This window comes from Sarcophilus harrisii, chromosome 2 (assembly GCF_902635505.1).
Source record: "Sarcophilus harrisii chromosome 2, mSarHar1.11, whole genome shotgun sequence".
Lineage (NCBI taxonomy): Eukaryota > Metazoa > Chordata > Mammalia > Dasyuromorphia > Dasyuridae > Sarcophilus > Sarcophilus harrisii.
In genome coordinates, this window is record NC_045427.1 from 586,756,875 (window position 1) to 587,045,232 (window position 288,358).

At 34.6% G+C, this 288,358-nt stretch overlaps 3 protein-coding genes across 12 annotated transcripts; all 3 read left to right on the forward strand.

Moving 5' to 3' along the window:
• The first annotated feature begins 10,082 nt into the window (after positions 1-10,082).
• EXOC6 (exocyst complex component 6) lies at positions 10,083-212,163 on the forward strand. 10 transcript variants are annotated; one of them, XM_031956071.1, is made up of 24 exons: positions 10,083-10,331; positions 71,499-71,670; positions 72,949-72,996; positions 73,086-73,176; positions 76,216-76,261; positions 82,768-82,972; positions 92,757-92,912; positions 96,508-96,576; positions 102,057-102,140; positions 102,247-102,293; positions 102,415-102,535; positions 104,138-104,209; positions 105,327-105,424; positions 107,975-108,080; positions 112,295-112,404; positions 127,527-127,638; positions 128,181-128,315; positions 134,006-134,116; positions 148,413-148,442; positions 156,869-157,010; positions 164,505-164,578; positions 209,682-209,794; positions 210,628-210,639; positions 210,930-212,163. In XM_031956071.1, exons 1-24 carry the CDS (start codon positions 10,210-10,212, stop codon positions 211,060-211,062), a joined length of 2,409 nt encoding a protein of 802 aa, XP_031811931.1. In that variant the 5' UTR covers positions 10,083-10,209; the 3' UTR covers positions 211,063-212,163. The 10 variants fall into 10 exon arrangements, with proteins under 10 accessions (XP_031811931.1, XP_031811924.1, XP_031811925.1 ...); XM_031956064.1 differs by having other exon boundaries at positions 10,084-10,331; positions 133,937-134,116; XM_031956067.1 differs by lacking the exon at positions 10,083-10,331 and adding an exon at positions 24,848-25,565 and having other exon boundaries at positions 133,937-134,116.
• A 1,869-nt stretch (positions 212,164-214,032) lies between these two features.
• Positions 214,033-226,493, forward strand: LOC100918833 (cytochrome P450 26C1). The gene is made up of 6 exons (XM_031956076.1): positions 214,033-214,356; positions 214,683-214,907; positions 215,246-215,521; positions 217,504-217,659; positions 224,529-225,062; positions 226,023-226,493. Exons 1-6 carry the CDS (start codon positions 214,153-214,155, stop codon positions 226,395-226,397), a joined length of 1,770 nt encoding a protein of 589 aa, XP_031811936.1. The 5' UTR covers positions 214,033-214,152; the 3' UTR covers positions 226,398-226,493.
• A 6,549-nt stretch (positions 226,494-233,042) lies between these two features.
• LOC100934553 (cytochrome P450 26A1) lies at positions 233,043-237,703 on the forward strand. The gene is made up of 7 exons (XM_003755245.3): positions 233,043-233,482; positions 233,731-233,955; positions 234,121-234,411; positions 234,522-234,683; positions 235,387-235,521; positions 236,216-236,368; positions 236,625-237,703. Exons 1-7 carry the CDS (start codon positions 233,294-233,296, stop codon positions 236,964-236,966), a joined length of 1,497 nt encoding a protein of 498 aa, XP_003755293.1. The 5' UTR covers positions 233,043-233,293; the 3' UTR covers positions 236,967-237,703.
• Positions 237,704-288,358: the final 50,655 nt, after the last annotated feature.

Genomic DNA, 288,358 nt, shown 5'->3' on the forward strand with positions numbered 1-288,358 from the left:
TCTCTTTGATAATTTCCTGGAAAATAGTGTCCAGGCTCTTTTTTTTCATCATATTTTTCAGGGAGTCCAATAATTCTCAGATTATCTCTTCTAGATCTCTTTTCCAGGTCTGTTGTTTTCCCAAAAAGGTTTTTGACATTTTTTTTCCATTGTTTCATTTTTTTGTTGTCATTACATTCAGGTCTCAATGTTGTCTCAGCAGGTAATGGTGTTGCTCTAATATGGAATCATGTAAGAAAGACATGCTTAAAATATGTCTCTAATATAACATTTATAAAAGTAAGAGACATTCCCTGATTGAGAAATGGTCAAAGGATATAAATAGGCAACTTTTAGAAGAAGAATGCCTATAGTCATATGAAAAGATTACTCTAAATAAAATTAATTAGAAAAAAGCAAATTAAATAACTCTTGAGATGCCATTTTACACCTATTAGAAATGGCAAATGCTGAAGGGGATGAGGAAAAAATAGGTACATTAATGAATTTCTAGTAGGGTAGTGAACAGGTCAACTGTTCTAGTGAGCAATTTGGAACTATTCTCAAAGGGCTGTAAAACTGAGCATACCCTTCGACCCAGCAATACCACTAATGTTTGTATTCTAGAGATTAAAGAAAAAAGAAAAGGACCTATATATACAAAATATTTATTTAGTGGTGGCAAAGAATTGGAAATAGAGGAGATGCTCATCAATTGGGGGATAGCTGAACAAGCCATGATCTATGATTGTGATGAAACACTATTGTGGCATAAGAAATGGTGAGCAGGATGGTTTCAGGAAAAAAACAACAACATTGCAAAGACCTATTTGAACTAAAGCAAAGTGAACTAAGAACCACCAGGAGATCAGTGTGCATTAAAACAGCAATGTTATAATGATCAACTATGAAAGATTTTCCCACTCTGATCAATACAATGATCCAAGACAATTCTGGAGTACTCATGATTTAAAAAATGCTATCCACTTCCAGAGAGAGAACTGATAAACTGAGTGCAAATTGAAAAATATTTTTCTTGCTTTTTTCTTGATTTTTTTGGAAAATATAGCTAATATGGAAATATGTTTTGCATAATTTCAGATATACAATTTATGTGATATTGGTTTGTCTTCTCAGTGGGTGGGGGATGGGTATAACTAAACATTTGTAATTCAAAATTTTTAAAGAATACTTAAATAATAAATTGAAATGCTTAAAAAAACAGAATGCATATATTTGTTTATCTCATGATACCTAGCAACAGGTCAATATGTCACTATATATTATAATGTTCTGTGCATGCGTCTTCTTTTTCTCAATGGATTGTAAGACTCAAGAGAGGAGACTATGGCCAGCATTATATCTCCCTACAATAAATTGATCTTGTTCAATAAACACTTGCTGACTGATTGAATTCTTTTGTGATATGTTCAGGTCTTTATTAATTTGTTTTGTTAGGCTGGGTTTTTTCCCATAATGAGTTTCATCAAGTTGAATATGGTTGTATTTTTGTTCAAAACACTTAATAGACATGATTACTGTAGGAACAAAATCCATGCATCAGAATAGTAATGTATCTCACTTGTAGGAGATTGTTAAGGGAATTGTTCTTTGGAAAAGTAGGTAGTATAACAATGAACTAGATGACCTTTGAAGGGATAGCGTAGCTTCTTGTCACCGTGCATGTAGCATGGTGAGTACAAAAAATTATTCATCTAACAATAACAAAAGTCTTGTCAGGGACAAAACATAGTGTGGATGCTGGGGTGGAAGAGCTGGAAAGAGAGGGGAGCAATAGCTGAAACTAGCTGGACTATTTTGTTTGTGAGGAGTCCTTGGTAAAAATGATTATAAGAGGTTTTTTCTCCTCTTCCTCACTCAAGTTTCCAATGTGACTGTGATGCTCCAGTTCTCTTACAAAGAAACAATTCCTGGCACAGCTAGGCTCAGTGGAGAGAGCATCAGCTTGAAGTCAGGAGGACCTGAGTTCAAATGTGATCTCAGACACTTAACACTTCCTAGCTGTGTGACCTTGGGCAAGTCACTTAACCCCAACTGCCTCAAAAAAACCCAAAGCAACAAAAAGAAACTATTCCTGCCAGAAATGGAGGCATTAATATTTTTGTCTAGTTGCTAAGTAATTAACTTTTTTTTTTTCCTGTTCCTTAGCCTTCTGTGTCAGGTTTTCCCATGTGAGGAACAGAGATAAAAAAATAGAAGAAGTGATCCAGTGACACTGCTTCCAGATGCTAACCTTTGTAAAAGACCTGTTTGTGAGTGAAGCTTCCTGTGTTCCCTATCACTGACTACAGATATAGGAGGAGTAGATGGCAAGTGGACTCCCAGTCACCAGGTCCTACAGGCATGGGACTTAGTAGATTTGAGATATGGTCAGTGAGAGTACTTGTAGCTTCATTTAATTCTTTGGCATTATCTCACATACAATTTGCCCTTTTTTCATGCTAATATATGTTTTTATTCTGGATCGATTGAGAAGTTTCAATGTGACTGTGTGCACTATGGCTGGCTGGAACCAGATGATTATATGCTAAGCGCCATGAAACACAAAGTAGCAAACAAAAAGAATGGCATTAGGGGGCTCTGGGTGCTGCTGAGCAATGCTCCTTAAACACTCCATCAGTAATCCTATTGTGCAGGATTACATGATAGAAAAGCAAAATGCTCTAGAGGAGGATCAAGTACTGGTCTTGGAGTCAGGAAGATCTGGAGCAGATCCTTTTAGCTGAATGACTCTAGCAAGTCACAATTTTTCTGAATCTTAGTTTCCCCATCTATAACATAAAGATAATTACAATGTTTCCCTAACAGGATTGCTGTGAAGATCAGATGAACTAACGTATGGTGGCAGGTAGAGGGTAAAAAGGATAGACTGCTGGACTTAGAGTTGAGAAGACCTTTAACTCAGTTCAAATCTATCTTTCACACATCCATTAGCTCCATCACCCTGAACAAGTCACTAAACTTCCATCTGCCTCAGTTTATTCATCTGTAAAATGAGAATAGGAGTAATATTTACTTCTTGGGGTCATTGTGAGAATAAAAGGAGATAATATTTGCAAAGTGCTTTGTAAACCCTAAAGCACTATCTAAATTATTATCTATAAAAACATAAATGATTAAAATTCCTTAGGTAAAATATTTTGAAAACGGAATCACTATATAAATGTGAACTATTTTTATGATTTTATGTAACAAGTCAAATTTATTATAAACTTTATTCGAATTTGGGAATCACCAACAAATGTAACATTTTAATGTAAACAGAAAAAAAAGAATTATAAAGAAAACTATAAGCGTGTGTTAATGTTTTTTAAAAGTATATATTAAATAACATCGGAGTAACAAAATTGCCCTCTTTTTCCTTTCCCTATTTATTCTTTTCTTTCCTTTTGTAGTTTAAATATTTTATTAATGTTTTCTTTCTTTCCATTTTGTCTTCCTTTTCCTTCTTTCTTTCCTTTTGTTTCTTTTTTAAAAATCTCTGTTATTACCCATCAACTGACTCATATAGAAATCTTCTTTTGTAAGAAATAAATATATCAAACAAAATAAATAAACATGGTGGTCATGTTTGAAAAATGTCCATATTGTTCTGCATCTATAGTTCATCACCTTCCTATCAAGAGGACAAAGGTGTTTTTCTGTATTTGTCTGACTCTCATTAAGATCCATTCTGTGTATGTAATGTGTATGTACATATCTCTATGTGCATATATACAGATACATACTCTATATTTGCATCTCATATTGCACTTTAATGTTTTATTTACTTTTAAAATATCATAACATTAGCATTTAATAGAGATTTATTGAAATGAGACAGGTTTCATCAATTTTAAAATTCTATTTTATAAGCATTTAGGATATTGTTTCTTGTCATTATGATTCTCTATTCTCTCTCAATTATGGTCTATTGATTTGTCAATTTTGTAGAAAGTGATGGTTATTTATCTGATATCTTTTGGGACAAAATGTTATACTCATCCATCTCATTCAAACTGAACTGGTTTCCTACAGGAAATAGAAATTTTGGGAAATCTTGGATCAAAGGAAAAATACTGATCTGGTAGATGGAAGTAAGAGGCTATTGAAAACCTCCTGAATTGTTCAGAACAATTCAAAAAGAGGTATATTAAGCCAAGAGAGATGATTCTCTTGACAGTAGTTAGAAGAATGGAAAGGAAAAGAGAGAGGGATAAAAGAGATAAGATAAATGAGGACAGATCTATTGTGAGACTGAACTGTATGTAGACAGGATAGTGGAAGTAAAATGAAGATATACCTATTTTTATAATAATTATATTAATAATTTCTGATGCCTGAATAATCCTCCTATTGTACCACTAGTAATTATTATTCCTATACTCAAAAATCTTCAGGGACATTATTATTGCCTGTCTAATAAGAAGCAATCTTTTTTATCCTGGCATTCAAAGTCAGGGTCTGTAATTTATAACTTGTGTGACTCTGGGTGAAGTCTTATTTTTTCTCTGGGTCTGTTTACACATATGTAAAAATAAAGTGATTAAACTAGACAATCTCTAAGTTTCTCCCAGTTATAAATTTATAGTCCTATGATTCTATAATTCCTCTCCACAAGTTGTTCTCACCTTGTCCCTTATATCTGGAATAGATTTGCCCCAACTCCATCTATTGAAGTACTTTCCTTTCTCCATAGGTTCCATTTCCTCCTTACTGTGCTAGCTGGGAGTCAGAGAAACCTGGCTTCAAGTCCTATCTCTGATACTAGTTGTATGACAATGAATTTGCCATTTTCTTATCTGTAAATGAGAAGAAGGTTGCCTATGAGATACTGTAAGGCTATCATGAGATTAAGGTTGGAAAATGTATGTAAAATGCTATCCAGAGTTTAAAACACAATGTAAATGTCAATTATTTATTATTATTATTTTGTTGTTCAGTAATTTTAGTCATGTCTGACTCTTTGTGATTCTATTTAGGGTTTTCTTGGCAAAGATCCTGGAATGGTTTGCCATTTCTTTCTCCAGCTCATTTTATAGATAAGGAAATTGAAGGAAACTGGGTAAAGTGACTTGCTCAGGATCTCACAGCTAGTAAGTGTCTGAAATCAGATTTGAACTCAAGAAGATGAATCCTTTTGACTTCAGGTCTGACACTCTATCCACTATACCATCTAACTGCCCATTAGTGTTATAAATATTATTTAAAAATCCTCTGAGAGTACTATCATATTTTTCATAACATTTTGCCTGAACCTCTCTTTTGAATTTATCACAATCTCTCTTCAACATTGTCTTTGATGTGCACATCTTATTCCCCCTTACTAGATTGCAAGTCTTTGGAGAGTTATGTCTCCTGTTTTGTATTTATTCCTAGTAGAAATAAATATATATGTGTATATGTAAACCTACTAAGAATAAATATGCATGCACATATTTATACACATATCAACACATATGCATGTATGTATACATATATATATATATATATAATACACGTAGGTTTGTATAAAATATACAAATCTACTAGAAATATAATATATTTATATATAAAATATATACACACATAATTACATTAATATAATACATATACATAATATATAATATTATAAAATTGCATATTATCATATATATCTTGCCAGCAATAAAAGAGTTTTCCCTGTGGTTATCACAGAACAATCTATTTCTCTCTTCTTTATAGAGATGGACAATGAAGACAGCCTTGAACATCCTTAATCTCCTCTTGCCACATAATCTAGAAAATTTTTGCCTGCTTTTGAAGAAGCACTGGATCTCCATCCTTGTAAATTTCAATTGGAATAGAATTAACACCAGGTGTTTTGCCAGATGAGAGGAGTCTAATGGCACCCAAAACTTCTTCAGTTGGATATTTGGCTAGAAAAGGATTGATTTCAACCCAAGGTATAAGGCTTAATTGGTTTCATCATTGGTTGAGGATAGTTAAGCTTAAGAACACAATAGAAATTATCTATTTCTGTACAGAAATATACATATCATATCATTATATATCATTAATCATTGTAGCTCCCTCAGCTTTGAGTAGCTGAGATGCATCATAGATTTTTGACTTACAGTCTTCAGGGTATCAAAAAAGTACTTTGGATTGTTATTGTCAGTGTAAAACTGAATCTCATCTTTCTTCTTACTGATGGTGTCTCTTTAAGCTTTGCTTTCACTTTGCTTTTGGAGATGGAGGAACTACCCTGCTGGTAAAACCTGTGGAATTCCTGTTTTTTGTTTAACAGCTTCTGAATTTTCCCATCATTTTCATAATGTTTGTGAGTGTTCTGGACCAGATGAGTAAATGCAGTATTATATGCCAAATCGCTGAAAACTGCCCACTCCTTTTCTGTTCCTCTGTCGACAACTGTGTGTTGGCTCAGTTTTCCCTCCAAGTTAGCAAAGAACTGTTCATGTTTGGAGAAATGCTGTCATCTGTTGACATTAAGAATTCTGATAGTTGTCCTTCCTTGGAGCTGCAGCTTTTATTGAACGTGAATTTTTAGCTTAGAGAGGATAAATGTATAATCAATCTAGCATTCTGTGCCACATATCATCTTTGCCAGTCTCACACTTTATATCTTCTCTTTACAATAATATAGTCTGTTAAAAGCCAGTATTTGCTTCAAATATGCATGCATGAAGTTTTATCTTTATGTAAATGAAGACAATTTTGGTGATGAGAAGGTCATGAGATATACAAGTCTTCAGTAGTAAGTGACTGTTACTGTTTTTGACTCCATTCTTCCCAAGGACTCACTGTCATGTCTGAAAGTTTGTGTCTACTCTTGCATTAAAGGCACTCAGAATTACAAGTTTGTCCTCTTACAGCACATTGATGAGGGTATCCTAGTCTTTATACATTTTTTTTTAATTTCATCATGGTTCATCATGATGGGAGTATACACACTGATGATAGTGACATGGTACTTTTCTGTGAGCGGCAATCACATTGTCATGAACCTATTGTTTATTATTTTGGAGGGTCATGCAAGTTTATTGACTAGATTAGTTTTTATTACAAAACCTACACCACCTTCATGGCACTCTCCATTATTACAGCCACTTCAGAAAACTGTATCTCCAATTTCAGTAAGCTGACCTTCATTTGACAGCCTTCTTTCACTTAGGGTTAGTATTTGGACGTGATACTTGCTGAGTTCTCTCTCAAGAAGATCTGTCTGTTTACTGGATTTTGCATTGTCCACAAATTGCACACATTCCATGTACAAATGATGAGTAGGATCAATTTTTGCAAAAGTTTTCACAGAATTTTTTGCATGTTTCAACTACAGGTAAGATCCCTGCCTGCTTTAGTAAGCAGTTGAGAGATTAGATGAAGCAGACAATTTTTAGGGCATATCCCCAACTCACTGATGGGTTAGAGACCCCTTGGTTAAGTTTAACCTTCTTTAGCTTGATTGCCAAGATGGTTTACCATGGTGTGGCAGTCTCACATGCTATAGCTTCTTGGAGCCAAGGGTGAGAATTGAATGATACATGGACACCAAAGGTGCAAAGCAGTCCTCATGCCAGAAGCTCCAGTCTTTCCTAAACACGCCTAGATCCTGGTAAGGAAGCACTAATGGAATGAGTGATCTTATGCCTGCCCTTCTTGGATGCCAGTACACTGTGCTGGAGCAATGATCCTTGCAGGAAAGTGGTCATGATAGTTAAGGGTGTTTATAAGGCGCAATGTCTCTTGTATCTGGGGTCATAATGACATTTTGATCTGACAGCATCATTTCAAAGCAGTGTATAGTAATTTCATGCCATTAGATTTAGCAGGAGCTATGTATTCAATAGAAATATTCACTCTCAGTGCCAAGTACCATTCAGATGAGTAGTAGAGGCACAGCCAGGGTTTCTTGACTTGGCTCACTGTTCTTTCCATTCTTCATGTCATTAATCATATTTGATCTTTACAGTATCCTTCCTTTAAAAAAATTGTTTTGCTTGTGTTTTGAACTTAAACTCCAAAAAGGACGAATATTTCTATATATATAGCAGAACACAAAAACAGGAAAAAACTGAATTTCTATTTCATATCACTTGCTTTAAAAAAATTATGCAGTTCCACAAATTACTTTCAAAACCATTATTTCAACTGTACTTCCTTTTTTTTTTTTTAAACCAATATCATGTGTACTGATCTTATCATCCTCATTAGATTGAAAAGGTAAAAAAATTTGTCCAGGGTTGTATAGCTTAAAGTGGGTAAGTCAGAATGACTTCAAGTCCATTTTTTTTTTTCCTGTTAGGCTGAGAACCTTTGGTATATGTAACTTATACTTTCTTCCCCCTTTGTCCAGACCTTGTCAGTATCTTATTCTCCTATTTGTTCTGGCTTTTCATGTCCTCACACTCTCTCTACCCTATCTCTCTCAAAACCTTTAAAAATATAATTAATTTGATTGTACCAGTGCAAACACTGGTAAAGCTTACTTCTTATTTCTCCCAGGAATATTTTCATTCTAATAGGGGATAAAGTCTTCTTTTGATGTCTCATTTAAAAACATACATTTTTATGGGTATCTTTTGTTTTCATATCACTTCTGTTTCCCAATGTACTCCTTTCTTCTCCCCTTCCAGAAAACTAGCTGTTATAATAAAAAAGAAAAAAGAACAAAAAAAAATTTCAGCAAAACTATCTAATACAATTGATCAAAAAAATCTGAGATTATATGTGATACTCTTTGCCCATAGCCCCCACCTTGGCAAAAAAGTAGAATAGGTGCTTTTTTATATCTCTTCTTCTTGGCTAGCCTTGATTATTACAATTTTATAACATTTGGTTTTGATTATCTTATTGTTGCTCTTCCCTTGACATGGTTGTAGTTAACTGTGTATATTGTTTACCTGGCTCTGAGAACTTCCCTTTGCACTTCTGATGCTTTATTGTGATGTGGAGGTGGGCTTGGCTTCTCCAATGGGATGCTAGTGTAGCAGGATGGACTACAGGTTGTTGTCATCCAACTCAGCCTAATCTTAGAACTGTTCATCACTAGACATTTGTTCACCAGGTAGTAACTCTTTTTGGACATATCCCTCATGAAAAGATTTACTAAGGGAAAGGAAGGGAAGGGAATAAGCATTTGTGTATTGCTTACTCTATGACAGGCACTGTGCTAACAACTTTATAAATCATCTCATTTGAAATCACAAGAAGTTATGATTTCATCTGTGGAAAGAGTATCTACATCCATGAATTCATAGACATTTTGAAAAACTGAAATAAAGCCTTAAAGTAATTAATCTACAATTATGCTATTTTAGTCATTAGTAAACAGGATGGGTGGATATATTTTGGGAGCAGAATCACCTTCCCAGTATTTCTAAAATCATGCCATGTATGCAACTATTTACATCTGTTTATATCTTCAGAGGCAATAAAGTGTAATGGTTTTGTGTTTCAAGATCTGGCCCTCTAACTAACTTTAGTAGCCATACAATTTTGGGCAAATCCATTAACCTTTATAAGACTCAACTTTTCCCCATTTGCAAAGTGGGGATAATAATGCTTCCATTATCTAGTCCAATTCAGCAGCAATTTATTGACTACTGTGCAAAATTATGTATTGTGAATACAAATATGAAATGTGTTTGAGAGGATCAAACAAGCTATGAAACACACACACACATATAATATAAAATATAAATGTAAGCTTTTATCATTATTTTCCTACTTCCATGATCAGCTTTGGACTTGCTCTCAGGATAAGTGGACTACTACATAACTACTTAAGAGTACAGTTTTGATTATTTCATCTGAATCCAATTAGGCAGTTACAATATATTTATTCAATAAATGAATTAATGTTTATCATGATGCCATATGCAAACGCATGTCCATCACATTGTCAGCTTTTGGTCAAGTTTAATACTCTAATGATGGTGATAACTCCTATCAAAGTTGTTATGATGTTTGAAAAAAGTACACTTTCCCCTTGAAAATACATAATTAAATGTAACAGACTTGAGGAAGGAACTTAGTGAACTATGTCAAGGTTAATAATAAGTAAAATGTTATAAGGAGAGACAGGACAGCAACAGCTGTGAAACAGTCTTAGAAGCAAAGTCCTTGGTGGACATAAAGTCGGGTTCTGCTTGGGTTTTGCTGCTGCCACATTCTTACTGACCACAGGATCTCTCTAATAGCTACAACTATAATATAAGTCTTTGGTCAAGCTTTGAATGTGCAGATTTGATGCCTGAAGCTGGAAAATCAGATATGTATGGGGTACCTTTAGAAGACGACAAAGATCTACTATATGAAAATGCTGTTATTGAGATTGAATCATTTGAGTTGCCTATTGAAGCTACTTTAAGGTAAGTATCATCCATATTCCATCATTTTCTCTGGAGAGTTTATAAAAGTCTTTCTGTTTCAATACTTTTCACTATATCAAGATAAAATATGTTAGAAAAACAGGTAGTTCTATGCCTATCCTCGAACTTTTATTTTGGGAAAGAAATTTCACCTTTGCATGTTGGTTACAGACAACTAACATTCTATTCTTTTAAGATAAGTATTTTTGTTTTCTGATTTGATCCTACCAAGCTAACTTGCCAAAAAAACTTGTAAATTTCAGATTTCGTGTTTTTTTTAATAAAATTTAATGAAAGACATCTCTTTTACTAAAGTGCAATAGAAAATCTTTCATAGTGAAGAAATATTTTTTCCATGTAAACAGGCACAAAACAGAAAGCTTATTTTCATTGTCAGTGATAACTTGTTTCTATGTTTAGATATATATTTTTGATACCACACAAGAGGTTTAAAAATAACTGTACTCATAATGTAGGTGTCAATTTGCATCAATTCAAGGATCAGACTGAGTATAAAGTGTAAGAGAAGAAGCTCTGAAAATGCCATTCTATTTATCTATTTGAAACTTGTCACTGTAATTACCAGATAGAAAGTGCACAGGATTTTAACAGTTTCCCAAAATACCAGATTCCCCTTCTTAAAACTAAGACAAAAGTATGTTTTCTAACATCTTTTTCCCATGCCTTCTAAGGAAGGTACCACTATCTATGTTTTAACCTCAATGGAGCTATAATCTTACATAGTGAAAAGGTTGTAAAATCGTAGAACCAGAGAACATGAGGATCATTTAATTCAGTGGGACCTTAACGTGTGTGTGTGTGTGTGTGTGTGTGTGTTGGACTTCCTCTGGCAGTGTGGTGAAGCCCTTAGATATTTCAGAATAATGTTTTTAAATGCACAAAATAAACCTCATAGGATTTCAAAGGAAAATAAAGTTTAGTGAAAAAAGGAAACTAGAGGTTAGAGAAAATTTAAAAAATATTTTTCCATCTGAGTTTACTCGGATCCTTTGGTGAGGGGGCATATCTATGCACCTTAGGTTAAGAAATCCTGGTCTAATCCAGCCTTTGAATTTTAAAGAGAAGGAAATTCAGGCCCAATGTGGAAAAGCTATTACTAAATTTAATTTAATAAAACAAAGCACCAAGTGTTTATTAATAAGGCATTATACTAGGTTCTGGGGAATACAAAGATAAAAGAAAGGAGCTGCTATTCTATTGCTAGTGGAATATAAACCATACAAATTATTAAGTATATACAAAATAATTTGAAGAGAAAAAATATGGTAGTGACTTGTGAAATTAGGAAAAGCTTCATTAAACTTAATTTTAACTCTCTCATTGGTAGTATTTGGTATCCTATATACTCTTTCTTTTTATTTCTTTTCCTTTTTTTGGGCCATCACCACTAGTGCCCCCCTTTTTTGCTTTATTGCTTTGAGTACTTGAGTCCCTTTCTTAACTAATGAATTTGTAAATGAGTTAAAGTAATTACAAATGATACTTGTAAGAATAAGATTTTCCTGTGTAGAAACATTAAAACCTTTTGGAATTTGGGCATTTGCTTGGCAAAAGAGAAAAGAAAAAAAAATCTATTTGGTAACTAGGAGTTGGCTGAGTTTTTGTCCTTATTATCTCTATTCTTACCATTACCTGACTTCTTACCCTGTTTCCTGTCTAATTTCACAACATGGGCTAACCTTTACAGATCCCTTCTTTCCTCAGAAGTATGCCTCCCCAGCCAGCTTCACATTATCTTTGAGTTAGACTTCCCAGACTGGCTCCTGTATTTTCTTAGCCCTTAGTTTTCAGGAGAAACTGCCTCGTTCTAATCTGGCCATTACATATATAGAGGCTGCATGTTATAGGAGAAAGAATTTTAACGAAAAGACCCGAGTCTTGCTACCAAAAGTCACCTGTCTTGGAACAATTTTACTTTTCTGGCTTCTAGTTTGTTGATCTACAAAATAAAATTGTTGACCTAGACCAGAAGTTCTTAACCCTTTTTGTGTGATGAACACCTTTGGCAGGCTAATGAAGCCTATGGACTTCTTCTCAGAAGAATTTTTTTAAACAATTAAAGGAAATGCTAACTCTCAGAGAGGAGTGAAAATAAAAATGTAATTTTCCCCCATCCAAGTTCATAGATCCTTTGAAACCTATCCGTACATCCTTTATGGGTCCACCGACTCTAGGTTAAGACCTCTGGCCAAGAAGATGATGTCTATGGTGCCCACTAGCTCTCAAACCATAAAATTTCACCAAAATAAAAGTAAAATTTACTTCAGACAGCTTCAGCATGACAGTTATGCCTTGCCCACAATCCCTCACCAAACTTCCTGGGTGTTTGAAGGCGCTTTCTTCCATCCGGCTATAATAATACCACCTTTATTTTCCTGATGGTCTGGATTTCTCATCCTTATAGTCACTTCTGGATCAGAGAACTGAGATAGAACTTTGCTTTTAGTTCATATTTAAAAGACACAAATATCATCTGGAAATGAAGAAGAGGCTCAGAATCTTCTCTAGTTTATGCAGCTTAGCTTATCAGATGAGCTAATTGTCCCCTTGGGAGGCTGACACATACTTTGTGGTCCTGAAGAGATGATAGGGGTAAAAAGACTGGCCAATAAAGTATATGTATATCTTTCAGGAAAGTGGGATGATAGACTGGGGGCGAGAGGGGGCTTGGGACAGAGGAGGACTGTGGGGTCAGGGAGCCATCAGGGCTCGAGGAAGAGCCAGGGCAGAATAGGGCATGAGGTAGCCAGGTGTGCAGCCGATAGGACTAATCAGAACACTGAAAGGGGTGAAGCTTGTCCTATACCCACTTCCATGGAATGGTAGAATGGAACATGGTAAGTTAACACCTCTTTCCGCCCTTAGTCCCTAAATATTGCTTAACTATAATACTTCTAAGGGAGGAGGCAGGGGTGAAAGAGCAATAACAATGGCTGCAAGTGTTCAAAGCTTTGAAGTCAGATTCTACAAGGGTTGTTGGATGGTGTAAGAACAAATTCTTCTTTTCTTAAAGTGCCAAGGATCTCACTGCTTGCAGAGGGTTTCACTCTAGAGCAATATTTCTTCATCTCTGTGGGGCCCAGCAACCCTGAAATAGTAGGATGACTCTGCAGTGAGCCTTAGGGGAGGCCCTGGAGATTGCAGAGACTAATGCCTATGCTTGTCTCCTTTGCTTCTCAGTGTTGCCCTGGCTCCATCTTACCCACACTTGGTCCTACCCTACACTGTTGCTGACCTCCAGTTAGCTTCTTGAGGGCAGGTCCCTGCTGTATTATATACATATACAAACATACATATATATTATACACACACACACACACACACACACACACACACTATAACTTTCCATGAGAGGGATCATGTACTATGCAATGAGTAGAGTTAGTTTTGGAACCAGAAGACATAGATTAAGATAGCATCTCTCATGCATATTGGCTATGTCACTCTCAGTGTCCTTGTCAATATTCTAAGCTTATAAGCTAGAGAAAAGGTGTCAGCCTGCATTAGTAGAAGATATTTCCTATAATAATGAAACCACAAGGGTCTAATTTCCATTGGGCATTGTACATGGCAGGCTACTAACAAGTGTATTGGGTGTTAAGTTAAAGGTTAAGGCTAAGTATTGTGCAGACCATACTGAGAAGCATTTCTGGGTTGGAAGTAAAGAAGTCAAATGTCACATACATAGATTGAAGTTCATAGGATCATAGCATTAGACCTGGAAGAGACCTTAGAAGCTATAAAGCCCAGTCTCCTCATTTGCAGATGAAGAAACTAAGGCTCAGAGAAGTTAGGTGACCGACTGGCCCACAATTCCAAACTTGGGATTTGATCCAAGTCTTTCTGACTCCAAGTCCAGTACATTATTACTCCTAACCACCTGAACTATAGAAACAAATAATTTCAGATAAAGTCTACAGAAACGTGAAGATAAAGGAAAATGAATAAAAGAGATGAATTCAAATGAGTCTCTGTAAAAGGCATCAGAAAAACAGGAAGGAAAACTCAAGTATCCGTGATCTTGTAGCAGAAGTAATGTTTCGCATTGTCTTCTGGTAACTGAATTTTATTACATTTGTACTCTTTGGCCTTCCCCCAAGTACTGACCCTGAAGCTCCAGCACTCCATCAGCAAACAGGATATTCTCTCTCTTTAGCTTTTGTGTCATCAGCAATGATAATAATGTGCCTTTGGGAACAAATGGACACTATGGAAAACAAATCCTCCATAGACAAAACTCCAGCGCAGGAAGTCCTGACTGAACTTATATGAAACTGGAACAAATCAGCTAATATTTTGGCTCACTTTAGTTTCTTCAAAAGTACAATACATCCCCTTGGCTAAATTTTATTGCCATTCTTCCTTTTTGTTCTTTTCTATGTGGAATAATAAAAAAATTGTAATTCAAGAAACACTTTAATTAAACAGGGATAAACTTTTGTTGTTGCTTTTCAATTTTATTTCATGTCTGATTCTTCTTGACCTAATTTAAAATTTTTTTGGGAAAGACATTGGAGAGGTATGTCATTTTCCTCTCCAGCTCATTTTACAGAGGAGGAAATAGAGGCAAACAGAATTAAGTGACTTGCCCAGGGTCACTTAGCAAGTAAGTGTCTGAGGCTGAATTTAAACTCAGGTTCCTGATTCCAAAATTGGTGCTCTACCTACTTGTCTACCTGGTTGCCCCAGGGATACATAAGTGGTGTCAAATCAAATAGAAATAGATCCCTGATGGTGGCATATGGATTTAGAAAATCATCCTTTAACTGTTTAGAGGGGAAAGTGGATGTCTCTTGAAATTATTTTACTAAAAAAATATTTCGTTGAGCTAGGAAAAACAATAACAAAATTCATTTGGAAGAACAAAAGCTCAGAAATGCCAAAGGAATTAATTTTTTAAAATGTAAAGGAAAAAAGTTTAGCAGTTTCATATCTTAAACTGTATTATAAGTTGGTGATTGTCAAAACTATCTGGTACTGGCTAAGAAATAGAAAGGTGGATCAGTGGAATACTATATAGAATGCACAGTTGTGTTTGACAAATGTAAAGAGTTAAGCTTGCCAAAAAAAGAATTTACTATTTGGTAAAAGTTGTTTGGAAAACTGGAAAGCAGTCTGGCAAAAATTGGGTATAGACCAATATCTTACCAAGATAAGGTCAAAACAGATACATGAGCTAGATATAAAAAAATTATAATAAATTAAAAGAACATGGAATATATTATTTATTAGTATTATGAATAGGAAAAGAATTTGTAAATAAATGAGAGCATTGTAAGATGTAAAATGGATAATTCTTATTACATCAAATACAAATAAAATCAATATAGCTAAGACTAGAAGTAAAGCAGACAATTGGAAAATTTTTTTTACAGATAAAGGCCTCAGATATCAAATATGTAGAGAACTTTGTCATATTTATAAGACTATGAGTCATTCTTCTATTGTTAAATGATCAAAAGATAAGAACAGGCAGTTTTTGGAAGAAGAAACCAAAACTATAGATAGTCATACAAAAAAATGCTCTAAATCATTATTGATTTAAATCTTAAACCAATTCTGAGATGTCATCTCACACCTATCTTATTGGCTAAAGTGATAGAAGGGGGAGGGATAAATGTTAGAGAGGATGTGGGAAAAATGTGACACTAATACACTGCAGGTGGAATTGTGAATTGATTTTTTTTAAATAGCCTTTTATTTACAGGATATATACATGGGTAACTTTACAGCATTAACAATTGCCAAACCTCTTGTTCCAATTTTTCACCTCTTACCCCCCCCCCCCGCTAGATGGCAGGATGACCAGTAGATGTTCAATATATTAAAATATAACTTAGATACACAATAAGTATACATGACCAAACCGTTATTTTGCTGTACAAAAAGAATCAGACTCTGAAATATTGTACAATTAGCTTGTGAAGGAAATCAAAAATGCAGGTGTGCATAAATATAGGGATCGGGAATTCAATGTAATGGTTTTTAGTCATCTCCCAGAGTTCTTTTTCTGGGTATAGCTAGTTCAGTTCATTACTGCTCCATTAGAAATGATTTGGTTGATCTCGTTGCTGAGGATGGCCTGATCCATCAGAACTGGTCATCATATAGTATTGTTGTTGAAGTATATAATGATCTCCTGGTCCTGCTCATTTCACTCAGCATCAGTTCGTGTAAGTCTCGCCAGGCCTTTCTGAAATCATCCTGTTGGTCATTTCTTTTTTTTTTTTTTTATTTAATAGCCTTTTATTTACAGGATATATACATGGGTAACTTTACAGCATTAACAATTGCCAAACCTCTTGTTCCAATTTTTCACCTCTTACCCCCCCCCCCCGCTAGATGGCAGGATGACCAGTAGATGTTCAATATATTAAAATATAACTTAGATACACAATAAGTATACATGACCAAACCGTTATTTTGCTGTACAAAAAGAATCAGACTCTGAAATATTGTACAATTAGCTTGTGAAGGAAATCAAAAATGCAGGTGTGCATAAATATAGGGATCGGGAATTCAATGTAATGGTTTTTAGTCATCTCCCAGAGTTCTTTTTCTGGGTATAGCTAGTTCAGTTCATTACTGCTCCATTAGAAATGATTTGGTTGATCTCGTTGCTGAGGATGGCCTGATCCATCAGAACTGGTCATCATCTAGTATTGTTGTTGAAGTATATAATGATCTCCTGGTCCTGCTCATTTCACTCAGCATCAGTTCGTGTAAGTCTCGCCAGGCCTTTCTGAAATCATCCTGTTGGTCATTTCTTACAGAACAGTAATATTCCATAATATTCATATACCACAATTTATTCAGCCATTCTCCAACTGATGGACATCCATTCAGTTTCCAGTTTTTAGCCACTACAAAAAGGGCTGCCACAAACATTCGTGCACATACAGGTCCCTTTCCCTTCTTTATAATCTCTTTGGGATATAATCCTAGTAGTAACACTGCTGGATCAAAGGGTATGCACAGTTTGATAACTTTTTGAGCATAGTTCCAAACCACTCTCCAAAATGGTTGGATTCGTTCACAACTCCACCAACAATGCATGTGAATTGATTTTGAAGACAAATCTGGAATTATGCCCAAAGAATTAGGCAAATGGGCATACTCTTTAATCCATAACTCTTTAACTTTAATAATATACCAATATTGAGTCTATTTCTCAAGGTGATTAGGGAAAAAGGGAAAGAGCCTAAATTCTAAAATATTTTTAGCTGCTTTCCTTGTGGAAATTAAGGGGATGCGCATCAATTGGGAAATGATTAAATAATTGTGATATAGGATTTCTAGTTGTGTAAGCCTGGGTAAATCACTAAACCTCTGCCTCGGTTTCCCCATATATTAAATGGGAATTTCCTCCTGAAGGGATAAGATATATAAAGAGCTTTGCAAATTTTCATGCCGTGTAAATGAATTTAGAGAGAATAATAGTAATATTTGTATAGTATTTTTATTCCTATTATTCTCTCTAAACTCAACCCTCTCATTCTACAGATGAGGAAAATGTAACCCAGAGAGGTTCCATAATTTGTCCAAGATCATACAAGTTGAAATAAACAAGATTCGAACTCAAATCTTCTGACTAAATTCATCCCTTTCTCCTTACCATTCTTTTAAAAAAGATGTCACGTTTGTGAAGGACCCTTCCCAATGTTGTGCCCCCTCTCCCCCTTTGTAGAACTATTGAGTGCAGTGTGCGGCGCGGGGGTGCTCGCAGACTACAAACCCCGGCAGGTCCTTCTAAGTTGCTCAGGCTTTTTTGTTTTTGCTTTTTTGCTTTATTTTTTTATTTTATTTTATTTTATTTATTTATTTTTTAATTCTCCCTACTCTACTTGTCTTTGGCTTGATGATCAGCAGCGGCCATAAAGCTGCAACGCGTGGCGGGTCCCCTCTTTCTCTGGTGGTGTTTGATGTTCTCTGCCTAAGGAAAACATTCTGTCTCTAACTCCGTACTGCCTGAACTGTTTCTATAGAAACAAATTGCTTCCAGTAGAGTTTAGGGGCAGAAGCGGAGGGGCCAGGACAAAAGCCCAGGGGTCACTTGACTTGGTCACTGGATGCGGAAGGTGTTGTCTCATTAGCGTTGAGCTCCTAGAAGAAGGACATCAGTTTCAAGACTTCGCTAATCTCTATGTCCTACCGGGGCTTGGTGGCCCTTGAACTTTGTGTTAGTGGAGTGGCAATCAGTGATTTATCTCACAGAATAATCTGAGAACTCTCCTTTCCTTGAGACTAGGTAACAGGAGAATATGTTGATCAGGATAACAGAATTTCCAAAGATTGCATGTTTTGAGCTATAATCTCACATTCCTTGTACTGGACTCTGGCCTGGATAATCAGTCACATGGTTGATTGCTTGAAGGAGAGGAAATGGAGAAACCTGTGACATTTCAAGGAAGGATCTGGTGAAGATCCTTATAAGGAAAGTCCTATAATATAAAAAGAAAGCATCAATAAAACTTAGAAGAGAAATTAAAAAACAGAATTCACTGAGTCCCAGGACTCATATTAGAGAATGGAAGAATAGTAGCAGTAGTGGGAAGGAGGTGTGGAAAATAGTTTCTGAATTGATAGTCTTTTTTCTTCCTCCTCTAAACCTCTGTAAGACAGTTTGTATTCCTTTTTAATTCAATTTAATTTAACAAATATTTATTAAGTACCTAGTATAGTATAGATAAAGCATTGGGAATAAAAAGGACAAAACCAAATGATACCGTTTCAAGTAGCTTATATTTTATTAAGGGGACATAATAAATACAATTCTTAAAGAACCTGTGATCTCACTGATGGAGGCATTCCTTCCTAAGGCAAAGATCATAACCCATCCATACCTTCTCTGGCTGTGAATTCCTTGTCTCTGGCCTTCTTTAAATCTTTTGGAAAGGATTTAAGACTCAATAAACTGAGTTCTTGCTTCTACCTTTCCAAAATTTTCCAGCATTGACTAATGCCATCCATAATACCTTTGTCAATTTCTCTGCGTTTTTCTTTTAGATACCTTGAAAAGTGATCAAATCATGTAACTCCCAGGTGTATCTGCTCTGACCCACTTTGCCTGGTTTGTTTTCACTTTCTTAAGTTGTATTTCTACTTCCTCCTATTTATCTCTGTTAAGTTCTTTTACACACGTACAAACTCAACACAGATAAATAAATATAGAGTAATTTGGGGAGGGTGTGAGCACAAGGAGATCAAGAACGGCTTCATAGAGGAAGTGACATCTAAGCTGCATGTTCTAAGAAAATGAGGATTCTGAGAGGAAGGATATTTCAAGCAATGCTTTTGCAATGCATGGAGTGGGTAGGTGGAATGTTGATTATGGGGTACAACTGTAGACCAGTTAGACTAGAATGTAAAGTGCAGGAAGGGAGTAAGGCAAATTAAAACTAGAGAGATAAATTAAAGGCAGGTTGTATTTAGGCTTTAAAAGCTAAGCTGAGGAGTTTGACTTTTCTTGTATAAACAAAAGGAAGCCACTAAAGATTGCCTTTTTTTTTTTTTTTTTTTTTTTAAAGCAGAATAAAGACACTGTCAGACATGCACCTAAGAAAAAGTATTTTGGCAACTGTGGGTGAATGATGATTGGAGAGGGGAGAGACCAAAAGCAGTGAGATTAATAAAAAACCACGCTAGTCCGGAAGAGAAGTAATGAAGGCTTGAATTGTAGTTTTGGTTTTAAAACTAAATAGGACCTCAGAAATCATCTTGTCTAATTCTTTCATTTTATTACTTAATAAACTAGTATTTCATTTTTATTACTATTTAATGATATATTTTTAGTTATTCTCTAATTGATAGATTGTTTCTAATTCTTAATTACATAAGTATACATTTAAATACATTAAGCATCTATGAATATTTTTGCATAGAATCTTCCTTTTTTCCTTTCTACATTATCTTCAGAATAAAATCTTAGCAATAGAATCAATGAATAAAAGGATTGAATCAAATTTATCTTTTATTGTTACATTCTTCTCTAAAAATTATATACCAATCTATAGTCCTTCCTATAAATTAATGTAATCTAGCCGGATTGTCATCACCTTCACTTCTGGACACAACTCATTGTCTGTGTGTTATGTTTAGTTGAAACATACACATATGTACACTTGTGGATTAACTCAGTGGGCTGCCTTTCCAACTGTATGTTGTAACCCTGCCCCCATTTTGCTTTTCTATATGTGATTGGTTAAGTGCATTTCTTTCAAATAACTACTATTTTCACTGAGAAAGCTTTGTACTTTTATCAGGGTTAAGGTAATAATAATAAACAATTATTTGAAGAAACTTGTGTTAAAAGTACTTTTTGTGGTCTTATCCTTTATTTTGTAAACTTTTCTTTAAGATATGATGAAAATAGATTCAAAGTATTTTAAAATTTAAAATTTTAAATAGTATTTAAAAAAACCTTAAGCATGGATTTATTCTGTATGCATATGATCATATGGCCAGTCTTTCTGACTTCATCCTCTTTCATGTCATGGTCTCTTCATTGCATTGTATCAATCAGGTATCATTGTTGTAGTTCATCAGTATCCTTGTTAATGAAAATGAGTCACTATAAAAATGTCAGCAGATTATTTTAGACCTACTTCTTATTTTTCTAGTTTCATCTACAAATATTCTTGGTGAGATCTCTTCTGAATGATTGGAAAAAATTTATTAAGTGCTGTACTATGTGCTTGGCACGAGTGATATATCCTGGGGATATAAATACAAGTAAGAAAGATAATCTCTTCCTTTAAAGAATTTAAACTCTAATGGATGAAGATGACAAAGGGGAATTATAAACAAAGGCTAGGGGAGGGCTGGGAGTATGTGTGCAACAGTAGGGTTTAAAAATAGCAGAGAAATGGCTTGGAAACCTGTTATAGCCAAAATCAAGTGAAAGTTCAGTTATAGGAGCCCAAGCTAGTCCAGGTTCTGGTGGAACAATGATCAGGAGAATGGCCAGAGTATGGAATGTGCTGGAAATGGACAAATATAGGATCAGAGAACACATTTTAACAACACCTTCTTGAGTGACTATCCTGAGAAATATTCTATATCATGTTTGCATCCATCATCCATCTCTTCTTTCTCTTTGGCAACAGAGACTGTTGTTACAAGATTCTTAACAGCATGGAATCACCAAAACATTTATTTTTGAGAAAAAGGGTCTTTTTTCTTAGAAGAACAATTTGGGATTATTAAAAGTTTTTTATGGAAAAAAGTCAATGAAATATTTTAAAAAGAAGATGCTGTAAAAAATTTTGCTTGATCTAAGTGGTTGAAGATGGGGAGGGAAGTTGTTGAATACCATGGATATATAGGCATGGAAAGGGAAATGTCAAATGGAGGGAGGGCACACAGATAATTAAGACTAAAGAAATAGGCAATTAAGCAACTATAACTTGAGATAGGTGTGTTGGAGAGAGAATTCATAGGAACAGTTTAATGTCAAAACAAGATAAACAAAACTGACCGCATGTGCAAAGAGCAGATTTTAAAGAGGAAGAGGTTTAAAAAAATCAATAGAAAACAAATTTTGATGATTTATAAGACTGGAAACCATTTCCCAGTAGAAAAGTGATCAAAGAATATGAACAATTCTCAAAGGCTGTTTCAGACTCTTAGTGATCACATTAAAGATTGTTTCAAATAACAAATAATAAAAGAGTTGCAAATTATAATTATTAATGAGATTTTATCTCATATTTGGCAAAGATGAAAAAAATGGAAATAGTCTATGTTAGAGTTGCTACAAGAAGACAGGGATGCTAATGCACTGATGGTAGAATTGTGAATTGGTTCAACCATTCTCACTAAAATACTCTCAGTCTTTTGAGCTAGAGATCCCACTTTTAAAAAAAATAAGGAAGGGAAGAAGAGGAAAGGGAGAAGGGAACAAGCCTACTATATGTTAGGCATGATGTTAAGTGCTTTTTACAAATATTAGGCCAAATGTACACCCAAGGAAGTTATAGATAGAACGAAAAGCATCATATCTAACAAAATCTTTTTTAGCAATATTTTGGGGGGTAAACATAAAGAACTAGAAAGTGTTCATTGCTTGAGGAATACCTGAACAAATTGTGGTCTTTGAATGCAATGGAATATTACTATGCTGTAAAAATGATTTATATGAATAATTAAGAGAAGTTTGGGAAAATTTATGGGAATCATTGCAAAATGAAGTATGCTGAATGAGGAAAACAATATATATGACTGCAACAATGCAAATGGGAAAAAAATAAAAAGAAAGTGGGCAATATATAATTATGATGACCAAATATGGCCATGGAGAAGAGGTAAAAAGCATTTCTCTCCTTTTCATTGAAGAGATGGAAGGGTACGAACAAGAAAAGTTATATTTACTGATAGGTCATTGTTTTGCTTTTTTTTTTTTTTTTTTTTTTTTTTAAATCTTTGTTACCTGAGAAAGCTCACAGGTATATTTGGAAACAGGTATGTTATAAAACCAAAAAGCACTAACAAAACTTTAAAGGGAAATTTAAAGTACACATAATTCCCAGATGCAATCCAGTCCAATTAGTTCCTCCAATTCAATTCTAGAATGTTCAAATAATATACTAATGCACTAACTCTATGTATTAGCTATCCAATTACATCTCTAAACTCATTTTCCTGAAAAACTTATTACTTCCTACAGGATAAAATCCAAAACTACTGTCTGGTTGTTTAAGGTATTCCAGAATTAGGCACTAATTTACATTTTAAAAACCCTCTACATTGTCTCTGCTCTAGCCAGATTGGTCTATTGAGGTTTTCTTAAGTAACTTTGTACTGACTATTTCTGAGCTAATCTCTTCCTCTGTACTCCTATTATTTCTCCTTGATGCCTTTTCTTCATCCAGTTTCTGTTTCTTCTGTTAAGCCTTTCTTTACTGCTCTACCCACCAACCCCTCCCTGTCTTTGAAGTCTTACAGCTTTTATTTTCTATAATAACTATTTGGTATTTATTATAGGCTGCATAGTCACAGCATTTCTATTACTATCCTGAAGTTAATCTTCAATTGTTATTTAAGAATATCGATTATGACCAAGTGGAGAAGTATACAGGACTTGGAATCAGAAAACCATCCTCATTGGCGACAAAGGCTGCAACCTTCCCCAATTACAGATACCACTGAAGGCTTTGATCTAGGTCAAAGAGTTGCAGATTATAATAATTAATGAGATTTTGCTGAGGTCTTGCATTTTTGTATAGGCAGAGGGAGTTCTCATAAGGAAGATTTATCCCTTTCTTGGCTTCGAGGCCAGGAGCCCTGTTTTATTTACCTAAGATCACACAGAGATAGGAGGCACCTTGGAGTTACCCAGTTAAGTTATTCTCATTATTTCTGAAGGGCGGTTGGTTTGTTCATGGCACAACCTTCTTTGCAGTGGAGAAATGGGACTTGGCTATGAGCAGTTTCCCTTCAACAAAAGCAGTCTTTTTTTTTTTTTTTTTTTTTTTGGTTCCTCTCTTTGCAAATTCAAGATATCTATAGTAAAGAAACATTCAAAATTTTGTGGCACATCTAGGGATGGCACAATAGTTTCCTGTGGCATTTCCTTTGAGAACCACTGGTTTAGCCAATCCCCTCAATTTTTCATTTTTAATTTTTTTTAAGTATTGACTAATTTTTACATGTATTTCCAGTGCTTTGGAACTAAGGTTACATTTGTCTTTATATCACCTCCATTCCCAAATATAGTTCTCTCTCCTTAACGTGGAGAAACATACCTTGTAACAGGGAATGAAAAAAGAAAAAGAGTTCATCAAAACTGGAAACAACTGACCCTCACTGTATGTGCAAAGTTCCGCCTCCATAGTGCTTCACTTCTGGAAAGTACATTTTCTCATGTATTATTTGGCACCAAATTTAGTCATTGTAAAACCCACCTAAAAAAAATTCCTTCTATTGGTATTGCTGTAGTCATCCAACACGGTTTTCCTGATTCTGCTTACTTCACTTGTATCAGTTCATATAAATTCCATGCTTCTATTCTTCTTGATAGTTTCTTACAATGCATTCCATCATCTCTCTTCTGTTTGTCTCTGTCCCTGTTTCTCTCTGTTTATTTAACTATTTTCCTACTGGCGGGCACCTACTTTGGTTCTAATTCTTTGCTACCACAAAAATGCTGATATAATAAAGTACTATCTATGCATATAAATATATATGAGAGATAAGGCATATATATATATATATATATATATATATATATATAGCATATTTGATGTAAATCTTTTTGTCATTGACATCCTTGGAATATAGGCTTAGCAGTAGGATATCTGGTAAGGGATATGGACATTTTAATTATTTTCTCTGCTTGTATTCCAAATTACTTTCCAAAACAGTGGGATCAATTCACAATTTCAGGACCCCCGTCCACAGTCCCCTTTGCTGCCTTTGTCAATGAAATTTCAGAATGGGCTTGATTTGCATTTTTCTTATTAATTGTCGTTTGAAACCTTCTTTCCTATCATAACATCTTGATTTTTCAGATGAGGAATCCGAAGCCCAATTCAAACCAAGTCAAATCAACCAAGTGTTTAATCCAGCGCTTACTCCAGCAGGTGCAAGCAGTGCACACGTGGACGCCTAAGAGTTTTGGAGATGGATTGGGTTAAAAACAGCGCCTGCCCTCGAGGAGTTTACATTCTAATTCACGGCGGAGAGCTTGGATGGAGATCACAGAGTTAGCCTACAGGGAACCAAAGCACCGCCGGTGTGGGTAGTGGCAAGTGCCAATTGTGATTGGAAACCCTTGGACTCTTTACCGAAAATTGTTCTAAACCGGGGTCCGTCATGAGGAGCACATTGTAGTCACCTGGGTGACTCCCTCTACCTCACAGAGGCCTAAACGGCCGCCACCTGAGCCCCTCGCCCGCCGGCCCAGCCCGTACTTCGGCTACGTAGGACGGCCCGGAGGGGCGATGTGGGAGGGGACGTGGGGGGGTTCAGGAGCCCGGGGCTCGCGCTCCTCCGGCCCCTGGCGCCGCTCCCCTGAGCTTCCCCCCTCCGCCCCCGCCCCGGCCCCGCCCGCTCCCGAGCTCGCGGCTCTCCGGCTCTCGCGCCGCCGCGGCTGTTAGCTCTGCCTCACTCCAAGATGGCGGAGGGCGGTGAGGGCCTGGCGGCCGTCCCCGAACACGAGCGGATCCTGCAGGAGATCGAGAGCACCGACACCGCCTGCGTGGGGCCCACCCTTCGGTAAATCCGCGCGGCTTCCCGGTCTTCTCTGCTCTCCAAGGGCCCCGGACCCGGCTTGGCGGCCCCTGGCTCGCCCAGGTCCCCGCCGCCGCTGAGGGAAGCCGGCCCTGACAGGTGACGCAGGGACTGGCCGCCGGAGCCGCGGGGCTCCGTGGGCGGACCGCTGGCCGCACCTGCCCGGTCGGCCGGCCGCCGGCTGGAGCCCGAGCTGTCACCGGACTCCCGGGGAGGAGGGGCCGGCGGCTCGGTGGCTTTGACATTTGGGCCTCGCCCCTTCCCCCTCCCTCCCCTTGCCGGCTCCGGCGAGGAGAGGTCGCGGCCGGGGGCCGAGGGGGCGGTCTGGCCGCGGTGCCTGCGGGAGACGGACCCCTGCCGGGGGCGCTCCAGGTGGGAGAGCTGTGCTCGCTCTTCGGGCAGGACCGAGGTGCCGGCTTGCGGCCGGACCGCTGACGTTCCTCAGCTGTGTGGTCGGAGCCGATGCAGATTGTGGATCGGGAGGGGAGAGCGGCGGTATAGACTGTATCCGCATATAGTGCATGCACAGAACCGGACGTCATTGGTGGGCCACTGAATCGGAATTTTAATTTGATTTAAAATAAAAGCGGCATTATCTTTTCCAAAAATCCACCAGTTTTTGTAAAAGCCACCAATACTTCATTTGTTTTATTGAATTTTTTTTTTGATCACCTTTATTTCCGGTTATACTAAATCTTTCCTCTACCCAGCTTGACATCTATTGTTATAAAGATTAAAAAGGGGGAGGGGGAAGCAATCTAACGAAATTAACCAACATATCTACTATATCTGGCATCACATGCAATTTTCTGCATCCATAGGGACTGTCTTTTCTGTTCACCTGTCACTTTCTGTCACTTAACAGAACTTAACTTTGCACACTTGTAGCACTTCATTAATGCTTCATTCCATTAATTCTCTTCACTATCAAGAAAAAGAGTGAGGAAGTGATATTTTCTCAACTCTTTTCTAGGGCCAAGTTTGATTGCTATCGCCACACTGCCTTCAGTTCCCCATTTTTTGTTATTTGTATTTACATTATTGTCAGATTTTTTTTTTTTTTTTACTGATTCTACTTACTTTACTCAACAACATCTATTCATGAAAATCTTCTTTTGCTTCTCAGAATCCTCATTCTCTATTTAAAAAAAAATATATATATACATTAAGATATCATAATTGTTCATCATAGGAATCTATTTAACTTTTTGTTCTGTTACAAATATTTTGTTTCACATGAAACTTTTCTTTCTGTCTTTGACTTTTTTCCAGGATATATGCCTGGTAATAGGATCTTTAGGTCAAATGATATTTGGATGGCTTGGGAGCAAAAAGTCAGAAAGTAGATGAATCAATCATGATGCTAAGAGAAATTTGAGGAAAGGACTTGAACTAAGGTAGAAGCCATATGAAAGGAAAAAAATGGAATGTTAAGAGATGTTAGGAAGTTAGAATAATAACAGTTGGTAACAGATTAGATGTGAATGGTTAGAAAAAGGAAGAATCAAGGGTGAGTCCAAGTTTGCAAACCTGAGTGATTCTAATTATTGTGTGTCATCATTATAACTGGGGAAATCTGGAGAAGAGATGGATTTGGGAAGAAGCAAAAAGGTCTTTCCGTTTTAGGATGCCTATGAGGCATCCTGGTATAGATATCCAGGAGGCATTTGGCAGTATTAGATTGCAGGAGAGAAGTTAGGGCAGGATCGTTCATCATTTATTCACCAACTTTTTATTTTCCTCTCAACCCTCTTCTCCAATACATAAACATATAGGCACAGCTACATACAATCTGTACATCCCTCACTCTAGTCACTGTTTATAGACTGTCAACATTTTTTATTGCAACTATGTCCTCCCTTTTCTTCTGTGTTTGATTTATGTTAAAAGTTACTCTTTGTTAGTGTCTCATGTTCATTGCTAGTTAACCTTAAAGCATCCTCATTAGTTCTAGAATAGTGGTTCTTTGGGACTTTGTTCATTTCTTATACTATTATTCTTTTCTCTAAATTACTCTCATCTTTTCTAATCTTTTTCTAACTAATTTCTTAGTTATTCTATAACTACCTGTTGCTTTTAGAACTTTGTGTTATCACATGGAGTCAATTAAGTATGAATTGGTGTGTTCTCAAGAGATTTTTAGAAATGGGTGGTATTTTGACTAACTGGAATACTTATTGAGAAGTTCTTATATAATAAGAACTTGAAGGCAAATTAGAGAGGTAAGAAAAGAGTGGAAAATAAAGTGGTCAGTTTGTGAGCATCAAGGCCTAGTATTAGAAGGGCTTTTGCTGGAGTTTGGATTTCTAGGCAGGACTAGAAAGTAAGTCATGGGGAAATGGATGACTAAAGGGCCTTTTTAAACAATGAACTAAAAGCAGGGAACACATTCAATTTTTTTTTTTTTTTTTTTTTTTTTTTTTTTTGTCTTCTCATCTGGTTTCTTTCTGCCTGAATCTTTTTGTATGAAGAATTGTGGGCTTCACATAGAGTGTTTCTTTGGATAGATTGACTGTACAAAATGCTTACTCTCAGCATTGTCAGCAGGCAAAATATTTTTGTTTTGAGTTCTCTTGAGAGCATTTGGAGTGTTTCATGGCAAGCCTAAATTTTTCTGGACCTGAAATGAATTCCCTTCTTTCTGATCCTTAACTAGAAAGTTGCCTATGAAGAATTGTCTTTTCTGGCAGACAACCCTTTTTTAAAATCATACCCTTCCTCTTTTATATTCAACTTCTCTGTCTCTTTGCTGACTTTGGCTAGGTCTTTTCTTATTCTCAAAAATCCTTCATTAATCCTAGCATTCCTGCTTCTCTCCCCTTTCCAGATAAACTGTTTGAAAAATCCATCTATACTTGGTGTCCCTATTATACACTTCTTACTTACTTGTAAACCTTCTGCAGCCTGGCTATCACTTAACTGAAGTGGTTCTTTTTAAAGTTTTTAAACTTTTTAAAGTTACTAATTAACTTTTAAAAAATAAATTATCTTTATTTTCAGTTTGAAATTCTCTTCTCTCCAATCCTTTCCTACCTATTGAGAAAGTAAGCAGAATGATATCCATTATATATTTATTATATAAAATCATATAAAATATTTCCATATTAACCATGTTCCAAAAAACCTCAAGAAAAATATTATATAAAGTCATATAAAATGTTTTCATTATATAAAGTCATATAAAATGTTTCCATATTGACCATGTTAAAAAAAAAAAACCCAAAGAAAAATAAAGAAAAGGAAAAATATATGCTTCAATCTGTACTCTGATTCCATAACTTCTTTATCTGGAAGTAGATAGCATTTCTATTATATCATGAGTTCTTTAGAATCATGGTAGATCATTGCATTGATCAGAGTTAGTCTTGCACAGATGCTTATCATCAGTAGTGTTCTTTTAGTTCTGCTCACTTTGCATCAATTCATGTTGTCTTTCCAGGCTTTTATTTTTTATTTTTATTTTTTTTCTGAGGCAATTGGAGTTAATTGCCCAAGGTCACACAGCTAGAATGTGTTAAGTGTCTGAGGCCAGATTTGAACTCAGGTTTTCCTGACTTCAGGACTGGTGTGCAGGCTTTTTATGAGACCATCCTTTTTATCATTTCTTTTAAAAATTTTTTATTATTTTCCCCCAAATTACTTGTTTAAACAATTTTTAAAAATTGAGTTCCAGATTCTCTCCCTTTCTCTGTTTCATCCTCATTGAGAAGGTAACCAATTTGAGATAAATTATACATGTGCAGTAATGCAAAACATATTTCCATATTAGCCATGCTACAAAAGGAAACAGAAAAAAAAAACCCAAGAAAAATAAAGAAAAAAGTATGATTTGATTTACATTTAGATTCCATCAGTTATTTCTCTGGACCTGGATAGAATTTTTCATCATATGTTTTTTGCAATTGTCTTGGATCTAATGATTGCTAAGAAGAGCAAACTTATTTGCATTTGATCATTGTACAGTATGACGGTTACTATGTACAATGTTCTCTTGGTTCTACTAATTTCACTTTGCTTTAGTTCATGTAAATCTTTCCAGATTTTTCTGAAAGTATTCTACTCCTCATTTCTTATATTACAATACTATTCCTTTACAATCATTTGTCACAACTTGTTCAGACATTCCTCAATTGATGGGTATCCCCTCAATTTCCAATTCTTTGTTATCATAAAAAGAACTGCTATAAATATTTTTGTATATGTAGGTTGCTTTCCTTTTTTTTTTTTTCCCCTTTCTTTGGGATACTAAACTAATAGTGGTGTTGCTGGGTCAAAGGATATATATGCATAGTGTTAGAAACCTTTTGACATAATTTCATGTTTCTTTCCAGAATGGTTGAGAGTTCACAACTCCACTGATAATTCATTGGTGTCTCAATTTTTCTTTACCCCCTCCAACTTTTGTCATTTTTCTTCTTTGTCATATTGGCCAGTCTGATAGGTATGGGGTGACACTTCAGAGATAGTTTAGTTCAGAGATAGTTTAGTTCATTTCTCTAATCAATAGTGATTTAGAACATTTTTTTTTTTTTTGGCATGATTATAGATAGTTTTAATTTCTTCTTTTGAAAGCTGCCTGTTATATCCAAACTTTGATTACTTATCAACTGAGGAATAGTTCTTATTTTTATAAATTTAATTCATTCTCTACATATTTGAGAAATGAGGCCTTTGCCAGAGAAACTTGCTATAATTATTTTTCACACAGTTAAGGCAACTGTATATTTCTTTTTTCCCATTTGTCCCACTTTCTCATTTTTCATCCTGTCCCTTCTCAAAAGTGTTTTGCTTCTTACTACCACCTTCTCCAACTCTTCTCCTCCTTTATCAACTCTTCTCTACTCTTTCTCTTATTTCTTTCCTCTACTATTTTGCTCTAGGGTAAGACACAATCACATAGCTAGTAAGTGCCATGAGGTAAGATTTGAATTGAGAAAGATGAATCTTTTTTACTCCAGGTCCAGTATTCTATCCAGTTTGCCACCTAGTGGCCCTTATAATTCTTTGTCACTGTGAGTAGAGCTTTTTTTTTTTTTTTTTTCTTTAATCATCTTGAGGTATAGACCTAGAAGTGGTATTGCTGGGTATGCACTGTTTTGTAGCTCTTTGGGCCTAGTTGTAAATTATTCTCCAGAATGGTTGGACTATTCATAGGTCCACCAACTGTACATCAAGTTACCTGTTTTCCCACAACCTCCCGCGCGCCCCCCCCCCCCCCCCCCCCCCCCCCCCCCCCCCCAGCCAATATGATATGAGGTGTGGTACTGTGTCTTAGAGTTGTTTTAATTTGCAATTCTCTAGTCAATAATGATTTAGAGCATTTTTTTCATATGACTATAGATAGTTTTGATTACTTTGATTGAAAACTATCTGATTATACCTGAGCATTTATCAGTTGTGAATAATTATCTCTTTATTGCCAAGTTTTTCTTTATTGCCTTTCCTCATTCTTTATTCTTGTTAAGTTAAGACTTTTGAGATTGTTGACCATTTTCTCCTCCTTGGGTTTTCTTGTCAACGTTCTCTTATTTCTCCTCTTAACCTGTTTAATTACTCCTTGGCTTCCTGGGTTGCATCTTCATTTATGTCACACTTAATAACTTGCAAATGTTTCCCAAAACTTGTCCTAGGCCTCATTTTGTTTTATACTGCTTAACTTGGTAACTCATTGCTTTCCCTGGGTCAAGTTTTCAACTCTATGTGAATATGTGATATATCCAGTCCTAGTCTCTCTTGAGTTTCGTTCCTGTATCATGAACTTCCTACTGAAAATTTTGAGCTGGATGTCATCTAAGCATCTCAAACTCAGTATGTACAAAACAGAACTCAATCTTTACTGTCAAACTCACCTTCTGTCAAGGGTACCATCATCCTCTCATTCATATGACATGTTTAGTCACTTATCTGTAGTCAGTCCCTTTCTTTCCATTCATATACCCACCATCACTTCTTAGACCTTCTATTGTAGTAGCCTTCCAATTGGACTTCCTGCCTCTAGTGTCACTTTAATCTATCCTATCAAAGTTGTTTTCCTAAAGCATAGATATACTCAGTAAATTTTAGGGGCTGCTTGTTACCTCTACAAATGTACAAACAAATGTAAATTCCTATTTTAGCTTTTGAAACTTTTTACAACTTGAACCCTCCGCCCTACTTTCCAGTCTTCTTATGTTATTCTCCATAGAGTTTGTGGGCTAGCCATACTGGTCTACTTGGTGTTCCTTGTAAATGACACTTTAAATCTCAGCTTTTGCAGAGACTATCCTTCATGCCTAGAGTATTTTCCTTTTTCCCTTTTAGAATCACTGACTTTCTTCAATACTTTAAGTGCCACCTTATGTAAGGGGCCTCATTTCCCCAGTTTGCTGGTGCCTTGCCTTCTGAGGTTACCTTATATCTACTGCAGACATAAACCTATGTATACATACATTGGCTCACTGGTTAGAAGGTAAACTCTTTGAGGGTAGGGACTTGTTTTTGTCTTTCCTTCGTACCCCCAAGGACTTAGCACATTACCTCATACTTAATATAGTATATGCTTTATATATATAAAGGCATATTGATTGATTGGAAATGTCCTGTTTTCATATTTTCTCTGGGGTCAAAGATTTTCTAGGAATAGGTCTGGGGATTTGGCAGAAGGGGTATCTCTGGAAAGGGCCTAGACCAACACTATTCTAATTTAAAAGGAAAGGATTTGGGTGGAATCAGATTAATATAGGAAGTTCAGATTCTACTAGTATTTGGGTCATTGCATTCACAGTGCTGAATGTTGCATCCATTGAATGGGCAGGAAGGCCAGACACCATCAGCTCTTGATTATTCAGGGTTGTGAATTTCCTGTATACCTTGTTAATTGTTTCCTGGCACATTGGGTTGGGGCTATGGCCATGTTTTCATGTTAAGAGCCTGTTTCAACATATTTTATTTTTGAAAATAAATGAAGACATCTATTTTTCTTTTCTTTTTTTTATTTATGAACTTGATAAACATAAACAGACACAAATCTTTCCATATACAAAAGAGAGAAAAAGATTATATATGAAACCCTATCACTTTTTAAAAAATGATATATTAAATTTAAAGTGACAGTTCCAAAACACACGCACACTTTCTTTCTCTCTCTCTCTCTCTCTCTCTCTCTCTCTCTCTCTCTCTCTCTCTCTCTCTCCATTTTAAATCATTTCTTTGGTGCTCTTTCTTTTGAAAGAGCTATCTGGTATGGCTACACTTTATGGTTTGGCATCTCTTTATTTTAGCATAGGGTTAAGACTTTTAGAGTTTTCCTTTTCAATATTGTGATCATTGTATAAGTTATTTTACTGCTTCTACTGCTTCACTATCAGTTCATATGAGTCTTCTCAAAATTCTTGAAATCCATCCTTGTGTTATTTTTTTTATCATATGGTAATATTTCATTAACATTCATATATTGTAATTTGTTCAGCTATCACCCAGTTGATGTAGGACCTACTTTGTTGCTGGTTCTTTGCTATAGCAAAGAAAGTTTTTTTCCCCTAAATTTAACTTCCCTTTTCTTTGATCTCAGTGGTATGTGTGACTAATAGCATAAAACTTCTACTACTCACAATTTAATGATTTTTTTTTGAGTAGTGTCTAAAATTCCTTTTCAGAGTACTTGGGTCAGCTCATAACTCCCCTCAAAAAGTATTAAGAGGCCTGAGTCCCAAAATTGTTATTTTCCTTTTTTTTCATCTTTGCCAATTTAATGGGTGTGAAATAGAACTTTTGAGTTAATTTAATTTTTTCATATTGTTGATACTCTTATCTGCATTTATTCTTTGGAGTTTGCTTGTTCATATCCTTTGACCATTCATCTCTTGGTGAATGACTCTTGTTCTTGTATATGGCTATCAATTAGCTGTATATCTTAGATATCATATCCATATTAGGTAAATATATTGCAAAGGTTTTCTCTAATTTATGTTTCTTTCTTATTTTTAACTATATTGATTTTGTTTGTTCAAGAATTTCCCAATTTTTTTCAGTTAAGATTTTCCATTTTATTTCCTGTTATTTTCTCTATCCCTTTTTTGGTCTATTATTCTTTTTCTCTCTATATATATATATTTGTGAAAAACATCTCTTTCCTGACTCCTCTAATTTGTTTGGAATATGAACTTTTATATTTAGTTCAAGTATTCATTTGGAGCTTATTGTACCATTGGTATGAGATATTGATATAAGTCTACTTTCTGCCTACCTTAAACCTACTTTTTACTGAGAGTGCTATTTTATTTTCTCACTAGTTTTTGTCAAATAGTCCTTCCCTAATGATTTCTTGATTTTGTTGAAAATGGATGAACATGCTACCACATTCATTGCTTCTTTTCCCCAGGGTTTAAAACTTTTAAACTTGCATGTTAAAAAATTGTACATTCTAGTAACTAAACTTATTTGGCCTTTTGTATGCCACCAGGAATCAGACTAAAGTCCCTACAATTCAGCCTTCTGATATTGAAAGTGAAGTGCAGTTATTTAAATTTAATCCAATCTCTCTGCATTATACAAATCACATAACTAAAAGAAGGCAATGCTTGTGGCTTGTGGAATATAGAGTGCATTTCATCAGGGCAGACTTCCTTATGGTTCACCTGTTTACTTTTGTTCATTTGCTTTTTTTTGAAGGAAGTGGGTTTTTATCTTGTGTTTCTGTCTTTTTCACATTTGACTTATCGAATTTCTGAATCTGTCATACCTGATTCGTGAGACTTTTTTTGCACTTTAAGCAACTATGGGCAGAGTGCACTATCAATAAGTGAAGGATCTGAGATAGTGCCGAACTATTCTTCATTTGCTTCTTTGTATTATGTATGTAATCTTCTTTTTTGAATTTCTATAACAAGTTTTAACCCTTAAGGGGTGAATTTGTTGTTCTCATTTTCATATGATAATAACTTTTTATCTTTCAAAATACTTGAAAATTTTTTTGTGGCAACCCTTTTTATAGTTGTAAGAAACTGGAAACTGAGTAGATGCCCCTCAATTAGAGAATGATTGAACAAGTTATGGTATATGAATGTTGTGGAATATTATTATTCTATAAGAAACCATCAGTAGGATGATTTCAGAGATGCCTGGAGAGACTTACATGAACTGATGCTGAGTGAAATGAGCAGAACTAGGAGATTATTCTATGATATTATACGGCAACAGCAAGATTATATGATGATCAATTCTGATGGATATGGCTCTCATAAACAATGAGGTGATTTTAGACCAGTTCCAATGGTCTTGTGATGAAGAAAGCCATCTGTACCCAGAAAGATGACAGTGGGAACTGAATGTGGACCACAGCATAGTATTTTCACTTTTAGTTGTTGTTTGCTTGCATTTTGTTTTCTTTCTCATTTTCCTTTTTGATCTGATTTTTCTTGTGCAGCATGATAATTGTGGAAATATGTATCGAAGAATTGCACATGTTTATATATATTAGATTACTTGCCATCTAGGGGAGGGGGTGGGGAGAAAGGAGGGAAATAATTTGAAACACAAGATTTTGCAAGGGTGAATGTTGAAAATTATTCATGCATATGATTTGAAAAAAAAAGTTTAAAAAAATACTTGCAAAGATTGTTTTCAACATTTACCCTTGAAAAGCCTTGTGTTCCAAATTTTTTTCCTTCTCTCTTCCTCTTCCACCTCTCTACCTCCCTCCCCTAGACAGCAAACAATCCAATTTAAGTTAAAAATGTGCATGAATTTATTATTCTCTATTCAAATTGATACCTTTATTAATGATTCTGAATAACTCAGGTATTATTACTGTGCTTTTAAAGAGCATTTCCCATTGAGTTGTTTTATTTATTTTTCTAGAAAAGCATGATTGTTATCTCAGTATTTTCTTTAACAGCAAAAGTATAATTATTTTAGCATAATGCGTCCCCATGCTTTTTTGAATTTTTGATTATTTAAATTATTGTTTTCTTTTTCACTGGGAAGTCTTATTGAAGGATTTTCTGTACTATTGAAAATCAGCAACTTTTCTGCATATTATAGTTACAGAATTGGGTCAGTCAGCACCAAGAGGTCACAGACAGTATGTATCAGAAGTGAGACTCGAACCCATCTTCTTCATTTTGAGGCTAACTATATATCTATTATGTCATGTTGCTTTTCATATTTTAGTTATAAATAAAAAAATCAAATTAAATATAATATTTTATCCAGAAATGCAGGAGAAATTATAAATTTTAGGTTGTACAGGTAACCATTAGTCTCTGTGTTCCTCTTTATATGGTAACAAAAACAAACTGCCTTGAATTTTCATTTCATCAGTGATTTTTTAATTAGTAGTAAAGAAAAAAAAAGATTTATTTCTGTATGTTCAGAAAAATTTACTTTATTCACTAAATGAGTTTAATTAAGCACCTATTGGCCCACTATCGTGCTGAGTTCTGGGGATACAAAGACAAATAATACCTATTCTGATGGAGTTTACTTTCTGTTAGGATGCACAACATGTATACATATAAGAAGAACCAAGTAATTGGCAGGATGAAGGGTGACAACTGCTAACTGTAAAGGCCTCTTGTGTAGAGGACATGGTATTTAAGCTGAACTTTATAAAAAGCCAGAGATTCTAATAGATGTGCGTAAGGAGGGAGGAGGGTATTCCAGATATTCTGTGCAAAAGTTTAGAGATATGAGATAAAATATTGTGTATAGAAAACACTAAGCATGCCAGTTTGTCTGGGGGATAATCTAGAAAGGTGGACTGGAATCAAATTGCGAAGGGCTTTAAATACTATATGTCTTCATATTTAATTCCATAGGCAGTGAGAATCAACTGCAGCTTCTTGAGCCACTAAGTGACATAATTAAATGTGTGCTTTGGGAATATTGCTGGAAAAACTGTATAGATTGGAAAGCTAACATTAAGTATTTAATATGTACCAGGTACTCTAATAAGCATCAAGGATCCAAAGAAAAGCAAAACATTCCCTGCCTTTGAGGAACTCTTTGTCTAGTAGGAGAGACAACATGCATATAAAAATATGTGTGTGAAGGTGAAATTTTAATTATTTTAATTGAGACTTGAAGGAAGCCAGGAGACAGATGAAAAGGATGACATATCCAGGTATGAAGGCTAGCTAGTGAAAGAGATAAGAGTGAAGAAATGATATTTTTGTATGAGGACTTGCATGTCTTTTCCAGTCCTCTCTATTCTCACAATTATTTTTCTGTCTAGATGTAGTCTACTTGCCAGTGAATACAATAAGAATAAATACAGAAAGGAGATTAAAGGCCAACAAGGGATCCCTTAAATTCAGAATTAGACCAACCATGGAGTGTTCGATAGATCCACAATTGCTTTCTATATAATTTTTAAGTTTTGTTTTCTTGTTTTTTCCCCTCTCAATCACTTATTGATTAGAGACATGCAAATTAAAACAGTTCTGAAGAATTACTTCACACCTATTAGAATGGCTTAATATGATGACAAAAAAAAAAAATAACAAATGTTTGGAGCCAGTATGGGAAAAATGGGACACTGGTGCTTGTTGTCCAGTTGTGACTGATCCAACATTCTAGAGAGAAAATTGGAACAAAATCCAAGGGGCTATAAAAGTGTGTATACCCTTTGGTCTAGTAATAACACTTATAGATCTATATCCCAAAGTCAAAAGGAGTCCAAAAAAGGACCTATTTGTACAAAAATATTTATGGCAGCTCTTTTTGTAGTGACTAAGAATTGGAAATTGTGGTGCTGCCCACCAATTGGGAAATTATGAGCAAGCTGTGGTATATGTTAGTAACAGAATATTATTCTGCTGTGAGAAATGACAAGCAGGATGATTTCAGAAAAAAAAAAACTTGAAAAGACACGAACTGATGCAAAGTGAAGTGAGCAGAACTAGAATGTTGTACACAGTAACAACAGTATTGTGCGATAAAGAAATTGTGAATGACTTAACTTTCCTAAGAAATTCCAAGACAATCACGAAGGACTCTTGATGAAGCATGCTTTCTGCCTCCAGAGAAAGAACTGATATTCTCGATACAGACTAAAGCATGCTATTTTTTTCCTTTCTTCCTCTTTCCTTCCCTCCTTTTCTCTCTCTCTCTTTCTCCCCCTTTCTTCCCCTCCCCCTCTTCTAAGGTTCTAAGGTTCAATAGATCTTGACAATTTTTTTATGATGTTTGAAATAAAGTTTTTTTTTTTTTGCTTCCCCCTTTCCCCCTGGTTTTCAGGAGGTGCAGTGTGATTCTTTTCTTTTTAGTTTACTTTCTTTTTGTTACATTTAAGTTCCAAGCTATTTCTTTCCCTCCCTCCTTCCCTCCCTTCCCCCTTTCACTCTCTTCCTTCTGATGAGGTTTAGATTTGGGGTATCCAAATGAAATTAGGGTTTCTGGTGGTCAGGGAGTTAAATAAGGTTTAGTGATGGTGCAAGGGTAGGGAGTTTTTGGGAACTTCCTTCTAGCAGTGCAAGATCCTCTGTAAAGGAATTTACAGACCCGAAAACCTAGATTGATAAAAGAGGTTTATTATGGGGATAAGGAAGTAAGGTTAAAGTCTGGTTAAGGAAATAGGTGAGGATAAAGTGAAGAGGGCACTGGAAAAGTGGACAGAAGCTCCTTGGGGTGCATAGGGCTGGCATGTTTGGAACCTCTGCAAAGAGAGTTTTAATTTGGCTCTTGTAATAGTGGGCTTTGGCTACAAGCTGAAGGGGGTTCGTGGTTAGAGTCTCAGGTTGGCTCCTGTATGGGTTTCAGCTAGAGCTAGAATTTGAATTGAATTCATTGGGTTTCAGGACTGAGCCAACCCCACCCAGATAACAAAGATGAAACTATTTGTGCTTGGGGTGCAGTCCCCTCACTGAGGCAGAGTTGAAGGAAATTTTCTCTTTTAAGGATTTTCAGAGTTTTGGAGTTCCCTCTTCATTGCCCCCTCAAGCAGTCAGAACTTAAATTCATTTAAAGGAAAAAGTCTTAGGGCAGTGTCCCTTATTGAGGCAGAGTTGAAGGAGATTTTCTCCTTCAAGGATTTTCAGAGTTCTGAGGTCCCCTCTTCACTTCCTCCCTCTTTTCTTCCCTCCCTCCCTCTCTTCCTATCTCTTTCCCATCCTCCCTTCCTCTCTCCCTCCCTCTTTTCGATCCTCCCTTCCTCTCTCCCTCCCTCTTTCTGATCCTCCTCCCTTCCTTCTTCCCTCCCTCCCTCTCTTCCTTCCTGCTTTCCTTCCTCCCTCCTTCCTTCCTTTCCTTTCTTCCTCCTTTCCTTCCACCCTCCCTTCCTTCTTTCACTCTTTCCCTTCCTCCCTCTCTCCTTTCCTCCTCTCTCCCTCTCTTCCTCCCTCTTTCCTATCTTCCCTTTCTCCCCCTCTTTCTCTCTCTTTTCCCCCCTTTCTTCTTTCCCTCCTTCCTTCTCTCCCTCTTTCTTTCCTTCCTCCCTGTCTCCCTCCTTCCCTCCCTTCCTCCATTCCTTCCTTCCTTCTCTCTGATAAGGAAATGTTTTGCTTGCTTGTATGTATATAACCTGTATTGAATTGCTTACTGTCTCAGGGAAGGGAGAAGAGGAGAACAGAGAAAGTGGATGAATTTGGAACTCAAAACTTTAAAAAACCCAAATGTTAAAAAAATTATTTTAACACGCAATTGGAAAAAATATGCAATTTTTTGTTTTTTTACTCTGATCTTTAAACACCAAAAAAAGAGAACATTTCCATTTATAAAACAAAACAAAAAACTTTGTATATGAAATTCTCTTTCATATTTCTGACTTTTAAAAAAGAACAAAATAAATTTCATACTTTAATTATAAAACTTCTGCTTCTCTTTGTTTCCTTCTGTTCTCTTCTCTGTATTTAAAGACAATATTTTAATAGTTTTCCTTTTTCTATGCTTCCTTTTCTTTTCCCTTCCTCTCCAATAGTCTTTCTACTTTGTTCAATAGTTCTTATAGATCTTGACAGTTTTCTTTTGTGATGTCTGAAATGTAGTTTTTTGGTTAACTTTTTCATGGTTTTTAGGAAGTGCAATGTGATTCTTTTTTAAAAAAATTTACTGTATTTTTGTTACATTTGAGTAGCAAGCTGTTTCCCTCTCTCCTTCCCAACCTTGTATTAGATAAGGTCACCATTTGATACACACAAACACATGCATACACATATACCCATAACAAAACAATACGATACATAGTTTCAGATAGCAGTTCTTTCTCTAGAGTTGGATAGCATTTTCCTTTGTAGTTCTTTTGTAACTGATTTGAATATTCATATAATAAGAGAATATCTTAGAAATTACATTTACTCTGTGTATAATATTGCTGTTACTATGTACAATATTGTCTTGGTTCTACTCAGTTTTATTCATTTTATTCTTCCATATTTCATGCATGTCTTTCAATGTTTTCCTAAAACCAACCTACTTATCATTTCTGATATCATAGTAGCATTCCATCACAATCATATACCATAACATGATCACATTGGAAAACAGATTTAATGGTGATATGGCTGGGTCAAAGTGTATACATAGTTTTATAACTCTTTTGGTATAATTCCACATTGCTCTCCAAAATAGTTCGATTAATTCACAGTGTCACAATAATGTGTCAATGTCCCAATTTTTCTATATCCATTGTTTGTCATTTTTCTCCTGTCATTTTCCAATCAGATAGGTGTGAGATGGTATCTCAAAATTGTTTTTTATTTTCATATTTCTAATCAATGATGATTTAGAGCGTTTTTTACATTTTTAAAAAATATATTTGATTTCTTCCATAGAAAACAGCCTATTCATACATATCCATTGACCCATTATCAATTGGGAATGACTGATTTTCTTATAAATTTGACAAAGTTCTCTGTATATTTGAAATGTGAAGCCTTCATCAGAGAAATTGTCTATAAACATTTTCCCACTTTTCCTTATAATCTTGGCTACATTGATTTTATTCACACAAATCCTTTTTAATGTAATATAATCAGTTATGACATATTATATTTTTTAGTGCTATCTCTTATTCATAAATTCTTCTTTTATCCACAAGCCTGTTAGGTAACATGTCTCATGCTCTTCTAGTTTTTGTATAACATATCTCTGCCATCTGTCCATTTTGAACTGTATCTTAGTAAATTATATAAGATAATTGGTCTATACTCAGTTTCTGCCAGATTACATTCCATTTTCCCAACAATTTTTACCAAATAATGTATTTTTATCCTCAAAGCTTGTCTTTATTTTTGCCAAATATAAGGTTACTATTAATTTATTACTGTTTATCATATGTCTATTTTTTTCCGCTGGTTCACCTTTCTATTTCTTAGCCAGTAGTAGATAACTTTATTAATTATTGTCTTTTGTTTTAAGATCTGGTACTAATAAACTTTCTTTTACTTTTTTCCCCATTAACTGAAGATGTTTTTAACAGCAGTAGCAAAAAGCCCTTAAAAATCCCTTACATTACCCTATAATCCATATGAACTTTGTTGTTATTTTTTTTTCTAGGTCATTAAAATAGTTTTTTGGGAGTCTAATTGGTATAGCGCTAAATAAATAGATTAGTTTAGGTAATATTGTCATCTTTATTATATTTGCTTGCCCTATCCAAGAGCATTTAATATTTTTCCAATTGGTTAGATCAGACTTAATTTGTGTGAAAAGTGGTCTTTAATTTTGCTCATAAAGTTTCTGATTTTCCCTTGGCAGATAGATTCCTAAATATTTTATATTATCAGTAGGATTACCCTATAATCCAATAAAGGTATACTATATATTTTCCTCCTTTCATTGTCAAATTCCTAGAAAAAGCTACTGATACTTGTTATCTCTACTTTTTCTTCTTTTCAGCATTTGTTATCTGGTTTCTACACCCAGATATCTGAAACTAATATACTAAAGTTTTCCTAATTTATAATAATGTCCTTTTCTCAATATACTCTTCTCCATTACCTGGCACCTTCCCACCTTTCCAATTTTTTTACAACTTACTCTTCTTCACACATTTGTCTATTCTATGACACAGGAGTCTTTGCTAATCCTTGCACAAGATGATATCTCCTGATTCTATCCTTTTTCACTGATATTCTCTGTGGGGCTGGAATTATCTCCTTTTTCCTATCTCCTGGCTTTCTTCAAATCTCAATTAAAATTCTGCCTTCTTCTAGGAGCTCTTCCATGCTTCCTATGATGCTAGTCCCTTTCCTCTGAGATTGACTTCAATTTATCCTGTATACACATCTTCTTTGTATATAGTTGTTTATCGTCTCTTCTGTGAGGACAACACCAATTTTACGTTTTATGTTCCCAATGGAATATAAAAGCACAGTGTATATGAAGTGCTTAATAAATACTGATAAATTTGCTTTTCTGACAACAATTTTCTCCTCCCTACATATTCCCTTCTAAGTACCTTAGAAAAAATTTAAATGGATTGCCTAAGGATAAACATCTAATGAGTGGATGAGGTCACATTTGAACTTGGGTCGTCTTGAGTTCTAAGTCTAGAATCCTAACAACTCACTAAGCTACATTCCAGGTCAAAATAACTTCAATCTTTCCCTCCCAGACTGTGGATTATTTTGACTATCTGTTGGAGAAAGTGACTTAATCATATTTAGGTTCATTAGAAATTTACCTTACCTTATCTTAACTGGATTCTTTACTGTTGCTTGGCAATTCTTTTGCTCTTTCCTGCCTGACTTTAAAAAGATAAAATTTTATTCACATAATTTGTTTTCGTGTCTCTTGCATTAGTTCATTTTTTCCTCCATTGCCTTTCTATTATAATAACAAAAATTATTTAAAAGAAGAAGAGGGAAAAAAAAATCAGCAAAACCAATTTAACATGTTGAAAAAAACCCTTCTGATTAACATACAGTGTTCCTTATCCTTGGGTCTCCATTTGTGTAAAAGAGTAGAGAGAGTTGTCATCTTTCCATTGGGAACTTAACTTTTATAATTTCATAAACTCGGTTTTTATTATTTATTGTGATTGATCTTTCCATTTACATTGTTGTAGCTAATTGTATTTTATTTTCCTGGCTTTACTTCATTTTGCATCAATTCAATGAGTCTTTTCATGCTTCTCTGTATTACTTATGTTCATTATTTCTTGCAGCACTGTATTATTCACTTGTCACAATTAGTGGGCATCTACTTTGTTTCTGTTTCTTTGTTACCATAAAAAGTACTTGGTATGAATATTTTGGTACATTAGAATCTTTCCTTTCACCAGTGATTTTCTTGGCAGGGAATATGCATAGCATGTGGAGTTTGTGAATCAGTGTTGACATTTTAGCTACTTTCTATGTACAATTCCAAATTATAGCAAAGAATGGTTGTGTTAATTCATAGCTTCTCCAACATTAAAAAGGAGCTTCTTTTCATATAGGCCTTCTAACATTGATTAACTTGTCTTTTGTCATTTTTGCCAGTTTTCTGTTATGAAGTAAAACCTCAGGGTTATTTTGATGGATATATTAGTGATTTGGAGCATTTTTTCATATAGTTTTTGAATAATTTTCAGTTCTTTTGAGAATTATTTGTTTCTATTTTTCAACTACTTCTATATTAGCACAGAATGTATTTGGCTTTAAATATTTCTGTGAATTTTCTATATATTTTGTATTCAACACTGTTTTACATAGATTTTTGATTTATCTATTTTTATCAGTTGAATGCTTTCCTTATGCTAAATGCAATATTTTTGTTTGAGTGTAAACTTTTTAATTTGACATAATTAAAATTATCTGATTTGTCTTTTTCTCTCTATCCCTTGTTTGCTTAAGAATTCATCCTTCACCCTTAAGTATAAAAAGGTTGATGGTCTAAAAAGGTACTCCTATTCCTGTGGCTTTTAGACTCTAGGTAATGGGCTATCTTCACTAGAGTCTAAGCAGAGATGGTAGTAGAGATGATGGATGAAATGATATTGATTTGACTCTGTCTCTCAGGATATTTGGCTGCTTCACAGATTTGTCATCTGTTGCATACATTTACTTGTATGTGCTTTGTTGCTTATTATTGATATTTTGATATTGGTAAGTGAAATTGAGGATTAAAAAGGGTAAAAGAAAAAACATAAAAGAGTATAAAATTAAGTTTTAAAAGGTCAAGAAAAAAGGAGATGAGAATAGTGACAAAATGAGAAGACAAGAAAATATGAATGATATGTGTTTTGCTGAAAGATAGAATAAACAGTGTAGTATGGGTATTTCTCTACCCTAATGGGCTGGGGCGGGGGAGGGGGGGGAGGAGAGCTTTGTAAACCTTATAGCCATATAGAAATGTGAATTTTTATTATTGAGTTGGGGAGTCAAATCAGTGAGAGTAGTGAAGTGGTTGGGGAATGGAGAAAGAAACTAGGTTACTAGTAGAAATGTATCTAGGATATAGTATATAGCTAATGGGCTTTGATTGCTTGTTCCATTTATATACATACATATCTGGATGCATAGTGACATGGAAAGTAAATTTTTCTTTTCCTCATTTTTTTCCAGTTGATAGAAAGATTCTATTGTTGCCCCACTAAGTTTACTTCCAGATATAGCTTAGTCAATGGAGGAAGTTTCCGTTCCAGATAATTGTCCTACTTGCTGAATCTTATCCCTTGTGGAACTGAGTTTCTCAACTTGTTCTTCAGAGCTTCACAGGCACTTTCATTGGACCTCTGGTCCTCTCACTTTTATAATCTCAGAGGATGATAACATAATCCATTTAATTTCTTCCTATTCCTTTATTTAAGAACAGGGGAGAATAAACACAGCAGAGAAAGAGGCAAAAACAGGGATATATGGTGATATAATCAAGGCTTTTCCCACCTAGAAGCTAATGGCAAAGCTTATATTTTCACATTTGAATGCAGCAAAGAAACAGAGATGCTTTGACCATTTTGTGATATAGTATTCAATTGAAACAACTCAGTCCTGACTTTTAAAAACAAGTTATTGATAATAAAAAGTGGGTAATAAATGTATAGTAGAACTGATATTGATATAAATTAATTGCTGTAATAATAAAACCAAAAGAGCCTAAAATGTGCCTTAGCAAACATTTGACTTAAACTCATTTAAGGAGGAAAGCAGATTAGATTGCCATTCTGGAAATTGCAAAGCTCTTTTAATGACACCATTTTGTTTTTATTATTTCTCCTGAGATCCTAGAGATTTTATTTCTTCAAGTGAATTTAATTGTTCTTTTAGAGCTAGAGCTTTATAACTAATAATTCTTTGGTAGTTTGTATAGGACAAAATCTGTAAGTTAATCTAGATAGTGTTGTTTTATTTATAGCCCAAAATTAAGCAATGAATATTGTTCCAATTAATTTAATCCAAGTCAGAGAAGAATGGACTTTTGGTTCTTCTGTTCTTTTGGACACTGTTTTCCTATTAAAGGAATTCAATTTAGCTTTGTGGTTGTATTATTATTTTGTTGTCTCATATTAATCCTGTAGTCCTTTGAAATCTCTAGAGTCTTTTTTTTTTTCTTTCAATTTTTCTATTACCTATCCATTCTGCACCCACACACTGGATATTCAATGTTAACAATGAAAACGTTAACTGCTATAGCAAACTGGAAAAGGATATTTAAAAATTTGTTGTGTATATTCATAACTTACGGTGGAATACAATTTCCAGTTCCTAGACCTATATTACTATTATTTATATTATTATTATTAAATTATATTAATAATATAAATAAAAGATATAAATATAAAACATTTTTATATTTAGCTCTTTTAAATCTATATTAAAATCAAGTCAACATAAAACTTATTTTTTGGTTGGCAGGCAGAGGTAGAATTAACCTCTGGTAAAGTTATTTTTCTGTGATATTGCAAAAATTTATAAGAAAGTAACATTCATCTACACTCATTAGTCCACTTATGGCATTTTAAAATTTCTAGACTAAAATTAATTTTAGCATTTTAAATTATATATTTATATAGAAATCAATTAGATCACAGTGACTAGAGCTCTGGACCTAGATTCAAGAGAGAACTTTAGTTCAAATCCTGCCTCATACTCTTAGTAGTTATATGACTCATAACCTCTTTCTGCCTCAGTTTCCACATATAAACTGAGTATAATTATAGAACTTAGTTCCCAGGGTTCATATAAGGTTCAAAAGAGATTATATTTGTAATGTGCTTTGCAAACTTTAAAGTGCTATATAAATCTTAGCAATTATTGCTAATAATGACTGTAGGGAATCATTTCAAAATGCTTTAGTTTAGGCTTTTCCATTTATTATTTTGTGTTTTGCCAAGTAATGTAAAAGTCAACAGGAAGAGAAATCTTGGTTAGGAGTGTAAAAACAGGAAAGAGGAAGTCTATTGCAAATCTGTGTTAACTGATTATCAATTCAAGTTTTACAAAAGAGGATGTCCATTAATGACCATCAGTGTGCTACACTGCTTATCCAAAGAGAACAATGACCATGTTAGTGGCAGTACTACAGAATATTGACCCTAGTTATAGGAAGTAATGTTAACTAACAAACTGGACGAGGCTCTTTCCTACTCATAGAAACAGGATGCTATTAGTGAGAACAATTCACAGAAATTGCACATACAGGAAAACAAGGCAAGTAAAATATAACATCAGAACTACAATAAAAATTGTCCTGCAACTTAACCTTTGCTTGATCTGAGTTCTTTGATGGACTATATGTCCTTTTAAATAATACATTCACCTATAAGGAGTTTTTATTAAGGTAATGCTTTGTGATAATTTAGTAATTTAAAAATACATGTATTGGAATGTGTTCAATTGAATTACAGGAAACACCTGGATGTTATTTTATAAGGCATTTTAATTGTATGCAGCAAACTACATGAAATGCTCCATGGGAAAATATACGGAAAGTTGAATATTATATAAACAAAAAATTTCTTTGAATATTTTGGGACAAAAGAAATTGAATTCTATGACTACAGATTGTTTTTCTGCTACTTGTGAAAACTGTGTTATGTTGAAGCTAGCTTTAAGATGCTCAGTAGCTCTTAAAATAATTTAGCAGCATTTAAAATATTGGACACCTGTTTTAGCACCCCATCCCCACTTTAAAATAGGGTAGCATAAATGCATCAAAAAATAAACATAATGAAGAAGTAGTATAGTGGAGTGAATAGAGTGTTTGATCTGATTTGGGAGAACTTTGGAACAGATCCCACCTTTGACATTCATTAGCTGTGTAGACCATGGACACATCTCTTAATCTTTCTGAGCCTCAGCTTCCCTACATATTATAAAATGCCTGAAGTGTCTCTCTCATAGATTCGTTGTGAGATTTAAATGAAATAATTTAAAGGCTTTAGCCTTTTGTAAACTTTGGAATACTATATAGATGTCAGTTTATGTTGTATATGTTATAAAAAGATGAGTATTTTTATCATTATGATGATAATTAGAGATGCAACTTTATCCATACTTGAGGCAAATTGTAGTAAGCATGGTAATGAGAAGGGAAAAGATAGGTTCGCTCAGAGTATAGCCAATGATGGGCTTCTAAGCTATTGAGGATGAATGAAGCTGTTACTGGTGTGTGTGTGTGTGTGTGTGTGTGTGTACATACACACAATCCATTCCAGAATGGGACTATTTTCCCCAAAAGAAGCCTTTCTTTCCTAAGAGAAGGAGTCTAGATCATCCTATCTTTTTTTTTCTTCTTTTTTTTAAACTTTTAAAATAATTATAACTTTTTATTGACATTATATATCCATGGGTAATTTTTTACAACATTATCCCTTGCACTCACTTCTGTTCCGACTTTTCCCTTCCTTCCCTCCATCCCCTCCCCTAGATGGCAGGCAGTCTTATACATATTAAATAAGTTATCGTCTATCCTAGATACAATACATGTGTGCAAAACCGAATAGTTCTCTTGTTGCACAGGAAGAATTGGATTCAGAAGGTAAAAATAACCTGGAAAGAAAAACAAAAATGAAAACAGTTTACACTCATTTTCCAGTGTTCCTTCTCTGGGTGTAGCTGCTTCTGTCCATCATTGATCAATTGGAGCTGAATTAGATCTTCTCTTTGTTGAAGATATCCATTTCCATCAGAATACATCCTTATACAGTATTGTTGTTGAAGTGTATAATGATCTCCTGGTTCTGCTTATTTCACTCAGCATCAGTTCATGTAAGTCTCTCCAAGCCTCTCTGTATTCATCCTGCTGGACATTTCTTACAGAACAATAATATTCCATAACATTCATATGCCACTATTTACCCATTCATTCATTTTCCAGTTTCTAGGCACAACAAAAAGGGCTGCCACAACATTTTGGCACATACAGGTCCTTTTCCCTTCTTTAGTATTTTTTTGGGATATAAGCCCAGTCGTAGCACTGCTGGATCAAAGGGTATGCACAGTTTGATAACTTTTTAGGTATAGTTCCAGATTGCTCTCCAGAATGGTTGGATTCATTCACAACTCCACCACAGTGCATCAATGTTCCAGTTTTCTTGCATCTCCTCCAACATTTATCATTTTTTCCTGTCATCTAAGCCAATCTGACAGGTGTGCAGTGGTATCTCAGAGTTGTCTTAATTTGGATTTCTCTGATTAATAATGACTTGGAGCATCTTTTCATATGACTAGAAATAGTTTCAATTTCTTCATCTGAGAATTGTCTGTTCATATCCTTTGACTATTTATCAATTGGAGAAAGGCTTGATTTCTTATAGAGTCAGTTCTCTATATATTTTGTAAATGAGGCCTTTATCAGAACCTTTGACTGTAAAAATGTTTTCCCTGTTTGCTACTTCCCTTCCAATTTTGTTTGCATTACTTTTGTTTGTACAAAGGCTTTTTAATTTGATGTAATCAAAATTTTCTATTTTGTGATCAATAATGATCTTTAGTTCTTCTTTGGTCACAAATTCCTTCCTCCTCCACAAGTCTGAGAGAGAAACAATCCTATGTTCCTCTAATTTACTTATGATCTTGTTCTTTATGCCTAAATCATGGACCCATTTTGATCTTATCTTGGTGTACGGTGTTAAGTGTGGGTCCATGCCTAATTTCTGCCATACTAATTTCCAGTTTTCCCAGCAGTTTTTGTCAAATAATGAATTCTTATCCCAAAAGTTGGAATCTTTGGGTTTGTCAAACACTAGATTGCTATAGTTATTGACTATTTTGTCTTGTGAACCTAACCTATTCCACTGATCAATTATCCATTTCTTAGCCAATACCAAATGGTTTTGGTGACTGCTGCTTTATAATATAGTTTTAGATCAGGTACAGCTAGGCCACCTTCATTTGATTTTTTTTTTTCATTAATCCCCTTGAAATTCTTGACCTTTTGTTCTTCCGTATGAATTTTGTTGTTATTATTTCTAGGTCATTAAAATAGTTTCTTGGGAGTCTGGTATAGCACTAAATAAATAGATTAGTTTAAGGAGTATTGTCATCTTTATTATGGTTGCTTGGCCTATCCAAGAGCACTTAATATTTTTCCAATTATTTAAATCTGACTTTATTTGTGTGGAAAGTGTTTTGTAATTTTGCTCATATAATTCCTGACTTTCCTTTGGTAGATAGATTCCCAAATATTTTATGCTATTGACAGTTATTTTGAATGGAATTTTTCTTTGTATCTCTTGCTGTTGGATTTTGTTGGTGATGTATAAAAATGCTAAGGATTTATGTGGATTTATTTTGTGTCCTGCAACTTTGCTAAAGTTGTGAATTATTTCTACTAGTTTTTTAATAGAATCTCTGGGGTTCTCTTAAGTATATCATCATATCATCTGCCAAGATTGATAATTTGATTTCCTCATTATTTACTCTAATTCCTTTAATCTCTTTCTCAACTCTTATTGCTGAGGCTAGTGTTTCTAATACAATATTGAATAATAATAGTGATAGTGGGCAACTTTGTTTCACTCCTGATCTTACTGGGAAAGGTTCCAGTTTTTCCCCATTACATATGATGCTTACTGATGGTTTTAAATATATGTTCCTGACTATTTTAAGGAAAAGTCCATTTATCTTTATTATGTTCGCTTGGTCTATCCAAGAGCACTTAATATTTTTCCAATTATTTAAATCTGACTTTATTTGTGTGGAAAGTGTTTTGTAATTTTGCTCATATAATTCCTGACTTTCCTTTGGTAGACAGATTCCCAAATATTTTATGCTATCTACAATTATTTTGAATGGAATTTTTCTTTGTATCTCTTGCTGTTGGATCCTCTCAAGTGTTTTATTAGGAATGGATGTTGGATTTTATCAAATGTTTTTTCTGCACCTATTGAGATAATCATATGGTTTTTGTTAATTTGGTTATTGATAAAGTCAATTATGCTAATAGTTTTCCTAATATTGAACCAGTCCTACATTCCTGGTATAAATCCTACTTGGTTATAGTGTATTATCCTTGGAATGATTTTCTGTAATCTTTTTGCTAATATTTTATTTAAGATTTTAGCATCAATATTAATTAGGGAGATTGGTCTATAATTTTCTTTCTCTGTTTTCAACCTACATAGTTTAGGTATCAATACCATGTCTATGTCATAAAAGGAATTTGATAGGACTCCTTCAATCCCTGTTTTTCCAAATAGTTTATATAGCATTGGAGTTAATTGTTCTTTAAATGTTTGGTAGAATTCACATGTAAATCCATCTGGTCCTGGGGGTTTTTTCTTAGGCAGGTGGTTAATAGCTTGTTCTATTTCTCTTTCTAAAATGGGACTGTTTAGCTAATTTATTTCTTACTCTGTTAATCTGGGCAAGCTATATTTTTGAAGATATTCTTCCATTTCATTTAAATTATCGAATTTATTGGCATAAAGTTGGGCAAAGTAGCTCCTAATTATTGCTCTAATTTCCTTTTCATTAGTGGTGAGTTCTCCCTTTTCATTTTTAAGACTAACAATTTGATTTTCCTCTTTCCTTTTTTTAATCAGATTTACTAAGGGTTTGTCTATTTTGTCGGTTTTTTTCATAGAACCAACTCTTAATTTTATTAATTAATTCAATAGTTTTTTACTTTCAATTTTATTGATCTCTTCTTTTATTTTTAGAATTTCAAGTTTAGTGTTTGGGGGTTTTAATTTGTTCTTTTCCAGCATTTTTAGTTGCAAGCCCAATTCATTGACCTTCTCTTTCTCTATTTTATGCAAGTAAGCCTCTAGAGATATGAAATTTCCCCTTATTACCACTCTGGCTGCATCCCACACATTTTGGTATGACGTCTCATTATTGTCATTTTCTTGGGTGAAGTTATTGATTATGTCTATGATTTGCTGTTTCACCCAATTATTCTTTAGTATGAGATGATTTAGTTTCCAATTATTTTTTTGGTCTATTTTCTCCTGGCTCTTTATTGAATGTAATTTTCATTGCATTGTGGTCTGAAAAGCATGCATTTACTATTTCTGCCTTACTGCATTTGAGTTTGAGTTTTTATGTCCTAACATATGGTCAATTTTTGTATAAGTTCCATGAACTGCTGAGAAGAAAGTGTATTCCTTTCTGTCTCCATTTAGTTTTCTCCAAAGATCTATCATATCTAACTTTTCTAGTATTCTATTACCTCTTTGACTTCTTTTTTATTTATTTTGTGGTTTGATTTATCTAATTCTGAGAGTGTAAAGTTGAGATCTCCCACTATTATAGTTTTGCTATCTATTTCTTCTTGCAGCTCTCTTAATTTCTCTTTTAAGAATTCAGATGCTACACCACTTGGTGCATATATGTTTAATATTGATATTGCTTCATTATTTATGCTACCCTTTAGCAAGATATAGTACCCTTCCTTATCTCTTTTAATTAGATCAATTTTTGCTTTTGCTTGATCTGAGCTCAGGATGGCTACACCTGCTTTTTTTACTTCACCTGAAGATTAGTAGATTCTGCTCTAACCTTCTACCTTTACTCTGTATGTATTGCCCTACTTCAGGTGTGTTTCCTATAAACAACATATTGTAGGATTCTGGCTTTTAATCCAGTCTGCTAACTGCTTCCTCTTTATGGGGGAGTTTACCCCATTCACATTTATGGTTAAAATGACCAATTCTGTATTACTTGCCATGTTGTTAACCCCTGCTTATGCTTTTCTCCTTTCCTTTCTCCTTACCCCCCTCCCCAGTATTAAACTTGTGAGCACCACTTGCTTCTCACAGTCCTTCCTTTTTACTATCCCTCCCCCACCTTAGTTTTCCTCTCCCATCTTACTCCTTTTCCTCACAATTTCTGTATTCCCTTCTGCTTAGCTTACTCCTTCCCTTTTCACTTTTCCCCTCCCACTTTTCAATGAGGTGGGAGAAATTTCACCATAAATCGAATATGTGTAATATTTTTCTCGTTAAGCCAATTCTGATGACAGTAAGATACACACTATGTTCATCCCCCTCCATTCTTTCTCTCAGATGTAATAGGTTTCCTTTGCCTCTTCGTGAGATGTAGTACTCCTACTTTACCCTTTTCTGGATACAATTTCCTTTCCACCTCTAGTTTCTAGAGCAAAGTTTGCATGTGTTCTTTATATATCTTTATAGCAGAAATATAGTTACCAAGATTTCTTTTTACCTTTTTAGGTTTCTCTTGAGCTCTATATTTGTAGATCAAACTTTTTGTTTAGTTCTGATGTTTTCATAAAAAATAGATGAAATTCACTTATTTTGAGGCACTAGCAGGACAGCAATGGCTGCGTTGTGTCTGCACTCTGAGAGCATGCTGAGACACTCCCGGTGGGTGTGGCCAGATCCAGAGAGACCCTGTCTTTTCAGGGTTATAGTCTTTACCTCCTGTGTTTACAGATTCTCTGCTGGTCTATTGGCTTGCTGCCAAGGCAAAGTAGCCACACTGTATAAAGCTCCCCCACAGACATAGCTGAGATCACAACCCTCCCCCTCCAGTCTGCTCAGTGTGAACTGCCTGCCATGACTCTCACTGCCGCTGCTTGCCCTCAGTGTAATCCCAGTCTAACTGTCCCCACCCTCGAGAAAAAACAGACCTTTTCTAGTGAATTTCAAGGATGTCTTCTCTTGGTAATTATTTGTGGGTTTTTTCCCCAGTCAAGCACTAATTCCAAGGCTTATCATGAAATAAATTCTGAGAGCAAAGAAGGAGAGTAAGTAGATGTGTGTGTTCTCTCTGCCATCTTGGCCAGAAGTCTAGATCATCCTATCTTAATGACAGTTCTATACCTGGTTGTTGTTTTGGTTCTATTTTGGCCTGCATTCTAATATAGTAACTACTCTCTACTTAGTTATGTCGGAGGGAGCTATTTTGGCCTAGTTATTATCTGGGGATAATCTGGACTCAGAGATTGACTTCCAAATTGTTTTTTCCTTTCAGATTCCCAGTATAATTATTATTATTGTACTTGTCTCTCTCTTTGTTTTTATTCACATTGCTTTCTCAGTCTGAAATATTCTTCATACTTCTCCCTTAACTTGAATTTTTTTGTCAGTGTATCTTTTCTTCTCAATCAAGATATTCTGCAAACTTAATGTAGGTGCCCTGTAACCCAACCATCAAGTCACTATTTCAGATTTTCCTACTATTCTCTGAAACTTTTCTCTCTCCAGAGTAGTATAGCCTAGATTGTTTTTTTTTCTGAATTCTATCTGTAACATGTTTTAATTATGTGACTCATTTTTTACATTTGATTATAGATTTTGCCATCTTAGAATGTATTTGTGAGTGTCCTGTCTTCCCAATGAGATTGTACATTCCTTGAGGATATTCTTGAGGATAGAAATTATTTCATATAATATTTTATTTTTTCCTATAGCAAGCAACACTTTGGTAGGAACATAGTTGGTGCCCAATAAGAAGTGATTTAATTGAATTAACAAAAGTCCTGGGCTGTAAGAGTGAAATACTTATCTTTTCTTCTTCAGTTTATTTACCTGTTAGTGAAGTATTTTTGATATATAAGAATGAAGAGGATATTGCCTATTACATCTGTACCAAAAAGTCATTACTAGATGTAAAAGTCTTACAGAAGGATAGTGATATATTTTGTTATGGTCAGATAAGATGAGAAGTAGTGTGGGGTAGTAGATAAAAACTATTCTTGGAGCCAGGAAATATTGGCTTCAGGTCTTACCTCTGTTATATGTTGGCTATGTTAACCTTTACAAATTGCTTAACCTTTCAGTACTTTAGGTAATATTAATATTAGATAGGCCATCTCCTTGTATTGGTAGAGTTTCCTCATTTAAGAGTTCCCTTTAGGGCTGGAATCCCAGGTCCTATTCTTATCAAGAAAAAATAGATTTTTAGCATAGTAGCATGAGTTCTATTTATTCTTACTCAATCCTGTAACATATGTTTGGTCAGTAAAAATATCTATTAAAAATAGACAATAAATTTTTGAAATTATACCAATCTCTTCTTTCTTCTCTAACCTCCACTCATTCAGACTGGAAGTGCAATGGTTACCTCAGACAGTTCATTTGCTGGTGAGCACAGAAGCCTTGCTTGGAACTGGGCTGGTTTGCCTCTCTTTAGGTAAACTCAGTGGGTTCCGAGACTTAATATGTTGATGCCACACTTATTAGATGATCAGCCTTGGCCCCATTGTAGTTCAGAACTCCTGAGCTCAAGTAATCCATTTACCTGAGTGTCTCCACAGAAGAGAGATTACAAGTCTATTCTACTATTCATAGCTGTTTTTATTTCCAGATAATACATCAAATATGAACAGACCTTAGAAAAATTCAACCATTTCTAGATTATTTATGCTGATTGGAGAAGATGAATATCAGATTTAAATAAAATACACAAAGTACTAAAGTCTAATTAATATAGATTTTTTGGAAATAAAATTTTATTTTTTTCCCAGTTACTTATAAAGATAATTTTTAACATTCATTTAAAACATTTTTTGAGTTTCAGTTTTTCTTTCTCCTTACTATACCTCCTTCCTGAGACAGGAACATGTTCAATCATACAAAATAAATTACCATATTAGTCATTTTGTGAAAGAGGACACAGACCCAAAGGGAAAAAAAATCATGAAAATATACATAAAGTGAAAAATAGTGTGCTTCTATCTGTATTCAGACTACCAGTTCTTTCTCTAGAGTTGAATTGCATTTTAAAATCATGATTCCTTTGGAATTGTCTTGGATAATTGTATTACAGAGAATAGCTAAGAGATTCATAATTGATCATCACATAGTATTGCTGTTACTGTGTACAATATTTTCCTAGTTATGTTCACTTTGTATTAGTTCATATAAATCTTTCCAGAGTTTTATAAAATCAGCCTGCTCATTATTTCTTATAGCACAGTAATATTCCATTGCAACCATATATCACAACTTGTTTAGCCCATTTTTCAATTGATGGGCATCCTCTCAATTTCCAATTCTTTGCCACTACTAAACTAACTCCTATAAATAGTTTTGTACAAATAGATTATCCCAAACACCTTTTTTAATCTCTCTGGGATATAGACCTAGAAGTGGTATACTGGACAAGAGGGTAAGCACCGTTTTGTAGCCCCATGGACATAGTTGCAAATTGCTTTTCAGAATAATTCAATGCATAGCCCTACCAATTAACATTAGGATCCTATTTTTTTTTTTTTAACATCCCTTCCATAATACACTATGACCAAGTAGGATTTATACCAGGAATGGAACACTGGTTCAATATTAGGAGAACTATTAGCATAATTGACTATATCAATAATCAAGCTAACTAAAATCATATGATAATCTCAATAGATGCAGAAAAAAACATTTGATAAAACCCAACACCCATTCCTATTAAAGACACTAAAGAGAATAGGAATAAATGGAGTGTTCCTTAAAATGATCAGTAGCATCTATTTAAAACCATCAGCAAGCATCGTATGTAATGACAAACTAGAACCATTCCCAGTAAGATCAAGGGTGAAACAAGGTTGCCCATTATTACCATTACTATTCAGTATTGTATTAGAAATGTTAGCTTTGGCAATAAGAGAAGAAAAAGAGAGTAAAGGAATTTAGGTAATGAGGAAACCAAATTATCACTCTTTGCAGATGATAATGATAGTATACTTAGAGAACCCTAAAGAAGCAACTAAAAAACTACTAGAAACAATTCACAACTTTAGCAAAGTTGCAGGATACAAAATAAATCCATGTAAATTATCAGTATTTTTATATATTACCAATAAAGTCCAATAGCAAGAGATACAAAGAAAAAATCCATTTAATATAACTGTTCATAATATAAAATAGTTGGGAGTCTATCGGCTAAGGCAAAGTCAGGAATTATATGAACAGAACTATACAACACTTTGCACACAAATAAAGTCCGATCTAATCAATTGGAAAAATATTAAGTGCTCATAGGTAGGATAAATATGACAATATTTCCTAAATTAATCTGCTTATTCAATGCCATACCAAACTCCCAAGAAATTATTTTATATATCTAGAAAAAATAACAAAACACATTTAGAAAAAGAAAAAGTCAAGAATTTCAAGAGAATTAATGAAAAAAAAAAGCAAATGGAGGTGACCCTGCTGTGCTGGACCTAAAACTATATTACAAAGCAGCAGTCATCAAAGCCATTTGATACTGGCTAAGAAATAAGAGTAGTCGATCAGTGGAATAGGTTAGGTTCACAGGACAAAATAGTTAATGACTAGTGTTTGACAAACCCAAAGACTCCAGCTTTTGTGATAAAAACTCACTATTTGACAAAAACTGCGGGGAAAATTAGAATCTAGTATGGTAGAAACTAGGCATTGACCCACACCTAACACCATATACTAAGATAAGGTCTAAATAGGTTCATGATTTAGACATAAAGAGTGATATAAGCAAATTAGACGTACAAAGGATAGTTTACCTCTCATGTCTGTGGAGAAAGAAGGAATTTGTGGCCAAAGAAGAACTAGAGTTCATCATTGAACACAAAATAGATAATTTTGATTATATTAAGTTAAAAAGCTTTTGTACAAACAAAATCAATGTAGACAAGATTAGAAGGGAAACAAGCTGGGAAAATATTTTTACATTCAAAGGTTCTGATAAAAGACCCAATTTCTAAAATATAGAGAAAATTGACTCAAATTTATAAAAGGTCAAGCCATTCTCCAACTGATTATTGGTCAAAGGATATGAACAGACAATTTTCAGATTAAGAAATTAAAACCATTTCTAGTCATATAAAAAGATGCCTAAGTCACTATTGATCAGAGAAATGCAAATTAAGGCAACTCTGAGGTATTACTATGTACTTTTCAGACTGGCTAAGATGACAGGCAAAAATTATGATGAATGTTGGAGGGGATGTGGGAAAATTGGGACACTAATATATTGTTGATGGAATTGTGAACTGATCCAACCATTTTGGAGAACAATTTGGAACTATATCCAAAGGGCTATCAAAATGTGCAAATCTTTTGATCCAGTAATGTTTGTACTGGGCTTATATTCCGAAGAGATTGTAAAGGAGGAAAAGTGACACACATATGTAAAAATGTTTGTGGTAGCCCTTTTTGTAGTGGCAAGAAACTGGAAACTGACTGGATACCCATCAGTTGGAAAGTGACTGAATACATTAAGGTATATGAATGTTATGGAATATTATTGTTCTATAAGAAACGATCAGCAGGATGATTTCAGAGAGGCCTGGGGAGACTTACAAGAACTGATGCTAAGTGAAATGAGCAGAACCAGGAGATCATTGTACATGGCAACAAGATTATACAATGATCATTTCTATGGACATGGCTCTTTTCAACAATGAGATGATCCAGGCCAGATTCAATGATCTTGTAATGAAGAGAGCCATCTACACCCAGAGAGAGGACTGTGGGAACTGAGTGTGGATCACAACATAGCATTTTCACTTTTTTTGCTGTTTTTTGTTTGCATTTTATTTTCTTTCTCATTTTGTCCCTTTTTGATTTGATTTTCTTGTGCAGCAAGATAATTGTGTAAATATATGCATATATTGGATTTAACATATATATATATATATATATTTTTACTATGTTTAATATATTGGATTACTTGCCATCTAGGGGCGGGGGTGAAGGAAGGGGGGAAAAATAGAATACAAGATTTTGCAAGGGTTAATGTTGAAAAATTATACATGCATATATTTTGAAAATACAAAGCTTTAATAAAAAACATAATGTATGAGATATGATCAGGGAAGGTGAACATATTAAGGAATGCATGTTGACATTCTAAAACAAAAACAAAAACAACACTTAATCTGTTATTAATAATAATATACATATAGTGACTTTTGTAATGCAGTCTTTTGAAATTAAAGCTTTTATTTTCTGTGGATTTAAGAAATTCTCTCCAACATTTATCATTTCTCTTTTCTGTTATATTAGCCAATCTGGTAGGTGTGAGATTATTTTAATTTTCATTTCTCAGATCAATAGTGATTTAGAGCATTTTTCATATAACTATACATAAATAGCTTTGATTTCTTCATCTGAAAACTATCTGTTCAAATCCTTTGATTATTTATCAATTGGGGAATGACTTGTATTCTTATATCTTTTAATTTTAAATATGTTTGAGAAGTGAAAACTTTATCAGTGATACTATAAAAACTGTTTACTAGTTTTTTGCTTTCCTTCTAATCTTAATTACATTGGTTTTGTTTCTGCAAAACCCTTTTAAAATTTAATATAATCAAAATTGTCTACTTTAAATTTTATAATGCTCTACCACTTCTTTGGTCAAAAATTCTTCCCTTTTCCAGGGAAACTAACTATTCGATGTTTTCCTAATTTGTAATGGTTTCACATTATCCACAGTGCCATCTAGCTGCCCCTAGAGAAAAGTCTGTAGAGTTTTTGGTGAGTCTTCTCTTGTGGAGTTATAGAAAGCTATTGACAAGACTTACACAGGCTGAGAAAGAGTGGAAGGGTTCTAATATGCACCAATGATCACAATCCATATCCATGAGATCATGGATCCAATTCTCTCAAGATGAGGTCCAGAGAAATAAATATTTGGTTTTCAAGAAATTAATCTCAAGGTAGAAGGCGCCATCTAGTGATCATGTTTCTTTTATTAGGTATAGTCCCCTATTCAGTTCAGTGAGAGGTCATGTGACAGTAGTAGTATAGTAAATTTAAAAAACCTAGTAAGATTATTATCAGGAATATTATGAACAGACTTCTTTGAGTTGACAGCATGGTGATCTGGATAGTGATGGTACTGGAAATCATCTTGTATGAAGGTATACTAGAAGAACTAGATATGTTTAATCTGGTAAAAAGAAGACTTAGTGGCATAATAGTTTCCTTCAAGTATTTGAAAGATTGTCATATGGAAGAAGGCTTACTGTTATATAGCTTGCCTCTACGCAAAGTATGTAATTTGTATTGAATGAGGAAAGCATCATCTGTAACCTCCGAGTGGTCTTCATATTATCACATCTTTTTCCCTGTGCTTATCTTTTTTTTTTTTCAAATAATCTAAACTTCTGAGTGTAGCATAACTAGATTAAAATGTAATTAGGAAATGTTTAACAAAATAAATAAAAATACAACAAAAATAATGTTAATTTCTGGTTTTATTAATATGAAGCCTACAGAGATCTTTTCTATTTATGTCTAACACCACTGCTCTTTATTCTCCATTTTCAGTTTGATAGTATTTCTGTATATGTGTGTGTGTGTGTGTATGTGTGTATGCCAAAGCTAGAAAAAAACATTTATGTATTCTCCACACAGTTTGAAAATTATACCCCTGTGAAAATTATATTACTGTGAACTGTAGGCATCAAGGTACACTAACATTACAATAAATTAAAGGCATTGCAAAGTGAGGCATAGACATCTGATTTATCTCATCACAAAATTAATATAATTACATGAAAAGTAAAATTTTTCAGTATTCACAACATGTATATTTATAGGAAGTAATATTAAAAGTTATGTGTAGCCACACTTGGAATAATGAAGACCTGGATTCAAGTTCTGCCTCTGATACATAATGATTTAATGGTCCTGGGCAAGTCACTTATCTAGCAGTCTCTAGGTGGTCCTCCTCTAAGAGTAAGTTGAAGAGAATGTTCTAAACTATATTATTGAGAGTTTCTCATCAAGGAGTTCACTATACCAGTGAAATTATAGGTCCAGACCCTATCCCTGATATTAAAAGCATTGTTCATTTCAATATTACCTTAGACCTCACTTGTTAAGACATAAATGTGCATTTACCTAGAGTCTAAGCTTAGGTAAATAGAAAACAATTTTATATATAGGTATACATTTTACAGAAAGGTATATATATTCTGGTTCCTTTCAATTAGATCTATTTCTTTTGAACAGAGCTAACAACAGCATCAACAAGAAGAAAAACTTAAGTGCTTACTCCATGTCAGGCACTGTGCTAAGACTGGAAAAGTAAAACCAGTTTCTGCATGGTAAATTGGAGGTAATGTCAGAGAATAAGCATTAGCAATAAGGGGAACTAGGAAAGGCTTCTTATAAAAGTAGGATTTTAGCTTTTGGGGAAAAAAATCCATCATGAAGAAAAGAAGGGAAGAAGGAGGAAAAAGAACTTGAAGAAGAAAGGGTTAGTATGCTAGAAATTAATGACAGTATAGCTATGGAAACTGATAATTAAAAAAACACAATAGAGATAGAATATTGATATTATGAGTATATTTAATATAGGATCTTACAAGATAAGACACAACTGAGAAGTCCCTGTTTCCACATATTTCTATAGTTGTAAGAAATTGGCCTCTTGTTGATTTTTTAAAAGTACAAAATCTGTCAGTTTGGCTTAATTGCCAAGAAGCTAAGTATTTTAAATTTGAAATGTAATACTGATGATATTATAAAAATGCAATTTTGTTTGCTTAAAAAGATTCATCAATGATTTAGGGGGTTATAAAAAAGTAAGATCAAGTAAACAAATATATAATTGGGCCTCTCTATACTATGGGCAAAACAAGGCATAAGTTACCTTGGTACTTGATTTGGTAGAGCTATGAATTGGTCCTACCATATTAGAAACTAATTTGAAATTATGAAAAGTGAGTAAAATATTCCTGCCTTCACTGCCAGAAGACATCTCCAAGGAGATAAAAAAATAGAAAAAAAGCTCCATATATTAAAAAAAATATTTTTGGGCTATTTTTTTATAATGGCAAAAAATTGGAGATAGAATAGATGCCCAATGATTTGGGAATATTATTATTCTATAAAAATAATGACTATTTAGAATATAGGGATGCATTGGAAGACTTACATGAATAAATGTTTACTACCCTTGTGATCTTTTGGCGAGATCCTTAATCTTGTTGGACTTAAGTTTCTATCTATAGAATGAGAGGGTTAGTCTATATGGTTTCTGAGTTTCCTTCTAGCTTTACTTTTATAATAAGTTCTTATGATGAAAAGTGAATTAAGCAGAACCAGGAAAGCAATGTACACAATGACTATAGTAATTTAAGGAAAAAACAATAACAAAATTGAAACTGAATGTTTATCTTGGAAGAAAAAAATAAGAAAATATATTGATCTTCATTCCTTACAGAGGTTGGTGGAAAGAATAATGGATGTGATTTTGACATACATTAACTGTGTTATATTGAGTAAGTCATTCAACTTCTCTGTTGTAGGCAGTTCTCTAAAACTATAAATTGAAGAGAAAGTGGGAAGTTTCTGGAAAGTGTTTTTCTGGGAATTCTGTATGTCAGTGAAACATATATTTATATGTATATAAATGTATATATGTATATATATATGTATATATATATATATATAAAACCTTTTCTTCATTATTAAAATTTTTGAGCAAGTGGTATTTCAACTTTTCCTTTAGTGGTTTTCTAATATTTAGGCCTTTTCTCTAAATTGCCCCTACTGTTACTGCCAGAAATAGGATATATTTTTTTTCCCATTTAAGAGCTTTAGTTTATTTGTTTTTGAATGCAGGAAATATTTACTTTACATTCTTGCAAGAAGGGGGGTGTCTATGTGAGTAGACACCAATAACTTTAGTTTAAGGGATATTTATAAAGACATTTTCAATTTTACATAAGTTAATTTTTAACTTTTTAAACTGAGTTATTCATTAAATTATATTCTTTTCATTTCCACTAGATGGCGTTCATTATACACAAGAGTGAGGATCCACAAATGTGTGGGAAGATGTAATCCAGGATTTTGTTGTTGTTTTGATTAAAATATTTTATTTTGTATAAAGTCGAATAATGCTATTGATCACAAATAAATACCACCTCTATTCTGTTTTTCTTTAAATAATAAAGATGTTTAATATGTAATATCACTTATATCACAGTCTGGTTTCTGCCTTGATAATCTTATCAAGGATGCTTTCAATGCATATGTTGATTATTCTTATAAATTTAATATATGTTATAAAGTAGACAGATGATTTGGTAGTCTTTAATGGTCTGTTGGTTGCTTTTTTGGGGGTAACAAAGTTTGAGACTTTTGTATATGCCTTTCATTTGAAATCTCTCAAATACCTTGAGAATCAATCTCTTCAAAATTTCTATATGATGTCACTTCAGTAGTGTTTCCTTTATTTTGCCTTCCTATGTACATTTGTTCCATTCTAGCTGCTTTCCCCATTTTTTTTAAACCACATTGTCATTTCTACCTTTTTTTCTAAGCAAATCAGTTGCTATATGTAATATTAGAGCCTAAATGTATTGCCTCTATGACCCATATGTTAAAAAGAGTTTCTCCTTGAAATAGAGATCTATCTTTTAAATATCAGTCATATGTTATTGTATGACTTTAAGTCTCCACTTACCATCAGACTCCAAAGATTTAAAATTATAGTGTCATTTAAAGGGCAATGGAGAGTTTCATGAATGTTATTAAAGAAATTCATGAGTGAAAAAGGAGTTAGATTGCTTATATGTCAAGAGTAGAGAATTCTTGAAATGTTGAGAAATCAAGGAAAAGTTTCCAATATGTTGGGTCATTAACCTGTGGGGAACTTACTGATCAGAGATTTGCATTAAATGATCAGGAATGATTAGGTTGTGATCTCCATTGTTGAAAGGAGTATTTGCATGGATGGTATAAATAGCACAGGTATAAAAATTGAATAGACTTTTTAGTTTACTTTCAATTCAGTTCATTAACAATTTATTAGATTCCTCCTGTAGGCAGTTTGTTAGATGGTGTGGGAGATAAAAGTTTAGAGAAGTCCCTGCCCACATGAAACTAGTAGTGTTGTAGGAGAACTTAACGATCTAAAAGCAAGAAATGTGTAAACAAATAGCCCTATGAATAAGGCATTCTTTCCCTTCTTTTTATTAAAATGCCCAGAACTTTGACACCTTTAACAAATTTTCACTTGACACTACCGTTCCCTCAAGCTACTGCCTATATTTCCCCTCTCTTTTATGATCAAACTTCTAGAAAAAGCTAGTTGCTGCTACTTCTTTGTGTCTTTTCTTCCTCTTAGAATTTGACTTCTGATAAGCCTTACACTATCTGTCACTGCTTTGTCCAAAATCACCAGTGATGTTTTTATTACTAAGTAAAATAGTCTTTTCTTGACAAAGTGTTTTATTGTTTTTTGAGTTTTATATTTTAAAATTATCAAGCATTTTTTTCTTTCTAATCCTACTATCCACTCAGCATGGGGGGAAAGGAGAGAAGAATAAAACCCTTGTAATGTGTATAATTAAAACAAATTTCCATGTTGGCCATACATAATTCTCATTTAATCTATTTAGCTTTTTTGTCATGAAGCAAGTCCATTTTTCATCATCGGTACACTGGCATTCTGGAAGAGAGGTAGTAGAGGTTCAGGAAAGAGGAGAACAGCAACTGAGTGAACAATAGATCACTGATCAGAGTTCTTCCTTTAAAACTTTTTTTTAACAGGGTGTTATAGTATTAGCTGTTCTAGTGGTTCTGCTCATTTTATTTTATATATTGTATATATAAGTTCATGCAAATCTTACCAGTTTTTAAAAACTCTCTCTTAATTTCTTATAGCACAATAATATTCATATATCATAATATTTTAAACCTACAATTATATTAGTATTTATGAGTATTCTAAAAATTCCTCCTTAGCATCTTTTGTTCCCTTTCCCATTATTCTACTATTATAGTTGCCAAAGTGATTTTTTTATAAGATAAATTTTGAGTTTATCTTGTTATTGTATTATCTTCATTTCTAAGAAATCCATCTCTTGTTACAAAGAATTAACTTGAAAGGGAGGGGAAGCATTTTAATAAAATCAATTATTCAACCAAATTTGATGAAAAAATGCAGTGTTATATATTCATAAGATTTTAATCTTCAGAGAAGAAAAGCCAGTGCATTTCCTCTCCCCTCCCCCCCCCCATTATTTAAGGTTACATTTGGTCATATAATTACACAATATTTAGTTTTGTGGGTTTTAAAATATTCTTTTCATTTATATTATTGTAATTGTACATTGTATTTTACTAGTTCTGCTTCCTTTATTTTGCATCAGTTCATATTATTTTCCCTTGTTTTCCTGTGTTTTTTATGTTCAGGTGCAGTGGTTAGAATGTCAGGCTGGGAGTCAGGAAGACCTGAATTCAAATATGACCTCAGACACTCAGGTTTCCTTATAAAATGAGGATAAAAAAATAGCATCTATCTTTCAGGGTTGTTGTGAAAACCAAATGAAATAATTGTAAAGCGCTTAGCATAGTTCCTGGCACATAGTAACCACTGTGTAAATGTTAGCTGTTATTAACTATTATAACCGTTTCTTTTTGCACAATAAAATTCTATGACATTTATCACAGTTTTTTTAGTGAGTTGATGTATATCTGTATTTTTTTTCTTTCTTATTTTTCTCAATTATGTCATATTACAAAATATTTTTTAACATTTGTTTTTAAAAATGTTGAGTTTTAGATTCTTTCCCTCTCCTTCTCCCTCCTTTCCTTAAAGAAGGTAAGCAATTTGATTTGATTTTACTTGTCAGATCCTGCAAAACATTTTTGTATCAGCCATGTTACAAAGGAAACAGAGCTCCCCCAAAATAAACAAAACAACAAAATAAAGCAAAAAACAACAATCCTAAAGAAAAAAATCTCAGAAAAATAAAGTTAAAAAAAAGTATTTTTCTCCCTACATCCATACTCCATCCGTTCTTTCTCTAGAAGTGGATAGCATTTTTCACCTAAGTTCTTCAGAATTGTCTTGGGTCATTATATTGCTCAGAATAGCTCAGTCATTAGCAATTTATCATATAATATTGTTCTTGTGTACAATTTCCTGGTTCTGCTCATTTCACTTTATATCAGTTCATGCAAGTCTTTCCAGGTTTTTCTAACATCATCTTGCTTGTCATTTTTAATAGCACAATAATATTCTATCACAAGTATATACTGTAACCTGTTCAGCCATTTCTCAATTGATAAGATGTTACCTCAGTTAATAATTCTTAGACACCTGCTATGAATATTTTCATACAAATGCATCTTTTGGGCAGCTAGATGGTATAGTGGATAGAACAACCGCCCTGAAGTCAAGAGGACCTGAGTTCAAATATGACCTCAGACATTTTAACACTTACTAGCTGTGTGATCCTAGGCAAGTCAGTGAACTCCAATTGCCTCACCAAAAACAAAACAAAACAAAATAAAAACAAAAAAAAAAAAATACAAAAGTGGCTTTTCCTTTTTCTTCTATCTCTTTGGATACAGACCTAGTAGTGCTATTGCTGGGATATTGGATATACACAGTTTTATAGCCTTTTAGGCATAGTTCCACATTGTTCTCCAGAATGGCTGTTGCATTAATGCCCCTATTTTTCCACCTCCCATCTAGTATTTGTCATTTTTCTTTTCTTAGCTTATCCAGTTTGATATGTGTGAGGTAGAACTTCAAAGTTACATTAATTTGTATGATTTAGAGCATTTTTTCAAATGACTATAGAAACTCTTGATTTCTTCTTCAGAAAACTTCTTGTTTATATGCTTTGACCATGTATCAATTGGGGAATGACTTGTTTTCTTATAAATTTGACTTAATTCTCAACATATTTGAGAAAATTGTAAAATTCCCCATCTTTTACTCCAGTTTTCTGTTTCCCTTCAAATCTTAATGCAATGGGTTTGTTTGTGTAAAACCTTTTAAATTTAGTGTAATCAAATTTATTCATTTTATGTTATTCCATAATTCAAATCTGGCATAAAGTACTTTATCACTTAATCCCATTAACTTCAGTTTCTTATCTATAAAATGAGCTGGACAAAGAAACAGGAAACCACTCCAATCAATATCTTTGCCAAGAATACCCCAAAATGGGGTCATGAAGAATCAGTCACAACTGAAAAATGAATAGCAACTGAAAAATGCTTGTTTGGTCATAAATTCTTCTGTTATCTATAAGTGTGACTTGCAAAATTTTTTATATTCTTCTAATTTGCTTATATCATCCTTTATATCTAAATCATATATCCATTTTTGACCTTGTTTTGGTATTCAGTGTGAGATGTTGGTCTGTGCCTAGTTTTTGCCAAACTGCTTTCCAGTTTTCTCAGAAATGTTTGTCAAATAGTTCTTGTCTCAAAAACTTTGATCTTTAGGGTTATCAAACACTAAATTCCTATGGTCATTTACTCCTGTTTAATGTGCACCTAATCTATTTCACTGATCTTCTAGTTTATTTCTAAGCCACTACTAGATAGTTTTGATAATCATTAAAAAAATAATTTTAGTAAACAAAAAGAAAAATAGAAAAAAGGAAAACAAAACAGAACAGAACATTGTCATGTGCCCAGCAAAAACATCAGGGAGGATTCAAAATATATAATAATAAATTGCCAGTTCAAGAAAGGATATATAATAGTAAAAAAAGAAATTATATTCATTAGTGCCCATCTTTACTACCTTATAGGTTTTTTTTTTTGTTCTTTGCAGCACACTTATTTTTTATTTTGTTCTTTTTTCCCCCTTTCATTCTCCTCACTTCCCCCAAGCAGGCTATAGTTTAGTAAAGATATATTTATGTATACATATATAGATATATACAGACACATATCTTTACTATCCCTGCTAACTCTTTGTTTTAATTCTGCTCCTTGACTTGCCTTGCTATTATTTAACCTCTCCCCATCCGTGGATCCCTCCTTTGTCTTTTTCTTCTACCCTTTGCTTTCCCGTCCCCCCATCTTTTTTCCCTTATTTCTTTATAGATTTTGGAGGGTGCTATACCCTCCATATATACCCCTCATAATATATATGTAGTGTTACCTATTTAGACCATTCCCGATGTGAATAGATTTTCATAACTATGAGCCCTCCCCCTTTTGCTGCCTCTGTATTCTCCCTTTGTTCCTCATTTGTTATAATTATATTATTACTTTAAATCTGCCCCAATCTTTCTTTTGAGTTACCCAATTGCTAATGTCAATCTTAAACATTTGGTGCACATTTTCATGTAAAAACCATAAACAATTTGTCCATGTTAAGTTCCTTGAAATTTATCTTTAATATTGGCTCTTAAATGTTAAATTTTTTATTGAGGTCATGTTTGGTTGCAAGTCCTGAAAAATCTGCAAGTTTGTTCAATGTCCTTTTTTTTTCCATTTAATATTATAGATAATTTTGCTGGCTATAATATTTTTGGCCATAGGCCTAGTTCTTTTGACTGCTGGTATACATGATTCTAGGACCTGCAGTTTTTTATTGTGGTTAATAAGTCCTGTTCAATTTTAATTGTAGCTCCAGCATATTTGAATTGTTTTTTTTTTTTTTTTTTCTTGTTTCTTGCAAAATATTCTCTTTGATTTGGGGATTCTGAAATTTAGCAATAATATTCCTATGTGTTTTCTACAAAAATTCTCTTTAAGGTGGTGATTGTTGAATTTTTTTCCCCCCTATTTCTATTTTCTCTTCATGTTCCATTACTCCGGGACAATTTTCTTCGATTATTTCTTGAATTTATTGTATCAAGGTTTTTTTTTTTTTTTTGGTCACAGCTTTCAGGTAGTCCAGTTGTTCTTATATTTTCTCTTCTCTAGATTTGTCATTTTTTTAATATTTCATATTCTGTCCTATTTTTTCATTCTTTATAATCTCTCTTGCTATTTCTTGGTCTCATAGCTTCACTGGCTTCTCCTTGCTCAATTCTAATTTTCAAAGTTATTTTCTTTTTTAAGACCTTGTCTTTTCTAGTTGGTTAACTTTTTTTTTCATAATCATCTTGTTTATCTTGGATTTTTTCCCCCCCAGTGTCTCTCATTTGATTTAAAATTTTTTTTTTAGTAATATAAATTCTGTCTGGGTAGGGAGCCATTTAATGTTACTCTTTGGGATACAAGCAGCTTTTTTTATTTCAGTGTCCTTCTCTGAAGATGAACCCTGGTCTTTCCTGTTCCCATAGTAAGTTTCTGTGGTTGGGTTCTTTATTCTTTGCTAATGCATTTTTTTAAATGAGAAGTATTATTGTAAGTACTAATCAAGAGGTGGGGGGGATTGTGCTCTAGCTTCACTTTCCCCTCTGACTTGGAACCCCAAACCAAGAGCTCCATTCTTCTACAAATGCTCACAGCCAGCAGTGTCTCTGCCCCACTGCTTTTGCACTTCCAGTGTGTTGATTCCTTATGATCTAGCGCTACAGCTCTGCTGGACAGCTAGACCTGATGTTCCTAATCAGTGAGGTTCCCTCCATCTTCCTGGACTCAAACCTCTCACTCTGCATGCTGTCTGGAAAGTTCCTTTGGTTCAAGCTGAGATTCCAGCCAAACCCACCTAGCCCCAAGGATGCCCACTTGTGATTTCTGAGGAGCTGGCCTGGAGGTATTTGCACTTCATTCAGGTTAATTCCCCACCTACAGCCTTCAGATCTTTTTTTAGGGTTATATTAGGAGGACTTCTGTTCTTCCCAAGTCTTCTTAATTTTTCACCAGTCTATGTTCACCCCAAGATGCACGTTTGTTCTGTTTGTGGGGGAAATATGGAGAGCATGAAATTTACTGACTTACTCCTCCATCTTCCCAGAATCCTCAGTTTTGATGATTTTTACTGCTTTATTAATACGACTTGACATGACACCTATTTTCCCCTGATTTTTTCACTATCAAATAAATGCTGCTACAAGTATTTTGCTGTGTAGGGAATGTTTTTCTTTTTGACTAACTTGGAACTATAGTAGGATGCTCTGGGTCAAGGAATGTGTATATTATAGTCAAGGAATAATTGATAATTTGAAGCATGGTAAACATGAACTGGAGAAGGAAATGGCAAAGGACTCCAGTATCTCCAGTATCTTTGGCAAAAACAATAATGAACAAATCCCCAATGGAATCATGAAGAGTCAGATATAAAACAGAACAACAGTTTTAGAGCAAGATTTAAAGAAATCATAATACATAGCTACTTACTCAAATGTTTAAATTAGTTTTTAGTCTAATTCTAGCCTTAAGACTGAAAAAGAATATGACTTTTTAACTTAGATTTAGCATTAAAAAAATCCCAAAATTCTCTGCAGACTATATTACATTTGATTGTTTCATAGTAATTTTGTACCAAAAACCAGAGCAAGGATTTTCATCTTTCACTTCTAGAATATACTTATAATTACCTGTGTATAATCTCTCAGGAGACAGGCCCTTCTAATTTATCCTTGTATCCTCAGCCTCCACAGAAAAAGAATAAGAAAGATTATGACTCATTCTTTTTAATGCTCTCATATATTCTTATTTTCTAATTTAGTATTTCCCTAACAACCAGTTTTCTAAGTAACTTCAGTGCCTTCTATCAATAGCTAACTACTAGATGTTTGCTGAGTAATTCCTGGTTGATTCAGTGAGTCTGTGTGGCAGCTTGGTACAGTGGAAAGAACCACTAGATTGGGAATCAAGTAGGAATCAAGTGACCTGAGTTTTTATTAGTTGTGTAGTACTAAGCTTAGCTTCTGTCATTGTCAGCTGCCATTACGTTTACAGCATGTACATATGAACCCTTGTCTACACATACTTAGAGCATATAAAACCCAGAAAGATGGCTTGCCAGCCTTGGTTCTTGGATCAAACAACATTTGTGTAGCCCTATTTATTTTTTCTAAACCATGAGTTGCTCCCTGGAATCTGCTTCCTGCCCATCCCCTCCTGTTTAGTCTGAACCTTTATATGCCGACTCTAACCTGTTTACTTGAAATTTGCTTCCTGCCTATTTCCTTCTTACTGCAGAGTACTTTTAGACTGTACATTTGATTTACTGTCCAATGTTTAAGATGCTTACACATCCCTCCATACACTACCTGCTCAAGCAGTTATTCTTTGCTTCTATAGCTGTAAATTAACAACCAGAAAGAAAAGGGAAACAGGATGATTTAGTACTTATTTTTATAATCAATTCCTAATGGCTTATTAATTTAAATAAAGAGTAAAATATTTGCTAAATGGATCATTGTCAGTTAGAAGGGAGATTTCAGATAGATTGCCAAGGGGTTTTACTCTTGATCCTTTATCATTTTGCATTTTTGATGATATCTGTAAATTTGAAAGTGTCCCTTCTGTGTTTATATTCAAATCATTAAATAGGATAGATATAGAACTGTGTTGCCACTTAGAATAGGATTCAGGTCTCTATTGGAGGGTCATCAGGCAAATGTTAATTGGGTTTAAGTGCCAGCTTTCATCTTACTAAACATTGTAGTACAATAGGTAGAGAACCGTGGAAGCTCATGTTCAAGTTTCACTTATGATGTATTCTATCTCTGTAACCCTGGGCAAGTCACTTAACTTCTTAGTGCTACAGATTACACATTGTAAGATATTATCAACTAATGTTAGTAGAGGGAGTTTCTTTACCAATGAAATCCTGTGTGTAATGCCAATGTTCTGGTATGATGGGTGATTTTGTTTCTCATTTAATTTGCTGAAAGTTAAATGCATGATTTGTTATCGTCGTATTTCTTTCTAGACCACCCTTGAAGTTCTAGTGAGGTTAGTTTGTGGTTACTTGTTTTTAATAAATCATAATAGTAACCTCTTATTTTAGAAAATGGCTAACAGAACATATGTTTGATAACTCATTCTAGAATGATTGATAATTAGCCCTGATATCGATTTCCATTTACTTCCTTCTTTGATATTTTATCTTGATGTGGAAATATCTGTGTTTTTAGAAATTATGTCAACAGAGCATGTGCTCTGACTGATTGTATCAAGCTGAAAAGATTTCTGTTTAGACTGTGTCTGTTTTGATGATTTAAATGTGGAGAGACATAGCACTAGAAGATTGGTCTCTAGCTTTGAATATTAAAAAAAAAGATTATGCTGAATCAACTCATGATATTAAGCTTACCTGTTTTAGGATTTAAAAAAAAAAAGCAGGGTTATATGGCTCTTTCTAGTTTTCTGACATATTACTTTCCCTTAAGTTCTAAAAGATAAGGATATTAGTGCTATCTTCGTTTTTCTTCGGCATGTTAACCTGTAGAACCATTTACAGTTAGCGCTCTTCACCTAATGTAAAATACATTTCCCTCTCTATGTTTAACTGTACTGCCATTTAAAAATACTTTATGTTTAATTTTACTACCATTCTCAGTATCAATACAGTTCTTCTTGTGGGACCAGACAGGAGTTAACTTGTAAACTTCAAAAATACTGATATTTTTGAAAATCAATTTTAAGGTTTGGTAGTGATACATATTGTGGTATTCTTGGTTGCTATGGAATAATTATTTTCATAGCACTTAGGAAATTAAATTTTTTTTGCTTTTTAAAATTTTGGGGTACCATGTTCTCACCTATTTTATTAAATGATATCTAATACAAAATATATTAGTGGAGTTATGATAACTTTTTGCAAAAGACAACTCTATCTTCCCAATATTTACAAATATGCATATTTTAAAATACAGGTAATAACACTAAATTCAAATGAATTACCTGAAAAATCCAGACATTTTAGTAAAGTTCTTTAAAAAATGTAGGAATAGTCTATTAAATGAGAACTTGGTAAGATCTTAATAACTTTAAATTTTTCTTTTAAATATGTATAGGTCTGTATATGATGACCAACCAAATGCACACCAGAAATTCATGGAAAAACTAGATGCTTGTATTCGCAATCATGATAAAGAAATTGAAAAGATGTGTAATTTTCATCATCAAGGTTTTGTAGATGCTATTACAGAACTCCTTAAAGTAAGAACTGATGCGGAAAAACTTAAGGTAAGAACTCTCTTTATCTGTCCTTGGCAAGTTATTAAAATATTATTTTAGTTCATGTTGCATATGCACACTCAGTACTGAAAGGGATTCTGTCATAGAAGTGAGTTAGTAATATTTTGGGGGGTATTCTTTCTGCTCTATTAACACAGTTGTCATGCTAATGACTGGGCTAACTCCTCCATTTCTTCCCCTTTGTCCCTCACCCCCTTTTTTTGGATAGCTAGTAATGCATTGGCTTAATAGACTTTCTTTTCTTGAAAGGAACACATGGAAGCTTTAAAAAAACTTAAAGTATTTGAAAACTCAGTTTATAGTGTGACTTAAGTTGATGAGAACTTTTAAAAAGCTATTTTTTAAAACTTCAAAAAATATTTAATTATAACAATTTAAACAAAATTTTCAATACAGTTTGAAAAGGAGACCTTTTTTCAAGTTAACAATTAGAGATTTATGTTTTCTTTTAAAATGTTTTTTTCAATTTCTGCCATATATTTCCCAAATTATTTTTAAAAAGATGCTTTTATTTGGTCAGAATACTGAATACTTTTTTTTTTTAAACAAATGTTCCTTTACATTTGAGAACATGGTAGGTAGAATAACCCTAGTTTTACCAAGGGTTGTGATTAGAAAACTACTTTTTAAAGGCTATTCAGATAACAAGAGACCAGATAAAACATCAGTGAGGCCACTGAGCATTTTTATTTAGAAATTAATGAGATTTTTAATAAACCAGAATGTGCTTTCTTACTATGATGACCTAATGAGTCACTTAATATGTGGGAAAATCTGAGGTTGAGTTTTGCCTGCACCTGCAGTATTAAAATGTTGCTATGGATTGGAGATTTGTACATTTAATGTTAATCAACCACCCAGTGTTTGCATTCAGCAAAGTATGAATGTTTAATTACCATAAAATGTAATCATCATTTCCTACAGACAATGAATGGCACATAGAGCTCATTGAAGTTATCAAAAAGGGACCAGTGGTCAATTGGGTCACTGATTTGAATTGTTTGACAGACTTTGAGAAACAAGTAAAGTTCAAAAATCCTGATTAAATTTGAGAAGTTTGCCACAGAATCTGTTAAAAAGAACTGTCATAAGTAATTGAAGTTAACAAAAGCCCTTTGCAATAAAAAGTTCAAGTTCAAGCTGTAGAGTTAATTAGAATTCCTTTGTTCTAAGTTTGTCAAGAAGCATGATCTGATTACAGGGGTGAGCAGTTACATAAGGGCAATATGTGCATATTTTTCTAACAAAGATGAAATTATTTTTAAGGTCCAAGTTACTGATACCAACTGCAAGCTTCAAGATGCTGGAAAAGAGGTGAGTTTTTGGTAACTTCTTTGAGTGTAGTGAATAGATGGCACTTGTTTAAATTGTTACTTTAAAATGTGAACTTTTTTGTATCTAAGGTGATAGCTCAAACAGAAGACATCATTCGATGTAGAATTCAGCAAAGAAATATTACAACTGTAATAGAAAAATTGCAATGTTGTCTTCCAGGTGAGTAAAAAAAATTTTTTATTATGTTTGTTTTGATAACATAGTAATTAAATACCAAAGTCTAGTCATTCACCTCTATAATCTAAATTGCAGATTATCTGACAGTTACCCCAACATAGCCTCACAACAGTCCCCATGTTACCATTTATTCTCCTTGACTTTTCATTGTTTTCCTAGCTGTTTTACAAAGCTTTTGATTATTTTTTTCTTTAATACCCTAGAGTCCAGTCGTTCCTTATATAGCCTCTCTTTTTAGCTGCCAAGAGAGGGAAATACACATTTATGAACTTCTTTTCCTAAGCTTTTGCCTTCCCAGCAATGTTGGAAAGAAAAGCTGAAGAAGCATAAAAAACTACTGGAATTCTGTTTCCTCCTTCACTCTGAAAACCTTTGAGAAGATTTTTGAGAAAATCATGAGTCTTTTGGTTTCCTAGTTTGGAGCTTCAGGTACTGCTTTGTAAAGAAGTGAAGCCCAAGGGGAATTAGTCTCTTTTAAAACTTATTACCTGATTCAGTGCTTCCTTCCATTCACTGACAAATTTATAGGTTGACTATTGTTCACATCAGGAAAAAGAATTAACTACTGTGATATGTAGAAAGAACTCCAGATTTGGATTCCAATGACCTATGTTTAAATATCCTAGCCCCATCATCATGTGATAGTGGGCAAGTCTTAACCCCTTTGAGCTTCAGCTCTAATTATGTCTGTCTTGTCTAATCTAAATGGTTACTATGAGGATCACATGATATGACTTGTGAAAAAGTGCTCTCTGCAAATTATAATTTTTATAATTAGATTATAATTATTATATATTAAATTATAATTTTATAATTTTTATAATTTTATAATAATTATAATTATTAGTCTATTTTTTAAGATATTAGACCAAAAATTTCTCCAGTACCCAAAGTGACATTAGTATGTCCTCAAGGGTAACAGTGAATCTTTTAGAATACTAACTCTTATTGTGGATCTGACAATACTGAGAATACTAGCAAGAAAGCCGTAAGTTCCAATAAGGATATATTTCAGTGCTCTGAAAATCTTGCTTTGTCTTTCTAATGTATACTAAGAAGTTAACATAGACACTTAGGATTCAAGAATTAAGTAGTTAAATGGATTGTTTAAGTGAGTATTTTTTTTCAATGGGATATTATGATCTGCTACATGGATTGCAAATCTATACTGTGGAGTTTTATTTCCTTCCATGATTCAATATTCTTTCTTAAATGGAAGCATTATTCAAAATGGTTAGTTAGATAAAACAGAGAGAAAATTTGTTGCCAGTTTCATTGATCAAAAAAGTTACTTCTAAATGATAAGAAGGGTTTCTAAATCTTTTTTGAGCTTTTATGAGATTCTTTTTAACTTAGGCTATGTTGCTTTGGAAGATTATTATTTTTGCTATGAGAATATTGTTTCTGGTTTCAGTTTAGATTTTTGGGATTAAAAATAATCACCAAAACGACTTGTTTGGTCATAATGCTGTCTTTTGAAAATATTTCCTGACATTATCAGATAAATTGAGTCACACTGGCAGTTTTTTTTTTTTTTTTTTAATGTCCAGATACCTGGTTTTGTGGTTGGTGATAATGATAATAATAATAGCTAGCATTTATATAGTATTTTAAAGTTGGCAAAGTGCTTTACAAATATGATCTCATTTCATCCAAACAACAACCCTAGGAAGTGGGTTTTATTATTATTCCTGTTTTACAAATGAGGAAACTGATGGTGATAGAGTTGAAGTAATTTGCCCAAAGTCACATAGCTTTCTCTCTGAAATAGAATATGAACTCGGGTCTTCCTGACTTACAATTCAACTCTTTATACATTGTGCCATCATCTTGCTGCCTCTTAAGCATAAACCTGAAAAGTTGGATAGTACGGGGATTCTTGAATTAGACATATTCTAGTCCTAAAGTATCCTCTAATAAGAGGGAAAAGTAGCAGAATAAAAGGAAACAAAACTTGCCACAAGTAATGCCATTGCCATTTTCAAGCTAAGGAATAATACTTTGGGTTTGAATGAGCAGATCCTCTACCATACCATAGTGCTTATGGTAGACAAACTGTATACCATAAACAGAAAATCAGCTTTATTCAGTGTGATTCCTATATCACTTTTTTACTATTGAGGACAAGCAGGAAGCTAAATTGCTCCTAGGCTTAGTAAAGCTCTTGGTTTTGGAGACATTATTTGCTTGGTCCGTAAGAGCTCCTGCTGCTTAGTAATTCAGTTACTTCAGAAACTTTAGAATTATATTCAGTCATTTGGATGAAAAATTATTTATATGATTGTCTAAAATATTTGTGGTAATTCTATATTGTTAACATTATGTCTTCCTAGTGAACCCTGTGAAAATTAAAGCAAATAACTTACCACTCTGTCTTTAATAATAGAAAAGAGCAAGCTTCTTCATTTTTACATCAGCCTTTTAGCATAATTTATATATACTGATGTAAATGTCACAGATTTTCCTACTTTTTATGGATTTGGAATAAAACTTTCACTACATATAGTAGAATTTTATTATTTGCTTTTTAAAAACTTGTTAGTTTATATGATTGTCTATATTAATCATAGCAGGGATATAATATTTAGTAAATGAATATTAATGTTAATGATCTACTATAATATATATGCCATCACATGTAATTATATTATATACAATAAAATGATGAATAATGAATGAATAAGAGGTATGCTTATATTTTTTATTGTAAAGAACTTTTTTTCTTCGTTTTAAGAAGGTTATTATGCCTTGGTTAATAGATGTTAGAATGTAGAAATTATTCTAGGTCTCTGTTGTGAAAAATAGGTATGTTGAAATTCAAACACCAATTTTATTTATATAGAATCTTAAAATTTTACTTTAAAAAGCATAAGATTAAATGGTAGTTGAAAAAGGACAGGAAATTGAGTGCTTTAGGTCTTGGTTTTTTTGGACCTTGTTTATATATTATAGTTTTAAGCTCATAAAGTGTTATCTTTATACCAAAATGTATTATGGTGATTTAATTTTGTTTTAATACAGTCTTGGAAATGTACAGTAAACTAAAAGAACAAATGAATGCAAAAAGGTGAGTGAAACTTCATAATTATTTTTAAATTAAGGTACTAATGGAGTTTTTTGGTAACTGAAGGACTTAGAGAAAAATAACATTAATTTATCATATATGTAATTTTTATGGAAATGTTTTACATAATTTTACACGTACCTTCTCATTAGAGGGAGGTGGAGAAAGAAGAAGGGAAAAAACCTGAAACTCAGTTTTAGAAACATTAAAAAATGTTTTACATGTAATGGGGAAAAATAAAATATTAAATAAAAATAAGTTGTTACATATGGAATATGCTTTCTGCTTTTCACCATTATTTGTTGTGTTTACATCTGTTAATCATTGTCATTCAAAAAGCTCCCCCAAACCCTGTTATATATTGACTTGTGCTAAGTCACAGTAGAGATAAATTTGTACAGACTAACCTCTTTTATGAGTTTATAATCTGAGCACTAATACTATTCATAAAATTAATACATTTATATAACTGAATGAGAATGAAACATGATAATAATTAGGCCAATTAATAATGTTTTTTATTAAACTGTACTATAATATGGAGGTGACCCTAGTTCTTGAAAGCTGTGCCAACAAAACACAAGCTCACATACCTCTTTTAAAGTGTAAAAGTTTTGAATATGGAGCAAGCAAAAGAGTGTAAATTCTTGTATGATTAGAGATGTTTATCACCAGAAGGTTGGCCACTTGGTGATGATTTTTTTTTTTTAGCCAAGGCAACACATATACATAGATATATCTATAAATATAATATATACATATATATATACTCATACATGTAAGACTGTACTATGCTCGTTCTTCCTATCATCTGTTTCTCTGAAGATAGATATCATCTTCATAAATTGGGAGCTTTGAAACTTGGCTGTGATATTCCTGTAAGTTTTCCTCCTGGGGTCTCTTTCAGGGGATAATTGATGGATTTTTTTCTATTTGGCTTTGCCTTCTTATTCTCTAACTTTCTAAAATCTTATTCTAGAATTTTCCTTGATAATTTATTGTAATATTGTATCGAGATTATTTTTTAATCATAATTTTCAAGTAGTCCAACCATTCTTATGTTCTTTTCATTCTCCAAATTGTTTTTTTTTTTTTTTTCTGATGTGATGTTTCACCTTCTCTTCTGTTTTTTCATTCTTTTGATTTTGTTGTATGATTTCTTGGTATCTTAGAGTGTCATTAGTTTCCCTTTGCCAAATTCTGGTTTTGAAGGAATCTTCCTTAAGTTTTTGATTCTTTATTTCCAGTTAGTTGACTTTCTTTTTATAATTCTTTTGATTTTCTCACATTGTTTTTTTTTCCCCCCTAACTTTTCCTCTGTTTCTCTTATTTGAATTTTGAAGCCCTTTATAATTTCTTCCAAGAACTCTTTTTGTGCTTGGGACCATTTGATATTTCTTAATGAAAAAGGAGTGGCTTTTTTTTTTTTTTTAAGCTTAATAATCTTCCTCTGAATATGAACCCAGATCTTCTCTATGTAACTATCTATGGTTGAATTTCTTTCTCCTTTACTGATTCATCTTTATTTATTTCTTGTTTTATTTTGTTTTTAGCAACTATTAATATAATCAAGTTGTAGTCCTGAAGTATGGAGAATGATACTCCAAGCCTCAGGTCCTGTTATTTTTTTGAGATTTGTCTCAGGGCCCAACCTTAGGCTCTCCTCTCCAGTCTTACATGGCTAGGTCCCCTAGCCACACTGACCTGAAAATAATCTTGCTCCCTGTTTCCCCTCTGGTGGCTGCAAACTACAGCTGTACATTCTTCCCTAAGTTGGAATCAGGAACTCTGCTCTAGTACCCACAGCCAGTAGGGTCCCTGCTCCTCACTACTGTACTTAACAGGTATGTTCTGGCTTTTCCTGGCAGCAACAGCCCAGGACTCATCTGATTAGCACAACTGTGTAGGGTTCCCTCCACAGTGGAAGGTCCTTCAATCTTCTATTCAGCTGTGACAATTTCTATGGCTGAGGCTGCCTCTCTACCCAGCTGGCCCCAGGGCTTGTTATTTGTTAATTCTGCAGTGTCAGCCTGGAGCTGTTTGTACTTCACCCAGGCCAAATTTCTGCCTCTGGAGATTTGGTCTTTTCTGGGGTCTTCTCAAATTGTCTTAAGAAGACAATTGCTTTATCTTGTGTTTATTTCTCCTGCTCTGAGGCAATATTCTATCTTTTTTTTTTTTTTTTTTTTTTTTGGTGTGTGTGTGTGTGTGTGTGTGTGTGTGTGTGTGTGTATGTGTGTGTAGAGGAAACTTGGAGAGGCAGAAGTTTTCTGATTTAGCCTGCCATTCTTCCAGAATCCTCTCCTAAAATGCTTTCATCCCATCCCATTTTAAGAAATCTTAAAATAGAATTGCTCAGATCTTTTAAAACTAGAGAAAAATAGGAATAGAATCTGTTGGTTACCTCCTGTAAATAACTACAGAATGAAAACTCCCAGGAACATTACAGCAAAAGATCCAGAGCTTTGGAGTTAAAGAAAAAAACAATGCAAAAAATCAGAAAGAAAAAATTAAAAGGAGCCACAGTCAGAATCACAAAAGAACAGAGACTTGCTCTACAGTATTTCAGAAAACAAAGGATATAGATTTGCAGCCAAGAATAACTTATTCAGTAACTGTGTATTATTATTTTACAGGAGAAAAATAGATTTTTAGGGAAATAGATGATTTCCAAATATTTCTTATGAAAAAAGCCAGAGCTGAGTAGAAACTTTGAAATACAATCATAGGAGTTAAGAGAAACATAAAGAGATAAATAGGAGTGAGAAATGGGAAAGTAATATACAAAGATGAAGTATTTTCATTCTGATATTATTAGCAACATATGATACAATGTCATCAAGAATTACAAAATAGGATTAAAGAGGGCAGAGATCCTAGGAATGGTTTTGTTCTGTTCCAATTATCTTAAAAGAAGAAGGAAAATGGAAAAACCATTTTCATGGTACATTAGGGAAGAAAGGGAAAAGAGTGGAAGAATTATATCTCATATAATCAAGGGTGTGTGTGTGTGTGTGTGTGTGTGTATAAAAGACTATGAAGAAGAAATGAGTGGGGGGAGCAGAAATCCCTTGAATCTCACTTTCATTTGAACTGGTCATAGGAAGAGTTTGGTGTAGAGATATATTCATGATAGAGAAATAGAATGAATTAGAAGAGAGAGAAGAGAATAGAGGGAGAATTTAGTCATAAGCAAAATAAAGTCTAACCTAGAGAGTGGATCATGAAGAGGGACTTTAAAAAGAAAGAATAGGAACCTGAGATTAAGTCTGAGAGAAAAGGGGAAGGAAAGATTGGGGTCAGGGAGCTGAAGAAGAATTCATCAAGGATGGAACACTGGTGCTAAGCATAGAGCATGTGGTGGTACACATATATCTTTCTCACTACCTTCTTTTACTTTTTGAAAAGGAAAATGGCAATCAAAAATATGATCAAATAGAATGTAGAGAAATGCATAATTGCTTACTGTAATTATGAATGTAAATAGAATTAACTTCACCCATAAAATGGAACAGGATAGCAGAATGAATTAGAAAGCAGAATGCAGTTTATTTTTTTAAGAGACACACTTGAAATATAGATTCACAAAATGTTGAATTAATAAACTGGAACAAGATTTATTATGCTTTAATTGAAAACAAACTCAAGGATCACAAATATTGTATCAGACAAGACCACAACAAAAATAGTCATAATTAAAAGATATAGCCAGGAAAAGATATGCTGAAAAGTACCATAGATGATGGATTAATATCTATTTAAACAAATATTGCTTAATGGAATAACATTTCAAATCTTAAAGGAAATGGGCAGGTAGGTGATAAAGTGAATAAAGTATCATGTCTAACGTCAGGAAGCCTCAGACATTTATTAATTGTCTGACCCTGGCCAACCCACTTAACCCTGTTTGTCTCAGTTTCTTCTCATTTGTAAAATGAATTGGAAAAAGAAATGGCAAACTACTCTAGAATCTTTGCCAAGAAAACCCCAAATGGGGCCACAAGTCAGACATGACTGAAAAGCAACAAAAAATACTTAAAGGAAAAAGTAAATTATTTATAGAGAAAAATAGATTATAAAACTACAAATAGTTGAACTTCATTGTGTTCCTTTTAGATCTTAGAAGAAAAGTTAAGGATCTGAATAGAATTTTAGAAAAGTTAAATATGATAGATCTTGAGTAATTACTGAGGGGGAATAGAAAAGTGTTTAAATATTTTACATTATAAACAAGTTAGAGGAACAAGGAACAACATACCTTTTATAGCTATGGATAGGAAAGGAATTTATGATAGAGATGATCACAGGTGATAGAATGAACATTTAGATTATACAAAATAAAACTTGAATACAAACAAAATCAATATGGTTAATTTAGGAGGGAGGAAATTAACTGGAGAAAAAATCTTTGCAGTAGTTTTTCTTAGGAAGGTTTCAATTATACAACATATATAGAATTTGTTCAGATGTAATAGATAAGAGCCGTCCTTAGTTAATAAATGGTCAAAAGATATAAACAAACAGTTCTGAAGGGAAGAAATTTAAACTATTGACAACCAAATGGAAAACTGTTTCAAATCACTAATAATTAATGTAAATTAAATCAAGCCTGAAGTTCTACCTCTCACTTTTATAAGATTAGTAAAATTGATTTTTTTTAAAAACGAAAAATTACAAATGTTGGGAAAGCTGTGGAAAAACAGGTACATTAATTTACTATTAGCAGAGTTGTGAATTCGTATAGCAGTTCTGGACAGCAATTTATAAATACTCCCTAAAAATGACCAAACTGTACATAACTTTTAACCTAGAAATACTGTTATTGATGCTAATATCCCAAGGAGATCAAAGAAAGATGAAAAGCACCTGCAAGCAGAAATAATTATAACAACTTTTTTTTTCGTAGTGGCTAAGAGGGAGGGGAATGACTGAACTAATTATGGCTTCTGAATGTAATGGCATTCTATTGTGATATAAGAAAATGTGAAAGGGATACTTTTAGAAAAATCTAGGATGACTTGTATGAATTTATGCAGAATGAGGTGATCAGATCCTAAAGAACAAATTACATAGTAACAGTAAACAGTTAAGACAATTCTGAAAGAATTAAGAATTCTTATTAATGCAGTGACCATTCATGATTCTAGAGGACCAATGTTGAATTGTGCTACCCAGCTCCTGACAGGTGATAAGATTTGAGCACGTTATGCTGGGAAAAAATCTATTTTTAAAAATAGTGAAGGGTGCTACAATAAGATTCTTAAAATAATGACTTAAATTATATAAGCTGTCATTTACTTGGGAAAAGTAAGGGGGAAAAACAACCAAAAGAAATTGATTAGGAGATTGTAAACACTAAAAATTTATGAAATATGTTGTATTTATTTCTTAGTAAGCCAATTTCTTCCTATTAAAAATATTAAATGTAGGCAAAAAGTTTTAGACAAATTGACTAATAGGTGAATTGCCTCACCTCACAGAGTTTTAGGGGAATTAACTTTTAGTCAGTTTGTTTTAAGATAGTTAACTTGCTTTGTATCAAACCTGTTCATTCTACTTCAAATCTTCACAGATCTAGGTCTAATTGTTTTATTTTATTTTAAATGATAAATTCATCATATTAGGAAAAACAATGACTTAGGCAAGTCATTAGATTTTTTTAAGCTTTAGTTTTCTGATCTGTAAAATGAAGGAATTGGACAACACGACCTCAAAAGTCTATCTCACTCTTAAATCTCATGATCCTATGTTACACTAAGGCCTGATAATACCTTAATTTTGTCTGCCAGCCCTGCCACTAATTAATTATACTAGTTAGCTAAATTAGGCAACTTTCTATGTTTTATTTTCTTCATTTGCAAAATTGGGAAGATAATATCTGCCGTACCTACTTCACAGTGTTTGTTGCTTTGTGCAAAGTAGTTTTAAATGATGAAGGTAATAATGAAGCAAAAATAGTGGGTTAAATGCAGTCATTTACATAAAAGCTGTTTGAAAGGTAAAAAACAAAACAATGTTTCAGTGATTCTCAAACCTGGTTTTGCAGCACTCTGGGTTATTCCTAATTACTTAAGTACAGATAATGTGAACTTATTTTTTTTTTAAAGTTCATTTTAATTTTTTTTTAAATGCCACGCAAAACTTAGAAGGGAAAAATCAAGATTGGAAATCACAAAAGTGAAAGGTGTTATCACTAAATAATTTGAAAATCATTGTACCATACATAAAGATAAATTATGTTGATGATAATAATGCTATGAATGAAAGAATGAATCAGATAACTAATAAAAAGGTTGTACTTATATAATATATAGCCTTGTAAGTAACCATACCTTGACTTATGTAGGGCATTGTAATATTTGACAAATAGAAAAGAATGCTTCTTTTATTGGGTCCTTCTCAGTAAAAGGAGAGCTATCTTTAAATTATAGCTTGATATATGTTTTGAAATTGCTTTTGAAGTTTTTGTAATAAGAACATTTCATAGAACTTCCTTTTTTCCTTTGTAGGTACTATGCTGCTCTAAAAACTATGGAACAATTAGAAAACATATATTTTCCTCGGGTTAGTCAGTACCGGTTTTGTCAGATAATGATAGAAAATCTTCCAAAACTCAGGGAAGATATAAAAGAAATCTCCATGTCTGATCTCAAAGACTTTTTAGAAAGTATTCGAAAACATTCCAATAAAATAGGTGAAACAGCAATGAAACAGGTGAGATTAACAATAAAATAATTTTCATCTAATATGTTATTTTAAAGTCAGATGTTTTAAAGTCTTATTTCTTATGAGAGTTATTGCTATGATGTTCTCACCTCTTGCCCTTCTGAAAATGGTGTTACAGCCAAAAAATTTTTTTTGTTAGTTTCTTAATTCTTGTTCTTCAATATTGACATTCTTTCTTATCTTATTTCTTATATAAACCTGACTCTATCAATCATATTTTTTTTGTTCTGCAAGTATTAAATCAACAAGCCTTTAAACACCTATTATGTGCCAATACTGTGCTAAGTACTAGGAGCATAAAAACAAAAAAAGAAGCAATTTTTGTTCTCAAAGAACTTACATTGTCATGTAATGACAGAGAACTGGAGTAGAGATTAGAGTAGTTAATAATTTATTAAAAGGAGAGATATACTGGGACCAAATGGATCCATGGTTTGGTTCCAGGGCTGAATGAGACTGTCATCTCCAAGAATCCAGCAAACAAGGAGAGTTCTCAATGACATATATACAAATGGCTCAGACTAGGGGTAGACTGAGGCGGGGGTGGTATCAGGGTGCTGAGAGCCGGAATGGGACTCTGACAGGGTGGGGTAAGCTTGCGGAGATGAGATGGCATAATCAGGAGGAGGCACTCCGAACTTGGGGAGAGGCATCTTGATAAGATGGTATCTGACATTCTGATAGCTTGGGAGGGGGAGAGGCATTCTGATATTCTAAAACATAAGCTCTTTTATCCTTATCAAATATTCTGATAAAGAGGGAGGGGAAGTTTTGCAGGACTGAGCTTTGAGATGCAGAGAAACTGAGTCAGGACTGGGTCAGGATAAATAGGGAAACTGAGTCAGGAGAATAAAGAGAACTGTGGCATAACATTCCCTACTCACTCTCTTCTGAATATTCAAATCATTGCATTACCTTCCTCTAGAAGGTCTTAGCACCATAATTTTGATTAACCCTATGTAAAGCAAATAAACCAAACTAAAACTAGAAAAATGCAAGGACTTATGGCAAGGACAAGTCTCTCCCTGATAACCCCAGAGTTATTAGCATCAAACAGCATTCCTCATTTAGGGAGACACACAGACCTCCCTGTTCAGGTCCTCTGCAGCTGGGGAGCATCTCAGCCAGAGAATCCAGTTTGGGATGAACAGTTTGCTGCGAGTTAGGTCTATGACCATTTGTGCATTAACTCAGCCTCCGCTGAGTAACAGTGTTCAAGACAGTCCTGCTGCCCATCCTAAGAGGGCACCCCAAGTCTGTCAAGGACTCCAAAAGAGGGAAAAAGTGGGGCCTGGAGTAGCTCTACCTGTCCCTTCTGATAGAACCAGAGCTGCTAGTAGGAGATAGATTTCTGAGCAAATTATGCAGTTAGATCAAGGCAGGCAAACCCGAACTATTATCAATACTGCACAGTCCTTTTAAATATGCTGAAATACTAATTGAGGAACTGGGGTAACAGGAATGGAGAAACAAATCAGAGAGACTGCAAGTCCCAGGACAGATGTTTGATATCTGGTTGTTTCTAAAAAATAATCCCCAAAACTGAGTCTGCCAGGGCAGTTCCAGCAAAATAAGAGATTTCAAAGTTAAAATATAACCAGCAAATCATAATCTAATAAATTTTAAGCAAGGAGTTAAAAAATTTCCAATTCAATCTGAACTAATGAGATAGGGGGCAGGGGAGAAGTGCCTAAGAAAAATACATGAGTTTTTCCTAATTTCCTGACCATTTTCAACAAGTTTCCTTCCTCCTCCTTTTTTTTTTTTTTTTTTAACACAGAAAAGAAATTATCAAAAAAATCAGAAATTCCATATATAAATTCCCAAGAGTGAATCACAATTCCTATACGTAACAGACTAGTACAGTAAGTGTCATAAAAATCCCTAAAACATACAGTAATAGTTAAACAGTTTTAACAAATCCCAGTTTGAACAAATATTAAACACAGTGATACAGTTAAAATTTTAACAATTCAACCACTTCCTCATTCCCCAATATAAGTCCAAATTACATCAGGAGCAGTGATCTTCTCAAAAACTGCTGTCTGCTGAGGAGAGGGAAGGGCCTGGCTGTGCTGCCTGCTACCAAAGCTTCAGATGGGCTGATCCATGTCTCAGAAACAGGTCAATACCTGTAATTTTGACCAAAATCTAGAACAGAAAATACAAATCTAACAAATGAAGGTTAGAACAGACTGATACAAAATGTGAAGAGGCTAGTATGAATTGGCCAGCAGCTTCCCAATAGATAAAATAGCAGTTAGGCTTTTGTCCTCTCATTATTTAGAAACCTTTAAAATCCTGAATATGCACAGACACAAATATTCAGTAACAGACAGATGACCAGGATAAATACCCATTTACCAAGTATTTAGGATATAATGTAACCATTATTAATTAATGTAATTAACCATTACATAATTATATGTAATCATATAACCAGGTATAACATATAATCAGATTGGAAATAGCAAGGTATGACATAATTGAATTGCATTAACAGTTTATATTGACCATTGTTCTGATCATAGAAGTTAGTTACAGGAGGAAAAAAAATGCAGGTTCACAACCATAATATAAGCAATTAAAACTTAACTTTCAGCAAAACAGGATAAAATAGCTTTAATTCATTTTTACTCCTGTTAATTCTCACTATCAGAGGGCAGAGCTTTAAAACTCCCAAATAACATTAGCTATAAATCCAAAGAATTTTACTTCTGATAACAAATTCTATTAACCAAGTTTCAGACATATCCTAAACAGATATTTACCATAACCATATATTTATGACAGCAAGAATTTTTCTCAGTAAGTTCACTTCTTTCATATCTAAGTAGATGTCCCCATAAATGAACATTATACATACAAATCAGTTTGCTTTTAAAAATACCCAATACATAGACAAATATTTCAAATTACATATTGTCCATAACAGAAACATTTTCAAAAGGACAAAAAAAATATTATTTTCAGAGGCTCTTTAAATGACCTCAGGATGACCTAATACAATCAATTAAAACTCAGAATATCCTACGTAGAATATCCTAAAAACACATAAAAGAATCCAAGAGGTTCTTAAAAATATTAAACTTTTAGAAATACCATAACCTCATATTGATAACAGTAATAAATTGGTTTCAATAAGTTCACAAGTTAGCTTTTATATTTAACAGAAACATTTTCAAAAGGAGAAGGAAAAACTATTACTTTCAGATGCCCTTTAAATGATGGGCATAACCTCAGGCTACAATCAATTAAACTTATACAGAATACCCAATTCTACAGAAAAAAAGTCTGAAAGATTCTTAAAAATATCAATTAAACCTTTAGAAACAGCCCTACCAAATTATAGATCAATTAACTTAAAATCGGGCCTATCTCTTGAAAATGGAACACAGTTTGGGGGGGGGGGATTTTACCCTTCCCCCTACTCCACCTCCAAAGAGACAGTGGGGAGGGAACGGAGGCAAACCTTCAGCCCAGACTAACTAGGTGCTCTGTAGTTGAAGTAGCAAAGAGCAGTGGGGGTGAATTTAATCTTCACCTTTGAAGACAAAAGATCCCTACCTCACCCAACATTTAAAGTAGCAGAAAGTAGTAGGGTAGGGGTTGGTTCCCGATGGACTTTTCCTAAGCTTCAACCAATGTTGAATCTTTAGAAAAGTCAGACCCTAATTGGAGACAGTGACCCCTTTCAAGTAAGTTAACAGAACTTCACTCCACAAGTTCTTAAGGTCTTACATTCAAAGATAACTAAATCTAGCCTGCAAAGGCAACAGTAATTTTAAAATCATGCTAAAATTTCTAATCAGATGTTTTCTCCAGCCAAAGTTCAAAGCAATTAGCATTAACTCCTTTTGTTTTCCAGAGGCCTTATCTAGAGTAGCTCCATTCAAGCCATGCTTGAATTTAAACTACCAGAGTGCCAGTTTTTAAGTTTAAAATCACAAGTAAATTTCAACTTATCCCCAAATTTATTAATTTAGCTGAGCTCTGAACCAACAGGACAGACAAACAGCACACGGACATAAGACTGCACAGTCAAAAACATGAAACACAGACCAAGAACTATCTAGAAATTTGATTAGCCCTGAGGGAAGTTGTCAGCTCCAGAGTCAAAAAAACGGAGATTTTTTTTTTTTTTTAAGCCAGATGATGTCTTAAAAAAAGACACCCAGATTTATACTCTGGAATGCCCAGAGTTGTGCCAGCAGGCACACAGAAGCAAATGTGTCTTTAGACACCAATTAGTGTCCCTTGCATCCAGAAGACCCTACTCCCAGAATTTATACCCATCAGTATTTTGTAATTCTGGGAATCCAGATGCTAGCATACAGACAGAACAGAACAGGTCTTAAGACTTCCAGATTTACAAACTTACTCTCCTGTGGAGGTGCCCACCACTGGGCTTCAGGCACAGTTGTGGCTGGAAACTCTCATTCCTGGAGGCTCTGGAAAAAAATCCAGGGGTCTGGCCTCTCTAGGCCAAGAATTCAGATTCCCAGCCACCCTGAGACCCTGAGACCTGAAAGTCTCTTATCTCTAATCTTGCTCATTTTCTAACATCTCGGTGGATCCTCCAAAATGTAATGCCAGAGAAACTAATCAAGATAGAAATTAGAGAATATTTAGTAATTTATTAAATGGAGAGATTTACTGGGACCAGATGGATCCATGGTTTGGTCCCAGGCCTGAATGAGACTATTATCTCCAGGAATCCAGCAGCCAATGAAAGTTCTTAATGACCTACTCAGGGCGTAGACTAAGGTGGGGGCGGAGTCAGGGTGCTGAGATCGGGAATGGGACTCTGAGAGGGTGGGGGAGCCTCCGGAGATGACATAATTGAGGGAGACACCCTGTACATGGGGAGAGGCATCTTGATAAGATGGTATCTAACATTCTGATAGCTTGGGATGGGGAGAGGCTTTCTGATATTCTAAAATATAAGATCTTTTATCCTTATCAAATACTCTGATAAAGAGGGAGGGGAAGTTTTGCAGGATTGAGAAGCAGAGAAACTGAGTCAGGACTTGGTCAGGATAATTATGGAAACTGAGAACTGGCGTAACAGTTGGGAGACACCTATGAAGTATATACACACAAAGTGTATATAGGTTTATCTGTATAGTTGTCTATCCCACATAAATACTTTATATATGCATATATATGAATATATTATGTATATGATATACATACCTATAAATGTATATGAAGAATAGATGAAGGTAATTAGGGAAGGCACTAGCAGTTGACAAAATCAAGAAGGGTTTTGTATAGAAGATTGTGTTTGAGTTGTCTTGAAGGAAGTGAGAAATCTATGTAGTAGAGGTGAGGAGGTATATTTCAGGCATGAATAATGGCCAATGCAAAACACAGGAGATGGAGTGCTTTGTGTGTTGATTATTTTGTCCTGCAGGTAATAAGGAGCTGCTCCCAAAGTTCGAGTTAGGCCAGACCTTCATTTAAGGAAAAAACTTTTGACATCTGTGTGGAGAATGAATTTAAAGTAGGGAGAGATTTAAGGCAGGGAGACCAAATAAGAAATCACTGCAGCATTTTAGGCAAAAGGTGATGAGGGTCTGAATTAGGTAGGTGTTTGTATGAATAGAAAGAAGAGGTTGGATGCAAGATACATAGAAATAGAAATGGCAGAATTTTGCAACTTAATGGATATACAAGGTGGGAAAAGTAAGAAGTTGAGGATAGTGCTAAATTATTATGAAACTAGGTGAGAGAAGGAATAGTGATGAGTGATGCCCTTAAGAAAAATAGAGGAGTTCAAAAGAAGATTAGTTTTGGGGGAAGCTGGAAGAAAGTTGTTGTATTACTTTTTAGATATGTTAAATTTGAATTGTCTCTAAGAAATCCAGTATGGAATATCCATTGAGTAGATGATGATTTAGCTAAGTAGGGAGAATGAGTTTAGATATATAGATCTGTGCAATGAGTCCACCAAATAAGATCTTACAGAAAGAGAATAAATGAGGGCCTAAATCAGAACTTGGGATATACCTGTAGTTGGAATACATGATATGAATGATGTACCAGATAAAGAGGCCAAGGACTAGTCAGATCGGAGAAAACTAGTATCACAAAAACCCAGAGAGGGAGAATATGTAGGAGGGGAGAGGTGGTATGTACAGATAGCTTTTTCTAGAAGTTTGGCTGAGAAATAGAAGAAGGAAGTAGATTGTATGAGGGAATCGGTTAACATATTTGAAGGCCATAGATAGATCTTTCTAGATAGAGGTCGAAAGCTAGAGGAAAAGAGATGATTGATAATCTTCTAGAGAAAATAAGAGGGGTTTCCTTGGCAAGGAAAAGAAAAAAAAAGGACCTAAAAATATTATACACAGTTCTGTGTAGCTTTGTGAACGACTTCATTATTGTAAACATCATTGAAGTATTTAGGAATTAATAGGTACCCTTAAAATAAACCTTTGTAGACAAAGATTAGCATAGGGTTATCCATATTCCTGTTGAGAATCCTTTGCATTTTCCTTGATGAAACCGGACCAGCTAACTCAAGTGCTTGTCAATACTAGATAATACATAGATAGATACTTGAAAATTATTTAACATAAATTAAAATCAAGATGGTAAAATTTATATTTTATTTGCATTTATTTATTTCATCTTGACCTGTGGTTTTATTCATGTAGGGACTTCACTTATATGAAACTTCTCTCTATCGATATAGATTGTCAATTTCTTTTTAAATTATAGCTTAGAGTAGCCTGAGGCACATGAACAGCAGTGAGTCAGAGATAGGCCTTGAACCCAGGTATTTCTGCCTCAAATCTAGCTTTTGCTTCCCATGTTATTCCTTTTAAATTTGTTAAAATTACAAAGGTTAGGGATTTTATTAGTTATATATGTAATCAGTTATATGTTTTTATATATATATATAAAATCCTTAAAATTAGAGAATTTTGCCTCTTATATCTTAATAATTTGTTTAAATATGTGATTAAGTGTAAATAAGAGCTAGAATCCTATCCTATATAAGCTTGATTTTCTTTAATTTTTAAGATAGCATAATTTTAGATTCTCAAAAGTGTACTGTTGGTGAGCAATAAGAAGCAAGCTATTGATATAATATTTGGAACTTAATTTGGTCATAGGGCTAGATTCTCAGGTAGAAATTTTTTTTTATTAAAACTTTTTATTTTCAAAACATATGCATGGATAATTTTTCAATATTAATCCCTGCAAAACCTTGTATTCCAGTTTTCCACTCCTCCCACTCCCAACTTCAGATGGCAAGTAATCTAGTAAATGTTAAATTAAACATGGTAAAAATATATGTTAAATTCAATATATGTGTACATATTTATACAGTTATCTTGCTGCACAAGAAAAATCAAATCAAAAAGAAAAAAATGAGAAAACATAAAATGCAAGCAAACACAGGTAAAAATTTATAACAAAGAAGAATCTATTTGTGTATTGTTTTTGAATATTTTCAGTTTTAGAGTGTCAGTGGAAGATAGATCTAAATATATGAATTTTTGCTATTAGTACTTTTAAAGAATGTATATAGTTTATAAACCAGTTACCTAAATCACTCTTTCCTTTATTTTCTCCTCTGTGAATAATAATTACTCATATGTGTATGGTACTTTACAAATTTTTCTTACTAGAATCCTATAAGGATATATATTTATTTATTAGGTTCATTGGGAGATAAGTTAATTTTGAAAATTCTTTATCACTATTTTAAGAAAACAATAAAAATGAATAATTTATTGGTATATGTAATATATATAGCCATAATTTTAAATGTAATTTTCTTATAGTTAAATTCTTAGTTTATTTTGAATGGATTATGGCAAAAATTATTTCAAAATTTTTATATATATGAATAATTAAGTAGTTTATTGACTCATTATTATATGTTTGATCTTTGATATCTATAGAATAAATGAGATGAGAAAAGAAGAACTTAAGGCAAAACAAGAAGTTCCTAAAAATTTACTGTCCTTTAAGTAAAGCTTTTTCTTTTATGGGTTTTGGGCCCAGAACAGTGTTTCTTCTTTTTAAGAGAATATATAATATAATATATATAATATATAAATATATATATATCCACAATTAGCAGGTCCAAGGAAACCAAAGTTTTAAGAAATCTCATTCAAAGGAAGCTGGATCAGGAGATCTACATTCAGAACTTCTGATTGTGATTGAGACAGTATCACAAATATATGAGATCAGGGGTTGGGAGATTGAGAGTCCAAAGGTTCTTTTATCTGTGCTTATATAAAGTGGACCAAAAGCTTTTATAAACCTCAGTTGTGAACCTTATCTCAAACCCTGAGATTACCTCCTTCAACTCTGATTGTTTAGGTCTCCGGATACTTAGAGAAGATATTTTCTCTGATAAAATGAGAATTGAAGGAGCCACTTTTTTTTTTCTTTAATGTAAGGACCCTCCCATTCTGTTGTTGGATTTGAGGGTCTTTTCTTGTTACTACCAAACAGGGGCTCAGGAAGGGAAGGGAGAAAAAAATGTGGAGCACAAGGATTTGCAAGGGTGATGTTGAAAACTATCCTTGCATATATTTTGAAAATAAAAACCTTTTAAGAAAAAGAAATTTAATTCAGTTATAGTAGTAAAGTTGCAACTTATTTTAGTCATATACTAGTTTGTGACCTAGAAAGGGGCAACTGTGTGCTCAAATAGTATTTATTGAAAGAATGAATGAATGATAGGAATCATGGAGGGGCAGGCTTCTATAAATGAACACATTTGAAAGATCGGGATTGAAAAAATAGAAATTGATGGAAGATATGATATGACCTTTTATCATAAAGGTCAAGTCCTTGTTGGAACTTAATTGTTTAAACACAAATAAAAAGTAGCATTGTTTCCTAAGAGGATATTAAATTTTTGAATCATGTTAATAATAACTCTTTATAGTGTTGTTTTGTAGATAAAAAGCATTTCATATAGATTATCTCATCTACTCTTTACAATAATTCTGCTAGGTAGGTCATGTAAATATTATCGCCTTTTTAAAGATGTGGAAATCAAGGATGAGACAAATGAGGCAACTTATCCAAAGTTACATGGCTAGTGGTGAAGTCAGGATGCAGACTGAGGTCTTTTGATTCCAAACCCAATACTCTTTATACTACATTGTGCTGACTTTCTAATTTAGAATTAATAGAACAAAAAAAATTAATTAATTAAAAACATTTGGATCAATTTATGATTTACTGAGCCATATGATTACTAAGGGAACTTGGAATGTGCCTGATTTTTAAAGTTGACATTAAGGAGTCCGCTATCTTTCACAAAATACATCCTTTGGGGCTAGTGGGAGAACTTGTTAATGCACCCTTGATTGGATTGAATTATAGCAAGGCACTTAGTCCTTCATTTAAGGTATGAATAGAGACAGCTAGGTGGTGTATCATATTAAGAGAGATAGCTGGGCCTGGAATCAGGAAAATACGAGATCAACTCCATACCCAGAAACTTATTTGCTGTTTGACTCTCAAGAAATCACTTAACCTTTGTTTGCCTCAGTTTCCTTATATGTAAAATGAGAATACAGCAGTTTCTTCTCACTGTCGGTATGAGAATCAAATGAGATAATTGTACAATGTTTAGCATGGTGCTCGGCATATATTAAGCACTATATAAATGTTATCATTATTATCATTATTAAAATAGGATATTTTCTCACATACTTAGAAGTATTTGGACCCATTAGTAAAACTTGAAATAATTTGCATTTTAACATGAATTGTTCTTTTTCTGAAATAGGCTCAGCAACAGAAAATCTTTAATATTGTTCTACAGAAGCAAAATAATATAAATATGAGCAGAACTATGTATATAACTAATGGAAAAATTCCAGAAGAAAGTAATGAAGTAAAATCAACATATGCATTTGAGGAAGAAGATGAGAATGAGGAGGAGGTGAATATATTTCTTTTTTTACATGTCTGCAGTTGAGTATCTTTCTGTGTATGGCTTATATGCAGGATGTCAGTCTTCTGTTCAGGAATCCATTCTCTTGCGTACTACATTAAATCTGATTTTTTTCTTGGTTGGAGGGCTGTAAATAAAATTGGCCCCACTCTAAATGTCCAATCTTATTTTTCACTATTTCCAAATATTCATTTTCCCCAGCAGTAAAATTATTTTCCTCATTCTACTTGAATTCATCTTCCATTTGCTTATAATAGTCATGCACTTTTTAGCATCCACATCTCTGTTCATGCTGTTCTTCTCTATTAATCTTTTATTCAAGGGATTGATAGTCCTATCTTTAAATGAAGTTAATATTTTTTGAGTACTTCTGACTACTCTGGTTTCTTTTTCCTTTAAGTTTTTTGTCATCATGTAATTATATATGTGTATACACATATAATCATGCATATGTACTCTACATATCCTATGTAATCATGTGTATATATGACATCATGTATACATAATTATGTATTGCTGTTTTATGTATACTGTACATATGTATTATGTATACTGTATTATGTATACATACTACATATATGATTATATATAGATACATGGATTACATGTGTATAATTATCTATACTATAATATCACATTTCATATTTGTTTTAAAAATCATTTCTTGTATGTTGGTTTAGTCTTCTTAATTAGATTGTAAATTCCTGTTGGGCAGATAATTATGTCTTAATTCTTCTCCTTTCTCCTATTTTTAAAGAAGCCCCACAGTTCTGTCTAGACATGTAGACACTCAAATATTTTTGATTGTTAAAGGAAACAATAGAAGTACATGTATTCTTTACCATTGATGAGACTGATATGATAAAGAAGGGCGGAAAAGAAGAAGGGCAGAGGAGAGATTATACATATATGCACATGCAAGTGGGTATTCAGTAGATTGTACTGAATGCCTTATGACTTGATAGTATCAATTTAATTTACTCCTAGTTTGAATGTAATGGGTTCTATGAGAGAGTGAGAGTATGTTCTTCACTACCAAAAATTAAATGGTTTCTTCATGTATGAGTACTTTAATAATTTGCCTTTCTACTCCTGATGTTCAATAGTTCCAATAAACTCTGATCCTAGAGGTTTTATTGCCACTTGAAAGTCAGCAGGGCAAAAGAGAACTCTTGAATGTTTCTGAAATCTTCCTCATCTTGTTTTGTATCTCTTTCAATGTTGGTAGAACCTTATTGTCAATGTGTGGTTTTGGAATTTTTTTTTCCTTTTCCAGCTTCTGTTAAAGACCAGGGTCAGGTCTTAGCTGATTTGTTTCCAAATTTAAATAATTCCTATTTACTCTTGTTTTCAACATTCCAATGCAGTTTGTCTTATAGTTGTTTTTTTTTTTAAGGTATTTAAAATTAAGATTTGCATAGCACTTTAGCATCATGGAACTGAATACTGCAAGTACTATTGTCTTCATTTTATACATGAAGAAACTGAGACTTAGAGATTATATGACTTATACCATGGTCACATAACTATTGAGGATTGGTGGTAGGATTCGAACTCAGATCTCTTGGACTCCAAGCCCAACACACTATCTATCCTATATTATGTTGTTTCTCATAAATTGTGCCCAAAATGATTTAGTAATTGAGCATGCTAATTTTACCATGTTCTCTCAGAACTTCATTATTTAATAAATACATTATGTATTTTCATCTATGAACTTTAAGGTACTCTATCATTTTTTTTTGGGGGGGGGGGGCAACTAAGGGCACAGTTGAGAGAGTTCCGGGCCTGGGGCCAAGAAAACTCATCTTCCTGAATTCAAATCTTGCATCAGACAATTACTAGTTTAATTACTAGCTCATGTGACTTTGGGCAACTCACTTAACTCTGTTTGCCTCAGTTTTCTCAACTGTAAAAAATGAGCTGGAGAAGGAAACCAGTCCAGTATCTTTGCCAAGAAAACCCTAAATGGGGTCACCAAGAGTTGCATGATTTGGATGCAGTGGTTTTAATTTTACCATTGTACGTTGTCAGTTGTATGACTTTGAAGAATTCACTTAACCTTGCTAAGACTGTGTTTCCTATTCAGTAAATGGGTATAATAATATTTGTGTTACCAATCTCACAAGTATATTTTTTAGGATCAAATGAGCTAAAATGTGTAAATCACTTTGTTAATTGTAAAATCCTATACAAATGTAAATTACTATTAAGCATTTTCTATGTGTGGTCATCGCACTAAACTGCATGCTAGGGGAAACATAAACATATATGATTGGGTCTCTTTCCTCAATTAATTTATAATCTAGTAAATACAAATATAGGACAACTAGATGGTGCAGAGAGTTAGGAAGACTCATTTTCCTGAGTTCATATCTTACTAGTTGTGTGATCCTGGGCAAGTCATCTTTAACCTAGTTTTCTGTAATGGGCTGAGGTTTGAGTTGATGCACTGAGGTCCCAAGCACGTGAGGCTAAATAGTAATTGGGCTATACTCTATTAATATACATGATTGGATAAAGAATGGTCCCTGCTCATTCTCTGTGCAAGTCCTGATGTGTTGTAGAGGAAATGACGATTTTGGTGGGTGGAGGCAGAGAGAGACAGGAAGAGAAGCTGGGAGAGATTGGCCTGGGTTCAATACTCCTAGCTGCTGGTTGTGTGGCTGCTGGTCTAGCTAGCTCCTTGACTCAGCTGCACACATTGCTATTGCCCATTCTCTTCCACCTCCAATCTTTCTTCACTGAGAATAAAGACTGACGATTTTCCCCTAACCTGAATTCCTGACTCCGACTGATTTTAAAATACGCGGTCTTCACAGTTTTCCTCAACTTCTTCATTTGTAAAATGAACTAGAGAAAGAAATGGCAAATCACTCCTTTATCTTTGCCCAAAAAATTCCAAAAGGGATCATGAAGAGTTGAACATGACTGAAACGACTGAACAATACAAAAATGAAGATATATTTACATTATATGGATACATAAGATAGATGATATTTATGTACATGATATAGATATGTGATACATATATATACACACATACATGTTATTTCTGGTTTATTTCTAGTGTCTCATTTCATTATGAGCTTCTTAAGAATAAGAATTGTATATATGCTCAACTATAAATATTCTGTATCATCATTATCCAAAATAATAATAAACCCTTTTTTATATATGTCATTTGTATAGGAACTGAGCTAAGTTAAAAAAAAAAAAAACCTCCTCATAATTTAAAATAAAAGGGACACTAAACATATAAAAATCAAGCCAACAAATTAAACAAAAGAATAAATAAGAAAGTGTAATATTTACATTATGCATGGTAAAGGTGTATATCCTACTGGATGTTAAAATATTTGATGACAATGGATCTCTGAATGTCTGTTTAAAAATTCATTAGTCTTATTGGGATTTGGGATGTTATTGGGATATATCAAGCAATATATAGCAAGTAAAGACCCATTCCTAGTAATTTCATCAAGTTGATTAGGGAACTAATAAAATTAATGCAGGATTCTTGTGATCAACTCCCTTATTCTATAGTATTATATAGCATTTTAATATATCTTTCCTTTTTCAGGTATTAAGTGTGCAGGATCTTGTTGATTTTTCACCTGTTTATAGGTGTTTGCACATTTATTCATTTTTGGTAAGTACTTTTCTGGTAAATATATTTGTCTTTGACCCCTATTTATTACATTAGTAAATTAAGGTGAATTTTAGTCAGTTAATGCCTACACTCATAATATATAGTTCACTATAATCTCTCCTAAATCACAAAGCATAGTTTTATAAATACAAAGATGAAAAAAGATTGGAGGGGGATAGAGAACAAATAGTCATTTCTATTATTTTGTTAAAATATATGTTATAATTTTAAATAAAAATGTAAATAGTTTAGAAAACATTTTACCAAGGTAGAGTTGATTGGATATATTGTAAAAGGGATTCTTATTCAGCTTTGGGTTGACTAATCCCTTCTGACTCTTAAGCATCTTGGATTCTTCCAAGTTCAGTTCCACATAATTATTTATTTGTATTTATTTAGAGTGTTATTATATTTGTATTAGGAATTTAAAAAATAATTATATAAACTAGAAAACAGTTTTTGTTACTCAGCTGTGGATTTTCTGTGTCAGTTTAAAAAAATCAAAATGACAGTCTTCTATTAGTATACTTCTATACAGCTTTCTTCTGTTATCATTTCGTCTGTGTTTAAGAAATGTGAATTGATTTTAACATTAAGTTTCCAGGATACATGTATTTTATCAGGGTGGGCATTTGCTCCCAATAATACAGTGCCTCTTTTTTCTTTGGATATGTAGTTTTTGTAAATGGTAATGACTGAAAAATTTATTACCTGGTGGCTAACCTTTCAGTAATGAATTCTGGATTTAGGCTCGTTTTTTAGATGATCTGTTATTAGGCCCATATCTTAAGCCTTTCCAGATTAATTAGACTTACCAAAATATAGGACTACTTTTATGCCTGACGTATATCTTTAATACAAACCTAGGGGAAAAAATTAAGGAGTTAGATATCATCTCAAATATTTAAATTTAGAATATAGCATAGATTAGAGTCACTAATTATCCTATCCTTTAACAAGTAAAATTAATTGATTGCATTATTTTAGGTAAAGTAAATGAGAGTAAAAAATAAACTTAATTAACTGAATCTGAAAATAAGATGGGTTTATATAATTTAGGTAAATCATTCTGTATCCTAAGAAAGTATCAGGACTTTTTGGGTTTTTTATGCTCAATTAATAATTACAATGATGTTGATAAGAATTATTTCTCTAGATTTTTTTTAAGATATGAAATAAGATCACCCTCTAGTGGTAAATATTGAAAAACAGGCAAAAATCAATAAAATTTGACTGAGAGACACCCATATTTTACATATTGTAAATCAGATTTTATATATATATATATATATATATATATATATATATATATACGTGTGTTTATATGTGTATATATATATACATATGTGTGTATGTATATATATGTGTGTGTGTGTATTTTTGTGTGTGTGTGTGTGTGCGTGTGTGTGTGTGTATATATATATATATATATATATATATATATATATATATAGGAAGCCTATAGTATTTGGCTAGCTTCAGCCTGAGAGGAAGACTTAATTCCCCATGTTTAGAATGATTTAATTGGTCATATTGTTAATAGGTCTGTAAATCAAAGTTAGATAGAATAGTTATATCTTGAATATAATGTGCACAAACAAATACATCAATCTTTCTAGCACATGCCTTATGTTAGGTAATTTGGGATAGTGTCAGTCTGTATGGGAATTTTTAGTTTAGAGTTTTTGTGTTCTTGTTTTTTACATTTTCAGGAAGCAGACATCTTTTGACCTTTCTGTAATTTATATAGAATAAGAAATCAAATTTTATTTTAGAAATAACTTCCTAAAATGAAAGCAAGATAGAAAAAAAGTTTACTTAATAAAATAATACTCAAGCATTGAACAAGTCAAATAATATTTTATTTGAATCATTTTCAGATGATTTACTTTCTTCTTAAAGTTCTGTCCTTAGAACTCTTTTTCCCTCCTCATCTCAGCCTCCTCACTTATTTCTCTGGCTTCTTCTAAAAGAAGCCTTTCCCTGCCCTCCTTAATATTAGCTCTTTTTCTCTGTTGCTTATCTGTAACTTAACTTAGTACGTTGTTTGTACTGTGATGACAACTTTGATACCCTTATTCAGATTAATAAGTATTTACTCAGCTCAGTTGGTGATTTAATGAGTATCAGTGATTGATTGTATTAGTGAATTAAACAGAAATTTAAGATATATAATGCTGTTAGAATAAGAGTTATGAGTAATTAATCTACCATATATTGGTAGATTACTTGTATTTGATTTATCAGGTAGATTAATAGTATTAATTAGAAATATAATCAAGATTGCAATTGATGCACTTCCCTTCCTCTTTCCTCTTTCAGTACTATAATAAGGCTCATTTGCTGATGCAATACTCCCTCATATGAATCATTGCCATTAACTTCTTACTGACCTTTGCATTAAAACTAGAATTTTCTTGGACCCTAGGATACTATTAGTCAAACATAGGGATCTTAGAGAATTTGTGAAAGAACCTGAAATGTTGTTGAAAAGGTCTTTTGACCTTTGGAAATCCCCAGCTGAGATGACTTAGAGTTGAAGCCCTATGGCAAATCTTAGGATCTCTGAAAAGCCTATTGACAAAGTGTGATTGATAGATGTTTCCCTTTGCCAACCATAAGATTTCCCCATTCTTGGAATTGACCAGTCGGTGAATTATAACATATCTTTCTATTTTTGATGTTCTCCCAATTGTATAAAAATAGCTGATATTCAAGGAGAGGGGTTATAGATCATGAGGAAGATCTGGAACCCAGTTAATTAGGGATCTCTGTATTCCCTAATTAATTAACTAATCATATTTGAAGTTCTTTGTGACTTGTTAATAGATTAGAATTTTCTGACCCACAGTATATAGTTCTTTTGCATGTTGTCTCACTATTAGACTGTGATAGAGACTGTCTTTTGTCTTTCTTTGTCTTCAGTGCTTGACATAGTAGGCCTTGAAGAAGTGCTTATTTACTGGACTATTAAAATGAAAATGCCAGGATCTTAATCTTACTCTTTCACAGTATAATCAACAAAAATCTTTTTTTAGTTTTTGAGGATTTTCATAGAAATTTAAATCCAATGTTTTTCAAATGTGAGATGTATGATTGTTCTTTTTAATCATTATTCTTTTAATAAAAGGCAAATTTAGCTTGAAGTAGAATCTAGATTTTTAATTCATCAAGTGTTGTTTTCTTAAGGATTTGATTTAATATATAATTGTTATAATAGTTATTTTTCGAGGACCAGAGCTTTAAACCAAAATGATTCTTTGATTAGACATTTTAGAACTCTCAGACGGTAGCGAATGCCTTCTTTCTATTAAGAATATCATCATCATTGTTGTCATTTTAGCTATTGTCATCATTACCATTGCCAGTGCCAGAGGAAGTAGAGAAAATGTTGTTCTTAGAATAGAGGTGTCAAACTCCCTGTCTGAAAACTTGAGCATGGCCCAAACGATTAAAATGTTAGTGGACAATGTTTAAGAAAATAAATAAAAATACAACTTAACATAGATAATGTTAATTTGTGGTTTTTCTAAGTTAATATGCAGCCCTCAGAGTATCCATTCCGGAACTAGGTTCAACAAATACTGTGTAATCTTGGCCAAATCCCTAGAATTTATAAGCTAAGGCAGAGATGAATTGTGAACTACACTGGTGGAAGACATTACCATAATAAGAAGAGATCATTTATATATTTGCACATAGTAATAATAAATTGAGAGGCAGCTTGGCATAGTTGATAGAGAACTGACCTCAGAGCCTGGAATGCTTGTGATTGCAAGTCCTTTTTTTTTATATATCCTGGCCCTTCCCTCCCCTCCAGGGGGTGGGTAGATGGGGTTTTAACCCCCATCTTAGTGGGTAGAAGGGGGGGTCCTCAAACTTTTTAAATAGGGGGCCAGTTCACTGTCCCTCAGACTGTTGGAGGGCCAGACTATAGTAAAAACAAAAACTTTGTTTTATGGGCCTTTAAATAAAGAAACTTCATAGCCCTGGGTGAGGGGTATAAATGTCCTTAGCTGCTGCATCTGGCCTGCGGGGCCGTAGTTTGAGGACCCCTGCACGATATTTCTTTACTAGGAGCTTTGACCATCCATGAAATCACAGATATCTAGTAAAGAAAATTGTAAGAAAATTATGATGAGTTAGACTAGTTTGTTGTTTAATCATTTCTTTCCTCTCATTGGCTCGGAATTAAATCACAAATCCATTAGGTCTAAGGCAGATGAACAAGTGTTAGATCTCATTGTGAAATTTGTTCTAACCTGTTTATTCATTTAATTGTCAAAGATTTTAATAAGAAAATTCTTATGTTTTATACGAAATGTTGACATAATTATGGATATATGCCCTTTAGAAAAATTTTGATATTTTGTTTTTCCCCAGTTACATGTAAAATAGTTTTTAAACCATTGTTTCTACAACTTTGAGTTCCAGATTCTCTCTTCCTCCTCCCGACTCTGCTTCATTGAGAAGGCACATATAAAATAATACAAAAAATTTCCCTAAAAGTCATTTTATGAAAGAAAACATAGATCCTATCCCCCCTCCAAAAAAAACCCCTTAAGAAAAAGAAAGGTTTAAAAAATGCTTCAATCTATATTCAGACACAATTATTTCTGTTTTGAGGGTATGGATGACATTTTCATCATAAGTTCTTCAAAGTTGTCTTGGATCATTATATTAGTGAGAATAGTCAAGACATGCATAGCTAATCATCTTAGAATATTGCTATTACTTTGTACACAGTACATTTCACTTTGTATTAGCTTGTGAAAGTCCAGGGTTTTTTTTGTTTTTTGTTTTTTTTGAGAACATGCTATTCATCATTTCTTATAGCATGAGTATTCCACCATAAATACAAAACACAATTTATTCAGCCATTCCCCCAAATTGATGGACATCTCAGTTTTCAATTCTTTGCCCTGAGACAAGAGCTGCTATAAATATTTTTGTACATATAGGACCTTTTCTTTCTTTCTTTTTAAAAAAGTCTTTTGGGATATATGCCTAATAGTGATATTATTAGGTCAAAGAGTATGAAGGTTTTATAGCCCTTTGGTCATAGTTCCCAAATACAGAATGATTGAATCAGTTTATAACATGGATATATATCTTAATCTTCAGATATTATTTTTATTGTTAATTTATTTATGTTGTATTCAACTATGACCCCATTTGAGGTTTTCTTGGCAAAGACACCTGGAGTGGTTTGCCATTTCTTTCTCCAGCTTTTTTGTCAGATGAGGAAGCAGAGGCATATAGGGTTAGGTGATTTGCCCAGCTTACTTGCCCAGTTACTATCACATAGCTAGTAACGTCTGAGGCTGAATTTTGAACTTAGATCTTTCTGACTCCAGGCCCTATGCTCTATCCATTGTGCTATGTAACTGTCACAATTTTCAAATATAGATATATCTCTCATAATAGTCTATTTTGATGACAGATTTCTTATCTTTTTTAAAAACTTAACTTCATTTTAGGGTGATGAAGAGACATTTGAAAATTATTATCGAAAACAAAGAAAGAAACAAGCAAGATTAGTATTGCAACCCCAGCCAAATATGGTAAATATATGAAGATTTTGTATTTAGTTAGTTATGTGATCTTGAATTCAAATTTGCTTTTATGTCACTGGGATTTATTTTAAACTTTTTTTTTTTCCTTTTAAAGCATGAAACAGTTGATGGTTATAGAAGATATTTCAGTCAAATTGTAGGGTATGTAATATAGAAATTTTGAATTTTATAATTTGTTATTTTTATATTAAAGACCAAAAATTACATATGTTATGAATTTTTAAATTTAAAAGTGTTATGTTGACAACTACTTTTTATTTAGGTTCTTTGTTGTTGAGGATCACATTTTGCATGTGACACAAGGATTAGTGACCAAGGCATATACTGATGAACTTTGGAATATGGCACTTTCAAAGATAATTGCTGTTCTTAGAGCTCATTCAGTAAGTGAGAAGACTTTTACTATATTATTGTTCAAATTCATTTGCTTAAGGAATTCGTACATATATAAGATAGATAATATCAAAGAGGAAATTTGTATCTCCATCATAGTGCTTCTTAAAAAATTAAAAATTGCTTTTGTATAGAAGCAAAGGCATGCTTAAGCTTTTGTTTTTCACAGAAGTATCAGGCTGTGATTTTAGCATAATCCTCCATTGAATTGCAACTGACTAGGTCTTCCACACACATGCTCTTATTCTAGCCCCTTAGAATATGCAGAGTTAATCTGTTGTTATTATTGCAATCTGGTCTCATTAGTCTCAACTGACCTCTTCATTAAATCAGATTGAATAGTTCTTCTCTAAGAGCATCATGAAGAAATAGTTCCTAATTATCATTCCATAAATCTTTGTTTCCAACATAAAACTCCACCGTCAAAAGCCATTAGAGCTTCTTTCAATGTTTGTAGAAATAACTTGTTTACAGTGATATATTATAATCCCAATCTTGAAAATATATAAAATGATAAAATATAGTCTGATCACAAAAATGTTTACTTGTAATGTCAGGTTATCTTCATAACTGAAAGCAATATTTTTTTAAAAATTGAATGTTACATATAAACAATATTAATGTTGTGAGTGTGATGTTTAGTAAACAGTCTTCATTCTTGTGAACTTTACACAGAATTAGTAATTACTTGTTTTGACTATTTCTTTATTATAAAATGACTCCCTGCACTTAAAATTCGGTGCTTTTTAACTTTTGGCAAAGAATAGGCTGTATATATATATATTAAAAAAAAAAAAAACTTTTAATATGGAAATGTTAAATTTTATACTTTTGTTATCATTTTATTCTTCTTTGACATTTTAAAAGATATCCTAGGTAAAAAGATTTTTGTATGTTCATATTGCATTACAATTAAGATGGTTTTGAAGTTATGATTGAGTTTCTTTTTGTTTCACAAACTCCAAATGTGAAATATATAAAAAATATTAGTTTTAAAAATCATAGTATTGAAGGTATTAGCATCAAAAAAGTCACCTCTAAGATGTGAAATTTAAATGTTTAAAATTTCTTTTGTTTTTTACTGGTGAATCTTACTAAAATATTTAAATTTTTTTTTAAAAAAGAAAAAACAGAACTTGAATTCTTGTTTTAAGGGGAAAAATTATTGAAATAAATACTTGTATTATACATAATAATAACACATACATAACTTTTGTGTTATTCTAAATGGAATAATTGTAATTATTTAAATGTTCTAATTTAACCTTTTGCAAAACATCATGAACTATATGGCATTTTATTAGAAAACTATGAAATATGAGTTATTCTAAATTTTAATCTGGATGAGTTCTCCACAGATTTCTTTATGTAATGTTGAACCTCATAGTATTAGGTGTGTTTAAATATTTCTTATCTTTTTCCATTGAAATTTTTTACTTAGTGCACTGGTAGTTTTGAAACATATTTGCTTTTACCCAGTCAACATTTTAAATTTATTGAAAGTATTATGAGGCATTTTTTAATGTATAGAAAAAAAATAATCAGAACTTTATTTCTTAAAATTTCCTTTGACCCATGGTATTTGTTTTTAGTCTTATTGCACTGATCCTGACCTTGTTTTGGAACTGAAGAATCTTATTGTTGTGTTTGCAGACACTTTGCAGGTAGGTAATGTCTTGACATGCAATTTATTGGATGTCAAAAAGTTAAAGATTCACATATAAATTTATTTTTGCTTTTCCATTATGTAGACAATGTGTGGCAAGTGTTTAATCTTTAGGATAGCTAATTTTTGCTACTCTGCATAACAGTGTAAATTTGTTAAGAGAATACAGAATCATTAAAAATTTTACTTTGGCATTTCAAAAAAATCTGAATTTCCTGATGGAGGTATTATTCTCTTAACATTATAGCACATAAGTTACTGTAACCAAAAAACTCTCTACTTGATGGCCAAGCTTTGATGATATTTAGGAGGAACATGGGTCCAAATCTTGCTTCCAGTGCTTACTGCTTCTGTGATCTTGGGCAGTCACTTAACCTCTTTGAGCCTCAATTTCCTCATTTGTAAAGAAAAATGATGAGGTTGAACTATAATGGCCTCAGAATTTTTTGCAGCTTTATTTGTAGGAGGCTAAGGGCCTAGGCACTTGGTGAGGCTGTTTTCAGGCAGTTGTCCGTTGCTGAACCTATTTAAAGGCTTTAAAAGTTTATTAGTACCTGTCAGGACTTATATTGTACTGGAGTAAGCTTTCAAGAGCACACATTCATCTCTACTGGGATGAGCTTTCAAGAGCACACATTCACCTCTATACCATAAAGTTTTGAAATAGTGGATTTTTAATATCAATTTAAGTAAAATAGAAATTAGTAAGGTAAATTTACAATAATAAAACCTATAGCCTTTTTATTGTATTAGCAGAAAGTAAGCATGAAGTAGTGTGTGGGTCTCAGGGTCAGGACATTTGTGGCTTAACTCCTATCTTTGAAAGGTACTGTATGACTGTGAGCAGATGACCTTTCAATGCCCTAGACAATTTTCTTAGACTCAGAATACAGTGCCTGTGTTATTGCAGGGAAGTTACTGATCTGTACTAATGGAGGGATTTTCCTTACTATACAAGGAAAACCACAGGTCCCTCAACTACTAATGCCATCCAGTTTGTTTTGTCCTTCTATCCTCAGTGCATAGCAGAGTGTCTTGCACAGAATTGGAGTGATAACTAATATTTGTCGAATTAGATTGAATTGAAATTAATGACTTTATAATATGTTTTTTAGGGTTATAGTTTTCCAGTGAATCGACTATTTGATTTGTTATTCGAAATAAGGGATCAGTACAATGAAACACTGCTGAAGAAGTGGGCTGGAGTTTTTCGGTGAGTCTAAACCAAAGTACCTTAATGTGTGTTAATGTGATTTATTTTAAGTGCTTAATAATTTTCATTATTTAAAGAAAATTTGTTCATCTTCTAATTTTAAATTCTACTTCAGATTAGGCATATTTTGTCTTAATGTTGAGACATCATGGTGCAATAGAAAGAAAAATGGAATCAAAACTAATTTCTGTGTTTTAGTCCTGACTTTGCTTCTTATTAGCCATAAAATCCTGGGAAATTTTGGCTTTAGTTTCCTCAACTTTAAATGACTTCCTATTCATCTCCTTAAGCGAAGGCCACAACCTTAGCTACCAAACTCTTATCATTTCTCCTCTGGATTGCTGTCATGGTTTTCTAATTAATTTCCCTGCCTCAAGTCCCTCCCCATGTCAATCCATCCTCCATTCAGCTGGTAGAATAATTTTTCTAAAGTGTGGATTATAAGTGTGTCAAGCCAAGTAAGTTCCATTTGTTCCAAATTACATCCATATCTATACTCTTCTGTTTGGCATTTAAAACTCATCATAACCTGACTCCTTTCTTTCCTTTGTGGTTTCTCTTGCTTTACTCTTTACACAACCATATTTTGGCAATGCTGGCTTACTTAAAATCTTCTCACTCCTGTTTCTGTACTTTGTACTGGCTAAACCACATTTTTTTTTTTAATTTTTTTATCTTTTGCTTCTTAGTTTCTCTCATTTTCTTCAAGACTCTGCTCAAAGTCCACTTACTGCAGGAGATCTTTTCCCCCTAGCTACAAATGACTTCCCCCCTCAAATGGTTTTACATCAACTCTGTATATAATTAGAAGCCTAAAGACTGAGTTTATTTTGAGTCTTTGAGTATTTTGTGCATATCATTACAGCTTTTGAACTGTTCCTCTGCTAGTCTTCATTCTTACTAGATGACTATCAACAAAATCTCCATCTTTTCTGGTCATACATGTCCTTGGTGATGTCTTTCACACTACTTCCCATTATTATTGGTAATGAACCATAGTGTAACAATTACCATGCATTTTTCAATTGTCTCTTGGTTCATTTGAAATTTTGTTTCTGTTGAGATTGAGGCATTCCATGATTTTCAAACATAAAGCATTATTGATTTAGTATCAACCTTAAAAAGACAGACTTTGACATTATAGAGCAGCTTGGATCACTGAAAAATCTGTAGGATTTATGCCTTCTTCCTTCTATGCAGTTCTGTAACAGCTCAGTCTATATGAAGTTCTTGTTCAGGATATATGTACGAATGGACTTCACTTGACCTAGTTAGTGAACATCCTAATCTGAACAATATGTATCCTTCATCCATTTCTCTCCCCCCCCCCCCCCCCCAAAGTATCTATGTGAGTATGAATTTCATTGAGAATGCCCTATTATCTTATAAGCACACTTATTAAAAGCTACAAGTAGGATTATTTGGAGGAAATTCACTATTTATAGGAAATATTTATCCATTTGGATTTTGCACCATACATTCTTCATAACAGTGGTAAATGTCTTTGGTAAGATCATAGTGTGAAGATCTGGAAGAGAACTTGAAAGTCTAGAAACTGAGACTGAGGGTTAAGTAACTTATCTGAAGTCAAATAGGAAGTTTTGTAAGTAGCAGAGCCAGGATCCATAAAGTTCTGAGACAAATCTTGAACTGAATCTGAGGAAAGGGAGTGGAACGATGAGAATACTGTACACGGGAACAGCAAGTGTGATGATCTACTATGATAGACTTGGCTTTTCTCAGCAATACTGTGATTCAAGAAAATGCCATTCGTATCTAGAGAGAAACCTATGGAAATAGAATGTGGATCAAAGCATATTTTCACCTTTTAAAAAAAAATTTCCTTTTCTTTCTTGTAGTTTTCTCCCTTTGTTGTGATTTTTCTTTTAAATGTGACTAATATGGAAAAATGTTTAAAGTAATTGTACATGTTTAACATATTAGATTGCTTGTTGTCTTGGAGGAGAGTGGAAATAAGAGGAGGGAGAAGAGAAAATTTGCAACTCAGCTTTCAAAATTCATTGTTATAAGATTCTATCTTTACATGTAATTGGAAAAATAAAATACTATTGAATAAAAAGAGAATAAATCACAGAAAGAATAAATCAAACTAAACCAAACTAATGTTGACAAATGATGTGATGGTTTCTGAATTCTTTTGGCCTCATTGTGGTGATTGCTTTAACACCTGTTAGGCTACTCTAAGAAATAACAGTCAGAATTACTATATTTTATCTATTTTTTATTTTAGAGGGAAACAATAAATTGTTCAAATAGTTCTTGAGTTAAACTATTATAATTGAATAGTGTCTTTTCATTCTGTATCCTAATTTAGTATTCATTGTAATATTTGCTCCAAATAGGATATAAAGTGAAGATGTTAAGTAAAGGGATTGATGAATAAAGTTTAAGAATTTGGTGGTTGAGAATTCTGAGATGAAAAAGTCAGACATTTTTGAATGGAAATAAAATAACTTGGTTATAGTTCTATATTAATTTTTCTATATCATTGAAAAGTGTGCTTTCACTTTTTATTCTCTTTTTAAACAGGGAAATTTTTGAAGAAGATAATTGTAGTCCCATTCCAGTAGCAAATGAAGAAGAATACAAAATAATCATTAGTAAGTTTCCCTTCCAAGATCCAGACCTTGAAAAGGTAAGAGCTAATTTCTTTTATAGGAGTTTTATTAAAATAAATTCATGTGATTATGCCATAAAATTTAAAGTACAATTGAAAATAAAACAAAGTCTTCTGAATCTGGAGCATTTCTATTTCCTGAATTGGGAATTTATATGAAGATTTATGCAAAATAGATCCATCACTTTGATAGCATATTTATATATTATGAACTCTTTGAAGATAAGGCTATGTGTTAATATTTCATTGTTTCCTTGATATTGCTATGCATATAAAGATAATTGATAAATATTTTAATAAATAAATTAAGGAATGAATATCTCTATCCTTAATGCACATTACTACATTTTTGCTCTAGAAGAAGTGTCCAATAGAAAAATACATGCTAAAAAGAAGTTACTTAAATAAGTTGGGTTTTAGTTACTTTGATCTTGGTGATTCATCTGTTTTTTTAGTTAAATTATTATCCTATTTATTATATGTCTTTCATTAGCTGACATATAAGATACCCCAAGATAGTAACATGCTTTATTCCTTGCAATTGCATCAATTGTTAAATTGAACAATTTAAAGTTCTTTTTTATATATATAAGTGTTTTATGTGGCCTCATATTTTGGGTTAGATTGTGTTGGGAAATTCAAGAAAATTGTACTTGGGAAGCTGGTATGCAGTACAATAAGCAGACAAAAATGAAAGTGCGAGAACACATGTGCACACATACAAACATAGTGTCTGACAACATGGACAGATTCAATTATACAGGTCCAGTGTCACACACACGAAGGAAAATGTAGTCACAAGGTCTCAGTGAGAGAATGTATGCAGAGAAAAATAAGGTGGACTTGTGGCAGCTAGGTGGCCCAGTGGATAGAACACCAACCCTGAAGTCAGAACGACCTGAGTTCAAATCTGGTCTTAGACACTTAATGCTTCCTACCTGTGTGACTCTGGGCAAGTCATTTAACCCCAATTGCCTCAGCAAAAAACACACAAACAACCAAAAAAGGTGGACTTTGTTAAGATGTGCAATCATTTCCAGATGTGAGGGTACAGTTTTTAATCAGACATACATATAGTGGGAAAATTCACTAAACTTGCTTATTCATAACCAAACTCAGTAGATTTTCCTCATTGGGACCACAGATTGGATTAAGGTCTAATATTGTTTGAATACTGACTGAAACATGCTAATTTTACTTTAATTTTTCTTTTATTTGAGCCTTCTTATAAAAATAATTAATATGGAAATCTTTTACATGATTGCACATGTATAACATATATCTGATTCTTATCATTTTAGGAAGAGGGGAAGAATAGAATTTGGGACTCAAAACTTAAAAAAAAAAAGTTTTAAAAAATAAAATATCATTTATTAAAAAAACCAGAAATCATAGTATTATAATAAGTATTAATTTACTTCTCTCAGTGTTTCTTGGTAAGTCATGAGAAAGTTAAAAACATTATCTGTAATGCTATCTCCCCACAGTTGTTTGATGGTGATGACTAGAACTTTAATAAAACTTTTTTCTTTGCTTCCTTTGCTTCTTTTCTCTTATAAACAGAATTTACTAATTTTTAAGTATATGTTGAAGTTACTTATCTCTATACTGGTCACTATTCCTTTAACCTTCTTTTAAAATATAACATCTTTCTTTACTGAGTTTTTTTTTTTTTAAAGAAAGATATGATTTTGTGTTCTTAGCAGTACCAAATTCCTACTATTTCATTTTTGATATGATATGGGGAATAGTTGATAGAGTAATAGTATCTTTTGTTGAGAAGTCATCAGAAAAGAATCTAGAAATTCTCATGTGAATTGTGATATTGATAAAGCTTCCTAAATTGGCTTATATGGATTAGTAGAATAGAGCTTGAAATAGACCTACTCTGGTAGGGAGATTCCCTGAAGGATACTCTGGAACTAGTTGGAGACTTTGCACTTGGGGTCTCATGGTCAGAGATTTGTAGCCTCGAATTAGTTTTGTATGTTGGCATGTGTAATACAAATTTATTGAACGATAAATGTAAGAATTTACTCTCTACTGTGGGAGGGTATAATTTTTCTTCTACTACTGCTCTAATCCCTTGATCATGAGTAAAAAGGAGCAGACAAAGGGGAAACAACACTCAGACAACTAGTTCAATATAAAATATATATATTGTAAATGATAAGTAATCTCAGAGGAAAGATTCTGAGGGAGACAAAGAAAGGCTTCTTACAGAAGATGATATTTGCACTGAATTTTGAGGGAAATCAGAGCAGGCAGAAGTGAGGGAGGAGAAAAAGCATTTCTAGGCATGGGGAAAACCAGTGAATGTGTCTGGAATTGAAGTGTCACATTTGAAAACAGCAAAAGACCAGTATGGATCATAAAATATATAGAATATGTAGAAGAGAATTAAAATTTTAGAAGATTGGAAAGTTAGGGCTCTGATTGTGAAAGAGTTGAAAATCCAGAGGATTTTTAAATTTGATTCAGAGGAATACAGGAGCCACTGGAATTTATTGAGTAGAAAATTCCAGCGCTTTAGGAACATCAGAGTAGAAAGTGGACTGAAGTGAACAGAGTATTGAGGCAGGAAAACTAACCGGAAGGATATTATAATAGTCCAAGCAGGAGATTATGTGGACCTTCACCAGAAGGGTGATATGTAAGTAGAACAAGGGGTCATATATAAGGAAGTCATGAAAATTGGCATGACAAGACTTGACAACAGATTGAGTATGTGAAGTGAATTTGAGTGGGGAATGGAGGATAAGCACTGAAGATGTGAGCCTGGAAGACTGAAAAGGATAGTAGTTTCTTTGACAGTAATAGGGAAATTTTGAAGAGGAGGTAGTTTTGGGGAAAAGATAATGAGTTTGGTTTTGGAGATAATGAATTTAAGATATTTATGGGACATCCAGTTTGAAATGTCCAAAGGCAATTGTGTGTGAATGGATGTCAGGAGAGAGGTTAAGGCTGGATATAGATAATAATGTAATCTATGGGAATTGATGAAATTACTAAGCAATATAATATAGAGTTTGAAAGAAGAGGGCCCAGAACAAAGCCTTTGCACTTAGGAGATGTGGTTTGGGTGAAGATCCAACAAAAGAGATTGAGGAGGAGCAATCTGATGATGTGAGTCAAGCTAGGAGAAGAGTAGATTGTCATTAAAACCTGGAGAAGAGAGGATCCATAAGAGGGTGATTGACAGATTTACAGAGGTAAGGAAGGATGAAGATTGTGAAAAAGCCATTAGATTTGGCAGTTTAAAAATCATTGGTAACTTGAGGGAAGGCAATTCAATTTCAATTGAATGGTGAGGATAGAAAGTTTAGGGTGAAAAAAAAAAATGAAGCCACTGATTGTAAATGACTTTCTCAAAAAATTTCACCATGAAAATAAAATCTACAATGATAATGATGAGGATTGATTGGGGATCAAGTGAGGTATTTTTTTAAGTATAGGGAAAACCATGGGCATTTTTATAGGTATCTGAGAAAGCCAATATATGGAGATTGAAGAGTAATGAGAATGAAAATGAAAAAGGGGAAGATCTGCTAGAGAAGATGATGGAATGGAATCAAGATGTCATGTAAATCAAGGTTTACCTTGGTAAGGAGGAGTTTTCTCTCTGTGAGACAGAAGTAAAGACAGAAATATTAAGAGAAGATATCTAGATTTGAATTGAGACAGGAAAAAGGAGTTCTTGGCAAGTGGACTTTTTTTTTTTTAAGTGTGAAGCAAAATCCTTACCTGACAGGGCAAGGAATGGGGGAAATATCTCTTAGGAGACTTGAGGGGGGATGTGAAAGATATGAAAGGACTGCCTTGTTGCAATGAGAGCCCAACTGAGATTATATAACTTAAAGTTCTAGTGAATTCAGTATAGTTCATGATTTTCTCCAGCTCTGTTTAGCAGCTTGTGACTAGGAGCAGAGGCAAAAGATAGTGGAAAATAATCCACAGGCTTTGGCAAGGAATGATCCGAAAAAGCCAAATTGTATAGTATGTGTTTACATACATAGATGTATACATAAATATGCAAATATGTATACATATACATCACTTACTTTGAAATACTTTATAATTTTAATGGTAATTCATTTTGATGATGCTATTTATAATTATTTAAAATTGTTATTATGTCAATCTTGATTTTTGAGGCAAATAAGCAATAAAAATGCCTAAATATTTCTGAAATTTCAGTAATAGTATTAATTTTTTGGTTTTTGTTTCTACAGCACTCTTTCCCAAAGAAATTCCCAATGTCTCAGTCAGTGCCTCATATTTATATTCAAGTTAAAGAATTTATTTATGCAAGCCTTAAATTTTCGGAGTCACTTCATCGGAGGTAAGTGTTAATAATGAACAATAAATGAATGTTTATTATGATTGTTTCACTGGAAGATTATGATTTTTGACTTTATACATGTTATGTATATATACACAAATATATAAACTTTATTATATATATTTTGTGACTTTATTGGTGTAGGGAGCTTCTAGTGAAGGTTTTTCTCTACCAGTGCAGATTAGTATGTTCCTGGGGCACTGAGAGGTTCACTTATTTTGCCTAGCTCTTAAGTGGCAAGGCTGGCTCTCTACCAATACTTGCTGTCTCTCACTGCATGATTAGAGTTCTTTAAAAAACTCTTACTTTGGTGGAAAGATTTGTCTAATTCAGTTATCCTTGGGGTTGTATCTTTAGGAATCTAGCATTCTTGATAGGATCTTCTCATAGCAAACAGATCTCTTCAAGCAACTAATACAAATAGTTGTGCTTACTTTTATAACTTTTGGTAGCTATGGTTAGGTTGATTGTAAAAGTTGGCATTATCTTGTAATCACTGTTTCTTATATTTTTACACTGCAGTTTTAAAACATTTTGTGGATGCTATTTAAAAAAGATCACTGTTATTTCCTAACACACCCCTCCCCATTTGTAACAATGAAGTACAGTTAAGTTAAATGCATGGACATATTTTTAAAAATAAAAGTATATTGATATTTTATTTTTATATGGCCCAGTTTCCCTTTATATTCCTTCCTTTCTCTCCTCCTAGGGAACCTTTCCATATAACAAAGAATATTTTTAAAAGAAAAAAAATAATAGGCAAAACTGATGAGTACATTGGAAAAAATCTGAAAATATATGCAGTATTCTACACTCATGGACCTATCATTTCTACAAAGTGGTAGAGGGAAATTTCTTTTCATAGCTCTTATGTTTTCTCATTTCTTATGTTGAGGCAATGCTTATTCCTTTAATTTTGCAAGTTACTTTTGATTTTTTTGTATATCTATCGATTTACATCATTGTAGATATTGTTCATATTATCTCCTTGCTTACTGTACTCAGGTTAAAAACTTGCCACAAGGCATTTCATGTGCAGAGAATGACCTAACAAAAGGCCTGAATATAGGGAAGGGAACATGGCTGGGATAAAATCCATTATGGCTGAACCTTTCTTTCTGTACACCTTGTGGATGCTCTTTGGACCTGCAGCAGGTGAATTTGACCACTAGATGGTGCTTGTGTATCTTTGATTATATATAACTCAGCCAGTCTTCTCAGTGAAAACAGATAGATTTTAGGCTTTCAAAGCCAGAAGGATCTCGGCCACCCCCTAGTCTTCTAGACCCTGCATTTCAGACTTTAGGAAATTGAATTTACTAAGTTTAAAAGACTTAATTAAGGCCATGTTGAAAATATGTAGCAAAGTTAGGATTCTGACTCAAATCTTGTGTTGCCAAATCCAGCATGAGTTACATTGCAACATCCTTTCTTAACAAATCATACTTTTTAATTAATAACATTAGGGAATTTAGGTGGCTCAATGGGTATTATGTTGGGCCTGGAGTCAGGAAGATGAATTAAAATCCAACCTCGGATACTACTAGTTGTGTGACCTTGGGCAAGTCATTTAACTCTGCTTCCTTTTTAATGAAAACCTGGTTGTTTTTTAAAAGCTAATGGACAAATTGCTTTCCAGGAAATCACTTTTTCATTTCTTATTCTTTGTACTATGTTAAGTAGGAATGAAATAATAAAATGAACACCTGATGCTTTTCCCCATAAGATATAGTATGGGATCAGGGGAGGGTGAGATTAATATAGAATAGAACAGCTAAAATAGTTATAAAAGACTTCATTCAAGAGAGTGTGACTTGACCTGGATCTTGAATATTGAGTAATATTTTTGTAGACATTCCTAAAGCCAAAGGAACAGCATAAACAAGTGAACAGAAGATTAATATCTGAAGTAGTTTGTTTTATAATTAACTAACTTTGATCTCTAAGGTGCTTCCTCTCTGTCTAATGAAATAATAATTTCTCTCCAGAATATCTGGATTTTTACCTATCTAGATCCTTCTCTATTTCTGATACTTTTGAACTATGATATATTTCTATATGTCATTACCTCAAGGATCCACACTTTCATCTTTGTACTGATTATATCCCCACTGTGTCACAATATTTATTTGGGCAATATCAGAGGTTTGTACCTTTGATTTCATCAGTATAAAGAGCTTCTGGTGTGGTAATCTCATCACTTACACAAATCAGCAACTTTTCATTACATTTTGGATCATTGAGTTACTAAGTAACTTTCTCTTGGAGTCACACAATTAGATAGAATCAAAGGTAGGATTTGAACCCCAAATATCCTGCCTTTAAGACCAACTTTCTAGTCACTAATACATGCTTTCTTCGTAATGAATTCCATAATAAATATATTGCAAAAACAAAATAGAAAGACAAAAAAAAATCACTTAGTGATTAAATCTGGTAAGATTTCTAAACTGAGAGAGGGCTGGTTGTCAAACAAAATGACTCAAAGAAATGGTCTTTGAAAAGCCAGGGTTATTTCCATGCAGTGATGGAATGTCAAAAGAGAATTGTAATGTAGAATACTTTATTTGCTAGTATTTATTTGTATTATGAATCTGATGTAACTTATTAGAATTAGATGGTATTAACTAAGTAATTAAATTTTTTCTTTCAAAAATTAATTTTTGTTCTGAACTTGAACACAAAACTTGAACATTTCCATATGCAAAGAACAAAAAAAAGGATTGCATATGAAACTGAAAATTGTCATATATAGCTTTATTTTTAAACATATATATTGTCATATATAACTTTTTTTTTTTTTGGAGTTAAGTGCTTTGTCCAGGGTCACACAACTAGCAAGGGCCAAGTATCTGAAGCTGAATGTCAAGTGTCTCAGGTTCCTTCTGACTCCTTCCTAATCATACAGTTCCTACACCTCAGTTCTTTCTCAGAACACCATCTTTGTTCTAGCTACATTCTCTTCCCTTCCACACCTTAGGTCCTTGTTGAATCAATTCCACTCTACATTTCTTCCTTTTTTTTTTTTAAAATAACTTTTTATTGATAGAGCCCATGCCTGGATAATTTTTTTTACAACATTATCCCTTGCACTCACTTCTGTTCTGACTTTTCCCCTCCCTCCCTTCACCCCCTCCCCCAGATGGCAAGCAGTCCTATACAAGTTAAATATGTCACAGTGTATCCTAGATATATAATATGTGTGTGAAGAACCGAACAGTTCTCTTGTTGCACAGGAAGAATTGGATTCAGAAGGTAAAAATAACCTGGGAAGAAAGATAAAAATGCAAGCAGTTTACATTCATTTTCTAGTGTTCTTTCTTTGAGTGTAGCTGCTTCTGTCTAATCTTGATCAATTGAAACTGAGTTAGATCTTCTCTTTGTCGAAGAAATCTACTTCCATCAGGATACATCCTCATATAGTATTGTTGTTGAGGTATATAATGATCTCCTGGTTCTGCTCATTTCACTCAGCATCAGTTCATGTAAGTCTCGCCAAGCCTCTCTGTATTCGTCCTGCTGGTCATTTCTTACAGAACAATAATATTCCATAACATTCATATACCACAATTTACTCAACCATTCTCCAATTGATGGGCATCCATTCATTTTCCAGCTTCTGGCCACTACAAACAGGGCTGCCACAAATATTTTGGTACATACAGGTCCCTTTCCCTTCTTTAGTATCTCTTTGGGGTATAAGCCCAGTAGAAACACTGCTGGATCAAAGGGTATGCACAGTTTGATAACTTTTTGAGCATAGTTCCAAATCGCTCTCCAGAATGGTTGCATGTATTCACAATTCCACCAACAATGTATCAGTGTCCCTGTTTTCCCACATCCCCTCCAACATTCTGCATTATCTTTCCCTGTCATTCTAGAAAATCTGACAGGTATGTAGTGGTATCTCAGAGTTGTCTTAATTTGCATTTCTCTGATTAATAATGATTTGGAGCATATTTTCATATGACTAGAAATAGTTTCAATTTCTTCGTCTTGAGAATTGTCTGCTCATCTCCTTTGACCATTTATGAATTAGAGAATGGCTTGATTTCTTATAAATTAGAGTCAATTCTCTATATATTTTGGAAATGAAGTCTTTATCAGAACCTTTGACTGTAAAAATGTTTTCCCAGTTTATTGTTTCCCTTCTAATCTTGTCTGCATTAGTTTTGTTTGTACAAAAACTTCAATTTGATATAATCAAAATTTTCTATTTTTGTTGTCAATTATGTGATCTCTAGTTCTTCTTTGGTCATAAATTCCTTCCTCTTCCACAGGTCTGAGAGGTAAACTATCCTATGCTCTTCCAATTTATTTATAATCTCATTCTTTATGCCTAGGTCATGAACCCATTTTGACCTTATCTTGGTGTACGGTGTTAAGTGTGGGTCAATGCCTAGTTTCTGCCATACTAATTTCCAATTTTCCCAGCAATTTTTGTCAAATAACGCATTCTTATCCCAAAAACTGGAGTCTTTGGGTTTGTCAAACACTAGATTATTAAAGTTATTGGCTGTCCCTTGAACCTAACCTATTCCATTGATCAACAAGTCTATTTCTTAGCCAATACCAGATGGTTTTAGTAACCGCTGCTTTATAATATAATTTTAGATCTGGTACAGCTAGGCCACCTTCATTTGATTTTTTTTTTCATTAATTCCCTTGAAATTCTTGACCTTTTGTTTTTCCATATGAACTTTGTTGTTATTTTTTCTAGGTCATTAAAATAGTTTTTTGGGAGTCTGATTGGTATAGCACTAAATAAATAGATTAGTTTAGGTAGTATTGTCATCTTTATTATATTTGTTCACCCTATCCAAGAGCATTTAATATTTTTCAGTTGGTTAAATCAGACTTAATTTGTGTGGAAAGTGTTTTGTAGTTTTGCTCATAAAGTTTCTGATTTTCCCTTGGCAGATAGATTCCTAAATATTTTATACAATCAGTAGTTAACGTTAAATGGAATTTCTCTTTGTAACTCTAACTGTTGGGTTTTGTTAGTGATATATAAGAATGCTGATGACTTTTGTGGTTTTATTTTGTATCCTGCAACTTTGCTGAAGGTGTGAATTGTTTCTAATAACTTTTTAGTAGAATCTCTGGGGTTCTCTAAGTATACGATCATATCATCAGCAAAGTCAACTCTACATTTCATACTACTTTTTAATCTCTCCTTCCTTTGTCTGATCTCTGATCACAACTTGCCAAACTTGAACCTTGATTTGCTCCCATAATCTCTTTCCTTTCTTCCTATTCACGTGCTTCTAAACAGAGTTTAAAAAAAATAAAAAAAAATTGTGATGATTGGTCCCACTATAAATTTAATTTCAGCTGGGTCAAACACTTTATTCATCCTGGATTAATTCTATACCCCACCCTGTGTATTGACTATTCCAAACATCTTCATCTCTCTCTTCAGCTAGAGGCTGCTGTGGCACAATAGATAGAAACTGGGATTGGAATTTGAAGAATCTGAGTTCAAATGTGATCTCATATACTTTCCAGCTGTGTGACCCTGGGCAAGTTGCAAACTTTGCCTTTATCTCAACTTGAAAATGGGGATAACGATAATATCTCCATTGCAGGGTTATTGTGAGGCTCAAATGAGATAATATTTGTTAAAAAGTGCTTAGCACAGTGTCTGACACATAGTAGGTACTATCCAAATGCTTATTCTCTCTTTAAGTCTTCCATGGTGCTCCCTCTACCTCATCCTCTTAGTTAGCAAAAACTATTCCTTCTGAACTGATATACTGTCCCACTTGATACAGCAGCTATACCAAACCTCATTTTTCTCCAAGTATCCCACGGCACTCTTTCCTATTACTTTTCAGCTGAGGATCTTAACCTCATACTTCACTGAAAAGAAATATAGTCTATTTTCCATGAATTTTTCTATCTTCCCTCTTTATTTCAAATCATTTAAATATTAGAAAGAGTTATTTCCTCCTTTACTTCAATCTCCTATGACAGAGAGCTGTCCTTGTCAGAGTCAAGGTCTACACATGTATCACTGTTCTTTTTTTTCTTTTGACTTCTGTAGTTTGCCTTCATAATCGTTCTCATTTTCTCTCAATTTCATTCTTAATGAACTGGCTCCTTTCTACAAATATGCCTGTTTTTCCCCACTACTTAAAAAAAAAATCATTTGATCTTGTCATTCATTCCCAGAAACTAACATTCTTTATGCTGTTGTTCTATAAGAAATGATGAGCAGGAAGATTTCAGAAAAACCTAGAAAGATTTACATGAACTGATTCTGAGTGAACAGAACTAGGAGAACATTGTACATAATAATAATATTGTGTGGATGATCAATTTTGATGATGAGATTCCTCTTCTCAGCAATGCAATGATCTAAGACGATTCCTAAAGACACATGATAGAAAATACTATCTACATCCAGGGAAAGAATTATGAAGTCTGAATGTAGATTGAAGCACAATGTTTTCACTTGTTTTTTTGTTTTTTATTTCTCATGTTTTTTTTCTTTTGTTCTGAAACTTCTTTCACAATATAACTAATGTGAAAATATATTTAACATGATTGTGCATGTATAACTTATATCAAATTGCTTGCTGTCTTGAGGGGTAAGTAACCTGTATCAGATTGCTTACTGTCTTGGGATAAGGAGTCAGAAAGGAGTGATGGAGAAAAATTTGGAGCTAAAAATCTTAGAGATAATGTTGAAAACTATGCTTACATGTAATTGGAAAAACTAAAATGCTATTAAGTTAAAAAATTTAAAACTCTATGCTTTCTGTCTCATTAGTATTTGACTTATTAAGATTGATGATGATGAGATTTAAAGGAGACATGTACCTTTCTCATATTTGAATGTAAGCAGTTTATCCTAGTTTGGAATCCTTTATCATTGTTCATTCATATTTGCTTTTGAATGTTTCTATTAAGTTCTATGTTTTAACTTCAAAATCTCCTAAGTAACCTCTGGTATTTTCATCAGAAGTTCTTGGAAGTCTTCTATTTCATTAAAAATCCATTTTTTCTCTCTGTAGGATTGTACTAAGCTTTGTTCAGTAAGTTATTTTTGGTTGTAGGCTTATGTCCTTTGTCTTCAGGAATACCATATTTTAATCTACTTTATAGTAGTGAATACCAAGTCACATATAATTCTAACTGTGGCTCCTCAGTACTTGAATTCTTTCTTGTTGGATGCTTGTAATATTTTTTCTTTGACTTGGAAGCTCTGGATTTTTGCTATAATGTTCCTAGGTATTTTATTTTGGGGTTTTGTTCAGGAGATGGCCACTGAATTCTTTCTATTTCCACTTTGTCCTCTGGTTCTATGGGAATCAGACAGTTTTCTTTTAAGTTTTGAAATATGATATTCAGGTTCCTTTTTTTGTCCATAACTTTCAAGTAGTTCGATGATTATTAATTTTTTTCTCGTTAATCTTTTTCCTAGGTCAGTTTTTTTGTTGATCTTACATCTTTTATTTTTTTCAGTCTTTTGACTTTATTTTAATATTTTTTATTGTCTTATTGAGTAACATTGGCTTTTATTTGATTCATTCTGTTTTTCAGGGAGGTTGCTGCTTGATCAAGGTTTCGTATGTCTTGTGCCAACTTATTGATTCTTTTCAAAGTTTTTCTTAAATAGTTCTAATTTGTTTTCCAATTTTTTCCTCACACACTCATTTGATTTATTAAAAAAAACATAGTTGACTCTTTAAAAGAAAAACTCATGCATCATTTTTTGCAGGAATCCTAGTTGAACTTATGCTTACACTATATTTTTCTTTGAAGCTTTGCTTATAGATGTTTGAGTCATTCTTTTCTTCTGCTTTAGTGTATCTCCTACTATAATAGCTTTTTATGATAGCATTCTTTCTTTCTTTGCTCATTTCTCCAGCCTATTTTCTGACTTTGGACTTGATTTTTGGGCCAGATTCTGTGCAGTTCCAAAGAAAAGGTGTGGGATGGCCTTATTGCTGTTTTATTGGTGGTGGGGGCGGGGTTGAGTATTGTACTGTTCCAGAATCTCTGGAACATTTTAAGCTGAGTGTCTGATCCAGGTCAGAGTGTGATTGTTGCCTCTTTGGTCTGATCTCTTCAAGTTCCTGACCTAGGTTTGGGTCTGAGCAACTGCAAACTGCCATGGAATTGAGCCCTTATCAGACATCTCTAAAATGCTACTGATTCAGAATGGCAGAACTGAAAACTTTCTTTAGTTTTGGGATTCTTGCTCTCATTATTACTGCAGGCAGGATGTTGGAACCTTAGACTTCTGTCAGCTTCTATGTTCCAAGCTGCACTGATACTGCTTGCTTTAGAAGTACCCTTCTTCTAGAGCCCTCAATCTCTTTTTACTCCAGAATGTCTCCTCTGGACATTGTTCCTTTCCTCATTTTTCCTAGATCTAGCTTGAAACTGATTAGTGGGTGACAAAGTTGCCAGTTGGCATCTGTTCCCATACTTTGCAAGAGATTGTGGTTCCCTAGTATGCATATGGAACCTCATCTTGCCCTTGGGCACCATCCCTGAGTGCTGGAATGTTGCTTATGGCTAACTCTTAGTCAGATCCTATCTCTATTGACCATAGACCTCTCTCTTTCCCTGTGCTGACTAGGTTAGAAAATTAACTCACTCTGATTTTTTTCTTGGATTTCCCAAACAGAATTTGGTCTAGTGTACTTTACAGATCTGTTGGGAGGAGTTTTTTTGAGAAGGAACTCAATGTAGTTTTTCCTGTTACTCTGCTATCATGGCTTTGCAGCTGATCCTCTTCTTTCCTTCTTTTCCTCATCCCTTCACATGAAGAGCTTTAAATGACAAAAAGGAAAGTTTATATTTAATCCCAAAAGTAAAATAGAGCTGCTGGAGCTAATTGAACAGAGGGGTGACATCATCAAATCTATATTTTAGAACTATCACTTTGGAAGGTAAGTAGAGGATAGCTTGAAGTAGGGAGAAACCTGAGGCAAGGTGGCTGGTTAGAAAGCTGTTTCAATTACCCACGGAAAAGGTGATGAAGATTTGAACTAGAGTTATGGTTGTATGAGCAGAGAGAAAGGACATCTGTATAGAAAATGTTATCAAAATAGATATGACAAGATATTGCACTGTATTTGAATATGTGGGCTGAATGAAAGTGAAGAGTCAAGGATGACATTGAGATTTCAATCTCATATGAAGACTAAATGGGTAATTGTAATCTCAGAAGTAATAGGGGCACTGAAGAGGGCAGAATTTTTATGGAAAAATAATGAATTTTGTTTTGGAAATTTGGAGTTTGAGTTGTCTGCAATATCTAACTTGAGATAATTAAGAAGTAGTTGGTGATATGTAACTAGCTCAAAAGAGAGACTAGGGCAATATATACACAACTGTATACAACTATGTATATCATCATGACATTATTGAACCCATAAGAGTTGATGAAATTATCAAGAGAAATAGTAGCAATAGGAAAGCAAATAGGTCCCAAGATATGGCACAACTGAAGAACTTGCAAGGCAGATAGAGTGACAAAAACTGAATTAAAGTACTTTAGACCAGGCCAGTGTCTCTTCAAAACTATCTTTTATTCAAGGGAAAACTGATTATATCTTTATATCTTTTATTTAAATGAGGTCAAGATACTAAATTTATTGTTTTGTTAATATTTCTAAGAGAGATTGAGAGTTTCTCTATGTTTGTGTGATCTTAAGCAATTTAAGTCTCAGTTTCCTTATTTATAAAATGGGGGCTTTGGAGTAGTTTGACTTTTGAAGTTACCTTTCAGCTCCAAATCTTTGACGCTATCATCTTGTAAACCAATCTGAATTTGAATGAAAATTTCCTGTTCAATAACTTAAACAAGTGAGTCATTCAGCCTTTATCTGAAACTTCTAGTGAGAGGGAGTCTTCTAACTCTACCCATAGCTTATTCTACTTTGGGACAGCTGTAATTATTAGGTATTTCTTCCTTTCAAACAGCCTAACTTTGTGCCTTTAAAAATTCTTTCCATTGCACTTAATGCAATGGCTTGCCAAAAAGCCAAAAGAGAACAAGTCTAATATCTTTTCATCATTCAGATACTTGAAGACAATTATCATGTTTCCCCAAAGTCTTTTCTAGGTTAGATATCTCCAATACTTTCAATCAATCCTTAGATTGTCTCTCCTAGCTCTATTTTCCAGGTCAGTTGTTTTTACTAGGAGGTATTTAATATTTTTTTCTATTTTTTCATTTTTTTGGTTTTGTTTGACTGATTCTTGAAGTTTTATTGAGTCATTCACTTCTGTTTGCTCAATTCTAATTTTTAGTGTATCATTTTCTTCAGTTACCTTTTTTTTTTAGTCCCTTTTGTATTTGGCCAATGTTTTTGTTCATTGCATTTTTTTCTATTTCAAAAATTGTTTTTCAATAAATTGGTATCTTTTTCATATCTATTTTGTTAGGAATTTTATGCTTTTTCCATTTAATCAAATGTATTTTGTAGGGAGTTATATGCTTTTCGCATTTCATCAAATCTATTTTTTTTAAAGGAGTTTTCTTCAGGTAATTTCTGTTTTTCCTTTTCCATACCCTTTTGCAAAGATCTCATTTCCTTTCCCCATTTTTCTTCTCTTTTAAGATCCTTTTTGAAATCTTCAAAGAAAGCCTTGTGAAATGGGAACCAGCTAATATCTCCCTTTGGGGCTTCATCTGGAGTTGATTTGCCTTTAGGAACCTCAGGATTTGAGGTGTGTTCTTCTCTCTCTCTCCATAAAAGCTGTTTATGGTGAGAGTTCTTTTTGCTTTTTCCCTCATTTTCATTTTTTTAAGGGTTGAGGTTGGCTCTTAACACAAAGGCACATGTTTTAATTTGCCCTGGGACAGTTCTGCTGATTGGCTTCTGGTGCTGGGTAATCAGCTAGGTCCCAGGTTCTTACTGGGCTCAGTGGTTTTACAATTTGCCTTTTGTAGCAAATCTGTTAAATTATCCACTTGCAACCAGGACAGAGTAGCCTAAAGGTTCATGGAAGATTTCCCTCTAGGCAGATACTGCAACACTCTGGCTCCCTGCCCCAGTTCCTTGCCCCAGGCTCGCTAAGCTGTGGTCTGGGCTTGCAGACTGTTCCCCTGCCCATTTGAAACAGACCTGTTATGAAGTTTTTCCAAAATATCTTCTGGAGATGTGTTGTACTCCAGATGTTTGTGGGTTCTGTCACTCCAAAAGTAGTTCCGAGGCTTAATCTCTGTTGATTTGAGAGAAGGTCAGAGGAGGTCACAGAAAGCCATGTCTGCTCTCCACCATCTTGGCTCTGCCCCTCTCTTCTTGGCTCTGCCCCCTCTTAACCAATCCTCATCAGCATGATCAAAGTGCCCTTTACCATCCTAGTATCTTTCCTCTTCTATGCTGACTAAAGGGAATTGATAAATGACAGGCACTTGAGTTGTCACTTTAAACTTTGTCATCTGCAAACTGGATAAACAATATTATATATTCTTTTAAGCAAATCATTGATAAAGTGTGAAATAACACACTCAGGGATCAAACCCTGGAGCACTTTTGTAGAAATTTTCCAAGTTGTCTGTAAACCATTAATGACTATCATAACTATATTAATCATCTTTGAATCCTTTTAATTGTACTACTATGTAACCCAACTATCTTTTTCATAAGAATAGATTGAGAAACTTTGTTAAAAGCATCGCTAAAACTTTGGCAAATTGAATCCTTAGTATATCCTCCATCAAACCACCTAGTAACCCTTGGCATTATTTGATCTTGGTCAAGCTATACTAACAATTTGTGATTGCTGTTTCCTTTTCTAGGTGCTCATTAGCCATTCCTTTAATAATAAATTCTATATTAAGTGCTAATGGGTAGGCTGAGCTAATTTAATAAAAATAACAATTCTAGCTAAATTAATCTGTGTATAGAGAACCATATCAAACTGCCAAGAAATTATTTTACAGAGCTAGAAAAAATAACAGAATTGATCTAGAAGAACAAAAGATCAAGAATTTCAAGGGAATTATATGAAAATAAAAAAATAAATGAAGGTGGCCTAACTATACTGTACCTAAAACTACATCATAAAGTGCTAGTCATAATAATAAATTTTGGAATCAAGAATATAAGTCAAGCTCAGTTTTCTATAGTTTACAAATTCTTTTTTCTTCTTTTTAGAAAGTTGAGTAAAGAAATGTTTTTGTTTGAATTCAATCTTGTGGTACTTTTCTCATTCTCCATGACCTTTCAGAAATTATTGCTGGGTAGCTCAGCAATAATATGTGCTTTTTCTTTCAGTATCCTGGAATAGAGATTGTTTGGCCTTACTGACTTGAACTTATCAAATAAAACTGTTATTTATCTCTATCTTTGTTAAACAGTCTATATTTGTATAAATAAATAATGTGTTAAAATAAAGAATAATATTATTAAAAATATTGTACTTCTGTGACTTCTAGTGCTATTTTTAAAAATACCAGATAATAGTATACCTAATAGGGAAGGTGCTGTAATGGTTTGGAAGTGGACAGAATACATGGATTATTCTCTTTGGTGGGCTCAGATGTAATAAAATGACATAAATTTTATTATAATTTGGCTCTACCTGAATAGAATAATTTATAAAATCTGGAATCCTGAATTTATGCTATCACTCATACCATTCTCTTCTATTTAAATGTAAACTAAACTTTAAACACCTGATTATTTATATTGTGTAAAATTTACAAGTACTAATGAGTTAATTTTTAACTTTTTATATAAATGTTGACTTCTCAATCACAGATTTGGTGCTTAAGATACTAACAAATCTAAAATGTATATAGATATAGTTACTTAGAAAAGGGACTGTAGGATCAGTTTACAGGGGAAAGTCAAAGTATAATTTCCATTTGAACTATAAAAGTCACAAGTAGAGGGAATATTAATTAAATATAGCTCCACGGTTGTTGTCCTTGATAAAACTCCATTTCTGTTATCTTAGTACATTTATTATATGTAAAATCTTATTATTTTGAAAGGGAAAAATATTGCCAAGCTTCTCAGAAGAAAAGGCTTTCAAATTATCTTACCATTTTAGATAGTGTTACTTATTACTTTTGTTTACTTTTAATAGTATGCTTATTATATTTTAAAGTTATTTTCTCTTAAATATGTTTATGTGTGTTTTACTACTTTATTAAGAGGAATATAGAATTTAGAATGAAAAAATGGCATAGTTTATGCCTTTATTCTCAATAGTTGAGAAAATTTAAACTTGATTTCATTTACATATCTACTTCATATGTGTTTAAATACAAAATTATATGTATATTATATGTGATATATATTGCCAACATTATTCCCAACATTATTGGGAATACAAAAGTGTTTTAACATTAAAACACTTTTGTATTCCCAATAATGTTTTATCAGTAATAGGTTTTTAGAAAAATTACTTTATTTCTCAGAACTCTTACTCTTTATGGAAGGTATCATGACTTTTAAAAAAAATTGCAAGAGAGTTTGCATCTTGATGTTTAATGAATGTGATTTCAAGATCAGGAATAATGTAAAGTAAAGGCAGAAAGGTGTCAAAGCTTCCTCTTGCTGGGGGAAATGACAGTTTTAGGGAATTTACACCAGTAAATGGAGGATGTTGGTGGTTATGGAAGAAAAAAAAGGTACAGGGTCCCTGAAAGCTCAGGATATTTACCTACAGTAGTTAAGGAAGGTGACCTAAGATGTAGCCTCAGGATTAACAAAAACTGTTTTAGATAAATCCTTTTAAGTAAAAGAAGCCACAGGTCATGATCTTTAACTCTTAAGTGAAAACTTAGTTGAACCAGGGATTTCATCAAGTTGAAGAGAATAGAAGGAATTGTTCAGTTAGGGCATATAGTTGGTTTATGGCTAAGATGGCACTAACACATAAGGAAAACTTTCTATAAGAACTTTTATGATGCCACTTGCCTTCAAAGCAACACTGGAGTTTTAAAAGCTCATGTCTGGCAAGTTTTGGCTTGAGATGTAAATATTCAAAGTGAATTAATTCTACAAACTGGAAGAAAAAAAGGCTTAAGTTAAGCAGTAACTGAGAAAGGTCATGAGACAAGTTCTTGATGGAGCCCAAATATTCGTCTTTCTTTAAAAGTTTTTTCTTATTGGATATTTAAAAATACATTTGATGAATAGTACATTTTAAAGCTTAATTGTTTTAATAAACATTTTTTGCTAAATAAAAAGTTTTGAATAGTAGGAACATCTTTGACCAAGGCTATAGAAATCTTAACTATTTGAACCATGTAGCTGTAACCAAGGCTTAAGCAAATTTCAGAGTTAGTTTCTAAGAATGAATAATTTTTGGATTGCCAGCTTTAAAAACTAACGAAGTATTGCCAAATATCATATAATTAGTTTGTACTAAGCTGTCTGATATTTAATTCTAAGAAATTTATGTCCAATGCAAAATTATTTCTTTAATTTTCTTAGAATCTGTTTTTTATTGAAAAACATCATTGGAAATAAGTAATTCAGTTCAGTAATTGTCTAATAAAGGATTTTAATTGAGGCCTTCCTGACTCCAGGTCCAATACTCATAACCACTCTATCATCTAGACATTCCTTTCTCCCTTTCCTCCATTTGCTAAGAAATAGATCTTTTCTCTGATCCAACTCTAGTTGCATTGCATCCTTTTGTTGGTCAATATTTTAGTTGAGTGAAACAAGAATGGAAAACGGGCATACCATACTTTATTGCATTTCATTGAAAATAGCACTTTTGTAAGTTAAATATAACTATGGTTTGTTTCTGTCATTTCATAAACCTAGGATTAGTTATTTATAGATATAAAAGAATGATTTAGAAAACAAAGAGATGGTTTCAATAAACTATGTAAATAAGATAGATATTTTTAAAATTTACAAATAAATTCTTTGAGAAGAATTGTTTTAGACATTACCCAAACTTGTGTGAATTTGAAAAAAAATAAGGATTTTTTTTATGACAGACTTAATTTTGTAATCTCACATATCAATAGATAATGATGAATTATAATGCCCATTGGAGAAAATATTAGTTTATTTATTTCTCCCTCTGCCCAAAGAATAACTTACTTTGATTTCATGTATAAAAATTTCTTACAAAAATATTCTTAATTTGGGAAAAAAATTTAGAATAACTTTTGTTTTTAGTTCAACAGAAATTGATGACATGCTTAGAAAATCAACAAATCTGCTGCTGACAAGAACTTTGAATAGCTGTTTACAGAACCTTATTAAAAAGCCTCACATAGGTCTGACAGAGGTAGGTTTAAAAAAGAAACACAGCATAAGCTTTCTTAGTTGGAATAATTGTCATAAAAATCTATTAATATTGATCATGGCATTATAAAATGAACTATATTTCAGTTTTATATCTGTTAATGTCAAGTGATTATGTTTGAAGTTAAAAACAAACCAAGGTCCAATCAAAGAATATGGAGGGAAATAATATACATAAAGGAAAGCAGATGACAGAATGAAGGATTATAATTGCCACAGATTCAGTGGGCTGCATTTTGCTGTTTTATACTTTTTTAAAAAGACCACTTGAAAAAATCTTTAAGTTATTTTAAATTAATTGGCTGGGCTTAGATTATTTTTAACTTTTTTATTCTTCAGTGTTATATCCTTCATAGGCATTATTTGCAACAGACTTTCAGAATCAGTAGTTAATCAGTTGTATCCTGTAATGCCATAATTATGTAGTGATGGTGCAGTTGTCGGAAGCAGTAATCCTGTTTTTAAAATCATATGGCTTTGGGTCATGTACCCTGCATTTTACCGGATATATTTTGTGTTTTGTAGCTAGTGCAAATCATCATAAACACAACACACCTGGAACAAGCCTGTAAATACCTTGAAGACTTTATAACTAACATAACAAATATTTCTCAAGAAACAGTTCATACTACAAGACTTTATGGACTTTCTACATTTAAGGTATGTAAAGTGTAACTTGGTTACCAGACCAAAAAGTTCATTATAATCACTGTAAGCAGACTATTAAAAGTAAAAGGCAATTTTTATTATATACTTAATGCCAGCAAATTCCTAAGAATTGAGAATTAAAGATAATCATTATCAACAGTGAGCAGATAAATGTAATTTCCTTTTTGGCATTTTAAACATCTTATTAAAATTAAGAAAAATGTGTGTTTTCTGCAGATGTCACATTTTGGTCACATTTTTAGATCATAGTAAATTCTAATTTGTCTGTCATTACAATTAAATTATGATTAGATTTTTTAAAATTAAATTTTAATAATTCATTTCATTCAGAGTATGTATTGCTATATTCATAGGAATAACTAGGTATAGATTCTAAAATTAAGATTACATAAATGAATAACAAAAACTATTATGTATCCTTCATTGACAATGATAATTTTTAAAAATTATTTTTTATATGACATTAAAAACTTTTACTTTTGCTTGAATGGAATAGTTTGCTTTCTGTATGTTTATTATCAGGTGATTAAAGTTATTCTAGCAGAACAAGTTTCCTGAAGCTATACTTCAGAATTTATAATTGTGGTAGAAAAAATATTTTGCAAATTATAGTTGTTGATTTATGAAGTTTTTTCAAGAATATAAGATAATTGGAAATTACTTTTATATTGAGATATGTTGGCTTTCATTGGGATTAGTAATCAGTTTCATTTTTTTTACATATAAAACTTTGTGCCTCATGAAAAATTCTTTGTGTTATTTTTCAAAACTGTTCTTCTCTGTGTTTTTTTCTCTTCTGCATATTTAAAAAATATACAAAATCATATGGCTTTTTCTCATTCCCAATCCTTCTTGACGTTTCTATATAGCCTTTGACACTCTTGACTACTTTTCTTCTCTGGGGTTTGTTAACATTACTTTCTTTTGCTTCTTCTATCTGATGGGTCTTTTTGTTGGTCAATATTGTTGGTCAATATTTTAGTTGAGTGAAACAAGAATGGAAAACGGGCATACCATACTTTATTGCATTTCATTGAAAATAGCACTTTTGTAAGTTAAATATAACTATGGTTTGTTTCTGTCATTTCATAAACCTAGGATTAGTTATTTTTAGATATAAAAGAATGATTTAGAAAACAAAGAGATGGTTTCAATAAACTATGTAAATAAGATAGATATTTTTAAAATTTACAAATAAATTCTTTGAGAAGAATTGTTTTAGACATTACCCAAACTTGTGTGAAGACAGAAGATTTTTGGGAAGTTAATCAAAATCCTACTTCTTAACTACTGCTCTATAGATTTGTCCTAGGTTCTCATTTCTGTCTCTATTTTCTTGGTGATATCAATTTCCATGGTTTTAATTATCATCTCTATGCAGATAAATCCCTAGTGTACATATCCAGATCTAGTCTCTCTCCTAAGATCAGTCCCATCTTACCAGTGGTCTACTGGAAACTTTGAACTGGAAATCATTTAGACTTAAAAGGAAATCATTTTGAACTCAAGATATCTAAACCAAGATTCCCTAAAATTCTTTTTCTACTGAAGGAACCACCATCCTTTCAGCTAGCCAGATTTATAATTTTGTAATTTGAGGAATCCTCAATTTCTTATTCCAACTCATCTCACTTAGCCAATTAATTTCCAAGTCATATAAATTTTACTTTCAGAACATTTATTATATTTGTGTCCTGATGTCTTCTCATCTGTTCTTATGTGATCCTGTACTCTTTATTTTTGGCTGCTGGCAGTACTTTCTCTTTGATCTTAGAACCTTAGATTTTTGGCTATATTTTGACTTTTTATTTTTGGCTTTTATTTTGAATTTTGTCTAAGTAGTGACTGGTGACTTCTTTCTCTTTTCACTTTGTTTACTGATTCCTAAGGATTTGGGTAGTTTTTATTTAAAATTTCTTGAAATATATTATACAGGATTTTTATTTGGTCATGGTTTTCATGGAGTCTATTGATTCTTAAATTATATCTACTTGACCTTTTCCCCAGATTGTTGATAGTGGATACCTTACCTTATATTTTCTTTTATTTTTTTAGTCACTGAACTCTGCTACATTCTGATTTTCAAGAAGTTTTGTAGATGATATTTTCTATTTTTGCTATGTTATACCTATGTTTCTTCTTTGATGTGAACTCTTTCAGGTTTTTAACCAGTTTATTTCTGCTGCAATTGTCTTGTCTGGAGAGGTTCCCGTAGTCTTTTCATTGTCTTTGTGTATAATCGTGATCTAGATAAGAGAGTTTTCTATGATTTCTCTTTGGCTTTCTCCATAATTATTTATTCTGATGACCTTTTAATCTTTTCTGGAGCATATGTAGGAGAGATGGGTGTTTGTCTAACTTTTTATGCTGCTTTCTTAACCAAAAATGAAAATTTTGTATATATATAACATATATGCATTACCATCTATTTTGCCAGTGTACTCTCAGAACTATGGCATCTTACATTTGACATCTGTTACCATTTTTTTTTTGTTATCACAAGACATATTGGCTATAAATATTCTAGTATGTTTAGACCTTCCTTTCTGCCTTTCAAAATTGGGATTTATTAGTAGGATCACTAGGTCATGAGGAATGAATAATTAGGGACTTTTTTTGCATAATTTCATGTTGTTTTCTAGAATGTCAGACTAATTCACAGCTATATCAGCTTCTTCCCCTCCTCCTTTGCAGAGTAGAAGACTAAAGATATAGAGTACTACATTTTTTTCTATATGGTTGTTTAGTTTTGCTGAATTAAGTTTTATATTGGGAAACCTAAAGTGATATAGAAAACATATCAATAATAATTCAAAATTCAAAAATGTGTTAATGTGCTTAGACTCCCAGTTTCTCTAATATAGGGCTTCTTAAATTTTTTCCACTTGTGACGTCTTTTTTGCCCAAGAAATTTTTACACAACCCTGCCTCAAATCTGAGCTGAGGTGTTTCTGGTAATGCGTAGTGCAAAGTGAACAAATTGTGTGTTCAGAACCAAGGCTAGAGTACAGTTGTGTGACAGTCAGGCACTGCCAGAAACCCCTCAGATTCACTACTTATTTGATTTTGAATTAAATTTTGGTCATTGCATTGCAGAAACTTTAATATAAATAGCATATTCTTGATCAGCTCTGTAGAGTAGGCCTATTATAAATTACATATTATTATGTATGTATAATACATATATATAACATACATGTGATGTATATTAATATATTGTGGAAAATGTTCCAATTTTAGCCTTCTTTATAGATATCTTATCCATATTTCATCAGCTCCATTATAATATGGATATTGCAAGTCTCTATCTAACATGTAATACTTTGTATTATAGTTATATGTATCTCTCTTTCTAGATTACAAATGCCTGCAGGAAAAGACAGATTCTTAATCTAAATTTTTATCTCCCTCCTAGCCTAATAGAATGCTCTATGTTAGGTACAATGAAAATATTTGTTAAATAGATAACTCACTCATCCAGTATAACAATTCTCTTAACTGCATCATTGATGATCATTTAATTAATCTCTGCTTGAACATATCTTATGGTGATGTCAGGCAACTTATTTGAATGAGAATCATTCATTTTTGTTCTGTCATACAGTATTTGTTAGAAAGTTCTAATAGTATTCTTTAAGTTCTTAAAGACCAGAGATGGTTTTTCATTTTGTCTTTGTATCTTTGTAGTAAAGCACAGTGTAGATGCTTAATAAATGCTTATGGAATTGAATTGAAATAATTTTCTCAATTCTGTATTTGCACAAATAAAAAAAAAATCCAACTCCAAGTGTTAAATTTATAAGTTTTGCATAATTAAATACTTGTTGAATTGACTTGAAATGATCTTCTAAATTTGCACAATTCTTAAATATAATAATCTTGCTGTTGACTATAACCATTTTGCATAATTAAATACTTAATGAAAATGAAATATATAATGTTTCTTTTGGTTAATTTTCCCACTAAAATATTTTAAATTTAAATTTTCCTATCTAATTAGTGTCTTCTGAAAATTTAGTAAACTTCTAGCTTTTATCAAAAAATATTGAACACAATGGTACTAAGCACAATATTGTAGTATCTAGTCACTAGAGATCTCTTTTTAGATTTGCATTGATTCATATATCAACATGCTTTGAGTTTTAGTAATTCAATGCATATATATACAAGGGTATAGCAACTATTTTGAAATCAAGGTATATTATATTTGTGGTATCTTCTGGATCTGTCAATTCAGTTACTTTATGTAAAAAGGAAAAAATGTTAAGTTGCTAGGATTCATTATTAGTGAATACATGTGGGTGCCTACTGTTAATCATTTTCCATTGACTACCCACAATCTATTTTACACGATATTTTAAAAAAATTTTCAGTTTAAACTTTACTGTTTTAAATTTACTGATCTGTACTTTTCAATATTTACTTTTTTTGAAAATTTTAATGTTTGTTCATCTCTAATCTTTTGTCACTTCTTCCACTCTCTATGGTTTCTTAAAGATTACTGACAGCAATTCTGTTATAATATGACTGACTTCAGAGTCGTGGGATGCAATTTGTCAGGAAGAGCCTGAAGAATTGTACTAACAGTTTCTAATTTCTCTGTTGCTATCTCCTTATCTACTTTGGACTTAATTCCCTCATAATTGTTCATTCTTCATCTCTCTCTCTCTCTCTCTCTCTCTCTCTCTCTCTCTCTCTCTCTCTCTTTCTGAATTAGGAAAAAGCAAAATTAGAATTTTTAAAGTAATTCTACTTTTTGTCATATTCAGTTCAGCACACATCCCTTTCTAGCTTAAAAAAAATGCTTTGTGTTGTCCTTAGCATTTTCCCATTTTAGATACAAAGAAATTTAGGCTTAGAGAGAGATTAAGGGAGATTGGGGCAGAGATGGAACTCCAAAATGTTAATCCAGGTTTTTTCATTCCAAGTACAACATTCTTTCTACTACACTATGTTCTTTAAATGATGAATGTTATACCCCCTTAAAATAATCCAAAGTGGGTATAATAATATGAATGTCAAGGCTTAGGATACAGTTAGTATTTGGAAAGAATATATAATCCACATACCTATTATTATTTAAGATGAGAATCCAAGTACCAAAAGCAAAAGAAGAAAAAGTTTTGTGGAAAGAGAAAAAGCATTAGGGCAAAAGATGATATAAGAGATTTAAGTAAAGACCTTTATTATACCTCTAGGAAATAATAGTAACTAGCATTTTACATAGTGCTTTAAGTGCAAAACACTTTAATATTTTCTTATTTTATCTTCACAACAACCCTAGGAGTTAGGTGTTATTATCATACCATTTTATAGTTTCAGGAAACTGAGATAGTGACTTATTATTAATCAATAGCTAGTAAGTATCAGAAGTCAGATTGAATTTAGGTCTTTTTGATTATAGGTCCAAATCTGTTGTACCACATATCTGCCCAATGACTTTTATCCTGTACTTCAAATAAATGTGACCACCCCTCAAAATACATATAATAAAAGAAAATTTAGAACTTCAGGGAAACTTTTTGTATGCTCTTTAATCATTTATTTTGTTCTCAATGTATGTGTGTGTGTGTGTGTGTGTGTGTGTGTGTGTGTCTGTGTTTTAACACTAGGATGCCAGACATTCAGCTGAAGGTGAAATATATACTAAACTCAACCAAAAAATTGATGAATTTGTTCAGCTTGCTGACTATGACTGGACAATGTCAGAGCCAGATGGAAGAGCCAGTGGATATTTAATGGATCTTATTAATTTCTTACGAAGCACCTTTCAAGTGTTTACTCATTTGCCTGTAAGTATGAACATTTTTTAAAATGACTTGTTTTTATTAAAGTCAGGCTCTCTGTAATATGCCGTTAATAGTTAGTTTTAATGAGGGGATTTAATAGAAATTAATTTGATTTTTAAAAATTGCTAGTTTCCAACTTCTGTTTCCTAATTCAGTTTGTATGCTCTCAGCTCAGCATTTTGTTTTATGAAATATTTTATGAAAACATTTAAATTCTGCATATTAAAAATTTTGTATAATATTGTATAATATTATAAAATTTTATATTATAAAAATAGTATAATAAATTTAAAAAATATGTTGCTGAAAGTTAAATGATTTTTCCTGTCAGAAAGGCAGACAGAAAGTTGGGTGGGATAAATAAATGACTTAAAAGTAAAACAAAATAGACATTATTCTTTAGTACAAAATATTGTGTGATTTGTACTTTAATTTCTTGGCTGTTATAGTTGATAAGACATAATATTCTGGAAAAGGTCCAGAGAGGTCCCCCTAAAGTGATCAAGGGTCAGTGATCAAGTGTTTGAAAAAGTAATTTTAGAATAAAAAGAGCTACTTTAATGAATGGTTAGTAAATTTATTAAACTTTTTATCCCAAGAGAGTATATTAATAGAAATAATAAATTTATACTTGTGTTTTTTTTCAATACCATTTTAAAAGAGGAAATATGGATTTTGTTTTCTTTTCAGTCAAAAGACTTTTTAAATTCTATCAACCATAAGAGGTTTGATGAAAATTTGGTGAGCTAAAGACATTTTACATTTCTCTACATTTTGATAAAAGTAGAGAAAAAGTACTTAAAGAATGCTTACAAGGGTAAAGTGCTCTGACCAAAGCTCTTTATGGGAGAATATTTTACTTTTTACTGAAGTATATGGTTCCTTTTGTCACTGTGAATTCACTGTGTTCCCACCTGGAACTCTCTCTCTCTCTTCCCCTCCCCCTTCTTCCTCTCGTCTCTTTGAGATAAATCCTTGACCTTTTCCTGTTGGTATCTGTAGGGCAGTTTTGGACTGTCTGAGACAACATCCCGGGGTGACATTGAAAGAGATAGAATAGTGGATCAAATGAACCATTACTTTTACATAATATGACAGTTCTTGTGATATTAGACGAATTTTCATGTATCATAGTGTTTTTTTTTTAAATCAGCTAATACACATTTATCTCTTGTAAAATAAAATTGGGTTATAATGGTATCATACTAGATGGTCATTAAACAACAGTACCATCATTATCCAAATGAATATATCATCAGCATACTTTCAGTTATTAAAGATATTTCTTTTAGTTATTAAAGATATCTTTCATTTATGTTTCTTCCTTATCAAGGCTTTACATAGATGGTCATTTTCATTTAGTATCCTTTAAGCCAAAAATTGGATTCTAACTATCATAGTCTAGTGTAATTATAAACCCTTATGCTGATTTGACCACAAGTTAAAAAGTATTAACTGTGTTGTCTTAAATTGTTTTATAGTTTTTACATTGCTATTTATGTATCCCTTTTTATCATTTCATATATAGACTTTCATATTCATTTTTTGTAAATAATATATTTCCTGTTTAGCATTATAGTGCTTTTAATTAGTAATTGTGAAAGTTTTTTCTTTCATTTTTTTTCCCTTAAAAGCTGTTCTGTGCATTTGGTGATATGCTTATTTGTATATTTGTCTTCTTATGAAGAATCATTAATTGAAGTGATATAGTGACTGAAATAGAATTTTATATATGTTACAAAGATTAATAATCAAAAACACATGTTCTAAGGGTGTGTGATTCTCTAATTTTCTTTCCTTCCTATCTGTAAAATTTTATGTAATTCTGTTGGCTTGATTGTTTAGAAATAACTTTCTGTGAAAGAAATAGTACATATTTTGAAACATGTAGACTAATGTTCCAGTTGCAAGGTATGACAAGATTAGGTAGGAGTAATACTAATTGCAACAATAAGAGTAATAATAATAATAACAAGAATAAGAAGAGAAAGGAAAGGAGAAAGAGGAGGGAGAGGAAAAGGAAAGAAAAGTAGGAGGAAGAGGAAGATGATGAAGATGACTGTCAGAGAGACATTTAAAATCCATTATGGTTCTGGCCAGCCTTAAATGTATTATTATCCCTTCTAAATAAGATATTATCATCTTTACTAAGTGGAACTAAGTGTATTCAAAATTAAGGACCAATATGAACCAAGACATCTTATTCATCACTTGATATTAATCAATTATATCAAAGTAGATAGCTTCACCAAAACACATTAAACAGTTACTTCATTTTATGGAAGTTTTTCTCCAGCTATATCAAAATGTTATTTGTATTTTGTGATCATAAATTTTTTAACTGCAATTATATATTTCCATTGTATTCATATTCCATATTTATTTCAACATTTTCATATTAGTCATTTTGTATAAGAAAACATGAATAAAAATGAAAGAAAGCAAAAAATAGCTTTAAGCTATATTCAAACAAATGTTTTTTTTTTCTTTTTTTGGAGACTGATAATATGCTTCATCATTAGTCCTTTGTAATTGTTTTGGATCATTATATAGAGCATAAAATTATTAATGTAGACTAATGAAAGCTAGAGGTTGAAAGCTTTGAACTTAAATCACAAAGTCACATTGAACTAATGGATGAAGGTTTTTACATACAAATACCTTGGGCTTTTCCAGGGAATATACAGTAAGCATAAATTTTTCAGAGAATAGGCTGGAATTGAATATCCTGAAATCAAATGTGAAGAGCATGTTTAAAGCATTGGCCTTAATGGACACTTTCAGAATTATGAATTGAGCAGAGTTAGGTAGTATTAGAACTAAAACACACATGATATTAATGAAACATAGAACCAACCCTAAACCAAATATAGAAGCTTGATGTTCTTCATGGTCTAACAGATGACAAATCCCTTTACCCAAAGCACCCCTTCCTGCCCTCAGAGATATCTCTTTGGTATGTGGAAGCTTGTAAGAGGGAGTAGTATTACAAACAAGGACTTTGAAAACTCCTGGAGAACTCAGCAAATAAGCTCTACTTGAACTAGACCATTATTTCAGACTGAACTCTTGCTCTCAATCATCTGGATATAAAACATTGATCTATAAAAATTTAAGAACATTGTTTCATTAGATGTCACCATTTCCAAATATTTAAATTTTCCAAGCTATATGAAATGAAAACTTTAAAAAACATAGATCTACCAGAGGAAATAAAAATCACAAAGAAACAATGAGATGCCTATCATCCCTCTTTCTGTTTGCTACTTGAATTGTATGAAGAATACATTCAATGAGCCTATAGAGAAGATGAACTTAACATTTTATGTTCTCATAATTTATATTCAGTTACAGAGTTACTTTCTCTACTTATGCAATAGTTTATAAACTATTAAAGGTTAAAGAGCAAGAAGTTTGCTTTGGGAACTATTTCCGTTGAAAAGGATAAAATGAATAAGATGATGATGGCAGTTGTAGTGATGATGATGATGATGATGGTAATACTAAAAAATAGCAAAGAAGTTTGTCAGCTTCTTCTCTGATATAAAATTGATTCTATGTTTCTTACCAGAAACTTATTTCTTATTTATTTATTTATTACCAAATCACGAGAGTACCAATGACTCCTCCAAATATGGGATATTTAGAGTCAGCTAGATGGCACAGTGGATAGAGCATCAGCCCTGAAGTCAGGAGAACCTGAGGTTAAGCCTCAGACACTTAATACTATGTGACTCTCAGCAAGTTACTTAACCCCAATTGCCTCAACCAAAATAAATAAATAATATAGGCTATTTAAATGCTCATATATTTTATACTTTGTAGAAAGCATTCATACTTGCATCTCCCCTGTGAACACACTCCCCCATCCCCCCACCCCACGAAAACAATACAGAGACTTACGAGTAAAAAGCTGTACCAAAAAATCTCAGGGATGTCAGGAACAACTTAAGGATCTTGCAATTATTGAACTAGATACCTGAAAGGTTTGGAACATTTTAACACCTTTATTGATTTTTGCAAAACTTGTAACTTAGTTCCATAATCATGGCTGAGGAATGAATTGTAAAAATGTAAAAAGCTCCATGCATAATAAAGATGCTAAAGTATTTGATGATCATATTTAAAGCAAGCGATCTATACAATAATGTCAAGAACAGTTGGTATAAAATATGACATCTCTAGAGAAGGGTTACTCCTACATTATTTTGCCCTGCCTAAACTGTTTATTCCTAAATAGAATTGAGTATATCTTTTGAGTCAAAAAGCAAGTCATAGAAAAGCATCATATTATCCCTTAAGTATATGGATGATATCAAGTTATATGATTGAAAAGCATGTTAAATACCTGCTTCATCTGGTAGGAACTTTATTTAATGATACCATAATATCTTTTGGATTTAAACACTGTAAGATTATTAATGTATGCCAAGGAGTAGAGAAAGAAGGTTTTGCGCCTGAATCTGGAAGTCAATTTAAACCAGTTGATGAAATGATACTTCCAGACAAAATACACCGAGCATGAAATTGTCAGGGACAAAACTGAAGTCTGTATATGAAGAGACTGACTTAAAATAATTAAATGAATCTGTGATCTCATTGCTTTATGAGTTTCTTTCAATGATACAAATCATAATACATCTATGTTTGCTTTGATATGCAACTCTTATCTATTCCCTCTGTTAAGTTTGTAACAGGGAATTCATTCCATGTGCTAGAAACCTTCCTATTCCCTGACATTGAGAGAATATCAGTGGAATACTCTGGCTGTTTACCTGTCACCCCTAATTCTTGCCAAGTGAAAGCCTGTCTTGTCCTTCTGTTATTCATTTCCTTATTGATGTCTTTTACTCTTGCTCTTCAGAGTTCTTAGTTGATATGTGGTGCAGCTTGATCATACCCATGTATCTTTCCATTTTCCTTTGATATTCAATTTTAATTTGTTAAAAACTATTTTGTTTTTTTTATTTCCCATAATAGCTGACATTTATTTACAAATTCAGATCCACATTTGAAATTATAATTATATGTAAGATATGGTATTTAGTTCAAACCTCATAGAAATATGCAGTGAAATTTTTTATTTAATCTTTTTAACATTATAAAACTCCACATGATAAGAAAAATATATTTTTGATTCAATATTATTACAAACTAAAAGGGTATTTGTAGAAAGCAAAATTTATAGAATAAAAAGATTTTTAAAAACTACTGCATATTGTATCTAGAGATAAGCCTACACTGCTATGGTGAAAATGTTATTGCCATTTAAAATATTTTAGCAGCATAATTTGAACTCTTTTTTCTCCCTTTAAATATTCATAATGATAGTTACAGAGTCATCTACCAGTCAGGTAATTTGTATGCTTACATTCTCACATGATGAACCAAATGTAGTTGGATAGCTAAAATCAATAATGTTATTCTCCTAATAATTTTTGACAGCTAGACTTACATAACTTGAAGACCTCTCGTGCTTTCTTATTTACTGGAACTGATCAATACCTTTAACCTTCCAGAGTAAGACTATTTCAGGTCTGATTAAATAAGCAATGATTTTAATTTTGAATCCCTTTCATAGTTTCCCAAATAAAAGTGTTAGGCAAGCGTTAGACAGTTTAAGTCTAGGTTGAATTTTCTCTTTTCTTAAAAATGTAAATTCTGGAAGGCATCCTTTTCCAGAATAACCTTTTGCCTACATTAAAATTTTTGTTGATCAATGTATCTACCTTCTTTGATTATTTTCCTCAAAACATCAGGATAATTGGCTGCTGTGTTCTCATCTGCACAGACTACCTTTCTGGTAATTTAGCATTATGCAACTGAACTTGATTCTTAGAGCTATTGATCCAATGCTAGCCATAAAAATTTGTTCATTGTCCCCATCATTTCCAATTTTTTCACTGTCTTAAACTTGAAGTTTTTGTCTATATAGTTGCTTTGCTCAGAGGAATGTGTTTTTTATTTTGTCCTTCAATCCATAGTGCTTATATTCCTTGTAGTTATTTGCAAATTCACAAAAAGCTGAAATTGTCTTTTTCTTTTATTTTGTATAATCTGTATATAGATTAAGTCATTCTAACATCTTGTCCTATTTGAGTTACTGTGATCTGATTCTTATTATTTAATTATATCAAATTTTTGTTTTAATGTAATAACATGCTCATCTAAAGTCCGTTTCCTTTTGTCTATTTTGTCAAGAGCTCTTTTAAAAAATGAGCATATATTGATAATATGGTAAGCAGCAGCATGCTACTTCACAGGTGGATGTAGGCAAGATTCAGATGGGATAATAAAAATAATAATGATAACATTTATGTAACACTTACTGTATGGCTAGGCACTGTGCTGTGTATCTTCACATCAATTCTAGTGGCTAGGTACTGTAATTCTTATTTTACTGATGGGGAAATGAAACAGTTGGAAGTTTAGTGACTTGGCCAGAGCTCAGGTGTTCCTGACTCTAGGCCCAGAACTCTTTCTACTGAACCACTCAGTTGCCTGGGATATGTTAAAACACTTGCATGTGCTACATTAGTGAATTTTTGCTTGTATTAAATGCAACCTGATAATTATATAATTTATGCTAAACCAAATTTTACATGTTTTGACTTGCATTAATCATGACCCAGCTCTATTACAGGTTTTAGGAAGGATTTTGTATACTTTAGCATATTATCTTCATAACAATACTGTGAAATCACATTATAGAAATTATTCTGTTGTCCATCCTTCATACTCAAAGACGACCAATGACATCACTCTGTTGGAGTCAAGATACAGTGTATCTGACTGTGGATGATTAGTACAATATGAGTTCAGAAGACTCTACCACAGGTTGGGCACAAATATTCTGTTTGAACATTTGAACATTTGGAACAAAGATATTTTTAGATTTGTGCATCTTATATTTCCTTTGTGCTATTCCGATTCTAATTTGCTCATAGAGCACAGGACTTTCTTTGATGCTAGGTGGTCTTATATGCTAGTATCTCCCATGGCTCACAATTGATTTAAAGTACTGCAGAGAGACCTTGAAAATGTCCTTCTGCTGCTGCTTCTAGCTTCCATGTGAGTGCTTGCTTTTTGTGAGTTCTAAAGTACCGGCATTCAGGCTATGTGATAATGTCATTGGAGTTGTGCTCTCTATAGGATAGAGTTTGGATGCTTGAGAATATTATGCTCGAGAAAGGACTTTAGTATCCAGTACCTTATTTTGCCAAGTCAGAATCTTCCTAAGACAATTCGAATGGAACTGGTTCAGTTTTCTGGCAAAGTATTATTGTCCAGGTTTCATAGGCATACTACAAAGAAGTCAGCACAATGACTATTGAAGTAGTTCTTCAATTTGGTATGCAGCTTAATATCTTCTCTCCCAGCCTTTCCTTTTGCACTTTCCCAATGCCGAGCTTTAGCTGGCAATGAATATATTAACCTCATCATTTATATATACATCCCCCGGAAGATATGTTGCCAAGGGAAGTGAATTTATCCATAGCACTCAGAATATCTCCCTTTGCTCTATCTGATGGTTCATTTTATGAATGGTATGGTTCTGGCTGGTGGAGAACTGTTTCTTTGCAATTGATTTTCAGGCCAAAAGTAGTTCAACTAGTAGATAACTGAGTCATATACTTTGGCATCTCAGCTTCAGAGGCTGCAGTGAGTACACAGTCATCACTGAGTTGCACACTAATAACCTCCCTCCACTTTGACTTTTCACCATTAAATCATTTATTATTACTTCAGTAGCTGGCCTGGTACCATTTTCATTTTTGTGGAAGCTGTCTAATAACATTAAAGGAAATGTTAAAAAATATGGGAGCAAGAACACAATCCGGTTTCACTCCACTGGTGACTGGGAAAGTGTGAGAATAGCCTCTTTTATTTATGATCTATGTAGACATATCATCATGAAACTGGTGTACAAATTATTGTGTTATTCTACTTGTTTTATAAATGAGGACAAAAGATACCTATAGAGTTTAAGCTTAATCTTCAGTTCCTACAGTCAGTAAGTACTTGTCCATGGCAGATTTGAATCTGTATCTTTCCTGACTCCTTGGATACTGTATTCTTTCTATTATTAAAAACATAACTATACTCCTAAGACTAGAATATATTCCTTCTGTTGTTACTCTGAAAGAACTTGGAAGTTAAAACATCGATATGTTGTTTTTGATTATTATGTACAATAATAAGTGTAATTTTATTCTCATTTTAAATTTTATTAATTTTAATTTTAGACAATTTATCGATTTTTTCATATTATTTTCATTTACAAACATGTTCCCCTTCCCAGAAATCTATCTTTTATAACAAAGAATAAAAAATAAAGAAAAAGAGAGGGAAAAGAAGTTTAGGAAAATTAACCAGTACATCATCTGAACCTATTGATATATGGTGTGTTCAACCTATAGTCATTAATATCTGTGAAGAAGTTAGGAAGTATATTTTCTCTCCTCTTCTTTGAAATCTAGTTTGATCATTCAATGAAAAGAATCATAATTTCAGTTTTAAACACAGTTTCTGACAAGTAAATATTTAATAAATGGTTGTTGATTAACCTACTTATATAACATTCGCTTATTTTCAAAGCTATATTATAAAGTTTATAACAGCCTATAACATGACAAATTTACTCAAATCTTTAATGAATGGGAAATAATTATTTTACTGTTCATGTTTCCTATCCTTTTCCCCAGAGTATCTTTGTTGGTCCAGCTGTGGACCAACAAATCATTCTTAGTCTCAAGAATCCTAGAGAAAATACACCAGTTATCACCCATCTCTACCTCTAGATATAGGAGCTCTGCAATTATTTCAAGACATATAACCACAAGTCAACTAACATAAGCATTATTAGAGTGGGTGGGAATTGTTCTATTTCTTTTATTTTTGATAAGCTCTATTATCAATAGTTGTAGGAAAGCAATCAATTGATTTCTCTGCTTCTACCTTGTATTTATATTAAACTGTGGTATTATTTGGGAAATATTGTGAATAAGTAGAGCCATTGGGATATGATTTCATCAGTGTTATTTAGAATACAACTTGTAGAGATTCAGGCAGAATTGTACAAAGCAGCAGATTCTGAGGGATAAAGCGATAAAAATTGGATGTTGAGCTCAACTTAATTTCATATCCTTTTAAAAGTATTCATTTAAAAATCCAACCCATTTCCCACTAAAATTCTCAATTTCAACAGTTTCTCTTAAATGATTGTTTTGTTTGCACCTAGACATAGTCAACTTTTTATTATATACAAAATGATAAATGACATATCATTTGTACTTTTCTTTGTAATGTGTACATATATATTTATATTTTTATATGGATGTGTCTAATGTTTTAGGAATTCATAATGTGATACAGAAATAACATAGTCGATAATATGGACTTGAAGCAGGGAGACCAAGCCGCAGATTATTATTATTATTATTTTTATTTAATAGCCTTTTATTTACAGGTTATATGCATGGGTAACTTTACAGCATTAACAATTGCCAAACCTCTTGTTCCAATTTTTCACCTCTTACCCCCCACCAACTCCCCCAGACGACAGGATGACCAGTAGATGTTAAATATATTAAAATATAAATTAAATACATAATAAGTATACATGACTAAACCGTTATTTTGCTGTACAAAAAGAATCAGACTCTGAAATATTGTACAATTAGCTTGTGAAGGAAATCAAAAATGCAGGTGGGCATAAATATAGGGATTGGGAATTCAATGTAATGGTTTTTAGTCATCTCCCAGAGTTCTTTCTCTGGGTGTAGCTGGTTCAGTTCATTACTGCTCCATTGGAAATGATTTGGTTGATCTCATTGCTGAGGATGGCTAGGTCCATCAGAATTGGTCATTATATAGTATTGTTGTTGAAGTATATAATGATCTCCTGGTCCTGCTCATTTCACTCAGCATCAGTTCGTGTAAGTCTCTCCAGGCCTTTCTGAAATCATCCTGTTGGTCGTTTCTTACAGAACAATAATATTCCATAATATTCATATACCACAATTTATTCAGCCATTCTCCAACTGATGGGCGGAATCCACTCAGTTTCCAGTTTCTAGCCACTACAAAGAGGGTTGCCACAAACATTCGTGCACATACAGGTCCCTTTCCCTTCTTTATAATCTCTTTGGGATATAAGCCCAGTAGTAACACCAAGCAGCAGTTATTTACAGTAGTCTAGGTGCCAGGGTAGAGGAGATGTACACAAGAGATATCATGAAGGCAAACTTGAGAGACTTTAGCAATAGGTTGGCCATAGCAAGTGAGAGAGAAAGAGAGAGAGGATCATCAAGAATAACAATCTAGGTTTTGAGCCTAGGATGTGTGATGCCCTTGGAAAGACTAGGGAAGTTAGGAAGAAAAGAGAATTAAGGAGAAGGGGAAGATGAGTTAAGTAGCTTTTGACTTCCTTTAGAAGGGTCTAAGATGTATCATTATCATGATTTCAAAACATAGAAGAGTTTTATTTACTTTGTAAAGGACTTGTGTCTGAGCCTTAGGGAACTAAGAAGACACACTATCCTCACCTTTTGTTGCTTCCTAAATTTGTGATCCATCCTATCCTGGATTGATCTTTGGCAAATGAAGAAATTGTGGTTCCTTTCCCATTAGTATTTTGAATTTTGTTGCTCTTTTTCTTGCAACCCTACCATCTTTGTTCTCTTCTAGGAGTCTCCATGGGTCCTTGTAGCTCTTATCAGTTGTCTTCAGCTTTGGTTTCTCACATTTCACTTTGGTTTTCTCTCTCTCTCTCTCTCTCTCTCTCTCTCTCTCTCTCTCTCTCTCTCTCTCTCTCTCTTTTTTTAGCTAGCTTTAGTTACCTTTCTCCAGGTACCAGATATAGTGCTGCTAGATTGTATAGCAACTGCATGGGCATCTCAGGAGATAATGTTAGAAATTTTTCTTGCCTCTGTGCTATCAAGGGCTCTTTGGTTTATTTAGACTTTTCATTTTTTTCATTTATTGTTTTATTTTTTTCTGGATATATATGTATGTTAATTTTTTAAATACACATTTCCTTATGAATCATGTTAGAAGAGAAAAATCAGGACAAAAGGGAAAAACCATGAGAAGAAAAAAAAAAACAGAAAAAAATAATCATAGCATGTGTTGATTTGTATTCAATCTCCATAGTTCTCTTTTTGAATGAAAATGTAATTTTCTATCCTGTTTATTGGGATTGCCTTGGATCACTCAAGTTTTGGGAAGAACCAAATCTTTCATGGTTGATCATTGCACAGTCTTTTTGTTACTATGTATAACTTATTCCTGGTTCTGCTTGTTTCTGCTTAACATCAGTTCGTGTAAATCTTTTCAGCCCTTTCTAAAATCAATTTGTTCATCATTTTTTATAGAACAATAATATTCCATTAACTTCAAATGTTATAACTTGTTCTGCCCTTGCTTAGTTGATGGAACTCATTTTTCATTTCTTTGATATCATAAAAAGAGCTGCTATAAACATTTTTGCAATGTGAATTCTTTCTTCTCCTTTATGATTTCCTTGTCATACAGACCCAGTAGTGATACTTCTGGGTTACAGGATATGCACAGTTTTATAGCCCTTTAGGCATAATTACAAATTGCTCTCCAGAATGGTTGAATCATTTCACAACCTCCACCAACAATGCATTAGTATATCAGTTTACTTTTCATTTTTTTATACATCCCACACAAACGTTATTTTCAGCCAGTGTAATAGCAACTCTGTTAGACTGCTGTTTTTTCTGCTGGGGATTGTGTCACGATGTTCCTAAATATTTAGCTCATTCATTCTCTACTTTTTGGGTAAGTATACTTGAACCAACAGATCCAACTAAATTGTTAAGGTTTTGGGGTTGGTTTTTTTTTTTTATCTATTTGGAGAGGCCTTCTTAATTTTCTTTCTGATTGTCTTTCTTTTCCTTGTTTTTTCTTTCTTTGGTGTATCTGGTGTGCTTTGTTCCAGTTACCCTAGGCTGTTTCTCAAAGACATTCAAAAGTAAGGTGATAGGTGCTTCTAATTCAGAATCCTGTGAGTCTGAGGAAAAGGAATAACTCCTCATTACACTAAAGTCAAATAAAAAGCAATTATTCCTTCTAAGGAGCTTATAAATTTGAAAAGAAAACAAAAAATGTAGATGGACAACTATGCAAACCAATTTACAAATGACTAATTTCTAGCTTTATTTCACATTAGTCCTTTCTGCATTGTGTTCTGTTTGAAATAGACTCGTAGTTATTCTCTAACCTAGTTCCAACCTGGTTCTACATTTATGCATTCATATAGAGCATTCCCCATGTTTAGAATGAACTTTCACATTTTTGCCCCACAAAAGATTGGAATAATTATCCCAAAATATACTTTATTTTCATTTTGTTTGAGACTCAACAGATTAAAAAAAATAAGAAATTCTGTTGATATCAAGGTAATAATAGTCAGTTGAATGTTTTATAGTATTAAACAACTTCTGCAAAAATCCTTCTGATACCTTTATTATGTTTAATAAACAATTAGAATATTCATCTAAATAAAGCAGACTAAAATTATTCAATAGTACATATATAAAAGTTTATAACCAAACAAAACAATTTATTTAGCAACATTCTCCAGAGTCCCTTCTTCTGTAAGGTTTGAATTTCTGTGAAGTTCAAATTAGGGAATGTATATAAAAGGCTTTGCACATTTTAAAGAGCTATGTAAACATCATTTCTTATAGTAATGTACTACAAGGCATAGTTTTTGACACTGGGAACACCAGGATATAAAATCATATAATCTTTGCTCTTAAGGAATTTAAAGTTTACTAAGGGAATAAGATACATAGCTGAATATAATGCAAGATAGAATGCGATAGGGACAAAGACAATCTAGAAAAAGTACTCCCAGAAACTTTAAGGGAAAAACAATTACTGCCATTAGTGGGAAGGAGTCAGGGTAGTTACTTCATGGAAAAGGTGGTATCTGAGCAGATTTTTGAGGAATTTCAACTGGCAGAGATGCTAAGAGAGCTTGCTCTAAGCATGAGGGATGAGTTGCATGCATTTATTTAGAGATAGGAATTCACGACATGATAGAACAACTAGAATTCTCACTTGGCTGTGACACAGATTGCATAAAGGGATGTCATATAAAACAAAGCTAGAAATCTTATTTTTGGAAGATCTCATGTAGCTATTTATGTATATGTTTTATATTTTCATAATTTCCTTTAGGTTTGCACAAATATTAAGAAATTGTGTTGAATAGTGGAAATAGCACTTTTAAAAGCCTATTAATATCTTTTAAAATGCATTATATTTAATAGAAAGTCAGTTATATCATGTGCAGATTTTTATTATATCCTTTGATTACCCTGATACTCTTTATCTTGGTTGTTTTTTTTTATCTTTTAAGATTATTATCAATTTCCTTAAGGAAAAAGTAATTTGACAATTATGTACAAAATAATTTTTACAACTTCTCTAATGGAGTGTTGTATCTATAATAGCAAAATATTTTGACAATAGGAAGTTATTAAAATTCATCAATAACTTTGACTTGATTTTTTATGATTGGGAAAATCATTAAAAATTGACTTAGTTGCATGTTAATGCATGTGTTCAAAAATGTGTAAGCATTTATGTACATTCCTGCTGCTCTCTGTTCTGTAACAAGACAGGCAAAAAGTCATACTATTTCATTCATGTTTCCTTAGTTATCAAGCAACTGGCCCTGCTTCTATATCTCTTACATTTAGTGTTTAAATTTCATTCATTAATAATCACATAAAGGCCATCAGATAGAAAGATACCTCAAAAGAAAAAAAAAGCATTGCACAATTATATTAAAAGGAGGGTTTTTATTAACTTTTTCCTCAGTACTTAAAAAAAAGATTCAATAAAATATTTAGTTATTTATAAATGGAATAAGCATTTTATTTTTCTGCAGGAAGGATTCTAGTAGGGTTTTCTGTTTTTTTGGATGTGCACATTTAGCAGCTATTTAAACGCTTGTTGGGAATTCAGGTATTTCAGTAGCCATTTTTAAGGTGATTGTTTAAAACCAAAACAAGGAGGTTTCATTTTTCAAGTCATTTTTATGTATACAGACATTCATATAGAAATTTTGAAAAGAAAATAGCTGTTTATATTGTAAATTAACTTTTATTGCCAGGTGTATATTTAAATTATACTTTAAAATTATAACAAGATATGAGTAGTACATTTCTTAATTTTTTGCTACTTTGAATACTGCTGCTGCTACTTTAAAATCACATTTTGCTTTTTGATTTTATTGCTTTGCTGATTTCCTTCTCAGAATAACAACAATGACCATGCAGCTATGTCGGTAAGTAAACAAAAGCCAAAAAAAAAGCATGTACCCTGAAAAACTATGAACTGCCTACAGGCTTATTCTTCTCTGTTTAATTATTAAAAGAAATTTTAGTCTTCTTGGTAACTTGCTTGATGTCATATTTGTGGTTTTGTGGAGAATTCAAATTTGAGTTAGTATTGTTTTCATTCATTGACACAACATAGTTTCTAAGGTTTGCTGAAGCAGATCATAATTTAAATTATTTTGCAAACAAATTCCCTCAGAAGCAACCATAAAAATACTTGGACATGAGATTGTGTTATGTATAGGGGGCTATAAACAATTGGTCACCCTCCTCAGCTAAACACAGAGCTTGAAGCATATATAGCAGCATCCATATATTAAATAGAAAAAGTTTTCAGGCTTGCAAGTATCATCATAAGATGTACTTACCTACAACTCCATTCTAGGAATCCCACAAAAGGGACCTCTGAAAGAGTCCCAGGGGTAATGGCAACCTACCTATTGAGGTTTCAGGTTCCTAAATGCCTTCCCCTCCTACGAGTGAAATAAGCAGCTGGGCCTCATAGGACCATTGTGTGATTTGACTACTTTGTGCCATGATGCTAAAGTTTGCCTGCAATATGATACTACTGGTGCTGTAGGTCTATGAGAAAAGATGCCAGACAACTGCTCTGTAGCATCTTCATCAGAAACTAAATGTGTGCATGGGAGAATGAAGTTAAATGATGAAAAAATGCTTTAGAATAAAATGACATTGAATTATATATAAAATGACTGTTGAATTATATTCTCAGATGTTGGTTGGAACCACTTTAATGTGTTGCAATATACTCTTAAATAGATTAATTTTTAGATTCTTTTGTTATCCAGTAATTTCCAGATTATGGAACTTTTGGATAAATCATTTAATGATTAGTGCAAATTCCTTAAAATTCAAATAGTGGTTGTTAGGAAAGATGCCTTCTCTATTCTTCTTTTGAAAATCGTTTCTCAGAACAATATAGAATGTACTTGAAAAGATGTGGGTTGAGTTAAATATCCTAACTTTATTTGTGAATCTTAAGAAATAAAGCAAATGAATTACTTAAAAACATGCTTCCTTTAGCTTATAGAGTGGTTCAGAGGAAAATGAAAGCATCAAATAGTTGAAGAAAGTATAGGATTTTTGTTTTTGTTTTTTTTTTTTTTGTTGATAGTTATGTCTGATTTTCTATGACTCTATTTGAGGTTTTCTTGGTAAAGATGCTGGAGTGGTGTCCCATTTCCTTCTCCAGCTTATTTTACAGATGAGGAAACTGAGGCAAACAATATTAAGTGATTTGCTCAGGATAACACAATTAGGAAGCTCTGAGGCTGAATTTGAGCTCAGGTTCTCCTGATTCCAGGGCTGGAACTCTACTACACTACTTAACTGTCCAAAGGAAATAGTAGCAGTGCAATTTTTTTTTTTTACTAGTATTGTAGCTAATCTAGCGTATCTTTTGTCATCTTAAGGCCAACATGAATGATTGTTGTTACTATTATTGAATGATTCTTTTAAATTTGAAAGTTAAAAGTCCTTAGGAGTGTACAAAATTAAATCTATCCAGTAGACCCAGAAAAGTCTTTTAAAAAAATAATTTTAAGGGACAATATAAATACCCTTTGTAAAGGAAAAGAAAATCGACTATATTATTCTGCCTTTCTGTAAATAAAAACAATTAGCCTTAAAAAAAATCAAGTTCAATGTGTGATACTTTGTAGTTTTTTTAAGTTAATAGCTTGAGTCTACAATAAAGTATATGAGAATAAATAGTACCTTAAGAAATGGGAAGTTTTGTGAATGAAAGTTAAATGAAGAAGATGCCAGTAAATATTTGAGATTAAGAAAAAAATTAAAATATTTGTTGCTTGAGGTTTAATATAAACACAGTAAAAACAAATACTAACAGTAACATATTTGCAGTTTTTCCCAAACTTCCAGAATACAGTTGTAAGCCCCAAAATAAGTGAAAAGGTCTTCAGAATAAGAGTTAACAGAAATAATTGTTAATAGAGTCCTAGAACTGTTAACAAATATTTCAGTCTTTTAGTCTTCATGAACTTCAGGAATATATGAGAAAGATATCAATAAACTTGGTTTGGTTTGTGAGTACTCAGATTAACAACTAAGTGTTGCTCTGAAGCTAGAATAGGTGATCACTGTCATGGACATAAAGGAGTTCTTACAGATAGGAAATTTAGACACTTTATAGAAAATCTTAGCAGTTATAGAAAGGTAGAGAGAGTTATTTGAGAAGGCTCTTACAATGGAATAAAACAGTGTGTCAGCACTATGCTGACAAGCAGAAAACATGAGAAGAGGCTGAGGATTGTTTCATGATTAATGATTGAAAATTGACAAAATTTCCATTTCCAAATAACTATTATTCTCTAAATATGTAGGTTATATAATAAATAAAAAACATTAATTCAGGTTCTATGTCCTTTTCTACATAAAGAAATGGAACTGTACAGTTGGCCTGGGGATGAATAACATCAAAAAAGTGTGAAGGAGCTTAATCTGGGGAGGGACCCAGTTACTGTGTCTGTAACCACTTTCTGTTCTGCTGAAGTTAAAATTGGTCCTGCAGAATTATTGGATTTGAAGCAGGCTCAAAGAAATTGAGGAGGAGGAATGGAGAAAAGGGGAGATTTTAAAGATGTTCTTAGGATGGAATAGAACAGAACTTCAATTCTACCATGATAACAATGATAATAATGTTAATATAGAGCTAATGAAAAAAGTCTAATAACACTTAAAATCATGTTAGAAAGAAAGTAAAAAGTATGAATCTCATAGGAAGAAGAACATGAAGAGGAAGTATAAGTGTACCATATATATTATAGAGCATATATGTCAACCCAAATGTTTTGTGTTATGGTTACTTCTAACTATCAGGGAGGCTGAAGCTAGAAAATCTCATGAAATCAAGAATTTTGAGCTCTACATTTGGCATTAATGTGTGAGGTGGGTGAGGAAGATTTATCTAAAGATAGTCAAACCGACCTATATTAAAAATGGAGCAAATCATGGCTCCCAAACCAATCAGGATTGGAACTGAACTGTGAGTAGCACAGTTTATCCTGTTTCAGGGAAAGACTTGTTGGGGAAAAAAAATAAGTCCACTCCAAAAATGTTATATATCTAACCAAAAGAGGGAATCTGTGCCCTTGAGGCTCAGGACTACAAAAAAGGTGAAAGTTTCATTGCAGAAAGAGAGCTTCTAAGGAAGAATGAGGTGTGTTGATTAGGAATTGATAAGGGACTGGCAAGGTAAGCCACTGTATTGGAGGTTGGTGCTAGCTAGGAAGAATTATGGAGAATGTTTGAAAATTATAAAAGATTGTAATGGAAGTTCCTTCCTTATTATTAATGTTTTATTAATAAGAATGTACTGATGGGTTACATTTTTTGGTAGACTTTCAGGATACAATCTATATCTATACTTATAGAAATGTTATAAATAAACTAATAAAAATAAGTCTAAATCTTGACTTAGAAAAATGTTAAGTATATTGAAATTTACCAGAGGGAATTCATCCTTGTATCTAATAGTTTAAACTTACAATATTCTATTCTTAGAAATTAATGCTAATTTTATAAGCAACATTATGCTTAGAAATAGGACATAGCATGTGGAGATCTTATACATAAATCCATAATTATAGAATATAGATCTCTTTTTTATTTATTTATTTATTTTTTTTAGAATATAGATCTCTTAAAATAACTTAATCAAATCTTTCATAGCCTTTACCAAAGACATAAGCTTTTTTCTTCTAATTTAGTAGCGTTTTGTGGTTCTTAGAATATTTGATGTGACTTGCTTTAAGTTTTTTTATCAGAAATAAAATTTTAGCAATTAAAATAGAAAATAGATTTTATAAGGAAGAATAGATCATTTCTTAGATGAAAATACCCACTTTGTGGCATTTTTCTTATTTTAATTAAGAAATATATAATCCTTAGTCTTTAAGCTTGCATAAACTATGAAAAGATTGTACATTTAGGCTCCTTAGGAGACCAGTCAATTCATCAAAAAGTTTCCTCTCCCCTTTTGCCTTTCCTTAAAAAATTTAAATCAGCCTCATAGCTAAAACTTTTGTTGCAAAGAGGCAAAGTTAGTGTAATACAAAAGTTTATTACTTCCTTTTCAAGAATAACTCTAAAATCATTAGAGAATCAGAGAATCAAAATTAGTAGGATCACCGTGGGCACAAATACGTATTAACTGTATTTCGTTCTCCTATAATAAGAGAATATATTTAATCATATTTCTATAAAATCTATTGTTATGAATTTAAAAAATAAATGTCATACAGTATTTCTGAAATTTCATAGAAGTGTTAGATTTTTCTTATCTCATAAAAATGTTTATAATGAAAAGTTGAATTCCTTTTTAATTATCAGACTAATGTAATATTTTCTGCCTGTTCTTAGGATGTGTTTTGATCTGTAGTAAAGACATACATACATCTCCCTGACCCCCACTCCCCTCACCCTCAACATGCACAAAGACTACTTAACTGCCATTGCTGAGTTTTTAGTAACACAGATTTGTGAATAACATAGAGAGTTTAAGAGAAAGAATGGAATAGCTGAAAACTAATTATAAATTATTTCTAATTGGACACTTGACATTTGATTTATTACCTTGAAACATAAGATAATATGACAAATTAAACTAAAGCTTTAACTTAAATCTAGCAAGTTTAATTTTTTTTAAAGTATTCCATTTTAATTTGATATGTATAACTTTTACTACAGTGGAATTATCAAAGCACAAATGATCCCTAACATAGCTAACTACAAAAACATTGTTTTTATGTTATTACAAATAAAATATATTGCATTTTAATTTTGTAATTTTATGTTTTAAAAACAATGTCTGCAGCCTGCTGTGTACATTTAAAATAATTTCGAAATTTTGCTTAATTAAACATAGAAGCAAATGAACTTTTTTTTTAAGTTGGGGGTTGGGAGTTTTGTGTTATTGTTTGTGTGATTGGCAGTGAAAGCCTTATTTCACAGCTTGCAGTGAGAAGCTATTGGGTAGAAGGTAGCTGTGCCCCACAAGTTAAATTCAAAAAGTGTCAATCAAGACTTCACATAGGTTACTTAGAGAATGCATTTTCTTACTGGTTTCACTAAATGTCGTCTCATGCTGTCTTTGATTGGCACAGCTTGGCAGGGAGGATGGATGAATCTGTCACCGGCTGGTTAATTGTGTTGCTGGTCTCAGCCTGACATTAGGTCTTTGACTCTTAAGTGGCTCAATACAAAACAAATTAGCAGATTGTAGTCATATTTCTCATTCTATATGCTTTGACTTTGTTGAATGGAGTCCATAAATCATATTGACTGACACTCTAGTAAATGATGAAAGCTGCTTTTGAGGCAGCTAGTGTGGATCTAGAAAGCAGCACTGTGAAGGTGCCATGGAAGGATGCATATGGCTGACCCTTTGGGAATTTCTTAGGAGCCAAATGTCTCTTTACTGCAATTGTTCTTAAAAGAAAGGCTTTAGGGTCCTGCAAAAAGGATCTAATATGTCAGCAGATTCTCTTTTACAAGTTCCTTTGAAATACAAGAAGTTTATCTAAGGGTTTTCTCCTTTTACAACATGTATTTCAGCAAAATGTTAGATGGTGGGTTAAAAAATTGTTGTCCTTTAAAAGTTTAGCAGGTGTTTTTACTTATAGATTTGTTCCTTATTTTTTGAACTTTAACTTGTCAAAGCCAAAGAACAAGTTAATAATGTTGCAATTAATTTTTCAGATGAGAACAGTAGATATTCCACAATTATTTACAATTGGAGAGTTGTTCCAGTTTTTGGCAAATAAATGCATTTCTTTTGTTTAGCATAATGAAAGAAATGGAACATTCTAAATGAAAAGCCTTGGCATGTGAAAAGCATCTTACTTCTGCATTCTGGATGGCAATATGTTATTAAAGGCATAACAGTATTGACAACACAATTGAAAGAAAGACTTCAGTCAGTGGCTTTTACTATAAATACTGATGATAGAAGTGATTTAGATGAACCATTTTATATTTATGTATATTTAAAACATTTAATGTTTCTATTTTCAATTTCAGAATGAATATTAAAAGCAATTTAAAAGAGTATTATATATTAATTTCCCAAATTGGAATATTGAATTTTTAAAAGCAATACACAGACAACTAAAAAAACAATAGTTAAAACAATTTTATACCTGCATCTTTTGTTAGCCCTGATTTTATACCTATGTCTGAAAGGAAAACTTAAATTTTATGTGCATATTTATAAAGTACTTTATACTTAATTTAATATTGTATAATTGAGAACAATAAGCCTGTAGTTACTATACATAGTTTAAAGAAATGAAGTATCAAGAATTTGCTTTCGATGTATGGAAATTAAGAATTAAATGAATAAACACGTGTATATGCATATGCTTTTGATTTATTTTCATCGGGTTTTTTTGAATATCTTTTGTTTTGGTTCTATTAACCATCATTTTCTGCTCCAATACTATTATTATTTACTAGTTAAAAGTTTCTTTTTTTTTTTTATCAAAAAGGCTCATTAAAATATCTCTATGTAGCATTTGCAAATAAAATAAATTAAATGCTAAAACTTTTTTGACAACTTATAAATCTTTGTAGTTATTACATTATAGTAACAACATAAGTAGAAAATGGACTTAATTTGATGGAACAATTACATTCAATTAAAATACTTGTTCCATTGAATCAAAATGACATTTCTATTACATATTTTTAGATCTAGTCCATTATACTTGAATGAATTTCCATTTATTCTTTTCTTTTCTCTTTCCCCTATTTTCCCCTTACTCATTTTGATATTACCCTGCTTAAGGAATAATATTGCATGACTATCAGATTAATTCCTACTGCATTTGGGATCTTGAAGCATGCGTGTTGGCTTCAGTTTTTGATGAGGTTTTTTGTACTGTTTTATAAAATATTTGTTTTTAGCAGTTCTTCATCAGTGTCTCAAATATATTGTTTATATCTGCTTTCTTTAATGTTTTTGTTTGAAAAATCAACATCACACTTTAGATAAACAACTTTTGAAAAAACTCTGCATGATATCTAAAAGCTAATAACTCATTCATGAAGACTTAAAATTTCTAATCTGACTTGAAGTGGCTGATTTAAAAAAAATCTTTACTAGCATTACTTGAAAATATGTTTATACATTAATTTTTACACTTCTAACTTTTGCATTAAGATTTCTAGCTTTTGTGTTTGATTTTTTTTTTTCACTTAGAACATATTTTTAGGTTCCTGTTGCTTTATTGCTCTTTGAGTATTATATATAGGAAAAACATAACTTAAAGCAGAATTTCACTATAATATATTATTTATGCAAGACTGACAAAAATGCAGTTTTTTATGCTCCCCAAAGTACAAATTTCTGATTAAATAATGGTGGTTTGCCTGCCAAAGTGAAGAAACAATGATTAGTTAACTGTATACTCTAGTACATATTTGTCTCTTACTTCACTTAATGTTAATATTTCATTTATAACACGCTAAGTAGAATTGTATTGTAATGTTTTACTTAGTCAATAAGTTTTAAATTGTCAGCATTAAGCATAAATAAGCTTATGCTTAAAATCATTATAGTAATATGAGTGGAGGCAACCATGAAATGTAAATACTCAGACTTTTAAGTTATTTTTATAGAAAATGTTTTGATAATGTTATAGAAGAAAATATTTTAACAGTTTGTACTACTTAAGAGTTTTTCTATTTTTCTTGGTTATATATTTCTAAATTTTAATTTATAAAATTAATGTTAGAAAGAAATAAGGTTTATTTTGTAAGTTTTATTGATTTCTAAAATTAACAGATGACTTCTGAAAAACTTTTAAGTCCTGTTGACAGGTGAGACATTTAAAAATGTTCATAAAAGCTGTTATAAATTATTATTTTCATAAGAAGGTGATATATTATAATTCAGCCATGATCCTTTTTCAGATTTAGGTCATTGTTATTTTGTGATTTCATGTAATTAAACTTGTATAATTTGTAAATTTCTTTTAATTTTACTTTAATTGCATAAAGGATGCCTTACAGTTTTGGCAGTAAAGTATGCTTATGCCATATTTTAATTTTAATTCTTATGAAATATTTATTACTTTTCAGGAGATAAAAATAATGACTGATGATTAATATTTATTTTAGCTTCTCTTTGTACCTTTACAACTTTAATGTTATTATTTGAGAAATAAAAGTAAATGGAAAGACTGTTTAATTCCTAGTCCTAAGGCAAATGCATTGAGTATTTTGTAGTTTAAAGCACTAATAATTATAAATACAAAAATAATACTTAGGTTTGATGAGGACTACTTTAACTGACATTTTATGTCTTTGTGTATGTGGTTTTTTTCTTTATTAGGGAAAAGTTGCCCAGACAGCTTGCATGTCAGCCTGCCAGCATCTGTCAACATCCTTAATGCAGATGTTATTGGACAGTGAGTTAAAACAGATAAGCATGGGAGCTGTTCAGCAATTTAACTTAGATGTCATACAATGTGAATGTAAGTACCTTATTTTGAATATTACTTAAATCCATTTCATTTCCAGGGGCTTATTTTTTAATTAGGTAGAATAATCTAAGCACAATTAAGAAATTTAATAGGAGAGGCCAAAAGGGATACAAGCTTCTAAATAAATTTCCAATAGTCATAGCTTTTGAGAAGCATACTGCCTTGCTTCTCAGGGGAGGAAACAAGATCAGCCACAGTGCTAGGGGATGCCAAAGAGGGGAATAGAAATGGAAAAGTAAAAAAAAAAATGACAATCCATCTTCCCACCTTTCATATTTTCTTTTCTCTAGATCAGAGGTTCTTCTTTGTATCATGTTTGTTAAGTCTATGAATTCCTTCTTGGAATATTTTTAATGAGTGAAATAAAATATATAGAATTACAAAAGAAGCCAATTATTGAAATAAAATTATCAAAACATTTTTATTTTAGTATATTTTTCTCAGTTATATTCAAAACAAAAACATTTTTTACAGTTTTTGAATTGTAGATTTTCTCCCTTATCCCCACCTACAATTAAGAAACCACATGTGAAGTTGTACAAAAATGTTTCCATAAAAGTTAAGTTGTGAGAAAAAAACATAGATCTCCCTAATGGAAATAAAAATCCTCAATAAAAGTTAAAAGAGAAAGAGAGAGAGAAAAAGAGAGAGGGAGGAGAGAGGAGAAAGAGGAGAGAGGAAGAAATAAGAATGCTTCGATTTGTATTTAGACACAATCAGTTTCTTCTCTGGGTATGGATAGGATTTTTCATCACAAGTCCTTCAGAGTAGTCATAGAATAAAACATATTAAAAAAAATAAGTTCACACAACCGGAAATAAGAACACTTGCTCTAGGAAGTCCAACTATTTCAATGATATCACATAGTTTCTCTCAGCATTCTATTCTGAATGAACTTAATTTGTGAAATTAGATTCCTTTTTCTTTTTCTCTATTAAACCTTCTGTTATGACTGAATCTTTTCTTGTATTCTGAATATTTTTCTTCCTTTCTGCAATTCTTATGCTTATTTGTACCTACAGCAACAAGAACAAACATTCTCATTGTGTGACACTTTGATTGATAAAACACAATAAGAAAATATCTATTTTATAGATGAGGAGACTGTGGTTCAGACATGATGTGGCCAGAGTCACAGTTGATAATATGATAGGTCTAATATTAGATGTTGCTTAGTATTAGCATGAAACTTATATACAATCAGTGACTATGTGGATCTGTGTATTATTGAACAGTTTTCAGACTGTACTTTATAGGACCAACTCAATAGGGAATTGTTTAAACTGATGAAAACTCCTGGTTGGCAAATTCCACCTCATCATAAACTCAAGTACTCAGCAATTTAGTCAGGCACCACTGGTGAGAAATTGAAAATCAGTGGGGCACAAGGGGGATTATAAATACTTGTGTGAGGCAAATTTTGAGATAATAAATTCTGTATTGGAGAGTGACTTTTAAAGTAGAAGATTAGAGCCATATATTTCTAAGTAGGATAAGAATGGCCCTATTTATTTATGAACTTGCTCATTTCTTTCAAGAAATAAGTGAAAAAGGAAAGTTTGCTTTTATGAAAAGAAAAAGGAAGAAAGAAAAGGTGTCCTCCCCTCCCTCAAAAAAAAAAAAAAGATAAATGATTTAGGAAGAAAGAAAAATTCTAGGATTTTAGAAATAATTATTTTCCCTTACATATACTTTCACACCCCCCCCCCCCCCCCCCCCCCCCCGCTTTACTCAGGAACTATCTTTGTTTCACCCTTCCTTAATTTTTTTTTCTTTCAGCAAACTGTCCAGCTCAGAAACAACTGAGATTATTCTATTTCTATGTGAACTGGGCATCTTATTTCCTTCATGTTCTTTAGAAGCTGCCTTATCAGCTCAAAGACTTATTTATTCAAGAGTCATCTCAATATAGACATTTGTTAAGCTATTTTTCATGCTTACTCATTTTCAGTGGTCTGTTGGTGATGCCCAGATAAATTATTGCATCCTTTAGGTTATTGACAGATGACCATTACTTGTCCATTGGATTTGTTACTTTAAAGTAGGAACTATTATTCTTTTAGATCCAAATGAAAAGGAATGTATCTCTTTACTATTACTGTTGAAGTTTTCCAAAATACCTCTTTTGTTGTAATTTATTTCCCTAAATTTATTTCCTATACAGAGAACTTATATACTTATTCAAAGAAATACAGAATGTCAGAATTGGAAGAAATCTGAGAGGCTATCCACTTTTTTTTTTTTTTAATAGCCTTTTATTTACAGGTTATATGTATGGGTAACTTTACAGCATTGACAATTGCCAAACCTCTTGTTCCAGTTTTTCCCCTCTTACCCTCCACCCCCTCCCCCAGATGGCAGGATGTCCAGTAGATGTTAAATATATTAAAATATAAATTAGATACACAATAAGTATTCATGACCAAACCGTTATTTTGCTGTACAAATAGAATCAGACTCTGAAATATTGTACAATTAGCTTGTGAAGGAAATCAAAAATGCAGGTGGGCAAAAATATAGGGATTGTAATGGTTTTTAGTCATCTCCCAGAGTTCTTTCGCTGGGCGTAGCTGGTTCAGTTCATTACTGCTCCATTGGAACTGATTTGGTTGATCTCATTGGAGGCTATCCACTCTTAACTAGTATTTGTAGAGAAATCCCAGTAGCACCTTTTTAATCTCCCAAATAACATTTCCTTGAAGTCATGGGTTAGGAGAACTCACTGATATCACAAAGTTCTTCATTTCATTTACTAAAACAAAAAATTAGCTTAATCATCAGAGGACCTATGAGAAATCTCTATGCCCCTACACTAGAAACTTTCTTACAAATTCATATCAAAGTATTTGATAGAGACATGACTACCAAAATATATGTATATATTTTATAATAAATTAGATCATTAATTTTCAGAGTTTTAATGTACATGAAATTAATTTTAATTTTCTTAAATTAAATTAACCTCATGGCACAAAGAAAATCTCAATGCATTGACTCAAGGAATTACCTAAAACTATTTAAATAATATATTTTCTCTAATGAGAGGGTATCTTAAGGTGCTTGGTTGTTGTTCTTTAATGCTGTTAATTCCCACTGCTGTTTTTAGTGTTTTTTATACCATATATCCATCTTAAATTAATTCTAAAGAGGCAACCTAAAAACTAAAAAGAAAATGTACTATTTGTATACTTGGGTAACAGCAGAATAGGGATGACTAAGGGTTGGAAGGATAGAACTCATTATTTGACTAGATAGATTAGTAATTGGTAGGTAATATAAATTAAGCTCAGGAAAATCAGCCAAAACAAATAGATCTTGGATACAGGTGCTTGGAGCCCAGGCAGAGAAGTCGTATCCAGGAAAGTCAGACAACAGGGATCAAAAAGTTCAGACGAGGAACATAAGCAGAAAAGCTAGGAAGTATAAAGTTTAGATTGTGGCTGTCAGTATAGTAGAGAATGGGGCATTTGAAGATGATGAAATGGGAAAGGACAGAGAACCTTGGTTATATGATGCTTGAGTGTTGCTTGACAAAGGGAAGTAGCTCAATCTAGTTGAGACTGTTTATACCAATATCTTCACAAGAGTATCTAGGGGAGCCAAATAGTGGGAAAACAAAGTTGGTCTTCAAAGAATGATAAGATTTTAAAGCTAGAAGTGAACTTAGACATCTTATAGTCCAAACTCTCCACTTTGCAGATGAGGAACCTAAAATCCTGAAAATTGTGAAGAATCTGTGATTGCAAAGCTGATCTAACTCACTGCTTTTCACTTTAAATATTATTTTTGTTAGGTTGCCTCAAATTTCAGGACCTTAGTGTCCTTACCTATTCAATGACAAAATTATGCCTTTTTTTGAAAGATCTTTCCAGAGAGCATCTTGATGGTCACTAATAAGGAAGTTATATGAAATAAAGCTGGAAAGACAACTTGGAACTGGATTGTGGAGGGGACCTTGAATACTGGGCTAAAGCAATTTTATTTTATCTTGTTGCTAATACTGATTATTATATGTTACTAAGCTGAGATTGAAATTCAGAACTTGTTATGTTTATCCCAACAGGAGTAAATTAAGACTTGCTGAGATATTAAGCTATGTAAAGTTTGAGAAACCTCATAACATAAATCTGTATCACACATAAATCTCTATTAATAAAGAAGACAATGTACATTTGGAAGTTTGAGCAAATCTTACTCCCTCCCTTCCTTCCTTTCCTTTGTAATTCTTATTGATGTCATCCCTTAAGTTCAACACAGGAGGTCAGCCTTTTGCTAATGACCTTCTTCTTTGTCTCCTAACATTATGGGGGTAACTGTAAAACATAGTGTTAGTTTATTTGTCTTCTAATTAGTCCATCAGCAAGCATTTATTAAGTACTTATTATGTTGTTAGCCACTGTGCTAAACATTGGGAATACAGATGCAAACCAAAAGATCATTCTTGCTCCCAAAGAGCATTGCATTTTAATCAGAATTGGAGGGAGACATCGCATAAACTGAAGCTGAAAAGCAAATGGGGGAGGGAGAAGGAATGAAGTTACCAGGTATCTATACAAAGGAGAGAAAGTACTGTGAAGACGAGCAAAATGAGATATGGCTGATCTAGGTGACCTCCTTCAATAAAGATTCTGGGAAGAACCATCCAATGAGAGGAAAAGGCTTCCAGAGCAGAAAGAACTTTCTGGGGTATGGTAGAGAAATTGTGGAGTGCATTATAGCTTATAAGGAGAGAGATCAATCTTCATTCTTCCCCTCTAACCACACCTTGTAGTTCTATAATATAATTTCTTGATAACATCTTTTATTATTCCACTTCAGCCTCTTCTTCCAACTTCCTCCTTGGTTATTTATTGTACCCTGTTTATATCCTATCATATGCCTCTCCATGGCCTAAATGGAAGAGGAGGAAAGGGAGTGCTGATAGACTGTTAGAAGCAAGAAGTGATAGGTTATGGTTTGAAAGAGAGTGAGTAAATAGAAAAATCATAAAGATAGTTCAAGCAGCATGACAGCTGGGGACCACTTAATATAGGGGCAAAACTTCAGTAACTTCTGAGTTTATCATAGTATATTGATATTCATAATATTGACCATGACTAATTGAAAAAAAAAAGGCTTTTTTGAAAAGACTAAATTATAAACAGATATGTATAATTCAGTTTAGAAAGATTAAAAAAAAATTTTTTAATTTAAACTATAAAAACTCATAAAAGTTAAGCCTCAATTATTTGTGAAATTCATGTTTATCTCTGCATTTTTTTATGATGTTGAAAAAGCAAGGTGTTACTGCACTTTGATTTTTATTTTGTTGCTTTAGATTTTCATACTATTTTGTATTACCACATTTCCTTTGGCCTATAGAAGCTTCCTCTTTTATAAGGAGTTCTGCCATGGATTTGCACAGGTTCAGTCATGAGGGAACCGGATCCAGAGAGAGGGAATGATGCTTTTCTTACATTCTGGTTGATTATACCTTCATTATGGAATGAAACTCTGGGGAAAATTTCTAAAACTATGCTTATATATAGCTCATGTCAAGAATTTCTCCAAAGGGGATAAACAGTCCCTTCTAGAAAAGATATTCTGAGTATAGAACAGCTATCCATTGTAGGACAGCTATTTATTTTCTCCACAAAATTCTTAAAACACAAAAGATTGTGTATTTTAACAAGTACTTAAAAGAAATAATCTTTCATATCAATTATAACTTAAAGTAATAATCTGCCATATAAGTTATACCTTTTAACTTTTTAAAACCTCTGAACAGCTATTTCACATCTATTTTGGATTTGTACTATTGAAGCAACTCGCAAAATCTAGACCTGACCAATTAGGCATGGGCCTTTATTTCCTTCATGCTCAGAATGAACCTGTTATTGGTCATTTCTCCTCTTGAAAAATGATATTAGAAGTACCTCTTCCTGACCAGCTGGCACCCATTCAGAAGGCAGGACCTCTCAAACTCAAGAGGTAGCTATGAAGGATAAGAATTAGCCATCTTTCAAGTATCAGTGGTAGTTGGTGAAAGATGTGCTTAGAGAAGTAAACAAAGCAGAAGAGGCAGCTGCAAAGTCTTGAGGCTCATCTAGGCAAGTTTCTGGCTTATCTAGGCAAGTACATGTTTTTACTACTTTGTGTTTCTTTTCCTTTTGCTGCTGGGGGAGAAGAGAGAGAAATTCCCCCTACCTCTTCCTGATAGTCCATGGGAGAACTGGCAGGATCCTAAAGGGCATTCTCCAAATAGAGATGGGTGGAATTTTTCTATATTTCTTGTAGCCAACAAGTCTCAGTTACTAATAATTTTTGATACAAACTATCAATCACAGGGACTAAGGGATCCATTAGATGTTGGTTGCTTGTGTCCATTAGCAGGGAACTAAATCACTGGAAGGGTTTGAAGCACATGTTGAGCTCTGTAGGAAATGATCCAGGCCAACCCTACTCCCTAAGAACACAATTTTAAGGGAAACTAGCTGAAAAGAGAAATATTCTCCAAAAAGATTCAGGTAATTTAATAGAAGACAAATTACCATTAAATTTTAAGTTAAATTAGATTGTTGTGGAGCACATCTCTAGATTTGAAGTTGATATCTTACAAAAACTTAAACTATGCTGTCCCCTAATTCTTAAAAATTCCTTAGTAGCAGAGCTAGATTTTGGTTACAGACCTAGGTGGACAATATTAGATCTAATAACAATTCCTAGGTTATTTATGAGCATATTCTTATTTTTGTAAAATTTGAGGCCTTTGTTTTAAAACCAACTAAAATTTCAATAAAATAATATAAAGTAGAAGTGGCCAAAATCCCAGTGTTAACATTTTTACTGCTATAGTAATCAGTTCTTTAAAGGTATTTTTGGAAACATGTTACTTGTTTTGAAACCTTTTTAATCTTTAAAGTAGAGCCAGCATGCTTTTATGAGAAATTTTATTAAAAGAAATGAACAGACATTCCTACTTATTTCTGATTTTGCTGCTTAAAACATTCCACCTGTTGTCTGCATATAAAGCTGACTTTGTACCCTGCTGTCTTTTTTTTATTGCTGTTTAACTTAAGGTGGAATTTTTTTTTTTAATAGAACAAATGCTGTAACAAAAGCAGACTTTTAAAAAATGTTGACAACCATCTAATTGATACCATTTTTTAAGTGTTAATATAATCATTCACCTGAGGCCAAATTTTAAAAAACTTTATGTGATTGAAGTTATTATTTCTTTTGTACTTGTCATATAGCCCTTCTAAATATATCATAAAAGGATTATAGCAGATCAGAAGTTCTAAGTTATTAGCATATTTGTGGTATTGGATATGGAAAGTATTCCAGAAGGGGAAATTATTGATTATAAATGACTAACTTTCATACGAAATTGCTAAGCCTAAAATTAGAATATATTATAGCAACATTTATGGGTAGAAATTAATTCAACTGTTAAATATTCAAATATTTTAGTCATGTTGTTAACGTTATTCTTTTTTTCTCCAGTGTTTGCTAGCTCTGAGCCTGTGCCAGGATTCCAAGGGGATACCCTGCAGTTAGCATTCATTGACCTAAGACAAGTAAGATGTAATAATAGGCCTTTCCTTTGTTTGGCCTTTTTTTTTTTTTTTAAACTTTTGAATGTTCTTACAATGTACATTTACAATGTGCGCAATATACATTTGAAAAGAAATGTATTTTCTTAGATGCTTTGTTACTGAGTTAATTAGAAGATGTCATTTCTTCTGTGACTCCATTCTTTAATATTACATCATGCTGAATTTTTATCAGTGGATGTTTAGTTAACACTTACTAAAATATGAACAGTTTACTGGTAGAGAAAAGCTACAAATAGCTTAAAAAGATTAGATGCTGAAGTTAACATGAAAGTAAACAAGTGCTTTTTGGTTGTTTTTTTTTGTTTTGTTTTGTTTTTGCTGATGCAATTGGGGTTAAGTGACTTGCGCAGGGTCATATAGCTAGGAAATGAAAATAAACAAGTTTTAAGGAAGGCAAGAATAATTGATTTAGGATCAATGTCCTAATCATTAAGATTTTAGTGCAAGTGTTATTACATCTTAGTCCATGATCAGCATTTTGCTGCCTTCATGGGTGGAGGAATATAGAAGAAATAATAAGTTGTGCTGGTTATTCTGAAACACTGAAGAACTTCCTAGAAGAGATCTGTTTCTCAAAAGAGTATGACTTTTAAACTGGAAAGTCCAAATGGATGAATATTTATTGTCTAGATTATGACATGCTTAGATGGACATTTTGTAGAGTTTGTCCATCAGTATGTAAAATGCAATCCAAACCAGATTAAGATGTAACTGGGGCAAAATAAATAAAAATACAATAAAACATAGATAATGTCAATATACAGTATATAGTTTCTTAAGTCATTATATAGCCATAGGCATCATGTACAATTTAGTGGTCCTTGTTTCTATTTGGTCTACTCAATTACTAGTGACAATGACATGGCTCACTAATGTCTATACTAAAAACCAATAGATAATCTGCTTTACTGATTTGGTCAACTATCTTTAGTCAAAGAGACAATGGGAGGAATGAAGGTATATCCTTATTTTAGCTGGTCAAAAAAAATACTTGGAAAATTAACCTCATTTTCCTTTAAGCATATTCCTTGTAACAAGTTTAACTAAAAGTGGGGAGTAGGATCTCATCATGAACCAAAGGAAATATCATTACCATTATTTAAAAAGTACTTCAAATCACTAACAGAAAATTTAAATTAAAACAACCTGATATCCATAATATTGATAAAGATGATAAAAATGGAAAATTACAATTATTGGAGGGGATGTGGGAAAATAGACATAATTTTACATCATTAGTGAAACTGTGAATTGGTTCAACCATTCTGGAGAACAATTTGGAGTTATGCTTTCAAAAGTCACTAAACTATGTATACCCTTTGACCTAGTAATCCCACTGCTAAACTTAAACCTTTAAGAATTCAAAGAAAGAGGATATATAAAAATATGTATAGAGCTCTTTTTGTAGTAGCAAAACACTGGAAACTAAGAAGAGTTCCTTCCTTTTGGAGCATGGCTAAACAAATTATGGCATATGAATAATGAAATGTTATTGCACCAAAAGAAAATGATGGAGAAATCTTGTTTGAACTGATGCAACAAGAAGTGAACAGAACCAGGAAAACAATTGATAAAATAACATTATCAAGAAAAAACCACGAAGACTTGAGAATCCTGATTGATATAATGATAAACCACATTTTTCATATCTGGTACTCTGAAATATGCTATACAAATCTTAACACACCAAAAATGAATTTAAGCTGTAGAATGAGACATATACTTTTTTAGACATGGCCAGGGAGAATTTGCTTTCCTTGATTTCATATTTGTTAGCAAGATTTTCTTACCTTTCCTTTTGTTCAGCGAGTTAGGGTGAGAGAAAGAGGAAATTGGATGGAGAGAAAATTATTGCTTTTTAACTGAAAAAAAAATAATAAAATAAAATTTTTAAAAAAGGATTACTACTTATGGAGTATGTTTTTCTCTCTCACCTTTGCAAACTAGATTGAAACCACAGCTCTTCCTTACTCCCTAAAAGTATATTCCCTTGTTTCAAGGAATAAAACTACATTACAACCCACTTGAGATATACAAAGTAGTTAGAATGGTTCCCAATGTACACAAATAACTGCATGTTGGAAATTTGAAATTGTCTGCGAAACATTCCTTAGTTGTGTTTTTATTGTGTCAGTTACACTCTATGCTATATAAAAAGCATAGTATAGAATTTTCACAAGGGGTCTGTGATCATGAATATAGTTTATAAACCCTCAATAAACATTGCTTACAGTTCTAATACCTGTATTTTAAATTTGAATTTTTTAGTGTTTATCTCACTAAATATTAAATACTAAAATTTTCTTCCTAAAGCAAATTGTACTTTCTAATATTGATAGCTCACACCTAAATTATCATGTTATCATTGTCAACTTCATGTCATTTTGGCTTTGTTATCTGTTCAAGTACATATTTAGCCCCTTGGGACCAAATGATTTCTTTGTGACATTTTTAATAATTTAGTAAAACTTCAGTGAATAGTGTTTATGACTATCAACATTCCTGATTTTAACTGTCCAATAAAATGATTAATTCACAAAATATTAAATATATTCATGGCAAATGAAAAGGTCACAAATAAAACAATTTGTACAATTTATAGTTTGCATAGAAATAGCTATCAAAATGTGAAATATGATCAGATATGTTGAGAACTATGCAATAGAATTTAATATTATGGAATGATTGCATTTTAATTTCTCTAGTTTTGACAAGATCTTAAGATCATTTCCCCTAATAGTTAATGATGAAATTTAATTATAGTACCTCAATATTTGCAATAGAAATTAAGAACAGGCAACTTTGTTTTTGGCAACCTGACCACTGTGGTCTAACTTTTAAAAAAAAATAAAGAATCCTAGATCTAATGTCACCAAAAGAAAAAGTATTTTACCTTTATCTGTTTTATTATAAAAATTTGTTTATGAAAAACTAAATGGAGAGATATTAAATGTTTAAACTAGTAAAAAATGGAAACATTGAGGATTTAAATATTCTTGTAGACTATATACTTTCACTTATATTAATATTCCTTGCTATATTTATTATGCCAGTTATTTTATAAATAAGAAAAATTGTGATTTTTTTTCATGATATAGTATAGGTTCCTTATCTTTATACATATATTGCACAATTTATTCTTTTAATGCCTTAAATTGAAGTTGTAAACCATCAGCACTACAGAGGTTTCTAACACCTGCATTTACCTTTTAATTGGATTTTTGCTTTCTTTCTTCTCCCTCCTCATTTTCTAATCTGTAATACATTTCTATGTTAATAGATAAGCTGACAGTTCTTTTCAAGTATACTTAGGAGAGCAAAAGAGGCTCTTCTCATGGTTCTTATGGGAGGGAGGTCATGCTTCTGTTTTTTAGTTTGAATTTGATCCTGCCTCATGAATTGTGGGGTATGAAAGATAAGGAAGTAAGTCCAGTGGTCAAGTTTTACCTGCCCACCCGGACTTTGCCCCGAGGTCAAACTTCTGATATTTGCTGTTCTGAATAGAGAAGTTGATGACAAGTAGGGGCTGATACAAGAGAAAAGTTAGAACCATATCAAAGCTTAAAGTCAAGAGAATTGGGACTCAATGAGAGACTGTAGCTAAAAGATGGATCAGCAGGACTGCCCTTTAAAAAAAAAAAAAGCTGACCTGTGAGTGAAAAGACTTTATCATCCTGCCAATCACATGCTTGTTAATGGAAGCCAGTTATCTCAACATTTTATGCCTGACTATCCTAACTAGACAATGTAGATTAGTAAATAATGATGAAAGTGGACTTAAATATACTTCCATTAAGAAAGTTTAAATGTTATTTTGAGCATAATATGTGTTTTGTAGTTTATTTTTTCATCAAATTACTTTTTTTAAAGAGCTCTTCTTCCTTTTGAATAAAAATTCAAGACACTCATTTGATTAGAATTCTCTTCTTATTTATACTTTCACATGGTTAGCCTCTCAGACTGAGACCAACCAAGGCTTTCCTAGGTATATTTTCTATATATGTTATTCTTTTATATAGGTCTCAGATGGAGACTGGGTTTATTGTATTATCACCTAAATAAAAGCCATGTTATTTGAAAAACACAAATTTGTTTTATGAATCTATATACAATTCCGTTCAGTGACTGAGAAAACAGACATAAAGGAAAGTCCCTGCCTTCAAAAAGTTTGCATTCTATTTGAGGGAAACAATATTTCATGGATAAGTAAATACAAAATAAATACAAGATAATTTATGATAGGAGCACTAATTGCCCTTTTACTCTTAAGCAGGATCTTGAAGGGATGCCAAGAGGCAAAGGTGAGAAGAAAGAATATTCCAGACCTAGAGGAGAGTCCTTACAAATGTAGAAAGGGAAGGATATGAAATGTTATATATGGGTAGCAGCAAGTAGACCAATTTGAATGGAATATAGAATACATGAAGTGGACTTACATATGAAATTGTCCAGAAAGAGAGGCTGGAGCAAGGCTATGAAGAGCTTTAAAAGTGAGAAGAATGTATTTTATCCTGGAAGCAGTAGGGGACCTCTGAAGCTTCACAAGGAGAGTGACATGGTCAGAACTGTGCTTTAGGAATTGCAATTTGGCAGCTGTGTGAAAGACTAATTGTAGAGGGGAGAGAGTGGAGGCATGAATACTAATTAGGAGGCTGTTGCAGTTGTCCAAGCAAGAGATAATGGGGGCCTAACCTGGGGTGCTGGCCATGTAAATGGAGAAAAGGGGACAGCTAAGAGAGGTATTGTGGAGGAGGAATCTGTTGGCAATTGATTTATATGGAAAGTATGAGAGTAAAGGGTTTAGAGTGAATCTGACATTGTGAGTCATAGTAATTAAAAGGATGGTGGTGATCTCAGTAGAGATAGAATAGTTAAGAGAAGGGGATTGGAGTTAGAGGAAAAGATAGTGAGTTCAGTTTGGGAACAAGTTGAGTTTTGCAGTGCCTATCACAGCCGGATGGAATTCATGCTTTTGTAGTGAATGACTAGAATTCTGGAGAAAGATTAAAGTTGGATATATGTAGATTTGGAGTCATCTACATCTAATTGTTAATGAGATTATATAGTGAGTGTGAGAGTGAGTCTAGGACAAAGCTCTGGGGTACTTCCACAAATAAGGAGTAGGACATGGTGGTGATCCTCTAATGGAGAATGAGGAGCTGTCAGGCAGGAAAACTAAGAATTTCAGATAAAAATACTTTTTGAATAACTCACCTATTTTAGTTGTCTCATATCAAGTTTTATGCAAATTCATTTTACTCTAACTTGCTTTTTTTTGTATTTTGTGAAGCAATACAATTTGTAACATCCTATCATATATACCTTTATATTATTTTGAAAATCAGCTTATAAGTATACTGCCCTTGCCTTCACGTCTTTTTACTTAGTCAAGGAGATAAAAGATATCCTGAGTAATTTCTAAACTCTTTTGGTCTTGCTGGATTTTTTCAATATTATTAAATTTTCCCCTATTTACATGTAAAGATAATTATTAACATTTTTTGATAAACTTTTTTTTTCTTTAAAGCTTTTCATTTTCAAAATACATACATAGATAGTTCTTAACATTCACCCCTGTAAAACCCAGTGCCCAATTTTTTTTTCTCTTCTTTCCTCTCCCTCTTCTAGATGGCAAGCAATCCAGAGTGTGTGTGTGTGTGTGTGTGTGTGTGTGTGTGTGTGTATGTATGTATAAATCAGACATATGCAATTCTTCTATACATATTTTCACAATTATCATACTGCACAAGAAAAATCAGATCAAAAAGAAAAAAAATTACAAAACAAAAAGCAATCAAATAATAACAAAAAAAGTGAAAATACTACATTGTGATCCACCCTCAATCCCTACAATCTTCTCTTTGGGCACAAACAGATTCTCCATCCCAAAACAATTGGAACTGGCTTGAATCACCTTGCTGTTGAAAAGAGCCACATCCATTAGAATTGATTATCATCTTGTTGCTGTGTACAATGTTCTCTTAGTTCTCACTTCACTTAGCATCAATTCATGTAAATCTCTCCAGGTTCCTCTGAAATAGTCTAATCATTTCTTATATATCAGTAATATTCCATAACATTTATATATTACAATTTATTCAGCCATTCTCTAACTGATGAGCATCCACTCATTTTCCAGTTCCATGCTACTTCAAAAAAGGCTGCTATAAATCTTTTTGCACATATAGGTCTTTTTCCCTTTTTTATAACATTTATTTTTTTAAAAATTTTATGTTCCAGATTTTTTTCTCCCAGCACCCTTACTGGGAGGTAGTAAGTAACTTATTTTGGGTTATATATATATAATATATATTCAATCATGTAAAACATATTACCATATTATTCATGTTATAAAAGAAGACAGACCCAAAGGAAAAAATATATCAATCTCCGCCCCCCCCCAAACAACACACAAAGTGAAAAATAGTATGCTTCAGTCTGCATTCAGACACCCATCAGTTATTTCTGTGGAGGTGGATAACATTTTGGAATTGCATCATTATATTGCTGAGAATAAGCCATTCACAGTTTATCATTGTACAATATTGCTTTTACTGTGTACAGTGTTTTTCTGGTTCTGCTCACTTCACTCAGCATCAGTTCATATGAGTCTTTTCAGGATTTTCTAAAATCATCCTGCTGATTGTTATAGAGCACTAATATTTCATTACATTCATATACCATAACTTATTAAGCCATTCCCCAAATGATGAGCATCCACTCAGTTTCTAGTTCCTTGCCACTTCAGAAAGAGCTGCTATACTTTTGCATATATGGGTCATTTCCCCTCTTTTATGATCTCTTTGGGATACAGGCCCAATGGAGACACTGCTGGATCAAAGGTATGCTCAATTTGATAACCCTTTGGGCATAGTTCCAAATTGCTCTCCAGAATGGTTGGATCAGTTCACAACTCAATCAGGAATGCATTAGTGCCTTTGGCCTTATTATTACCAATGTTTGAAATAATTTAAATTTCTTTAAGAAAGAGTAATATTCAGAATCAATGTTCATACTTTTATTATTTTTATATGTGTCAGAATCTATATTCAAATAAGTCATGCTGGAACTGTTACAACTATATACAATGCTTTTTTTTCTTTTAAATTGCTATTAATATCAACCTTTGCTCTAATCAGCCATTGTCCTGACTGTCCATAAATACCTAATCCTAAAATGTCTCCCCTGTTTATATCTAGTAGTTCTGGGGTCAGAAAACAATCAGTATTTATTAATTACCTCCTATGTGCCAAGTATTGTGCTAAGCACTGAAGATAAAAAAAGAGACAAAAGACAGTCCCTGTCTTATGCAAATAGTATATATAAAGCAATTTATTTACAGAATAAGGAGGAAATGGTTAATTGAAGAAAGACACTAGAATTATAGGGATTAGGAAAAACTTCTTGTAAAAGATGAGATTCTAGTTGGGACTTGAAGGAAGCTGGGGAGGTCAGTAGTCAGTCGTTGAGGGGGAGCATTCTGAGCATGGAAGATAGCCAGCTAAGTTAGTGAAAAAGATGTGGAACTGAGATATGGAGTGTCTTCTTTGTAAAATAGCTTTGTGGAATAGGCCTATGTCACCGGATCAGAGAGTTCAATGTTGGGTGAGTAAGAAGACTGGAAAGGTAGGAGAGGACTAGGTTCTGAAAGATTCTGAATGCTAAACAAAGCATTTTATATTTGATGCCAAAAGCAATAGGGAGACACTGGAACTTATTGAGTGGGAGAGGTAACATAGACCTGTGCTTGAAGAAAATTACTTTAGTAATGTCTAGATGGGATATGGATTGGAGCAGAGAGGCAGGCTGACCAACCAGCAGGCTGTTGGTATAGTTCAGGTGAGATGTAAAGAGGCATGTACTGGAGTCGAGGAGGGAAGGGGGGTTTATTTGACAAATGTTGCAAAGGCGAAATTGACAGGCTTTGGCCAAAGTTGAATATAGGGCCTGAGAGAGAGTGAGGGGTCCAGGATGGCTCCTAGGTGGAGATCGGTTGATTCTGATTATGGTATTGTCCTCTACAGTAAAAGGGAAGGTAGGAGGTGGGGAGGTCGGAGTATTAGTAGGAAAATAATGATAATGATAATCTTTTAGACATAGCAAATTTAAGGTGTTTGGAGGTTAGAAGAGAGTTTGGGGCATAATGGGTAGATTTGAGAATTATCAGCATAGAGAAGGTAATTAAGTCCATGGAAATTGATGAGGTCACCAGGTGAAGTAATATAGAGGGAGAAGGAAGGGGCCCTGGAGCAAACCCTGAGGCATACCTACTGTTAGAAGACAGTGTTGCTACTGTTAAGCAGAGTTGTGACAGGCTAAATAAATAGCCTTGCCTAGATATTCATCTGTGAAATAAGAGGCTTAATACCCAAGGTTCCTCCACCTATAACATTCTTAAATACTATTTCATTAATGAGCAGATGTCCATCTGAAGAGATTTTTAGCAGCATTCTAGAGTGTCCTATTCTTGATGATACTTTGGGTCATGTATTTTAATAACTCATCATACATGTGTGCATATATATGGATGTATACATAAATCCTTTGAGAAAATAATTGGGAGGCACTGGACATTGCAGATACCACATTATTTAAAAAAAGATAATTTAACAGGTAAGAAACAATTCATTGTTGATGTGGGATCTATATAAAGTCAGGCCAGTGACTTTGTAGAGCAAAGATTAAAATTAATGCAAAGCATGAATAATAAAAATGAGAACAAGATAAGTTATACAGTTAAATATAACTTGATCTATTTAAATAGCTTTTCATGTTAATACACATACACATATACCACATACACCTTTAGACGTGGATGGAGAAACAAAAATCATTGTTAATTATAATCATTCCATTTGCTAATGTAAACAGAAATCATAATGAAGAGGTCAGAAGAGTTTAGAAAATGACAGCAGACACAATCTCTTTGGCAAACTGACAGATATGACAGACAAGGGTAAAATTGGTTGAAAATATAAAGTCCTCTAAAGGAAAATGATGTGAATGTGTTTCTTAACCTGACAGTTAACCTGAGAAAGGGCAATGAACTGGATATCTTTACAACTTTGTGGATGTTAAGAAGTTCTTTAATCAACTTGAAAAGATTATAGGACCTTGCTTATTGAATGATGACAATTGATACTGCATGGGAATTGTCTGGTCATTGACCAAGAGTATCTGCCCTGGTCCTTGGGTCTCTATGGAAAGGAAAACCAATTAACTAAAAGGAGAGTTAGCTATAGCAGTTGAGGAGAGGGTCAATTAAAGAGGAAGAATATAACTTTTTGTTTTCATCTCTTAGAGATTACAGTGAGAATGTAAAGAGAATTATATCTTTTTTCTCTTACCTTTTCCTATCCCTTTATCATTACCCAGGAGAAGTCTCGGAACAGAAGCATTGAGTTAATTCACTATTCTATTTTCTATTCTCCATCCATTTGCTGATGTAGGCAATAGAAAGGACTATGGATTTAAAATTAAAAGAGACAACTGAATCTACCTTTGAGTCTTAACAGGTAACAGAGAAAAAGTATAACAACATGATAGGATTATTATAACATGTCTGGAAGCAGAAATTGGAGATATCAGTGATTATAGCCAAGTAGCATCCAGCAGAGAGTAAAGTACATAAGTCAATAGGAATACAAGGACATTAACAGCCTTGCAACTCTGCAGCAAGGTGTTTCTTGCATTTTTTTGCATATATATATATATATATATATATATAGGCCACCAGTATTATTTATTACCTTTCCATTATGAACTCCATGGGCTCTTCTCATTGACATTGTATTCCCCAAAGAGATCAAAGAGAAAAAGGATATATACACATATACATATACATACACACACACACACACACACACACATATATAAGAAAATGTATGTGTATATTTATAAAATCTCTTTTCTCAGTCCTGGAAACTAAGGTTGTGCCTGTTAATTGGAGAATATGTGAATGGGATAAAATACTCTTATGCTTTAAGAAATGATGTAAGGGGCAGGTTGAGAGAAAGGTAGAAAGATTATATATATATATATATATATATAAGAATCTATTCAGAATAAAGTGAGAGAACCAGGAGAATTTTTATAACAACATCATTATAAAAATGTGTAACTTTGGAAGACAATCTTAAAATCTTAATCTCATGATGAACATTTTCAATTTTAAAAGACCATAAAGGATGTTTCATTATTTTTTTTTTTTTTTTGGAGGCAATTCTTAAGTGTTTTGACTATCATCACAAAGCTAGAAAGTATCTGAAATTGGATTTGAACTCAGGCCATCCTGATTGCACAACTGATGCTACCTTATTGCCCCACTGTGCAGATTAGACATGTGGAGTTTTTTGTCAATATTTGTGTTTTGGATAGACTACAAAGAGACAATGAGTGGTGTGCAAAATTGTATGAAAGTAAGAGAGTAGTTTTGTCTTTGGAAAATCACAGATTTGGGTTTTTTTTTTAAATGATCCCAAATTATTCTATGAAAAAAGCCAGTTTTTACAAAGAAATATTTTTCCTGGGATGTTAACTGCAAAATTATAATTGAGAATTACCCAAATATAATAGGGGAAATTCGTGGTGGGTCTTAGTAGGCTACTATCCTTCAATAAAAAAAGGATTTATGAAGGAGAAGTGATATAAAGGATATCTTCAGAGAAGTGTGCAATTAAAAATATATAGGTTCATCACAAAGTAAGAATTAACAACTTGGCACAAGTGATACAAAACCTTGACCTAGCAAAACACTCCCTGAAAATCAGAATGGATCAAATAGAAGCCAGTGGTTTCAAAAGACCAAGAAATACTAAAACAAAATCAAGAAGAAAATGCAAGAAATTTTAAGAAACAGATAAAAGAGAAAAAAAATTAAGAATCATTGAATTACCTAAAAGCCTTGAGGAAAAAAAAACCCCACATTATATTTAAGAAATCTTAAAAGAAAATTGCCCAGAACTTTTAGAATCAGAGGACAAAGTAGAAATAGAAAGAGCCCAATTTACTTTCTGAAAAAAATCCCAAAATGAAAACTTCCAGGAATATTATGAAAAAAATACTGCAAGCATCCAGAAATTAAAAAAAAATCCAAGTATGAAAGAGCCATAATCAGAATGACAGATATATAATTTATAATCCACCATTGTAAAGAAACATGTTACTTGATATGAAGAAGATAGGATCATAGACCCCTTGGAGCTCTGTACTATTAGTTATGTGAAGTCATAGAGCTAGACTTAATCAAATTGGAACAAATAATAAAATATATGATGAAATACTACTGTATTATAAGAAATGATATAGATAGTGATTTCAGAGGCACCTGAGGAATCTTTTATGAATTGAGAGTGAAATCAATAGAAATAGAGAAATTCTGTACAATGACATAAAAAATATAAGATAGCTAACTGAAAACTTAGCAATTCTGATTAGTATAATGATCGAAAGTTATTCCAGAGGACTAATGGAGAAAACTCAAAGACAAGTGAAAGATTCGGAGAATAGAATGAGATACCTTTGTGCCTGTGTGCATATGTGTGTGTACACATACTCATATAGTGTATTGAAAAGTGAAGTGTTACTATACTGTGATTTTATTTTGTTTCTGTAGATTTTTAAATACTCTTTCATGTCACCATGTTACCTTTGGTCTTGGAAGTGTTCTTGTTTACAAAAAAGTTCTTGATGTAGTTTCACACAGACCAGGTTCAATTGTGAGGAAATCTGACCCAAAGAGAGAGGTTGAGGCTTTTTTCACACCTCTGGCTGGTTATACTTCCACTGTGGAATAGAACTCTGAGAAAACTCTCTAAAATTATGCTTATGTGAAACTCACATAAAGGTTTTCTCCAAATGGGACAAAAAAAATCCCTTCTAGAAAAGATACACATTGTATAGAATAGATATCAGTTATAGGACATCTATTTATTTCCTCCACCACACTAAAAATATTTCTTACAACAAAAGATTCATTGTATAGTAACAAATACTTAAAACAATAAAATGTCATATCTATTATACTCCTTGAAATATTAAGGTAACTTTTTAGATCTATTGAGCAGATATTTCACGTGTAATTTGGATTTTGAAGCAATATACAGTTTGATATTACACATAATTTGTAATAGAAGCTTACTTTTTTTTCTTCAATTGTGAGCTCAGATGAGAAAGGGCTGATATTTGATGATTGACAAAGTAGAGTTAATAATATATATAAAACTTAATTTTTGTGCTTCATTGATATCCACACAGAGTCACTAGGAAGGACATAAGCCTCTATTCTTTTGATAGGGCTCCATATTGGGGAGAACATCTGTAAGAATTACATAAGATACACAGAAATAAATGGATCACTAAGTACATCATTGGAGGGAACACCTGACATGAATAAGATAGGATTATAGACCCCCTGGAACACTGGAGTATTACTTATGTGAAGTCATAAAGCTATACATCAAATTTTAAAAGGATACAAAATTAGGTGGGATAGATGATATATTACAGATTTAATATTCATAATTATCTTAATTGTTGGAATGGTGAATTGAAAGAAATAAGATAAAATATAATTAAATATAATATTTTCCATTAAGACTCAAGAACTCAGTTGCACAGATAGAAAATATGGGATATATGACAGCCATTTATTTATATTTTCAAAAGATCTGGAAATTTTAATTGGTTACAAAGCTAATATGGAGGAACAGTGTGATGGGGCTATATCATTAGAAGTTTGTTGCCCAGATTCTATACTAGTGAGATTGTAACAGTTCTGAGTGCCATGTTTTATAAGAAACATTGATAAACTGGGCAAAGTTTGGAGTGATGAAGATGATAAAGGGTTCAGTATCATGTAAAGAATAGTAGTAAGAATTGATTAGGAAGGAATATTTAAGGGAAACATGATAGCTATCTTCAAGGATTTAAGGAATTGTCTATGAGAAATAGAATATTCTTCATTCTTCTTGGAGAAGGCAAAATTAGTCAAATGGGTTACAAATAATTACAAGGTAAGATTTCAGAGCAATAGAAGATAGATATTCAGTGAGCCAATGCTAGTGCCAGTGACAGGCATCAAGTACCATAACACATTGGAGCTATATTTAGTAGCTGGAGCTGTTCAATAACAGGAGTTGTCTCTGGGGAGTTAACTGGTAAGAAAAGGGAGTATCCATTGAGAGATCAAACTAGATGATCTCCACTGTCCATTTTAAATGCAAGATTCTATGGTACTGAGTTCATGATCTAATGGGGACAGCCAGATGAATTAGGAAGATCTGTCACTACTGGGGATACACTTCTCTTTGATGGTTAATTCCTTGCTTGTTTTTGATGTGCTGGAAATGAACAACTCTGTTCTCTCCCTAACACAGTAGATCCACCAAGCTTTGTAGAGCTCTTCATTGCCTCCTAATGTTATATAGGCTTTACTATCCACCCTGCTTCAGAGATGCCTTCCCTTCCCACGGTATTATCATCTGATGTGCTTCTGTCAACTAAACATGACTGGGCTTTGCTGTTTGCCTCAGTCCATTTTTACCCTTCAGGACTTACCAACTGAGTTTTCTTTAGTACTCTCCCAATTAGTGTTAATTTCTTGAGAACAGAGACTGACTCAGTTTTTCTCTTTTTGTAACCCCAGTGCTTAGCTTAGTATTTGACACTTAGTAAGTGACTGATAAATGCTTTTCATTTATTCATTATGAACTTGTGTTATACTGAACTGTAACATAGAAATATCTTCAAGGGCTACTAATGTTTCTAGGAGTATTTGCCCCTATAACAAATTTTTATACTTATTTAGTTCTTGTCCTACAGTTTTTCTTTCTTTCCTCTTGTCAGATTCTCCAGTGTAACTTCTTGTTGTATCTCTCCTCAGCCATTCAACATGTTTTCTCTTGTCTATTCAAGGATAAGAAACCAAATAGCCAAGATTGTTAAGTTTGTGTCTAACATCAGAGGCTTTTTGCTTATAACAAACTATATCAAAATAGGACATGATTTATCTTGTTAGGGCAGGAGAAGATAGAGGAAGCACACTTAACGACTAAATAATCAATCTTTTAATTAGAGAAGAAATTTAAATATCACTATGATCTTTGAATTTTTTGGTTGCTGATGAACATTAGTTAGATGATGAATATTGAACATGACATCCCTGAAATTATCATAAAAATGAAAATTTGAAATTGGTTAAGGCAGTTAAGAAACTGATGCATTTTTGCCAAGTTTAAAGGCTTTTTAAAATGGATCATAAACAATTATATGTAGTATTGGAATATCCATACAAATGATGGCTTCAACACCATAGATCTCTGAAAATAGAAATGATTATTTCAGAAGCTATTGTGTATCATGCAAAATCTTTCCATCCTATTGGATAAAAACAAACAAAAGAAACCCAAATTTAAATTGGATGCTAAAACATGACATACACACATAAATGTATGTATTTATGTACAACCCATATTGCTAAGTTTACCTCTAGAGTTTGGCATTGATCAGTCAAAGGAAGATACATGCATCCATCCATTACTGCTTCTACCGTACTCCCTTCCACAACATTCCTTAGCTTATGAGTGGGAACTGGAAGTAATTTCTCTATTTGTGGCATATTCATAGCTATTTTGGATTGCTAAATTCTATGGGCTACATTATTTAGCATATATTAAAAAAACTCAGTCATGTTAAAAGCTGTTTTGATCTCTGCTCAAAATTTGTCATTTGTAATTTTTATTATCTATAACTTGGTAACAACAGTATGGACATATTTGAAATGGTAGGATTTTCAAAACATGACAGTTTTTGAAGTCTTCTTTTGCCGTCATTGTTTCAGTGCATTTCAGTAGACCCAACGATCACTGAATATCTATTAGGCACTTTCTCTGTGTGATGCATTGTAAATTTGGGGAATACCAAAAAAGCTAAAAGTCTCTGCTTTCAAGGAGATTACATCCTAATGGGAAACATGTAACTAAATAGTTGCAGACAAATTATATGCAGAATAGTTGCAAGTTGCAAGAAGGTTCTAGTAGCTGGAGGGTAAGGAGAATGGAATGACTTCTTGGTGAAAATACTCTTTGAGCTGATTATTGGAGGAAGCTAAATATTCTAGAAAGTGGTGAGGAGAAGTCCAAATAGAATTCAAGACACAGTAGACAGCCGGTGAAAAAGTGATGAAAAATGATGTAGTGTCATGGGTGAGAAACAGCAAGGGGGCCCATGTTGTTGAATCATGAAGTGGATTAAAGTATAAAGACCCATAGAAAGGGACTAGGATATGAAGGACTTTAAATACAAAAAAAAAAAGAACTTTATAATTAATTGTTCTTGAAAGTAATAGGAAGATATGAGATACTGGAGTTTATTGAGTGGAAAAGGAGTGGAGAATGTCATGGTGAAGCCTATATTTTAAAACAATTACTTTGGCAGCTCTGTGGAGGGTGAATTAGAGTCAGAGAGAGACTTGAGGCTGATAGTTTGTATTTTTTTCCCTATAGGTAACCTCTAATGATTACTAAATTACATTTCCTGAAAACGACAAAGTAACTTAGTACTGGTCTGTGAGAAGCAATTACTTTTAGGAACAGGTAAATGGATTAAAGAAAAAATATCTTCAAAATATTTTGAATTGCATCAAGGTTTTGGTGACATGAGTTACATCTAGGACATAAAGACCTATATATCAGCTATTAAGTTTGCTATAAGATGAAGGACAAGGAAAAGAATTGTGGAAATATTGAGGGGCCAAGTGTGCCACAATGAAGTATTTCAATTGACACCTTATGTGTGTCAATTACCTTATGTAAAGCATGTGATACATCTGGCAGGGATCCTGGCTACTATGTAGTCCAAACTCATTTTACATACAAAAAAATTAAAATCCAGGGAGTGGAGTAACTTAGGGCCAAATTGTAAGACATGATCAGGATTCAGGCTTTCTCATTCCCAAGTCCAGTATTCTTTATACTGTTTGGACAGCTACCACTACCATATTTAGTCCACTAGGTCTTGGTCTGTGTAATTGGAACTGAAAGTTTTGTCAAGGAATAAGTTTGATTGTATATGGAAAAATTCTATATATGTTAAAATCCAAGCATTAAAGATAGAAATTAGTAACATTTGTTGAATGTTTTGTTGAAGCTATTTTAAGTTACTTTATTAAGACAACTATTACTTAGAATTGATCAATATAACAAAAAATGTGATAAATACAAGTAAGATAAAAATAAGTAATAAATATAAATAAAAATAAAGAAAGAAACTATAAAAAGTAGGAATGTATTCATATCAAATTTCAAGCTGCATAAGAAAGAAACAGAGTTACTTAAAAGAAATGGAGCAATCTGAATAACAAGTTAAAATGTCATCCGAAGGAGTTCAAATCCTAGTTGTCTATATGAAGTCATACTAGGTCTTTGGCAGATTTATCTTCTCTCCATATAAAATACTTCACATAATATATCTCAGATATCTTAGCTTTTAAAGTTTGTGATCTTTAGATAGACAATTATGATAACTAAATGATAGTTAATTAAATCCAAATTAATACTCTTTGAAATTTATAAATCTTTTGAATCTTGTACCATATAGAATTTAGTCTGAGAAATCTTTTGCCTCAAAATATTCTACATCTGTTGTAGAATCAACATCAATAGATGTTGAGAGTAGAGCACTGCCAAAAAAGTTCACATTTCCAAGATTTTTTCAAAACATCTAGTTTATCTTGTGCCCAATTATTTAAATAGGAGGGCAAAGCCATTTATATGGAAGTTACATTCTCCTGTTGATGCAACAGAATTCTATGAAGATGTGATAATCTTCTTTTCATGGTTATCATATTTGATGCAGCCACCAAGTTGAAATTATGTTCTTTTGAAAGAATACCTCCTGTGAAATATGAAAAGTAAATTATGTAGAGTTTTATTAAAAAGGCTGCACTTGCCAGAAAGATGATTACTATTTATAATTAACATTTCTTTCTATGATTCTCATATATTAGCTGTTTGGTGAAAGAAGGCCAAAATGGCTTATCAAACTAAATATAAAAAGGAAAAGAACAAGAGTAAGGGGAGATGTGGGAAGATATATTTTGCCCATTAGGAAGGGGTAGTAAGTAAGAAGAATGAATTAGAAGAGATTGGAGAAAAGGAAATTGTAATGAAGTAGATAAAGGCACAATAAAAGTGGAATTAGCATAAAGAATAACATAAAAATAGGGAAAGCACAGGGATTAAAGGGGATATCATCTGATGTTAGCTAACTGAAGAGAAGAAAAGATGAATTGTTTCAAAGATTAAATCAAGATTCTTTTAAATCAAACAAGATGTCCACAGAGTAAAGGAAATACCATAATACCAACATTTAAGAAAGGAAGTACTTATATATATGATCATTATAGACCAATGCATTTAACCTAAGTTACACATAATGATAATTGAAAAGAAATATAAAATAGTAGAAAACTTCAGAAATGAAACTGGATATTCTACAAATGTTATTATATTTCAATACTGTAAACTAATAGAGAGAAAGATGTATTCTTAGATTACTTCACATAATATTCTTAAACTATAGAAAAAATAAACAGTGCCATCAAAACCACAAAAAGCAGACATATATTATTAGTTTGTAGATTTAGAATGGGGGGAGGGGACTTACAGGTACTATATGATAAATATGTTAAGTGCCTACTATATGCCTGAGACTGCACTAAACATTGGGGATATAAATAAGAAAAGAAAACTGGGCCCTGTTCTCAGGGAGCTTACAATTTAGAGGAGTAAGACAATATACAAAAATAGTCTAAAAATCTAGCATCAGTCATGATGAAGATAATAATGGAGTCAAAACCAAGCAGAATATCTAATGACAAGTGGAGATTTAGTGTAGTTTAACTCTTTGATTGTACAGATGAAGGACACTGGGACTTAGAGATATTAAATGACTAGTCCAAGTTTATGTTTTTGTTTTTGTTTTTAAGTTTTAAGTAGAGAATTGGTGGGATTTTAAAAATCCTCTGACTTCTTTTCACTGCTCCACACAGTATTCTGAGCTTAAAAGATGAATAGATCTATGCTAATTCTTTTGTGATTTCCCACCTGCCAGTATTCTTACAACCTAGCTATCTTGTATTTAATTTCCTTTTACTTGTTTTATATTTATTCTATATATATTTTTATACGTGTGTATATATTATCTCCTCTGATAGAAGGTCAGTTCTTTCTAGTAACTTTTAAATTTTTATATTTGTTTTTCTGGTGCCTAGCACAATTCCTGACATAAGTGGGCATTTAGCATTATTATTATTATTATTAGCATTTCTTTAACATTAGTACTTTACGTGATCTTTGTTAAAAAATTAATATCTTTTTGCATTTTATATCACCAAAATTTCTCCTAGTATCTCTCCTTTGTCCTCTTATAAAAATAGCTCATATAATAATATTTTTTAAAGAGAAAAAAATTATCAAAATGAGTCTGAAAAATATATGCCTGTCGACCTTCTGCCTCTGCAAAGTAATGACTTCTCACAGCTGTTCTTGTTCCTTGTAATTTTGCAGCATTTACATTGATTGTTTTATGATTCTTTTATATTGTTCAGTTATTGTGTTAATGTGTTTTCTTGACTCTTTTTTACTATACTCTGGATCAGATCATGTAAATCTTTCTATGTTTCTCTATATTTATCGTATTTATTATTTCTTACACCCCCCAATAACATATTATTACATTTATGTACCACAGTTTGTTTATCAATTCTACTTTGTTTCCAATTCTGTTAACACGCACAAAAAATGCTGCTATAAAATGTTGGTGTATATGAGAACTTTCTTATCAATGAATGAATAATCTTGTGGTATAAGTCTTCTGACTCAAAAGGATATGGACATTTTAGTCACTTTATTTACGTGATTCCAAATTTTTGTTGTTGCTTCTCATATGCTTCTTTCTATCCCCCTTGGCATGATAAAATAGAAACATTTGCAGTGACTAGATTGATTGAAAGAAACTGATACACTTCTGTGAATCATACTTTATCATCCTTCTTAACTGAATAACATTTTAATTTTATTTATTTTTAGAGAAAATACTGAAGGAATAGGAATTAACTATAGAATTTCACTTCTCCATTTGTTGTACTAATTCACTGCATTAATGTTTTTACAACCATAATTATTTTGATGATTAAGTCAAACTTTCCCTTTCTCTGTCACAGATGTTTTAACTTTTCCTTAGTATTAATAATAAGAACATATGCTTAAATTTTAAAAAATGATTGACTCATAAATTATATTTGGAATTTAAAAATATAAAACTTCATTGCTTCAAGTATCTTATTTTTTCTGCATGAGTACTTCTTGGCCTACTGTAGTATATACGTAGCTACTTTTTACCTTAAGAAACAAACTTCGCAAATTACTAATCCAAAAAAATATTTACCACCTCATTGGCTCTGATGATAAAATTCTTGACACACAAGATCTGTTGTATCGACTCTGTACACAAAGTATTTGCACCTTTGTATATCTTGTCCAAAGAGTTCCAGAGCCTTCTGCTGACATGTCTTTGAGAAACCAAGGGCCATCTTGAAGGTCTTAGTAAAATACTGGAGTAGGACTTTGAGAAAAATTCTAATCTATCAAGACTAATTGTTTCTCTAAGGGATGAATGAAAGCCCTTTAAGTAAGAATCCTGTGTTTTTTCAGTAGGAAGCCAAACTCATTGAAAATTTTATCACAGTAATAATTTTATCATGGTAATAATGTCTTTGATTATATAGGGTGCTTAATTAAAGAATAATTTTCTTTAATTGCTCGAGGAGCTGTGTGAACAAGCTTGTTGTCCTCTTACTGTATCTAGACAAGCATTCAAATACTACAACTTTGGCAAATCCCATTAATACTTTAAGAAGCCAAGGACTTAGAAACTTCTAAAGAAACTTCCTGTGAAATAGTCATTTCGTATGATGAAATCTACTATTTTTTTCTACTATGGATGTCAGTTTCACTTTCAATTTAAAAATGAAAACAGAAGACACTAAACTAGTTAATACTGATCACTGAAAGTAACTGGTAATTAATTGAATACATTTAAATAATAACTGGTATTTTCAGTACTTTACAGAGTTTTAAATTTTCTTTTATTATATCACATATAATTACTTACTACTATCCAAAGATAAATTTCTTTTAAATCTATATAATAATGCTCTGAATTCATATTTGCATAATATTTTAAAGTTTATACTCAAAAGCTTAAAGTTCCATTGTTTCACAATAACCTTGTGAAGTAGATGGAATGAGGATTATTTCTATTTTATGAATAAGAAAACTGAGACTGAGAGTTTGAGCTCAGGCTCAAAATTAGTAAATGTTGGAGTAAGGATTCAAAGATTGGCTTTCTGACCACAAAAATCAATACTACTGTGCTATGTTAAGTTAATATTATTAATCCATTCAAAAAAACTCTTATGTGACCATTCTTCTATAAATAACATGTCAGTTTTACCATGAACGCTAAGAAAATTTGATTAAGGGCCATAAAATTTTGAATCAAAAATGGGACAGCAAATGGAATAAGTAAACAGTAAAATTCACTTTCTTCATTTATTAAATAATATATAATATAGAATTTTCTTTGAAATCTACTATCTGTCCTTTCTGGAAATGAACTTTCCCCTCAAAGCTAAATATTAATAATGAATGTATAAATGTTCTTAAACTATCGATTACAAAGGTCAGTCTGGTTTATAATGGGTTTGTAATTACCCCTGTATCTCTTGCCTCTTTAAAATGTGAGCTTCTTTAAATAATGAGAAATCATGGGGAGCCAAAATGCTAGCTTCCCCAAGGTTTGCTGCTACTTCAATTATAGAATCTCAAGAGCAGCTAACCCTTTCCCAGTATTCCCCTATTATATGTCAGCCTCTCATCTTTGGTCATGACATGTAACTTGAGACAATTATAACAAGTAAAAACAGTAGTTTTTCACCACAAAAAGATTGAACACACTTACAATCATACACCCCCCCCCCCCCAAATTTCACTACTTTAATTTTTGTCAAGAAAGACTTCATTGATAACCTAAGGCAGTTTTAAAGGAATTATTTGTCCACAAGAACTTCCCTGGAGCCTGGGCGTCTACTAGGATGTTTCTTTTTAATGTCTCTCTAATCTTGTCATCAGAATGTACTTCTTTTGCCACTAGTCCAGTTTATTCTTTTATGATGAGGAAGAAGGCACTTCATTATAATGATTATTTCCACTGTCATTAAACAAATCTTCTTTTGTTTGTATTATATTTGTTACTATATTTTATATACACCTTGCTTGCTTAAACTTGTCCCTATGACTATTTCACAGGAAGTTTCTTTAGAAGTTTCTAAGTCCTTGGCTTCTTAAAGTATTAATGGGATTTGCCAAAGTTGTAGTATTTGAATGCTTGTCTAGATACAGTAAGAGGACAACAAGCTTGTTCACACAGCTCCTCGAGCAAGCATTTTTTTCCTCAGACAATTCTAAGTTCATTTGAAGTGCCAAAGAATTAGAAAAAGATGTTTTGGGGTTTATTCCAAAACATAACAAGACTAGACATCTCACAGAATTTTACCTTAGGTCCAAATATTAGGAAAGTATGTTGCCCTTTGGGAAAGTTTAGATTATAAAGGATTAGTCTGAACTTAAATGACTTTTGTCATTGTCTTAAAAAATTAAAAATCCTCTGCTATGGTCTCTAAATTGTAGAGATTTGCATTTCACACACTTAAAAAATATATAACATTTAGGAAAGAGAGATGACTAGTCCTACTGAAATGAAATTTAAATACATAGCTATTTAAGAGTACTTCAGCTCTGGAGCTAGAGCACTGGGTCTAGAGTTGAGAAGACCTGAGTTCAAAATAGCCTACAAGCAATACCAATGTAGGTGATTCACTTAACCTCTGTTTGTCTCAATTTCTTGGAGAAGGAACTGGCAAACCATTCCAGTCTTTTTGCCAAGAAAACAGTCCATGAACAGTATGGCCCATGGAGTCATGAAGAGTTCAACACAACGAAACAGTAGCAATGGTAAAGCTAAGAGCTGTTTTGTAATTGCTACAACTACATCCTCTTCCCAGAGGAAACATTATTTCACTTTATTTAAATTTTTGTATCTTTAAATGCTAATAGAGCTTAGTGATTGTCCAAGATATGTTAGTAAGAAACCTAACAGAGGGCTTCCTGTCATACTCTGGGCAATGAATAGTTTTTATCCATTTGCTTTTTCCTATGTTAGCTGTTAGACTGAGCATTTTTGAGAAGCCCTGTATGATTCGGTAGTACCTCACAATTTAGTGCCTTCCTTCTATTAACTATCTCCAATTTATCCTGTATAAAACTTGTTTGGACATAACTGTTTGTGTTTCATCTTCCCTATTAGATTGTGAATCCCTTAAGAGCAGGTGAGGACAATGAAAAATGTTGAATTTTTCTGTTTCTTGTTTAGTTGGGTGATGATGCCAACCTTTCTTCAGATGACTTATTTTTCCTTCAATGGCTTTTTGTTGTTTTGTGAGGCAATACAACTTTTTTACCATCCTGCTCTGTGATGCTTTACGAATGAGATTATGCCTCCTAAAAAGACAGTTGAATTTATATTAATGACTGATAACAACTAGTCTCAGCCCTAGAAAATCAAGATTGGAAGTCACTTGGGTCCTCTTAATAGAAAGGTGGGATGGCAAATGTTGTCTTTGCTATTAGATGCAATTAGATGCAGTTACTTGATGTTTAGTTTTACTTAATTGTTTTTCTTTGTTACCAGGAGACATGCTATCTGATGAGGGGATGGTGAGGTAATAGATGCTGTACAGACACTATGAGGGGAAAAGTAATAGAAATATTTGAAGAGATTACAATTTGGGTGGAAAGTCAAAATTTGTATACATAAATTATACATAATTTATGTATACATATACAAATACATATATATAATACAAATGTATACAATACATATACAAAATTTGTATACATAAATGTATACATAATTTGCATACATAAAACAAGTCAAGCTTATGCACTAACCTTCATATTAATATGTAACTCAAATTACACATTACATAGGCATTCCCTAAAGTACATATTCTTGCCCAGGCCCATGTGAACTAGATAGTTTTGCACCTAGGATTTATATTTATAGAATCCCTGCTTAAACAATGTTAGGCTATAATTTTACTCCTGAATAAAACTAGAATCAGTTGATTTATCATTTAAAGTTTTGTATATAAATCTAATGACATATTAACACACGAAAAAGAGTTAAAAGCCATTTTGGTCTCCTATGTATTTGTTTGGTCTGGCTTATGAATTAAACACAATAGAGAACTCCAATTTTTTTCCCTCAATTACATGCAAACAAAAATGTTTAACATTATTTAAAAAAAAAACATTTTTGAGTTTCATATTCGCTTCCTCCTTTTCCACATCTCTTCCTTCCTTGAAAAGACAAGCACTTTGATATAGTATAGATTATACATATGCAGTTATGTAAAACTAAATTAGTAAACTCCTAGTGAAGAATTTCTTTCCATCAATGCATATTAGTACTTGCTCTGCAACTTAGAGTTTTAGATAATGACAGTAATATCCAGCATTAATATAATACTTTGAGGTTTGCAGAACATTCTCCTGACGTAAGTTGATATACTTTTTTGAAGTAGATGTTATCATCCTCTTTTACACAGGAAATGAAGAGAAATTGAATGACATTGATTGCCCCAAGTCACACTGATATTTACTGTCTCAACAAAATATGAACTCAAATCTTCCAGCATTTTATCTGCTGAACCCTGGGACACAGGATTTTCCACCTTCCAGTGTTACATAGTTAGTATTGTTCAAGGCAAGGCTTGAACTCAAATCTTCTTAATTCCCAGACAATATTTGTCTGCTATATACCATGATGCCTTTTTTTCCACAAATATTTTGACAGCTTGTAATTTTTCTTTAAAAAAAAAAAACAATAGTTAGCATTTATATAGGACTTTCAAGTTTATAAAACACTTCACACATTATCTCAGTTAATCCTCTGAGAAGTAGGTTCTGTTATTATCTCCATTTTACAGATGAAGAAACTGAGATAGAAGATAAGTGACTTGCCTAGCATTACATAGTTAAGAAGTACTTGAATCTGGGATTTGAACTTGGGTCTTTTTGATTCCAGTTCCAGTGCTCTGTGCATTACAGTTGTACTGTTTTTTTGTTTTCAAATCTATATAAAATCTTGATGAGAATCATCCACACAAGTCTCAAAAATGAAGGCATGTGCAAGTGAAGTGAAACTTTTGTAAGTGACATTCTGCAGAAGACACAGTGCCATCCATGCAGCTGAAAGGTACAAGACAGACAAGGTTTCACTGTTGTATTGTTTTCTGTTGAAAGTGTTTGGTCTGTTCAGTACATCTCTGTCTTAGAGGTTTTTCTCCAGAGCATCTCTTGCATCTGCTTTATAATTACGTAAGATGTCTTGAGAAGGGCAGTGATAGAACTTTGTACTATGGTCCTGTTATTACTGATAACAACCAGGTTATGAAACAGGGATGTACATCCACTTGAGAATCCTTTACTGCTGTCATCATTGATATCCAGCACAGAACCCAAGTGGAAGAGGGATTTCTTGCAGATAAAGTTACAGATTTCCCTTTTGTCTCAGTGTCCTGATTGAATCAGACCTGAACATTGCAGAATCTCTGAAATTAGGTCGATAATTATTCAGAAGTTTTGGTTAGCTATCCAGAAAAATAGTTGAAGGATGCTTATTAACCAGTTTAATAGGAAGGACATATAGTTGCATGGACAATCAGTAGAGATGTTGCTGTTGGCTATTTAGTTGTGTCTGATTTTTTGTGATCCAGTATGGAGTGTTTTTATTTTTTTAAGCAAAGATACTGAAATGATTTGTGATTTCATTCTTCAATATATTAATGCAAATAGGCTAAGTGACTTGTCCAGGGTCACACAATCAGTGCGTGTCTGAGGCCAGATTTTAATTCAGATCTTCCTGGCCATGTCCTTCATACTATACACTGAGACACTTAGCTTCCTCCCATCAGTAGGGTAAGTATGTGCATGTGCGCTCACGCACACACACACACACACACACACAGCTATATGTCTATCTATGTATCTGTCCTGCTTGTTTCTAATACCTTCTGCAATTTTTTGTATTTTCTTCTGGATATTTATATATGTCTATAGCAATACCCATATGTTTATATTTTTAATGATAGTAATTATAGATGAATAATGAACTCATTCAGAATTTTTAAAAAATCGTATTGCATTTAGGAAATTATACAGTGCTTTTATTGACCCTAGATTTATCTTTGCAAAAGGTCAATTGTTCTTAATACTAATATTCTTAGCATTATTTTGTGACTCTAAGTAGTGTAATACCACAGTCTTTAAAGTATTAAAGTTGCAAATTGAAAAGTTGCTTAAATGGCCCCTGAAACAGGAGACTTTTCATCTCCCTAACCCCTGCTTCAGCAAAATACTCAGATTTACACCAGACCAAGTAGTGATAATGAAATCCAATGAGAAACTATGGTAAGTGACTTCTTCCACCTGAAAGCTACATGATAGTAAGATGGGGGTTCTTCAGCAAGGTGATTGCTAGTTTGACCCAGAGTCCAGGCAAATAAAGCTTGCCAGTTTATGTCTGGAGACCCAAGATCAGAAGTATCTCTGAAAAAGTTCTGTTGTTGGAAAGCATATATAAATCTATTAAACCAATGTCAAAATATCTACCCATTAGCTACAGTTTAATATTTGGTATATGATGTTTATTTACTGAAAGCCAAATAAATTTTAGAATAAGCAAAGTCTGTACTTTAGAGATCATCTAGTCTAATTTATCTTACTGATCTAGAAACTAAGACTTAAAGAGGTTGTGACTTTCTTCAGTACCTAAAGGAGGTTATTTGCATCTCTTATTAAAAATTAAATTATAAGAAGATTTTAGAAAGATTTTAGAACTAAGACACCAAACTAATAATAGTATTGCAAGAGACATGAGGGCTTAGGCATTTTACTTCCATTACCTACTTAGAAAAGTTGGCCTTTCCCAATATTCTAAATGTTTTCAATCAAAATTCTAATATTTTCCAAACATTCTAAAACAAAATAAATATAAATTTGTATACCAGATTTAGAATATTTGTTGAATCTCTTTAAAACAAAATCATATTTAGAATATTTGTTGAATATATGTTTAGATCTCTTTAAAGGTTAATACAATGTATCTTTTTTGCTTTGGTTTTCAGATTTATTAGTTTTTAACATTTACTTGTCTAAGATTTTGATTTCCATTTTTATTCCCTCTCCTCCCCAACTTGGCAGTCAGTCTAGTATAGGTTATTCATATACAATCACGTTAAACTTATTTTCACATTAGTCATGTTGTGAAAGAAGAATCAGAACAAAAGGGGGAAAAAAACCATGAGATAGAAAAAAACAATAGAAAAAGTGAGAATAGTATGTGTCAATCTGCATTCAGACTCCATAGTTTTGTTTTGTTTTTTTTTCCCATCATGAGTCCTTTGGAATCATCGTAGGTCATTGTATTGCTAAGAACAACAAAGTCTGTCAAAGTTGATCGTCCATATTATGTAGCTATTAGTGTGTACAATATTTTCCTGGTTCTGCTCATTTCACTCGGCAGCAGTTCATGTTAAGTCTTTCTAGGTTTTTCTGAAATCCTCCTGCTTATCATTTCTTATAGAACAGTAGTATACAACATATCTTAATTCTCACAAAATCAGAATTTTTAGTTTTCTGTGAATTATAACTCAGCAGATCTATATTCTGATTTATTTGTTAACTTTAATTTCTCTTCTTCCTTCTCATCTTCACAGTAACTATCATCTTCATCATCCTCTTCTTTCTGTTCATCATCCATCCTTGGCATCCATTCTTATCCTATTCATTCTCCTCGTCTTCCTTTTCTTTTTTCCCCTTTTCCTCTTTCTTTTATTCCTAATTACCTTCATCTGCATCATCTTTTTCATCATCTTCCTTTTTCTACTCTTACTCCTTTTTTAAGCTTCATCTTTCTAATCTTCCTTATATTAATCTTCATCTTCATCATTTTGCTCTTCTTTTTCCTTCATTCCCTTTTATTCTTCCTCTCTTCTTTCTTAATTATTTTTTGTCCTCATTATCATTAACATCATTAATAAACAGCTAATGAATTTGTACTATGGTCCTGTTATTACTGATAACAACCAGGTTATGAAACAGGGACGTACATCCACCTGAGAATCCTTTACTGCTGTCATCATTGATATCCAGCACAGAACCCAAGTGGAAGAGGGATTTCTGCTGAACCCTGGGACACAGGATTTTCCACCTTCCAGTGTTACATAGTTTTTTCCAGTGTTTTTCCAGTGTAACATTCCAGTGTTACATAGATTTTTAACTCCAGTGGCTCCAATTATAGCCATAATACAACAAATCTATATGTCTGCTTGGTTAATCTATCTTCCTGCTCTCCTTTAATTTATCTCTAAGAATTGCGACTGGTTTATTTGATGTAAGGGCCATGGGTTTTAACCTATAACTGCTGCTTAGTTTTTTCCTCTGGTCATTTAGAAGTTTGTATGAGAAGAATCCTGTATTAATCAAAACATTACACTGTTGCCATTATTGCCATGCCACAGCAGGTTAGAACTAACTAAGCACTAGACTCCAAAGTAGATCTCATTTTCATACCAAGAACTCCTTCCTTTAAAAATCAGCTTCAATGTATTTTGATAACTGCCCCTTTTTTTGTTAATTATGCCTTCAGGCTGTGGAAAGACAGCATTTATCTGTTGAAACAGACTAAGCAGCAAGTGTTCTGACATGTTTATCAGGCAAATTATACCTGACAAAACGGTAATTACACGTACAGTCAGGTCTGGAAATAACTGGATGATTAGGGGTTAATAAAATGTCTAGCAAAACTGAAGGCCTCTTTAGGTTCAAACAAAGTCATCTCAAGTCAATTAAAATTCATTTCCTTCTAATTGTTTGAATGAATATTACACACACAAAAAAAGATTCAATAGACTTAGTGGAGTAAAAATTTAAAATGCCCCTAGCATTAAATTCTAACAAAGTCTTCAGAACTTCCTGTATCACCAACAGATATGGTCACTTGTTAATCAAATTAGTTCTAGTTATATGCAAGCCTTATATAACTATATCCTTTCTTGCCCACTGAATATTTCATATTTTGAAACTAAAATTTTATCGATATGTTTTGTTTTTATATCATATGCATTTGCCAATATATTCCTTCCTCTCCCACTCCCCAAAAAACCATCCCTTAGTATGTCTTGAACTTGTTTATTTAGAAATATCTTAATTAAGAAACGTAATTCTTTTTTCTCTTTTAATTGTAGATATTGTGTGTGAAACACAATGATTAATATAGTGAAATATATTTTCTGGATATTGATTTTTATTCAGTATCTTTTTTTTTCTACTATTAAAACTGATATTTTTATCCTATAATTTTCATTGTCCAAAAGGTTTTTCTTCAAAATTACTTTATCCTAATGCTTCACAAGAGAACATTATTTTATTTTAAAACTAGGCCAAATTTAAAAGTTCAAAAAGTTAAGACACAGCAAAATATAAATTAATTTTATATAGATGTTTTTAGTCCTTCCATCTTTAAAAGTTTCAGTTGCCTTTGGAACCAGATTCTTCTACTTACCAAAATGAATATGGTTGAGAAAATTAATAGGTGTTTAATTTTAATTTATAGAAACATTTTTAGACTCTATATAATTTATTTAATTTTGATTTATAGAAACATTTTTTAGACCATATAATTTATGTGTATCTTCAGCTAGTAGTTTGAAACAAGCAACTCACCTATATCATGAAACAATGCCAGTTGACAGAAACAATAGTGGATCTTGCTCTCCTTGACATTCAACATTTGTTTACTCAAATTGAAATCATTTGTGTAGACTGTGTTAAATAACCATTAAATAAATTCACTATCAATTACTGTAAAAAAGAAATCTTGATAAATATATTTCAAGGTAGTTGGTTGGCTTCCTTTGTTATCCTATGGATTTTATTTTATGTATTTAAAAACATTCTAAGAAGGGACCTATGGACTTCACCAAAGACAGTCCATGACATTAAAATATTAAGAACTCTCTGCTTTATAACTTAGAAGGAAGCAAAGTCAATAAAACCTATATATATATTTTAAAAATCTGATATTCTGGTCAGTTTTTCCACATCCATAATCTCCTACCTCTGCAAAGAAATGGGAAAGAAGATGATTTCTCATCTCTTCTTTGAGGCCAAATTCCATCATTATAATTTCTCAGTATTCATATTCTTTTTTCCCCTCTTTCTATCACAATCATTGTGATAGTTGATTTCTTGGTTTTGTTTCCTTCAGGCAACTGTATTAATCATGTTTGCTGGGTTTTTTTTCCATCCCAGTAAAACTTATATTGTTCCACATATTCTATAATTTGTTTAGCTCTTCCTCATTTATGAATTCACATTGTTTTCAGCCTTTTTCCAACAAAGAAAGTGCTGCCACAAATTTTTGGTATATGGTGCCTTTTTTGTCATTGATATCTTAGGATATATGCCTCATAATGGATTTTTTGGGTTAAGAGATATAGTCATTTTAATCATTTGCATAATTCCAAATTGCTTTTTTAAATGGTTAGACCAACTCATAGCCACACCCATAATATATTGGTATGCTTATTATGTGACTTTAATTGCCTTTAAGAATACAAAAAAAAAAATTAGATCTCATAGCATTTTCTTATGCATATCTTCTAATCTAATTTAACTAATATTCTAACTAATATTGTCTTTTATCATCTCTATTACATTGTAAACTTCTTTAGTGACTTTTAGAGCAAGAACAAATGCCTTATTTATCTTTGTGTTTTTCCTAGGACTTTGCACTATGAATTTGTAAATATTTTATAAGTGCTTGTTGAATGAATGGATGACTGGAAAAAAGCTCTCTACTTAGTTTCTCCTAATCTCTCTCTTTTTCCACCATCTCTCTTAATATGCAGACATTTATGCATGTATATTTACTGGAAAATAACTAAGTATACAGTCTAGGCAAGTTGGGCACAAGATTATTAAATTTAATCTAGCCATTCACTAAAGGTTTTCATTATGTCACATAGGTGATAATCGGTTTTTCCTCTCTGTCTAATACTGCCAGAGAAACATTTTAATATAGACTGAATTTGATACTTCTGGTTAATTTCCCTTAATACAGTTATCTTTTAAGTTCTATTTAATAATACACATTGAAAGAAGTTTTTCAACAAAAAGTCACCAGAGATGTTTGTAATCATTTGCAAAGTCTCTACTCAAATCTATTTAACTCTACTTAAAAATTGCATGGCTCGGTTCATAGAAAACTTTATCTTAGATTTTAGCTTCCTAAATATTCAAATATTCTCATTTGAATAATTTAGAAAACAAATGACATACCCACATACGCAAATTACTTAAAAATGCTTCTTTTTCTCCCTAATGTCTCTTCATATTTATGTTGTAGAGAATGTAAAACACAAAACAAAACCAGAAAACCATATTTTTACCTGTATCACTTGCTTTTAATGAATCATGGAACATGCTTTAGTGTCTAGAAATGTTTATATAAAATTCTTAAATGACTTGCTTTTTCAAGTGTTTATTGATTCTTATTCAGTCTTTCTTTGTTCTTTGAATTCCTTCAAAGCCCATTATTTGAATAGATCTAATTGCTTCAAGAGTTCATTGAAACAAAATGTCTCATCTGAATCGATTAAAATTACAGTGAATACCAACACCTCATAGCATGTGTATTGCAAGGTTTGATTTTTCTGGCTTGTGTCCCTTCAAGTTCCATTGATGGTATTACTTACATAATTGAATATTACATAAGTGTGATTAATGATGTGTAATGGATATGAAAAAGGAATTAAATATATGACTAGAGCAATTCATTTTACAAAGTTTAATGGCATTACCTATTTTAAAAAATGAAATCTTCAAAGCAAATTCTAGGTGTTTTCTTTGATATACATGAGTAATTTGATTCATTCTGCTTTTAACTATATCACACAGATATTACAAAAACATGGGAGATTTCTTAAATTAGGGATATTTTGTGAACAATTAACATACACAAAAATGTAATCATCTCCAATAATATATTTACAAAAAATTTGACACATTTATAAGAATTCTTTATTTCAAGGTCCTTATGTGTAAACTGAAATTAATATTTTACTGATTGAAGAAATATTATACGTCCTATTCTCCTATTAGATATCATGAATGGACAAGGAATTAGATGTAGAATTGAATAGGAAGAGAAAATTGGAAATTTGTGTAATATTTTTAATGCCCCCCCTCCAATTCTTTCCTGAAACTAAAGTCTATCTTTTTAATGTGATTATCCTTCTAGGCATACTGTACTGCCAAAGAAGTAAAATTGTGGGTCACCCAAAGGGCAATGGAAAAGGCACATGGTGGGAATGAGTTGGCTGTAATATATTACCAATTTTTTAAAAATTATACCAGAGAAGCAGTGTAATGTGTGTCACCAAAGAGATATATTAGAGGAAGAAGTTATTTAGATGTTGTATCTAAGAGTGAAGATCATTAAACAGTTCTTGTGATCTACTGGTGTTCACGTAATGTCAAGGGAGATACAGGAAAGACTTCCCCCTCCTCACAAGGAAATTGAGTAGAACTCTCTGGTGGATTCCTAGAAGGATAAGGGTTTGCTAGGATGATGACAATAATAATACTAACATTTCTATAATACCTACTATGTGCCAAGTACTGGGCTAATTACTTTACAAATATTATCTCATTTGGTCCTCACAACAACCCTAGGAAATCAGCACTATTATTATTCCCATTTTATATTTGAAAAAACTGAAGCATTTGGGTTAAGTGATTTGTCCAAGGTAACACAGTAAGTGACCAAGGCCAATTTTGAACTCGGGTCTTCTTGACTGTAGCCCAGCATTCTATCCATTATGGTATGTAGTTGAAATTACATGAATCTATGCCCTCTAAGGGAATGCTCAAATAAATGATATCATAGATCCACTGATATATTCACCTGATGCATTGTAAAGACGACTGTTACTATGTAAGACCTATGATTGAGAATTTCATGGCATAAATGGTTTGGCTTTGATGAACTTTGAGAGTGTTTTCTCACTCCATTAGTCTTTGCACACCCCCATCCAAGAAGCCTGGAAAAAGTATGTACCCAAGGGAATTTGGTCACCATTTGATATATTTGTATCAATAGGCACCTATTTTAATAAATAGAAAAGTTGAGAGGTTTGTGGACCAACAGTATATTAATCAAATATGAGGCCAAAGAATTTGTTGTAGTTCTCTGTCATGTGTAAAAGGAACTAAATACTTTCAATAGACAAAAAAAAGTATGTACCTAGTATATTCAGCTCGGCTTCTTATTTATAAGTGTACCAGTCTTTCATATTACTGAAAAAAGAAAGTTTTATTGAAAGAATGGGAAAACAAAACAGAAACCCTCCACTATGCTCTCCTTGCCCAGAGATATATGTAAATTCCTGGTCATTTACAGCCCTCCATAATAGTTCTGAATCAGAGACCACTCCAGCATCAAATAAGAATTCCAAAAATTTGAGGGGTTTCAAAATGAGAATATTTGATCAGGTTATCCTGCCATTTCAAATCCTTCATTTGGCAACAAATGCCTCTCCAAATGAGTGATTTTGTGGTAACCCTGTGCTCACCTTCAGGAGTGGAAAAGGAACTCTGTATACACCAAGACTTAAAAGTTCAGTTACAAACAACCAACACCTCAAGAAAGCTAGAGAGGAAATTATGATGCTGCAGTCCTCCACATGTATGAATTAGGATGATGGTATGATAGCTTTGAAAGTGGCTTCCAAGTTTCTCTTTTATATAGAAATGGTCCCCTCTCTGATTAGTAGTATAAATGTTTCCTCCTTTTTGAGTGGTTCCAGGATGACAGTTGATAGAGATCAAAGGAACATTTGCTGCTTCCATTTTAGATCTATATTTGATTAAGGGAGATGAGAGAATAAAAGTACAGTATTCCCTGACTTATGCAGGGCTGCCTGATAAGGAACTTAACTATAATAAAGAGTGCTATGAGACGGCAGAGGATGAGATGGCCTATTTCTCTGTGAAGTTACTATTAAGAAAAGAGAGACTTTGGTTAGTGTTAGGAGTAGAAACAAGAAGCAAGGAATAATTAGCACTTATAGGATGTGTGCCAATTGTCTTAACAAGTTTCAGGAGACTTTCAAATGAGGAATCAAAAGCCTAACAAAAGTGCTCATGGGTTTCTTGACTCTCTGATTCTGCATGTGAAATTCTAACTTGGATTCATTAGGAGAGAAGGAATAAACTTGTTCCATACAGAGATACTAATAAGGAGATAAAATCCTTGTTAATATAGCTATATATGTGTTTATATGCATATTTAGATTTTGTAGCAAGCAATCTTCATTTGCATTCCTCAGAGTGAAGGATAGCATTCAAAGTGAGAAAATTCTAAGAAGGAAAACCATATATGCATAATAGACAGAGGTATATAGCTGAAGAGACAAGACATTATGGAGGGGATTTTGGTTCTGCCACAAGTTTGTGTTCTAATGGAGTCCCCAGTATACAGTTTAGGATATTGCTCATAGGTGTTCCTTTCTGCTCTATCAGTGTTTTTTGTGGATCGATCTCTCCTCTCTCCTCTTTCTTCTTTCTCCTCTCTCCTCTCTCTTTCTCTCTTTCTCTCTCTCTCTCTCTCTTTTCTTCCTGTCTCTCCCCATTTCCCTTCTTCTCTCCTTCTCTCCTTCTCTCCCCCCTTCTCCTTCTTCTCACCTGTCTTTCATGCTGTACTTTATATTTTCTTATCAACTACATTACTGCTGACAGCACTTGGCTCCATAGTTTACTCTACCTTAGTGGACTGGCAAAGCCCCAGAGCCTTCTCTGTGAAGCACTTCTGTCTCTGGTCGTCATGCATTGTCTTCACCACTAAGAGAAAAACCTCAAGAGTTCTCTTTTTTTCTAATAATACCAGATCAGAGACTTCATAATAAAGCTACTTCCTATTGTCCTACATTATTCCTGTCATAGTAATTTGCCTGGGAGCAAGGTCTCATATAACTTCCAATTACATGAGAATACCCTTTATGAATTCCATGTTCAGATACTATGAGCACAAATTTTGATGGTGAAATTCCTTGAATAGATAAATGCCTTCTTTTGTCACTTACTCAAAATTTAAGAAAGTACTTCACCTGCTCTTTTGTTAAATCTCTTTAACTATTTTGGTAGAACTATTGAGATCTCCAAAGCCATAACTAACATCTGTTACCATAGGCTGACAACCCTAAAATCACTCTCAAATCATCTTAAAACAAATTGGAAGAAGAGGAGGGGATGTTGGAGAACCATTTACTCATTATAATGCAGTTATTACAAAGAGGAGTGATAGCTTCCTAGTTTAACTTATTATTTTTGCTAACTAGGTGCTAAGCTCCTAGTTAGTAATGCTGTACTCTTTTACTTATTGAAGCAGTATTTGTTAAATTTTTGTAACCTCTAAATTTCAGGGCCCTGAGACAAAGTCCGGGGGGCTCTACTCTACTTCTAGCTTTTGCACATCACCCAAAGCTCATCAGTAATCTCTTCTAGTCACTAGCCTGCCCAATGATTGACTTCTGTTTTTATCAGTTCTCAACCATACAATTCTCCAGATCAATACCATTTCTCAAGTCAGATTGCTAGGAGAAGAGAAGAATTCATGTTTGTATACATACACATTGCATGATGCAGATATATGCATACCTGTTAAGTCAGATATTATTTCACATACAAAAATATGGCATTGTAGGCAAATAGTTACAGAGAGAGATTTCATCAATATAAATATTTTATGTCCACACACAACAAAAAAATCAAGTATAAGAGGAGTTGACAATACCATAAATGCTAGCTTTTCTTATTACAGGCCAGCTGATTTATCTTGGTTTGTCAATGGAAAACAAAAAGGGTCCCCAAATATTATGAAAGAATTATAGGCTCTGAGTTGGGAGAATCTTGTGAGGACATATTCCAATTTCTATCTGCTCAAGAATCCTTTCTGCAACATTCCCAATAGGTCGTTATTCTATCTTCATTTGAAAACCTCTGTTAAGGTCTCACTCTCACAATGCATCCCATTCCTTTTGGATAGTTCTGTTACTACGTTTTTTCCTAAAGCCTAACAAAAAATGCCTCTTCAAAAATTCCATTCTTTGGTTCCTAGTTCTGGTCTCTATAGTCAAACAGAATAAGCCTAATCCCCTTCCAAGTGACAGCTCTTCAAATACTTGAAAACAGCTATCATGTTTCTACTAAGTGTTGTCAACTTCACGCTAAACATCCCTAATTGCTTCAGCCATTCCTCATATGGCATAATTTCAAGGCCCTTCACCATCCTGTTTACCCTTCTTTGGATACTCTCCAGCTTGTTAATGTCCTTTCTAAATTTGGTTGCCAGAACTGAATACAATAATTCAGAAGGGGTCTGACCAGATTAAAGTACTATGATTGTCATCACCAGTGTTCTGGATTCTATGCATCTAAATGCAGCATACATTTTCATTTTTGGTTGTTAGATCACACAATTCATATTAAGCTTTTATTTCACTCAAACACAGATTTTTTTGGATAAATTCTTTTTCAGTTATACTTCTGAATATCCTGTACTCATGATAGTTGTTTTTTTTAACCCAAGGGTAAGATCTTATTAAATTCTATCTTAACTAGATTCAAGCCATCATTCTAGTCCCTTTATACTAACTACATCCTTTTTACATGCTTTCAATTTTGCATCTTGTAGTCTTGATGTCATGTTTGCTTTCATATAAGACATAGTTAAAGAAAAAAAGGTTAAACAGTTTAGGGCTAAGGACAGATTACTAAATATGACATTAGAGACTTTCCTCCAGATTGACAATAAACCATTACTTTAACACTTATCAGTAAAAAAAAAAATACCATGTTTCATTACATTCATATACTATAACTTATTCAGCCAGTTTCCAACTGATGGGCATCCACTCAGTTTCCAGTTTGTTGCCACTACAAAAAGGGCTGCTAGAACATTTTTGCACATATAGGACCTTTTCCCTCTCCTAACCAGACCCAGTAGAAACACTGCTGGGTCAAAGGGTATGGACAATTTGATAGCCATTTGGGCATAGTTCCAAATTGCTCTCCAGATGTGCTCACTTTGGCAGTACATATACTAAAATTGGAATCAAATTGCGCTCCAGAATGGTCAATCACTTCCCTATTCTACCAATCAGTATTCCCAGTTTTCCCACATCTCCTCCAACATTTATTATTATCTTTTCCTGTTATCTTAGCCAATCTGAGAAGTGTGAAGTGGCATCTCAAAGTGCATTTCTCTAAATCAGAATTTTTTCATATGACTAGAAGTGGATTTAATTTCTTTGTTTGAAAATTGTTCATATTCTTTGATGATTTATCAGTTGGAGGATGACTTGGATTCTTATAAATTTGAGTCAATTCTCTACATATTTTAGAAATGAGGCCTTTATCAGAAACACTGGCTGTAAAATTTTTTCCTAGCTTTTTGCTTCCCTTCTAATCTTGTCTGCATTGCCTTTGTGCAAAATCTTTTAATTTAATGTAACTAAAATGATCTATTTTGCATTTAATAATGTTCTCCAATTCTTCTTTGTCATAAATTCCTCCCTTCTCCAAATTATCCTTTTTTAAAAATCATAGTTGAAAGTTATTTTACATTAAAGCTTTTTAATTTTCAAAAATTATGCATGAATAATTTTGCAATAACCCTTGCAAAACCATGTGGTCCAATTTCCCCTTTCTCCTTTCCCCTGTTCCTTGTCCTAGATAATTAGTAATCCAATATATGTTAAACATGGTAAAAATATATGTTAAATCCAATATGTGCATATATATTTATACAACTATTGTGCTGCACAAGAAAAATCAAAAAGGAAAAAAATGAGAAAGAAAATAAAATGCAAGCAAACAACAACAAAAAGTGAAAATGCTATGTTGTGATATACACTCAGTTCCTACAGTCCTCTCTCTGGGTGTAGATGGCTCTCCTCATCACAAGATGATTGGAATTGGTCTGAATCATCTCATTGTTAAAAAGAGCCACGTCCATCAGAATTGATCATCGTATAATCTTCTTGTTGCTATGTACAGTTATCTTCTAGTTCTGCTCATTTCACTTAGCATCAGATCATGTAAGTCTCTCGGCCTCTCTGAAATCATCTTGCTGATCATTTCTCATAAAAGAATAATATTTGGGCAGCTAGATGGTGAAGTGAATAGAATCAGTCCTGAAGTCAGGAGGACTTGAGTTCAAATCTGATCTGAGACACTTAACACTTCCTGACTGTGTGACCTTGGGTCACTTAACCCCAATTGCCTCAGCCAATAATAATAATATTCCATAACATGCATATACCATAACTTATTCAGCCATTCTCCAGTTGATAAGCATCCACTCAGTTTCCAGTTTCTAGCCACTAAGAAAAGGGCTGCCACAAATATTTTTGCACATAAGCCCAGTAGAAACACTGCTGGGACAAAGGGTATGCAGTTTGATAACTTTTTGAGCATAGTTCCAAATTGCTCTCCAGAATGGTTGGATCCATTCACAACTTCACCAATAATGTATTAGTGTCCCAGTTTTCCCAGGTCTCCTCCAACATTTGTCTTTATCTTTTCCTGTCATCTTAGCCAGGTGAGAGATGTGTAGTGATACCTCAGAGTTGTCTTAATTTGCATTTCTCTGATGAATAATGATTTAGAATAGCTGAAAGTTAGATTGAAAATAAACATTTCTTCTAACATTTATTTTATTTATTTATTTTTCTTTTTTTTATTATAGCTTTTTATTTACAAGATATATGCATGGGTAACTTTTCAGCATTGACAGTTGCAAAACCTTTTGTTCCAATTTTTCCCCTCCTTCCTCCCACCCTCTCCCCCAGATGTCAGGTAGACCAATACATCATAAATATGTTAAAGTATATTTTAAATACAATATATGTATACATGTCCAAACCGTTATTTTGCTGCATAAGAAGAATTGGACTTTGAAATGGTGTACAATTAGCCTGTGAAGGAAATCAAAAATGCAAGCAGACAAAAATAGAGGGATTGGGAATTCTATGTAGTGGTTCACACTTATTTCCCAGAGTTCTTTCGCTGGGTGTAGCTGGTTCAATTCATTACTGTTCTCTTGGAACTGATTTGTTTCATCTCATTGTTGAAGAGGGCCATGTCCATCAGAATTGATCATCATATAGTATTGTTGTTGAAGTATATAATGATCTCCTGGTCCTGCTCATTTTACTCAGCATTGGTTCATGGAAGTCGCTCCAGGCCTTTCTGAAATCATCCTGTTGGTCATTTCTTACAGAACAATAATATTCCATAACATTCATATACCACCATTCTCCAATTGATGGGCATCCACTTAGTTTCCAGTTTCTAGCCACTATAAAAAGGGCTGCCACAAACATTCTTACACATACAGATCCCTTTCCCTTCTTTAAGATCTCTTTGGGATATAAGCCCAGTAGTAATATTGCTGGATCAAAGGGTATGCACAGTTTGATAACTTTTTGAACATAGATCCAAATCGCTCTCCAGAATGTATTCACAATTCCATCAACAATGTATCAGTGTCCCAGTTTTCCCACATCCCCTCCAACATTCTGCATTATCTTTCCCTGTCATTTTACCCAATCTGATAGGTGTGTCTCTCTAACATTTTAGTTGTGCTCATGAAAAAAATGTCAATTTAAATAAAAGATTAAATTTTAAAAAATTTTGTACTATCCATTTTGGATTTGAACCCTTATTAAAGTGTGTCCCTAGTCAGTAAGTACAGTTGTTGTATACCATCATCATATGGCAAAGTTTTTTTGTTTTGCTTTGTTTTTTAAATTCTGCTTGTGTGACTCAAGAAACTGAATCTGATTAATTTGTTTCATGGCCATATTAGTCTTGAAGAAGTAGAGTACCAAGTTGCTGAATTCTGTTGTTGTGGCCTGTGTTATAGTAAGAGGGTCAGTGTTTTATATGAGATATCCTACACAAGTGCATCCCTTTATGGGATACCAAGCTCTGGAGCTTTAGATAGCCAAATGGCATCATAAAAATACTCAATAGTCAAGGCACAGAAAGAGAGGTGGAAAGAGACAAAAAAAAGATTTCCTCTCTTAAAATTATGCCTGGGACACCCTGCATGTTGCTTAAAATCCTTTTATGTGCTATTGTTGACACATCTGGATTATTGATTCAATATATATGTAATCAGGTATTTTGAAATGAAAAAAAAAAAAGAGCTACCTTCCAGAAAAGATTGATTCTAGCATTTGATTTTGACATTGTTCAAAGCAGAGCCAGTAAGCTGCAAATGTCTTTTCCTTTCTCAGATAAATTGAGAGCAGTCTATTCAGATTAATTTTGTCCTTATCCCTATTCTTCCAAGTGCTATATGATTACCTCAGGTCTGGACAGGGAGACATAGTTTTTCTTGAAAGTGGTATAGGGTATTTAGGTATTTGCCTTTGAAGCATCTAGTTCACTTTTGACATTGGCAAAAGTCATTCCCTAACCTTAGGTCAACTTGATATTTGGAAACATGAATTTAGGGACTTGGGTTGGCCCATAAGTAACTTTTTACATTTGTTAAAGGAAATCTGGTTGGTATTCCTGAGTTGCTTTTCCCTTGAGAGTAGATTAACTGTATTTATTTTTTGCGTTGGGTTAATGCCTTGATGTTCTTCAAAAGATCTAAAATAAAGTCAAACCAACTTCAAGAGGAAAACAATCGACTTTTACTAATACAAAAAGTAATTTTAAAGGCTCCAGTCCTCACAAAATCATTTTGCCAAATGCTAAAAGTGCACTTAGGGCCCAGGGTGGCCTCAAAACTCATGTTTCCTAAATATAGACTGGCAATCATACAAGAGAGAGGAAACTGTTAGCTAGGTGAACATGTTGACATCATAACCCAGAGAGGTAAGACATTGATTCCTCATTGATTCAGCTCTTTTGAAAATGCAAAGGGGACCACCCATGCAACCATTTCTTTCTTTAAGCTGATCCTTTTGTTAGCAGCTAGCATCACAGCAAGCGTCAAGAAATTGAAACATACAATTAACTTGAAAATATTGGCATAAATCCAATTTATATCAAATTAGATATCCAGTGTGTTTTTGAATCCTTTGAGAGAAAAGTTGGGCTACTAAATTCAAATGGTATTCATGATTTTAAATAATTGAGATGTTACTTTACTTGACTATTAAAAATAAGTCATTTCTAATACTGATTATTTTGTATTATGAAAGAATTATCAGGTTCTAAGTAATTTTAGTTCCTCTTAGGTCATATTAAATACATTCGAACTGGGTGGGATGGATTTTTGTTTTGGGTAGGGTATGCTCTTCATCTTTGAATTTGATTTTCTTTTTTTATTTTATTTTAAATTTATTTAATCGTGTGAATTTTAATCTTAACAAGATGGAGTTTTCCAATCATTACATGAAATTAATTTTCTAATGAATTCACTTGTATAAGCTGATGTATCCTATTTTTAAAAACAAAAGTATGAAAAAGATTTTTTAATAAATGATAGTTAATGGCTTATTCATTTTCATGTTGAAGTAGAACTGAAGGCCACTGAATTTTTTTCAAATTTTTTTTAGGTGCCTTATCATGGGATATGGCTGTTCTAGAATTCTCAAAAGACTATCCCAATAGAATGCAAGATCTCCCCAGGTTCCACCTTGTTAGAACATATCTCAGTAGAATCCCAATAAAACAGCTTTCTGCTGGCCAGCCCAGATCATTACTAGTAGGCTGGATACTATTACCCAGCAATCATCAACACAGTTCAGACTATGCTAACTTTTTCTGGTGGCTGCATAAAAAATGTTGTGAAGGAATTGAATCACTTCAATCTTGACATTCTATAGAGATGAAACAAAACAAAACAAAAAACAAAATAAAGCTGTTGCTAAATGAAAGGATACTTTATAAATTATTCTTGGAGTTGGTAGAGTTGATTTTATTATATATATATGTTCAAAGGGAACAAGAAATATAATTTTATGGAATTATTGGCCATTTTGCAGTACAAGAAGATGACTTCTTGAAAATACAGAAGCTTCATATCTATACATTAAAAATTCTTTTTTCAAGAAGTATCAAATATCAAATGACACAATAAATTGATTGCATTCTAATAGACATTGATGTGGGAGATATCTCAGTCACTTTGTCTTTGTACAGTCAGATCACTGATTTAATAGAACACAAATCAATCTCAGATTTGTTCAATATAAAAAATTGAAGCAGTTCTATACTGAATGGTTTGAATAAGCTGTTGATGCTTTAAAAAGGGGGGTGGCAGTGAGGTGGCACAGTGGATAGAGCACCAGTCTTAAAGTCAAGAGGACCTGACTTCCAGTCAGACCTCAGACACTTAAACTTCCCAGCTGTGTGATCCTGGACAAGTCACTTGACCCCAATTGCCTCAAGAAAAAAAAAGGGGGGGGGGGGGAAGGATATATAAAATGGTAGGTATCAACATTTTCTAAGAAACCTTAACCAGTATGAATGAGCAGACCAAAAAATCAGAAACTACCTCAATCATCAAACATGTTCTCTCCTTGCCAAGCAGACAGATATAGCAATCAAGGAATAACAGTTTAAGAATAGAGATTTAGTTATAAAATCTCATAGAGAATTATGGTTGAACATATGAGAACGTTAAACTGTGAAAAGTAGTATAAGGAAAAACAAAATTATTAAAAACTTGATAAGAGACCTAATTAAGCCAGCTCATCTTCAAAACATGTAATTAGATAGAGGACAATAAACATAAAAAGGGAAAAGGTGTGTGTGTGTGTGTGTGTGTGTGTGTGTGTGAAACAAATTTGTTTTTTCCATCAATAACAATGGATCATTACATTTAGATTTGATCATTGTAGTCTCCAGGGTGCTAAGTCTCCTCTCCAGGTTACCAAAAAATGTTCACCCCTAAGATACCTATATATTCCTGGTCATGCTTTCTGAGTGTGAATCATGAAATATACTCTCGTAAGGATTACTATTAGAAATATTCCCAGAATATAACAGAGGCATGGTAGGAAGAAACAGGCTACAGCCTGTTAGAAGGCACTGTTAAAAGATGTATTTGATGTGAAAAGGAGGTGGACTGGTCATGTAGCAAGAATATACAAAAACATATAACCTAAGTGGAACATTAGTACCCTCAAGAGGTTAAGAGAATGAGAGGAAGACTAGTGCATTGTGAGTAGATCATTTATGGCAAAAGATGGGCAAGAATTGCAAAAAGTAGGAGGTTGCAATCCATATCAGTGAAGTACCTACCCCAAATCATAGTTTGATAAAAGCTTATCTTCAAAATTCATTGGATTTTCGTGAATTATCTGTGAATATAGAAATATACAAAATTATTAATATAGGTACCAAAATAGATGAGACTCCTGAGATTACAAATAATTTGCAAATGAGTACCTGTCTATATTAGAAAAATTTTAAATATGCCAATTTCTTATCCTAGAAAAGGATCTTAGGTTACATCTGAAGTTAGTATAGATTCTTACTCATCAAATTATAGCGTGCCTACTTTATATTGGGGTGAGGAGAATATAGATCAGATAAACATTAAACCCTTTGAGAAAGAGGTCCTTCAGGGTTCTGTACACAAGAAGGCACCTTGTCATAAAACAGAGATAATATTTCATAAAATAACATAGCCACTTTGATGGAGGGAAGGGAAGAAAATAAGTATTTATCAAGTATCTACTCTCTCTGCCAAGGACTATGCATAGTACTTTATGAATATTATCTCATTTGATCCTCATAACAACCCTGGAAGGGTGGGTACTATTTTTATCTTTATTCTACAGCTGAGAAAGCTCACAGAGGTTAAAGTTATTTGCCCAGAATTACATCTTTTGTAAGTGTCCAAGCTAAATTTGAATCAGGTCTTGACTCGGATTCATTGCTCATAGAGCTCAATTCACTGTGCACCTATCTTTCCCCTAGATTCCTCCCCACTGACCCTAAATTTTATTCACATAAACATACAGTATAGCGATACTGAAGAGATTTAATATACCTCTTAGGAAAAGAAAGCCTTTACATTGTGGCTTTTGATTATGCCTATGTATGGAGGTTTTCTGGGAGAGAGACTTAGAAAGGTCTAGTGTCAAAGTAAAAACAGTCAAGCAATTGGTTAATCTTGGTTAACTCATCTTATTACTCTACACACCTTTTCTTCATTTTAGGATTATAGAATTAAAACTGGAAGGGATGTTGGGAGTTATCAAATCCAATCTTCTCATTTTATAAAATGAGTAAACTGAGGCTTAGAACTTAAATAAAGGCACACAGTTCATAAATTATTACAGAGTAATAAAAAATTATAGAGATAGGATTCTAAGATTTTTTTTTTTAATCCACTACACCATGCTGATGGTCATATTGTTGGTTTTATTTTTTTAAACTAGTTTAGATTAGACCATTCTTTCTGGTTGTTCAGCTTTGTGGTGTCTTTGCATTTGTATTTTACTCCTTTACAGAAATTATAAAGTGGATCTTAATTCTAGTAGTTCCTAGGGTCTTTAATTTCTAGATTTTGAACTAAAAGGTACCTTATAGATCATTTAATTGAACCCTCTCATACAAATGCTGCTTTTAGCAAGAAAGTCTCTCTCATAAATTTCAAATTGGATAGATGACTCTAAATCACAAAGTACCAAAATATCAAAAGGATTGCTATAAGATGTTATATCCAAAGGAAGTGAAGAAAAATAAAATTGTGTTTCCTGTACTTTCTCAAGGAAGAACTTGTTATTTGTAACTTCTTTCGATGTCTTTAATCACACAACAGGTTTTTATCCCCTAAATCAGTGGGTCAGCTCACATATCCTGTGACTAAATGCAAATGTTTCCTTTCTTCATTTGAAAACAAAACTGACAGGTCTTTACTTATGAAGTAAGTTAAAACAAAAAGAATAATATGAAACCTGAAAGAAGGTAGCAAGTAAAGCATTTAGCTTACTGAAACAATTCAAATGGGGATAGGAAGTTGGTTTTAAATGGCTTAAAGGGGATTAGGGTTTTAAAGTTGGATAAAGAGTTTGGTGCTTTAGTTAGATACTGCATTGGCTTTTAAAAGATTACTTTCATATTTGACAACAGTCCTAACTGTTTATAGTTTATAAAGCAAATAGTCAATTTAAAAAATACTAGAGAAAAGTTTTTTTTTTTTTTTTATTAAAGGTTTGTTTATACAGAATTATCTGTCAGAGTTAATAAGCAATATCTTGAAATCTTTGGTTTCATAATATTACTGAAGATCCATCACCATGGAGAATCCAGCTGGGATTTTTTAATGCACTTAATTGAGATTACCTGAGCTTCTGGTTTAAATTACTTTGGAGAAAATCTAGATGCAACTTTTTTATGAAAGAGAAATATATTTACTTTCTAGAAATAAAGCTCAAAATAATTTAAACTTCCTAGCTAGGAATAGTCAGCAGCAACAGGGGTTTATAAATTGTTTTGTTATAGATGGAAAAATATCACAAAAGTGAAATTATTTTACGTTTGTAATGTACATTAATGTAAACTAGTATTACTTTCAAATGAGTTTTAATTAAAAAATCTATGACTTATTAGAAAAAATAGAATGTCAATTTTAAATAGTTTTTAAAAATAGAATGATTCATGTTGCCATATGTGATAGATTGTGAATAAAATGTGCTAAATTTGTTCTTTTCGTTTTTAGTAAAATTAAGCCTATAAAGCATGATGGATAAAGCATCATGTATTTACTATGCATGTTCTGCTATTGGGAAATGAATAAAAGTTTGTTATTTTTTGTTTGCTTCTTCCTTAATTTCCCACATCAGCTTCTTGACCTCTTTATGGTTTGGGACTGGTCTACTTACCTAGCAGACTATGGACAACCAGCCTCTAAATACCTTCGAGTAAATCCAAATACAGCCCTTACTCTTTTGGAGAAGTGAGTATGTATGCTGACAACTTTTTGTTGCATATTTTAACATTTTAGATTTGGTGACAAAAGCCAAGAATGGGTTGACTTAATATCAGTAAAAGGTTTTGTCTTCACTAAGTTCAAGAATGAAATCCTTATCAAGAAACAGAAAGCAAATCTTCCTTTCTCCAATGCTATTGTGTTTATTTAAATGTTTCTACTTATTTTGAGATCAACAGCAAATTCTTATCTTATAGTCTAATCAGAAATCTGTTTAACAAGATGTTAGTCTGCATGAGAAACTGGCACAGGAAACTGGTACAAGAATTGAAAATATTTCAGAGAGGTTTTAAAACAGAATAAAGCAGAGATGTTTGCCAAATATGGCACAAAAATTAGACTATTTTATGTCAGTCCTGTCAAATTCTACTGTGCCTGGAGGCCTTTCTTTTTCACACTAAATTTTTTGTAGGTCTAAAAATCAATGGTTTAAAACAACTGAGTTTGTATTGATAGATGAAAATATCATACAGCACTTTTTTTCAGTTAAAAAAAAAACAGTTTTAATCACTGTTTCCTTCTTAGGATAGAGTAAACTTGCTTTTTTGCTTTTTCGTTTCATTATTAGATATTAAACATCATCGATTTGGAGTTAAATTTTTAAATGCCTTTATGCTCTCATAATTCAAAACTCTTATAGTTAATTTATGAAAAATAAAAAGAAAGGTCCATAGTCAACATAAATTTGCTTCAGTAATAAATTGCAATGTGAGATTTACCACTAAAGCAAAAATTTTGATTTTAAATTTTCTAATGTTATTTTTCCTTTCATCTTGTCTTGCTGTGAATGTGATTTGCAGAGTCCATAGAGGGTATGTATTTTAGCACACTTTATGGAACTATTTTGGCATTGAATGAATAAACTTAAATATATTTATAATAGCTATAACATTTAAAATTATTAATATAAATGATGAATGGAGTTCAAAAAATTAAGCATTTTTGCAAGGAGCATGTGTTTTTTAAAAAGAATATTTTAAGCCTAAAACTTAGGTTAGTATGAGAGAATTCAAAGCATGTTAAGCAAGAGTACTGATGTTTAACTTGAACTAGAACAATCTTAATTGCCTTTTTTCATTTAAAAAAATTGTATATTTTCCAGGATGAAAGATACCAACAAAAAGAACAATATTTTTGCTCAATTCAGGAAGAATGATCGAGACAAGCAGAAGCTAATAGAGACAGTTGTGAGGCAGCTTCGAAGTTTAGTCAATGGTATGTCACAGCATACATAAAAGTTATAGCACTTTTCCCTATTGATGCCAATTAGCCAATACTTCTACTTTACAAGCACTGGTCATGTTTTAGACATTTGGTTTGCTGATTACAGATATACTCTAGAAAAAAGGATATTGATGAAGACTTATACAAAAAGACTGTAATAACTGTCATTTGTATATATTTTAAAATAATTGAATACTATTTTATATATGGTAAACAGTACATTGATGATTTTTTCATCATCAGGAAAAGTTATGACTGTAAAATATAAAATCAGGTTAGTCAAATTGTACATTAAACAAATGAATTGTAAATAGGTTTTTCAAAATATATAGCCCTCTTGCAAGTATTTTTCTCTAGTTACATTTGAGTAACTTGTTTTTCATCAGTGCCTGGTTTCTAAATATAGTAATAGATAATGCCTGATAGTATTCATTGTCATTTTATGACTTTTTGTTATATCTTCATCACTGTATGTTTTAACCTGGCAAATCTTTCTAATTGGGCTGTTTTTAAAGAGGATTGGAGAAATCTTTAAAGATACTTGAAACCAAATTTGATATTTACTCAGAGTAAGAATATACACTTTCTGTTGTACTTGGATGATTTCATTTAATAGTATTTGTGAAGAATTGGATTGTAGTCTAAAGATGCATTTTTGTTTCTGTTCCTCAGGGCTAATCTTTCTAACTACACTATTTATAGCAATCTCACTATAGGTTTTTTGGTAGAATTTAAAAGAAAGGATAAGAACTAACAATCTAATCTGCAGCCTCTGCTGGTATGAATATGTTTGCACATAAAATAGTCACCACTGTGATCTCAGCAATGTATTCTCCCTATGGGAACAGAAAAAGTACAAGCCAAATGAACTATGGAAAACATTAAAAGAATGTACATTTTCCTCTCTATGTTATCCATGGTCCAAGAAAATCTTACCCTTATTTTTTGAGAGAATGTATCTTGCATTTCTTATCATGTTATGTAATCTCCTTTGCATTTTTTCTGGATTTGTGTTTATAAAAAAACTTATACTTGACTCTGTAAAATGTATGTACAATCAATTTCTTGATTTTGTGATGAAATATTAAAAATGTTGAACAGGTTGTTGAAAATTTGTTGTTGTTATTGCCATTCACTGCTTGTGGAAATATTTACATTTATATTTATATAGGATAGCTGGTGTTGAATTCAGGAAGTGCCTTCTTTTTTCTTTGATACCCACAAATCATATCCCCTTTCCAGCAGTTATGTGAGGATAAAGCTGGAATCACTATTGAAAAACGGGCTTTTGTTCTCTTATCTGCTACCTGAAAATATGCTGTGAAAAAAAAAAAAATTATATAATGGAGAACTAATGTGTCGGGAAATCCCCCTAAACAATAGAGTAGCAATCTGAGATGGGAGATAGCAGGGGAAAAGATGCCATTCAAGACATTGCTTTAAGTTCTTCCCTGGCTTCTTTTGGCCAAGATATCCAGGCTTGAAGCTGAGCATAGATAGTTCTTTGACCTCGAATGAATACCTCAGATGCCTCTCTAGCCCTCAACCAAGCAGCAAACCTGCCCCAGCTTTGAGACAAAGGAACCTTGGATTTTGTTCAGAACTGAGATTCAGGGCTGGTATGTCATTTAATGTATCCTGGCATAGTGTCCTGCAACCTTACTGACATTTGATATGATCCTGTTCTAGTGATTGTGGGACTAGTAGGAGTAGAATCGGGAATATTGGCGTCTACTACTTCTCCAAGGGCAGACAGGAGGGACAGAAAGAGTCAGTATAGGATGAGAATTCCTCCTTGTAGGATGAGAATTCTTCCTTGCCTTATGTGGAAGTATCCTGGGAGAATACCTGGAGTGCTACCAAGGGAGTTCCCTGACGAACACTCCTTTTCTTTCTTTACTCCCTCAATGATATCTGAGAAACATACAGAAAAAAGTCTTGAATGGGGAGCAGATGAACATCATCAGAACACCAGGAGCAAGCTCTCTGAGCAGGAGTCTTGAAACTCTTGAAACAAGGGGCTGGGAATATGCAGTCACCCATCCTTCTAAAAAGAAAAGGAAAAAAGTGCCTGATCTCTATTCCAAAACAATTGAGATTTTTGAGCAGTATCCTAGGAGTACAGATTTACTTCATACTCCCCAAGTCTCAGGCCAGAGCTAGTTGTCATTGCCTGGGCTTGGGTTTGACTGAGGTTGTATAATACAGTAAGCCCCGAGAGATCTGAGAAGCCAGAATCTGTTCTTATGGGAGATCCCGACTCCCCCCGACTCACACTGAGAGAGAATGGGTGGAGGGGGGGGGGGGGTTGATCTAGAGTCAGCAAGGCTCCGCCCGCCAGGAAAGTCAAACTGCCAATCTGCTGTTATTACCTGATGGCCCAGTCAGGCGCCTGTGGGGCCCCTGCTTGGGAGCTGTCACAAAAGCCTTCTATGTCTTTTTTCGTCAATATATACCCTCTTTCCACTGCCTCCAATCACCACACTTTGCAAGCTCCTTAAATATGCATAAAGACGTCATCCCTGAAGGTGGAACGCACAGTAAAGAGCGATCCAGTCAGTATGGATAACAGATAAGAAAGACTGGGAGGTGCGTGTGTTATTTTCGGGGACAGCTTATTGTCTTTATGATCGTTGGCAGTCCGGTGAGTTTCTCTTCTGTTATCCCTTGTTTTGAGTGAGGATTTCACTTGGTGTTTCATGGACTTTGACTTTTTCATCCTGCAGATAATTCTGCAGTTTTTTTTTTTTCTTTCAAATTCATTCAGTTGTTAGTGACTTTCACTGCTAAGCATCTGAAGCGTAGATGGAGATCAGGATTAGTGAAAAGAAATAGTTGAAAACTTGGAGGGATGTAGTTGGTTCTCACCTACTTCAAGAGCCCTTGGATTACAGGTTGTCCTCTAAGCCTCGGGGTCATTTAAAGACAGACAGATCACATCTGGGAAGGGTTCTTTGCATACATTCTTTTGGCTCCTTAGTTCTCTGGAGACCGATGCCCTTGCCCTTCCCTCTGCTCCAAGGGGCTCCTGTTCTTTTGCACCCCGTGGTCCGGGTTCTGTGATCCTGCCCCAACTGATTTCTCAATCCTGGAGGGAGAAAATGTTCCCACTGGGGATGAGCAGTCTATCCATGGTGGAAGCTGCGCTGACCGCCTTACTGTCCCTGGGGCTGCTGCTCAGCTTGGCACAACACCTCTGGACCTTGCGCTGGACTTTGAGCAGGGACCGCGCCTGTTCTCTGCCCCTTCCCAAGGGATCTATGGGATGGCCCTTTTTCGGCGAGACGCTGCACTGGCTAGTTCAGGTAAGAAGTCTTTTCCTTTCACACTGCATTCAGGGGAGACACGTTTCTCCCTGCTTCCCTCTCTTGCTCTTCCTTAAGGAAAGCGGCAGTTTCCCTAACCAAGTCCACGGGCTCGGATGTGCTCCATCCCTGGGGTGGGAGGCAGCCAGAAGGACTCATGTATGTCCTGTAGGAAGAACCTAGGCTTTTCAGAGCACTCTAACCACCTAATGTGGAGCTAGGTCAAGGGATGAGGGCCTCCCACTCTAGTGCTTGACCTCTCCTGCCGTCCCCCCAGTCTTCTTGCCCCTCCGATGCTCTTTGTTCCCTTCGCTTCCCAATCCTAGGGCTCCAGGTTCCACAGCTCTCGTCGGGAGCGCTATGGGACAGTATTCAAAACGCACCTGCTGGGCAAGCCATTGATCCGTGTGAGCGGCGCCCAGAACGTGCGCACCATCCTTCTGGGCGAGCATCGCCTGGTGAGCAGCCAATGGCCTCAGAGCGCGCGCATCCTGCTGGGCTCTCACACGCTTCTGGGCGCGGTAGGGGAGCCCCACCGACTGCGGCGCAAGGTGAGAGCTGGGGAGCTGAGGAGGAAAGGCAAAGCTCCTCGTCTCCGGGTAGGCAGGCAGAGTGGAAAACTAGGGGACCTGATCTCTCGAGTTCTCACTCTGCCTGGCATATGGGGGGAGATCGGCTAGGAGACTGGCTGACTGAGAAGGGAGCAAGACCGGGGAGGCGGCTTAACTGTTCGACTTTCCCCAAAAGTAAGAGGCTAGCTGAGGGATGGCGCCTGGGGCTAAAGTGGAGTTGTGGGGAGGGAATTTTTTTTTTTGGGGGGGGGGGAATGCTGCTTGTCCGGGAGCTGGCCGACCCGATGGACTTTTCGCTCTACCCCGTTCCGCTATAGATTCTGGCCCGAGTGTTCAGCCGCGCAGCATTAGAAAGTTACATGCCGCGCATCCAGACCACGCTGCGGAGGGAACTGTGGACTTGGTGCGAGGTCTCGGGGCCAGTGTCTGTGTACGCAGCCGCTAAGGCTTTGACCTTCCGTATAGCCGCTCGGATCCTGTTGGGTCTGCGTCTGGAGGAGGGCGAGTGCAACGAGCTAGCCAAGACGTTCGAACAACTCGTGGAAAACCTCTTTTCCCTGCCTCTGGACGTCCCTTTCAGCGGTCTGCGCAAGGTACTGCGACGCCTCTTTTCCTCGGGCTAAGTCCGACACCCGGCGTCCAGCGGCACTGGGCGAGTCTTAGGGGGTGGGGAGAAGCGGGGTAGAGAGGGCCGGACAGCAAGTCCGAGCTGAGTGACCGCGGAAACCTTGGCCCGCTTGAGAGAGAGAGATGTCTTCCTACTTTTCTTTCTCGGCCTTCATCCCGGGAGCACTCTGATCGTTCCCCTCTGGTTCTGGGGAAGTGAAAGCCTGTTGGATTCTTTCCTTTGTAGAACTAACTCCCCACACTTCCCACCTCTATCCCCTTGAAGTTTTTGCTCTCCCCACGGTGCCGTGAAAGGCAGGTTTCCAATGGCATACTTGAAATTAGGAAGTCTTTCGAATTCTGCAGCAGCTGGTTACTAATTGTGTGATCCTAAGCAAGAAACTTTATCTCTCTCAGCCAGTTTCTTCGTCTGTGAAAATAATAATAGAATTTGTGAGGTTAAGATTTAAAGCATTTTGAAAACTTTTAAGTGCTGTATAAACCCAATCTATTATTTTAAAATTGAAATCTATAATCTCAGACGAGATCCTATTAAAAAATATTCCCAGGTATGGGAACTCCCTTCCAGCTAAATCTATTTACCAGCTTTTTCTGGCACTCAGTCCTTTGCCCTTAGATTTGTAGCTGGCTCTCCTCCCTCCCGCTCCCACTAAGTCAGTGTGAGGAACTTGAGATTTCTTCTCATTTCACTTGTTTTGGAAGGAACTGGGAAACAATTCCCCAGACATCAAAAGTAGCTATTGTGAAGACCTCTGGCCGCAGGTAGCTGAGACCCCCAAATCCAGATTGGGCTCTTTTGGTTGGCTGGCCGCCAGGAAAGCATCATACGAAACCATCTCATCTAGAAATACAGAACACAGTCTCTCCTACTCTCCTTTGCTGGCTAATTACCTGATAAAATTAAACGGATTTTCTCTGAGAAGATTCCCTAGACTCCCAACTCCTATTGTGTGACTTGCCTGGTTTTTAGTTAGGAGAGGATGATAACAATTATATCCCGCATTTATATAGAGTCTTTGAAGATTTGCAAAATACTTTATAAATATTATCTTATTTGAACTTTTAAGACAACCTTCTGAAGTACATGATTGTGTATCCTCCTTTACAGAGGAGGAAACCCAGGGGTAGAATAGATTAAGTGTCTTCTTTATTGTTACATGTTAGTAAATATTAAGTCTGAGATTTAGATCCCCTCCTAGTCTAGCAAGGCTATTCTTCCAGGTCATCCTTTTCTAATAATTGCAGATATCATGATCTCTTTACTTAAATTCTGCAGTGTGCAATTGTAGCTGCTTTCCTACCATTTTCATTACCCTACCCCCTAGCTGTTGGAGGGACCTCTCTCCACAAAGCAGAGCTTCCTCCATACTCATAGGACTTGCTAGGTCCTGCAAAGATTTTTGATGTTTTTCTCTTAAAAAAAAAAAAAAAAAGTATTTCCTCTTACTATTCACAATTAGGACCCATATTATTGCCTGAATTTCTGTTAAAATTAGGACCTAGTGTGGAATCTTCTTAGCCATTCTTCTTTTAAGGCTAGAGAAACTGTAAGTTGACGGTGGGCTCCTTGTATGGACATTTCTTCCTCTGAGATTTCTTCCAAGGCTTCCCACTCCTCATTTACCTCCCTCTTCATCCTGCTTTATTGGAATTGTTTGAAGGCCCAGTGTCAATTCTTTATCCCAGATTTCTCTAGACATTACCAGGATCTGAGATCTGAGGGGTTGGAGGCAGATCTTGGGCCTTTAATTTAAGAATGAAAGAAAAATTTGGGAAGAAAATAGTATGAGGATTTCTTTTTCCTTGGAAAAGAAAGCTATGGGATAGTCACCAATTCCTCTATTCACCAAAGCCAGATACCTGGTCCAGGGAGGCATGGAAAAGCTAGCATGGAGAGTGGGTAGGTTAGATCCCCTGTCAAGGCAAATGCATACCTACCTTGTCTTAGGGAATCCGAGCCAGAGACCTGCTACATGAACATATGGAAAAAGCCATTTTGGAGAAATTGCAGAGGGAGGAGCCTGGAGGACAAAAGGATGCTCTGGATTTCATTATCAACAGTGCCAAAGAACAAGGCTGGGAATTCACTCTGCAAGAACTGAAGGTATGGGGATAATTCCAGGCTTATAGATCCAGGGACCAAAGAAGGAAATCTGAAAGAAGAGGGAAATAGGACATCATTTGAATCTGTAAGCATCAGTAAAGACCTCTTTAGTCTACTTTTTTTTTTTTTTAATCCAGGGGAGAAATCTTATTGACTGCAGAATAGACTTCACCTCAATTGCATTTCATATTGAGAATACTACATGGATACCCAATGGAAATTGGGAAGGATCCATAACTAGTTTGTCCAGACAAACGCTGAAATTCCCAAAGTTGTGCCTTCATTGTGTACCAGGAAGTCCTATGTTCCTGAAAATTTTTATCAAGGGCATGTACCCATTATCCCAGGAGCCCTATATGTTTGGATAGGTCTTTCCTGAAGGATAATCCATGCCTTTCTGGCCTGAAATTCGGAGTCAAGGAAAAAACCTAGACTTAAAGTTTCTGTTTCCCAGATAAGCTCACAAGAATGACAGAGAATGTGGAGTCTTTTTTCGGGCCAATAATAACATTAGTATAGTGCTTTACTGATATAAAATATGTTCATATTTTCATTTTAGCCTTATACTAAAACTGTAGGTTTCATTGCACAGGTATTAGTCTTTCCATAATACAGATAAGCAAATTGCTTAGATTAAGAGCCCGAAAGTGGATTTCAGAATTCAGTTCAACTAAATATTATATGCCTATGAGAACTTGGCATCTCTGATCTCTCAAGTCCCCTCTAGCTGTGAATTTCTGAATCAATGACTTACTCAAGGTAGCAGCTGTTAAGTTGCAAAGCTGGGGCACAAATACAGATACTCCTCCAAGTCCTGTCTTCTTTGTGTTAAACCATAATGCTTCTAAAAGGAAGCGCCATAACCATTTCTAGTCTGATATCCAACATTCACATGCAGGAATGGACCTTGGGAGATCATCCAGTGAAACCTCCCTCCATTCAATTCTATCTAATTCACCAAATTTTCTTTAGGGCCTACTAGTTGTAAAACACTGGATTGGACTCCAGGAGATTCAAAGCAAAAATGGTATAGTCCTTGCTTCCAGGGAGCATTCTATGGAGGAAGAAACAAAGATGTTCAGATCAGTAGATTTTAAAAAATGGATAAAAAGTAAATGCAGAGTAATTTCAGGGAAAGGAAAGAATACTAATCACTAGGTAAAGTCAGGAAAGACCCCCTATAAGAGGAAATCCAAAAATCACATTTGAGAAAGGATAGTATTTTGAGTGCTGAGGATACTCCATACAAAGGCAGGATGGGGTGGTGGGATGCCATGTGTGGGGACAAGCAACTGGGTCAATTTGGCTTGACTATGGTATGTCTCAGAGGGAGAATTATGAACCTGGTCAGATAGCTTGGAGCCAGAATGTGAAATGTTTTTAATGCCACACAGGGGAGTTTTTCTTTTATCCTTTTGATTTTGTTCACTGCTCCTCACAACAGCCCAGAGAGACAGAAAAAGCAGGGAAGATTCGGAGGGGGACGTTTGTCTTTTCCAAGATTATATAAATTAGGTGGCAGTTGAGGGCTTTTAACTTCCAGTCCCATGCCTTTCTGGCCTTAGGATGTAGGCTCCTTGAAGTTAGAGGCTACTTGTTCCTGACAGTTAATTTTTGATTGAGTGACTCCAGTGCACATCATTCTGACTATAATATTTGGTTTTATTCTTTCTGAAAATTTCAGGCTCTTTGAAGGCAGGCATCATTTCATTATTTTTTGTCTTTGTCGCTCATAGCATTTAGCACTGGACTTGGCTAAGGGGCTTAAATAATACCTTTTAAATAAATTTAATGACTAGAAGGACTGTGGTTTAACAGTATTGTGCCTAAAATAGACTATTTTGCTTGTTCTTACTAAACTGCAAATTTTCTAGATAGACTTTTGGAGATGTAGAAGGATTAGTTTATTTTATTCTTTCAATTCAAAAACCACTTACTAGGTGTATCAATCTACATACAAAGGCTGGGTACAATAGCAGGATATGTGCAAAGTTCAAGTAAGACTATAAATAGCACTTCACAAATGATTTTTCCAAAATCATACTGGTAATAAATGGGATAGCCAAGATTCAAACCCAGGACACTTAGCTTCAAATCCATGTATCTCTCCATTGTAGCACCTAATAACAGATCAAGAAACTATTATTAAACACCTACTACATGCGTTAAGTATTGTGCTAGCTTATTGTCTTTGTTAGGAAAAATTAGAGATGGCAATGCCCTTTCTAACATTCCTCTTTCCTCAACTTCTCTAGAATCATTCCCACTTCTCTGAATTTTTTCCTACCCTCTTAATTGGCCTTTACTCCATTGGGTAATCATAGCATTTTGTATTGGAAGGAAGGGGCCCTCTCTTCTCTTTAGGTGAGGAAGCCCATCAGACAAGGGAAATGTTTTGGCCAAGGTCACACCTATACTCACCAATAACAGAACCAAGTAAGTTTCCTAACTGTTTTTTCTACCATATTCTTTCCTCACCCTTCCCTCCAGGACTATTTGGGAATCTGGGCTCTTTGCCGTATGGTGATTTTCTTATGCTTCCACACAGGAGTTGGAGCAGGTGGTATTGATGGCTGTTACTAAGACCAAAATGAAGAAAGGATATGGTTCTTGTTCATTTCTTTTTTTGATCTCATCTAATATCATCATTGGTTGTCATCAGAAGCAAATAGGAAATGCATCCTGACTCAGGTTAGAATCTAGGGAGGAAACACTGAGACTTGATCTGCCATCTAATATACCAACTCCATTTCCTCAAGCTGGAAATATCAGAGCAATGCTTGACTCATTGGCATCCTGTATCCTTCCCCCTTTATATGCTATGTCCAATATCTATCTCCATAACCATAAAAGAAAAAGTCTATGAGAAGGGCACAGCATAAAAGAGAATATTTTATATGAATATGCATATATTTTAAAGCCAAAAAATTCCACTTGGCATAATTATTTGTGATATCATGTTAGAGCAAAGATTTCTCCAGTAGACAATAACAACACACACGGGGCCTAATTTTTAAACTTCTTTGAAGGTTTAGGCTTTAAAGTTCTAGGCAAGCTCTGCATCCTAGAAGTGCATCTCTTAACCATCTCTTCCCATTCCCACTGCCACTGTCCCACATAACTGCAAAGCCTAACAACTCTCCCATACTCCGGCTGGCTGCAATGTTCCCTTTTAATTATCCAGTTTAATTCAGTCAAATGAGTATAAATTTAGTGCCTACTCTGTCAGTTTTGGAGGTCCAGAATCTTCAAAGTCTATAAGTCACATTCAAAACTCCTCTACTTGTAATTTCAAAATATTGGAAAGAATACTGGATTTGGGATCAGAGGAGCTGGGTGAAACTATTAGCCACATAACCTTCATAACTTCTCTGTGCTGTAGTTTCCTCAACAACATAATGAGTAAGTTGTGGTAGATGACCTCTAAGGTCCTTTTAACTTTAAATCAATGATCCTGGGATCACCAGTTCTGCTATGGAGAATGTTCTAATCCTGGTTCCCCCAAATACTTGCGGCTGGAGTCATTCTATTGGCCTCAGTTTTCTCTGCAAACAAAATCAAGATGATAGATGAGATAATATCTAAATTTGATCTCTTTTGGTGCCAAGATCCAGTGTGATTCTTAGATAGCTGGTACATGGCCATGTGTTCATCAATGAGACCCCTTCTGCTCCAGCACTTTCATGATCTTTCAGTGTAAAATTTTTAATTTCTCTGCCTTTGCTCATGCAGTTTCCTTGCCTAAAAAGCATGCCCTCACCTTTCTTTTATTCTCTACTGTTCTATGGACATAGTTATGGCTACTTTCTCTGAGCCCTTGAGTAATTCTATTGATTGCTGCACCCATTACATTGGATATCAAATATTATTATTCAGCTGTTGTGTGTCTTCAAAAGTCCCAAACCAGACTCAGAACTCCTTTTGGACAAAGACTAAGTATTTTGTTTCTTTTATATTTTCCACAGTTTCTCTTAGAAGCCTGAGTACAATAGTTTAGCATGTACTTTTTGTATTAAATTAAATTGAATGCACAGATCAGAAATTTAGAGCCAGAAGGAACCATTAAAACCAATTCCTTAATTTTGCAGATGAGGAACCTGAGACCCAGAGAGGTTAAGTGTTTTGTTTCAAGTAAGAAGCAGAGGCAAAATAAAAATCAAATCCTCTTATTCCAAAGACAGCTTTCTGTCTATACCACCACTCTGGCTACCAAACTGCAAAATGAAGTGCATAATTGAGTCATTTGTGTGATAAATTTATGACAAAGACTGAAAATTTCGGTTTATTAAGTACCTATTCCATTGGAAGGCCTCGTCTAGGTGCTGGGTACAAGATTCATCTTTTCCTGAGCTTGTACATATTCATATGAATTTCCAAATAATTGAAAATTGAATTTAAATTGTCTCTGGTTTTCCCATCATCTTTAGTGGCTAAGCAGATCTGTTAAAAGCTTGCATTTCCCCCAAAGATTTAGTTTGTGCATTTTATCTAGGTAATAGCCTGGAAAGAATCTCAGTACGAAGATGTGTAGGTCTCTGGAACTGGCATAAAATGAGTCTGGAAGTAAGCTCCCAAGCCCTTTGCACTGCCTTGGAGGGCCTTGCCTTGTAGCCATGTTTGTTTTGGGAATTCTGATTGGCTGTCAGTTGCTTTTCCCCCTTGGGTATTAAGTTCAATCGGCCTAATGACATTTCCTGTTGTCTGCTTAAGCTTCTGAATGAATCAGCCACAAAGATAATAGGAAACCCGTTCTCTCTCCAGAAAACCTCCTGGGAAGGAGGGTTTGTTATTGTTTAGTCTTTTCAGTTGGGGTTTTCTTGGCAAAGATACGGGAGTGGTTTGCCATTTTCTTCTGCAGCTCATTTTACAAATGAGGAAACCGAAGCAACTATCACTAATTTAAGTAAGCGACTTGCGCAGGATCTCCTAGCTAGTAAATGTCTGAGGCCACATTTGAGCTCACTAAAATGAGAGTACCTGATACCAGGCCCAGCAAAAAGCCAGTTGTGCCTGGTCATGGTCCTTAGACTCCCCATTGTATACTTTGTTCCTATGCTGTCCAAACCTTGGTCTCCCACAGTCTTTTCCCCCTTAAGTATGAAGGAATGGTGGTCCCGATTAGGTGCTGGTTGCTAATATGGACAATCAGTTCAAGCAGAAGTGAGTCATGTAGTGTAGAGTACTAATATTGCCAGAAGACCTGCTCTCAGTCAGGAGTATACATTAAGCACCTACTGTGTGCCCAGGCACTGTGCTAAAACCTGGGAATACAAAAACAGGCAAAAGACACCTCTCAAGGAACTCACTGTGATGGTATGTGAAAGAGATGTCTGGATAGAATCAATAGAGGGAAGGTGCCAGCATTCAATGAGGCAGAAAAAGATTTTTTGCAGAATGCCAGAGCTTGAAAGAGGCCAGGGAAAGCCAGTAGGCAGAGATGGAAAGGGAGAGGATTCCATAGAGTTGGGGACTAATGTCTTATTTGAGGCCAGTGCCACTGGGTCTAGCAGACTGTCTTTCCTAGTTGCTAGATGTGGGTGATCTGTAAAACAGATTGCAATCCTTCCTTTTCCTACCTAAAAGAGGTGCTGTGAAGAATAAAAGAGAAAATGGATGAAAACTTTTTCTAATGTGGAAAGCCTTACACAAATGTCAGTTTCCTCATCTGTAAAATAAGGAGATTGGACTAGTCCCTTCCAGATGTTAAATTGGAAGCAAATTAGTCAAGGAGACTCTTTTATTTTATTTTTAAAGTCTGTTTTCTTCTTTGTGAGAGCCTTTCCGCTGAGGGCTTGCCTATGTCCACCTAACAGTGCTCATTTTCTGATGCCCTGGAAATAGATCTAGATTTAGATCTGGACTGTTTCGTAGTGAACAGCTATCCAAGCCTCGAATTCTAGAAGCCTGAATTCGCCCAGTTTCCCATACGGAGGAATAAGGGAAGCAGCTGGGCTTCGTACCCAGAGTTGGTTTGGGAAGGGGAGCGAGCGCTATTTCATTGTTGGGAAGAGGGAAGGACGAGAAAAGGAAGAATCCCTAATTCTGAGCGGGGTCAGCTCACGGTAGCCAGATTAAACGGGGTTAGCTGGATGAAGAATAACCTTAAAACTCTCGTAGGCATAGAAAAACTCAAGGCTTTCATTATATTATCTCAATTCAGTTGAAATACAAATAAGAAAAAAAGGCCTAGCCCCAGGGAGGCGAAGTGAGGGAAATAAGAGCAGTCTGGGAGTAGTACTGTGGAGGTAATTTGAGGAGGAAAGAAAGCACAAACAATTTGCGCATCTTCAAAGGCTTTGGATAGGAGGTGAGGCTGCGAAGCATTCCGAGGGGAGGCAATGACAGGGGAATCCTTTCTTGCGGGGCGGAATCGACTGTTTTACTCTAATTACTAAAATCCTAGGACTTTTTTCCCCTTTCTAATTAATTGGATTTTAGTTCTGAAGAGAGATTCGATTATCGTTCTTCATTAAAACCTCACTACGCAGTTGTGAGAAATGTCCTTTGTGAATCTCCATGGGCTGTTTTATAGGTGAAGAGATTAGATAAATGGACAGGAAGACAGACGTAGACAGACAGACGGAAGATAGCGATTTCTCCTGTCTCTCTTACACACACACACTCTCTCTCTCTCTCTCTCTCTCTCTCTCTCTCTCTCTCTCTCTCTCTCTCTCTCTCTGTCTCAGACATACACTCTCATACACACACTCTCTCTCCTCTCGTGTATATGTATCACCCACCCCCAAAGACTTCTGGTGTTCCCACCGAGGAAAAAGTAAGACTACGAAGTTCCGGGAACGCGTGGGTCCCACTAAGCAGGAGTACACCTGTACACTGGGAACTAAAGCTTTCTCATGGCTGCCCTGCAGGAGTCAGCTATAGAATTGATCTTCGCTGCTTTCTTCACCACTGCCAGCGCGAGCACGTCGCTTCTCCTCCTCCTCCTGAAATACCCTACTTCCATAGAGAAAATCAGGCAGGAGCTGGCTTCTCATGAACTGAGCAGACGATGTTCTTGCTGGCCTCCCCCGGGCTTCCCCGGACCGCAAAATGACCCGCTTTCAAGGGAAACTCGCCGAGAGGAGGAAAAACTAGGGGTTGGACCCGAAGTGAGCGGAGAGACCAGCCCCCTCCTGCAGCGGCTCCCCATTCCCATAACTCCAGAGTCGCAAGAGAATACGAGCCCGGGGAACGGCAGCCGCCAGTCTGGACTAGTGGACCCCGAGCGCTGCTGCCCGGGGCCGGAGGCGTTGAGTGGGCGGGAATGTGAGTGCGAGCCTGACCTCACCCTGGAGAAGCTAAACCGCCTTCACTACCTGGACTGCGTAGTCAAGGAGGTCTTGCGCCTCCTGCCGCCCGTGTCCGGTGGCTACCGCACCGCGCTGCAGACCTTCGAACTGGACGTAAGTGGCGCACGTCTAGCACCTTAGGACGCTGCGTTTTTGGTTTTTTTTTTCCTTTTTTTCCCCGAGAGCAGGCGCTAGTCCTGTGTGCTAGGGCACAGGTATGATTGGGTACCCTAGCATACATTTCTCCAGCCCCGGATCTGTTCTGGTCATGGCCTTTTGCTTGCTCTCTGCCGGGGCTATCTCAACCCTGGAACCTACAAACTTCCTGTTTCAGTTGTTAGCGCTTTATTCACAGCATCCCCCGCACCCACACATAATGCAAACCTAGAGCAAGTGTGACTATATGGCGACAGAGCAGGACTGGATGTCCCAAATCACCGTTATGAACGAGGGAAGCTATTGATTGGTTGAATTCGTCCGGCTGGGGCCAGGGCTTAAAGTCTCCGCTGTCTGAGCGTATTCCGTAGCACCGATCCCCTAGAAAACAGGCCCTTCCGGTCCTTAGGCATCTTTAACCACATCGTGGTATGTGGGCACAATGCATCATCTGGGGTCGCCTGGCACCGGTTAATGACAAGCTAATGAAATTTCCTGATATCTCGTTAATGAGAAATGATCATGCACACTCTGTATAGACTTTTTCCAAGAAGCACTCAATCACGTTAAAATAAATAATATTATGAATGGGAGTGGGATTAGAATTGTTTAATATTCACAGATCAGACTCCATTTTATGCCCCGATTAAGATAAGGGAGACAGCGGATTATGAAGCTCCTTGACTGCAGCCTTCTACTGAGATGAAGGTCTCCCCCTTTTCCTGCTAGAGGGACCGGCGGATGGAGGTCAGAGTTCAGATTGTCCTTAATATGTCCCTTGCCTCCGCCCCAAGGTAGGGCTCACGTAGTCTTCTTCCGCACCCTACCGCCCCAACAGTCCACTATGCAGCTTGAATCTTCCCCAAGCACTTCAACCCTCTCCCGAGGACCGACCCTCTTCCTCCTGTCTCTCTACAGGGCTACCAGATCCCCAAAGGCTGGAGTGTGATGTACAGTATCCGCGACACTCACGAGATCGCCGCCGTATACCAGAGCCCGCCCGAGGGATTCGACCCAGAGCGCTTCGGCTCCTCTCGGGAAGAGCATCGAGCGGCTGGCCGCTTCCATTACATCCCGTTCGGCGGCGGCGTGAGGAGCTGTATCGGCAAGGAACTCGCCCAAGCCATCCTCAAGCTGTTCGCGGTGGAGCTGGTGCGTACGGTGCGCTGGGAGCTGGCCACGGCCAGCTTTCCCGACATGCAGACCGTACCCATCGTGCACCCAGTGGATGGACTCCAGGTCTTTTTCTACCCACTCCCGCCCTCCTGCGGCCAGGAGTTTGTGAGCTGCTGACTTGCTTGCCTGAGCAGGACCTGGCTCAAGAAAACGACTCACTGCATCTCTTCCCGGGAGTCGTCATTTTCTGCCTTTAAATTCTACAACTCCCCTTTCTCTTCCCCCCTCCGCCCCTCCTTCCCCCCGCCGAGTTTGGTTCAAGGCCTAAAAGGAAGGAAAATTCCTAGAACCCAATATCTACCCTCAGATTCGAGTCTCAGGGAAGGCCCGAGGGACAGCGGATCCCTGAAGTCCTAAGGGCAAGCAACTCCCAGAATTTAAGGAAAGGAGGCTGATTTCTGATCTCAGAGTGAATCTATACGGCTCGGGAGTCGGACAGGGAGATGGTACGGGGGGGGGGGGGGGGGGGGGGGAGGGGGAGGAAAAGAGTGGGGAGGAATTAAGGGAAATGGCAAGCGCTTTTGAAGAGGGGAGAGGAGTAGGGGGCTCAGCAGGCTGGATCTGTGCCAAAACGCTCCAGGGAAACATCGAAACGTCAGGGTGGGCGAGGAGTCCATGCTTGGCTACATTCCTGCTCGCTGTGCTAGATTGTAGTTACTCAGTGCTTTCCTGTATGGCTAGATATATTATAGCAACATTTCTCTATAGGATAATTCAGAAAGAATAACAGGAAAAAAAAAAGGTCGGGGGGTGGGGGTGGGTGGGTGGATGAAGTTGGAAAACAACCTTCCATCTGGATAGAGACTTTTCAGCCGAATGTCTAAAAGCTGGAGCCTCAGGGTGGAACTCTTGCTGCAGGTTCCGTCCCATTCTCGGTGTCACTTTCCAGTCTTATTTATTCCATGCAACGGGAGCCCAGCTACTGTCTAGTAAAACCTCCACTTTGAGCTCTGGTGGACCAATAGTGTTCTCACTTACTCTCTCCTTCAGAACAATTAGATATGCAGTCTTTAAGATTTGATTTGATATTTTTAGAATTTGGAATTTTAATCCCTTATTCATTGAGAAACAGCATGGGGGTAATTGTCTTGGTTCAGAAAAGTCTTTCTCTTAATACATCCTGGCTGTGAGACTCTCCTGGAGTCACTTTTCGGTGACTCAGGTTATCAGTTACAGAATTCTGAAATCAGTGTAACTCAGTCCCACTTCCATCCCTGCAAAATTCACATTTAAGGTGGTTTTTAGATATCTGTGCTGAAAGGCCAAACAGTAAATTTTAGGTCACAGAGGATTTGGCTAAAAGATCAAATATAGGTGCTGTTGTTAGAGAATATTCTCCTAAATCTTGAAGGACAGAGACTGGAGCAGCAAAAGGAAATGGAGGGATTAGATTGAGATTCTTATTAGCCACATCTAGGGTACTGCTTCATCATACCTTGAGAAGCTTACTCAGAGGTAAGACGTGGAACCAAACCTTAGGGATAATGGATCTGCCAGGCTTAGTTTCTAGGATTGGAAACTATCCCCAAACCAAAGGCAATTTTTGCCTTATCTTTAAACCTGGGAGATATTTGTCGATTAGCTAGTTATTTCACCTGGGCTGATTTCATAACTCCAAAAAAAGGAAAGGGGGGGAGGATTAGATAAGATGATCCCTAAGGTACCTTCAGTTCTATCACTAAATGCTTCTATAATAAAGAGTTGTTAGTCAACAAATATTTATCTGGTGCCTATGATGTGTCAGGCACTGTTCTAAACATTGGGATACAAAGAAAGGCCAAAGAAAGTCCCTGTTCTCAGTGAATTCACAGTCTAATGGGTTTGGGTTAGGGAGAAGAAATGGAATGCAAATAGCTATGTACTAACACTCAGTGGGATAAAGTGGAAGTCATCAATAAAGGCACTGGCATTAAGGGAGAGTCATGGGTACACATGAAAGAAACAGAAAAGGAAGAAGGGAGAGAAAGTTTGGATTTTTTATTCACCTGATTCTCTCCTCCCCCCCTACCCCCAGCTCCATCAAAGTAGCATATCATGCACTCTTGCTCAAAAGAACTTTTTAACTAGGAAGTTGTCAAAAATAAAAATGAATGTAATGCTTTATATCATGAAATTTAGACAACAGACTTCCAGAAATAGTTCTATTGTTATTAATTTGAGATCCAAACAATTTCTCAGAGAAGGAAATGTCCAAACTGACAAAGCCCACCATATTCTATGATGTGACTGGACCCTAAGACAATTTTAGGTAATATTCATATGCACAATATTTTTGCGCAGGGAAAATATATTTTAAAACTTAATGTGGGTCAACATTACATAATTTAGCAAACTTATTTATCCCCTTCTTTCTGAATCAATCTCGTTGAGGTGGGATTCCTTCCACAGAATTGTGTCACAATCCCAAACTGAAAAGAAGGTTTGAGTGCCTTGCATTTTATGGAAAACGATGCTTTCCATGGAATGAATCTCAGTCCAATCCTTGAAAGGGATCCATTTCTTGGTTATATACCTGGCCAACTGGTAAAAGGCAAGGTAATACTTAAATAGACAAGAAGAAGTATTTTTAAAATTTCTAATTCTTTCCCCTTTTGTTTGACCCTATGCCACCCACCTTTTCTAGGGGTTTTCCCCTGAAGTCTGGAAAGGGCTTTAAGAGATACATTTCTTAAGATTTCTAGAGTGACAGGTAGGTGGATAAATGGGAAAATGATAGGCTTGAAGTCAGAAAGCACCTGAGTTCAAATCCAGCCTTGAGCACTTATTAGCAGTATGACCAAGTCACTCTGTTTGCCTCAGATTTCTCATCTAAAAAAAATGGGGGAAATCATAGCATCGGTGTTGCAGGAATTTTGTGAAGATCAAATGTGATCATGGTAAAACATCTACCACAGTGCCGGGCATATAGTAAGAGAATTTATTATATGCTCCCTCAGAGTCTGGAGAGTTGGTCTAGAATACTAGCTTTGTTGCCAAGTTGCTGTGTGATTCTGGGCAAACCTATTTACTTCTCAGGGCTTTAGTTTCATCCCCTCTAAAAGCAAAACAAAACAAAAAACAAAAAAACGAGGAAAGGTGGGGGCTGAACTAGTTGGGTCTCACAATCTTAGTTCCTCTTAGTTTAGCTAGGCTGATCTTGAACAAAAGATGATTCCATCATCAAGCTTGGTGTCCAGTCCTTTCCAGCTTAAAAAGACCTACCAGAGTTTGAAATATATTAGTATGATCTATTTGAATCCAGGGTGGGTGGGTGAAGGGACACTTCTGGCAACATTAGAAAAGGACTTGTGACGATTTTTTAAAAATAGAACAACATTGTGTGTGTATACACAATTTGTACACACATGTATATATTATCTGCTCAATCTTGCCTTTAGACCATGGGCCTGACACCCCCAAACCGCCTAGAAGTGTTCCCAGCCCAGCTCACACCCTATATAATTGAATACCAGTCTTTTTCACAGCATCCCAAACGAACCTGTCACCCACCCAGTGGCCTGATATGGTTCTTAGATGTGACAGGTCAACCCAGGAAAAGGTCGGGCTAAAAGTCTGAACTGAGCGCTGTTGGCAGGTTGACCCTTTAGTGAACCAGAAGGAAGCCCCTGCCCTCCTGACCTTGCGTTTAAGGTAAATCTCTGTGGCCAAAGGAGGGGAAAGCAGTAGGCGGTGGGTATGAGTGTCAATGACTAACTTTAATTAGGGCAAGGACCGAACTGACCTATCCAAACGCCACTGGAGCTTTTGTAATCCCTCCTCTCCTCCTCCTCCCTCCCTCCCCGCCCCCCCCGCCCCAGGCGGAAAAAGTCTTTCTGGCCAGCCGGAGATCCGCAGTTCCTCCGTGTTGGCTCCGGCAGGTTTCCTCTCCACTTCATGATTTGTGCTGGCGGGGAGGGGGGGGGAGGGGGGGATAGGTAGGGTATGTTGTGATGAGTAGGGGGCGCTTGGCTGCCCCCGTTTATCCTCGGTCTCCCAGGAATAATCTCGATCCTGCAGAAAAACCGTCCAAATAACGCCTCTCTGTCGCCCCAGCCACCCCCGTAAGCACTCGACAGATTTCTCTTCCCAGTCCCCTTCCTTTCTCTCCCCCCGCCCCGGTTTTGTGGAAGAGTAACCTAGGAGTCTTGCCGAGAAATGGAACGAGTTTTTGTTTTCCGATCATCATTTGCCTCATCCGCAAAGTGTGATAGTTGGGGCAGCTCTTTGATCTGAGTTTCTTTCCGCTTGATAATTTATTGACCACTTTTCAAGATGGTTTAAATGGTCCCTTTCACTCTTTTGCAATGTAATCTTTCTTGTCGCATAGTGGCCTCGATGGTCACAGAGATAAAGGTTTCCTGTGGCAATTATCAGTGTTTAAGCCAGCCTATCTCGTTATCTGACGGCCGGTGAACTTGGCTAAGTTGCAGCTCGGCAGAGTTCATTCAGATGTCACGGTCCGGGGCTGGATAGGTCACCGGCGGGTCAGCACAGAGGAATGGGAGAGGGCCCCGAGGTCACGCCCCTGCTAACCAGCTCAATTCCCCGGCCAGGAGACACCAGAAGATGGTCAGCCCCATTAGCAGCGGTACACACTACTCGGCCAGAGTCTTTAGCTTCTCTTCCAAAGCCTGCCGGCCGGCCTGCCTGTACCGACGAGGTATCCGATGGAAAGTGGTGGATTGGGACTGAATTTATACCCCCCTCAGTTCTCAGACACTCTTTAAGTTTTTCGCAGATTTCAAGAAATGTGGAATACAACTAGCTCAGATTGTTTTTCGTTGTCTTGATGATCTATTTCGTTGGTTACTGTTCCCGCCATGTTAATCAAGAGAAAAGGCAAAACCTGCCCCAGTGTGCGTTGCCCCACCTAATCTAGGCTTTTGACTCAGGATTGTGCAGGACAAACGTACTTTCCTAGGCACTGAGGCATTACGGTTGAAAACACTTTTGACCTGCTGAACGGAGTCGGGGTGGGGGTGGGGGAGAGAAGGAGCAATGGGGCGTTTAGGGGTGAATCAGCACGAGGGTAACCCAGGCGGTGCACTCCGTGCAGGGCCAGAGCGCAGACGGCCACAGACCTCTCCCCGCCCAGCGAGCAGCTGGTGAGCGTTAGGTTAGCATCCAGAAGACAAATTTATTTAGGCCAAACGCTTATCATTAAGGAGCGAGAAGCGTTCTCCAACGTGGTAGTGCCTTGCCAAGGGGTGGCTTCAGAGGAAGAAAGAAGTATAACTCCGTAAGATTTTAAACATTGGGATAAACAAACTTGAATCGTTTTTCCTTTTGGGGGCAGTGTTAAAAAATGTGTTGTCCAAAACAAGCAGAGCCTTTCGTTTTTGCCTGCAAGGCTCTAAGCTCAGTGATGGAGATAAGATGCCGAGGAAAGTCTCATGCTCCAGTTTACGAAAGCTGTTGGGGTGATAGCGCGAAAAGGAGGCGTCCACCTCCTCAGCACTGGCTCTTCTAGGTTTCCCTGGGAACTGTTCCCGCTGCACGCTCTGGGAACCCCCCACCGCGCCCTAGGAGGGCGGCATTACATCCTCTGCGGCTACCGGAGGATTGACCTAGCTGGGATAAAATCCCTGTGGGTGGGGCGGCCCGTAGAAACCGGAGGGGCGGGGCTAATGTTTCCAGGAACGGACTTCAAGAAGGTGACTGCCCTTCCTAATAGCCCTTTTTCCCCCCACCCCTTTTTGGATAGGTTGAAGACCAGTTTGGAGGGGCTTCCCGGTCCCGGCTACCAAACATTTCTTCAACTGCTGCTCTCTTTCCAGGACTCGCACATCCACAGCTAAGGTGTATGAATTCAGGGTCCTTGCAGCCCGATTTCAGCCCCGCAGAACTCGGGGTGGTAAATGCGGCGTTGACTGGCTAATCTTGCAGTTAACCCTCGCGGTTCCTCGCTAACCCGGTGGCTGAGTTCATTTTGGCACAGAGCCCTTCGAGGTTCTAATATGTTGCATGGAGAGGAGGAGTGATAGGCAACACACAGAAGGCCGCTCCACCCACTCTACTTTATATCCGGGCCGAAAACGCACGATTGTCCGCACCTACTCGCCCTGGAGTTTCTAACCAACAAGTGGGAATTGGGGAGGGGAACCTGGGTCCCTTAAACCAGTTCAGCAAAACAAAACAAAACAAAACAAAAAAACAAAAAACGCCTCCCCAACTATAAAGGCTCCAAGATAACAGAAACGGCTTTCCCAGGAGAAATCCAATGCACATGCTCGAAGGGTTTCCACTATACGTCTCTGTTTCTACCACTAATTTTTGTCAGAACGCGAAAGCTTGAAATCTCTCTCCTCTTCCATTCCCCCTTTCCCGATCACCTCCCCTATTTCCCATAGTCCGGGAATCATCAAACTCTTTTTACAAACCTGCCAAAACCACAGACAAAATGAAACATGAAACAATAATGATGGCATATAATTTCCGCTGAGTTAAAAAGGTAATTTCTTCACACCAGTTATATTCCCTTTCTGAGCAGAAAAAAATGGCTGATTTATAATCCTGGTTTCCAAATCATCATATTGGTGACTGGGGGTGGGGATGGGGGATTGTCTCCTTTGGGCTTTAGCTCCTCTAGGGTCCGAGAGAGCAAGCTTCAAGAGTCTCAGGGCGTCTAGTCATACAGAGAGACCTGGGGCCGATCTAGAACCTGGAGCATTATTTTTTTTAATTGCTTAGCTCTCCCTCAAACCCAGTTGCGAGCGAGTGTCGCTGCTCCCGGACTCCACGCTCCATTGTCTCAGAAGATCTTAACACCTTGTCCCAGGGAGATGGGCGGCTCCTTGGCTCTTCAGGGCAGCCAAAGAGGCGCAGCTGGGAAGCCACCGCCTCTATGCAGAACAAACAGTTAAAGATTTTGGGCAGCGCCTTGTGGGGGGAGGAGCCAGGGCCCCAATCCACAATTAAAGATGAACTTTGGGTGAACTAATTTATCTGACCAAGGTAAAGTGGAGAAGCTTATAAAGCCCGCGGCGAGGCTCATACCACGCTCTTTCACAGGCGCAGGTAGAGACACCGCACAGATGGGTTTCTCCGCCCTATTGGCGAGCGCGCTGTGCACCTTCGTGCTGCCGCTGCTGCTCTTTCTGGCCGCGGTCAAGCTCTGGAACCTGTACTGTTTGAGCACCCGCGACCACAGCTGCCCGCTCCCGTTACCCCCGGGGACTATGGGGCTGCCCTTCTTCGGAGAGACGCTGCAGATGGTATTGCAGGTAAGATTCTAACCCGGACGCTTCCTCTTCCCTTGGTTCCGCGAACAGTCAGGCGAGCGCTTGGTTAGCCGCCGCCCTTCTCTCCCTTTCCCCGACCCCGCCGGGACGCCCTGCTCGGCGTTGAGGAAGCCTGTGTGATTCCTGCTGCGCAGAGTTCTCCAAGGCGGCAGAGCTAGAGCGAGATGCTTGCCTTTACGCGCGCGGTGATCCGCGGCTTTATATCGCTTCTCTACTCCTTTTCCTTGCAGCGGAGGAAGTTTTTGCAGATGAAACGTAAAAAGTACGGCTTTATCTATAAGACTCATCTCTTCGGGCGACCCACGGTTCGAGTCATGGGCGCAGAAAACGTGAGGCAGATACTTCTGGGGGAACACCGTCTTGTGTCTGTGCACTGGCCCGCCTCCGTCAGGACCATCCTGGGCTCCGGTTGCCTCTCCAGCCTCCACGATTCCTTGCACAAGAAGCGCAAAAAGGTAAGACACGACTGCGGCATGGCCACCCCGGGAGTCTCCTTCTCAGCCCTGGCGGTTCGTACACAAGACCTGGGTTTGCTCCGCTAGAGGGGAAGATGGTTTGGGGAAGGTGGAAAGGGGAGGGGGCTCTCCTGAGTTGATCGATCCCTGCCTTCCGCCCTGCAGTTGATCATGCAGGCTTTCAACCGGGAGGCGTTGCAGTACTATGTGCCAGTAATGGTCGAAGAAATAAGAAATGCTTTGGAAAGGTGGCTCCAATGCGGCGCCAGCGGCCTCCTGGTCTACCCCGAGGTGAAGCGCCTCATGTTCCGAATCTCCATGCGCATCTTACTGGGCTGCCAGTCGGACGATGCAACTGGCGGGGAGAACGAGAGGGAATTGGTGGAAGCTTTTGAGGAGATGATCCGTAACCTGTTTTCCCTGCCCATCGATGTGCCCTTCAGCGGACTTTACCGGGTAAGGGCCACGTGTGGGCGCCGTGGAGCTGGACCAGGGCCGGCAGAGCGAGGGACTCTTCCAGTGGCAATGTTGAGTCCTGCTGAGTCCCGCTGCCTCTTTCCGCACAGGGCGTGAAGGCGAGGAACCTCATCCACGCGCGCATCGAAGAGAACATTCGTTCCAAACTGAGAGGACAACGGGAACCTGAAGCTGGGGACTTTCGGGTCAAAGACGCCTTGCAGCTGCTCATCGAGCACACGCAGGAGAATGGCGAGAGGCTAAATATGCAGGTAAGTAGCCGTTAGATCGCCTAGAGAAAAGGAGAGGGCACGGACCCAGAGGTCCTTCCCTTCCTCCTCCAGGCAGAGGCACTCAAGACCACAGACTGGGAATTTTACCTCAAGCAAAGAAAGAGGCAGTTTATGACTTTCGGAGCTCGGACCACAGGTCCTTAAAGCACCGCGCTGGCGGCAACCAGTGTATCCGGAGGTGGCAGCCTTGATTGAAATTGCACGGATTTTAGCCATCACCTACCCCTAATTCCCCAAGACGCAGCCATCTAATCAAACACATTTTATCCCAGGGAGCAACCCTCAAGCAACTACAGTTGAATGCAGCTTCAGGGGAAATATACCCAGCACTTTTTTTTTTTTTTAAAGGAGAAAGTTGACCTTTGTAATAGTCCCGGGAAAGTGATTTCTGCCTTGGGTGATATAGGAAATATCAGCATTTAGAGATCTCTAATGTTAGAGATGTCTGGATCATAAATCCTGCTTTGGCTGAAAACAATAGGCTGAAATCTACCTGCCTTTGGAATTCACTGTTTTAAAAAAAATGGAAAATCGGTGTAAAGATGTAGTTGTCAGGAAAGTTGACTTTTTCCCTGACTCTTCCCCTCCTCACTAAAGTCCAATTTCCCTTCCTCTCCCCCACACTCCATTTAACTTAAGTTTTTCTGTGCATATATATTTATTCTCCTGAATCCTGTTGTAGGAACTAAAGCAGGCTTCAACTGAACTTCTCTTTGGAGGGCATGAGACTACTGCAAGTGCTGCCACTTCTCTGATCACTTATCTAGGACTCCATCACCACGTGCTTCAGAAAGTGAGAGAAGAGTTAAAAAGTAAGGTAAGGTGTGTGTTTCCGTCAGTGGCCAAATGTATTCATTCTCTTTTCTTCACTCGTCTAAAATTGTGGGCAAAATAGAATAGATTTATTATGGGAAAGAAAACTGACCAAACCAGCTTTGTATAAAACTGGAGGATGCAGTCTTTCTATATTATAAAACATTGTAAATGGAGTTTAAACTTGTTCACGTTTTGGAGAACCTAATGCTTAAGCAAAACTGCTGTCAAACTGATCATCATTTTCTTTTTCTTCTCCTCTTAGTCCTCCTCCTAAGAAATCATCTTCTGGGTTTGTAAACTTTTCTTAATAAAATTAAACTTTTCTCAAACTCAGCTTGGGAAGGAAGGGAAATAATATGGCAATTTTAGCCACCCTAGCATTCATTCCCGAATTTCAATGGTAAATTGGCATTCTATATTTATATTCCAGTTCCACCTCCTTGGCTCACTAGTTGACTGCTGACTTTTCCTTGCAAAAGGATATACATTATATATACACATACACGTATATATTTATAAATATATACATTAGCATATATGTAATAGGAATAGATTTGATGTGTGTGGATGTGCATAAATATACATACAAATATATATTTATATTTCTGTAAGATCCCACTCTATTAATTCACTTGACTTTAACTGCATCCTGATTTTAATGAATTAATTTTTATCCCTGTATTGCTTTTTGATAGGGTTTACTTTGCAAAAGCAGCCAAGATGAAAAACTGGACATTGACATTCTGGAACAACTTAAATACATAGGGTGTGTTATTAAGGAAACTCTCAGACTGAATCCTCCTGTGCCAGGGGGCTTTCGTGTCGCTCTCAAGACTTTTGAATTAAATGTAAGTTGTCTTTGTCTCTTGTCCTTCCTCATTTGCCCTTATACACCTCCCCCCCCCCACCACCACATTGAGTTAAATTCTTTTATGATTACAATGGATCTGTTGTTAAGACATCTATTTTGTATATCATAACTTGTTTGAAAGAGACTCATTTTCCTAACTTGCCCTAAGATTGAAATGGGCTATCATTTTCTTATTGCTATGACTCTGAGCTGAAGCTTACAGTTAGTTTATCATCTTTTTTTTTCCCCCACAGGGATACCAGATTCCCAAAGGTTGGAACGTTATCTATAGTATCTGTGATACCCATGATGTTGCAGACATTTTCACCAACAAGGAAGAATTTAACCCTGACCGATTTCTGTTGCCTTATCCTGAGGATTCTTCCAGATTCAGTTTCATTCCATTTGGAGGGGGCCTCCGGAGCTGTGTAGGCAAAGAGTTTGCAAAAATTCTTCTCAAAATATTTATAGTAGAGTTGGCCAGGCATTGTGATTGGCAACTTTTAAATGGACCTCCTACTATGAAAACTAGTCCTACTGTGTACCCAGTGGATAATCTCCCTACAAAATTTATTCATTTCATGGGTGAAATGTAGTTAGTACAAACTCTAGAGAACTTAGGAATTATTTGAAGTCTACATAAAACTTTTTATGATGTCCTCTGTTGATTAATATTATATTTAATTTGTAAATATATGTTACATAGTTATTTATAATGCTTGTAAAGTGTTTCTTTTTCATTCTAAATACCATGGCTACATTTTTTAAAGTCCTAAAATGATGAATTTGTATAATTCCTAATTAAGATAATTTTCTGAAAGTGGCAGGGTTTTTAAAAATATATTTAAAAATCTTATTGGATAGTTTATCAAGTGAATATTTGAGAGCTTATGTTTTGTGTTCACTGTGTCTTTATTTCTAATTGTATACATGTTTATTTTGGTCATTGATACATGTATTTTCTGTGAAAAATGTGATTCCGTGAATGTGTATGTATGAGAGAGAAACAGTAAAAACAAATAAATAAATAAATAGTATTTTAGTCTAAAGACAATTCTGTTGTTGGTAATTACTTTTGCAGTAATGGTTCCCCTAAATGGGATTTTTATTTCTTCTAAATGAGTATCATTTCAGATTTGGTAGAGAAAGACCAAACTGAAAACCTTTGGAAAATCATTGCTATAACTCATTATCTAAGCAAGTTGAGCCAGTATTGCATGCCGATTTCGCAAGTAGAATAGATAATATTGTCCAATAAAGTAGATCTGCCAGAAACACATTTTTTTTGAAGTTGAGGTTCTAGTATACTAGAAATTTACTTTTCATGTTAAGAGCAGCCCATTGCACTGGCAATGAATGAGACTCAAAGTCTTTGGTCTGTCACCTTTACTCAGAAATGGCATGTGGAAATAGCTCTGGGCAAGCTTAATCTTAGAGTTAGATAAGAGGTGAGATTTCAGTTTTTCTTCATTCACAAGAAGGCAAGATGGTCGATTTACAGAACTGACAGATAAAGTTTGTATTTGTCCCAGGCAGTCGGGTGCATGCATGACATGACTGATAAAATGGCCCAGTCCTGACCCTCTGAACCTTGGCTAACCTTAGTAAAAGTTCTGGTCGGTCACATTTCTAACCCTGGCACATTCATACTTTGTACTGCAGGCCAACTTTAAATCCCAAACAGTGAAGCTGATGATATTTGAAATGGCACAGTGTAAATTCACTGATTTTTTTTTTAATCACTTGCGTCCCTGGATACCTAATAATCCATTTTAAACTTCTTTCCCCTCTCCTCCTCTGCCCCATATTTTAAAATCATAGGGTAAGGTAATTCCAGAGAAGTATGGCAGCCATGATGTGATTTTGCTGCACCAAATGGTTCGAATATTACTTAAGTTTGAGAAATAAGTGGTATTCTATATGATTTGGGGAATTTCCTGATTTTTGCAACCTGGTTACTAAATATGAGTGCAAAATTTAGAAATTAATTTAGTTCTCAGCAGAAGCTCTTGCCATGGTTAAGACCCCAAAAATATTATACCTTGGGATATCTTGAGAAGAAATAATAACCTTAAAGCCTTATGCAATAAACTGTGAGAATAAATTGTGGCATCTACCTGATGGCTGGTATAAGGCTTTGGTTTTTATTGTGATATACTTAATACTTTCCACAACTAGATGTACATTAAATTGTGGTGATTAATTAGAGCTGGTATGGATGTATATGTGCATGTGTTTTGCAGAAAAGATGGGTATATATTGAACATAAAACAGCACAATAGACATACAATGATGTATTTCTGACATTATGTTGTTAGAAGCCATTATACAGAGAAAAGGATAAGAATTTGGAGCTGAGAATCTAAGCTCAAACTCCAAGTCTACCACTGTGGACAAGTCTTTCTGTGGGTCTCATTTTCTCATCTTTCATCGAAGGGGTAAATAGATCATCACTAAAGAACTTTTTAGCTCTGAGTCTATGATTCCACAATTGTATATTCCCAGACGGCATCGAGCCAGGGCTCAGGGGTTTTATGGTAAAATAACCCTTTCAATCCTTAGAATCTAGGCAGATGTGAAAGCCAGCCTGTGTGCAAAAGTCTACAAGTAATCTGTTTCTGATGCTCTCCTATCTTTCTTTCTGTGCCCCTTTCCTTCTCCTCATGTCACTGAATAAAATTTCAAATGTCTTTCTTTAATTGAAATATTTATTTTAAAAGTCTTTTAATTGAATATCTGTGTGTCATGTTCACATCCCACCATTCTTTTTCTTCTAGTTTCCCAATCATAAGGACAGACAGTGCAGATATGGGATTATTTCTGAATAGGTCCTTATTATGTCCTCCCATAAATAATACAATCAAATGTTAGCCCTTATGTCGACCTTAGCAAGTGTAGGGCCAATTTCTTCATTTTCTAGAGAGACATGTCAATACGACAAGTAGCTGTTCTGCATCTCTGTTGCTCTTTATATGGTACTCAGTTTTAATTCCTCGGAGATAGTTGTGTTTCTTCTATGGCTCACAACATAAAACATTGCCTGTCAAATATTGAGGTTAAAAAGATGAACCTCTGTTTCTGAGAGAAGCTGGAAATCCTAAAAAGAGTTTTTCAATTTTCTAAAGTCAATCCAGCTAAGATTTTTCCTCCTGTTAAATTTTGGGCTTAACGATATTATCCATTTGGACTATTTGTGCCAGATTATATGTAGCATTGTGCAAATTTTGTAGTTTATTCATTTAACTACATTTGATAATCTGAACAGTAGACATTCTTCATCCACTCAATTTTTTCTCTGTTGATGATTAGGTCAAACTTTTTGGAGTGGTTACAGTCCCTTTTATGAAGGTTTGCAGTGCGCCAGGGCTTTATGCAGCTAACATGGTATTGTCTTCAAACAGAACAGTTTAGAGGGGGAATCAGCTCTAATAATTAGGAAGATTTTCCTAATATCAAGCATAAATTTACTTCTTTGTCATTTTTCCCTCATTGCTCTGATTCAGCCTTCTGAGACCAAACAGAACAAATACAATCCGTCTTTCACATGCAGTCCTTTGAATACTTGAAGGTAACTATCATATATGCTCCATGAATCTAATTTTTGTAGACTAAAAATGCCCATTTCCTGCAACCCATCTTCATATGCCATAGACTCAAGACCCTTAACCTTCCTTTGGACATTCTCCAGTTTGTTACAGTCCTTCTTAGACTAATATGACTTCTCATGATCATCACTTAGTCTCACCTCTACATTAGAGACACTAAGATAGATTTAATAAGGACAGCTGTATCAAGGACTTTATAGAATTGCTCTACCTTCTCAAACTTTGCAACAGATGTTGATGGAGAAGTTGCATTATTTTCATGATAATCCTTTTGCAAATATTAATCATAAGTTCTGGATAATAAATGACCACAAATCCTAGGAAATTTCTTGTTGCCTTGGGGCACACAGTAAAACCAATTCTGTTTATTCCTTTTTTGCTTCTTTAAGGAGAACCTGTGAACCAATTTTCCATTTAGCTACAACTGTCTTCTGGTTAATTTTATACCATGAATTCAAGATTAATATGATATAGTTTCTTTGGTAGTGGATCCACTCATTAGTCATTAGGTGGGGAACTCACATTTATAGAGTCCCAATAAATTAACAAAGAGTAAAAAGAGTATATATAGTATATATATATATATATATATATATACTAAATATATATATATATATATATATATACTAAAAAGAAGAAACCAACCAGTGAGAGGAAAATATATATATATATAATATAATATATATTAGTATATATATATTATATATATATATATATATATATATATATATATATATAGTAACAAAGAGTATATATAAAACTGCCTAGGTTTTTATGTCCTCTGCTTCTTTTTCAGCAATGTCAATCACTACAGAAGTAGAAGGAGACCACATAAAACTGAAGGCCATTTTGTCTTTTTCTTATTTGATAGACTACCATGGGCTAAGAATTCATCACCAAGCAGGCAACCTACTGGTGATATGAGACCCCTTGTACTTAGTGAGGCTGGCAATTGGAAGTCACATTCGACTGGATTCTGGCAGTGTACCTAAAATACCTTGTGCTCTCCTGAAAAATTCTTCGGAATTCACATTATTTCAAAATTCAATGATGCAAAAGCATTTACTTGTAAAACGTTGGTGGAAAATAGGGATGCCAAGAGGTGAGGATGAGAAAAGAACATCCCAGGCATTTGAGGGGGTTCCTAACTCATGGAGTTCCTACCTCAGGGGGTTGTTATGAGACACAGATGAAATAATGTATGTAAAACACCTTATAGTTTTGTATACATATCTTCTCTATATTTATAAATAATATAAGCATATTACATGTATATTTATGCAATCTTAATGGTCCCCTACCTAGTTATTGTCAGTGTAGTACAAATATTCCAGGCTATTTCTTTCCTTGACACTCTGAATTTAATTCTATAAACCTTCTGTTTAAATCTATAAACATATATAAATCTTTAAATCTATCTTCTGTTTTCAAATATTGCATACAACCCAATGTTACCAGGCTATTAGAACAGTGATTGACACCTCATGCTTTGGGGGTTGTTTTTTCCTGTGTTCATAAAGATTTTAACAAACACATTACTTTGCTTACACCGGACTAGTTCCTTAGATTTAATATCAGCTGACTTTCATAATTTTAGAAATTACAACTTAAAAAAGAAGTTTTATTACTGATTTTTGTTTTTTTATTTCACAATCATTTCTTGATATAGTGTTCCTTTCTTAGGCTGAACTTCCCTTGTAAGAAAGACGGTTCACCATAACCAGCTAAAGAAAGTGACTAAGTCCAACAGAACATGCAATAATCTTTTTCTCTAGTCCCTCACCTATATTCCCCTACTTTTCTATAAAGAGGAATAATATGTTTCATCTTTTAGTTCCTGTGATGAAGACTAGTCATGATAATTCATTTGAATTCAAATACCTTGTAGTGTTTTTATTTATAATAACGTAATTGACCAACATTAGTAAGCAATTTCCCATTGAAATCAGATGTCCAGTCCCTATCTTATTGAGAACTCTGAGTCAATTCCTGATCCCTATCCATTTGGAGTCATGTTACATACATTTCATTTTTCATGATTCTGCTTTCTTTGCTCTGCATCAGTTCATACAAGTCTTTCCAAGTTTCTCTGAATTTCTCATATTTTTTATTTCCTATGGTACAATAATATTTCATTTTGTTCACATACCACAGTTTGCCCAATTGATGATCATATAATTTGTTTTCAATGTTTTGCTTGTGCAAAACGGGCTTTTACTTTGGCACCGTACTCCCTTTTTCTTTACATAATGATCTTGGCTTCTATTCCCACCCCGTAGCTCCACTGAGCTGTGATCTTGAAGGTCATCCTTGAAGAGGATCAAAAGAGGAGCCCATTGCTCACTCCATCTAGGCCCTCAAGCTTTTTGTCCAGAATTCCTGGGTCCCTTTTTCACACTGCCACCACATAGAGGTCCACAAGAGGGCAATCTTTTCCCTTCTGTGACATATTTCCCATACCTGGATTACTTCCTGCACCCTTCTCTACCTGATCCTCTGCCTCTATCCTCTACCTGGGTCCAGGAAATCCAAGACATAGTAATACTAGCTAGCAAAGTATTGTGGAAAAAACTATGATATATGTTTACTACAGATGGGGAAAGGTTTTGAACAATGGAAAGTAGGTATTTTCCACCTTAAAAGAAGATGAGCATTTTCCTAATTTTGAGTGCTTAACTAAATTTTTAGCTTCCTTTTTAATACAGAGCATTCCTATGCTCATTCTAATCTTGAAATCATCATCATCTCTCCACGAAGGATGTAGAATCCTTATGGGTAGGGATTCTTTAGGTTTTTGCATTTGTATTCTTAGTGTGTAGCACAGTTCCTTGAACTCAGAAAATATTTAATAAGTGTTTATTAAATTTAATTGGATCTTCATCTATATTACCTGGTGTTGATTTACAGCTGTGCTCTAATTCACTCCTATCCAATGAACATCTCTATATTTTGTGCTAATCAAACGAATCCTAAGAGTTGGGCTCAATCCTTCAAAAATTATTTTAAGAGACTCCAACATATTTAGAGAATAATAGCCAGGAGGGTAAATATTCAGGGAACTAAAACATATGGGAAACAATTGAAAGAACTAGGGATGTGGTGCTTAGAGAAGAAAAGAATGAGGGGAGACAGGGTAACAGTCATTGAATATTTAAAGGGCTTCCATGTGAAAGAAGTTCTTTTGTTTGATCTGGTTTCAGAAAGCAGCCCTAGGACCAAAGGGGAGAAGTCACCAAGACACTGACACGATCTCAGTATAATTAAGGTTTAACAACTGGAGATGTCCAACAATGAAATGAGCTACCAGGAGAGGCAGTGAACTTTCAAACAATGGAGATGTTCAATCAGAGGCTGTTTCACCTATAAAGCCTATAAAGGAGGCTAGGAAGGGATTCTTGTTTTGGATTGGAAATTTCTCTAAATGATCTACCTTTTCAGATTAGAAGAAGCTGTAATTCTAAGGTCAGTTATTTAAGACAAAATATTTCAATATTGTTTACTACATTTAGAGTAAGAAGAAATGTACTTGCACATTTGTTCTAGTCGGGTCCAATAGACTTCTCAGAATATATTTTTCTTAACCTCTCTGAGCTACAGTGGATAGAGCATTGGGCTTGGAAACAGCAAGTCATTGAATTCTCTCTACCTCAGTTCAGGAAATGGCAAACTACTGTAGTAGCTTTGCTAAGAAAACCCCAAATGGAGTCACAAAGAGTCAGACAATATTGAAAATGACTAAGCAACACCTTTAGGATATCTAATACTCAATTTCTGAAAATTCTTTCCTCTTTTTTTTACATGACCCTATACTCTCCTCATTCTTTCTACCGTTCTTTCTCCAGTGCCTCTTTGTCACTGCTCTTTTTCCTGCATTCATTCTTCTCTTAAAGTTTCAACTTTCACACCTCTGTGAATGTAAAATGAATCTCATCCCAACCTCTCATATGCACTCCATTCCCTTATTTTTAGGTTCTGGCAGGATATTATCAATTTCCTCTGCAACTTTCTGTGTATGTCTGGCTTCTCTAACCATTACCTTTTGGAAAATGTGACTGATGGTAAGTAATCAGGGTCAGCCACACCTTTTTTCCTCTCACTGGTTGGTTTCTTCTTTTTAGTCCCAGCCCTTGGCTCCACTTCCAACAGAGAGTTTTCTTTGGGCTTTCTTGGAAGAAGAAAGGAAGGAAGGAATGAGGCCAAATGTCCCTATAATCCAGACTTATTCCAGATCTAAAGATGGCACTCTGACTCATTTTTAGCCTAGGGTAAAGGAAGGAGAATCTCTAGATCAAGCTTAGTTTTGACTTTGGGGAGTTTATTTAAAAATGATTAAGAGTAACCCTCCCCACCCTAATATTATCTCTCGATTTCTGTAAGCCTCCAGTCAAACGTATGGGCTCCTGATTTTTATATATCTCTGTATTTGTTGTTCAGTCATGTTCAACTCTTTGTGACCTCATTTGGGGTTTTCTTGGCAGAAACATTGGAGTGCTTTGCTATTTCCTTCTCCAGCTCACCTTGTAGATGAAGAAACTGAAGTAAACAGAATTAAATTACTTGCCCAGGGTCACCCAATTAGAAGGTGTCCAAGACCAGATTTGAACTCATGAAGAAGAGTTTTTCTGATTTTAGGTCCAGCACTTTGTGCCACTTAGCTGCCCATATCTCTGTATACGAATACAAAAACTTTCTTTGCTGCCATCCCTTTTCACAAATACATTAACAATTAGAATTTATCAATAGATCAACAACACTTAGAATTTAGTCATCAAAAAAAAAATTCAGACTACTTGAACATAAAAAGTAATCTTTGGAATTAGTTTCTGCTTTATGGGTTGGGAATGGAAGGTGGGGATGGGGGTATAAGGAGAGACTATAATTCACAGTTTAGTAATTATTTTTCCTAGTAGAAAATTAGCAATCATTCTCCTATTTGGAGTGCTAAAAGCAGAGACATCTCTGGTGCTATAGTCTGCTATAGTTCAATGCTTTGCTCCTAAGTCTCTAGTCTTCTCTCCAGCTCCCATTTCATCTCCTTGCTTTCTTTCTAAATGCAAATCATGACTACCATTGCTGCCTCAAACAGCTGCTATCCCTGCTGCTACCATAACACTCAGTTCACACAAGTACAGTTGTAGCAGAATTGTTGTGAGTATCAGCTCTTCCCAAAGTAAGAAGATTCCTACTAAAAGGGCGTGGTATGTGAGAGGGAGAGAATTTGAAAACAGAGTAAAATTGAAATTAAAAAATAAAGTGAAGGGGTTAGATTAGCAAATAAAAACAAATCCCCACCAAGTAGGGGCTTTGAAAATTTTTTCCATGCTGATAGGGATCTGTCTCAAAAATCAGTTACAGATTTCTCGCTATCCTTATAAATGTGATATGTTCAAAACCAAACTTACCACCTACTCCCCAAATGAGCTCTTCTTTCCAACTTCCTCATTTCTGCCGTTGGTACCCATCAGTCTCCCAAATCTAGAGGCTTTGGAATTGGCTCAACTCATTTCCCTTCATTCCATCGGTCTGATCAGAAGTTAAGTCCATCCAGCTTTCTAGAAGTTTTTCAATCTGTTACTTCACAGCTTCCATAATTTTCACTGAGACCCCCATAATCTCATACTTGGATTTCTGTCTTTGCCTTCTCTGGTTTATCTTTTTTTTTTTTTTTTTCATTCTTGTCCTTCTACTCTAAGTTATCTCATTCATCTCTGCTAGATTAATTTTTCCAAAATAGAATTTTCATCGTATTCTCTGCTCAAGACTTGACAATGATTTCCTTTTGTCTAGTTCATAAATTTATCTTTCACTCAAGATCTTCCATAATTTGTCTATCCTTTACTTCCTTAATTAAGCTTACTTTTCTCTTTACCTCAGTTGGTACTCTCAGCTAAAGAGAGTTTTTTTCCTATCACTTTCAAAGTGCCCAACTAACTCCAACATTGTACCTTATTTGCCCTGCTTGCACTTCTCTAAATTCACTCCTTGACCAAGGCTCACCTTAAGTTTCAGCTCATCCATGAAACTTTCCCTGACTTCTTCCATTCATAATTCCTTATTTCTTGATTATATTCTGAAGTGAATAATAATTATTATTTGAAATTTCATTATCCATGCACTTGGTAAGAATTGTTTCTTATAATACCTAATGTAAGATACCTAGTGGCAGAGATGATAACAATACCTATTTTGTATTTGCCTTGGTTATTTCCCAGAACATAGCACAATGTTTAAAGGATCTGGGATTTGCATGGTGAAGGGGAAAGTATTGTGGAACTAACTCCCAGATTTGAATTCCACCCATGACATCTAATAGCTGTGTGACCAGAGGCAAATCACCTATTTTCTATGAGTCCATAGACAGCTTTTTTTTTTTTTTTTGCACCCAGAAGTCACAGTTCTTGAAGCTTCTTCCTCCCCTGAATGACTGAATGTAACTGTATCTGCCTGTAATTTGTTATCTTTGCTCCCTATTGGTTGAGCATCTCTGTTTCAAACTGATATGATCCAGGGAGGAGATAAGAATCGTTTTTCCTTCCCAAGAGCTGGTTTCCCAGTTTAAGCTGGTTTAAACTGATGAACTCTCAAATCTGCATGGGGTCTCCAAGGGTGTTCTGGGTCACTAGTTCATAAGAGGTAATTGCTAAATTTTTTGTGAACATTTATCTCAGAAATCAGTAAATGCACAGATCCAGGGTTGCTTGTTTCGTTGATTGTCTGAGAGTCTGCAAATTTGACTTGCTGTCAGTTTTTATATGGCCCTTTAGAGAAGAATGGTTTTTATATTTTTAGGTAAATACCATTATTAGTTCAAGGTCAGTACAATAAGAGGCAGAAGGATTTGGCTAACAGGCCATACTTTGCCAACCCCCTGGACTTTAGAAATTGATGGAGCAAATGTTAATAATGTAGTTAAAACTTAAAAGTAAGTTTTGAGTACTTTTTTCTGGAGAGCTGATTGTTAAACATTTACCAGGACATTCCCGAATATCTCTCATCATGCTAGATACCTAAATAGCTAGGTGCTGCTAGACTTTTTATCAAGAATAAAAAGGAGAGAGTCCTTCCTCCTCCTTTTGCAAGGGTTAATTCCACAGATGATTTGAATTTTCATTCCTACTATGTGTATTTGAAGCCCTCAGGGGTATTTCTCCTTTCGACTAGAACAAAAGGGGTTCATAATACATCTTTTTAACTCTTTCATACTTTGTCTTGCAAAAATAAAAATTTACCATTTCTTTTATGAAATCAAGGAAAATAAAGGAGATAAAACAAAAAGGAACAAGAAAGAGAAAAGAGAAAGCTGTGTTGAATGACTGGAATCCCACCGAAGGGGAAGGTACCAAGTGAAGCCACCAAATCCCATCTTAGTCAAGACTTTTTCTAGAAATATACTTTCATGGCACCCAGTAAGTATTATTTAAGGGCTGGATTTTTCTGGGTAATGAGGATATCTTTCATAATGTAGAAAAGTCATTCAGGAAAGCTTCAGCTAAAATACCTAATTCATAAACACAGTGCATTTTGTTGTTGTTGTTTTCTATCAAGAGATGGAGTCATGACTGAAATGACTGAATAAATAATAGAAAGAATATCAAGCTTGAAGCGGAGGGACCTGCAGGTACCACTTGTACTATTTTCCCTTTAGAAGGGATTGGATTAACTCATGTCTAAGGTCCCTTCTAGCCCTAAACTACTGTACTTCTCTATCCTGTGTTTGCATAGCCATCAGTCCTATTTACAGAATTCCTCCAACATTTGCAAAGCACTGGTATTTTCATTGTCATACCTGTCAACATGCCAGGGAGCTTTTTCTCCACTAGTGAAATGAAACCAGGTCTCCATTGGGACATCACAGTTGAGTCAATTACCTGCATAATTCAGGTGAAGGCAAAAGTCTGGGCCTCCCCTTTCTGTTTCTTTTTATCAGAAGGAGACTAGGCCCATGGATGACGTCAGCCAAAGACTCATTGTAACTGTATCACACCCTCTGTCACCTGTGGAGTTTGGTGGAAAGAGAGCTTAATAGAAAAGTGATGACCAAGTGCTCTGAATTTCCCTTGTTAAAGAGCTGAAGTCAAACAATGAACCACAAAGTAAACTGGGAAGCAGAGGACAATGGGAGTTCTCTGGCTAATGGACTTGGCCATTATGAAGTATGATGCTGCATTTCTCCCTCTGGGCTTATCCCAAATTGAGTTTCAGTGCTGTAGAGTATGTGATGAAATGTAGTGTATAAAGCTGAGTTGAAAACAAAGTTGACTTCAGATATGAATTGGGAATTCATCCAAAAGCAGTCTTAACAAAGGTACAATGCTAGACTGGAATGAATATTTCTTTTTCCTTCAAAAAACAGGTCTTCACAACTACAATTATCTGGATGATTTATCTGACCCTGAACACCTAATTTGGGCAAGTTGTATAAAATCATGAATTTTTGCCTAAATGATCTTTAGCGATGTCAATTGGTCTTAAGATTTTCTTTTAAAAATATTAAAAATATTTTATTTTTTCCAATTACATGTAAAACAATTTTTAACATTTTTTTAAGTTCTAAATTTTCTCCCTTCCTCCCTTCCCCCTCATTGAGAAGGCAAGCAATTTGATATGTTACAGGTGCTTGACATGTTTCCATGTTGTGGGAAAAATACAGACAAAAATCATCAAGAAAAATAAATAAAAAAGTATGTTTTATTCTGCATTCAGACTTCATCAGTTTTTACTGTGAAGGTTAGATAGCATATTTCATCGATAAGTCCTTTGGAATCATCTTAGATCATTATATTGCTGAGAATACTTACATCATTCACAGTTAGTCATTATTACAATATTGCTGTTGCCATGTACACTTTCTCCTGGTTCTGTTTGCTTCACTTCGCATCAGTTTATGTAAGTTTTTCCAGGTTTCTCCTGAAATCATCCTGCTTATCATATCTTATAGTATTCCATTGCAATTATGTACCACAACTTGCTCATCTCTTCTCCTCAATTTCCAGTTCTTTCTTTTATTATTATAGCTTTTTATTTACAAGATATATGCATGGGTAATTTTTCAGCATTGACAATTGCAAAACCTTTTGTTACAATTTTCCCCCTCCTTTCCCCTCCACTCTCTTCCCCAGATGGCAGGTTGACCAATACATGTTATATATGTTAAAGTATATTTTAAATACTATATATATATACACACACACATATATATACATATATAATACATGTCCATAAAGTTATTTTGCTGTACAAAAAGAATCGGATTTTGAAATAGTGTACAATTAACCTGTTAAAGAAATAAAAAATGCAGGCGGACAAAAATAGAGGGATTGGGAATTCTATGTAGTGGTTCAAACTCATTTCCCAGAGTTCTTTCCCTGGGTGTAGCTGGTTCAGTTCATTACTGCTCTATTGGAACTGATTTGGTTCATCTTATTTTGAAGAGAGCCACGTCCATCAGAATTGGTCATCATATAGTATTGTTGTTGAAGTATATAATGATCTCCTAGTCCTGCTCATTTCACTCAGCATCAGTTCATGTAAGTCTCTCCAGGCCTTTCTGAAATCATCCTGTTGGTCATTTCTTACAGAACAATAATATTCCATAATATTCATATACCACAATTTATTCAGCCATTCTCCAATTGATGGGTATCCACTCAGTTTCCAGTTTCAGGTCACTACAAAGAGACCTGCCACAAACACTTGTGCACATACAGGTTTCTTTCCCTTCTTTAAGATCTCTTTGGGATATAAGTTCAGTTGTAACACTGCAGGATCAAAGGGTATGCACAATTTGATAACATTTTGAGCATAGTTCCAAATCGCTCTCCAGAATGGCTGGATGTATTCACAATTCCACCAACAATGTATCAGCGTCCCAGTTTTCCCACATCCCCTCCAACATTCTGGATTATCTTTGCCTGTCATTCTAGCCAATCTGAGAGGTGTGTAGTGGTATCTCAGAGTTGTCTTAATTTGCATTTCTCTGACTAATAATGACTTGGAGCATCTTTTCATATGGCTAGAAATAGTTTCAATTTCTTCCTCTGAGAATTGTCTGTCCATATTCTTTGACCATTTATCATCAATTTCCAGTTCTTAAAAGAAAAAACAGAGATTGTAGGTAACAGAATATGAAAGTAAATTAGTATGAAATGAATAGGCAAAACAGGACACTGCTCGAACCTAGATTTCGTTTCCTATAGATGATTTTTTTTAATATTTTGGTAAAGATTACCTTGGCCGTTGTAAAATGATATCCCTACAATCAGCAAATACTAGTTGATGTTTAGTTGCTTTTTAGTCATTTTTTACTCTTTGTGACCCTTTTTGGAGTTTCCTTCACAAAGATACTGAAGTGATTTGCCATTTCCTTTTCTAACTCATTTTATAGAAGAGAAAACGGAAGCAAAAAGGGTATAACTTGCTCAGGGTCACACATCTTGTATGTTTTTTAGGTCAGTTTTGAACTTGTGTCTTTCAAACTCCAAGCCTACCACTCTATCCACTGTCACCTAATTGCTCAAGTGAGCACCAGTGAGCTACACTAAATACGTACTTGTAGTTTATCATTTCCAAACTCAACAGTAACCATAAGTTAATGTGATTATAGACAAAGAATACTGGATTGGGGATTGGAAGTCCTGGGTCTCAATGCCAGCTTGGCTACTTGTGGAACTTTGCAAAAGTTTTGAGACTTCTTGGTGCCTCAGTTTCTTTATCATTTAATGAGATTAGCACAAATAATCTTTGAAGTCTCTCTGTAGATCTTATGTGACTTACAGATCAAATAGTATCCAAATATTTGCAGAACAGTTTCCTTTGTGATCTAGGAAAGCTGTAGGGATATACTCTACCCTAGAATTTGGTTGAAAGCATTAAACCAAAGTCCTCTGGTATCACCCATCAGGGCAATTAGCACAGCAGAACAGAACAGAACAGAACAGAACAGAACAGAACAGAACAGAATTCAGTTAGCTCCCAGGGCTCCTGATCACTGCCTTTTAAAATTGTGATTAGGTAGGGGACCTATGATGTCTCCAAGTCACAAAGTTTGTCCAGGGACATGTTTTTCTTCCTAGAAACTTTGGCAGCCTGGGTTCATATTGTGAGAGCTAACTTGTTGGGTATTTTCTCCTTGGTCTGGACCTATCCATAACTGTTTTCCCCTGCTCTTTCCTTAATACCCAACACCACACATCCAGATGCTGAGCTCACTTCCTCTTTAGGAACCTTAAAAGAGGCCAGAGGCTTTCTGTAAAGAGGATCAGGTTCACTTAAATGTGTTCTGCTCACTGGTGCCCAAACTTTAAATACACTGATGGCCAGATTCCAGACATTTGCCTGGAGAGATTTCAGTTGTTTGCTTTTCTGCCTGGAGGACCTGAGACCCAGTTTCTCCTTCTCCTCAGCTCTTACACTTTCTGCTTCTCATTGACTAGGAAAGCAGTCCCTCCTTGGCCCATTGTCTTGATCCTCTTGGCACTTGGAGCTTTGATTTGCAGTTGGCTCTGACATTTGCCCAGCTCTTTCCTGATGCTAACTTTTTCTCTACTAAACCATCTCTCTCAGCTGCTCATGCCCTGTCCTGGTCTCCCCACTGACACTGCTACATCATAACAGAAATGTATCAAATATATAAAGATATACTGTATAAGGAAACTATATACACACAGAAAGAGTCAGAAATAAATGTATAGATTGGACTGTGGAGAGAAGGAATGTGACCACAGCTGCTTCCAGCTGCATTATTATTATTTTTTAAGAGAGAGAATATGAAATTTTCACTGAGATCACCATAGCTGTTTGATTCTGAAAACTCAGAGAGTTCATTAATTCAAGATAAGCATACAAAATCAAATGCTAATCATTTTATTTGTTCAGTACTCTATTAATATCCTGAAAGGGGGGTGAGGCTATTCTTTTGGATATGAGCCCAAGTGAAACTCTGAAATGGAAGGGAAAGTGCATCTCATGGACTTTTGTGGGGGAAGAAACGCAGGGAGAAGTCCAAACTCGACAAGTTCGAGACCATTCTTCCCAGTATTGGCTTTATGTGGGCTAAAGCCTTGGATATGTATTTAACATGTTGTACTGAATCTATGTGGGCTTTATAATCTTACCTTCTGGATGAAATCAGTGATGGTTCTTTAGAAAGAGGAAGGGAAGAAGAAAGAAAAGGAAGGGACAAAAGAAGAGAAGAAGAGAGAAAGGAAGGAAAAATGGAAAGAAGGAAGGAAGGAAGAAAGGAAAGAATAGAGGGAAGGAGAGACCGAAGAAAGAAGAAAGAAAGAAGGAAGAGATGAAAGAAGGAAGGAGGAGAAAAGGAAGGAGAGGGAGGGAAAGAAGAAGGCAGGGAGGGAGGAAAGAAAAGAAGAAGGAAAGAAGAAATTTTGGAAAGAGGGAAGAAAAAAAGAAGGAAGGGAGAAAGAGAGAAAGAAAGGAGGGAGAGAAGAGGAAAAATGAAAGAAGAGATGAAGAAAGGAGGGAAATAAGTAAAGGAGAGAAGGAGGCAGCGAGGGAAGAAAGAAGAGAGGAAGGCAGGCAGGAAGGAAGGAATGGAGGGGGGAAAGAAATGAAGGAGGGAAGAGGAAAGAAAGAAAGGATGGAGGAAAGAAAAGGGAAGGAAGGGAGGGAGAGAAGGAGGCAGGGAGGGAAGAAAGAAAGGAGGAAGGAAGAAGGAAAGGAAGAAAGGATGAAGGAAAGGAGGATGGAAGGAGGCAGAGAGGGAGACAAGAAGAGAGGAGGGAAGAAAGAAAGGAGAGAAAGAAAAGGAAAAAATGAAAGGAGGAAGAAAGAAAGGAAAGAAAGGAAGAAAAAGAAAGAGAGAGGGAGGAAAGACTGCTAGAAAATGACCTAGCATTGATAAGAGAAATCAATCAGTTTCTGAGAGAAGAACATGGAGTTAAAAAATTTTTTTTTCCTTGAGCTGGGAACAAAACTTCTGTAATCTACCTTGTGTTTGCTTTGTATATCTTTTCCCCCTTCCCCAAGACTTCACACTTCCTAAGTGCTTTTTGAAAGTCAGTTCAACCAACTATAACATATCTTCTTTATGACCATTAATGCTCAGAACAATAGCCCTAGGGTTCTGAAAATATGGGTCATAGACTTTGAAGCAACAAGGACATTCAAGGTTATCTAGTCCAACCTTCTCATTTTATAAGATAAGTAAATGGAGGCCTAACAAACCAAAGTGATTTCTTGTCCAAGATGTCACTGCCATCTGCCAGTGATTCACTGCCAGTAAATAGTAGCGCTGGGAATGGAAAGAAGATAGGTTTTCATATTTTTAGACTCCCAATCCAATTAAAAAAAAATCAAAACTAAACAACACTCCAGTGGTTATCTAGTCAAAACTCTCAGCCTTTGAAAAAATCCATTCCATAGTATCTCTGAGCTCCACTTGAATACTTAGAAAGACAAGTTATTTACTATTCCTCAAGCAGTTCATACCATTTTGGGAAAACTCTGCTTGTTAGGGAATACTTCCTGATATTGAACTGAAATCTACTTCCCTGTTACTTTTAGTAGTTTCTGCTTTCTGGAGCCACATTTAATAGTTTTAATCTCTCTTCTTTATAATAGCCCTCCAAACACTCAGTGACAATTCCAGAATGGAACTCAATCCTCTAGATGTAGACCAGAACAGAATCTAGCAGGATTCCCATCTTCCATGCTCTTATTGATGCAGGCTACCAAAGGCAGCAAGCAGTGGCTTTTTTTGGCTGCAGACTGATACTATTGGCATGCTACTAGAAATCTCCCTTTTTGCTGGAGTGGCTGTTCCTCCCATTACATCTTTCTGCCACTTACAGCATTCAAGGAAGTTTCACTTGCATTTGATATACTCAAGTAGGAAAGTGGTCTTTGGGAAGTACATTTTTAAATGATTTTTAACAATGAGGCAATAATAAAGATATGTTTCTAAGCAATAAAGGTAGTGAGGCAGATAGGAGTCAGGAAGAAATCACTTCTTGAAATCAAATCCTGCCTCAAAAACTTATTAGTCACGTGGTCCTGAGCAAGTCACTTAACTTAAAAAAATTTTCTCATCTATAAAAACAATGATTGCACCTAACATGCAGAGTTCTTGTAAAGACTACATGAAACATTTATGAAGTAGTTTATAATTATTTACATAAATGCTAGCTATTATTATTAACTAAGATATTCAATATAACAAAATTCTTCATTCTTTGAGGATTTTACTTATGTAAAATAATGCAGTAAATGTTGGAGTTGAAATTTGAACCTAGATCTCCTGATTCCATGTTAAGCCCTTTTTCTAGATTGCAAAGCCCTTTCCTAGCCCTGTGGTGAGATATGTAGATTGTCCCAAGCATTTTGCTTTTTATTCATTAAACTTTAGGCAGCCTTTTGGTCCTATATGTTTAGTAACTCAGGTCTAGATCCTTGAAATCATTTGTTTGGTTCTATTCACTAATGATCCAAAGGGCAGTGGTAATTTATTTATTTTAATAGTATTTTATTTTTCCAAATACATGCAAAAATAGTTTGCAACATTCATCTTTGCAAAACCTTGTGTTCCCATATTTTTTTTCCCTCTCCTCTCCCTCTCCCCAAGTCAGCAAGTAATTGGATATAGGTTAAACATGTGTAATTCTTCTAAACAGATTTCCATATTCATCATGTTATGCAAAAACAAAAATCAGATCAAAAGGGGGAAAACATGAGACAGGGAAAAAACCAAGGAAACAAACAAGCAAACAACAAAAACAACAAAGGTGAAAATATTATGCTTTGATCAGCAATGGTCATTTATTATATTTAAACCATTGGATTCTAAAATTCAGGAAGTTTCCAGGCTAGTATATAACTATGTAAACAAATTAAATATAATACAATTTAGAATATTGATGTATAATAGAATACAAAGTACTATCATAACATGGGTAAAAAAAACTCTGATGTGGAATTTCCTCTACCAGTTCATGTTGGCACCTGCTCTGCAACTTACAATTTTATAAAGTTGTTGAGATCACATAGTTAGAATGTGTCTGATAATTGTCTTCTGATCTCTGAGGCTGTCCATGACATCATGACACTTTAAGGTCTCATATAATATCTTATTTTGTATTCACAACAACTTTGTGAGATAGGTACTGTTATTACCCCCATTTAACAGATGTGGAAACAGAGGCAAAAAAAAGGTTGAGTGATTTATATAGGGTCATATGGAAGGGAAGCATCTGAGGCAGGATTCAAACTCGTCTTTCCGACTCCCTTTTCAGTGGTTTATTCATTATATTCCCTTGAGACATAGTTGCTATGATAGCAGAGAAATGAAAGGTCATTTCTATCTTTGGGGTGGGGCATGGGGAATCAGGGAAGTTGTCATGAAAGAAATGATATTTTAGTTGGTTGATTCTTGAAGAATGGGGGCATGTCAATAAGAGAAGATAATTAGGTTGTATAGAACAGGAAATAACATTCCTAGTATAAAGAACAAGTCTTCTAAACCAAGACATGGAGGTAGGAAGAACTGAATATGGGCAAGTCTATGCTCAATTGAGCGGTTGAATTTGGACAGAGACAGAATAGACGAGAAGACATAGCATGAGACATTGACAGAGAAATAGGAAAGAGAAGCAGGTTTAGGGAAGAACTGGTGAATTCCAGTTTTAGGAATGTTAATTTTGATTGTAATCATGACAATATTCAAAAGACTGGCAGAAATGAAAATCTGGCATTTAGGAAAAGGGTAAGGATTGGAAATACAGATATGGTAGTTGTCCACACAGAACTGATCACTGGAACTATGGAAGCTAAGACAGCCAAGCAAAAAAAAAAAACTTAAGAAAGAAAGATATCAAGAGCAGAGCCTTGTGGAACACATATTAAGGGTGAGGCAGCAGCAGAAGAGCAACTGACAAAAGAACAGAGGAATAATTAATGGGCTAAAACCAAGATAACATGCTGTGTCCAAAGACCATTGAGAATAGAGTACAGAGAAGGAAGATCTAATCAGTTGTGTCAAATGCTACAAAAAATTTGAAGATTATGAGGACTACATAAAAGTCATTGGTGACCTTTCAGAACATTTTCAATGGAATTATAGTATAAAGAATTATTCCAGAATGAATGGAAGTTGAGAAAATAGAAATAACAATTATAGTCTACTCATTCAAGAGGTGTTAGAGAAAAGGAAGAGAAAGATCTTTTTTTCTTAAGGGATAGGACAAATGAGCATGCTCATGAGCAGAAGGAAAAGAGGTAATAGAGTTGGATTTTCATAAGCAAGAGAGAGAAGAGAGAATTGCTGTAGGGATCTCCTGAAAGAAATAGGGTAGGGACACTGAGGGAGAGGTTTGCTTTGGCCTATTTCTTCTTCCAAGAGGGGAGAAAAGAAAGAAACAGTGGGTGAAGGCATAGTGTTTTTGAGGGGAGGACTGGAACTCATGAGGGAGCTCCCATGGTGTAGCTTGATCTTAGTTAAGTTAGAGCTGAGGTCATATGCTGAAGGGGTATGTTGGGACAGGGTAAGGCTAAGTCTGCAAGCTTTGAAGGGAGATGAAAAAGATTAGCTAAGCAATGTGGGAAATATGATAGGGACCATATACCGCATTTATATTAGTCATTTAAAAACAAAATTAAGAAGTTAAATACATGGCGTCATAGGTCTGGGAAAGACATTAGAGGGGACCTGAGAGGCTCTCTATTCCATTCCTCTGTCTCAGGAAGACCCACCCAGAAATGGCCTCTCATCACTGAAAATGATCCTATTTTTAAAAATGCCAGACATAGATACTTTCTCAGTAACCCATTTTAATCATCATCTCTTTTTTTGGCTCAACCAAATATCCTGCACTGTTCTACTCTGTGTAGGCAAAGTATTTCTTGACAGAGTGGTAAGAACTCTGGACCCAAATTCTGGTTCTTACACCTCCTACTTTCCATATGACTTCAAGGAGTTACCTTATTTCTCTTGGTCTCAGTTTCCTTCTCTGTTCAAACAAAGGGCTAGGGTAAGCAGTGATGAATTGTAGATGGAGCTGTGAAATGGTTTGACAATTCTGGATTTCAGTTTGAAATGATGCAAGAAAAGTAACCAAATCATCCACATCCCCTGACCCAGTTATCCTGCTATATTCCATGTGTATCCTAAGGCAGTCAAAGGAAATAGACAGCATAGTAGAAAGAATCTTGGACTTGGTGTCAGAGGAATTGAGTTCAATCCTTAGCTCTGCCACTTAGGTATGACCTGTATAACTTTGGTCCAGTTATTAATTCTCTCCCAGCCTCAGTTTTCTCATCTATAAAATGTGGGAGTTGTATTAGATAATCTCTGAAGTTCCTCTGAAGAATAAATTCTATGATTTTTAAATTTTTTGATTTAGTCTTTTAAAAAGTCTCACTTTCTATGGGAGCGTAGTGGAAAGAACAGCAGACCTAATGTTGAAAGGCTGGAGTTCAAGTCTCAGTTCTGATATTTACTTACCTTCTCTGAGTCTGAGATTCTTTATAGATCTGGAAGAGGAAAGCAGTTGTATGATAGAAATTGTCTAATATTAATGTAGTTATCCCTTTGGGTTACTTTCCCAGGAGACAGTAAATAGCTTGAGGTTCTAGAATACCTTGTGGATGGCTACTACTAAATCTATAGTTCACAGGCCCCACTTAGGGTGCTTCCTCCTAATAAAAAGCCAGTAGACACAAGTGGATCTTAGGAAAAGCATTTACCAAGATAACATAGTAAGAACAGTTTCTATAAAACCATACTCCATAAAATTGGAGTGTATTCTTTCACTAACATTCACGGCATCTGTGGGAAGAGAAGCAACAAATTCAAGAGAAGAATGGTAGAAAGGTATTTACATAGGAAACACATGTGGCCAAGACTACTCACTACTCCAGTATTATATAGGTCTTCGAAGTCCTCTCTCTCCTCTTAGAATTTTTCCCTTGGGCATGGTATCTTTGGCTCCCAGGGAATGATCCCTTTCCATAGCTTGACTCTCAATTGCTAGGATTAACTCTTAAATTCATAGTTAACTCTCTTTTCCATTGCCGGAGATTATGCTCCTCAAAGCATCTTTCTTCTTTGAATGACTGCCTCTCTGTATGTGTATTATTTTTATTTTAGGAGTGGTGTCTCATTTGTGCCTTAAATTCTCTCACCTAGTTTGAGAGTTTGTTTTTGGGTGAATAACTCTGTTGCTAGGTACTATAGCTAATGAGAGGAATAGAGAAAACTTTCTTACTGTAGTGATGAAGCTCCTGCTCTACACTCATTGCTTAGCTATGGAAAGACATGTATGGTTTTTTTTTTTCACTTGTCCAATGAAAGTGTTCCTTCATATATATTATCTACTCTTTGCTTCCTGTGATTGGATCAACTACTAGCGGAGGGAGGAAGGGAAGCAAATCAAATTTTTGCCTCTCTTAAAAAGATGTGCTTGGGGACAAAACCACCATCCTTCACAGGCCTTTTCCTTAGTAAACTTATTACCCAACAGTCCTACAATTATACATTAGACTATATGACCAAATGTAGACACATACTCTAGAAAATGTGGCAAACACTCTGGAGTCTCTATCAACTGACATCTGGGGGCAGAGTGAGGGAGAACAGAGATGGATAATGGGGAATTCTTTCACTAGCTATCTTACAAGTGTGTTATGAAGAAGAAATTAGATAGTGGATATAAAGTGCTTTAATACAATAAATCATTATAAAAATGATATGTAAATCTGTGTCAAGACCAATTCTGAAGATTTTTTTTAAGCAAAGAAAATCTCTACAACTGGCCTGAGAAGAGAGTCAGCTAGAAACTGCTCAGTGACAACACTCAGACCAGAATTACATCAGATGAGATTTCTGAATCTTAAATGGACAGTTTTTAGGAAAGAAGTTTTTTTTTTTATTGTTTATTTTTTCCCTTTGGGTCTTTTATCTGTAAGGTCTACTAACCAAAGAGGACTACTTCCATTGTTTTTTTCAATGTATTGATCAGTTTCTCCTCCTTTCCCCTTTACATTGTTACCTATAATAAGCCCCATAGTTAGGAAACCTTGATGAAAGAGTGATTTATTAAAGAGATTTTCTCTCTCAATTAGAACTAAATAGAGGGATTGGGAAATGAATGTTTTCTATTTAATAGCTAATTATTGCATTAGGACCAAGGTTTTTCCCTCTTTTTACTTCATCATTTAGGAAAAAAAAACTGTGGGAAATAACCCAGGTCAGGATTTAATTAGCCAGTAAAAGAAATTCTAAGTTTGGGCTAATGGATATGTTCTTGTTCATTGTGTTTGCTCTGACAGGTTTGGGGAAGCTTGATTCTCCCTATTGTTAAAGTAGGTGATATGGAAATTGATGTCTCTTTGACCCAGACTTGAGTGACCTAAATCACTACCCCAGGACCTTCATCTTAATATAGCTCACATCTCCCATGGTGTTAATCAATTCAATTTTGATCGCCATCTCTCAGAAACACCTATTCTTTGAAGGACATATAAACATAAAACCCCACTGCCATTAGGAGTTTTTGGGAGGAGAGAAATGGCCAAATAACCATCATTTTATAAATAATATGATGACTTTATTAATAAAATGATTAAATTATCCAGAAAAAAATGATATTTAGGCAAAACTTGAACTTAATTTTTGAAGAGAAGCAGTAGAGTATGTTAAAAAGAGAGCTGCATGTGGAATTAGAGGACCAAGACTGGAGTCCCAACTTGGCTGTTTACTAGTGGTATGACATTGATATGTCACTTTACTTTTCTGGGACTCAATTTCCTCATCTGTTAAAGGGGAAAACAAACTGGAGTATATAACCTGATCTCCAAAGTTCCTCTATCCCTCTATCTACAGTCATATGATACTTGAACTACTTTCTGGTCTTGGTGTCTCTGAAGTTGATGAGCAACACTCTATTAGATCTTTATATCCAACATCTTTTTAGTTTTAAAACTGATCATTCGTTGTCTTTTGGGAGAGGTAGAATGATGAATGAATGGGGAATCAGGCTAAAAGAGTCAAAGAGAATTGGGTTCAGGTCCTGACTGAAACATACTAAATATATGAGCATGAATGAGTGACAACTTCCCAGTGTGGCAGGCAGCCACAGTGTATGTATGTATATTTGTATATGTATTGTTTTTACTTGTCAAATAAAAATGTTCCTTTATATGTATTACCTACTCTTTGCTTCCTGTGACTGGATCAACTATGAGGGGAGGAAGGAAAGGAAACAAGTCAAATTTCTGTCTCTCTTAAAAATGCAAATGATTATACATTATGGTTTTTAGTACATCAGTAAAGGAAATTTCCACATTAGTAATTGTCCACAATAATGAAGTACAGGCTCAGGCCAAACCAACCAACCAACCAAGAGTTGATATAATACACCACTACTATCCTAAAAGCTGTTCATATAAAACACTTTGTAATCACAGAGTATTATATGAATAAAGGTGTCTGGCACATAGTAGGCACTCTATAAATGCTAGCTATTATTATCATGTGATTTGTTTTATTTGACAAGCTTTTATTATGATCTATTGGCTGAACATGATATGAATAGTAATGAATAAAGAAGGAAGATGTTCTAGGAATGAAAAGAGCAAAAAGTCCTTGCTTCAGGTTTTTAGCTGTGTTAAAGAGAGACCACAGCAAGCTATCCAGATGGATGCAGATGATATTAAGGCTAGGAAGGAGAATTAAAGGGAGTGGGCTGGGAGGGAAGTTAGGAAAGTGGTAGAAAAGTGAGAGCTCTGGACCTGGGTGCAGGAAGACCTGAATCAATTCTAACCTATGATACTTATAAGCTGTATTCTCCTGAGCATGTCACTTAAAACCTCTTTCAGTGTCAATATCTTCCATTGTAAAATGATCTTACAGGTCATTGTGAGAAACAAATGAGATCATACATAAAACTTTGAATACTATATAAATGCTATCTATCTAATAGGAGTAGTTCAGTTATTTTCAATTGTGTCTTACTCTTAGTTACCCCATTTGGGATTTTCCTGGCAAAGATCGAGGAGTGGTTTGCCATTTCCTTCTCCAGATTATTTTACCAATGTGGAATTGAGGCAAACAAGCTTAAGTAACTTGCTTATGGTCACACTTAAGTGTGAGGTTGGATTCAATCTCAGAAACTTAAGTCTTCCTAATTACTAATTCCAATGACACAGGTCAGCTGTATAGCAGCAGGGAAAAAAAAAAGGTGTATTTTCCAATCACAGTCTAACCTCTCAAGACCCATTCACATGGAAGAGCAAACAATATTGACTCAATGAAATGATGAGGGTGTCTATTTGCTACCTAGCTAACATCAAGAAGAGAAATGTCTGGGAATGAATGATCTGAAGATGGCTCCAGAGCACTTGCTGGATCATATTGACACCCAAAGTGAAAGGCTCAGTGAGGAGGGAGAGGCAAGGTAAAAGATAAAGGGGTAAGTCTTCTGCAAGCCTGTTTAATAGAATAACAAGTGGGTACATTTTAGCTTGTATCAAAAGCCACATTTTGGAATGGATAAAATAATAGAAAGTCAAAAAAGCAGTTGCAGGAGACAATGGGTAGAAGAACCAATTCAAGACAGTTTTAAAATAAATTTAAACCCGAGCCTATGAGATTAAGAGTCAACTTTGCAACTGAATTAAAGAAGAAAGCATATAATAACATTTATAACAGCTCTTTGTATGATGCTGAAGAACTGGAAACTAAATACATCTTTATCAACCAGGGAATGAATGAATAAAAGTATGATACACAAATGGAATGGAATGCTATTGGCTAGGAGAAATGAGGAAATGGATGGTTACAGAGAAACCTAGGAAGACTTGTATTGAACTGATACAGAGTGCAGTGAACAGAACCAGGAGAACAATTTATATCATAAAACCATAAATGTAAAGAAAAACAACTTTGAAAGGCTTAAGAATTCTTTTCTTTTAATAATATTTTTTCCAACTACATGAAAAGATAGTTTTCAATATTGACTTTTATAAAACCTTGTTTTTCAAATTTTTCTCCATCCCTCTGTCTCTCCCCTCCCCAAAACAGCAAACAATCTGATATAGGTTAAACGGGCAATTCTTCTAAACATATTTCTATATTTGTCATGCTATGCAAGAAAAATTATATCAAAAGGGAATAAAACATGAGAAAGGAAAAAAAATACAAGCAAACAATAGCAACAAAAAGGTGAAAATACTATGCTTTGATCATCTTCAGTCTCTATAGTTTTCTCTCTGAATTGTATGGCACTTCCCATCACAAGTCTATTGGAATTAAAGCTTAAGAATTCTGCTTTAAAATGATGACTAATTATGTCTTCAGAAGACCTAAAATGAAGCACAATCCCTGATGTATAATAGACTCAGGGTCCAGAATGAGACATTATTGTTATTATTAATGTTTTTTGGCTATGACCAATGTAGGAATTTGTTTTGCTTGACTATGCATATTTTTTTTACAAGTAGTGTGTGTGTGTGTGTGTGTGTGTGTGTGTGTGTGTGTTTTAATAGGGGAAGGAGGTAGGAGAGAGAAAAATAGATTTTTTGTTCATTAAAAAAAATTTAATTTAAAAACAATTTAAAAATAGACACTGTTATGGACGTGAAAACCTCAGAGAAAACAATCAAAGTAAAATAAACCAACTGTTTCTTCCCCAAACTACTGAAAAGGAAACAACCTCATTTTTTTCTTCGTTGGTTTGCTCAGATTTATTTTTGCTATAAAGTAACTTTACTATTGTAAATAGTAAAATATTTACTATTTACAAAAAACTATGCTATTTTTGTTAAATAGCCCACTCCTACTCCTATTTCATGCTGTGTGGGGGATATTTGTATTCTGCTTTAATGGTATGAAATAGTGAAAAATTATTTTGAACAGCTATTTCCTAATTTTTGATTTTGGGGAAGTCACTTCAATCTTTCTTTCTTACCTTTCTCATCTGTTACTTCAAAGGACACTTCTGTGGGGATCAAATGAGCTGGGAAAGACAATTCAGCTTGACCTGATGCCATATCCAACACTATCTTCACTGTATCCTTATCTAATAATACTACATCCAAACCAGATAATTTCTGTTCTCAACAGAACTTACTTACATTCTACTGGGGGAGCAATATGTCCCTAGATAAGTAAATATAAAATACATATATGACATATATGAACTCAAGAGTTCAAATTTGGCTTCACATACTTACTAGCTGTGTGACTCTGGGCAAGTTACAATCTTGTTTGCCTCAGTTTCCTCATTTGTAATATGAACAGGAGAAGGAAATGGCAAATCACTCATGTCCTTGCCACCAATTGGGGTCACCAAGAGTTGGACAGAACTGAAAACAACTGAAGAACAACAATAATAGATTTAGACCTAGAAGGGTCTTGGAGGCTATTTAGTCTGATCCCCTCATTTTACTGAGAAGGAAACTGAGGGTTAAAGAGCTTAGATAACTTACTCAAAGTCATATGAGCAGTAAATGGAGCCAGGATTTAAATTTAGGTACTAGATTTCAAATTTAGTATAATTTTCATTGAACCACTGTGCCCTCTTCACTCACTTATGGGCAGATGAGTTTGGGCAATTTTCTCTTGGTACGGAATTGCTTCACAAATAGGGTTCTTCTGAAGATGGAATAGCTTTAGACATACCCTTTCCTGCAAAATGATACAGTGACTGAGGGAGCTTCCCAAATTGTCCCCTTCATTGGTGGCTCTCAAGCTGGGAGCTGGCCAGGACTAGGAGTGACTTTCTCTCAATTTTATCTTGGTCCTTGGAAATCTTGGAGCTTCCTAAGATGGCTTGCCCCCAAAACTACTGCTCCTTCTTCCAATCTCAGACACCATTTTAAAGGATGGGCAACTCTTGTGGGAAAGAACCAAAAGGTACGATACTATTCAGTTTCCTGCTGGGGGCCTAAAGCCTTAATCCAAGGAAATCACTTTTGAGGAGACATGATCTGACAACCATTTTTGCAGATGCTATAGCCCCCTACCTCCTTAGCAACCATAGATCCTGGAGATCAAAAAAAGAAAACTTTTCTTTTTTTCTTTACTCCAAAGTCCTTCACATAATCATATGATTCAACCTCAGAAATGGGTATGCTTTTTTCAATGGAAATATAGTGTAGAGATTATCATGTATCCCATATTATATAATAAATCTATCTGAAACCATATGTTTATTGCCACCATATCCTAGGGATCATTGGGTCTTTCCATATAACTTGCAGGTTGAAGATTCTTATGTGAGTTTAATTTTCCATTGAAATTTGAGTTCCTAGAGTGAAGGGGATGCCTTCCTTTTTTACTTGTATAGTGCTTTGCACAGCTAATACTTAATAAATGTCTTTTTTATTTATCAGTTCTTCATTCATTCATTCCAAGGCACAAGTTCCCCAGAGTGTTTGTCTGACAGCAGCTGGCTCCTTGCACTGATCCTTCCCCAGAGAAAGATAGGGAGAAGGAAGGAGTAGGGAAGAGAATCTTTGGGTCTGGAATGCTTTCTCCATAGTTAGATTTTTCAACTTAATGAATTAAAAGTCACTTGCTAAGAAAGATTCTTATTTACTGGTTAACTTTAATAGTAAATTTCTTGCTTAGTGTAGATATTATTCACTTGAATAATCTTTTGACTGTTTGTGGGTGTTTCCTGAAATTATAACGCAAAGTATTGTTCTAAAAATACCTGTCATAAAAATTAGACTGACTAAAACTTTTTGCTTGCCAAAAATGTCATTTAAGTTTTGCAGAAACCAGTTTAAGCCTTTGAAATTAGTCTGGAGACAACAATGAAAATCACATACATTTTCTGTTAGTGATTACCTAGTTGCTGGCTTAAGGACCAGAAGGGGGTTTTGGTCCATAAATAGAAAAATTGAATCTTTTCCATGAAGCCCAGCTGGTTAGATTATTTTTCCTTATAAAAATGTTCTGATTTTGTGATACTGAATTTGTGACGCTTGTTGTTCACCTCAATTTGATGTTTAAAATATTTAGAAGAATAATTTTAAAAATATCAATATGAAAGTATCACATATGGAAATACAGGAATAAAATTTTCAAGAGAGTTTATTCTTTAAAAAGAACAACCTTGAGAGTTAATTGTGCATATTTTAAAAACATCTTCCAATTTTTATTCTATGAGACTCCAATGTCAGCCTGATCTCAAAATTCATTAAATACATGCAATTCTTGTTTTTATGTATTTTTTCTTATTCTTCTTACTCCATTTTTTTCTGAAGAAAAAATACATGCATTCATATTGGTAATTCAAAAAGGGGAGGAAGAATTGGCTTGGTTATTAGCACGAATACATGGGGCTTTCTTGAAACCTTTGTAAAGTGAATTTCCCAACCCAACGGACCTTTAGATCAATTTATTGGGGGTGAGGTTCTAGGGTTTTACTCTTTTCACCTTTCCCCAACCTGATGAGACCCCTCTTTTGGTGAGCAGAACAATGAAAGACCAAGTCACACATGCTTAGTGACCCAGCCATAAGGTCACTAAAAGGCGGGTGTCCTGAGTGCAACCTCAGGGAAGAAACAAATCTCGGAAGGAGGTCACCCTAGCTGCTGTTCATCAGAGTTGGTTCTAGTGTGATTTACTGGATCAGGCCATGACACCTTTATATCCTCCCTCCCAACTCAGCGGGGACCAGAAGACCCAGGCTAGGGGAGAGGTGAGATTGTGAGCTTTTCCCTAGGTCACCTTCTGAAGAACTTTCCCATAATCTAGCTTTTCCAGGGCAGGGGCAAATGAACCCTAGGCTTCCCCTTTCTTTGGGTTACCAGCTATGTGGTAAGCCAGTACCTCAGAAGCAATATACTGAATTTATGATACCCGAGGGCGGGGACAATGATTTTCGGCTCTTCCTTCTTTCTCCTAGCCACTGAACTTCATGTGGTCCAGTGTAAATCAACAGAACTACTGCTGCCCAGCTCCTATTGTTGCCAAGATGTTTTATACCCCATCCTGTCAGTGACTTAGAAGAGTTAAATAGAATTGCAAAGGTCCAAGGAGTAAAGTTACACTTGTTAGCTTTCTCCGCCTAGGGGAGGCATAAAACCCTAAGGTAGATTTAACATAGAACATAAAACTCAACCAAGCTCCCAAAAGAAAGGGGTTGGGAATGGGGGGATGGGGAGGAATCCAACCTGATTTCCAATCATTGAAAGCATTTCCCAAGGGAGACACTAGTCACCCAGGCTGGTGAAGGAGGGGGAAGGAATTTATAATGGGCCAAGGACCCTCCAGGGATGTTCTATGCCTTGAAGGAAGTTGTCCCTGACAAAAGAAAGATCTGTTTAGTTATACCTCTTGATGATGTGGTTAAGTGGTTAGTGCACTGGGTCTGGATAGGAAAGTGTGAATTTTGACCTCAGAAACTTATTAGCTGGGTGACTTTGGGCAAGTCACATAACCTGTTTGCTTCAGCTTTCTCAATTGTAAAATGAGGATAATAATAGGGTTGTTGTGAGGGTCAAATGAGATATTTGTAAACTTCTTGGCACACAGCAGGTGTTACGTAAATGCTAGACATTATTATTAGTGTTATTATTAATATTACTATTACTGTTATTAGAATGGAGATTCACATATTCTGGTATACCATTGCCAGTGAGCTAAGGGAAGAGAAATTCCTAACATTCTTTTAGCAAAATACCTAAGAGAGTTCATAGCTATAAAAGGCTCACAGGGTTTTGAGCTGAATGGGACCTTTGAAGTCACCAAATCCAAGTGCTGCTTTTTATGGATAAATGAGTGGTTTCAACCCAATTTAATCACTATGATAGCAAATACCTCTGCTTGTTGAGGGCTCAAAGGTGAAGAGGATAGTCTTGACAATAGCTAGTATTTATATGGCGTTTTAAGGTTTGCAAATAACTTTGCAACTCTCTCGTTTAATTCTCACAACTGCCCACATTGGTAAGAATCCACATTTTACAGATAGGGAAATTCAGGCAGCCAGAGATTAAGGGACTTGTCCAGGTTACCCAGCTAGTTAGATTTGAAGTCTGATCTGTTAACAATAGATCCAGTGCTTCCTTTCCTAGGCCATTAAGCTCCTTGATCTAGTTAGTCAAAGGAAAAGAAAAGAATTCAACTGTGTTGGGAAGTTCCCTCCTTCCCCTCTCAAACGAGGATGAGTTAATGTAAGCTGATTAGTCCTTCTAGATGAGAAAATTGAGTTGATAATTTTGGCTTTTTCCTTTAGAGTCCTGCCCTGAGGGGATGAGTTCATTGGGCAATGCCAAGGGTAGAAGACAAAGCAGTGCCATTTGAAGATAAGAAAATATACCCTCACTTTCCATGTAAAGACTATATAATAAAGCCATCCCAGATACTCTTTTTCTTTATACTTCATCACCAGGGGGTTTTTGTTGTTGTTTGTCCTTCATTATTGAAGAGGACTATGACAAATCAAAGAAAAATATGTATTTAAAAGGAGGTGAACAACATTGTCAAATACTACAGATGAGTCAAGAAGGCTGGAGGTGATGACATGACATGAAAGTGAATTGGATTTGTGAGGAAGGGTTGTGCAAGGTCTCTTGTCTCATTTTCCCCCCTAGAGCCATCTGGATCCAGCAGCCAGATATAGATCAAGATGACTGGAGATGCCCCTGTATGAAATGGGAGACTGGCCTTTTTAAGCTAAACCTTCAACTGGTCTCAGTTTGACTGAGGCTGGCCAACTATTTCCTATCTGTGGAACCATGAGCAAGCTGTGTCTCAGTACCTTCATCTGTAAAATGAGATTGCAGTATATGATCTCCATACTAGATAATCTCTAAGGTCTTTTCCAACTCTCAGTCTGATCCTGTGACCACCCTTTTCCCTTCAATCCCGATTACCCAGACTACATGATTTATGATTTCATTCTCTTTTAAGGCTGGTTCTTGTTCTTCAACATAATCTCTTTAACAATGGCTGGCATTCAAGGTCTGCAAAGAACTTTAGATTCATTGCTTCATTTGAGCCTTACAGCAGCCCTAGGAGGTAGGTTCCATAGTATGAGTATCTACATTAAAGAGTCAATAAGTCAATCAATAAGCATTTATTAGATACCTACTGTCTGTCAGGCATTGTAATAAGTATTGGGGATAAAAAGAAAGGCACAAAACAATCAAGGAGTTCTAATGGTGGAGACAATATATCAATGTGTGTGTATTACATGTGTGTGATGTGTACATATATACATGCATTCATGTGTGTGTGTGTGTTTGTGTGTGTACCAGCAAAATAAAAAGGTGAAGGGGAAGAAGAACATTCTAAATTTGGGGTATAATCACTGTAAATACAAGGAAGTAGGAGATATAATTTCATATTGGAGAAAATGTAAGTATATTGGTATTGCTGAATCAGACTTTGGGAAAGACAGTCAAGAGGAAGAAGACTGGGAAAATAGGAAGGACTCAGGTTATGATGAGCTCTAAATGTGAAATAGGGAATTTACATTTTATTCTAGACTTAGTTGAGAGATATTGGGACTTATTGAGCAAGGGGTGATCTATGCTTCGGAAAAATCATTTTGACAGTTGAGTGGAATAGAATTGGAATGAAAAAAGACTTAAGTTGGGGAGACCAGTTACAAGGGTATTGCAGTAGCGTAAGAAGTGATGAAGGGTTTGTACTGGGGTTATAGTGGTATGAGAGAGAAATGGCTGTACATGAATGATGTAAATTTAGAAACAATAGGATTTGACAACTGATTGGATATGTGGGCTGAATATGAGGGAAGAATAAATGATAATAAATATGTGGGGTGAATATGAGTAAAGAATAAAAAAATAATACTGAGGTCATTAGCCTAAATGACTAGGAGGATTGCTGTGTCCTTGTTATTTACACACACACACACACACACACACACACACACATATATATATAGGCAAATTTAGTAGATATTAGATAATGAGTTCTGTTTCTGATTTTTGAGTTTAATATGCCAGAGGGACATTCAGTTTGATAGCTCTGAAAGGTAACTTTTAAGGTGGGATTAGAGCTCGTGAAAGAAACTAAGGAATAATCAATAGAGAGATGATAACTGAACTGACTCTGGAGCTGATGAGATCAACAAATGAGATAATATCCAGTAAAAAAAAGAAAAGGATCTAGGATAGAGCCATGAATAATGGCTTTGTTAAGTCTGCATGACATAGATGAAGAACCAATTAGAGAAATCGAGAAGGAGCAGTTGGACAGGTAGAAGGGGAAATAGGACAGAACAGTGACACAAAAATTTAGGAAAAGTATGTATATAGAAAATGAACAACATTGTCAGATACTATGGATGGGCCAAGAAGATTGAGAATCGAGAAAACCCTATTAAATATGGCAAGTAAGAGATGACTGGTAACTTTAGAGAGTTAGGAACCAAATTGCAGAGGATTAGAAGAGTAAAAAGCTCTTGATAGTGTAGATAGTTTTCTTAAAATGCAGTATGGGAGAATAGGTAGTATGTAATAGGATCAAATGAGAGATTTTTAAGAATTGTGGAGACATGGGTATGTTGTAGGAAGCAGAAAGAAAACCAGTAGATAAGGAGAGATTGAAAATGAGAGAAACAGAGAGACACAGAGGAGAGACACAGAGAGAGACAGAGAAGAAGGAAAGAGAAAATATTGTGTGAACCATCTACTAAAGAAATTGGGAGAAGGGAACAAGGGTGCAAGTGATTAGTTGGTTTTGGCAAGTAGAAGGGCCAACTCTTCATCCTACAACACTGAGCTGAGAAAGGTTGACAGATTTATCCAAAGTTTCAGAATTGTTAAATAATAGAAGTTTTTGAATCCAGGTCTTATTCTCAGCTCCAATTACAACCTTTGACCATAATGTTGTGATGCCTCATTGAATGAATATGTGTTTAAGTTAGGAAGAAAAGGGCACTAAGAAGAAGAGAAGCAAGTCAAACCATGTGCTTTTCCCCCTTTCATTTTGCAACTTCTATATCCCATGTATCATCTATAGATAGTTCTGCTTTAATATGTAACAACTATGTGACCTTAGGAAAGCAATTTTAACTTTTCTGAGCTTTAGTTTTCTCATTTGTAAAAAGAAAAAAGATGATTAATTAAACAATTAAACATGACAATAATGATTAGTATTTATATAGCACTTCAAGGTGTACAAAGTGCTTTACAATTAATATTCTGTTTGATCTTCACAAGAATCCTAAATAGTAGGTGTGATGTTTAATCCTCATTTTTACAGATGGGGAAACTGAGGCAAACAAAAGTTAAATGAGTTGTTTAGCATCATCCCACTAGCAAACTGTCTGAGGCCAATTTGCTCAGGAGAAGATTTGAATTCAGGTCTTTCTGACTCTAACTCTAGAAATCTATCTGTTGCACCACTCTTTATTTACATTTGTAATGAGTACACCTTGGATTATCTTTGAAAATTATTTTAGATCATTTCACCAAATCATGTTTAATCAGAGAACAATTTCTAACTTTAGCAAACTCAAGTTAAGTATTTTTAGAATCCTAATTAATAATAATAACATTGGTGGTGATGATGATGATGACCATGTTAAAGTTGTGCTAGCCCATATTGCTTTCCTAGGCTGCTCTGTTTTCAGAAAGTACTTATATTGTAAAATAATATAATATGAGCAAATAATTGACTGGGAAATATTTAAGAACTACCTTGGATGCTAGTGCTGGAATAAAAATGAAGATAAAAAAGGAAGGAAGAAGAGATAGCCAGAGACATTTCTGGAAGTTCTAAAGAAGTTTAGCAGTCCAGGTCCTTTATTATAGCTTTTTTCCCCCTTTATTGATTCTTCATTATATTGCAATATCTTGTAGACAGCACATTGCGACCTGTGGATTCTAAATCAGCTGTACATTCCAGATTTGGAGAGCAAGTCAGAAATCACTCCCCTTTCAAGATAGAACTAGTAACAATAAAGTAAAATAAGTGAAATTAGTCACTGCAAGAGATAGAGATGGCTTGTAAATGTAGCATTGATAAGATTAGTTAGCTTCCTGAGATTCAACTAGAGGCTTGAAGGAAATGAGGAAAGGGCAATTCCCCTTAAGATGAGCTGTGATTTTAGAAACTGTAACATGCCATCATAAAAAAAAAAATGTCTTAATGTCCAAAAAAGAATGTTGAAAAATGAAATTTCACTAAGAATTCAGGGGGGAAAAATCACAAAATTTTTGAGCTGTAAGGGATTTCAGTGAAGCTTTAGTCCCTCTCATTTATGAAGCGGAATCCTGCTTCAACACATTCAGACTTTTCTGCCTGAAGGCTTCTAGTGACGTGGAAACATATCATCTCATTTAATGTTTGGACAATTCTGATAGGAAATTTTTCCTGGATAGCAAGCCTAAAACTGCAACTTAATAAAGGAAAAAGCTTTTATTAAGTACTTACTATATACCAAGTATTGTGATATACACTGAAGATACTAATAGGAAAAGCCCCCTTTCTCAAGGAGTTCTCCCTCTAATTGGGGTGGGTGGGTGATAACACATAAAAGAGAAGTCAATTGCAGGACAGATGTAAAAGCCTAGTAGCTCTATAGGTACAGATGTGGGACTGATGGCAAGATCCAGGAATCTTTAGGTCACATGACAGAGTCTGAACAGATAAGTTTAGGATATAGTGGCAGAGCAAGTGGTAAGTTCCTTTATCACTGAAAAGAATAGAATCAGTGACTCCCATTTCTCCAGATCATATGGGTGTTTAAGTATCCTTGATGGATTCTTGGGTGGTCTTTGCTGAGGAGAAAAGGGTGAGGAATAGGAAGCTACTTCAATGGTAGAAGATTTTCCCACCACAAAATGTCAACATTTGCAACATCCATCAGAATGATAGTAGAAGTCAGTTAGTCAGTTAGTTGAATAAATGTTCAAAAAACATTTATTAAGCACTTATTATGTGCCAAGGACTGTGCTAAGCATTAGGGTTTCAAAGTAAGGCAAAAACATAGCTCCTGTCCAAGTCCTGTCCAAGAAGCTTGTAGTGGACATAGACAGATGTAGGAAAACAGTCACTAGTAGATGGTCACAGTTTTAGGGAATGGGACCCTGTCAGAATTGCTATATATGGACTCAATATAGGTATGGACCCTTGGAGACCAACTTGGCTACTTGCTCAGCAAGGGACAAAGGGGAACTTGATAAGGAGGTCATAAAAGGGGAAAAGGATCTCCAATGTAGGAATGACAAGTTACATTTTTGTCACTCATGTTCTCCATATGTGTGCCTCCTTACCAAATCTCTCTTTTCTTCTCTCTGTCTCTGTCTCTCTCAGAATATACTCCAGATTTGCTTTGAACCAATTCTTTTTGTTCTACTTTCTCAGTTTTTCCCTTCTATGAAAGCTAATTAAGCCTAATGGATTGTTATTGAAGGCTTGTTGGTGGGATCTTGTGAGCAATGTTACTAGAGACCAAGTTCATCAGAGTTACCCCCTAGGGATCCAGCCTACTAGGTCCAGGGCCCAGGAGTGACCACAGAGAAGGTGTTATGCTTGAATGGATAAATGAAAATTCATGGTCATGAAATAAGTCATGAAAATAAAGAGAAAGTAGGGATGTTACAGGAAACAGTTCCCCAAGAAAATACCTGCAGCAGCTTTTCCATACAATCTCATTGTAGGACTAAGTGTGTGTGTGTGTGTGTGTGTGTAGGGAAGAAGGATGAAAGTCATGTGCAAATCACCATCTATATGTAAAAGATGTTCACAAATTTAAATGTAAATCAGAGATGTATATTATGGTTCATTTTCCGATACCCATAAAGTCTGAATTGGATCCATCATGCATCATTGTCTGATGTTTGGTAATTAACCATTATTATGCTAGTAAAAAAACAAATTAACCTTATAGGTTTAATCCTGGATAGAGACATAGGCTAGGTTTTAAATAAAACATTTGCTTTTTTGTTGATGGATAAAACCTTCATATTACATTTATGTGGTTTTTCCATAATGTTACATCACACTAGGGAATTCAGCTCCCAGCTTTACAAAAATTATTTTAAAAAATAAAAATTAGAGATTTTTATTTGCTTATTAAGAGCAGAGTTAAATTACAGTAACATCTTGTAGTCCCTTATGTCTGGGGTTATACTGATAGAAAGGAAACTTTTATTTGCATATGCTTATTATGTTACAGTGAAGTATCTTAAAGTTAAATCAGTTGATTGGATTTTTGTGGGAGTTTCTTGGAGTGATAAAAGGCCAAGGCACTTGATTAACTACTGGGTTGCCTTCCTTTGTGTAGTAAAACATTTAATGAAAATTGTTTTCCAAATCTACTTGTGTCCACCCAATCTCCCTTTCTATTATAATTACAAAGAATATCTTTTGAGTTATGTCTGTCCTGGGAAGGTGAGATGGAAATTTGAGACATTATACAGATTTGTTATTTGGACGAATCCATGAAATCATTGATGTGGGGACTCTTCACTACCTGAGGTCTCAATTGATCCATCCATGTCATTTCTTCTTATACTGTTCTGGCTCGAGTTGTCCGTAAATTCTCTATGGAGGATCCATCTAAAGGACTAAAGACCTTATGCTAATCCTTTTAATACTACATAGGTAGCAATTGGGTCATCTATAAGTCAATCTTCACTCTCTTAATTATTTCCTAATTGTCTATATATAGCTTGCTTTGCACATATTTGCTTGCAAATTACTTAGATTGTAAACTCCTTGAGGTCCTGGACAATCTTTTGCCTCTTTTTTGGATTTCTATTGCTTAGCACAGTGGCTTATAATAATCATTTAGTAAATGTTGATTGATCAACAGATTGATCCTTTCAAAGATCTCACAGTCCAATATGAGAGACATGTACAATATACAAACAAAATAGATATGGGATAAACTGGAAATAATGTTGGAAGGAAAGTACTAAAATTAAGGAGGACTGGGAATGACTTCTTTGAGAAGGTGGTACTACAACTGAGACCTGCATAAGATGGAAATCAGGACAGAAAGAATTCCAGAAATGAGCAACAGTCAGTGAGAATTCTTAGAGTCAGGAGTTGTTTCTCATGGGAGGAATAGCGAAGAGACCACAGAGTCATTGGATTGAGGAATACGTTGGCAAGTGAAAGATGTAAGAAGACTAGATAGGCAATAAGAGATCAGGTTATAAAAATCAAACAGAATATTTTATATTTGATCCTTTAGGTAATAGGAAGTCACTGAAGTTTTTTAGGAATATTAATTTGACAGCTGAGTAAAGGATAAACTGGAGTAGGAAAAGACTTGTGGCAGGGAGACCAATCAGTAAGTTATTGTAATAGTCCAGTTGTTTTTTTTTTTTTTTCAGTTGTTCTTTAAATGTATAATGTTTTAGTCATTTTAAAGACTGATTTCTTGACTCTGCTTACTTTACTTTGCATCAGTTCACATATACTTCCTAGGTTTCTCTACATTCATTATGCTTTTCATTTTTTCAAGCATTGCAATACCATATACTATGTATGATGATTTATTTAATCATTTTTCAATAAATAGGCCTCTGTTTATTCTACTCCTTTGCAACCACAGAATGTGCTGCTATGAAAATTTTGGATTTACTTTTTTTTTGCCATGGACCTCTGTGGAGTATATATATATCTAACAATTAAATGTCTGGGTCAAAGAGTATTTTAGTTATTTTATTAGCATAATTCCAAATTACTTTCTAAAATAGTCATACTAATTCATACTGTCATCAATAATGTATTAGGGTATCCACCTTTCCAAAACCCCAACCAACATTAATTATTCCCATTTTTTCTAATATGCTAGGTGTGAGGTAAAACCTCTTAGTGATTTAATTGTATTTCTTTTAGCATTAGTGTTTTGTAGCATTGTTTCATATTTGTTTCATTATTGTTCATTATTGTTAATAGTTTGTAATTCTTTTGAGAAGTGTTCATGTGTTTTGATTGTCTTTCTATAGGCAAATGACTTTTGATCTTTTATACTTTTGTTAATTGTTTATATATCTTGAATATCAAACTGTTATTAGTGATTTTGATACAAAATCCCCCCCCCCCACTCCTTTGACAGTTTCCCTTATCCTAAATGTATTAATTTTTTTTGAGTATAACTTTTTCAATTTCAGTTAAGCAAACTATCCATTTTATCTTCTTATAGTTTCTTCTATCTCTTGTTCAATTAACTATTCATTCCTTATCCATACCTGTGAAAGGTATTTGGTCTGCCTCCCCTTTTAAATTTGTTTTATAGTATTATAAATTTTATTTAATTGAGCCTTTTCTAGGGGAAACAGCAATCTATTCTGTACTTGCCTGCTAAAAATCTTCCTTAGCAGCAGAGGACACATTGCCAGTTAGTGATCACTAAGTTTTAGTAAGAAATTTGTCCAGATACCCCAAACTGGAATTTTACTATCTTTTAAAAATTCATTAATTTATTTGTTCATTTATTTTGAATAACACTTTACATCTAACTCCTTTGCTTCATTTACTCAGTTACCACTTAGTCCTCGCCCTTTTGATTGGAGTCTTGCAATACCCTCCTAACTGGCCATCCAACTCTCACTTTCTCCATTTCTATACCACCTCCATCAAACTTCCAAAATAATATCCCTACAGCCCAAGTCTGACTTTAATGTAGAATACGCTGCTGGCCCTTTCGCTATATTCTTCCTAGCAGAATGCGCAAACATCATTGCCATAAATGCCATCACAACTATTCTATTCCTAGGGCCCTCTCTTACACCAAGCTTATCCCATGTAAACACACTATCATTTTTACTAAAAACACTTCTCCTCACCATGGCTTTTCTATGAGTACGAGCATCATACCCACGATTCCGCTACAATCAACTAATACACCTTCTATGAAAAAATTTACCTATAACTCTGGCAATATGCTTATGATTTATCTCCCTACCAATCGCTCTATCCTGCATTCCTCCACAAATATAGAAATATGTCTGACAAAAGAATTATCTTGATAGGGTAAAAAAGAGGGGTGCAAGCCCCCTTATTTCTAGGACAACAGGACTCGAACCTATACCAAAGAACTCAAAACCCTTTGTGCTCCCATTACACCACATCCTAGTAAGGTCAGCTAAATAAGCTATCGGGCACATACCCTGAAAATGTTGGTTCACACCCTTCCCATACTAATGTCCCCCATGTACTCATCATTTTAACCCAAAGCCTCTTTATCGGAACCTGCCTAACCCTCTTCAGCAACCACTGATTCACAGACTGAATAGGATTAGAAATCAACACACTAGCTATCATCCCCATAATAAGGGTCAATACCTTGTTCAAGAAACACTAGGGGCCTCCTATGGTGTAAAATACAAATAAAAAATAAAAGGTACAGATAAAAATACAAACTCTTCGGCTTGGCATTCAACAGCCTTCACAATTCTGCCTCCAGCCTACCTCTCCAGATTTAGACATTATCTTTTTATTCACTAGAGTAGAGTCAAAATGGTTTACTATCTGTTCCTCAGATATAACCTTCCATCTTCTATCTCTGTGCTTTTTCCAAAGGCCTGGAATGCATTCTATCCTCACCTCATTTCTTTTCTTTCTTTCTTTTTTTGCTGAGGCAATTGGGACTGTGACTTGCCCAGGGTCACACAGCTAGGAAGTGTTAAGTGTCTGAGGCCAGATTTGAACTCAGGTCTTCCTTACTTCAGGGCTGGTGTTCTATCCATTGTGCCATCTAGCTGCCCCTCTCACCTTCATTTCTAACATTTTCTAACTGTCTGGGGAGAAACTTCTATTTTCCTGGCAGTCTGTCTATCTATCTATCTATCTATCTGTCTGTCTATCTATGCCTAGCACATAGTCACTTCTTAATAAATGTCAATTCACTGACTGTATTTTCTTCCCCTAACAGAAAATAAGCTTCTTGAGGCAAGGACTAGGTTTTGTTTGTTTGTTTTTGTTTTGTCTTTATACCCTCAATTTCTAATATATAGGAGCAAAACCTAAAATTTCTTATTTCTTTGGACTAAATTATTTACAAGATTCTTAACTTAATTTTTATTAATTTTTTAAATGTTTTTTTTCATTTTTTTATTATTTAATAGTCTTTTATTTACAGGATAGATGAATGGGTAACTTTACAGCATTAACAATTGCCAAACCTCTTGTTCCAATTTTTCACCTCTTACCCCCCACCCCTTCCCCCAGATGGCAGGATGGCCAGTAGATGTTAAATATATTAAAATATAAATTAGATACACAATAAGTATACATGACCAAACCGTTATTTTGCTGTACAAAAAGAAGCAGACTCTGAAATATTGTACAATTAGCTTGTGAAGGAAATCAAAAATGCAGGTGGGCATAAATATAGGGATTGGGAGTTCAATGTAATGGTTTTTAGTCATCACCCATAGTTCTTTCTCTGGGCATAGCTGGTTCAGTTCATTACTGCTCCATTGGAACTGATTTGGTTGATCTCATTGCTGAGGATGGCCAGGTCCATCAGAACTGGTCATCATATAGTATTGTTGTTGAAGTATATAATGATCTCCTGGTCCTGCTCATTTCACTCAGCATCAGTTCGTGTAAGTCTCTCCAGGCCTTTCTGAAATCATCCTGTTGGTCATTTCTTACAGAACAATAATATTCCATAATATTCATATACCACAATTTATTCAGCCATTCTCCAACTGATGGGCATCCACTCAGTTTCCAGTTTCTAGCCACTACAAAAAGGGCTGCCACAAACATTCGTGCACATATAGGTCCCTTTCCCTTCTTTATAATCTCTTTGGGATATAAGCCCAGTAGTAACACTGCTGGATCAAAGGGTATGCACAGTTTGATAACTTTTTGAGCATAGTTCCAAACTACTCTCCAGAATGGTTGGATTCGTTCACAACTCCATCAACAATGCATCAATGTCCCAGTTTTCCCGCATCCCCTCCAACAATCATCATTATTTTTTCCTGTCATCTTAGCCAATCTGACAGGTGTGTAGTGGTATCTTAGAGTTGTCTTAATTTGCATTTCTCTGATTAATAATGACTTGGAGCATCTTTTCATATGACTAGAAATAGTTTTAATTTCTTCATCTGAGAATTGTCTGTTCATATCCTTTGACCATTTTTCAATTGGAGAATGGCTTGATTTTTTTATAAATTAGAATTAATTCTCTATATATTTTGGAAATGAAGCCTTTATCAGAACCTTTGACTGTTTTACTGTTCTTCTTTCCAGTTTTCCTCCCTATGGTTATTTACTCTCTAAAGTGCTATAAAATTCCTAGTTTTTTTTCAAATGATACCACAAGCAAGGAGGTCATTTTACATTGATGTTTTCTCATTTTAAGACCTATCTTTGGATTCTTCTCAAGGGTCTGTATTTGGAGTCAGTTTGGTGGGGAAGAGTAGTGATATTTTTGCTGTGTCTTTTTAACATGACTGGTGCCTCCCATTATGCCTCATATGCTTCATATAAATGTGTTGGATTGAATTCAGTGGCCATATTGAACTTTTTTATGATTTCAGTGGAAACAGCCAGTTACCAAATCCCAGATGAAATCTATGTGGTCTGATTACCTTGGAACCACCCAAATAACCAAACCATCTATTGTGCTGTGAGTAGCTGAAAAGGAAAAAAAAAATCCAACCAACTGTAAAATAGCCCACTTGTTTGTGTTGTATATCCCTCCTCTTTGAGGCACTATTTGTGGACAAGCTGTAGGATGTTATAGCACTTTTATAGAGTAAATAAAATTGTAGAGGGGGAAATTGGAAAGAAGAATAGGAAAAAAAAACTGTGATGAAAATTAAGTCAACATTGTCTCTGTAGTTTATGAGTATTGAATTCCAAACCAAAAATCATAAGGAGGTAAATATTTCAGCAAATAGTTTTAACCTTAGACACCTGGTTTTGAAACCCAGAACCACCTGTGCAGTGTTAAACATGAGAAAAATCCAGGAAGGAAATACAGTATATAAGGCAAAAAGTATGGGTTCCTTCATCCTTTAGGTCAAACGACAGGTTGTAAATGACCCTTTTCAAACCAGACATATGACTTCCTAAGATTGTAGCATTCTACAAAGAAAAGCATACATAGCAGTTGTTCCCAGCAAGGGTTATACTATATGGCTATTAGAGCGAATAAAAGCTGCTTCATCTTCACCAAAGACAGGAAATAAGGTCAAGCCAACCTCTCCCCCCCCCAAAAAAAAAACCCTCAAAATACTAAAACAAAAAAGCCAACTTGTCAAATTAAAGAGGCTTTTATGAATCCTGAGCTTGTGTTTTTAGGTTGGGAAAATAAGAATTATAGAATATGAGCACTGCTTTGCTTTTATATTAGTAATCTAAGTCTGTTTCTGAAATGCATTGAGTTCACCTAAGGGCGAGAAAGATGTGCTTTTTGGAGAAAAAGTGGTAGTGATAGTGGTGAGGGGAAAGATGGAGCCAATTCACGAGTAATTGTAATAATCACAAATGACTACTAACTACTCTTTTACCGACGGCATATTTGCTATGATGGTGTGTGGTATATTTTTCATTAAGGTGTTTTGTTTGAGTTACTGTTCTTAGAGGTAGAAGAAAATCACTGACACTTGAAATAATCATTTCAACTCAAGCAAAAAATCTAGCAGGGTTTAAAATCATAACAAACACATACACACACAAATGTATCTAAATCTCTATATGTGAGTATATAAATATTTGTGTATATGTATATATGTACACTGTGTGTACATGTACACAGTAATGTACATATTAGAATCACAGGTAGTGGAGCATAGTAAAAGGATCTTAGAGATAATCTAGTTCAAATATGGGCATCACATTTTCAAGGACATGGTACTAGAACAAATAGTGAATGAATTCAATCAAAGTATGTCAGTTCTATGAAAACACACATACTCAATGCACACACACACACACACACACACACACAGACTCATAAGACTTGTCTTATTGACAAAAATTCTTCATGGTTAAATTGAATTTTTCACATTTGCTTGTTTTCATCAGGATTATCCAGATCTTGGCAATATCCTGCCCCCTACCCCCAATACACATGTTCAGTATTAAGTAGATGAAAATGCCAGGTTATTAGTCTGATTTGTTCAATTTTTGACTGTTTCGTTACCAAAACACTTGAATTTGGTCAGAGTCAGATTGTGCAGTGAATGGAGCACTGGTCTTGGAATGAAGATGACTCATCTTCCTGAGCTCAAATCTGGCCTCAGACACATACTAGCTGTGTGACGCTGAATGTCACTTATCCTGCTTACCTCAGTTTCTTCATCTGTAAACATAATCTGGAGAAGGAAATGGCAAACTACTCTAAAACTTTCCCAAGAAAACCCCAAAATAGAGTCACAAAGAATTGAACAGGACTCAACAACACTAAATAAGGTTAATAACTGGATGGTAGACTTTTATTTTCTTTTAGCTGCAAGTATTCATTCTATCCTATAACCTCAGATGTGGAACAGGTTTTTTTGTTTTTTTTTTTCCCTGAAAATAGGGATTTTTCATTGCTAGTAAAATCTAAAAACAGGTAATTTCTGGGTTTGAAAGATCTTCCCCCTCCCCTCCTTTTGGTTCTCCAAATGAGAAGAGGATATTGGTTTCTCTGTGAAATCAGACCTGAGTTCATAATATGTTGACTATAATTTTCATATAAATTTATATATAAATTATATAAAAATATATTAGATATAAGTGTGTATATTTATATATACATACATGCAAATTTCATGTATTTCTAGAAATATGGTACATATATATTTATAGCATATATAGTGGAAATATAGTATATTTTAGATGTGTATATATATATATATATATATATATATATATATAACTTATATATGTACCTATACATGCTATATATATATATATGTATATATAGTAGAAGTCCAGATTGTTTAACATCCAGAATTCAAATCTTTATTTAGATTTTGACATTTTCTCTTTCTGTACTTAGTATTAGGGCCTCTGGTTCCTTCGCTTCTGCTAAAATCCTGTAAGCTGTAAGATTTCAAATATATCAGTGACATTTTTACAGTAAAGGAAACAGAATACACCTTCTCCTTCCTCCCCCCCAAAAAGCCCTTCTGAGTTTTCTCAAGCATTTAGCTAAATCTTTGGTTCCTGTGAAAGATTTATCTGTGCTACCATCCTAAAGCCAGCCTTGGAGTTTCCTTTGGTGGTTTTCCTTTGGTTTGGATAGCAGAAAAATATAGATAAATAACACTTTTTTTTTCCCAAATAAGAAGTCCAGATTCAGACAATGGGACAAGCTCTGTTTTGTAGCTTTTGAGCCTTCCTGTAAACACCTCAATGCCGTTGCCTCACAGCTCATCAAACAGCCCTCCCTTCCCTCTCTTGGGGGGCCTTGGTCATCCCTCTCTTCCTGGATCTGGGAGGTAAAAGGCTCTTCTCCCCCTGAGTGAGAAAAGTCAGGGGCTTTGCCATTTTCATGACTGCTATTAACACGTGTGAGGTGCTCCCGAAAAAAAGACATTCTATATCCTTTGCTTTTTTCCCTTTCTCAGAGGCAATTTCCTTGGTCTGCCGGCTCCCTACCTTTCACAGGGATGTCAAAGTGACTCATCGGAATAGATTGGCTTGCCCGCCAAGGGGAAAAGTTCACACACGTGTGTTCTTTTTGTAATGCTCTAGCACCTTTGGAAAATGCCTCACCTTTTATGTTTTATGCCTTTTCCTTTAAAAAAAAAAAAAAAGCAATGCATTTGGGTTCATTTGAGGAATAAGGAGTCTCAGAAGTGAAATATTCTACTGCAGTTAAAGGCAAATTCTTCTGGGGACCAAAGCATACAATAAGGGGAATTTCAAAGCCAGAATGAAAAACCCAGCAGATGTAACTGCCAATAAAGAAGGAGCAGCAGAGGTGTCAGCTCCCAGGCTTCCAGGAAATGTCTTTTGTTGGCCTCCCAAGCCTTATTGAACCTTCTGAGGAGTCAGGGGGCAGGGCTGGCTCTCAGTAAAACAGTGAAGCCTGCAGAGTGCCTGATCCAGGCCTCCTCTACTGAATCTGGTGTTACCTTTTGATTTGCTATGGATGCCAGCCACTCTAGTCCCTCCTCCCTCATCTTCTTCCTAGATCATGGACCTCCATGCTCTTCTATACTTCCCCTGTACCTCTCCCTAAAGTGGGAGCTGGGTTCAAATCCTGTCTCAGGTGCTTACCTGCTATGTGAACCTGGGTAAAATTACCCACCCTTTCTTAGAAACCTCAATTTACTTGTCAATAAAATAGCATTTCACTTGTGGGTTTGTGAGGAGAAAGAGAAAATTAATGATTTAAATATCTGTGCTTTGTCAACTTTAAAGGTCTCTAATTTTTTTTTAATACCAGAAACTCTGTGGCCCAGGGAAAGAATGCTAGATTTATAGTGAAAAGAACTGAGTTTGAATCTTGGCTCTAACATAAACCACCTCATCTCCACTTTCTAGCTTCCCAACAATAACCTACTCCTAGAAGAAGCCTTTCCCAATACCTTTTAACTCTAGTATTTTCTCTGTTAATTATTTCCCATGTTTTAATCTTATCTATAGCTTGCTTGTACAAAAACTACACTTTTTGTTTATTGTCTCCTCTTTAGAGTATAAACTCTTTGAGGGCAGAGACTATTTCTTTTTTTCTTATATTCCCATAGCTTGATGTCTGGCACATAGTAGGTACTTAGTAATAAATGCTTCTTGACTATCTTTGTGACCTTAGGGGAATCATGTTCTGCCTCAGTTTTCTTGTCTATAAAATAAGGGAGTCTCTGGAGCTATGGCCCTAACAACTTTCAGTTGGGTTGCTCTTCCAGCCATTTTGGCCATTCACCATTTGCATTTCTCAGAATAGAGCTTAACCAACTAATCAACCAAACAGCAACAAAAGCAACCCCCCCCCCCCCCAACAAACAAACAAAACCAAAGTTGGATTGGAGGAGGAGTTCTTTGTCTCAAGCCAAAATCCAGGAACTACAGCTCTCTTGGAGGAAAAGAACAACGAACTTTCCTCTTTCCCCCTATGCTTCTGATAGACAAGGCACCCATAGCAGAAATAAATGTCGGCAGATTTTGGAGTCAGCAAACCTAAATTCAAATTCTGAGCCCACCATTTGTTATGTCTGTGTGATTCCATGGGTGTCATTTAACTTCTCTTGGTCTCAGTTTCTTCCTCTGTCAAATGGGAGAATTATAATTTTATAAAATTTCTGTATTCCTAGGGATTGCTGAGGCTGTGGAGCAGGAGGAAGTTGGTTGTAGTTCTTAGTTAGAAACCTCTCATGGACTAGCCAGGCCCAACCAGGACTATGACTTTGGTCACCAAGAAGTAGGCACAAGGTCACCTCCCCAGGCCATATGTGACCATGTTTGGCCTGTGTGTCACTGGGCAGGGAACTATCCTGAAAGAGATGGAAACCACCTTCCTTTGGAACAAGGGGTAACCAAAGAGAAAGAAGGAAAACAATAGTCTTTAGAAACATAGTAGAGGAAGAATACAGGACCAAGAATCCTCATATTATTTTTACCTCTGGTAATAAAGTTTCTAAAAACAGAACATGTCCTTGAAAATAATAATTAATAATATTATCTACTGTTTTTGTCTTGTTATTTCATCTTAAAACTTTGTCTATGTAATAAGATTGCTCTGAGATTTAGTGAACTTCAGATCTTTTTCAAAGGAAAAACTTTCAGGGATTTTCCTGTTTTTCTCAGAACTTCTCAGAGACATGGTGATGGAAAAAGAAATAGAGACAAAAACAGAATAAAAAAGAAAGATACAGAGAGACAGAGAAAATCAGACAGAAAGACAAACACAGAGCCAGAGAAAGAGAGACAAAGAACGAAAGAGATTGAAAGATGGGGATTGAGAGGAGGACAAAGGAAGGAAATGAGAGAGACAGACAGAGTGAGAGAGCACTAAATTTGGAATCAGTGATATCTTGATATTACTTCCTACCTGAGTGATCTCATGCAAGTTATTTCATTTCTTTAGACCTCAGTTTCTTCTCTTGTAAGACAGGAATTGTGCCAGATGGTCTTCAAGGTCCGTCCCAATATAAATCTGTTGAAGTGACTTTTATAGCTTCAAGATGGCCCACATGGTTGCCCAAAGTCTGTTGGAAGTTACAGGTAACTCCTATTTCAATTTAATAAACATTTATTAACTCCCTAACATGTGCAAGCACCACATATGCTAAATTTTGGGAACCTAGAGCCAACCTTCCACCCCAAATTCTAGTTCCTTTCCTCAAGCAGTTTATACTTTTCTGTGGGATGCAACTCATATACAGAAAGATAAATTCAATCTCCTTTGAGGGAGTTTATCTGGGACTCATATTCCAAGAATAAACTCAATTTGATTACAGGAACCTATCCAGTGATTTCTATAAGCCCTACTCTGTCTTTGTGAAGGAAGGTTAAGGACACTACAAGCATATCATGAAGATATTGTGGTTTTGGAACCATTGCAATAATGCAATTATTGCAATAAAGTGAGTCATCTGAATTTTTGGTTTCCCAGTACACATACAAATTATGTTCATATTATACTGCAGCCTACTAAGAATACAATAGTAGTACATCTAAAAAGACATATATAAATATATACATATATATATATATATACACACATATATATACTTTAATTTAAAAATACTTTATTCCTAAAAAATATGCTATCACCTGAGTTTTCAGCAAGTAATAGTTTTTTGTTTGTTTTTTGTTTGTTTTTGTTTTTGCTGTTGGAAGATCTTACCTTGATATTGATGGCTACTGACTGATCCCAGTGGTAATTGTTGAAGTTTGGGGTGAAAATAGCAATTTCTTAAAATAATTCGACAACAATTAAATTTGTCACATCAGTTGACTCTTCTTTTCACTTGAACACTTAGGAACCATTGTACAGTTATTAATTCGCCTAATTTCAATATTGTTGTATCCCAGGAGATACTGAGGAGGAGAAAGATGGGAAAGGCTGGTCATGAAGCAGTCAGAATCAATTCAGTTCATTTTATATGGCATAGTTCCTGGTGCTCCAAAATAATTACAATAGTAATATGAAAGATCATTGATCATAGCTTATCATAACAGATACAATAAGTTGAAAATATTTTAATATTGCAAGAATGATCAAAATGCAATATCAAGATGTGATGTGATGGGAGCACATGCTGTTGGAAAAATGGTGCTGATACACTTGCTTAATGCAGTTTTGACACAGACTTCAATTTGTCAAACAAACAAACAAAAAGAAACCCCACAATATCTCAGAAGTGTAATAAAGTGAAGCACAATAAAACAAGGTATGCCTGTATAGTATATTACAGCTCTTCTTGAAGATGAGATACAGCCTCTAGGTAGATTGGGTTTGCCTTGCCACTAGAGGGCCTTCATGTAGAAAATTATTTATCCGTGACCTGAAGGGCTTATATCTTTGACTAACATACAGTGATCATAAATCCTGCTGGTAGATGAGAATTTTGATTGGTGAAACACTACCCTTTATGGATGCAACTGACAACATGTGTGCATTCTATACCCACAACCAGCCCCCTCCTCCAGTCCTAAAAAACAACAGCACTTTGTATAATAAATGGTCAGGCTCAACTCTCATATCTCACATAAAGACAACCCCTGCTGGTTTCAAGACCTATGGTATGCTGTTTTTAATGGCTTCAAAGTCTGGTCCTGATCTCTCTTCCACAGACTGGAATAGCTCCCATTGGTCTCAGCAGGAGCTCATGGTATGTCTGTCAATAAGGACCAGCATTGAACCTGAGCATTTGAAGAATGGAGATTTGAGAGAATCATGGGCTATAAGCAAAGCTTGGCATGGGTTGAGCAATTCTACTGCAAAAGGAAAAATACTTTGGAAAAATATGTATTCCTGCTAAGCATACACAGCAAGGAGGCCAGCAGAAAGAGGAAAAATCTCATATATACCAATATTCATTGGTTCATAATAACCCTTCTTTGTGGTAGCAAAGAACTTAAAACAAAGTGGGTGTCCATTGATTGGAGAATGCTAAACAAAGACTAAACAAAGTCAGGTGGTATGTGAATGGAATGGAATATCACAGTATCATTAAAAAATGACAACCATGAGAATGTCAGAGAAGCATGGGAAGATGTACTCTAACTGACACAGAGCAATACAAGTAGAACCAGGATATACACAATGATTACAATAATATAAATCGAAAGAACAAAAACTCCAGCATGAATGATATCTAACCTGTTTGGCCCCAGAGAAGAGTTGGGAAAATGTACTTCACTCTTCCCTTTGCAAAGATGGAGGGCTATGTGTATGGATTATTATTTTGCAGTGTTTGTTGTTTTAAACTCTTTTAAAATCTTTGTTATAAAGGGGAGTTTACTCGGTAGGGGAGGACTACATTCAGAAATAGTGATGTAAAACTCCCCAGAAACCAATAAAAATAAGATTCATTTAACAAAAATTTAAATGTATATGTTCCAGCACTCAAGAGAGGGCTGCCCTCGATTTCATTAAAAGGAAACCATCATGTGTCTGCTATTTGCCTAGTGCTGAGAGTTATAAGATGAAGCCTGTTTGGTTAGGGGAAGGAAAGTCATGAGCAAACAGAGAAAAACTTGGGCCTGCCCTGGCCTGCAGATTTTCCTAAAGCAGACAAGCTGTTATTAAAGGCTGATGATCACTCCCAGGGTCGGAGGACCAGTCTGCCTTCCTAGTTGAGGATGGAGGTGGAAGGAGAAGAGGGGGAGGAGGAGGTTGGGGTGGTAGCTCTCTTATAAAGGAAAGAGATGAACTAGTATGCAGCAGCAACCAATTAACTGTGGCCTATACTTAACCAGCCGATTGTGTCTGGGAGGGAAGAGTAAATTGAAGAGTAGAACTCTGTACATTTTACATTTAAATATTAACTAAAGAAAGCACATTGTCACCTGCTTTATGCATTGTAAACAATCTGCTAAGTTATAAGCCGAATGAAGGGAAAATCTTTGTGCTCTGTTATGCATCAAATCCACTTCTAGAGTAGATTATTTTTTCACAATCCTCTTCTAAATTTCTTCTAAACTTTCCCAGTTATATTTGTTGGTGTTGGCTCATTCATCTTCATTAAGGAAATCTAAAAATGCTTATAACATTTTCCTGGGTTGGATGGTGGGTTTTTTTTTTTTATGTTAGAGTATTTCTCTTAAAAGATAACTATTTCTGCAAACAGCAATCAAAATTGGGTTCAGGAACCTGAATTGAATCATAGATTTGGAACCAGAAGAGACTTAGAAGTCAATTTCATCTACTTATTTTTCAGGTGAGAAGCCTATAAATCAGCTTGTCCAGCATCACACACAGATAACATGTTGAAATCAGGATTCCAATGCAGATTTCTCTAATGCCAGAAGCCAAGTAGCTTTCCACTATCCCCAAGTGTTGACTCATTTCTTTTTGGGTCATCTCATTCAGTCAATTCTACCTGTGAAAGGCTTTTTTTTTTTTTTTTTTTTTTTAACATGGACTCAGATTGTTCTAGCACTGCTAATAGCAGCAATTGCCATTTTTATTGTCCTTTAAAGTTTCCAAAGTGCTTTGCATCTATTATTTGATTCCCACAACAACCTTGTGGTCATTTCGGTCTATAATAGTGTCTCCCTATTAGTGACCCTATTTGGGGTTTTCTTGGCAAGGCTACTTGAAGTGCTTTCCCATTTCCTTTTTACAGGTGAGGAAATTGGGGCAAACAGGGTTATATGACCAGAGTCACACAACTGGTAAGTGTGTGAGACCAGATTTGAACTCAAGAAAATGACTCTTTCTGACTTCCAACTAGGTATTCTATCATCTCTCCACCTAAATGCCCTAAACTAGTTACTACAAGTCAAATTAGCTTCGTTTGTAAAAAAAAAAAAAAAAAAAAAAAGGGTACTGAAGTTCAAGGGAGAATAAAATTCTTGTGCATGCTGGCATTCTAAGTATCTGGGACAAGATTGGTACCCACATTTTTCCAGCTCTAAGTCTTACACAACATTGCCTCCCTAAGATGTGCTTAGAGTAAGGCTTGTAATCATGCTGCCTAGTAACAAGGCCCTCTATATGCTTCATGGACAAAATATTCTTAGAACTTTTGTGAATCAAAAGATCCCAGCAAGCCCAATGCATTTACATAGCAATACCTTTGGAGCAACCAAGACTTCCCCAACACTGTTGGTCTATGCTTTGATGATGCTTTAATAACTGTGGAAGGCTTTGATTGGAATTATCATCAGGATTGTGTCACATTGAAGATGAAAAAACGTCATGGACCTTAGCCTTCCAATTAAGGGGCTCCACATTGAGATCCCAAGAAATTTTTCTAAATTTCTCTTAAAACCAGACCTTGCAGACAGATCACTCAGCTCACTGTTCCCAGGACCAAACTTGTGTATTCTTTTGACTATATCATTCATCTTACCTGAAATTCCTTCC

What these genes read in the sequence shown, in the direction of transcription:
- LOC100918833 (XM_031956076.1), top strand. Translation starts at nt 214,153, where the DNA reads ATGTTCCCACTGGGGATGAGCAGTCTATCCATGGTGGAAGCTGCGCTG. An exon ending in CTTTCAGCGGTCTGCGCAAG is followed by an intron (nt 215,522 to 217,503) that starts GTACTGCGACGC and finishes ACCTTGTCTTAG; the next exon opens with GGAATCCGAGCCAGAGACCT. An exon ending in TGCAGACCTTCGAACTGGAC is followed by an intron (nt 225,063 to 226,022) that starts GTAAGTGGCGCA and finishes GTCTCTCTACAG; the next exon opens with GGCTACCAGATCCCCAAAGG.
- LOC100934553 (XM_003755245.3), top strand. Translation starts at nt 233,294, where the DNA reads ATGGGTTTCTCCGCCCTATTGGCGAGCGCGCTGTGCACCTTCGTGCTG. An exon ending in GCGAGAGGCTAAATATGCAG is followed by an intron (nt 234,684 to 235,386) that starts GTAAGTAGCCGT and finishes ATCCTGTTGTAG; the next exon opens with GAACTAAAGCAGGCTTCAAC. An exon ending in TCAAGACTTTTGAATTAAAT is followed by an intron (nt 236,369 to 236,624) that starts GTAAGTTGTCTT and finishes TTTCCCCCACAG; the next exon opens with GGATACCAGATTCCCAAAGG.
- EXOC6 (XM_031956064.1), top strand. Translation starts at nt 10,210, where the DNA reads ATGCCTGAAGCTGGAAAATCAGATATGTATGGGGTACCTTTAGAAGAC. An exon ending in AAGTGTTTACTCATTTGCCT is followed by an intron (nt 134,117 to 148,412) that starts GTAAGTATGAAC and finishes TTTCCTTCTCAG; the next exon opens with AATAACAACAATGACCATGC. An exon ending in ATGACCATGCAGCTATGTCG is followed by an intron (nt 148,443 to 156,868) that starts GTAAGTAAACAA and finishes TTTCTTTATTAG; the next exon opens with GGAAAAGTTGCCCAGACAGC.